Source organism: Scyliorhinus torazame, chromosome 17 (assembly GCF_047496885.1).
Source record: "Scyliorhinus torazame isolate Kashiwa2021f chromosome 17, sScyTor2.1, whole genome shotgun sequence".
Lineage (NCBI taxonomy): Eukaryota > Metazoa > Chordata > Chondrichthyes > Carcharhiniformes > Scyliorhinidae > Scyliorhinus > Scyliorhinus torazame.
The window spans coordinates 21179886-21468243 of record NC_092723.1 but is presented as its reverse complement, the minus strand read 5'-3'; the positions used below and the strand labels follow the sequence as shown (position 1 = coordinate 21468243).

Here is a 288358-nt window from a genome sequence, read left to right as displayed (position 1 = left end):
AGGGGACCAGCACATCACTGGAGCGGCCCATACCACTCCAGCTGCTGATCCCAGCGTCAAATGGGCGCCGCGGGATCCGCACATGCGCAGTGGCACCGGCGCCAACCCGCGCTAACGCAGTGGCACCGGCGCCAACCCGCGCATGCGCAGTGGCTTCCTTCAACGCGCCGACCCCGACGCAACACGGGGCAGGTGCGGAAGAAATTAGGCCCCCCAGCCAGAGAGGCCGGCCCGCCAAACTGTGGGCCCCGATCACGGGCCAGGCCACATAGGGGGCCACCCTCGGGGTCGGACCCCCTCTCCCCCACAGTCCGCCCCCGACCCTTCTACGCCGACGTCCCGCCGGCTGGACTCGGCGTTTTTACGACGGCCGCTCGGCCTGTCCCGCGCCGAGAATCGACGGCCAGGCAGCATCGAGCAGCCCCCGACCGGCAGCGCGCCAACCACGCCGGTGCCAATGGCGCCGATTCTCCGCTCTGCGGGGTGGCGTGGCGCGATTCGCGCCAGTCCCGGGGATTCTCAGGCCCGGCCCCGGGCTGAGAGAATCCCGCCCAGAGTCTCCCATAGAAGAAGAAAACAAAAGGAAAGAGTAGAGATACCAGATGGACGGCAAGAGCTCAGGGTATCACAGGGCCTGACTCGCCACAAAGCACCTGAAACAACCCTTAGTAAAAAAGGAAAAGGTCACTCAACCGACACGAGGCAATTCACCCCCCAGGGACAGCATGGTGGCACAGTGGTTAGCACTGCACCTCACAGCATCAGGGACACGGGTTCAATCCCGTCCTTGGGTGACTGTGAGGAGTTTGTGTGTCCTCCCCGTGTCTGCGTGGGTTTCCTCCGGTTTCCGCCCACAGTCCAAAGATGTGCAGGTTAGTTGGATTGACCATGTTAAAATTGCCCTTTAGTGTCCAAAGATGTGCAGGTTAGGTAGGGTTACAGGGATAGGGCATGGGGAATGGGCCTAGGCGGGGTGCTCTTTCAGATGGTTGGCATGGACTTGATGGGCTAAATGGCCTCCTTCGGCGCTGTAGGAATTCTATGGTTCTGAGGGAAGCAACAAGATAACTTTCAGGGTACAGAACTTGATCAAGGATAACTAATCTGGTCCCAATCGAAGCGGGGGGGACCCCACTCCGGGAAGAAAGAAACCATCAAGGTGCACTCCCAATAGGGCAGTCTGGGAGGGTGGGTCAACCCTCTACCCCCCCGGCACCACGTGACACCCCCTTGCACCAACAGGGCTGACCCAGGAGAAAAGCCAGCGCCATTGCAAAAAAAACACACAGCAAGTGGGCTCAGTCCTAAACAGCCAAAACCCAACTGGCTTCAACCTACGCCAGGCCCAAACCGCACTTCCAAATACCTCACAAGAAGGCAAGGACAAAGTGAGAGACCCAGCGGAGGATTAAACTCCCAGGGTCCCTGAGCATAGAAAAAGAAGAAATGAGGAGCAAGAACCACAGAACTAATCAATCATTAGGATATCAGGGAATCAGCATCCAACCCACACCCCAACTTCTCAGGCAGTCTTGTGGCGTAAGTTGAAGCCAGTTGGCTTTTGGCTGTTTAGGAGTGAGCCCACTTGCTGTGTGGGTTTTTTTTGCACACGAAGAAGGCAAAACCAAAGATGAAGCAGGATCAATGAGCACTCTTCAGGATCTCTCAAGGATTCCAACAATCGCAGCACAAGACATCATCACATCGGCCATGTCGTCTCACCAATGCCCAGGCGGTCTACAGCCTAGGCCCCAGCCAGTGAGGAAGTCTCGACCGGTTCAGCTACCTCCAACTCCTCACAACGAGCATCAGGAGCTACAGGACAATACAGGATCAATGATCGGTGAGCCAAACCGATCCGAGGCCTCGAAGACAGGATACGTTGTGCTCCATCGAATCTGATACCCCCAGTCTCCAAATCTAGATTACCAAAACATGGCAGCCAATTTTCTGAACTCACTCGGGAGCTCTTCCACCACCTCTCGCCATGGGCCGGGCCTGGGGGTAACACCCCACACAGTCTCCTTCTCCTTCTCCCGAACCCTTCAGGATAGACAACAAGCCATGTGGCAGGATGTCGACAACACGGAGGCGGGCCCCCACCAGGGAAAGTTCTCTCTCAAGTACAAGAGCCTCCTCGTGTGCCTTCATCGTCTCCAAAAATGTAACCCGCAGCTCTTGGGAGTGAGCACTGACCACCTTCACCTCAGCGCTGAGATTTGCAGGCAGGACAACATCTTCATTAGCAGCACTGCCAAGGTGCAAGTCCGCCCAATAGCAACTGTGCCACAGCAAGCAGGGCCCCACCCCAGCTCACTTCAGCCGCCACGAGCAAATGAGGATTATAACATTTATCTCAGCTTTCTCACAAGTACACCAACTAAACATTTCCCAGAACATAGCACAAGCCACATAACCCAGAAAAAGACAAATACGAAATGTGCACTAGGGTGAAAAGGCAGATTAAAAGATGAACAGAGTCGAGGTGAGGGCTGGCTGAGCGGCTGACAAAGACAAGGTGGGCAATGTGGAAGAAGGTTTGTGCAAAGGGTGGGGAAGTGAAAGGGGGCACAATGACAGGCAGAGGAGGTGGATGAAGATGAGGAATGATGGGAGAGAGAGGGAAGACAGATGGTTGGGAAGCTGGACCCTGACACGGCTGTACGTAACGCTGGCAAACAAGGGGGTCAAAGGGATAGCACATATTTTACTGGGAGGGAATGCACGCAGACTCCAGAATATGCGGTTGTGACTTGTTAGGGGTGGTTCACACTAGCACTCAGGAGTCGAGGCTCCAGTGGTTTGGGAGGGTCACTGTTGCCTTTTGTCCTCGTTGGAAATGAGAACTATGTCAAGGTTCCCATTTAGGTTCAGGGGTTGGCAGGCAAGAGTCAGAGAGCGCAGATATTCTTGCTGCGAAATGGAAAGGAGTCGCAGGTGATAGGCAGCCCAGGGGCGATGTGGACCTCACAGTCTGATGTCAGAGACGGTGCGGAAGAGCAGCGGGCATGCAACTGGAGTAATCATTGGGAGCATGGTGTACCCCAGATGCAGGGAGGGGGCAAGGGCTGTGTGCTCCATAGGAAATTGCACAGCTTGGTGTGCAGGGCTGCCCTACAGTCGATGTCCCAGAGTGTGATGGACTCTGTACTGGGCTGCATAGGGTACGGTGATGGTCACAGGGCATCTGCAGCCTGTAGATGGGGAACACACCATACGGGGGAATGTGGGGATGGGTGGACTATGTGAAGCTCTCATGGAGGAGGGGGGTAGGTGGGCGGTGCCATCTCTGGACATAACAGTGCATACAGCCTCCAGATGGGATGGGTACAAGTCCACATGGGCTTGAGGGGGAGGGTGGGAATGTCCACCACAATGATAGGATCCAGTGTTGGTGAGGTAGGCTGAAGAATACCAGGTGGAATTGCTACCTGCACATCATGAAGCTTCAGGGAAATTGGAGACACTGTTCCTAACACTGTCCAGGCAACTGCACTGTGCTTACAGGCAACATACTGCACTGTCCTAACACTGTACAGGCAGCTGCACTGTGCTTACAGGCAAGATACTGCACTGTCCTAACACTGTCCAGGCAGCTGCACTGTGCTTACAGGCAACATACTGCACTGTCCTAACACTGCACAGGCAGCTGCACTGTGCTGACAGGCAACATACTGCACTGTCCTAACACTACAGGCAGCTGCACTGTGCTTACAAGCAACATACTGCACTGTCCTAATACTGTACAGGCAGCTGCACTGTGCTTACAGGCAACATTCTGCACTGTCCTAACACTACAGGCAGCTGCACTGTGCTTACAGGCAACATACTGCACTGTCCTAACACTGTGCAGGCAGCTGCACTGTGCTTACAGGCAAGATACTGCACTGTCCTAACACTGTCCAGGCAGCTGCACTGTGCTTACAGGCAACATACTGCACTGTCCTAACACTGTGCAGGCAGCTGCACTGTGCTTATAGGCAAGATACTGCACTGTCCTAACACTGTATAGGCAGATGCACTGTGCCTACAGGCAACATACTCCACTGTCCTAACACTGTACAGGTAGCTGCACTGTGCTTACAAGCAAGATACTGCACTGTCCTAACACTGTGCAGGCAGCTGCACTGTGCTTACAGGCAAGATACTGCACTGTCCTAACACTGTGCAGGCAGCTGCACTGTGCTTACAGGCAAGATACTGCACTGTCCTAACACTGTCCAGGCAGCTGCACTGTGCTTACAGGCAACATACTGCACTGTCCTAACACTGTGCAGGCAGCTGCACTGTGCTTACAGGCAAGATACTGCATTGTCCTAACACTGCACAGGCAGCTGTACTCTGCTTACAGGCAAGATACTGCACTGTCCTAACACTGTACAGGTAGCTGCACTGTGCTTACAGGCAACATACTGCACTGTCCTAACACTACAGGCAGCTGCACTGTTCTTACAAGCAACATACTGCACTGTCCTAATACTGTACAGGCAGCTGCACTGTGCTTACAGGCAACATACTGCACTGTCCTAACACTACAGGCAGCTGCACTGTGCTTACAAGCAACATACTGCACTGTCCTAACACTGTATAGGCAGATGCACTGTGCCTACAGGCAACATACTCCACTGTCCTAACACTGTACAGGTAGCTGCACTGTGCTTACAAGCAAGATACTGCACTAACCTAACACTGTGCAGGCAGCTGCACTGTGCTTACAGGCAAGATACTGCATTGTCCTAACACTGTCCAGGCAGCTGCACTGTGCTTACAGGCAAGATACTGCACTGTCCTAACACTGCACTGGCAGCTGTACTCTGCTTACAGGCAAGATACTGCATTGTTCTAACACTGTACAGGCAGCTGCACTGTGCCTATAGGCAACATACTGCACTGTCCTAACACTGTACAGGCAGCTGCACTGTGCTTACAGGCAAGATACTGCACTGTCCTAACACTGTGCAGGCAGCTGCACTGTGCTTACAGGCAAGATACTGCATCGTCCTATCACTGCACAGGCAGCTGTGCTCTGCTTACAGGCAAGATACTGCACTGTCCTAACACTGCACAGGCAGCTGCACTGTGCTTACAGGCAAGATACTGCACTGTCCTAACACTGCATAGGCAGCTGCACTGTGCTTACAGGCAAGATACTGCACTGTACCTAACACTGTACAGGCAGCTGCATTGTCCCTAAAACTGTACAGGTAGAATTGCCTAGTATCTAAGAATATGAAGTACTAAATGATTGACAAACACATGAGTCAATGTGAGGACTGTCTGTCGGACATTTCCGTTGCTCAGGTTTCCACATTGATTGATGAGAGAGAAAGCCAGCAAGCTGAGATTGATAAGGAAACAATGATGTGATTTTATTGCAGAGCCGACTGTCTGATGGGTTGTTTGGTGACTCTCCGACACGCAGACAGTAAATACCAACGTTTAATTGGCAGCTGTCACCGTTAAGAACTCCATTGGAGCCTCTTCGGTGATGTCCAATCAGAGACTGCAGCACTCCACCAAATGGCTACATATTAACGGGAATGGAAATGTCATAAACTGAACTTAATTGGACAATAGAACGAAGGATGACCTTTACAGATGACAAAAATACTGAGAAAATTACACTGTGATATTATTTAATCTCACCAGCCCTTCTGTAAACAAGACACAAAATGGACAAGTTTTTAACTAATGTATCGAATTCACAGGACAGACAGTAAAAATTCCGCCATTCTTATGAAGAAATAAATCGACAGATCAATCCCCTTTCTGCCCCTCTACTCCACAACGTTCCCCGCCAATTGTGTCTCTCCCCCTCTCTCCCACTTTCTCTCTGCATCCTCCCCCTGCCTTTTTCCCAGCCCCCCGCTCTACCCCCTCTCCCCACCATCTACTCCCCCTCCAACTTCACTGCCTGGCCCCCCAGCCCCCCACAACCACCACCTTGTGTAGGAAAGCAAAGAGCCTCATTAAACCAGATCAGAAAAATTGAAATCAGGCAGAGGAGTCGCAAGATAAAAAAGAGAAACTGAGGTGGCGGAGGGATAGTGAGGGAGCAGAGGGAGCCACTGGGGACAACTGAGGAAAATAAAGCGGTGATATTCCAAGAGAACAGTATGTTGTGCATTCACCTATTGGGAAGTCTAAGACACGGTTGCAGGCTTTTCAATTTCAGTTGCTTTTCACTGAAAGGTTCCTAAAAGGTCTGGGGCGTTAAGAGGTGAAAGTGAAATCATTGTGTTTGAGCTTTGCCATGGTAACAGACCACCAACCTGTGGGTAGCATGTGCAGTGGCAATTCTGAGTCCAGTTAAAAGCATTGCATTAAATCAGCATGTGCGGAACCTAATGTCCCAGTGGCTAAGTTGGTTAATGGACAGACCCCTGTAGGATTGAGAGCGACACAGTCCGGGATTAGTGTTTGGTCTGTGCAATGTTATACCTGCAAAGCAAATTTGAGGAAAAGAGTCATTTCATGTTGAGTTATTCTGAGCTATAGACTGGAATTCACAAGTAGAATCATAGAATAATAGAGCACAGAGGGAGGCCATTCATCCCTTTGTGCCTGTGTTAGCTCTTTGGTTGAACTGAAATGAAATGAAAATGGCTTATTGTCACAAGTTGGCTTCAAATGAAGTTAATGTGAAAAGCCCCTAGTCGCCACATTCCGGCGCCTGTTCGGGGAGGCTGGTATGGGAATTGAACTGTGCTGCTGGCCTGCCTTGGTCTGCTTTCAAAGCCAGCTCTTTAGCCCTGAGTTAAACCAGGCCCTGTAGAGTTAGACAATCAGTCCCACACTTCCGTCCTCTTTACCCATAGCCCTGTGAATGATTTCCCTTCACAAATTTTGAAAGTTACTATTGAATTTGCATCAGCCGCCCTTTCAGTCGGCGCGATTTTAGATCGTTACAACTTGCAGTGTAAGAAAAATGACTTTACAATCCACTAACTTCTCTCAGCAAGCAGAAATTAAGATTGAATCATCCTTGGACTCATTTTATTCATCAGAACATGAAACAAACAGGATTGCCAACCTAAAACAGGCCCTCTACATAAGGAAATGAGAAGCCTAATTCCTGGTTTTGGCAAATCAGTGGAAGAGATGCCAGGCCTTGGGATTCTTCAGCATCTTGCACACCCGCCACCAGTCCCAACCCCCATCGTCACGCCCTGGCCCCACCCCACAACAAGCTTCACTGGGCCCACCAAAAAACGTGATACATTTTAGTTCAATCAATCAGTAAATGTTCCCATGAGGCCTGGATGAGCAGTACTATCCTGGCCCCACAACGCTCACCGTCACCCCCAAACCCCCATCTGTTACTGTCCCAGCCCCACCCTCACACACTCCTACCGGGACACACCTACTTTCAACCTGCTGCCAATGAGGGGGTGGGCGACCTGATATTCCTGCCATTGAATAGGAAAAACTGCCTCCGGAGATGTGATGGGTCCGGGAGCCCATCTGATTTATTTATTTATTTATTGCCAGGCTAATGGCAAAGCTGGCATTTATTGCCCACTACTAATTGCTTCCTGAGAAGGTGGCTACGGATCTTCACCTTCAATCACTGCACTTCTGTGAGGTATAAATTCCAGCATTTTGATCCTGGTTGGTGCCTGTAGTTCCTAACGCTGATTCATGCAAATGTAGGAGACAAGAATATAAAAAGTGGGAGCAGGAGTCGGCCATGGAGCTTGTTCCACCAATCAACGTGGCTGATTGATTGTGTCCTTCTGCAAGGCAGAGTGAGAAGCAAAACGCACTATGATCGAGGTGCCCACGTACTCGGCCCTCTAAGACATGATCAAATGGTTACAATTAAGACCGCACGGGACCATGACAAGTTGGCGGTGTTACAAAGCCACGCCGCGCAACCAAACAGTTAGGTAGTAGCCTCAGACAGTGCCCATTATGTATGTAACCGTCAGCACCTCCTACAGGTATCAGAACCAGCACCAACAGAGGCACGGCATTTCAGTCATCTGTTCTGTGGCACCGGCCCCCCTCACCAGTAGACATGCAAATTACTCCAGAGGCCAGTAATGTCCTGCACCCATCGAACACGACAACAGAACGCTCCAGGTATTCCGTACTTAGGACACCGGCCAGGGAAAAGTGATAGAACCACTCACCAGTATCAGGGTGCCTGGGCAAACCAAACATGAGGTCCCAGAGCTATATTACCACCGAGCCTTGAACTGGAGTTTGAATCTTATCACTCTACAATGAAAAGAGGGGGGGAAAGGAGAGGTAATGGGCAATGCAGCCGCTGCGACAGTCTAATCTGTAGAGGCCAAGTGCTCACGTGACGGCGTAAGACACAGGTACGAAAAAGGTCACGTGTCGGGAGCGTGGGTATCATCCCCTTGGGGGCGCAGGCAGAGCACAAGCGTTGAAGTAGCTGCTAAGCTAGTGACTAAACTACACTTCATTATAAGTCCTTGTTGTCTATGATTTGGGAACCCAACACATTTACAGTGGCCTCAACTCCACTTTCCTGCCTGCCCTCCATCACCCTTGACTCCATTGTCAATCAGAAATCTGTCCAATTTAGCCCAGGCTCCACTTCCAAGTTAGAGAATTCCAAAGACTCACGACCTAGTTTAGATTTCCTCTCGGGGGGGGGGGGGGGGGGGGGGGGGGGGGGAGAAACACTCTCAGCATCTCAGAGAGGCATTTCTCTCTCTTCCCGAGTGTTTTCATCCAAGATTTACCGGTGGAGATTGACTGATTTGTGTGTGGGTGCGGAGGAATGGAGCGATTCAGCTTATAAAGCTTCTAACAAATCTGCCGGTTTGCATCATTACTCAGGGCAGGTTACTGTAATGTCACATTAGGATGCACAGGCTCACCTCAATGCAGCTTCATCTCAGGATGTCTCGCAATGGCAATGTGCAGGCGGAACATTCACCCGCTGGTAGCAACAGTGCTCTGGGTCAGAATGTACTGACTCTTGGCATCACTAAGCCTCAGAGAGAGCAGTCCCTCACTGTGTGTGTCCATCTTAGACCCAGGGCACAAATTTAACACAGGTGTGAATGCCCCAGAAACCTTTTGAAACAGATGCAATATTCCAGGCTGCTGGTTTGCCTGAAAATGAAATATTCGCTGATTTTGCCATTCAGATTCTCCATGCTGGTGGTAACGAGTCCGTTGCCGGGACCTCGTTTGGAACTGAACGTAATCAGGCACAAAACAGTGTTCATTTTAATCTAATTTGCCCAGTGTGAAACTGATGCTGTGAGTGTGGTCGTCACCACTGTTGTATTACATATACTGCATACAAGGATATTACGGTAAGGCCCCTGTACTACAGGTATGGGGGTAGATCCGTGCCTGCTGGCTCCGCCCAGTAGGCGGAGTATAAATGTGTGTGCTCACCGAGCTGCAGCCATTTTGGCAGCAGCTGCGTGAGGCTCCACATCTCTGCGTAATAAAGCCTCGATTACTCTCTACTCTCGTCTCGTCGTAATTGATAGTGCATCAGTGAGTCAGTCGGTAATGGGTTCAAGCCCCATTCTACAGACTGAAGTGCACACCCGAAGTCGACATTCATGGCGCACTACTGTCTGAAATTATATCACATGATATATTAAACTGTGGCGCTGCCTGCTCTCTAAGGTGGGGGTAAAATATCCCACAACCATTAGTTCTTGGAGAAACATTCGGGTTCGCACTGATGTCCTGGCCAATAGTTAACATTCAATCCACAACACTAATAAACAGTATCTGGCCAACATCATATTGTTGTCTGTGGGAGCTTACTGTGCATAGGGCAGCACAGTAGCACTGTGGTTAGCACTGTTGCTTCACAGCTCCAGGGTCCCAGGTTCGATTCCCGGCTTGGTCATGTCTGTGCGGAGTCTGTACGTTCTCCCCGTTTCTGCGTGGGTTTCCTCTGGGTCCTCCCATAAGTCTAAAGATATGCAGGTTAGGTGGATTGGCAGTGCTAAATTGCCTGTAGTGTCCAAAAAGGTTAGCTGGGGTTACAATGATCTGTGGGCTTAAGTGGGGTGCTCTCTCCAAGGGCCAGTGCAGACTCGATGGGCCGAATGACCTCCTCACTGAAAATTCTATGTTTAATTGGTTGGTGAGGTTCCTGCTCGACAACACTGACTACACATCAAAAGTACATCATGGGCTACAAACCACTGGGGCTGTCCTGAAATTGTAAAAGGTGCTTTATAAATGCAAACTCTGGCTTTTTCCCAGAACCTATTGCCAGGATCGTCATGGCAACCTTGGCATTCAGGATGGATTGGAGGGAAATCTGTTCGGGAGCCCAGCACTTCCCTCCCCTTCCCCCACCTTGCTGCTCTGTGTATACGATAGAAGCTGAAGAAGCGATTGTGTTTGGTCTATTAGAGGTTGGGGTGGGGGGGACGGAATTCCTGGTGGGGCCTCACCACTCAGTATCCATCATTCCCCACTGCAATCCAGCATAGCTTCAGGTATGGATCACGCAAGAAAAGCTCAACCAATGTAGCCGGTTGAAGAGCTTGCGCTGGCACAGACCCGATGGGCTGAATGGTCTCGTTCTTTACTGCACTCACTATAATTGTGTTATCACAGAAGCTGTCAAGAGAAAGCTCTTTCATACGCACGTACAAAATTGGCATATGGGTGGTAGAGATCTCCCGGTCCATCAAACCTACCCGACAGAATGTTGGCTGGGGATAATGGCGAAACACTGTCCATCTGCCTCACATCTCCCTCGCGTCACCTCACCCGGGCTGCCACCTCTCACAACAAACAACCCTGGCAATGCCCTGGACAAGGCAAATAAAAACAGGGAGGGTGAAAAAAAAAACCCAGATCAATAAGCGAGAAAGATTCCCAACTTCTCAACAAACCTCCTCACCAGTACCGTGGTAACTCTAGCAGGCTCCCTCCACCGCTTTACCTGGGAATGTTGAATCCTAAAGGGAGAGGGCGCTCTTCCTTGAGGAGCCAGCCAGCAGCTCCTGGGAAAGGCTGAAAGAAACTACCAGAGGTTCAGTCGATCTGGAAACTGGGAGTGGTGAAGACTCATGAAACTGGCGTGCCAGAGGGCTCAGGTTGCCAACACTGCTTCAATGTGTTCCTGGAGGTTTCAACATTCATCCTCACACCTCAGATCACCCTGCCTGGACAAACAATCTGTGCTTTCCCCCCAACCTCTAATATTTGAATACAGACAAATAGTTTACAATTAAAGCGAATGAGGAACATGGATCTTTGCTGTTGGTGTTTATCTTGGCGGCAGTGTCCAGGAAATTAATCGTTACTTCCTGGAGACTCCAGAACAGTCCTGGAGGGTTGGCAACTCAACACAGCCCGTCACTTTCCAGTTTTGTTCATGAATGCGGTGCCCAGTGCTCTGGTGTCACAAATGAGCCGCGAATGTGTTGCAGCAATGTGTCCAATTATACATACAGTTATAAAGCCCGAGGGCACAGACTTAAAATAATTGACAAAAGAACCAGAGGTGAGATCAAGAAACAGTTTCCTTTACACGGTGAGCTATTATCAGCTGGCAGACACCGCCTGAAAGGGCACTGGAAGCAGGTTTAATAGGAACTTTCAAATCAAAATTGAATAAAATATTCAAAGGAAAAATATTACACAGCTATGTGGAAAGGGCAGGGAGAGTGGAATTGATTAAATACTTCTCCCACAGAGCCAGCACAGACAAAATGGGCTGAATGGCCTCTTTCTCCACGCTATCATTCTCTGATTCTATGAAATACAGTGAACATGGAAGGGACTGAATCCGGACTGTGGATTGGCGAGCTCTTCCGGGGTTGTCCTTATTCCAGTCAGCCAATTTCTTCAAAATATTAATGGCAGAAGCAAAGGGGAATCTATAATTTAGTCTGCCTTTGTTTGGCTATTAGACACCCTCCTGCTTTGCAGAAAGCAGAGTTTAGTAGAGTCATAAATCTGCAGTGGAGTCAGTGAAAGAATGACAGGCCCCATTCACCCAGAGCAGCAGCTCTTGGCTACATTCTACAAATCTCTTCACTGCACACGGCAGGACTGGCTCTCAGCGAAAAGCTCAGCAAACGCTATGAACAGTGAATGGGCGAGAGGACACACTGCAGATGCGGACAGATTGTGACGAAAAATGTACCCAGGCCTTTTCCACAGTTCCATAGAAACGCCATCAAATCAATTTCTCTACCAATTTAGTAACCCCATTCGCATCCGCTGGCACGGGCTGGGTTTATGCCCTGTGTCCTAGGTAGAGGCAGCCCTTGACTTTATGACATCCGAGTTGCGATGAACGGCATTAACGACGTTTATAAATTGACACCCTGTTTTGAATTTACAACACCAATGTGGACTTTGCGACGCTACACCAGCGAACAGTTGGTCTTTACCAACTGCTATGTTCCTTTATGCTCTGCCTTTCACGATTGCAGGAAGGGAAGATTGCTTCTCGGGTGCAGTGTAAAAGTGTATTTGAAAGTGCAGGCACTATTATATCACGGGAAATACACTTCCGTAAAGTAATTATACTGAAGCAAGATGTCCAAAATCTTTCCCTAGCCAGTGAAAATGGAGAATCGTGCCTTGGTTCAGGATAATGTTGTTCCTGTGGGAAAATCGGTTCCGACGTACCACGTTTTGACTTATGACAGGGTTTTCAGGAACCAATTGGACCATAGGTCCGAGGACTGCCGGTATATTAAACCCACTGACACCTACAAGGTTGGCATGGTGGCACAGTTTTTAGCACTGTTGCTTCTCAGCGCCAGGGTCCCAGGTTCGATTCCCGGCTTGGGTCACTGTCTGTGCGGAGTCTGCACGTTCTCCCAGAGTCTGCGTGGATTTCCTCCGGGTGCTCCGGTTTCCTCCCACAAGCCCCAAAAGACGTGCAGTTAGGTAATTTGGACATTCTGAATTCTCCCTCCGTGTACCCGAACAGGCGCCGGAGTGTGGCAACGAGGGGCTTTTCACCATAACTTTGTTGCAGTGTTAGTGTAAGCCTACTGTGACAATAAAGATTATTTCATTTCATTACAATAAACATAGTGTGGACGCCTTCTATACTGACTCGCCTGACAATGGAAATGATTTCTCCTTATCTATTCTATCAAAAGCCTTAATGATTTTGAACGCCTCAAATGAATCTCCCTTTACCTTCTCTGCTCCAGGAAGCCTTGGTGTGAGTCTGTCAAATGTTGGGTTTGCTTCTGCTAGGCGGTGGGTGATTTTACCATCCCACGTGGTGTTGTTGGAGAAGATCCTTCCGAGGTAGCAGAATTTGCGATGTGAGGTGAGAAGCGTGTTGTTGGGGTGATTGAGGCTGTGGGGATTTGGGGTGGGATGTCCCGCCTGCCCAAAAATCGACAGACCTTTTGCTGGCCTGCCATACCTTCCGTCCCGCTCGGAGCGATCCCCATGGCAGACGTGACTGGAAAGTCCCGGCCTTGGAGTTTGTGGCTAAGGGAAAGGGCCAAGGGGAAAAAATCTCTGACTTTCTGAGAGTTTCCATAAGGCAGAGCCTTTCTGAGGCGGGGGAAAAGACTTCACAACCAGCTGGATGACTTTTGGATTGTCAGTAACAAACAAGAGATCACTTTGTAGCTGTTCTGTGACCTTTTTGTGAGCCTTGAGCCTTTGCAGATGGAAGAGGCTGCTGTCTGTTCCTGGGCTGAATGTGTTCCATCAAAGTGAGTGACATAATGCAAGTTTACCTGTGCCAACACTTTGAAGAATTAAGGGAAATATTATGAAATATTACCAAACTTGAAAGGTTCAGTTGCCAACGCTGCGCTAATTGTTTCTGTATAAATAGAATTCCATTATGCCACTCAAAAAATCAATTATTAATCATCCTAATTCAATATGTAAATACCCTATTAAGTTCACAAAATCAGCAGGATAATGGAGAGAAACTGCCTCCCTTTGTACAGCTAGATGATTTATTTGGTTTATTTATAAAAATGGATGCGCTTCTCGGTGCAACTTGAGTAAAAGTTTTGAAGCAAAAATTCAAATTTGTGAAACCAGTCAGGCAGAAAGAGACCAGCAGTCGTCTGGAAACTCGAGCGGAAAAAGAGAATCTCTCTCCATCTCTCACCTGCCCACGCTGTCTGCTCACAATCAACGAAAATAGAACATGCCCGCCCGTGAATCTGGCCTGCATACCACATGAAACCCTTCTCCCACGTTGGCGCAAAGAAACCAATCTGACCCCCAGGCCTCTGCCAAAACGTTGTCAACATGGTGCGTGTGAGAGAAAAATAGCTTGCATTTCTGAGCACCTTTCACAAACACGGGGCAGGATTCTGGCTGATGCCGAAATCGCGAAACGTCCATCAGATGCGCATCATTCACCTCTGTGCCCATACCCGGGTAGAGTGCACGGCACCTTCATCCTGGCACACTCCACGATTCCTGACATGTTCGAGATGCCCCCTCCCCGCCAGCCCCCCACCAGCTGGGGGGGGGGGTGGGTTGGCTCCTGGCCGACGGGGGTTACCCGCTGCGATCATAGCTGATGACACCTATCCGGAGGCCACAGACCGACACGGAGACCTGCTACAATGACATCCATACAGCAAACTGGAGCGTGATCGAGCGGTGCTTCGGCCTCCTGAAGTTGTGGTTCAGGTGCCTGTACCACTTTGGATGCTGAGGTGGTCGCCCAGCCCAGACTAGACCAGCCCACCCCTCACACCCATCTGACAGAGCACCGAGTCGGGTTGTGACAGCAGTTTATTGTGAACAAATATTTACAGATTTGTGCCCTAGTCCCTATCACTAAACTGTGCCCTGCACCTGTGCTAACTTAACTGGTGTCTAACGTTTGGCCTTATGGGCCCTAACACTACACCTAGGTGCTTCCCCAGCATTACAACTGGAGTGGAGGGTGCCTTCTGGGATGACCAGGCCTGGATGTAAGAGATATAAGATGTGCAAGCATCTTACACCTCTAACTTAGTCAACTTTAAACTAAACATTACTTGAACCTAACCGGATCTTACCAAAAAGCTGGTGTGTGTACGAATTAAGTAATGGCATGATGGGAAAACTGGTCAACCATTCGGTACAATGTAAGAAAAACTGACCTAGCCATTTCAATGTACCAGACCCCTTTGTAAGACCAATAAGGCTGACTCCGCATAACCTAAAGCATGAATAAGATCAGAGAAGGTCAAGCTATTCCAAAATGCCTGACCTCTGTAATTTCTGATAAGTCTAACTCGTCATAACCAGGGCGGTATGAATAAGACAAGATAAGGAATGGATGAGTCTCCTCCGACCTTTTAATGTTCTATCAAAGGACAAGATAATGGTATGAGGGATGAGACAAAGAGTCCAAGAACATCAACAGATCAGCAGGTTTATGACATTGCTTCCGTTTTTACTTCCGATCGAATTCCTGACTAAGCTGTAGTCACGCAATCTTGATAATGATAATGTATAAATACTGAACTGATTTTCTGTAAAAGCGCAGACTTGAGTAGGAATCACCAGTGGTAGTAACTGCTCTCCGACTTCAACTTTCAGCCAAAACTTCATGCGGTCGTTTCTTAAATAAAGCCCTGTTATTTTACCATAACAATCTATTGTTGAATCTTTACCGCAGTCAAAGAAACAGGAAAATATTGACTTCTACAGGTGGGGTCTGGTCTAGGATCATAACAGTTATCACTTTTAAAATATAGGACACACGGCAATTACCAATGTGGTAGTGACGAAATCATCTTTTTTTTTGAGTAATATGGGTTGATGGCTAGAAATTAACCCGGAAACCATGGTGAACTCCCTTGCCTTTCTGGGGGGGGGGGGGGGGGGCCCGCACTGTCAGAGGTGGCATCTTTGGAATGAGATATTAAACTGAGGCCTGTCTGCCCTCTCCAGTGGAGAAGGTGTCCCATTACGATATGTCAAAGTCAGAGCTGGGGAGTTCTCCCCAGTATACTGGTCAATATTTATCCCTCAACCTCATCTTTAATACACATTGGCCGGAATTCTCTAGCCATCGGGATTCTCTGTTCCCTCCGGCAGCGTGCACCCACCCGTGGGTTTCCCAGCGGAGTGGGGTGGCTTCAATGGATAATCCAGCTCATGGTCTGGTCATTATTGTATCGCTGCCTTTTGGATCTTGCTCTTCACAAATTGGCTGCTAAGCTTTCCATATTATAATAGTGACTACATTTCAAAAATACTTTCTTGGCTGTCGAGTATTGTTCTATGTCCTGTGGATGTGAAAGGTGCTATATGATTGCAGGTCCTTCATTCTTTACTGAAGATTGGAGGAATGCTGATAGACATTTTACCCATTCATCTATCTTTCAGAGGTAGGACATGACTAGAGATTGGAATCGCCTGGTTAGAGGTGGGGCAGAGCTGTACAACACCCCAGGGTGCAGTACGTGCATTGGTCTCTTAGCGAGTGAATCCGCAGTGGGATTTTAGCTGAACAACAGGACACTAGGGCTTCCACTGAGCATCTCGGAGACACCTGCTAACCAACATTGGAAACAGTGGGGCGGGGGGCGGGGGGGGGAGTAACAATCCAGGTAATTACACGAGTCTGTTCTTCCAATCACTTTTTAGCGAACCTTTCACAACTGCTCGCTTGTGAAGCACATTATACAGAGGTTATAATTATCGGGAAAGGTTGAACAGACTGGGGCCCCTTTTCGAGCAACATGAAGGCTGAGGGGTGACCTCTGAAGGTATTTTAAAGGATAGATATAGAAAAATATATTTGTGGGGAGTCCAAAACAACAAGCCATGAATATGAAATAGATACTAATAAACCTGGCGCAACATCGAGGACCGAAGGGCCTGTACTGCGCTGCAATGTTCTAATGGGAAATTCAGGAGGAGCGTCTTTAGCCAGGGAGTGGTGATAATGTGGAACTCACTACCACAGGGAGTAGTTGAAGTGATTAATATCGATACAATTAAGGGGAAGATGGATAAACACATGAGGGAGAAAGGAATAGGAGGATATGGTGATAGGGTGAGATGGAGAGGAGTGGGAGGTGCCTCGAGTGGAGAATAAACAACAGCATCAATCAGATGGGCTGAACGGCAGCATTTTCTACGGCCAAATGTTCCGGCCAGTTGGATCTTCTGGTCCTGCAGGCAGTGGCCGCCGCTTTGGGTTCTCCAGCAGCGGAGGGTACGGACAATGGGAAACCCATTGGCGAGTAGCGTGGAAAGTCCCGCCGATATAAATTTATGCAACATTATAACTTATTCCCTTTGTGAAATTCTTGTAGACACCTGCACTCACTGATTCACATTCACCCCCGACTTGGCAATGCCTCCATTTTAAAATTCTCCCCCTCCCATGGACTTGCCCCCTTCCTACCTCTGCAACCTCCCCCAGCCCCACAACCCTCTCAGACCTCTGGGGCCTTGTACATCCCTAACTTTCTTTGCCTCACCATTTGTGCAGCGCCTTCAGCTACATGGGCCCAAAGCTAATTGCCTCCCTCCACCTCTACACCTGTTTCCCTCTCCTTCCTCCTCAAAGACGTTCTTACCTCTTTGCTCTGTTGTATTTGTCTTTGGGGGACAGAAGCATGCCATGACGTACAAGAGCGGTTGGCAGAGTAAGGGTGAACGTGGGACTGGCGAACGGTACCACCCATGGTATGATGTAGAGAGTCACATGGCAGTAGACCTGTGGCAGAGTCTGGAGCGAGCCAACATGGAGAGAGCAACCATGCAGGGCAGTACCTTGGATATGAACATAGCATTGTGTTAACAATAAGCAGTTCATATTTAATCATACAAACTTCCAGACTTCTCAGTGAGACACCAAGAAAACATTTACAACATGATCAAGCTCTGGGTCATGTTTTAGGTGGCTTGGAGTCAATCTTTTATTGACACACACTCCTGTGAATCTCCGTGAGCTGTTTTTAATGGTTTGAGGTCTTAATGACTACATTAAAGGTGATATACAAATGCAAGTTGTTACAGTTGGTTTCAAATGTGCAGCAATAGTGGTTGAATAATTCCTGAGACAGGAATTGATCAGCAGCTGAAGATGCTGCAATGCTGCTGGGTGTGAACACCGCTGGCTGCAAGAACTCTGGGCGGGATTCTCTGAAAATGGGGCTATGTCCTCACGCCGGTGGGAAAAGCCGGAGGCAACGACTCCGGCGTCAACGGCCCCCTAAGGTGAGGAATTCTCAGCTTTTTAGGGGGCTAGGTGGACGGCGGAGGGGTTGGCGCCGCTCCAGCCGGCACCGAAGGGCCGCATGCGGGTTCGCGCATGCGCGGAATGGCCGGTGTGATCTCGCGCATACTCGGACATGCCAGCGTATTTCCACGCAGGCAAAATGGCGGAGCCCTGCAGGGGCCACGCGGAGGAAAGAAGTCCCCCCAGGGAACAAGCCTGCCCGCAGATCCGTAGGCCCCGATCGCAGGCCAGGCCACTGTGGCCCCCCCCCCCCCCCCCCCCCCCCCCCCCGGGGTTGGATCCTCCCATGCCCTCCCAAGGACCGCCCTTGCACACTCACCTGCCAGGTCCCGCCGTGCGTGAGGTGAGTAATTCACGGCGGCGGGACGGGCCAAAACTGGATGGCCGCTCGGCCCATCGGGGCCTGGAGAATTGGCAGGGGGGGGGGGGGGCGCTGTCAACGGCCCCCGACCGGCGTGGCGGGAATCCCACTGCCATCCGAAAAACGGCGGCAGAGAATAGGGCAGGCGGCGCGGGGCGGCGGGGGCGGGATTCGCGCCTCCTTCTGGGGATTCTCCGACCCGGCGGGGGGGTCAGAGAATCCAGACCCCTGTCTCTGCAGGCATTTACATGGGGTAGGACATGGTTTAATCTGTGCCCTGTGAGTCTCCCACAGAACAATCCACACAAAATATTAAGACACACCCAAATGGAACTCACAGTCCATACTCATGGCCAAATTAGCTTTTGCTGCCATTTTAACTTTTAACAAATTAGTTTACTCCCCTCCCATCCACCACCTCCACCAAGACTGCCGGCGAGGCAGGGTATGTGGAGACGGTGAAATCATCAGCTAACCAGAACAACAGTTATTCCTGGGCTGAAGACGGACAGTGTGAGAGAGAGACAGAGGGAGACAGACAGAGAGAAGGGAGAAAGAGACCAAAACAATGATTTAGAGAGGCAGGGAATGAGTCAGTGAGAGACGACAGATGGAGAGGCAGTTGAAACAGTGATAGACAAATGTGCGATTAAAAAGAGAGGCAAGCGGCGAGGGAGAGACCGAGAGCCTGAGACAGCGATTGAGTGAGAAAGACAGATCGAGGGAGAATGGGGAGATTGAGATGGAGATTCTGGATCTGTGAGAGATATGGGGCGGGATTCTCCCCTACCCGGCGGGGTGGGCAGTCCCGGCGCCGAGGGGGCAGCGTGAACCACTCCGGCGTCGGCCACCCGGAAGGTACGGAATCCTCCATATCTTAAGGGGCTAGGCCGGCGGGGTTGGCACCATGCCAACCAGCACCGACCGGCGTGAGTTGGTACATGCGCGGGTGCGCATGCTGGTGCTGTGTGTGTGTGGTGCGTGTGCTGGTGTCATCCTAGCGCATGCGCAGGGGGGTTTGTCTCCACACCGGCCATGGCGGAGGTCCACAGCAGCCGGGGCAGAGGGAAACAGACACCCATGGCACAGGCCCGCCTGCGGATCGGTGGGACACGATCGCGGGCCAGGCCACCATGGGGGTCTGTTTCCCTCTGCCCCGGCTGCTGTGGAGCAGCAACCGGGGCCAGATCCCTCCATGCCCCCCCGAGAACCCCGGAGGCTGCCCGCAGAGCCAGGTCCCGCTGGTAAGTACCAGGTCAAATTTACGCCGGCGGGACTGGCCTAAAACGGGCGGCCCGCTCGGCCCATCGCGGGCCGGAGAATCGCCGGGGGGGCCACTGCCAGCGGCCGCCGACCAGCACGGCACGATTCCTTCCCCCGCCAAAACCCCAGCGCCGGAGAGTTCGGCAGCCGGCGGGGGCAAGGATTCACGCCGTCCCCCAACATTTCTCGGGCCGAGCGGGGCCGGAGAATCCTGTCCATGGGGCGGAATTCTCCATCCCGCCCCGCCACATTTCTGCCCCGACCCGCCGGCGGGATTCTCCGTTACACCGGCCAGTCAATGGGGTTTCCCATTGTGGGGCAGCCCCATGCCGTCGGGAAACCCCGGGCACCGGCAAAAGCCCCACCGACGGAGAGTCCAGCCCAATGAAAAGGGATTGAAATAGAGAGAAACTGAATTAATGATAGAAGTAGCAAGAGAAAGGCAGCAATAGTAAAAGGCAGAGTGAGAGAGAGAAAGAGGATGGTCTGGATTCTCTGCCACCTGCCAACAGCATCGGAGTTCCCGTCCCATTAACGGACCGAGTTGCGGATTCTCCGAGTCCAATTGATTCTCTGGCCGTCTGGGCTGACATTCACGTGGGTGAGAATTGGTGCAGGTATTTCCCAGCATGGCCCTGGCACGGACCACGCGATGGGCGAAGGGGATAACTCTTTAAGGGAGTTGCATCCAAAGTCCAGCGGACTGCCCCTCCACCCCCACAATGCAAATTCTGCCCCCAACAGATCCTCACCAACAGACCGCAACCTGTCAGGATAGGCAACAGCACCTCCTCCACAATAGTCCTCAACACCGGAGCCCCGCAAGGATGTGTGCTCAGTCCTCTACTGTACTCCCTATACACCCATGACTGTGTGACAACATTTAACTCCAACTCCAACATTTAACTCCAACTCAAAACTGACCCGGTATTCTCAGATGCTGTAAAGGGCCAGCATGTAGGAAAAATAGGATGGGGCAAGGATAGGTACATAAGCAACAGTGCAGGAGCAGGAGAAAAGTCATGAGAGATGATTCTCTGACTATGATTATACAGGTAAGAATGGAACCAGGCAAGGGCAGTCACATCCCAGCTGGACCACAGTAGAGAGGTGTTAGAGAAGAATGTCGTGGTCAATGGTTTACAAACAGCCTTCTTTTTTAATTGCTAATGGAAGCGTCAAACTACAGGGGCAACCCAATGTTGGTATTGTGCAGCACTGGCAGCCGAATAGCACTCGTGCCTATGATCCCCCCCCCCCCCCTCCCACCCCACAACCCAAACCGGCAAGCTCTGTTCTCACATTATTTATTCATTTTTATAAAGGCTCTCTCAGCGCTCTGCGTTTTAAAAAAAAATCACATCTCACATCTTTCCTCATGTTTCCAGCGTGGTTATCAGCTTTTGGTCGTCACGACGCTTGGCGCTGCACAGATGTCACACACAGAGCTCCAAGGGGTGTTTGCCGTTTGAGCTGCCTGTAATTAAGAAATGCTCTTCAAACTGGCACCAACAAATACCTGGAGCCAAGTCCCTGGTCAGGATCGAGTGCACATCACAGCACAATCTTTATTATCTTCTCCACACTCTGAAGCAGTTCGTGAGGAAAAGGCCTGAAGGAATAAAACAGTGAAGCAGCTTCAGCTCCAGAGCCCGGGGCAGTGACCAGGCCGGGTCTCAGGTTGGCATTCACAGACGCACACCCACAGGCACCCATGGGCACCCACAGACGCACACCTACAGCTGGCGCCCAGGGGCACACACAAACAGACACCCACAAGCTGGCACCCACTGGCCCATACACACAGAAACGTGGACACATAGGCCGTGATTTTCCATCCCTGCCTGCGCCGGAACCACTTTGGGAGGGAATGGAAAATGTGGAGAGCCAGCCAAAAATCCATTGACGTTCAGCAGCTCCAAGGAAATCACGACCATGGGCGGGGCCAGAGAATCACAGCCGTGGGCGTGGCCATGGAATCCTGGCACTAGCACACATCAACAGGTAGGCAGACAAACACAGAAACACAAAGGCATAGCGCACAGATATGCACTCACAGAAGACGCCCACAGATATACACATAGACACAATGCACACTTATAGACAAACACACACAATCAGCTGAGAGTAATAGTTCCTCTGAACAAAGAGCTGTCACTACAGGATTATCACAGACACTACAGTTCATGACATAATGATTCACACACACATATACACACATACACAGATACACACATACACACATACATATACACACACACATACATATATACACACATACTCATACACATATACTCATACACAGAGATACACACATGCACACATACACACATACACACATGCACAGATACACAGATACACACATGCACAGATACACACATGCAGATACACACATACAGATAAACACATGCACAGATACACACATACACAGATGTACAGGTATGCACACGTGCACAGATACACAAACATATAAACAGACAGTCAAGCACAAATATACTCAACAGTTGAGTTGAGCAAAACAAGGTACTGAGCATTATTCACAAGTGCACACCCTCACACACATTGAGAGAGGACTAGGGTTTTGTGGGTGACAATTGTAACTACCTTCCAAAAGGGAGATGAATCATGCTGTGGGAACTATCTGGGAATTAGCCTCTTCTCTATAGCTGGGAAAATTCTGACACACATTCTGCTGAATCACAGACTTGCTGAGGAAATCCTCCCAGAGATACGGGATGGCTTTAGACCTTCCAGAGGAGTCTCTGCCATGAAGCGAGTTTCTCCATCCTGCCAGCCCCATTTTCCAGTGCAGTGCCCCCCCCCCCCCCCCCCCCCCCGCCCCCCTCCTCGCCCCGGTGACATCAGGATTCTCAGTTCCCACAGCCAGCCAATGGGGTTTCCCATTTTGGGCGCCACCCCATGCCGTCAGGAAACGTGCCAGCTGACAGGGGGAGGATCCCTGCATCGGAGAATCCTGCAGGTGGTCTTTGTTGCCAGACAAATCCAAGAAAAATTCTGAAACATGACATCAGGAACTCCTCATCGCCCTCGTCGAACTGAGCAAAGAATTTGATTCAATAAATTGCGAGGCTGTATGGATCATTCGCCAAAGATTTGAATCTCCAGAAAACGTCATTACAGTCCTACAATTACATCATTATGACTTGACAGCACATGTCTTGAGTTGGAGATCTGAAACAGATGCTTTCAAAATCCACACCAGGGTCAAACCAGGCTGTCTGATAGCCCCATACTATTTACAATCTAGCTGACAGTGACTATTCACTTCCTCAAAGATCAATTGCCCTTTGGAGTGAGTATTAAATACGGTCTAGATGGAATACTCTTTAACCTCAGTCGCCTCCATGCCAAAACTAATCTGACCACCATAAACAAACATTATCGACAGTTTGTGGGTGGCTGTAGTGTCTTTGTCCCCTTAAATACAATATTTGTGACACATCCTTGATATTTTCAATTCTCTTTACAAGAGACTCGACCTGTCATAGAATCACTACAGTGCTGAAGGAAGCCACTCGGCCCATCGAGTCTACATTGAAGCTCCAAAGGAGCATCCTATCTTGGCCCACTCCCCCACCGTATCGCTGTAACAACCGACAATGGCAACAATGACTGGGCATGTTTTTGTGCAGGATTTTCACTAAGTAAATTGGTGTTACTGTTTAATCCCTTCCAAGGGGTTAGGTAGGGTGACCGAATAGGGGCAGCACCGTAGCATTGTGGATAGCACAACTGCTTCACAGCTCCAGGGTCCCAGGTTCGATTCCGGCTTGGGTCACTGTCTGTGCGGAGTCTGAACATCCTCCCCGTGTGTGTGTGGGTTTCCTCCGGGTGCTCTGGTTTCCTCCCACAGTCCAAAGATGTGCAGGTTAGGTGGATTGGCCATGATAAATTGCCCTTACTGTCCAAAATTGCCCTTAGTGTTGGGTGGGATTACTGGGTTATGGGGATAGTGTGGAGGTGTTGACCTTGGGTAGGGTGCTCTTTCCAAGAGCCGGTGCAGACTCGATGGGCCGAATGGCCTCCTTCTGCACTGTACATTCTATGAATAGTCACTGTACTTTCACCCCCACCTGGAATCGAGGGTGGGAGTTTTATTCTAGCTAATCCCGCACACCAATCAGATTTAGCCAAACCAACAGGATTGGGTGAGGCGGGGGAATTTCTTCAGGGAGAAATTGACCTCGAGCATTTGTGCAAGACGGCAATTATATAGAGCATCAGGGTGGGTGTGGAGCAGACAGTGATTTCCGATCATCTGGCTCACTCCAGCTTCCACTGGCTGTTCAAATCATCAAAATAAATCACATTAGGTGGCAGCCTCCAAGCAGCTAACAGCGAGAAGAAATACACAGCATAAAGCTGCCCGTAATGTTACCTTAATTGGCAATCGCATTCCAGGAGGGCAGAAACATGCTGTGCCGCTAATATAAAGGTCACATTGATTCAGTGAGGATAGCAGAGAGGAAACTTAACTCTTAATATATCAACACATTCCATCCCGAAAAGGTACTGCTGAAAACCAAACAGGTACCTCAAGCCATCAATGAGCATCTGGCTGATGGCAATGAGAATGTCTGAGGAGACGAGACCAAACTCTCTTTAAACACACACACAGGAAATGAAGTTTAGCAAAGTGATGGAAGGTGGAAAGAAGCATTAATTCAGCTGTGTGATTGGCAGCCCTTCTCCTTCACTCTGCTGGGATTTGATTGACGTTCTCGCAATAATTGTCGAGGAAGTGAGATTGAGAATGAAATCCAACCAAACACAAATCAGTTTCTTCCGTGTGTCCCAAGGGCAACATCAGCGGTGAAGCAGTCGAGCAGGTGTAACAGTTCCCCCCGTACAGAGAGCTGTCACTGCCTGATCATCACAGACTGCAGCATGTGGAGTGATGATTCACACTCACACCCACTCACACACATGCACTCACATGTACCCACTCACACACTCACTTGCACACACATACGCACTCACACATTCACATACATCCACTTGCACACACACATACTCATTCACACAAGCACTCACACACACCCACACACACACAAACACTCGCACCCCCCCCCCACTTGCACGCATATACTTGCACACACACTCACACACGCCCACTCACACATGCCCACTCACACACACTCACACAAACGACATCCAGTCACAAACACCCACTTGCACACACACACACTCACACACGCCCACTCACACACACGACATCCAGTCACAAACACCCACTTGCACACACACATAGGCACAAACACACTCACAGACAAACTCATAGCCACACTCAGATTCACGCAGACACGCATACCCACTCATACACAGACACTCACACACTCACAGATACACACACAGACACATACACAGGCTCTCACAGACGCACACACACTCTCACAGATACACACAGACACAACCTCACTCTCTCACATATGCGCACACACATACACACATTCAAAGACACATACACTCGGAGACACCCGCACACACTCACACATACATTCACATATATTCACAGATACACACACACACACTCAGAAGCACACTCACATACAGACTCACACACACATGCTCACAAATCCAAACCTTCACATTCACACTCACAAACTCACACTTATGCACACATACTCACTATTTTAATCGTGGACTAGTTCCCAACAGTTGCTAGGAAACCGAACAGTGACCCCAATATTTTATTTAATTTGTCGCACCAGCAGGACATACCCAGCAGAGGTGGAGGTGGCACAGTGGTATACAGTCGGGAGGGAGTTGCCCTGAGCATCCTCAACATCGAATCTGAACTCCATGAAGTCTCATGGTTTCAGGTTAAACATGGCCAAGGAAACCTCCTGCTGATTACCATGTACCTTCCACCATCAGCTGATGGATCAGTGGCGCAGAATGTACGCTGAGGGGGGGGGGACCACACCAAGAGTGGCTCGGTAGTACCACCACAGACCGAGTTGGCCGGGTCCTAACAGTCATAGCTGCTAGACTGGGACTGCAGCTATGGTGAGGGAACCGTCAAGAGGGAAAAACAAACTTGACCTCATCCTCACCAACCTGCCTGCTGAAGATGCATCTGTCCACAACGGTATTGGCAAAAGTGACCACTGCACAGTCCTTGTGGAGACAAAGCCCCCTCTTCTCATTGAGGACACCCTCCATCGTGTTGTGTGGCGCTACCACCGTGCTAAATGGGATAGACTTCGAACAGATCTACCAACTCAAGACTGGGCATCCATGAGGCGCTGTGGGCCAGCAGCAGCAGCAGAATTGTATTCAAACCACAATCTGCAAATTCATGGCCCGGTATATCCCCCACTATTCCATTATCGCCAAGCCAGAGGGTCAACCCTGGTTCAATGAAGACTGCAGGAGAACATGCCAGGAGCAACATCAGGCATACTGAAAAATGAGGTGTCAATCTGGTGAAGCTACAACACGGGACTACTTGCGTGCCAGACAGCATAAGCAACAAGTAATAGACAGAGCTAAGCAATTCCCCAACCAACGCATCAGATCTAAGCTCTGCAGTCCTGCCACATCCAGCTGTGAATAGTGGTGGACAATTAAACAATTCACTGGAGGAGGAGGCGCCACATGTATCCCATCCTCGATGATGAAGGAACCCACACATATGTGCAAAAGACAAGGCTGAAGCATTTGCAGCAATCTTCAGCCAGAAGTGCCGAGTGGGTGGTCCATCTCGGTCTCCTCCAAAGGTTCCCAGCGTCACTGATGCCAGTCTTCAGCCAATTTGATTCACTCCACGTGATGTTAAGAAACAGCTTGAAGGCACTGGATGCTGCAAAGGCTATGCTCCCTGACAATATTCCGGCATTAGTACTGAAGACTTGAGTTCCAGAACTTGCCACACCCCAAGCCAAGCTGTTTCAGTGCAGCTACAAAATCCGCATTTACACGGCAATGTGAAAAACTGCCCCAGCTGTGTCCAGTATACAAGAAACAGGACAAATCCAACCCAGCCAATTACCGCCCTATCAGTCTATTCTCCATCATCAGCAAAGTGATGGACAAAGTCATCAACAGTGCTATCAAGCGGCACTTACTCAGCAATAACCTGCTCACGAATGCTCAGTTTGGGTTCCACCAGGGTCACTCAGCTCCTGGCCTCATTACAGCCTTGGTTAAAACTTGGACAGAAGAGCTGAATCCCAGAGGTGAGGTGAGAGTTCCTGAAACTAGAAAAAATAAAATTCTCGATCAGGGTTCAGAGGAGAAATTCCAAGACACATGGAAGAAGCCTCTTTGAGGACCTGTTTGTGGTGATGTGCATCAATGTAAATGCATGTAGGCTAGCTGGACACTAGAGGGAGCACAAGAGACATCATACACACACACTCAACCAATAGATCAATTAGACAGGACACGACCAATGCACATTCACGATACACACATAGGTGACACCACCACAGGAGGGCATTACACCAATCCATATATAAAGGACACCACACACATGATCTGCATCTTTTCAGTGGAGACAGTCAGTGAGTAGAGACACAGGGTTGATTCAATATTACACCCACCACGTGGATTGCAGCAACTGGTTAGTCAGACTGGGTAGCTATAGTAGGATTAGCAGTAGTGTCGAACCCGAGAAGGAGAAGTGTAAATAGTTTAATAAATGTGTTGAAGTTACCTCCACGTCTGAACCTTCCTTTGTCAAGTGCACCACAAGGAAGCCGCTTATGTTACACCTACAACATAACAAATCACTGTTCACAACCAGCAATTAACTTGGGGGGTGGGGTGGGGGAGAAGGTAGGAAGAGGAGGAGGCCGATACGATGGGGGGGGGGGGGGGGCAAAGGGGGGCTGCAGGGAGTACTGCCGGATGAAAGGAAGCTCATATACTGCGGATGAGAGATGGGGAGGAATGTTAAGTCCCAATAAAAATATTTTTTAAACTCACAGGTACACACAAAGACTCACAGACACACAGCCAGATTCTCCGATTCTAAGGCTAAATGTGGAGGATCCGTGGCGGTTTACGTGGAAAAAATTGGCGCCACCCCCTCTACGATGCTGTGACCGGTGAGGGGCTAGCAACCACGCCACATAAAGCTCCAGGCCACCACAAAATAAACGGCCGGAGAATTGCTGGGTCCGTAGCCACGCATAGCACGGCTACGACCTGCAGCGGTTGCGTCCTAAAACATGACGACACCGTGCGCGGACCAGACCTGCCAGATAGTGCCCTCCTGACCAACCCGACCAGTTCCCCCAGCCTTTGTGGAAGCCCCTCCAGGCTGGCAGCATGGCTCCCACACGACTGCAGCGGCGCTGGACACAGTCCGTGGCCGCCACACCGGGTTCCTGAATGGCTGGGACCAGAGGTGAACTGCGTGGTCATGAACTCGGCCCATTGCACACAAGTGTTTGACTAGAAAGAAGCAAAACAAGCCTATACGGATAGCCTCTGGAGAGATATCAGCAGAAGAGTCTGGTGAAGCTCTATGTGTCATACAGCAAGTGTGTAGGTGATGAATAGTTTGTGTCTTTTAGAATAGCCGCAGAAGGAGAGTATCAAGTGAATAAGAAGTGTTGGATAGACACTGGTGCGGTATGAAACATCATGACCTTCACAGATCTGTGCAAAGTGGCTCAACATGGTGATCCAAAAATAAAACCCTTGAAAGTAAGGTTGAGGCTACATGGTGGCACAATATTCATACTTAGAGGACACAGCAATGGCAAGACTAAAGGTCTGGAGTTCCAGGTCATGGGTAGTATGCCACAGCCATTCTTCCCAGCTGGTTAGATCCCAGACCAGACCTCAATAGTTGTTCGGATACTGGACTGGGACAACTATATATTATTTCATTTGTAAGACTGTGAGGTAAGGATACTTCGCTCCAGGAATGATTTTACAAACAAATAGGGATATGGTATATTAAAACAAACTTTATTACTGACATAGTATTACTAACTTTAACATCATAAAGACAAATAAGCTGAGTAGACTGTCATAGTCTTTTTGTTGTTCACTCAAGCTTGGTAGACTTTCATAGTCTGCTGCTGGTTGTGCAGATAAGGTGGATAGACCTTCATAGTCTTGTTCATGCATGGCGTTCGCTATGGAGTGTTTGCTTGTTTCCATTTTTGAGTCTGTCACCGAGCTGTCTGTGAAGGCTTGCATCACTCTCTTTGCGGAGGCTTGTGTCGCTCTCTCTGTGGAGTCTTTCATTGCTCTCTCTGTGGAGTCTTTCATCGCTCTCTCTGTGGAGTCTTTCATCGCTCTCTCTGTGGAGTCTTTCATTGCTCTCTCTGTGGAGTCTTTCATCGCTCTCTCTGTGGAGTCTTTCATTGCTCCCTCTGTGGAGTCTGTCATCGCTCTCTCTGTGGAGTCTGTCATCGCTCTCTGTGTGGAGTCTTTCATTGCTCCCTCTGTGGAGTCTGTCATCGCTCTCTCTGTGGAGTCTGTCATCGCTCTCTCTGTGGAGTCCTTCATCGCTCTCTCTGTGGAGTCTTTCATTGCTCCCTCTGTGGAGTCTGTCATCGCTCTCTTTGTGGAGTCTTTCATCACTCTCTCTGCAGAGTCTGTCATTGCTCTCTCTGTGGAGTTGTGCAGTGTTCTTACTGTAGAGTCTATCTGTGCTCTCTGTGTGGCGTCGTCTTCTTCTTGGGTATTGTCATCCAATGTATCGACGATCTGCCATGGCATCATGGCATTGGATTCATCCACCATGAGAAGAGTCGTGTTGAGCGTTTCAACCGTATTGCTGATGCAATCATCATCAATTCCAAATAACTCATCCACGTCTGAGCAGTAGTCTTCAATGAACAAATCATCTCTTTTTGTTTCGGATTTGTCATTGTTCTTTCTATGTCCAATGAAGAAATCATCTTCTGAGTAGTGTTCTTCAATGAACAAATCATTATGATCTCCTCTTTGGGTGGTGCAAACTGCTTGTGCCAGGGTGCTGCGGAGGTTATTTTTAACTGCTGGTGTAAGTTTGGGCATTGTTCTGACTTTTGATGGAAGAAAATTTGGTTTTGCGGCTTTAAATGTCTTTTTGTTCATTTTCGTGCATTTCTCTTTTAAGTGGGCGTGGTCCAGGTCCTCTGACGTCATGACATCATGCGTTGGAATCAATTGCGAATGCGCAATTTGAGTTTCCTTTACTGTGCACCTTTTTCACAACTGCACATGCGCGGCTTCTCAAGTGTATTTTGCCGTTTTCCTTCTTTTTGAGAAGTGCGCATGTGCGTACTGGCCGGAATGCTCTCGCTCGAGATGGCTGCCAATCAAAAAGCGCTGTTGCATCGAGTGAGATCCTGCCTCTGCCTCGTGGTGAGTGTTCGCGCCATTTTTACCGATTTTGTTTTCTAGATCTGATTCTGTGTTTGTAAGGACTCACAGTGTTGATTTTGTTTTTGTTCATAAGCAAGGCATTTTTGTATAGCAGTTTCTAGAGTTAGATACTTATCGTGTGAAAGTTCTTCCTTCAAATTTTTGTCAGATAGTCCATAAATTAACTGATCCATTATCATTGTGTCTCTGAAATCAGCGTAATCACAGCCTTGTGGTATTAACTTGAGATTTGTGATAAAATCAGTGATAGGCCCTCCATTTCTCTGGCATTTATGACAAGAGTTAAATCTTTCCAGCATCCCTCGAGACTGACTCTTACAGTGTTCATCAAATTTTTTGAGTATTACTTCTATTTTGGTGTTGTCTTTACCTTTTAAGTAATTAAAGCAATTATAGATTTTTCTAGCTTCATGCCCTCCTATTGAGAGTAGTAGTGCTATTCTCGTTGCGACAGAGACCGTGCTTAATTCATTAGCTGCGATAAATATTTGGAATATCTGTTCAAATCTTTTCCAGTTATAACTTAAATTACCGGTTGTTTCCAGCTGCCCTCGAGTCCAATGAGTCCCATAGTTAGTCGTCGAGGATCCATTTGCTGCGACGTCTTCCACAGTTAATATCCAGTCTGAATTTTCTTCTCTTTTTGTCTAACCTGATCTAACTAGTTCAGTTAAAGCCAACATGCCTGGTACCATGTTTTGTTACCTGTGTGGTAGGCAACATGTGCTACTCAATCCTTGGCTAATGACGAGGTCTTCTGAATCTCAATGAAGAAGACTGAAACTCATCCAGTAGTAACAAAAGGTTCATTGAGTAACTATAACAATAACATGAATTCTTTACTTTAACTTTGATACTAGTGATAAGGTTAACAAGATCTAACTACAGTAACTATACGTAACTCCACTAGCCATCTGAACTATTCTGCTATTGCCCTGGTCACAGTGCACCCCCGAGAGAGCCCGAGACCCAATGTGGTGACCTTTTCTACCCCTGTTGGTCCGGCCCTCTAGTGATCATGTGATGCTACTGATTACACATTAACTCCTTGTGTACATGCACATATAGAGATCACTACAGATGGGATCTCACCAGCTGTACAGAGTACAAATCAACCATCACTCCAAGAGGTCCACCAGTACCCAATCACGGAAATGGAATAAACACAACAGTTACCACAGCGACAAGTGCCAGGGGAACGACACTCCCCAGAAGAGGAACATCATCCAAATGAACAGCCAAAGACACTGTGCACTCGTACCATTAAAAGTACTGCACCGATTTAACGACCAAGTGTGCAACGCATTTCCAGAGGCGAACAAGAATAGTTTGTTAATGCATGGGAACAATTATGGTGCAGCGGGTAACTTGGGTAATTCACAGTCACAAATGATAGTGCATTGAAATCTGTCTGTTGTCCGTTATGGAAAGGTCTGGGATTTGAAACGCAATAAATACAAAATGTCCTATCTGGTTTTCCAGAATCAGGTGACCTCTACCATAAGGGGATATCTGGGGGTGGCCATGATGCATTCAGTTCAGTAGAGAGACTATATTAGAAAGACTGTAGTCTTTGGGCTTGTAACAAGGGCAGTGTATCTAACCCCATCCTGCACCTGCCTTGGGAATGTTTGATGGGACAGTGTTGACGGGGAGCAGAGAGAGTCGGGGGTGAGGGGGGGGGGGGGGGGGGGGGGCAAAGTGGAGGTGGTGGGGGGAGTGGAGGGGGTGGGGGAGTGGAGGGCTGGGGGTAATCTAATGGACACATTTGTAGAATTGCCATATTATCTAGTGAATCACAGTAAAGGCATTGTACATAAGGTCAATCTTTCACCCCATGCAATGGGAATGTGATCAATGCGGGCACTACCATTTGGAATGCCAGCCTGTCTGGTTTCCCCCTGTGGAACAGTTCCAGATCTGTGACTCAATCCTGATCACACAGTGATACTCCCTAACACTTATCAGGATATTAATGTCTAATCTTCTAAGACATCGGAATGTATAATTAATATCAAGGTTTTTACTGCACTATACCTTCTGAATAATTGATGTCATATTCTCGCTAGATAAGTAACAGGCTGTAGATGAAATGAAACAACTTCTGCAGCTTAATAGGATTAATTTAAAATAATAAGGGAGAGGCAGCAGTGACATGATAGCTCTCAATAGGCATGAGGCAGAGGTGTGCTCAGAGCTCTCAATAGGCATGAGGCAGAGGTGTGCTCAGAATTGGGAAAGAGGTGCCAACAAGTTGGCTTTAATGAGTGGTACTCGCTGATGTACTGATGCGATTGGGTGTATGTTAATGCGGCCTGGCTAATGTGAATCTACTGCACAGTCGGTTCTACATGCCAGAACCATCTGTGTATAACAGCAGGAGGGGTTATAGGAACTGGAGTAGCACCTTGTGCTCACAAATCTCTTTCTTTTTGATGGATCTCAACTCCAACAGCCCTCATCCTTTTTCATTTGTTTACTCCACCATCCTATGGGTGAAAGGATTTTTATGACTCACTAACCCTCATCTGTGTCTCTTAGAATGTGAATAGTTAGTATACTGTATTCACTGCTAACAATGTGGTCTCCACTGCATTGAGGAAACCAAACACAGATTGGGTGACAGCTTTGCGTAAATCCTCGAGTGCAACCCCGAGTGTCCAGTCACCTGTCATTTTAATTCTCCACCTTGTTCTCACGCTGACCTCCCTGTCCCCGGTCTGCTGTACTGATCCAGTGGAGCTCAACAGACGCCTGAGGAACAGCGTCTCATCTTTCCATTCGGCACTTTTGCAGCCTTTCGGTCCCAACATTGTGTTGAACTACTTTAGACTGTAATCCTCGCCTTCATTTGAGTCCTTTTTCTTTGCGGATTACTCTTTTTTCCCCCCTCTTTTTGGCTTTTGGATAGCAACTATTCATGAGTCGTACAGTTTTACAGCACAAAATGAGGCCCTTCAGCCCGTCGTGTCTGCGCGGCCATTAAGCACCTATTAAGGATCCTGCCATTTGCCACTTCTTCCAAACACATCCTTTCTGTCCCTACCTGAAAACGTTGATAGAATCCAGAGCGGAATAGTGTTAACTTGTGCTCGGCTGCAATACTCTTAAGTTCGAAAGCGTTCTTAAGCCACATGAAGTAATAAATGAGCTGAAAACCACATCGACTGCAAACATTTATCTGCTCGGGTCTGTACAAACCACATCAACAACAATTGTTCACCTGACACCTGATTAGGGCAGCACGGTAGCATTGTGGATAGCACAATTGCTTCACAGCTCCAGGGTCCCAGGTTCGATTCCGGCTTGGGTCACTGCCTGCGGGGTCTGCACCTCCTCCCCATGTGTACGTGGGTTTCCTCCGGGTGCTCCGGTTTCCTCCCACATTCCAAAGATGTGGATTGGCCATGATAAATTGCCCTTAGTGTCCAAAGTTGCCCTTATTGTTGGGTGGGATTACTGGGTTATGGAGATAGGGTGGAGGTGTGGACCTTGGGTAGGGTGCTCTTTCCAAGAGCTGGTGCAGACTCGATGGGCCGAATGGCCTCCTTCTGCACTGTAAATTATATGAAATCTATGACATCATTGGTGGCAAAATCCTTGTGGACAGCAATAATTAAAAATGTATTCACAGCAGTAGCTGTATTTTAGTTGTTCCATTATCCTTCCCTTTGACCTTGTACCATTGACACTTTATAATTTAATCCTCCTCCCCCGCCCCCGCTTTGTTCCTATTATAGGCCTTGCCATTTTATTCTTTCTTTTTCCATCTTACCCTCTTTCACTTTTTAAAATAATTTCTAACTTATCCCAATGCGGATGAAAGGCCATGAATCTGAAATGTTAACCCTGCTTCTCTCTCAACGGATGCTGCCCAACCTGCTGAGTAACTTTCTGTTTTAATTTGTGGTCTGTTTTAATCCTGTTTGAGGGGGAAATGTTGGCCAGGGCACCAGGGAGAAATCCCCTCCTCTCGACTTTGAGTTAGTGCAGTGGGTTCTTGTGCGCCCGCCTGAGAGAGTAGACGGAGCCTCGGTTTAATGTCAAATTGGTTAAAAAAAAGAGCAGAGAATTGAGCAATAAATGCGAGTAAGGCACAAGAGCGCAGGCGAACCGGCACTTACCTGGAGGCAGAGGTTATTCTGCTGTGGGTGCAAACCCCAAGTTAACCCATGACTCCAGAGGGGAGGGGGTATAGGAGTGAGTGACTTTTGAAATTCACTACAGGCACTTTACACAGTCTCAGGAAATGCATAGACAGTACACATTTCAGCAACCTGCAGACATAGAATCATGGAATTTTATAGGGACAGCAGGAGACCATTTGGTTTATCTGCCGGTGCCAACTCTTTGAAACAGCCGCTCCCACTCCCAATGCTCTTTCCCCTTAGCCTTGTAAATGTACATTTTCAATTATTTATCCAAGTCTCCTTTGAAAGCTCCTACTAAATCTGCTCTTTTCAGGCAGCCCATTCTAGATCATAACAACTCTCCCGTGTAAAGAAAAAAATCTCTTCACCTTCCCCCTGACTCTTATGCCAGTTAGATCTGTGTTGTCCAGTTGCTGATCCTCCCACCCTGGGATAAACCTTCTCCTTAGCTGCTTCACCAAACCCTTCATGCTGTTTCAAAGTGGGGAGATGATCATCCAAAGGCCCAGGCTTACACTCTGGGGACAAGCGTTCAAATCCCACCGTGGTAGATGGTGGCATTTAAATTCAATCAACAAAATCTGGAATTGAACACTATAGTAAATGGGTCTGGCACATGGGGGGTTAATGTGCGACTGAGTACAGTACTACCCACATAGTGATGTAAGAGAGCACATTATTACGATCTGGGACCAGACTCCAACAGTGTCTAGGATACTGGCAGAATCCCCAATACTTTATTTTAATTTTGTAAGACTGTGCGAAAAGGATACGTCACTCCAGGAGTGACTTCACGAAAAATAGCGATATGGTATATTAAAACAAACCTTATTACGAACACAGTATTAAAATATCTTTAACATCACACAAAGAAATAGCTTACAATTACCCCTTAAACAGTGTTACTCAATACAGTGCCACAGTAACCCTTAACTGCTATCTTTACTTCCCCTCAAACAACAGAATCATCTCAGATCAAAATCCACTTTTAAATACAGTAAGCACTCAGGAATGCTTGCTGTACAGAGATGTCTTGAATACTTCACTTTGAGAAAGAGAGAGATGTTTTGGCTGCTTGAAAGAAAAAGACCTGAAACCCTGTCAGAATAATGCAGAATCTTTGGCTTCAGAAACCTTCTCAGCTCACCTTCCAGCCACAACCTAACACTGAAAACCTCAACATCTGACTGCTTCAATCCCTGGCTCCTCCCGTTACTTCCATCATCTTGCTGAGCTGGGATCAATGGTCGGAATTCTCCGGTCATCAGGATTCACTTTTCCTGCTGGCAGTGCAGCCCACCACTGAGTTTGCAAGTGGCCTGGAGTGGATCTAAAGAGAAATTCCCTGGACAAACAACAGGAGTATAGGATCCCACCACAAGCAAACGGTGGACGGCCGAGAAACATGCGGCTGCGGGACTGGAGAATCTAGCCCAATGTCTCTAATTATCTATTCGCCAGGGAACCCGCTTAATATAAATAAAAGTCCATTTACCCAAACTTTTACAATGCTTTAATGGCACCTCTGTCTCCAAAAAGACTAGCTGTCTTGCAAACCCGGATTTTTTAAAACGTCACTGCAGCGGTCAGGCACACACTAACTCAGGCTTTTAACTCTTACTGCACCAAATACATATAACTCAATGGCCGGGAATCCTCCGATTGCCATTGTACGCCAAAATCGGGGTGGTGCCGTTATTCCGATGCTCGGTCCCCCTCAAAAATGGCGCACTTGAGGAGTACGCCGCACGCCGCTGGGACAGCCCCAGGACGTCACCTGAGGCCCTTACCTGATGCTCCGCCCCCAATGGGCCAACCTCCCATCGTCATCAGTCACATGTCCTCTCGGTTTTCGTAAACCTGACGTGGCGGCTGCGGACTGCGCCCAGCCACATCCTCCGGACACAGCTGCAGAATCGGAGAATCCAGCCCAATATATCTGGAATTCCAACATTCATCACAACTTGACCTGCACCCAGGGTGACTGTGGCACAAAGTTGTGCGCAGACCGAAACGTGAAGGCAGTTCCTAGTTTGTACTCTTTACTATGACTGTCTGTGGGGAGTTTTTACTTTCTCCCCCTGTCAGTGTGGGTTTCCTCCGGGTGCTGCGTTTCCTCCTACAGTCCAAAGAGGCGCAGGTTAGGTGGATTGGCCATGCTAAAGTTATCCCTTAGTTTTTCCAATGATGTGCAGGTTAGATGGAGTTATGAGGTTGCAGGAATAGGGCGGGGAAATGGGCCTAGGGACGGTGCTCTTTCGGAGGGTCGGTGCAGACTCAGTGGGCCGAGTCCCTACACTGTAGGGATTCTACGATTCTATGTCCTTGTAAATAGTTCTAGTAGTTAATAAAGACTTACAGTTAACCTGCTTCAGAATACAAAGAATTCATTGACACCTATTGAGATGTAAGCTTGCAACAAAAACTAGTCACAGTAATGGAGACCATGAAACTATCATCAATTGCTATAAAAATCAGATTTGTTAATTGAAGTGTTGGGTACTCTGCTACACAGACGAACCAACACAGTTGCGAATGGTACAACTCAGTTTTATTGCTAACATTTATTTACAGTGGTAAACTGTTTACTGAGGTTCGATCATGACCCCTGAATCTGTGGACCTATTCCTAATTCTATCTTGTAGTGGCACTCAGCACATGGTGAATGTCTGAGTGGCTTGCTATGAGCTCTGTGCCCTGAGCTGTCTCCTTGCTCGAGTGCTCAGGAAATGTCGTGTTCCCTGTTTTGTACTGTGTATGCTCTTGCCTGTGATTGGCTGTCGTGTTGTGTGTGTGTTGATTGGTCCGTTGATCTGTCCATCAGTATGTATGTGCTATGATGTTTACCTGAATATCATGACATTAATGTCCCTTTAGGGGAGGAAATCCGTCGTCCTTCCCTGGCCCGGCCTATATGTGACTCCAGACCTACAACAATGTGATTGACTCAGGCCGAGCAAAAAATTAAGGATGGGTAACAAATGCCAGCCAGCAATGCCCACATCCCATGAAAGAAAACATTTTTTAAAGGTTCGATGCATTAAGGTGAGGATTTCTGAGAGAGCGACAGGAAGGAGCAGCTGGTGAATCTAAGCTGTGCGCTGTCTGAGTGAGCCCTTGGTTGAAGCTGAGCAAACGTCACTAATCTTGATAAGTTGTGTCACCTTTTAGACTCAACAGAATGCAATCAGTGATTACTCAAACGCAGCTCCCATTGGGAGCACATCCCCACAGCTCTGCGTCCATATGTGCAAAGAAAGAGTGTCAAAATAAATGAAAACAAATGTAAAAGGGATTTCAGTCCTGACAGTATGGGGCCAGCGTCGCGAACAATTCGACACATCTCCGTTGAGCAATTCTGGGCCTGGAACTGTACTGAGTGTGGACAGCTATCATCTCTTCCCTTTCACATACCCCTCCATTCTGCAACTGATGATTTCAACACATCACTTTAACCTTCAAACCATGACGCTGATCTCCTGTGGCCCAATTTCTTCACTTTGTAAGAAAGTTGGTCCTTTGGTGTTCTTTTCACTTTGCAACCAGAATGACATACAGCAACAACAACAACTTAGACTTATTTCATGTCCTTAATGTATCGAAATGTTGCAAGGTGATCCAGGGAACGTTATAAACCTATTTAAGAAGAGATTAGGGCCGGTGGTAAGTCTCAAGAAGCGCCTTAAAGGAGGAAATCAGGTTCGCAGAATCACAGAATTTACATAGAATTTACAGTGCAGAAGGAGGCCATTCGGCCCATCGAGTCTGCCCCGGCTCTTGGAAAGAGCACCCTACACAACACTTGTTACGGCACAGAACGAGGCCATTTGGCCCATTGCGTCTGCACCGGCTCTCCAAGCGAGCTTCATGAGTGTGTCATTCCCCTGCCTTTTCCCTGTACCCTTACACATAATAATCCAATGCGCTCTTGAATGCCTCGATTGAACTTGCCTCCACCTCTCTTCCAGGCCGTGCATTCCAGACAGAAGTCACTCGTTGTGTGAAAAAGATTTTTCTCATATTACATTTGCTCCTTTTGCACACCGCCATAAACCTGTACCCTCGTGTTCGTGATCCTTTTCTAAGCGGGAGCAGTTTCTCCCTATCTACTCTGTCCGGTCCCCTCATGATTTTGAACATCTCTATCAAATCTCCTCTCAGCCTTCTTCTCTCCAAGGAGAACAGTCCCAACCTCTCCAATCTTTACTGACGTTTCTCATCCCTGGAACCATTCTTGTAAGCCTGTTCTGCACCCTCTCCAATGTGTTCACATCCTTCCTTTAGTGTGGCGTCCAGAACTGTACACAATACTCCAGCTGAGGTCTAACTAGTGTCTTGTACAATTTCAGCATATCCTCCTTGCTCTTGTACTCTATGCCGCTATTAATATGCAGAATGAAATATGCTTTACCGCGCTCTCTCCACCTGCACTGCCAGCTTCAATGAGATAGAGAGGCAGAGAGGTTTCAGGAGGGAATTCTGGAGTTTAGCGCCCAGGAAGCTGAAGGCCTGGCAACCAACAGCGAAGCAATTTAAATTGAGGAGACGTAGAGATCAGTATTAGATGAGTGCAGTGATCACAGAGGGCCGTGGATCTCCAAGCAATACGGCAGAGAAGGTGTAAGTAAAAAGGAACAGAAAGTATAATTTCAGCCATGGACAACATTTATGCTTACATTTGTCAACTGGCATTTATATTGGAGTTTGTGTGAATTGTATTCCCTTTGAAAAAATATTTTTATTGAAGACATTTTTCATAATAACACAATGCTACCACACTCTCCCACCAAATCATAACTCTACAACACAAAATAACCCCATTAAACCCAACTCTTCAACACGCTCTGGCTGAAGAAAAACTCTCCCCCCTCCACCACCGGGAAGGGTAACCCAAGGGAAAACGGTCTCATGGACGAACTCTCCTTCAGGGGCTACAATCTATAAAGACTTTGATGAAACGCTTCAAATGCAGCGTTAATCTTCAATGGGATGGAAACCAAACTGCCACCCGAGTCCCTTACCTGCACAATCTCCCGGGAGGTAGCCTGCCGTCTCAGCTGGGGCGCTAAAAGGTGACAGGCCTTCTCCCCGTGTTGCTAGAATGTCCCCCTCGAGCGCCGCAGCTGGTTCACCGCTTACCTGTTGAGAGTAACTCAAATTGCATCTTCTACTTCTTCCTACTCGCCAACAACTCCGGTGTGAGGGCAAGCGAGTGCGGATTGTCCACCTCAAGGACAGAATCCACCAGCCTCTGCTGCTCCACCCTCCCAATCCTTTCCTGGTGTGCCTTGGAGGAGATTATCTCTCCCTAATAATCCTTAAGGCCTCCCACAGTGTGAAAGGTGAGTTAGACTCACTCTTATTAATGTACTCGCCAATGGCAGAGGATATGTGCTCGCAAAATCCATTATCAGCCAACAACACCGTGTCCAATCTCCACCGGGGCGGTGTGTGTGTGTGCGGGGGGGGGGGGGGGGGGGGGGGGTCTGCGAGTTGAGAGAATCTGGCTTTAATACCAAATCCACAAAATGTCTGGCATGGCCTGAGATCATCATTGCTGAGTCCCCTGCCCTCTTCACCCAAGGAATGAAAGATCTGCCCACCACAAAAAAGTCAAGCCGAGAATAAACCTGATGGACATGGGAGAAAACAGGAATGTCCTTATCACGCGGATGCAAAACCGATGCCATGGGTCTGCACCGCACGCTCCCCGCCCCCGCATCTGTTCCATAAAAGCCAATAATGCCTTTGCCACCCCAAATGGGATCAGAGACTTAGGTCTAGATCGGTCCAATTGAGGATCCAAAATGCAATTTAAGTTCCCCCTCCCCCACCCAAATTAACTGGTGTGAGTTCAAGTCAGAAATAGAAGCCAGTAGCTTGTTAATAAAAGCTGTATCATCTCAATTTTGCACATACACATTAACTAGAACCACCGAGGTGCCCACCAAAGACCCACTGATAATCACATGTCTGCCGTTCGAATCCGCCAAGATCTTAGCCATTGAAAGGAACCCTTTTATTCCTCAAAACTGCCACCCCCTGGGCCCTACCATCAAACCCCGAGTGGAATATCTGTCCCATCCACCGCTGGTCCCTGACCCACAAATGAGTCTCCTGCAGAAACTTCACATCAGCATTCAAATTTTTCAGGTGAGGAAAAATCCTCGACCTTTTCACTGGGCTGTTCAACCTCCTTACATTCCAAGTGACGAGCCGAGTTGCGGGCTTTCCACAACCACACCACCCCCACCCTCCCCCAACCCAGGGTCAGCTGTTTCCATCAAACGGGGTAATCCAGCAACTACCACAACAGCACAGGCAACGGGCCGACCCAAGATAACTGCCAAATGCCCCATCAAAACAAAACAAAGAAAAAAATGTAGTCACCTGTCAGAAAACTATCCGCCCCCCTACGGGCAGCACGGTGGCGCAGTGGGTTAGCACGGCGCCGAGGTCCCAGGTTCGATCTCGGCTCTGGGTCACTGTCTTTGTGGAGCATGGAGTTTGCACATTCTCCCCGTGTTTGCGTGGGTTTTGCCCCCACAACCCAAAGATGTACAGGGTAGGTGGGTTGGCCACACTAAATTGCCCCTTAATTGGAAAAAATGAATTGGGTGCTCTAAATTTATTTTTAAAAAAAAGAAAACTATCCTACCTCAACGCCCCACCACCACACCTCCCCACAATACCACATCTAAATAATCAATCAAACCACCAAAAGGCGAACAAAGAACCCAGCCCCTACCTCAACTACCCCGAACCCCAACAAAACAGAAACATTGAAATTACATTAAAATAATGAGACGTTGCAGTGTATATCATCCCAAATCGAAATCCACTCTTATACAACACGGCCTTGCATTGTTAAACGCCGCCCGCTTTTAGCCAGCTCCGCACCCACATCCTGATAGAGTCTGATGGTGTGGCCTCCCACTTGCAGCCCCGATGATCCTTCGCCCACCCCAGGACATATAGCCCTGAGATATAGCCCTTCGCATTTCGTCCTTCATTCCCTCCAGCAACTTCACGATTCTAAGATTGTCTCCTGGAGCTATTCTCCAGATTAACCACCTTTGCCGTCAGTGCTTTATTAATATCAGCTATTATTGCCATCTCAGCTTCCAAGGAGACAATCTGATTGTTCTGCCTCATGAAAGCCGCCTCCTCACCATGTATCGCACACCATACGTCTTTATCACCTCATCAGTCTTCTGCATCGCCGACCAAATAGAAGCTAGAGACCTCTTCTTTTGACTTGTGGCGGTCCTTGGAGACAGCCCGTCACTGCTGCTGAAATCCATTGCCAAGATGCCTGTAAGCATCTGGCCATCAATTAATTAGCTGGAATCGCGGGTAGTGACCTCTGCCATTTTCCAACCAAAGAACCTGGAGAGGTTTCAAAATCTGACAAAGAATTTTTACTGGCAGGCTTCCTTCCTTCTCGGGACTTTCTGGCAATATATATATCTTGTGTGGGGACCTGAAATAGCCAAGCTTTAGCCCCAAAAAAACCCCAAAACAGGCGAAAAGGGCAAAAACAAACTACCTGACGGGAGCCGCCTTGTGTGTGACCACTCCCTACATACCGACCACTAGAAGTGCCCGTGTGAATTGTATTTCAAGATAGACTCAGAATGAGCCTCTATCAATGTTTTTTGAAGTGGAGATGCCGTGTTGGACTGGGGTGAGCACAGTAAAAAGTCTTACAACACCAGGTTAAAGTCCACAGGTTTGTTTCGAATCACTAGCTTTCGGAGCACAGTTCCTTCCTCAGGTGATTTGAGTCACTGAATCAGCACAATCACTCTGAACAGATCTCCATTGACTAGACTTCTCACCAAGAGAAGATCAGTTTGTTTTTTTGATCATTCACAGGATTGGGGCATCCCTAACTGCCCTTGAAGTGACTGGCTTACCATGGCCATTACAGAGGGCATTTAAGAGTCAATTGCTTCAGGTCTGGATACACGTGTAGGCCAGACCTACCTACCCACAGTTTTCCTTCCATGAACCAGATGGGCCTTTTACAACAATGACAATGGTCATCCTCAGACTACTAATTCCAATTTGTAAAAAATTGAATTCAAATTTCACCATCTGCCGTGGTGAGATTCGACCAGTGCCCCCAGGGTGTCACGCTGGGTCTCTGGATTATTAGTCCAGTGACAAGACCACCGTGCCACTGCCTTCTCCATTGCTGGGGAGTCAACTATGGCTCATGCCTCTGTGACAGGAGGTTGTGTGATCAAGTCCACCTCCAAGGACTTGAGCACATGATCTCGGTCGCTGGACCCCGTGCAGTACTGATGGAATGATGCACTGTTGGTGACGCTGCATTTTGGGTGTGATGTCGAACCTAACCCTCAGTCAATGCCTAAACAAAAGCCCAGATTATCTGGAAATGTATCAGCTAACTGTCTGTGGGAGCTTGCTGTGCGTAACTCTGACTACAATGTTTCTGTCTTACATCAGTGGCTGCGCCTGAAAATGAGTCTCATTGGCTGCGAAGCACCTTCCTTCCATCATTCTCCCAACTGAAAAATAAACGCTGCCCATCTACCGCTTCCTTCACACACCCAGATGTAAGAGATGTATTTATTAGACAGCTCTGCCAGAATTTAATTGAATCTAGTTATTCTAATGCATCCTTTTCTAATTTTGTGTTCTGTTTAAAATGTATTTATTTCCCATTAATAACAAAAAAATACAGGCCGTGATCTACACACAATTTGTTACAATTTCATTCATCGAAATTTAAATCCTGAAAGAAATTGTCTCATCGGACTTGCTTAATCAGATAAACCCTCAAATTCGAGGCAGCTGCAGGAAATCTCATCTTCCCCTGGGAAATTTTAGCTGCTTATCATGTGCTGTGATAATCAAACACTAATATTACAGTAATAAATATACTCAAGGATGAGAAAAATATTAATTCCTGGAATATTCACTTGAACTGCAGAAGTAAATGCAATTTTAAATATATAATAAAGCAAGAATTTAAACCCATTGCTTCATCGGATGCTGCCGAGAATGGGCATAAAGGATTCACTTATCTCATTCAAATATGAGTTATTCACAATGTCCTTGTCAGTATTTATCACTTAATCAACCGCACCAGATAATTACAGCCTAGCCAGACCATTCGGCCCTACTAGCCAATGCTGGTGCTTATGCTTCACTCCTCTCAGCTGATCGACATTTCCTTCTATTTCTTTCTCCCTCATGTGTTTCTCCACTATCCCCGGAAGTGCATCTCCGCTATTCACCTTGAATAGTCCGCGCATGAGAGCATTTTTAATTTTTAGCTGTTGAAAGTTTTTAATTACTTGAGTTAACAGCGGCGTCGAACAAGACTCCTGTTCGACCCCAATTTTGCCACTCCAATAAAAGTCACTATCACCCCATTCAGGAGGAGCCTGAAACAGCCGTCAGCCTGCTCAGCTTGTCAATAGTGATCTAGTCTTCAGGTTTCTGCAGACTTAGAGTCAGATGGGGAAATAAATCTCCAGGGAACTGGGAGTTTAATCTCAGTGGTGACAGATTTTCCCCGACTTCAGATTAAACTGTAGCATTAGATGCTGGAAGGGGAGTGATTTATCCGTTCCCTCACACTCCGAAAAGCTTGTACGACGGATTTTGCCTTGTCATCCATCAGAGGTGCAGAATCAGGATATGACACAGCATTGATTGCTGATCTACAAATAATTCTGGTGCAGAATCAGAAAAGAGAATTGTTTTACATCCGTTCCTTGTCAGCATCCTCCTGAGGGAAAGACCTTTCCAAATATGCTTAGTTATATTTAAAATCATGTTTAGAAGTTTGATTTCAATGCAAAAGGATTGTGAAACCATTACCTTTTGTATTCTGTATTTATTGATTTAAGATAGATTCTTCTTTAACTTTAATCTGCACACCATCTTGAATCAATCTCTTTATTTCTCCGTCTGGTGATGGGTAACTACTTCAGGAAGGCAGTGCATGTACAATGGGCTGAATAGCCTCATTCAGTACTTCAGTACATTCCCGTAACAGCCTCCCCGAACAGGCGCCGGTATGTGGCGACTAGGGGCTTTTCACAGTAACTTCATTTGAAGCCTACTTGTGACAATAAGCGATTTTCATTTCATTTCATTTATCCCTTTCCAACTTTGTCAGTAATAAATCTAATAAGGAATTCAGGAGAAACTTCTTAGTAAAAAATAATCTTTATTATTGTCACAAGTAGTCTTACATTAACACTGCAATGCAGTCATTGTGAAAATCCCCTAGTCGCCACGCTACGGCACCTGTTCGGGTACACAGAGGGAGAATTCAGAATGTCCAATTCACCTAACAACCACATCTTTCGGGACTTGTGGGAGGAAACCGGAGCACCCGGAGGAAACCCACGCAGACACGGGGAGAACGTGCAGACTCCGCACAGACAGTGACCCAAGCCGGGAATCGAACTCGGGTTCCTGGCGCTGTGAAGGGACTCGAAACGTTAGCTCTTTTCTCTCCCTACAGATGCTGCCAGGCCTGCTGAGATTTTCCAGCAATTTCTCTTTCGTTTCAGGTTCCAGCATTCGCAGTAATTTGCTTTTATCCAGTGCTAGCCACTGTGCTACCATGCCGAGAGCACGGTATTTATGCAGAGAGCACTGAGAATATGGAACTCACTACCGCATGCAAATAACATAGATTCATTTTAAGTGAAGCTGGACAGGGTCAGAGAATGGTCAAAACGTGCTGCCTCTCTGCAAGAGCAAGTTCGCCATTCCCACTCACCGGTCCTTTCTCTGGAGCTCCGCAATTTCTTTTCAACTTCAGGTGCTTATCAAATTCCCAAGATGCTTCCACGAGGGAGGAAGGAATAGAATAATTGGCATTTAGGATGAGACAAAGCAGGTATGGAGTATAAACTCCAGCATGGGTTAGTTGGACTGAATGGCCTGTTCGTGTGCCATACATGGGGGAGGCAGTGGGATAGCGGTATTGTCACTGGAGGAGTAATCCAGAGACCTCTTTCATAGAATTTACAGTGCAGAAGGAGGCCACCCGGCCCATCGAGTCTGCACCGGCTCTTGGAAAGAGCACCCTACCCAAGGTCAACACCTCCACCCTATCCCCACAACCCAGCAACCCCACCCAACACTAAGGGCAATTTTGGACACTAAGGGAAATTTATCACAGCCAATCCACCTAACCTGCACATCTTTGGACTGTGGGAGGAAACCGGAGCACCCGGAGGAAACCCACGCACACACGGGGAGGACGTGCAGACTCCACACAGACAGTGACCCAAGGCAGAATCGAACCTGGGACCCTGGAGCTGTGAAGCAATTGTGCTATCCACAATGCTACCGTGCTGCCCTCTTGAAATGCTCTGGGGACCCGGGTTCGAATCCCACCATGGCAGATGGTGAAATTTGAGTTCAATAAAAAAAAACGGAATTAATACTTTAATAATGACCATGGAACCACTGTTGATCGTCATATTAAAAAATCCACCTGGTTCATTAATACCCTTAGGGGAGGAAATCTGTCATTCTTACCTGGTCCAGCCTAAATGTAACATGGATGACTCTTAAATAGTCCAGCAAACCACTCAATTCAAGGACAATTAGGGATGGGCAATAAATGTTCGCCTGTCAATGACACACACATCCTGAATGAATAAAAAAACACATTCTCTGCAAATCTATGTAAAAATTATTTCTTGTACATTGATGATTGTACCCAATCAGGGTACAAATACCAATTGTGTTTCCAACGTTATAAGAACAGTTTTGATTGATGGGTTTATTTTCCGATTTGAACACAAGCTCTGTTCGGCCACTTAGCCCATCCCACTCCATCCATCCCGAGAGATCCTCAGCGGAATTCTCCGTCGGCGGGATCCTCCGGTCCACCGACAGTGCACCCAGGCCCGGGGGTTTCCCCACGGCGTGGTACACCCCACTGGCCAACTGTGGGAATGGAAAAGATGAGGCGAACCTGCAAAGCGGCAGGGAGTGCATCTCATCCCAGCCGGGACCATCCAAAGATGCCGGTTCCCTTCCTGGCCGGCTTTTGTCGGTGGGTTTTAACGGGCCCCGCTGTTAGGCCTCCCCCCCCTCAGCCGAGGAACACAAGCTGCACGTGGTGATCAGTCAGGTCATCCCCGTGGGTCTCCTGGGGATTATTACATCCCTCCCCACCGGGAAGTCCACAAGTCCCTCTTACGTAGAGGGTGGAGGAGACCTCCTTCTTCGCTTTGCCCGCAGTTGCGCTTCCAGTTGAATCAGTTGGGGGGGGGGGGAGCGTGCAACGCATTGGGGAGCGTTGCTTCTGCACCAATCATCTGTGGGGGGGGGTTGCTGTTGGCGACCACTCCCTCGTCAAACTGTCGTCCAAAACTATGGAAGCTTTTGTCTCCATGTCTGTCCCTGAGTCTTCCACCTTGCTCATCGCTGTGTCCTGGTCTCTGGGGGGTGTTGCCCCTTGGCCCTTGGGTGCTGGGCAGGAGGGTAGAAGGGCTGGCTCATCCGGCGGGGCCGATCCTGGTACGGAGTCCCTGCTGTTAATGTGGTCCCTGTGCTGTTGCACTGCCACTCCAGCCCGACACTGGTCCAGTCCTTTCCACTGTTCTCCCAGATATCCATCGGGCACCGTCTCCGAAGCTCCGGAATGTACCGTGACCCCTGCCTGAAAACCTCTGTGCCACGTCTGTCTGCTGTGGTATTGTTTCCGGAGATCCTGTCTCCTCTCCACTGTCCCGCCAATATCAGGGAACATCAGACTAAGGTGAGTCTTCAGCCCTCGGCACTTCAGTGCTCCGCCGGTGCCTCTGCGCTCATTGTGAGTGGCATGGTGCAATAGCTGAATAGGAATTGCGCCAACTTTGTCTACATGGATCCCAAGGCCTGTTTCTTCATGCCCCTCTTAAGCGTCTGTACCATTGGAAGAGGGATGGTATGGGGTGGTCTGAATGTGTTTTACCCCGGTCGACTTCATGAAGTGTGAGAATTCCTCGCTAATAAAAAGGGTGCCTTTATCTGTAACCTGCACCTCCGGGATACCATAAATACTGAATGAAAGGCGCAACTTCGCAATGGAAGCCCTCGAGGCGGTGGATAGCATTCGATAAACTCATTTTGAGTGGGAGTCCACTATTAGCAGGAGCACGTGTGCGATTTGCGCGCCCAGGCAATACTCGAGCACTTACTCATATGCCACCAATAGTAGCGCCCAACGCTATATCCAGGCAAATGCTATCGCCAGAATTGCCCTGCCCTCTTTGAACAGATCGTGGAACGGTGTGTCATCTGTTATGATCGTAAAGGACGGTCGATGGAGGAGAAAGGTGCGGGTCACAAACAGGCTCCCACGCCTGAGAATGCAACCAAACTATTACAGAGAATTCATCCCAAACTTGACAGACATCGTAGCAGGACTGGGTGTGGAGGGCAGCGCAAGATGCCACCATGAACGTATTAGATGGAACGTCTTGACCGCGAAGATGATAGCCAGCCATTCCTTCTCGATCTGAGCGTATCGACAGACTTCATCAGCCAAAGTCCTCAATGCATAAGGCTAGTGGCCTCTCCATCCCGTCGTCCATCCGGTGAGACAACACCACCCCAATGTCACGTGAGGAGCCATCACATGAGATCAAGAGTGGCCTAGAATGGTCGTAGTGAATTTGAAAGCCTTGAGGATGACCGTTGTCATTCACCTTGGCAAACGCCTATTCTTTTGGCGCCCTCCATGCCCAGTCCTGGGACTTTTTAAGGAGTGTGTGCAGCGGTGCTAGGATGGCTGCCAAGTTCGGGGTGGATTTGCCGTAATAGTTCGGTCGCATTCTCAGGCCTAAGGCCTGTTTGATGGCCTGTACCCTCTCCCCCATCGGGTGCAAGCCGTCCTTATCGACCCGGTACCCTAGGTATTCGACATTGTTGCGTGGAAAACGCATTTGACGCTTTTTATGCGTATACCTGCATCAGAGAATCGGTGGAGGACTTTGTCGAAGTTGTTGAGATGCTCCTTTTCAGCGGCTCTGCTGACCAGGACATCTTCCAAGTAAATCACCACCCATGGGTGCCCTTGGAGGATGCTCTCCATGAGCCACTGAAAAGTTGTACAACCAGACGATACTCCAAATGGAAGTCTGGTATTTTTGTAAAGACCACTGTGGGTAATGATGGTCACAAACCTTCTGAATGCCGCATCTAACTCCAACTGGAGGTATGATTGACTAGTTTTGAGAAAGAGTGCCCTCCAGCTAACTTTGCGCAGAGATCCTCCCTGCCTGGCATCGGGTACCCATCCAACCGAGAGGCCTTGTTCAACGGTAACTTGTAATCGCCACACAGGTGAATGGTTTTATCTGGCTTCAGCACTGGGACCACAGGTGCTGCCCACTCTGCAAACTGCACAGGGTGAATGATTCCCAGGCTTTCCAGCTGGTTAAGCTCATCGTCCACCTTCATCAACAAGGCACAGTGAACTTGGTGGGTCGTAAAATACCTCAGTTGGATTTTGGCCATGGCACCCTTTAGCTTCCCCAGGCCATCCTGGAAAACGTTGCTGTATTTCCCTAGGATTTTGTACAATCCCCCAGTGCCCATCTGGAAAATCTGCTGCCAGTCACGGCCAACAAATCGGATCCAGGCCCTCGCACCACTATCAATGGCAAACGAACGGACTGCCGCCCGTAGGCAACTAGAGTCATCATCTTGCCCACAGTGGCCAACGGTTCTCCCAAGTACATTGCTAAATGCATCTCAGTGTCCCTCAGGCTCAGGCGTTGGATTCCTGTCTGGATCTTCTGGTATGTCAACCGTCCGATGAGCGAGACCACAGCCCCACTGTCAATTTCCATTTCAGGTGGGTGACCATTAACCTGGATGGTGATTTGATGGGGCTGGCACAGTGATTCTGTTTAGCTGCGTGCACTCTTCCTCGTGGGGCTGCACCAGGTGTCCCCCGACCAGGGCAGCATGCTTGTTGGTGAATCTGGCATTCCTGGTCCCCACGTATCCTCCGACCACAGGTGCAGCACCGCTGTGAGCCCTCCTCATGTGGTTTGGGGAAGACATCTCACTGGGCTGTAGAGACCCCCAGCCAACGGATCTGGCCCCGACATTGCTCGGGTAATGGCTGGGTCCCAAAAGGCAGCACGGTAGCACAGTGGTTAGCACTGTTCTTTCACATCACCAGGGGCCTGGGTTCAATTCCTTGGGTCACTGTCTGTGCAGAGTCTACACGTTCTCCCCGTGCCTGCGTGCGTTTCCTCCGGGCGCTCCAGTTTCCTCCCACAAGTCCCAAAAGACGTGCTTGTTAGGTGAATTGGACATTCTGAATTCTCCCTCAGTGTACCCGAACTGGCGCCGGAGTATGGTGACTAGGGGATTTTCAGAGTAATTGTAGTATTAATGTAAGCCTACTTGTAACACTAATAATAAAGATTATTATCTTATGGTGTGCAGTTTACCTGAATGCGTGGGGGAGGGGGGGGAGGGTGACATCCAACATTATTCCATCTCTAGCAAGCCCTGGGGTTCCTGGACTGCCTCCTCCGCGTTGTCAGGTGAGAGCGATATCTCTATAGCCCTTTTCAGATCCAAAGATGGTTCAGCCAGCAACTTACATTGGGCCATCATGTTGTTGATTCTGCACAGCATCTCCGGATGGGAAAGCCCATAAAATACATTGCTCGGCCAGCTTGCATAGAAGCACCGAAAATCATGTGACTGACTCCCCCAGGGTTCGTCAGGCCGAATTGAACCCGTACCTTTTGGCAATTACCGATGGTTTGGGGTCATAATTGTCCGCCACGAGTGCTCCCAGTTCGTCAAACGTTTTGGAATCTGGGGCTGCAGGGTTGGTCAGGTTTTTGATGATGCTAAATGTGGGGGCACCACAGGCAATCAGGAGTATCACCTTCTGGCGGGCATCCCCTATAAACGTGTTCGCCCTAAAAAAGTAACACCTTCGCTCAGCGTACTGCGCCCAGTCTTCTACGTTTGCGTCAAAAGCATCGAGCCTCCCGAAGAGCTGCATTCTGACCTTGCTCCTCTGTAGCAAGATTCAGCCATGGTCTGGACGTCCAGAATCGCCGCGTGTAGAACCATTTTTTCTCATCGTCAGTATCACAGGAGTCCCGACAAGCCAAAGCAAAGCCGTGAAGCGGTGGGGAGTGCACCTAGTCACAGCCGGGACTATCCGAAGATATTGGTTCGCTTACTGGCCGGATTTTATCGGTGAGATTTATTTTAACGAGCCCCGGCTATTCGGCCACCGTCCCTCAGCGGGGGAGCTCGTATTCCACGAGCCTCACAGGGAGATCAATCGGGTCATCCCCGTGGATCTCCTGGGGGTTATTACAATATCACTCAAAGCAACTCCAACTTGATTTGTCTACTGCTTCTCAATTGCTCTTCACCACTTGGCCAAGTCTGCCCTCTCTGGTCCTCCACCTGAATAAAGAAGAAAGAAAGGCAGAGCATGTGGAAGGACAGAGATGACATCGCGCTTTCTTAATCATTTCTGAACTGAATCGAAATCATTTCAAAGCAGCCTGTGCTTTTCGGTTAGAGTATTCCAATCATGTGTTTGCTAAATTCAACAAAATTAAATTATTCCTAGTTGATGGAAGCATTGTACAGATGCTGGAATATTAATAACATTCGCAGTTGCCTAATTAGATTTATAGTCACATAAATACTCAGGTTTTCATTTGCACACAAGAGAAGTATATTTGTTTTTCAATTCCCACCAGATTCTTCTCGTGCGCCAGCCCAAATTCCCTCGGATTGCATTGTTTATTAATCACTCTGAACATATTTAATTCACATCAGCCTGAAAGTTTAACAAATACAAACTTTTAACGTTATTCTCCATTTATGTATTACTAACCTTTGCCACAAACCTGTACACAAAATCAAATAGGAATATATTCCATTAAACTGTGTAACTGAGTAAGGTCTATGGCGATGGTTATGGGAAACAGAACTCAGGTTCAATTCGAACATGCTTCGTATTTTGGTCCTTGGTTCCTTCTCAAATACCCCTAAAAATTACAGTGCTCTCAGGCATGTAACTTTAATGGAGCAATGGAAAATGAAGTTGAAGTCGAACTCACTGACTTACACTGGATTCAGTAGCGCTGCATATTTAAAATGTTCATCCCTGTTCTCAAACACTGCCCCCCCCCCCATGCCTTCGTACCCCCCCTCACTCTTCAATCTCCCCGAGCCTAGCGACACCCCGAGATCTCTGCCGTCCTACATACGGCGACACGGTGGCACAGTGGCCAGCACCAGGGACCCGGGTTTGATATCGGCCTCGGGTGACTGTCTGTGTGGAGATTGCGCCTTCTCCACGTGCCTGCGTTGGTTTCCTCCCGGGTGCTCCGGTTTCCTCCCACATCCCAAAGATGTGGTGGAGAGGCCATGATAAATTTCCCCTTAGTGCCCATAAAGTTAAGTGGGGTTACTGGGTTATGGAGGTGGGGTGGTGGGGGGGGGGGGCCGAGGTGGAGAGCTCTTTCAGAATGGCCTCCTTCTACAGGGACTGTATGAAATCTGGCTCGAGCTTCCCCAATTTTAATCATGCCATTATCGACGGTGTGGTATGGATGGAATTCCCTTCATAAAACTCACTGCCTCTCTACCCCCCCCCCCCCCCCCCCCCCCCCCTCATTTAAGACATTCCTTGAATTCTACGTCCTTGATCAATCTTTGGCCACCCGTCCGAATGTCTCTTGATGTAGCTCGGTGTCAAAATTTATTCATCAATGCTTCTGTGAAGTGCCTTACGACCTTTTACCACACTAAAGGCACTATATAAATGTAAGTTGTTCTTTTAAAGGAGGATTGCAGATCTTATTTTATTCATTCATCGGATGTTGGCGTCACTGGCTAGGCCGGTATTTGTTGGCCATCCCTTTCTCGTCCTTGAGAATGTAGCGGTGAGCTGCCTTCTTGAACCACTGCAGTCCACACGGTGTAGGTGCACCCACAGTGCTGTTAGGGAGGGAGTTCCAGGGTTTTGACCCGGCGATAATGAAGGAACGGTGATATACCAATACAGAGGGCAGTTAAGAGTCAAGCACATTGCTGTGGCATTGGAGTCACATGTAGGCCAGAACAGGTAAGGACGGCAGATTTCCTCCGCTAAACGACGTAAGTGAATCAGATGGGTTTTTACATCGGTTGAGGATGGTTGCCATGGCCACCATTACAGAGGCCAGCTTTCAGTTCCAGATTTATTATTTAAATTCTAACAGCTGGTGGGGGCTGAACCTGTGTCCCAATAGCATTAGCCTGGGCCTCTGGCCCGCAACATTGACATTAAGCCCCTCTGCCACCAGCTCCCCTTAAGGGTGTGGTTGGTATATGATGATGGGGAACTTTCTGAGTGGCGCGAGTAAAATGGAGGAGGAGGAGTCAGGAAAAAATGCTTTGCACATTCTCATAATAGGGGTAAATTCTATGTCGCTGAAAGGTGAAGGAAAGACTTCCGAAGCACCTTAACGAACCCAGGGAATGCTACATGAAGCTGTGCAAGGCTGAATCTGGGCATCGCTCCTTGAATACTGATCACAGTGAAGGAGGTATCTATCCCTATGCAGCAGTCCTGAATTTCACAACACTTTTAAGTTAATTCTCATCCCCTGTGTGGAGTCAGACAAAAAAGGAAGGCGTTGCTTGGAAGCCGTGATGGGCGAGATAATTTATACTTGTTCCCAGTTAGCAGTCATTTAATAAAAGTTGTTTGACTTCGTTCTCATTAAGGTCACGCTAATAATATTAGATTAAGCACCAAATCCTCCCGTGCAAGGATTCTGAGCCATTCTCACGTCCCTCAGTGAACTCCCTCTTCACTCAATAGTCCAGGTGCAGCTTTCACACACACAGAAAAAGAAATGATTACAGTTCTTTACTGTTACATTTAAATGCGTTCAATCTTCACTTTGACACGGCGGAATATATCAAGTGTTAAGAAGGGACGTTTTCATGTGGAATTTCTCACTGGCACTTTATATATTGCATTTTTTTAAGCTTCAGGAGAGACTTGTGGGCGATGCCTGGGTTGAAGTGTTTCCACCAAGGTTGCATTGAAATTAACCTACCATTTAAAGCTCATACTCTGACAGGCACACATTTCCATTCAACCATCACCACCACCGCCCCCCCCCCCCCCCCCCCCCACCAATCCCCAGCCTCTCACAATGACCCTAGTCCATCAACGCCTTGCTTGCAAAATTCCCAACTGGCTTTCCAATCCCTCCATGGTCACCTCATCCCCTCCCGGCTTCCCTCTGAACCCTCCTTCAATCCCACAACTGAGATCTCCTCCGAAATCTCTGTCCTCTTCCAATTTGGCCCTCATGAGCATTCCCCACTTTAATCACCCCTGTGGTGTTCTTTGTATTGTTCATTTTGAAGATGGTTGGCGTTAAAGACCACAAATAGCTTTTAACTTGAACAAAGCTATAAATGTATTAATACTGTTTAATTGGATTCAACACTTACTCCTTTTTAATACACAGTTGATACTAAACATATAATCTACACTCATCTGCAACTAATCTTTACACAATTACATTAAATATGATCTGCTCTCACTCACACTATGTTTCCTTCAGTCTGTCCTCTAGCTTTCTCCTCAACCTCTTACCCACATGGCTTAGCATCATTGTCTTATATAGTTGTACATCTAACTCCCTCTAATGGTTGATTTAGACATTACATTAACCCTAACAGTTCTTTACATTTATGATAATGTCACAACCCCAACATTGGCGACTATGCCTTCAGTTGCCTGTAATTCCTTCTCTAAACCTCACCACTGACCTCTCCTCCTTTAAAATTCTCCTTAAATTCTACCTCTTCGCCCAAGCTTTTGTTCACCTGCCCTAACATCTCCTATTGTGGCCCAATGTCGAATTTCCTCCTGATAACACTTCTCCGAAGCATCTTGGGGCGATTAACTACACTAGCAGTGCTACATCAAGGCAAGGTTTAGCTTTTTGTTCAAAGGGTAACAGGCTGTCATGGGTCAGCAGCTCGCTTGTCGTTGTGCATTGCTTTGGGGAATGCAGAGATGATGTCTAACTTTGACCTCACACAGGTCTTTTGGGAGGGAAATTTGAATTTATTGGCATGAGAGTTCAATTTTGTAGTGCGGTGAGGTTCATCGTTGTCCCAAATCCTCTCCTGTTCCCTTTCTTCCAAATTACATCCATGCCCTCTGTTTTTCTCCAAGCCAGGTCCACACCCTCTACCTCTCTATTAAATCCCCTCCCACACCCTCAATCTCTTTCCTAAAATCACCTCCCACGTTATCTATCTCTCTCCTATACTTTCTCCCAAATATTCTATTTTCCTCATTAATCTCTCCTCTCTCTCAAAATCTCATCCTCATGCCCTAACTCTCATATATCCTTCAATTATCCTGCTTTTGTTCAGGAGTTGCTCCACCTTTGGCCACGAAACCTCTTTTTAAATTAATTTTTACAATTAAAGGGCAATTCAGGAGTGTGATGGGATACTCTCCACTTGCCTGGATGAGTGCAGCTCCAACGGTACTCAAGAAGCTTGACACCATCCAGCACAAAGCAAACCACCTGACTGGCCCACCTTCGACAAACATTCAATCCCTCCACCCCCGATGCACAGTGGCAGCCGTGTGTACCATCTGCAAGATGCACCGCAGGAACTCACCAAGGCTCCTTGGGCAGTGCCTTCCAAACCCGAACTGCTTCCATTGAGAAGGACAAGGGCAGCAGATACATGGGAAAACCACGCCTCCAAGTCACGCACCATTCTGACTTGGAACTATGGACGCGATTTAACAGCGAGAGCATGCTACCGCCATTGGATCGTGGGAGTAGCCAAAATCGTAAACCGCGCCCAGCACCGATCGGTTTGCGATCTAACCATCCCCTCCCCGTTGGCGAGAACCACATCCCGCCGTGGCGTGACGAGAAATTAATAATCACCGATTAAGGCCAATCTCCATACCATTAATGGGAATGCTCCCCTATCTAACGGCTTACTGTGATCCAACCACCTCGCCAGCAAGCGGTCACGTGGGCACCGATTGGTACACCTTTAAAAACATGAAGCTGGCACAATGGCTGCTCTGGGGATCTGAGGAGGTGAGTAGCCATCTTTGATTGTTCCTGGACAGTGAGCTCGGGGACATTGGGCTTGCTGCCTCAGTGCTTGGGGGTGGGGGGGGGGGGGGGGGGGGGAGCCCCCAGGGGTTCGGTAGGGGGTGGGTGGTTGGAGCAGAGTGCCCCTGGGCCAATGGGTCAGAGGACCAGCAGCAGGATCAGCAATGCCGCTTTGCAGGTCAACACAAACATACCCACGCTCACATGCGCACACATATACACAGACATATACACAAGCACACTCACTTTCCCACACACATTCACTCACTCACACTTACACTCGGACACACACGCTCACACCTCTCACACATACACATACTCACATGTACACATACATTGTCACGTGCATACACTAAGCACTGACGCACATATTAAGGGAAGAACTTGAATAGCCACAGAATAACCAGGCAGAACCAGCACCCTCATGAGACAGAGAGGGAATGAGTGGAGTTAGTTCCGATGTATTGACGATAAGTTTTAAAGCTCTTCTTACTATTTAATTAGCCTTCTGTTGTTAAACAGTCCTGACAGTTTGTGTATGTTTTCCAGGAATGTGTCACTTTTTAACAGAAACTGTGCGAAGTGGCTGGTGAAATTGGTCTAAAGTCAAGAGCAGCGACTCAGAGCAGAAGCCATTCATGATTTAGATTACATGGAATTGTTTCACAGTTTATTTTTGCAAAACACTGTGAAGTTAATGATAAATATCAAGATGTTGCTTCAACAAATCTTCAACAATCTGGAGACAACATCAGTTCTGGGGATTAGGCACTCGGGACTACATTGGAAATGTCAATTTCATAACTGACTTTCATTTGACTGGATCAAACTTAGATTTTAATCTTAGAGATATCAAATTTGCAATCGTCCAAACCTCTGTTGATTGATAAAACAACCACAGCCTACATTTATCTAGCACCTCTAAAGGAATAAAACATTCCAAGGGAATTTGCGGCAGTGGTTAAAATTGTGGCAGTGTAGGGCAGCACGGTGGTGCAGTGGTTAGCACTGCTGCCTCCCGGCGCCACGGTCCCAGGTTCGATCCCGGCTCTGGGTCACTGTCTGTGTGGAGGTTGCACATTCTCCCCGTGTTTGTGGGGTTTCGCCCCCACAACCCAAAGATGTGCAGGCTAGGTGGATTGGCCACGCTAAATTGCCCCTTAATTGGAAAAAATGAATTGGCTACTCTAAATTAAAAAAAACAGTATTTAATTTCATTGTGAAAGTTACTTACTTGACCCTTAATTGGAAAAAATGAATTGGGTACACTAAATTTAAAAAAAAAACAATTGTGGCAGCGAGCCACGTCAGGGATATTGGGTCACATTGCCAGGAGGTTGGACGAAGAGGTATATTTTAAGGAGCATTTTTAAGGAGGATGCAGAAAAGCAGAGAGGTTAAGGGAGGAGATTCCAGAGCTTGGGGGCCTCAGTTAGCTGAAAGCACGGCCACCAAAGTTGGCGCGTGTGGTAGTCTGTGTTAGGAGGATTACGGTACCTAGTAATGCCGGAAATCCATTGGTGGAGAATGTACTTGTTCCCATTGGATAAGCTTGCATGTTAGCTCCGCCTTGCAAGGCGGGGTATAAGAGCCCGTGCTGCCCCAGCAGCTTTCTTCTGTACCTGCGCTGCTGGGGGAAACATCTAGCGTATTAAAGCCTTCAATTGTCTCCAATCTTGTTTCTGAGGTCATTGATTGTGCATCAATTTAATTAGCTAGATTTAAAAGAATGGAGCTCCGAATCAAGCCGGAGTGTCTGCAACTCAGCCCCCACGCAGCAAACACAGTGGCAACAGAGTGGCAACCTTCAAGCACTGGCAGACATGTTTCAACGGATATCTCGAAACGGCCGAAAACACACCCACGGGACAACAGAAACTGCAAGTCCTGCACTCGAGGGTGAGCCCAGAAATTTACACCCTCATCGAGGACGCGGACGACTTTGATGCAGCAATGGAGCTGCTGAAAGGACATTATAGTCGCCCGGTAAACCAGGTCTACGCCCGAAATCTGCTAGTGACGAGACGACAAATCCCTGGGGAATCGCTGGAAGAATTCTACCGTGGTGTTGGGGAGAAACTTCAGCTGCCCGCAAGTTTAGGCGAGTGACCACACGGAACTTTTGATCCGGGACGCTTTCGTTGCGTGGGGGGAAACCGGAGCACCCAGAGGAAACCCACGCAGACATGGGGAGAACGTGCAGACTCCGCACAGTGACCCAGCCGGGAATCGAACCTGGGAACCTGGTGCCGTTAAGCCTAGTGCTAACCACTATGCTACAGTGCCTCAAAGGTTTCCCTCAAGATTATGCATGACTTTGTCAAACGCCTTCTGAAAGTCCAAATATACCACATCGACCCCCTTGTCATCTGTACTAGTTACATCTTCAAAGAATCCAACAGATTTGTCAAGCATGATTTCCCCTTCATAAATCCATGCTGACTCTGACTGATGCTGCCATTGCTTTCTAAATAATCCGCTATAAAGTCCTTGATAATAGATTCAAGCATTTTCCCCACTATCGATGTTAAGCTTACTGGTCTGCTTTCTCTCTATCGAACATTTGAATATTGGAGTGACATTAGCTACCCTCCAATCTGCAGGGACTGTTCCAGAGTCTATAGAATCCTGGAAGATGACCACCAATGCATCCACTATTTCCAGAGCCACTTCCTTAAGCACTCTGGGATGCAAATTCTCAGGCCCTGGAGATTTATCCGCCTTTAATCCCATCAATTTTCCCAGCACTATTTCTCTACTAATATTGATCTCCCTCAGTTCTTCCCTCTCACTAAACCTTTCATTCTCTAACATTTCTGGTATCTGATTTGTGTCCTCTTTTATGAAGACAGAGCCAAAGTATGTATTAAATTGCTCAGCCATTTCATTGTCCCTTATTATACAGTCCCCTCTTTCTGTCTGTAGGGGGCCTACATTTGTCTTTACCAATCTCTTTCTCTTCACATATCTGCAGAAACTCTTGGTGTCAGTCTTTATGTTCCCTGCAAGCTTACTTTCGTACTGCATTTGCCCCTTCTTAATCAATCCCTTGGTCCTTCTTTGCTGAATTCTAAACTGCTCCCAATCTTCAGGCCTATTGGCCAGGATTCTCCGACCCGGCGCCGACTCACAGTAGGATAGTTAGAAAAAGAGTAATAGTATTTGAAGCGGAGCAGTCTTGTCTGAGGACAAGGAAGAAGCTGAAACATGCCAGGTGACCAGCTTTTTGAAAACATTTATTCAGAGTCTGAAGGGGTTCGAACAGAAGCCAAATCTGTTCTATGAAACAAGTATTACTCTACGCCTTGATGATTTTAAGATGGATTGAGAGCTGCATGTTTCTTCTCTTGTTGTTTACTGGGAATTGAGTAGTAGTGTTTAAGGAGTAATTGCGAGTTGTTCTTTTCAAATATGATGTTAAAGTGTTTAATGTTGCATTCCTCATAAAGTTTTGTTCGTGCAATCACTCCTGGAGCGAATCGTTCTTTCTGCACAGTCTTTCAAATAAATTAAAATATGGGGGTTTCAGTCGAGTATCCTAGCCACTGTTGGGGTCTGGCCTGGGATCATAATAATTATAATGATGTTCCCAACATTGAACATCAAGAAACACAGCCCTTTACTGATAGGGAGAGGGGGAAATCAACTTATGCTGCCATGCCAACATAAATCCCGACTTTAAGTTTCTCGTAATATTTTTGCTCCCGTCGTCGAACTCGTCGACACGACTGGGAGCTGAAAACCCCAGCCAGTGTTACTAAAATAATTTATCTAGCTGCTATTGCATCGCTGCTTTGGGAGATTCCTGTGCACAAAGTGGCTGCCGTATTTCCTAAATTACAACAGTGCTACTCTTCAAGAATACTTAAGTGTCTGTAAAACGCTTTGGAATGTCTGATGTTGTGAAAGGCATTATTGAACTTAATGATGTCACTGTTTCATTTCTCATTGAGGGCTTGGGCTGCCTCAAACATTTACTGTTTCTTAGAAGTTGAAACCGCCTAGTGGCGGTGCTTCTTCCAGGCTCTCTCACAACACTCTTTTGTCCACAGCTAAAATGTAGATTCCCTTGAGTAATTGGAGTCCAGAAGCTGAAATGCAAGTCCTTCTATTGGTCAGATGTGGGTTCCTTATGGGGTTTCTTAGAGTCACCTGTTGTGCATTCTGACGTGACTGTAAAGGCTGATTACAGATCTCCATGGGTTCCCACAGTGTGCGCAAGGATGAACTGTCCAATTTCATTGAGACTGCCCAGTATTTCCAGCTTGCCCTTTTGTCCTACGCAAACAATGCCACTAGTTGAGATTGTCCCCCAGAAAGTCCTTTCTTGTATATTTGCCTCCCAGACTGTGGGGGCCATGCCACATTTCTTGAGTATAACCTTGAAGGAGTCCTTGAACCTTAATCTCAGTTTACCTCACAGGCAGTGTCCGGGTTTAACTTGTGAATAGTAATTTCATCGTCAGTCATATGTCCTGTATTTCAACTCCACCTTAGGGCAGCACGGTAGCATAGTGGTTAGCACTGTGCCTTCACAGCGCCAGGGTCCCAGATTCGATTCCCTGCTGGGTCACTGTCTGTGCAGAGTCTGCACGTTCTCCCCGTGTCTGCGTGGGTTTCCTCTGGGCGCTCCGGTTTCCTCCCACAGTGCAGGTTAGGTGGATTGGCCATGCTAAATTGCCTTTAGTGTCCCAAAAGGTTAGGAGGGGTTATGGGGTTAGGGGGATTGGGTGGAAGTGAGGGTTTAAGTGGGTCGGTGCAGACTTGATGGGCCGAATGGCCTCCTTCTGCACTGTATGTTCTATGTAAAACCTCATCTGGGCTCTGTAAGTGAGAGTTTGAATTCCTGATATTTCTGCTTCATTGAAGTACCTCAGTGAACTGTCTCACATGGAACGCGTCCAACTGTTGGCTCTGTCTGGAGCAGGTAGTCCACATCTCACATGTATATTGATAAATGGAGGAATACCACAGCTTTCTACACAATAAGCTATGTCACAAGTTTGATACATCATTCCCTCTGCAGTCTCCTCTCCTCATATCTATCTCCATATCTTTTGCTTTTTGTTTCGTCTCCATTTCAATTTTCATGAACAGCAACTGAATTCCCTCCAGCTCAATTTCCTCGCCAGCAAATGTCCTTGATGTACCTTGTGCACTCTCCTGTGTTTCTAGCATCTCTACTTTCAGATTTCAATGCTGATCACACTCGACAGTTATCTCCACTGTCACATGATGGCACAGTGGATAGCACTACCACCTTACAGCTCCAGGGTCACGGGTTCAATTCCAGCCTCGGGTGTCTGTCTGTGTGGAGTTTGTACCTTCTCCCCGTGTCTGCGTGGGTTTCCTCCGTGTCCTCCGGTTTCCTCCCTCAGTCCAAAGATGCGCACGTTCAGTGAATTGGCCATGCTAAATTGCCCCTCAATGTCCAAAAGGTTTGGTGGGATTACTGGGTTATGGGGATAAGGTGGAGGCATGGGCTTAAGTAGAGTGCAATTTCCAAGGGCTGGTGCAGACCCGATGGGCCAAATGGCCTCCTTCTGCACTGTGAATTGTATATCTGTATGAAAGGGCAAATGCTGAGCTTGCTCTGGCAATTCTACTCATCACTGCGCTACCAATGCTGACATTTCTGGGGATTGTGTTTCCAAGGTAGATGAAGGGCTGTGTCATTGAAGGGACACAATTCCTCAAGGGCACTCTACGGCAAAGGAAGCCTGGAAAAAGAGCATGAGAAAGGAATGTCAGCAATCTAGGGTCCAAGGACCGATCCCACCTCCCGAAAACACCTGCCAAGTGTGCGGACGAAGATGCGACTCCAGGATCAGGCTCATCAGCCACGCAAGAATAGACAGAACCCATGACAAGTAACATGGAATTTACTGAGGTGGACAATCGTTAGCAATTGATCACCGAAGAAGAAGTTGAAGATTGATAGTTATAGTAGGTGTGGTCAGGGCAGCATGGTGGCGCAGTGGGTAGCACTACTGCCTCACGCCGCTGAAGTCCCAGGTTCAATCACAGTTCTGGGTCACTGTCCATGTGGCGTTTGCACATGTTTACGTGGGTTTCGCCCCCATAACCCAAAGATCTGCAGATGTCCCCGTAACAGCCTCCCCGAACAGGCGCCGGAATGTGGCGACTAGGGGCTTTTCACAGTAACTTCATTGAAGCCTACCTGTGACAATAAGCAATTTTAGGGGGCTGTTTAGCACAGGGCTAAACCGCTGGCTTTGAAAGCAGACCAAGGCAGGCCAGCAGCACGGTTCAATTCCCGTACCAGCCTCCCCGAACAGGCGCTGGAATATGGTGACAAGGGGCTTTTCACAGTAACTTCATTTGAAGCCTACTTGTGACAATAAGCAATTAAAAAAAAAAAAATTTTTTTAAATTGGCCACGCTAAATTGCCCCTTAATTGGAAAAAGATTGGGTACTCTAAAATTTAAAAAAAATAGTAGGTGTGGTCAGAAGGTGGCGAAGTTTGGAGGGGTATCTCTGCCTTCCTGAAGTTGATGTTTAGCACATAGTCACCAGCCATTTTTGAAAAGCAGTCGATGGTCCTTTGAAGACCATGGTGACAGTGCGACACAAAGGTAAAGTCATTGGTAAACAGCGTACATTGACTAGCATGTACAAAGTTAGCAGCAAATGTCCTATTCCCAATATATAGTCATAGGTATTCATGTGGCACATCCAATATTGTTCACTTAGCCTTCAAAAGAGATAGGAAATAACATTAGAATCAAACTAATTGGTTCATGCAAAATTATCGAATTGGTTTTATTTACAGATTAATTAACACAGAGAAGCAGGAAGTCAAAGACGTACACTAAAAGTAAAATAATCAATATATTTAACATAGCAAAATAATACAAAATGCTTCAGAGGAGTATTTTCAGGCAAAGAAATGGAGCTGACGCTAAAGTCAGAGATATTAGGATAGATAGAAGACCTGGAATGCACTACTTGAGAGTATTGTGGAGGCAGGTCCTACTAAAGCATGACAGGAAACAGATGTAGCTATAAGTAACAGCAGTTGTATTTGTGGGTATTAGAACCAAGATATAGCTTTAAGTAAGTTTAGTTTTGTGTTCCTGTATTAGAAAGGGTTAAACATTAGTTAGCTTCATGTTAAACAAAGGTGGCTGCATGTCCGTGAGAATTGGTAATGTTAAGCTGTACCTGCATTGTAATTAAAGGGTTTAAGGTATGGAAGTAAACAAGTGTAAAGGAAAACTAGGCTGTTGCTTAGCAACCAGGGGCCACCCTTGGTTAGGAAGGACTTTTTAGTTTAGTTTTAAGCTGAACCCAGGAGAAGCTGGATAGGACAAGGAAGCTGAAGGGAGAAGGCTTCCCAAAAGAAGGAAAGTCCAGAAACCAGGGAGTTTAGAACAAAGTCTCAGGAAGACAGTTGAGTAAAGGAACAAAGGACAAGAAGTTGAGCAAGATCCTGTTGGATGAAGTAAAAGTAAAAAGTAAAGTGCTCTGAGTAAAGAGACATCAGCAAGAGTCCAACTTAAGGTGAGAAGCCAGACATCAGAGGCAAATCAAAAGATTGGTGACATAATAACACAGCCTGTGAAACAGTAATGTCATGTTGGAATGGCTGGGTACCTGAGAGATCGTACGAAAGCTTGAATGCATGTGGCAATGGAAGTACATAGAAAGATACATAGAAAATTGAAGCAGGAGGAAGACATTCGGCCCTTCATGCCTGCTCCGCTCTTCATTATGATCATGAGTGATCATCAAGTTCAATACTCTGATCCCACCTTGCCCACAAATCCCTAGGTCCCTTTAGCCCCAAGAGCTCTATCTAATTCCGTCCTGAAATTACACGCCTCAACTACCTTTTATGGTAGTGAGTTCCACAGATTCACCACTCTCTGGATGAAGAAATTTCTCCTCACCTCAGTCCTAAAACAGTGGTTAGCACTGTTGCTTAACAGCGCTAGGGTCCCAGGTTCGATTCCTGGCTTGGGTCACTGTCTATGTGGAGTCTGCACGTTCTACCTGCATCTGCGTGTGTTTCCTGCAAGTGCTCCGGATCCTCCCACAAGTCCCGAAAGACGTGAATTGGACATTCTGAATTTTCCCTCTGTGTACTCTGTGTACAGGCGTCGGAATGTGGCGACTCGCCGCTTTTCGCAGTAACTTCATTGCAGTGTTAATGTAAGCCTACTTGTGACAATAAAGATTATTATTATTATTAAAAAGGTTTACCCTTTATCCTCAACTATGACCTCTAGTTCTGGACACCCCCACCATCGGGAACATTCTGAATCTTCCCTGTCTAATCCTATGAGAACCCCTCTCACTCTTCTAAACTCCAATGAATATAATCACCTCACTGTGTTATTTAGATGATATTCCACATATAAAACATCAGCAGTAACCCTGCACAACATTCAACGTGGGGGTGAAGGAGAATTGGTGGGCGACAATTTGAACATTAGAAAACAGCGTGCGGAATGAAGGGAGGCTGTTTTTCCTCCCACGTGCTACTTTTAATATTAATATTACAACCTAATGCACTACTGTCTACTGAATTTTAATTTTAGGAATTAGACTTCAGCTTTGAGGAAATATGTCAATGGTAAAATCCTAGTCAGCAGCGCACAGGTTCACTATATGTGAAGTGTCATTATCGGCAATCTTGCTACTGTGAATACTCTGTACAGTTCTGTGACAGTACAATTGAGGAGATTGTTGGTATCTGAAGGATGCAGAAGGGAACAACCAGAATGGGGGACAGCCATTCGCTGGTTCCTTCCCCATGGCAACGCCTTGGCCAATCAGAATTGGCTTGCCTGATTTGAATTTGAATAAAAGCTTGGCAGTTAACTGTTCCATGGTGCTTACTCCATGGTAAGTCCACTGAAAATCATTCAGCACTCTCTTCTAATGCATTATAAATTCTAAGTTGTTGTTTCACTTTACAGTTGGTATTCTTGCGTATCTGTCCTGATGAGTGCAAGACAAAAAGCTTCAACAGCCTGTCTCTTTTTTCAGCAAACCTAGATAATGGTGACCAGGATAGTCAGTTTCAACTTGCCCAGAGGACACAGCCTGTACTTGAATGTGAAAAGTTCAAAATTAATCTGCAGAAACACAATTGCAGTGAGCGAGTAGCTACGGATTAGGCTGCGAGACTAGCAGTGTGGGTTCAATTCCCGTACCGACTGAGGTTATTCATGAAGGCCCACTTTCTCAACCTTGCCCCTCGCTTGAGGTGTGGTGATCCTCAGGTTAAATCACCACCAGTCAGCTCTCCCCCTCAAAGGGGAAAGTAGCCTGTGGTCATCTGGGACTATGGAGACTTTACCGTACCTTTTTATTGTTGTAATGCCAGGAATGCACAGTCAACTGGCACACTGCAATTTCTGACCAACAATGTCATAATGACCAGATTATCTGGTTTTAATGACGTTGGTTAAGAAATAAATCTTACTCAGGAAACGGGGGGTTACACCCCCGATCTTCTTTGAAATATTGTCATTTGGAATCTTTTCCATATACTTTCAAGAGCAGATGGGATCTCCCCTGAAAGATGAAATGAAATGAAATGAATGAAATGAAATTAAAACCGCTTATTGTCACAAGTAGGCTTCAAATGAAGTTACTGTGAAAAGCCCCTAGTCACCACATTCCAGCGCCTGTTCAGGGAGGCTGGTACGGGAATTAAACCCGCGCTGCTGGCCTGCCTTGGTCTGCTTTCAAAGCCAGCTATTTAGCCCTATGCTAAACCAGCCCCTAAGACGGAGATGGCACCTCCGGCAATGCAGCGCACCCTCAGTAATGTTCGAGTGTGATGCTGGTTAGTGTACCCAGGTCTCTGGAGTGGCTCAACCCCACGACCTTCGGAGAAGAGTGTATTACCCACAGTGGTCACAGGTTATCACGGCGGTATCATAGTCAAGCCTGATTCTCTAATCGCCTGGAAATCGCACCGACGGGAACCTTGGCTGACTCCCCCTTACACCACCCCTGCCCTTTGCCCGGTCTCCGAGATCAATGGGAAGTGTCCCTTACTGACCCAACCCAGATGGGGCAGTAACCTGGGAAGAAGCAATGAATTTGAATAGCTCAGTTCGAAGTGAGTCAAACAATAAAACAATTTCAGTGATACAGGAGACCACCTGGAACATTGTGCAAAACTGAACGGCGCTTATTCTACACAAATACCCTGCTTATTGTAAATGTGCCTGTGGCTTCTGCTGCATAATTTAGATATGTTTGCTTTGTTTGTGGTCTAAGTCAGAGTGCATATGGACTCCTAGTGAGGGTGCACTTTGCCAAGGTTAACCTGGTAAGACTTATTAAAATCTGTTCCATTTGATTTACATTCGGGATGCATAATGTGTTGTAAAATTCCTTAAATGCCTCATTAATTCCAATATAGTTCCACTCCCCTGACCCTGTATCATTTTAACAAACTATTATGTTTGACAGTTCCATTCTTCTGCTGTGCCCAGCAACTGCTCCCACCATGTTTTGTTCACGGTCAAAGCTCCCCGTCTCGGTCTTGTCCAGTTTTGACAACTACAAGGAACCAAAGGGCAAGGTCTCAGCAAAAAACATTGAAGCAACATCAAAATGGGACAGGTCAAATGGGCTGACCAGGTGTAGGGACAGAAATGACTCCTTGGCGATAAGGTGGTGAAGAAGGATTTATATTTCTACGGCACCTTTAAGCAACATTCCAAAGCACTTTACATCCCATATTTTTGCAGCGTAGTCACTGTTATAATGTAGAAATTACAACAGCCAATTGGCGAACAGCAAAAAAAAATTAAAAAGCGATATATTTTAGTAATACTGTTTTTGCCAGAATACGGGGGAGAATGGGATCCTTCCCACCCACCTTCGCAGGAAAAGGGTGGGCGGACTTTTACGGCCTTGTTGCAGTGAAGGCGGAGCTTGAAATTACGGCGAGCTGTTCAAACGCCCATTGGCTTTGGCGGGACTTTAAATCTTGCCGGCGGGGGAGGGAAAATGTCACCCGGCATTTCAATTTAAAGTTACAGCCAAAAGCTGACTCCTCCGACAGTGCAGCACGCCCTCAGTACTGCAGTGCGAGTGTGAGTTGAGATTGGTTGCTCAGGTCTCTGGAGGGGAACTTGATCTCACAATCTTATGACTCAGAGCTAAAGCCCCAACCACCAGAAAGTCAGGGTCACCTCGGAAAGTTTGTCGTTTATATAGTCGCTTAGACCTGAGCAAATTGAGACGTGGATTCAACTGACTTAGAGCCATTGAAAGTTTGGACATAACATGAATTGAAATGAAAACACCCATGAGATGTCAATTATAATTTCCTGGAAAAATTAAACTAGGTTGTCACGCAATAATTATATAGGATAATACGCAATAATGCAGTTCAGCAAATTTAAAACCACCAATCAAGAGGAAAGTTGAATTTATAAAATTTGTCATGTGAGAATTCCTTTAAGAAATGGGTTTTTTCTACTGCAGTGATGTCAGAGACTGGGAGGAGCTGGGCTGTCTGTCAGCTTTTTACTTTTGTTTTTGAGCAGGCTGCAGGGTGTGTTTTAGTTTTGTTTTCAGTGTTGGAGCTGAAGCCAGACCAAGCAGGTGTACTGCTGTTCTCTCTGCCATCAAAAGACTATCTCTTGATCATTTGGTGAATTCAGAATTATAAATGTTTTCAGTAGTGACTTTAACCTGAAGTGCTTCTGATAAAGGTTTTGTTTTTAAGTTGTATGGCTGTTAAAAGGAAAGCTTAAAGGATTACTTAGTGCTGTAGTATTTGGGAGTTCTATTTGAATTAATGGTTGTTAAGATGTTCACTGTATGTTTTAAAAAGGTTAACTTGAGTTCATAGAATAAACATTGTTTTGCTTTAAAATATACTTTTCCATTTCTGCTGTACCACACGTGTAGAGTGGGCCGTGTGCTCCCCATACCACAATCTATTAAAAGTTGTGGGTCAGGTGATCTCCATGATACACTTTGGGGATCTCTAAACCCTGGCCCATAACAAATTGGGGGCTCGAGGGGGATAAAATGCTATCTATTGGATTGGCTTTGTGAACTTAAAAACAGTGAAGGGTGAGCATATTGTGGGTGCTTTTCAGGTGTGGTGTTATAGTTTAAGTAGGGAGTGTGTTCTGGACAATGGGTCTTTCAGAGGCTCAGAAGATTTTGGGGGTGGAGACGGTCACACACAGTACCTTACAGACAGAGACTAAAAGCAGACTGTTAGATTCGGCAAAAAACATTGGGGGCGATTCTCCGATATTGAGGCCAAGTGTTCGCGCCGTCGTGAACGCCGTCGCATTTCACGACGGTGCGAACAGGGCCCGGGCACAACCTATTCTGGTCCCCACAGGGGGCCAGCACGGCGCTGGAGCAGTTCACTCCGATCCAGCCTCCGCCGCGCCAGCCCGCGCATGCGCAGTTGGGCCAGCTCAATCCTGCACATGCGCAGTTGGGCCGCGCCATCCTGCGCATGCGCGAGGAACCTCTTACGCGCGCCGATCCCAGCCCAACATGGGGTCGGTGTTCAGGTGCCGGCCCCGGCGGAAAGTAGGCCCGGGGGGGAGAGACCGGCCCGCCGATCGGTGGACCCCCGATCGGGGGCCAGACCACTTCAGAGGACCCCCCCAGTGAAGGAGGCCCCCCCCCAGGCTGCCCCCCAAGCATTCCCGCAGAGTTCACGCCAGCAGCGACCAGGGGTGACATGCGCCGGCGGGACTCTGTCGCATCAGGACGGCCGCTCAGCCCATCCGGGCCGGAGAATCGGCGGCCCGCCGATTCCAGCGGCCCGCAGCCGGCGCCACGCCAAACACGCCGGCACAAATGGCGCCAATTCTCCGCACCTCGGGGCGCAGTTGTGGCGATTCTCCAGCCCGGCGCAGGGGTCAGAGAATCGCCCCCATCGCAGTTAACATTACCTGACAAAATGCGAAAAGATGAGGTAATTATGGCGGTGGCTAAGCATTTAAAGTTGCCTGATATACAGTTTGACTCATTGGAAATGGCAAAAATTCAGTTACAAATTAAACAAATGGAACATGAGAAAGAATTAAAGCAGCTTGAATACAAAAGAGATAGAGAGGAAAGGGAAAGAGAAAGAGAGAGAGTGGAAAAAGAGATAGAAGAAAGGAAAACAGAAAGAATAGCCCTAGCAGAACAAAAAGAAAGAGAAAGGGAGATACAGATCAGGGAAAAAGATAAAGAGAGAGAGTTTGAACTTCAGAAAATGGCCATGAAACATGACAGTCAGTTAAAATTGGCAGACGTAAAGGGAAACGTACAGTTGGTAGATAGTGATGAAGATAGTGAGAAAGAGCGTCATAGCCGAAGGCTTGATGGGAATCTATTTAAATATGTCCAAGCATTGCCAAGGTTTGACGAGAAGGAGGTAGAAGTCTTTTTCATTTCATTTGAGAAGGTAGCTAAACAAATGAAATGGCCACAGGACATGTGCGTATTACTGATTCAAACAAAGCTGGTAGGTAGAGCAAGTGAAGTGTTTGCATCACTACCGGAGGAGGTATCTGGGTCATATGAGGAGGTGAAAAAATTCATCTTTGGTGCACATGAACTAGTACCTGAAGCCTACAGACAAAGGTTTAGAAATTTAAGGAAAGGATTTGCTTAAACATACATGGAGGTTGAAAGGACCAAACAGAGTAATTTTGATAGGTGGGTGAGGGCTTTGAAAATTGACCAAACGTATGAAGCTCTCAGAGAAATTATACCTTTGGAGGAGTTTAAAAATTCAATCCCTGATGTAGTGAGAACTCATGTGGAAGAGCAGAGGGTTAAAACTGTGAGAATAGCAGCAGAAATGGCAAATGATTATGAATTAGTTCGTAAATCAAAGTTTACTTTCCGACATCAGTTTCAGCCTGTGAGGGATAGAAACTGGGGACATGAGAAATACTCAAGTGGTAAAGGTAAAGGTGATCTGATGGGAGATAGTAAGGAGAGTGTACCTCAGATTAAAATGAAATCCAGGAGGGTGGAAAAGAAATGAAAAGTTTCACATGTTTTCACTGTAATAAACTAGGCTATGTAAAGTCACAGTGTTGGTGTTTGAAGAAAAGCACTGGGAAGGCTGATGTGGTAAAACAGGATAAGACAGTGGGGTTTGTTAAAGTGGTAAAGGAAAGCCCAAGTGAAGCGAAGGAGGTGCAAACGATTGTACAGCCTGATCAAGAGGTGATTGATAAAAAGGTGCCAGATCTCTTTAAAGAATTTACTTCTGTCGGTAAAGTTTACTCATGTGTATCAGGAGGAGCAGGTAAAGAAATCACAATTTTAAGAGATACGGGAGCTAGTCAATCTTTAATGGTAAGAGATGAGTAGTTATGTAGTTTGGGAAGAATGTTGCCTGAAAAAGTGGTAATATGTGGAATTCAGGGTGAGAGGAGTAGTGTTCCATGATATAAGGTAAGGTTGGAAAGTCCAGTGAAGAGTGGTGAAGTGGTAGTAGGAGGAATAGAGAAACTATCTTGTCCAGGAATACAGTTTATCTTGGGTAATGATATAGCTGGATCGCAGGTGGGAGTGATGCCTACTGTGGTTGATAAGCCAATGGAAAATCAGACAACTGAAGTGTAGAAGGACGAATATTCAGGGATTTATCCGGATTGTGTCGTAACAAGGTCGCAAAGTCGCAGGTTAAGACAAGAGGAGAAACCAAAGAGTGAAGATGACATTGAAGTGCAATTATCAGAAACGATTTTTGATCCGATGGTTGAAAAAGAACAAGAACAGGTGGAAGATGAGGAGGATATTTTTAGTTCAGGAAAATTGGCGGAGTTACAATAAAAAGATGTAGAAATAAAACGGGTGTATCAGAAAGCATACACGGAAGAGGAATCTGAGTGTATACCAGAGTGTATTACCGTAAAAGTGATGTCTTGATGAGAAAATGGAGACCTGTACATATGCAGGCGGATGAATAGTGGGCAGAAGTTCATCAAGTAGTATTGCCGGTAGGGTATAGAAAGGAGGTGTTGCAAGTTGCACATGAGGTACAATTGGAAGGTCATTTGTGAATGAGGAAAACTCAACCTAAAATCCAGAAACATTTTTATTGGCCTGGACTACATAAAGATGTAGTTAAATTTTGTCAATCATGTCACACATGTCAAGTGATAGGGAAACCTCAAGCAGTGATAAAACCAGTGCCCTTAATACCCATTCCAGCATTTGAGCAATCTTTTACAAGGGATTGCGTAGGACCGCTTCCTAAAATGAAAAGTGGGAAGCAATATCTTTTGACTATAATGGATGTGTCTACTAGGTTTCCAGAGGCCATTCCAGTACGTAATATTACAGCTAAAAAGATTGTGGAGGAGTTACTTAAATTCTTTACTCGATATGGACTGCCGACAGAAATACAATCGGATCAAGGATCGAATTTTACCTCAAGGTTATTCAAAGAAGTTATGGATAGCTTAGGAATAAAACAATTTAAATCAACTGCGTACCATCCAGAATCGCAGGGAGCGTTAGAAAGGTGGCAGCAGACAATAAAGACAATGTTGAGGGCTTATTGTCATGATTATCCAGAGGATTGGGATAAAGGAATTCCATTCGTACTGTTTGCAATTAGGGATGCATCTAATGAATCAACCAAATTTAGTTCTTTTGAGGTAAGAGGACCACTTAAATTGATTAAGGAAAAATTGGTGAGTGAGAAATCAGACCTTACATTATTGGATTACATGTAAAATTTTAGGGAACGATTAAATAGAGCAGGTGAATTGGCTAGACAACATTTGAAAGTTGCACAAAATGTGATGAAATGGGTAGCGGACAAGAAATCCAAAGTTCGTAGTTTTGCCACTGGAGATAAATTTTTAGTGTTGTTACCAGTGGTAGGTGAGCCTTTAAAATCTAGGTTTTACAGAGTTCCGGTATCTTAGATCTACTTTGTAAAACAGGGCACGTTCTACAGAAATTGTGTGTGTTTAATAATTCACACATCTTAAGAGTAAAGTAGTCTGGTTTGTGTGCATTTGTCTTTACTTTAATAAATAATCTTTAATAATGATTACACGATAAGTGGGCTATTTATTCTCTCTGGTGTGTCACTTGTCTCCTCACACCGAAGTAAAAGAAAACTATACACCCCCCACGAACCGGTGCTCCAAGTTGGGATACCCTTGTAGATAACATCAGGGGGCTTCGTGACACTAGTTATCTGTAAATACTCTCCCAAAAAAATCTATTTATTGTAAAGTGCTTTAGGATGCCATAAGGATGTGAAAGGAGTTATATAAATGTACCCATACCTGCCACCACTCATTCACTCCCTCTACCATTGCCACACAGTGGCTGCAGCAATTCACCAAGGCTCTGTCGCTGGAACTTTCCCAACCACGGCCTCTATCACTTAGAAAAACAATGGTAGCCAGTGCATGGGAACATTGCTCACTGTAAATTTCCCTCCAAATCACTCGCCATCCTGACTTGGAAATATATCATTGTTCCCTCACTGTTTCTGGGTCAAAATCCTGGGACTCCCTTCCTAACAGCACTGTGGGTGTACCTACACCTCATGGTCTGCAGCGGTTCAAGAAGGGGGCTCGCCACCAACCTCTCAAGGGCAATTGGGAATGGGCAATAAATAAATGGCAACACACATCTCATGAATAAATAACTAAGAACAAAAAGACCTTTCTTCTTTGAAATGTTGTGGAGAGGAGAATTGGAAGTATATCGAAGACTGAAGAAGGCATGCATTGCAGATGCAAGAACTCATTTCTACAAATTATCCCATCGCTGAAAATTTTACTCTTCTTTAGTTGGTTTTTGAAAGGGTTGTGAAGATGGGCATGATGTTTTATAATCTAAAACTAAAGGAATATTTGCTCCAATTTATAGAAATCTTAAACCAAGATATTATCGTTGAAAGCTAAATGTGTCAAAGAAAGTGAACACATTTATTCCACGCCAGATGTGTGTTGTTGCTGCATTGGTAAAGGCTCCTGCATCGGTATTAGACCAGGCCCAATCCAATAAGGCCATGGGAGTCAGCAGCATACAGCTAGTGAAAGACTTGGTGAAGTGTAGTCATTGTTGTAATATTGAAGGTGTGGCCGCAATTTGTACACAACAAGCTCCCACAAACAGCAATGTCATAAAGACCCAGATAATCTGTTTTAGTGATTCCAATCTTCAATAGTTGGCTTTTGAAAGGGTCATGAGGTAGGCATGGCATTTTCATAGCCTAAACTCCCCCTGGATACCTCTGAAGTAGTACCATGGAATCGTGGATGTCCACCTGAGAAGGCAATTTAACATACCGGGCGGAGTTCACCGCCCTTTCACAGCAGCGGGATTCTCCCTCCGTTCACAGCAGGGGGATGCTCCGTCCGCTCACGGCAGTGGGATTCTCTGTCCTTTCACAGCAGCGGGGTGTTCCGTCCATTCACGGCAGCGGGATGCTCTGTCCGTTCACAGCAGCGGGATGCTCCGTCCGTTCACGGCAGTGGGATGCTCCGTCCGCTCACGGCAGTGGGATGCTCCGTCCGTTCACGGCAGTGGGATTCTCCAGCCGTTTACGGCAGTGGGATTCTCCAGCCCCGCTACCGTGAATGGGAAATTTGGCTGTGCACCAAATTCTCCATCCGCACTAGCAGTGGTAACAGGACGGACGCGCAACGGAGAATCCCAACCGCCATCTCAGAATTGACACCTCCAACAGTTGAGTACACCCTCAGTGCTGCAATGGGGTTGTCAGTCTTCACTGCTGAACTCAGAGGTCTATGGTATGGAACTTGAACCCACAGCCTCTTTGACTTAGAGTTGAGGGTCCAGTCTACTGAACTTCCACTTAATAATTTTTCAAAGTCACACAGTAGTCTGTTTAATTCCTATTTCCCCAGCCTCTCCTGTATTGCGTTGAGAAGGTTACATAAAGACATTGGGAAAAAGCAGAACAATGCTGAGGGTAGACTGGCAATTCGAGGGTTTGATTCTCTCATTCTAGTTGGCCTCATTGTCCCTCAGCTCACACAACCCCTATATATAGGTCAGGGTTCCTGCGCCAGACGATGACCCATTAACCCCTGTGGTAAGTCTCCACATGTGGTCTTTAGCTGAGGGCGGGTAATTGGGCTTGGTGTGATGGCTCAGTGGCTAAATAGCCCATTGCTACTCTGCACCCAGGCTCATGCAAAAAAAGCCACCTGTGAAAGATCGCAGGGGACTGAAGTAATGCCTAAAAACGTCCCGAAAACAGCTGGAGAAAATAAATTCCGCATTTAAAAATGAGTAAATAATCAGAATATCATGGAGCATATGAACAGGAGACCATTCCACCCTTGCGCCTGCTTCCGTCATTCAATTAGATTGGGATTTTCCATCCCTGCCCACTGCCAGGGTCATCCGCTATGCCGAAAATCAGTGGACCTTTGGCAGGGCCTGCCGAATGTCCCGTGTCGATTCCCGCCAGGATTGGTGCCGGGATGTCCCGGGGCGGGATTCTCCGAGCATCCGCACCAAAATCGGGTTCAGCACAGGGGCTGAGAATTGTCGTCAAACCTGGAAATTTGGACTGGCGCGATTGACAGAGCCCCCCCCACCCCCCCCCCCCCCCCCCCCCCCGTGACCACCTATCGGCCGTCGGGAATGGCGGCTGGCTGCGGACTCAGACCACAGCTGCCCTGGTGGGGTGGCGGGGGGCCTCATGGACAGCCAGAGGTGCGATCGGGTGGCACGGACCCGCGGGCGCGCGCAATCTCTGGGCGCCTACATTTTTGGTGCCGCTCTGCGGTGCAAGTCCGCCATGTCCCAAGGGGCGAATGGCTTCCTTCTGCACTGTAGGGATTCTATGAGAACCATTTGTGAGACCCAATGGTGACGGTGTCGGCATTCTGCCTGCCCACGCAATCTTTCAGTATGTGGCCAATTAACAAGCAACTCACGTGTTCGCTGCCCCGTGCGCATGCGCGGATTCCCAACCGGAAGTGCGAGATTCCATATCCGCAGCCAGAGCTGGGAGGAGCACTCCGGGGCCCGGCTAGCCCCCTGCAGGTGGGAGAATCGCTCAGGACTTTCTTAAGGAATGTCCAGAGTAAAAGCCCCCGGTTTGTGTTCATCTGAATCTTGTACAGAATCGTGTCAGCTGCACAGAGGCGGCCTGAAGGGTGGGGGGTTTCTGATATTCTTCTCCATGATGGGATCCTGCTTCTGAGTGTTCTTACCGGAGACACGATTAGACCAACAGTGACAGGTAGCCAATTAGAATCAATTAATTGCCTATTTAGGGGTAATTGGGTGATGCAGGATCTTCCTGACAGGGGGCAGTCCCCTTGCTGAGGGTGCTGCCCGGCAGGTACCCGGAGGCAGTGGCAGATTGAGAAGGATCCTTGATCCCTCCTTCCAATCCCTCTTTTCCCACTGAAGCTGTGAAGTTCAGAGGGTCACAGCTGAGGCCACAAATCTTCCAGAAGAAAGGTACCCCCTCCACCATGCTGGCAGCTGTGGGCACAGTATCCTTTTCTCCGTTTAAAAGTCTTCAGAGGGTTCCTCCATCTACGGGTGGCCCCGCTGCATGCCATCTACATCAGCAGCACCCACCTTTACCAATGGGGCCACTAGCCACACACAGCCTCAGGTGATCCAATAGTCCTTCCCACCTGCAGAGCCTGCCCGACATCCTTACTGGACAGCGAACGTGAGAGCTGCCTGTTAATTAGCCGCGCATGGAAAGATTGCGTGGACAGGTGGAATGCAGACACTGTCAGCGCGGGTCTCAGAAATGGTTCTCATAGAATCCCTACAGTGCAGAAGGAAGCCATTCGCTCCATAGAGTCTGCACCAATCCTCCAAAAGACCTAGGCCCAATCCCCCACCTATCCCCGCAACCCCACCTAGGGGCAATTTATCATGGCCAATCCACCTAACCTGCACATCTTTGGACTGTGGGAGGAAACAGGAGCACCCGGAGGACACCCACACAGACACGGGGAGAATGTGCAGACTCCGCACTGGCAGTCACCCGAGGTCAGAATCGAACGCAAGACGGAATCAAACCAAGACCCCTGGCCCTGTGAGGCAACAGTGCTAACCACTGTGCCACCCCCAAATTTAAAATGATGTCAGTGAGATTCTGCACCTTAACTCCATTTACCCACCCATTAGCCCTTCATACTCTGACCCAACCAAAATCTTACCATCTCAGTTTTGAAAACTCTAATGGACCCCGAAACTCAACAGCGATTTGAGAGAAAGAGAGAGCGTCAGAGATCCACTCATCTCTAAGTGAAGAAATATTTCCTGGCATCATCCTTAAACAGTCTGGCTCTAATTTTCAGGTTGTGCTCCTTTTTGCTTGTCTCTTCCCACCAGAGGAAACAGTTTATTTGTATCGAACCTCTCACCTCCATCTTAAACGCCTCAATTATCTCACCCTTTTAGTATTCTATATTGAGGGGAATAAAGGCCCAGCCTATGAAACCTCATCATTTTACCCTTTCGGTCCAGTCTGTTTTCTTGCTCTCAAAATGCTAACGACACGAGAGCTTGCAGAGCAGGCTGTGCATGTTCGGGTTAAATAACCGACCTGGAGCCAGTGCTGGTTGCAAGCAGAGGTTGTGATTGTGACGGGACTCTGGGAGACTCCAAACAGCGAAGGTGCTGTGTTACAGATCAGGTACACACATAGCCCTTTGTGCTTCCAATTCCAAAGCACTCATGTAAAATAATAATTAGCACTCGCAATTTTTTTCTGAGGTTACATATCAATAAGAGGCCCAATATCCACAGAGGCTGCAAGCAAAGGAGAGATAACAGAATGCCAATCGAAATGGTTACCGGGGAATGTGACAACTTCACAGGTTGGTTGATCACAAACAGGGAAAGTAAGAGGAATTTAATCAAACATTCAAGACCACTCTGCAGTTCTCAGATTTATGACGCTAACTGTAAAATCCTGCCCAGGATTTAACAGCAACTTATATTTCTATGGTATCTTTAACGTTATAAAATATCCCAAGGTTCTTCACAGGAATATTATAGAACCAAGAGAGGAGGCGGTTAGCTCACTTCACTGGACGGCTGGTTCATAGAATCATAGAATTTACAGTGCAGAAGGAGGCCATTTGGCCCATCGAATCTGCACCGGCACCCCACTTAAGCCCACACCTCCACCCTATCTCCATAACCCAGTAACTCCACTTAACCTTCTTTGGACACTAAGGGCAATTTGGCCTGGCCGATCCACCTAACCTGCACATCTTTGGACTGTGGGAGGAAACCGGAGCACCCGGAGGAAACCCACGCACACACGGGGAGAACGTGCAGACTCCGCACAGACAGTGACCCAAGCCGGGAATCGAACCCGGTTCCCTGGAGCTGTGAAGCCACGGTGCGAACCACTGTGCTGCCATGTGATCCTGCGTGAAACCATGCTGGTTCATGATGCCAACAGCGTGGGTTCAATTCCCAAACCGGCTGAGATTATTCGTCAAAGCCCTGCCTTCTCTACCTTGCCCCTCACCTGAGGTGTGGTGAACCTCAGGTTAACTCACCACCAATAAACTCTCTCTCAAAGGGGAAAGCAGCCTATGATCCTCAGGAACAATGGCAACTTAAATTTTTCATTTCATTTCATGGAACGAAGTGAGACACCAAGTCACATAAGGAGATGTTAGGTTAAACAACCAAGACTTGGTCAAAGAGATTGGCTTGAAGGGGTCTCTTAAAGGGCAGAGAGGTGTATGGAGGGAATTCCAAAGCTTCTGAAGGGCAATTAGAGGTGGGCAATAAATGTCATTGTAGCCAGTGACACCCACATCCCATGATAAATAAAATAGAAATTAGAGGCAAAGCAGGCATTGGTGGAGTGATTAAAATCAGATATGTTCAAGAGGCCAGAATTAGGTGAGTGCAGATATCTCAGAGGATTGTGGGGCTGGGGAATTGGGAGTATACAGAGATAGGGAGGGGCAAGGCCATGGAAGAAATCTTTTAAACTCAAAACATTACTTGACTGGGAGCTAATGTAGGTCAGTGAGCACAGGGGTGATAGGGGAACAAAGCATGGTGTAAGTTCTGGATGAGCTCAGGTTTTACGGAGGGCAGAATGTTGGGGGCCATCCAGGAATGCATTGGAATAGTCAAGTCTAGAAGTAACCACGGCATCAACGAAGCTTTCAGCAACACATCAGCTGAGACAGGAGCAAAGTCGTGCAATGTCACAGAGGTGGAAGATAGGTGACACAAATACGAGGTTGGAAGCTCATCCAGTGATCAAATGGAGCAGAAAGGTTGCGATCATGCTGGCTTAATCTCGGACTGTTGCCAGGAGAGGGATGTAGATGGGGCGGGATTCTCTCAGCCCACGCCAGGTCGGAGAATCGCCGGGCCGGGCGCGAATCGTGCAACGCCGCCCCAACGATTCTCCGGTGAGCGGAGAATCGGCGCCATTGGCGCAGGCGCGGTCAGCGCGCCACTGGTCGGGGGCCACTCTATGTGGCCCCCCCTCTCCGCCCGGGATGGGCAGAGTGGCCGCCCCAAAAAGCCCGAGTCCCACCGGCGGCGTTCACATCTGGTCTTACCCAGCATGACCTCGGCATCCATCCTGTCGGTGGCGGCCTGGCGGGGGGGCGGGGGGGTCCGACCCTGGGGGCCTCCACTGTGGCCTGGCCCGCGATCGGGGCCTACCGATCAGCAGGCCGGTCTCTCGTGGTGAGGGCCGCTTTTGCTCCGCGCCGGCCCCTGTAGCCCTACGCCATGTTGCGTTGGGGCCGGCACGAAGAAGGGAGCTATCGCGCATTCGTGCCGGTCGCAGCACGCATGCGTGCCAGTCGCAGCGCACATACGCAGACCCACGGCGTCCATTAGACGTCGGTATCAGCAGTTGGAGTGGCGTGGGTCACTCCAGTGCCGTGCTGGTCTCCTGTAAGGAAGAGGACTGCGGAACATAGCGGTTCGATGACGCCGTCGTTAAACTCTCCAGTTTTTACGACGGCGTCAACACTCTGCCTTCAGATGGGAGAATCCCACCCATGGTATCTAGGGAGTGGAGTTTGGAGTAGGAACCGAAAACAATGCTTTCAGCCTTCCCAATATTTAATTGGAGGAAATATCTGCTCATCTAGCACTGGATGTCGGATAACAACCTGATAATTTAAAGAGGTATTGTCAATGCTGGGACAAACTGCTGTAGTGAAATTGCAAGAGGCAATTCACAAACAGGTCTCGGATTTAGGCAGGAACCCCGCGTCTTAACAAACTCCCTCCCCTCCTCCAATATCAGCCAGAATGACCTCCGGTGAATATTAGTACTGCAGCGAGTTTGTGTGACTGGCAACGTGTATGTACAGTCTAGAATGAGGGATCGACGCCGGACACAAACTGAATGTATTGCTGCCTGTAATGTGAGAGTACCTTTAAGAAATGGGTGTTTATTACTGCAGTGATGTCAGAGAGTGGGTGGAGCTGGGCTGTCTGTCAGCTTTTTACTTTCGCTTTAGGCTTTTTTTGCTGCAGGGTGGGTTTGGTTTCATTTTAGTTTTGGAGAAGCTGCAATCACAGCAGGATGTGTGTGAATCTCTGCAAGCTTATGAATGTCCATTTGCTGATTTCAGCGTGGTAACTGTTCTCAGTAGTGAAGTTAAGCCTGATGTCTTTCTGTAAAAGATGTTTTAAGTCGTATGGATGTTAAAAGGAAAGCTTAAAGGATTGTTGTATTCTTTGGGGGTTGTATTTGAATTAATGGTTGCTAAGATGTTCACTGTATGTTTTAAAAAGGTTAACTTGAGTTCATAGAATAAACATTGTTTTGCTTTAAAAAAGACTTTTCCGTTTCTGCTCTACCACAGCTGTAGAGTGAGCCGAGTGCTCCCCATACCACAATCTATTAAAAGCTGTGGGTCAGGTGAACTCCATGATACACTTTTGGGTTCCCTAAACCCTGGCCCATAACATGCCGGTGTAATGATGTACCATTTGGCGTTGTCAGTTGAGGCACGGTGAGTAATGCTTTCACCTCTGGGCCAGTAGATTCTGGATTAAAGTCCCCACTCCAGGGATTTTTTTAAATTTAGGCTGATGTCCCCAGTACCAGACTGAATGAATGGGTCAGATGTAAAGCCAAGGCTCTGCCTACCCTCTCAGATGGACAGAAACGATCTCATGCCTACTAGTGTGGAGAAAACTAGGAGTGTATTCCCTGGTGTCTTTGGCCAACATTCATTCCTCAACCAATATCGCCGTCAGAGATTATCTGGTGATTTTCACGTTGTTGTTTGTGGGAGCATGCTGTGTCCCAATTGGTTGCTACGTTTCCTACATTACAACAGTAACTACGCTTCAGAATATTATTTGATATACTCTAAACTAGGCTTTGATTCCCTGAAGTGGTGACATTCTATTTTTTCCAGGAGAGAGGAAATGGTAGAAGCAAATTTAATTCCAAATTCAGCAGGATGTAATCCGAGTATTATCGCTGCCTGATCCAGACAGCTATTTGAAAAGAAACTAACAAGTAATGCCTCACCTGGTCCGATCAGTGTTGCTCATTTATATTCCTGCATCTTCCTGCTTCTCAATGTGATCCCTGTACAACTTCTACTTTATCCACAGTTCAATAAAGCTCTTCTCTCTGCAACACAGCAAATCTGTAGAGAGGGAGTTGGTTTATTGATTGCCTGAGCCCTAAACTGCTGGTCTGTGATGTCAAACACTCAGAATTGCGTCCATTCTTGATGAGAACATCACTGACTGCATGTTGCAGGTGCCAAGTGGTGGTTTTGATGTGAATCGCGAGCAGATTTTCAACTGCACTTGCCAATTTGAAAAGATAAGGCTCAGCTGCACATGCGCGGACCCCGCGGCGCCGGGTTCAGGCCGCTCCAGCGCCGTCCTAGCCCCCTGTGGGCCGCAGAATGGGGTTCCGGAACGGGCGCCGACGCCGGAGTAAAACACTCCCGTTTTTACTCCGCCGTCGGCACTTAGCCGCCCGTGGGAGAAACCCGCCCAAGAGTCCTCCCTCCCAAAGTAATGTAACTACAGGACAGGAATCGAGAAACCAGAGACCAACCAACAATAGAATAATCTTCATTCTCTCGATCACAAAGTGCAGGACAAGAGCGAAGGTGAGTTCCCTGTTAGCACAATGTGACCTGTGAATCACCCCAAGTTACAGAATAATTTGTGATGCTCTGCATTAGAACATAGAACATACAGTGCAGAAGGAGGCCATTCAGCCCATCGAGTCTGCACCGACCCTCTTAAGCCCTCGCTTCCACCCTATCCCCGTAACGCAGTAACCCCCTCCTAACCTTTTTGGTCACTAAGGGCAATTTATCATGGCCAATCCACCTAAACTGCACATCTTTGGACTGTGGGAGGAAACCGGAGCACCCGGAGGAAACCCACGTAGACACGGGGAGAATGTGCAGACTCCGCACAGACAGTGACCCAGCAGGGAATCGAACCTGGGACCCAGGCGCTGTGAAAATGACAGCTTGCCCTCAACCCCACTGAGAATTTTGTGAAATTGCAGCATTTCTGATTTAAATGCCAAATAAACTCAGCAGAGAGATTTGGGGCGGGTGTTGAAGGAGCCTCTTAATGATGATTTATGTTGGCACAATGGCACTCAACAGTGAAGTCTCATTCCGGCAGTAAGTATACTCTGCCGAGAGATTTTTTTAATTTTAGATTTTAATTTTCTGTTCTTCTTTTTCCTTTCGGTCGCCTTTTGCTCTCTCTCTTCACCCACTCTTCCTTTTTGCCGGTTTATTTCTCTCTCCATACCTGATCTGAATCTAATTCATCCCATTTGCTTCTCTGTTGCTCCTCTCTTTCTTCCTCAATCTTTAATTGCCTTGGGTTAAGAAGGTCGACTTTGGCCCTGTGGTTCATGGTGGTCGCAGATGGTCCCGTTGCCATCATCAGCTCACTCCCTCAGCGCTGTGAGGGGCAAAAATAACTTGTTCAGGTAAACAGGGAGGAAGCGAAGGCTAATTAATGGGAAACGCTGCAAGGTGCCCCACTCCAGGGAATTCTGGACCATTATCAGACACTTTACATTCAACCCATTTTGGTCCATCAGTAGTTGTGTTGTTAGGGCAGCAACACTGAATGATTCAACCAGTCATTCCCCCAGTTGTGACTCCTGGGTTTGGAATACAGTACTTCCAGCCTCTTGTATTAAGATAAATCACAAATGGATTTTGACCTTGATGTATTGCCTGGATTGACATCACTGAGAAAGGAACCTTAAAATAATGCACAAAAATAACATAAATACCTTAGATTATTGAGCATGTTGAAGGTTTTCTGAGAATGGGCAACAGTTGTCACAACAAAGAAAATATGGGACACTGCTTCCTTCTGAAGTTCTGGAATGACCCTGCCACCAACGCCCCACCCCCCTTTCAACCACCACCCCCAAACCACTCTATGTCCTTAAGAACTCTCCTCGGGCAGCACGGTGGCCCTGTGGTTAGCACTGCTGCCTCACGGCACCGCGGAGCCGGGTTCGATCCCGGCTCTGGGTCTCTGTCCTTGCGGAGTTTATACATTCTCCCCATCTCTGTGTGGGTTCCGCCTCCACAACCCAAAGATGTGCAGGGTGGGTGGATTGGCCACGTTAAATTGCCCCTTAATTGGAAAAAATGAATTGGACACTATTTTTTAAGGAAGAACACTCCTCAGAACTCATCTTTCTGACCACGTTTCAGTAACTCCACCCAAAATCTCTTTCAAGGTCTATTTTTGTTTCATTATGCTCCTACAAAGCACCTGGAGACATTCTAAGGTACACATCACACTCCACATTGAAGCTTAAATGATCCAACATTCTGTCACCTATGAGGAACAAGGTTATTCATGAAGGCTCCGCCCTCTCAACCTTGCCCCTCGTCTGAGGTGTGGTGATCCTCAGGTTAAATCACCACCAGTCAGCTCTCCCCCTCAAAGGGGAAAGCAGCCTATGGTCATTCCGGGACTATGGCAACTTTACTTACTTTACCCTATTCTCCAGCCTATGGGATTGAGCACATATCAAGGGCACTGCACAAATATTTTTCATCTATTGTTTTCAAAATCTTCGGCAGCACGATAATGGTTTTGAACTTGGTGTTTCTGATTCCTACTGTGTAACAACAGGAACATGCATTTATATAGTGCCTTCAGCACGGCGGAATGTCCTAGTGCATGAGCAATGCCACCCAGCTGAATGATGGGGGAGAGGCTTGGGAGGTGGATGGTGTGATCAACCAAGTCAAAGGCTGCCTCCAGGTCACAAGGGATGAAAATGGAGCATTCTCCATGGTCAAAGTCACATAGGATTTCAGTCGTGACTTGGGAAGAGCTCAAGGTTAGAGCAATAGATCTTTGCCCACCAAGTCTTATCAATTTCAACTTAACAAGCCCAGCGAAAAGTCACAGCAATAAATTTAAAAGACACGGCATTCTCTTTATCAGACATGAACATGTATTAACTCTGATTTTGTACAATAATGATACAATCTAACTGGGGGATTACAGAAAGTCACAAGATCTGATTAATTTTCACTACTCAATCTTGCCTACAGAGTCACACAGAGCCAATGAGGAGGCCCATTATAAAAATACAGAAGAGACATTGCTGCAGGACCAGTAATGGAACAATTGGAGGAGAGAGGGAGGGAGGGAGGACAACAGGTCCAGAAGGAGAAGTGATCCCAGGAATCGTGAGACGGCATAAACCAGTCATACCAGTTGGCAAGTGAAACCTTCCGAGGAAGAAGATGGATTGAGTCCAGTCAGGTGCAGCAACAGGCAATTCTAAAGTCACCTTAACACCTGAGCAAGATTGCTGGCCATCTACTCAACTCCCACAAGCAGAGCTTTCGGACATTGGTATTTGCTGTCACATTCGTCCATCCTATGGATTTAGGAAATACTACAGTTCAGCCATGCACCCTGCCATTGCTATCAGTGGCTGCTCTAGAATATTGCCGACTTGAAGCAGTTTAAAACCAATGGACTGAGTTTTGCTGACTGGAATTGGATGAAAAGAGGCAAAACCCAAAGTTTCTGTTGGAGTAATTCAGGTAAGCTTTCTTCTTTACTTTTGAAAGTGGCTTAACGTCGGGTCTTGAAGACCACAAACTGAGAAGTCTTGAAGAAGTCACTGTGCTGGGCGATTGGACAGGGCAGCATTGTCCCTTTATGATAAAGGTAGAGAGGAGGGGCCCAGGTTTCCCTCATCAGTGAGGCTTTGGTGTGCTGAAGGGAAGTTGGACTTTTAGCGCACTCAATGTCCTTCCGCCTGCCATCTGTCACGAAGAGAAGTACATCGCAGCCTTTATCCTCGTCAGCGTCCCAGTGTTCACCCATCACTACAATCCCTCCGATGCATCCTTTTCTCCCGTGTAGTGTCTCAGGTGCCCTTGTTATATCTGATGTTCCTTTGGGAGCCAAGGCGATTCCCATTCGGACAAAAGCAGCTGCTTGGGAACAAACTAGAAGTCAGGTTAACCGGTCCAATCTGTGAGGCCTTCCGTTGAAAGACGGAACACTTTTCATCTTTTAAAAAATTAAACACTGCCTCCCGTATTCCCAAAGGACTATCGAGTGACCTGGAATACAACAAGAGTGAATGGTTACGTCACTGGGATACAGTAGCAAATCAATGTCCGATATGCCGTGGGCTTCAGCCTCAACCCTCTGGCACACAAGGTCTAGTTGAGTGAGTAACGTCACTGTCAAAAGTCGCCTAACTGCTTCAAATCGCGAGACCCCCTTGACCTAAATACCTAACAGCCACTGCCTCATTGTCCAGTTCAACCACGTCTACAGAATATCTTACTAACGAAGATCGCACATCAATATTAAATGGAATTACCCAAAGTCTTTTAAAACATTCATTCTTGGGATGAGGATGTCGCTGGTTAGGCCAGAATTTATTGCCCATCCCTAGTTGCCCCTGAGAAGGCGTTGGTGTGCTGCCTTCTTGAACCGCTGCAGTCCATGTAGTGTAGGTACACACAGAGTGATGTTCGGGAGGGAGTTCAAGGATTTTGACGCACTGACGGTGAAGGAATGGCGATATATTTCTAACTTAGGATGGTGAGTGACTTGGAGGGGAACTTGCTGGTGGTGCTGTTCCCATGTATCTGCTGCCTTTGCCTTTCTAGGTGGTGAAGGTTGCGCATTTGGATGGTGCTGTCAAAGGGGCTTTGGTCAGTTGGTGCAGCGCATTTTGTAGGTGGTACACACTGCAGCTACTGTATGTCAGTGATGGAGGGAGTGAATGTTTGCGAATCAAGCAGACTTCTTTGGCCTAGATGGTGTTGAGCTTCTTGAGTGATGATGGAGCCGCACTCATACAGGCAAATGGAGAGTATTGCGTCACACTCCTGACTTGTGCCTTGTCGATGGGGAACAGGCTTTGGGGAGGCGAGTTACTCACAGCGGGATTCCTAGCCTCTGATTTGTCCTTGTAGCCACAGTATTTCTATGGCTGGTCCACTTCAGTTTCTGGTCAATGGTAACCCCCCCCCAGGATGTTGATGTGGGGGATTCAGTGGTGGCAATGGCATTGAATGTCAAGGGAAGATAGTTGGGGACCATCATTGCCTGGCACTTGTGTGGCGCAAATGTTACTTGCCACTTGTCAGCCCAGGCCTGGTCTTGCTGCATTTGGACATGGGCTACTTCAGTATCTGAGGAATCCCGAATGATGCTGAACATTGTGCAACCATCAGTGAACATTCCCACTTCTGACCTTATGATGGAGGGAGGGTCACTGATGAAGCAGCTGAAGATGGTTGGGCCTTGGACACTACCCTGAGGAACTTCTGCAGTGATGTCCTGGAACTGAGATATTGACCCCCCCCCCCCCCACAACCACATCCACCTTTGTGCTAGCTATGACTCCAACCAGTGGAGAGTTAACCCCAATTCCCATTGACTTCAGTTTTGTTATGTTAGTAAGAAGTACTTTGCCGGGTCAAGAGTTTACCATTGTCGTTTCCGGTGCCTAGGTTGATGCCGAGTGACCCATCTGGTTTCATTCCTTTTTCACCTTTTTAGCATTTTATTTACAACTGAGTGACTTGCTCGTCCACTTCGGAGGGCATTTAACAGCCAACCACACTGGTGTGGGTCTGGGTTCACATGGAGGCCAGACCAGGTATGGTTGGCAGATTTCCTTCTCTAAAGGACATGAGTGAACCCTGAACCCGATGGAATTTTACAACAACCACTGATGGTTACATGGTCAGCATTTGACTTTTAATTCAGTATTTATTTGATTAAATTCAAATTTTACCATCTGCTGTTCCCTGACAAAACAGATATGCTACTGCCTCACCTAACGATTTACAATGCAGAAACAGGACATTCAGCCCAATTGTTCCTGACCTGTGTTAATGCTCCAAATGAGCCACTTCCCACCCTCCTTCATCTCACCCTATCAACCTTCCTTTCTCCCTCGTGTGTTTATCTAAGTTCCCCTTAAATGCACTTTTGTTATTTGCCTCAACCATCCATGTGATAGTGAGTTCCACATTTGCAACACCCCTTGGGTAAAGATTTTTCTCCTGAATTCCTTAATGGATTTAATCAGAGCTATATTACATTTATGACTCCTACTTTTGGATTCTCCTACAAGTGGAAATATCTCCCCTATGTTTAGATGGTGGCACGGTAGCACAATGGTTAGCACTGTTGCTTCACAGTTCCAGGATCCCAGGTTCGATTCCTGGCTTGGGTCACTGTCTGTGCGGAATCTGCACCTTCTCCCATGTCGGCGTGTGTTCCCTCCAAGTGCTCCGGTTTCTTCCCACAAGTCCCGAAAGACGTGCTTGTTAGGTCAATTGGACATTCTGAATTCTCCCTCAGTGTACCCGGACAGGCGCCGGAGTGTATCACATTATCTTTCATATGCATTAACCCCACTCATTATCAAATAACTGCTCATCTCCCTGTTGAACTCACCCCCAGTTTCCCCAAATCATTCTCCCTTAAGAAGGTGGTAGGTTCAAGCCCCCAAGTTCAGGAGCTGAGCACACAATCCAGACTGACCCTTAAGTGCAGTGCCAAGGGAGCACTGCACTGTCGGAAGTCTCAAATAATGTCAAACCATTGCCCACCTGCCAAAACAGTGAAGATAAAAGGTCTCAGGGCACTATTGTGAAGAAGAGGAGGGAGATTATCATGTGTGTCCTGGTCAGAAGTTATCCCTTTACCAACACTACAGTAAACAGCTTCATCGGTCCAGTAGCTCAATGTTGGTTGTGGGACCTGGCTGTGTGCAAATTGGCTACCGCGTTGCAGACCAAAGGTGAACGGCCTTCCAAGAAGTGCTTCATTGGTTGAACTTTGGGACATCCTGAGGTTGTGAAAGATGCTTAATGATTGTGAATGAAGAGTGTCCATGGACACAAACTGATTGAATAGTTAAGCCACACCACTGCTTCTCAACCCAAAAGGTGCACCGCGGATTTCAAATCACCCTTTGGTCGGTAATCACAGGACACCGATTTAAGGTGACTGTCAAAATGACTAGAAGTGAATTGAGGGGAAGACACTTCACACAGCGAATTGTTGCAATCTGGAATTCACTGTTAGAAAGGGCGGTGGAAGCAGATTCAATAGTAATTTTCAAATGAAATAGGAATTATAAACTTGGAAGGGCGGCACGGCGGCACAGTGGTTAGCACTGCTGCCTCACCGCACCAGGGACCCGGGTTAGTTCTGGCCTCGGGTGACTGTCTGTGTGAAGTTTGCATTTTCTCCCCGGGTCTGCGTGGGTTTCCTCCGGGTGCTCCGGTTTCCTCCCACAGTCCAAAGATGTGCAGGGCAGGAGGATTCGGCCATGCTAAATTGCCCCTTAGTGTCACAAAGATGTGCAGGTTAGGTGGGGTGCTGGGATGACAGGTAGGGTAGGGTAGTGGGCCTGGGTAGGGTGCTCTTTCAGAGGGTCAGTGCAGGCTCGATGGGCCAAATGGCCTCCTCCTGCGATGTCGGGTTTCTATGAAATTCTATTCTATGAAGCATTTGTGCGGCTACAGAGAAAGAATGGGGTGGGGGGGATGGGAATTAAGCACACATTCTTTCAAAAAGCTGGCACAGGAATGAGGAGCCAAATGGCCTCCTGAAGTGCAGTCTGATTCTACACCAGTGAAAATGGTGGATGAATGGCCCGCTCCTATAAAAACACACTTTGGATCGGAGATGGAAAGGATCTGTGATCTGATTAATGCCATTAGCAGCCGTTCGGCGCACTATCTGGTTACATCAAACAGCTGAAAATTGCATGCCTTGACCTTCACATTATCTTCCAGCCCATCTTTTGCTTTGGTTGTACCTGAAACCGATGTGTTTCTCCTGGTTTAGAGCTGTGCAATGCACCAAACATCCTTCAGTTCTGCCCAACAAAAAATAAAACAACTTGTATTTAAATAAATGTCCCAAGGCGTGTCATGAAAGTGTAAATTAAACAGAATTTCACACCAAGCCACATAACAAGACATTAGGAAAGGTGACCCAGATCTTGATCAAAGAGGTAAGTTATGAGGAGGATCTTAAAGGAGGAGAGAGAGCGAGACAGGCGAGAGGTTTGGGGAGGGGAACCAAGGTTTCGGGCCAGCCAGCTGTAGGCACGACTGACAATGGTGGAGCAATTAAAATCTGGGATGGACAGGGGGCTACAATTGGAGCGGCGCACAGGTCTAAGCGAGCTGGATAAAGTTACAGAGGTCAGGAGGGGTGAAACGCTGGAGTGATTTGTAAATAAAGATCAGCAGCGGGATTTTCCGAACCCCCACCGGGTCGGAGAATCCCTGGGGGCGGCGCAAATCCCGCCACGCCACCCCGACGCCGGCTGCCGTATTCTCTGGCTCCGTTTTTCGGGCGGGGGCGGGGTTCACGCCACGCCGGTCAGGGGCCTTTGGCAGCGGCCCCCCCGGCAATTCTCCTGGCCCCAATGGGCCGAGCGGCCGTCCCATTCTGGCCAGTCCCGCCGGCAAGTCAGCTGGGGCGGACCTCGGAGGGGCGGGGGGGGATCCACTCCTGGGGGAGGGGCCCACACGGTGCCCTGGCCCGCGATCGGGGCCCACCGATCTGTGGGCGGGCCTGTGCCGTGGGGGCACTCCTTCCTTCCGCGCCGGCCCCTGTAGGCCCCCTCCGCCATGGCCGGCACGGAGAAGAGAGCCCCCGCGCATGCGCCAGAACACGCCGGTGGTTCTGCACTTTCGAGGGCTGTTGATGCTGGAGTGGTTCGCGCCGGTTTTCCTGTCGGCGTGGGGACTTAGTCCCTGGAAAGGAGAATCCCGGCTGAGAAGTTTATAATTGAGGTGCTGCCTGGACTGAAAGCCAGTGCTGATCAGCGGGCGCAGGGGTGGTGGGTGCACGGGGATTTGGCACACAGAGATCTCAGTCAGGTTGGAGGGCGTTTAGAGATAAGGGCGGAATTTGTTCTCACATCAAGGGTCCCACCATCAAGGCCAAAACCAGAGGGTGACTCCACTTTGCCAGACTGCAAGACCCTCCACCAGAAAAGGAGTTGAGGCCGGCACAGATCAGCGATGATCGTACTGAATGGCAGGGCAGGATTGAAGGGCCTGGTGGCCTACTCATGCTCCCAGTTCTTGTGTTCTTGTACAACTCATCAGTGGCAGGCAATCAATTACCTCCTGCTGGGGTGGGCACATATCGCTTCTCGGCCATTTGGCAAAAATGAGATTGAGGTCAGGTGTAATGCCTGGACCTGGTATGTCTCTCTTGTGGGGACCATGAATTGGATTCAATTTGAATTGGTTTTTGGAGCTGGCAAGGAGGTGGATTAGGGGTTTGCCCTGTCCACACACTGAGCTCTGGCTTGGTAACTCTGATAAAGTAATAAAAGAAAAGATAGTTTCTTGCAATCAAGAACTATAGGCCAATCACAGGGCTGGAAGATCAGCGGCATCACTGGAAGCGGTGGTCACTGGAAGAAGAGGGTGCCATGGAAGGCAGAGTGCCCACCCAATGAGGTAGGTTTGGTGAGGGCAGGTGACATTGTTGCCATGGGGGCACCTCCACGTGCCAAAGAGTACACAAATAGGAGCGTTCCTCCATTAGCCCATTGGAGGTCAACAGGATTAACCAGGCAGAGGGTTCACCCGCTGTTGCTACAAGACCAGTGGTGGAAGAGGTGGCACTTAATTGGCCACTTACAGGCTCTATCTGCCATCTTCCCTGCCATGGCATGCTGGCATAACGGAGGGAAGACAACAGACGCTTCAGCCTTGCCTAGTCTCGCCACTCTATGTGTACACTCCCCATCCCCAGCCTCCAAGCTTGGCCACAGAGACCTGGTAAAATACAGCTGGGTGACAGGGCAATGTCAGGAAGGGATTTGAAAACCAGGAGGGGAATTTTAAAATCGAGGCACCGGTGGACTTCTGAGTCAATGTAGATCAGTGAGCACGAATGGCGAATAGGATTTCCTACAAGTTAGAATACATGAGGCGGAGTTTACGCCTGCAACAATCCTCCGAGGTTATAATCTCTGAAACATTACCTGAGCCACGTGCAAATCAACATAAGGTGCATAAAATTGGAGAGCTGAATACATAGGTCAAAGGCTTGTGTGGGAGAAGTGTTATGGGAATATACCTTTAAGAAATGTTTTTGTCTTATCATATGGCTTCAGTGATGTCATTGCGTGGGTGGATGGCTGTGGCTGTGGCTCTGAGTTTTACTTTCGCTTTGAATTTGGACTGGTTTGAACTGCACCGGTTGAAAGAAGTGTCTCTATCTTAATTTTAAAAGCTGTTTCCAGACCATTTGATAACTTGGAAGAGATAATTGCTTTCTGGACGGAATTCAAACCTGCTGTTTGAAAAGAGGAACAAGAGTATCACTAACAAGTCTTAAACCAGTAAGAATGCAGTGTGCTGCACCACACCTTTGCAAGGTGATTTCTGGTTTTACTTGGATTTTGTTATTGAATTGGAACAGTTACGGGGGAATTCATTAAGGGTTATACATAGATTACTGTAGCTGTGTGGGGTTTTTATGTTTGTAGTTGATAAAAATTCTTACTGTGTTCATGCAAATGTGAAATAAATTTGTAGAATAAAGCTTGTTTTTTGATTTAAAGTGCCTAAGAACTCTATTGAATAGTACCTGAAATGCAGGCTCTTGTGATCGTCACAACCAAAACCAATAAACAGTTAGAGGTCAGGTAAACTCCATAATATACTTTGGAGTTTTTAAAACTCTGGCCCATAACAGAAGTGAGTTTTGACTCATGGGGCATTGGTATCAATACCGGGAAAAGTGGGAGCTGTACCATTGGGATGGTCTACATCTAACCGTGCCAGGACCAGTATTCTTGCAAAACGGATAATTAGGGAAGTAGAGAGGGCTTTAAACTAAATAGAGGAGGGGATTGTTCTGAACAGGGGATAGATATGTAAAGTGACAGCATTTCCAGACAGCTATTTAATTAATGATACCCAGAGTGTGACAGGAGGGGACAGAATGTATAAACATTTTTGTTCTATAAATTTAGAGTACCCAATTATTCTTTTCCAATTAAGGGCAATTTGACGTGGCCAATCCACCTACCCGGCACATCTTTTGGGTTGTGGGGGTGAGACCTAAGCAGACACGGGGAGAAAGTGCAAACTCCTCATGGACAGTGACCCGGGGCCGGGATCGAATCTAGCTCTTCGGCGCTGTGAGGTAGCAGTGCTAACCACTGCGCCACCGTGCCGCCCTCAGCGCATACAAACATCATCAAAGAGTCAGGGGTCACCCATTTAAAAGCAAGATGAGGATATATTTCTTCCTTCCGGCGATGGTGAACCTGTGGAATTGTTTTCCGCAGAGTGTTGTAGAGGTCGGGTCGTTAAGTATGTTAAAGGCTGAGATAGACAGATTCTTAACCAGCAAGGGAATCGGGGTTATGGTGGGCGATAAGGTGGGAAAGTGGAGTTGAGGATTATGACATCAGGGCCGGGATTCTCCCCTACCCAGCGGGGCGGGGGTCCCAGCGGGATGGAGTGGCGGGAACCACTCCGGCGTCGGGCCGCCCCAAAGGTGCAGATTTCTCCGCACCTTTAGGGGTCTTGAGGGGCTAGGCCCCCGCTGGAGTGGTTTCCGCTCCCCCGGCTGGCATGGAAGGCCTTTGGCGCCACGCCAGCCGGGGCCGAAAGGACTCTGCCGGCTGGTGTGAGTCCACGCATGCGCAGGAGCGTCAGCGACTGCTGACGTCATCCCTGCGCATGCGCAGGGTGGGTGTCTCATCCGCGTCGGCCCCTGTGGCCGAGGCGGAGGGAAAAGAGTGCCCCCACGGCACAGGCCCGCCCGCTGATCGGTGGGCCCCGATCGCGGGCCAGGCCACCGTGAGGGCACACCCCGGGGCCAGATCGTCCCGCGCCCCCCCCCCCCCCCCCCAGGACCCCGGAGCCCACCCGCACCGCCAGGTCCCGCCGGTAAGACAAGTGGTTAGATCCTCGCCGGCGCGACAGGCATTCCAGCAGCGGGACTTTGGCCCATCGCAGGCCGGAGAATCGCCGGGGGGAGGGGCCCGCTGACCGGCACGGCGCGATTCCTGCCCCCACCGAATATCCGGTGCCGGAGAATTCTGCTACCGGCGGGGGCGGGATTCACGCCAGCCCCCAGCGATTCTCCGACCCGGCGGGGGGGTTGGAAAATCCCGCCCCAGATCAGTCAAGATCTCATTGAATTGCGGAGCAGACTCGATGGGCTGAATGACCTACTTCTGTTCCTACTTCTTATAGTCTTTAACTGCTGCCACACGTCCCTCTCCTCCTCTTTTCCCGTGGCAGACAATTTGCGCTGAAATCTCTCCACTCTAATGAAGGAATGTGTAAGGAACATTCTAGTGTAAAAGTGATGCTAAAATATTGTACAATTCCATTTGTTTGTAAATTAATTTGGAGCCAAACTAGGGCCAGAATTGGAGGAGTGCAGAAATCTCAGGTAGTTGTAAGGATGGAAGGCTAGTGAGGGGGGTAAAGCCATGGAGGAATTTGAGACAAGGACGGGAATGTTGCAATGCAAGCAGAATGTGCAGGTCCGATGACTAATTGTGCATTGGGCAGTTGTCACCGCAGCGTTGATGAGAAGCTCGGACTAACCTTGGTGGTTTTGACTTTGTTTCCGGTGCTACAGCTCCAGCCACTCAGATCGGGAAGAACCTTACACTCCTCGCCCTCCAAACATGGTTCCATGTGGCACCACCACTTCTGAACAACGATGGAGGCTGCAATCGAGAGAAAGCACCCAAGGTGAGACAGGAACTGAAATGAACCTCTCACCCACCACCTTCTCCCAACCCTGGGCTTCCCAATGAGGGCACGCATTCCAAAACATCTTGTGGCACTATTTCAAAGAGGTGCATGGGGAGTTCTCCCCCGTGTCCTCGGCAACATTTATCCCTCAATCAACATCATAAAATGACACGATTGTCACGTTGGCGTTTGTGAGATTTTGCTGTACATAACTTGATTGCATCATTACCCACATCGCAACAGCGACTGTACCCCAAATTGGCCTTTGGAACATCTTAAGGTTATGAAAGGTACTGTATAAAAGCAAGGATACTGTTATGGACTCCAGGCCAAATCTTCACATAAAGGTACTCTAAACGTTGCTACTTAGACCATTCATGCCTATAGCAATTTCTTTAAGGACTCATTAGAGCCAGGAATCGATCTCAAGAATTGTTCAATAATGGATGTAACAATGGGCCAGAATTTTCTGGAATGGGGTGTTTCATGGCCTGTCACTCTCTCGCTCACAACTTTATGAAGGTGTAACTGACACTGGCACATTGAGGGCAATGGGGCATCTACAATGACATCAATAGACTATCACCTTAGTCAATAAGATTAGTATTGAGGAAGAAGGAACAACATGGGCTGAACTTTCATGCGACTCCAGTCCCACAGAAACATTGCTGGCTCTTAAATACCCTTTGAAAAGGCCTAGTAAGCCACACAGTTGTTGTTAGTGCTAGAGGAAGATTGGGCAGAGAAAGTAAACAGGACATAAAATAAATGATTTGAGACACAAAATAAGACAGGGTTCTGAGTGTCTTGGTGGAGAGCTCACTAAAACTAACTGCACACTGATTAGTGGAGTTAAGAAAACTAAGGGGACATTGGGAATGTACAAGTAAAGGGATAGTCAGGAGTTGATATGAGGGCCTGGTACACTCCCAGTCTGCCTCTAATCTTTCTTTAAATGTTTTTATTGAAGATTTTCATTTTATACACTGTACAATAGTCAAGGGCATGTGGATCGGATACAATTTACAAGAGTTCTCCATTGACATCACCTCCAACCCTCCCCCTCCTTGTGTCTTGACCATAATCTGGACTTTGACCCCAAAACTTTGACTTTGACCTCAATTTCATCTCAATACCAGCCATACTAACTCAACACTAATTTAATATCAATACTAGCCACATTAACTGAATATTAATTTATTCTCAATACTAGCCATACTAACTTCAATTTAAACCATAAACCTGATTTTGACCCCAAACCTGCCTTGTTTTATGATGCAGGATGGCTAACACCTTTGCTGTGGACTAACTTTATTAATAACACATCTTCATAGCATGAACACACAACCGCAAGGCATCTGCAACCTTGGTACAAACTTCTCTTTCATGTGCTATCCAACCTTCGATCGTCAGGTCAGGTGATCCTATGTTGTACAAAGTGTACCGTATAGTATTTAATACTGGAGGCTACAGCCAATTATTCCCTTTTTTAAAAACAAGAAACACGTCAGGTTAGTTTCTGTTAGAACAAAATAGGCTGCGAGTACAGCCTATTCAAGTGGCACGCAGTCTCTTCTTTATTCTTTTGCTTGAAGGACAAGAGGCCTTCTCCAACTCTGCGTCACTTTCAACTATTAGATAGTTTTCAGGGCTCTTAGGTTTTGTCTGGTTATCTATTGCTTCGCTGGTGGATTCTGGTTCTTGATCTTCAACTTCACTTTCTGATTCAGACCAGGGTCACGTTTCATTCTTTTTTGCGTAGGAGTTTCCGTATTCTCCTGGACTGTTGTCCGTTTGGAGTCTGCACGATGTAAGATCTTGGTTCTCCTGTGATTCCCGTGGCAGCAGCAGGATTCCAGATCCCTTCCTGCTAATCCGCACCGTCTCTCCCATGTTCAGTTCAGGCAGAGGTCGGGCGCCTCGATCCGTGTCTTGCTTCTGCTGTTGTCTCCGTTTGAGCAAAAATTGATTACAAATGATTTATTACAGTAATGCTCTTTCTATCCTTCCTCAGCAGCACAGACTCAAAACACTTTGCGTAATAATCGACTGCTAGTAGGTTGTCAAATGTGAACAAGCCCACTCCAGTTCTCTGCCAGGTCCTCGCTGCAACACTGTGTGGTTGAAGTGGTTCTTTTTGTTATGATTTGTTGTGCCTTTGGCACATTGCACAAGCATTCACCATTTCCCCAATTTGTGCTCCCATTCCAGGCCAATACATTACATCTCGAGCTCTACTCCTGCATGTTTCAGCTGAGGTGAGGAGGAATTACTTCTCGCAGAGTGTGGTGAATTTGTGGAACTAAACGGTTTCAAGAAGGAAATAGATATATTTCTGATTTTAAAAATGGGTTAAAGGGATATGGGCAACAGGTAGGGAGGTGGATTTCAGACCTGGAAAAGATCAGCCATGGTCTGATTGAATGGCGGAGCAGGTTCGAGGGGCAGAATTGCCCATTCTGCTCCTAATTTCCATGTTGCTATGTCCGTGCGTGCGTAGCAGCATTTCTTTCCTCGGTGTTGCAGGAATGATTATCTTTTCTCCTTTGAAAAGTATTCCCTCTGCTACGCGAGGTTCGTCTCAAAAGTTCCAGTACTCTTGGACGGCAGAAAGGGCTCTGCTCCCACGTGTGGGCCAGCCAATTTGCACAATTTCCTGCCTTTTTCTCAGGGTGGTGTCGTTCTTGATCGCTTCCCTGATCTCACCCAGTTTGCTTGCAGCCACAGGTACGTTCTTTGTCAGCGTGTGGACCTGCGCTTCCATTTCGTTGCCCTCTTCTTCCGTGATGGTTAAGTATGAACGTGACAGAGTGTCTGAAATGCACATTTCTTTGCCCTGGTTTGTATTTAACTCGGATCTAGTACTTTTAGAAATGCAATAAAAGTCTGTGGATTCTTGGTGATGCACAGTTCAGGGGCTTTTTAAATTTAGCTTCCAAAGGCTTGTGATCTGAGTCTACCTCCAAGCTTTGCCATAGATAAATTGGTTGGAAATGCTCTAAGCCAAACACAATTGCTATCATTTTTTTCTCTATTTGGGCATAACGCTTCTGTGTTTCAGTCGCTGACTTTGAAGCGTACGCTATCGGTGCCTCATTGTGCAAGAGGACAACCCTCAGGCCGGTTCTGAAGTGTCCACGGATAACCTAAATGGCTGACTGGCATCGTAACACTTTAACATTGGTGCCTAGGTCATTGTGCTCTTTAGACTGGCCAAAGCTTTTGGGGGATTTGATTCCCAGTGAAATTTCATATCACTTTCCGAGAGGCGCTGCCAGATCTGATATGTACGGAATTAATTTCCTAAGATATGTCCAAAAACCTTTCCAAGTCTTTGTGGTGATATGCATCACTGTAAAGACATAAGGGGTTAATCTAAATACATGTAGACTAGCTAGACACTAGAGGGAGCACCAGAGACATGACACACAGATGCTCAACCAATAGAACAGTTAGATAGGACACGACCAATGGACATTCACGATACACACAGAGGTGACTCGGCCACAGGGGGGCATTACACCAACCCATATATAAAGGCCACAACACACATGATCTTCCTCTTTCCAGTGGAGACAGTCAGTGAGTAGAGACACAGGGTTGATTCAATATTACACCCACCACGTGGATTGCAGCAACTGGTTAGTCAGTCTGGGTAGCTATAGAAGGATTAACAGTAGTGGCGAACCCGAGTAGGAGAAGTGTAAATAGTTTAATAAACGTGTTGAAGTTATCTCCACGTCTGAACCTTCCTTTGTCAAGTGCACCACAAGGAAGCCGCTTATGCTACGCCTAGAGCATAACAAGAGAGTCTTCTTTACATTCCGGGGGATAGCACGTTCCCGACTGGTTCGATTTTGTTCTGATCCGGCTTCAGTCCCTCACTTGTTAGCACATGTCCCAAGTATCTGATTTCACGCAGACGTATTTTTCACTTTTCCTTCTTCAGCTTAGAGTTCATTTCTCCAGCTCCTGCCAGCACCTGCCTCAGTCTGTGGTTGTGTTCTTCTCGCGTGGCTCTCCAGACCAGCACATCATCGATATAGTGTCCACATCGCCCTCTAGCCCTTCAAACAGCTGCTCCATTATTCTGAGGAACACGTCAGGAGCTGAACTGTTTACCTGCGTCTAACTGCTTGACCGTGCGCGGCTTATCACCTTGTGTCATCTGTTTAATCTCGCCTTCTGTTGTCTCTGCCACTCTGCAAATATTTACTGCTTTACTGCTTTTTCCTCTGTGTGATCCACTTCTCTCAAAAGCTGTTCTCTCAGAGAATCATCTGTGATCTCACAAATTATTCTATCTCATTTGAGTGATTCCTCAAGATCTCCAAATTCACACCATTTTTGTTCATTTTCTAATGTTGTCACTGCCTTGCGTGCACATCAAAAATTTGTACCTTTCGTACGTGATGGTTTTCTGAGGGTGGCAGTAAGCTTTGAATTGTTGTATTGTTTCTTTCAAGTCATTTTGTTTTACATCTCTTCAAATGTGAATGTGTTATAAACCAGTCATTTTCAAACCCAGGGTCGCGACCCCTGGGTGGGTGGTGGACGGGTGTCGGGAGAGTTGCCATGTATCAACAGCATTCCCGATCACGGGGCCATGCGTCATGAACACACAACTGCAAGTCATCAGCAGCCTTGTTTCATCCGTCTCTTACATGTACCATCTGACCTTCGACCCCCAGGTAAGGTGACCCAATGTAGCACAGAGTGTACCTTATTGTATCTAATACTGGACTCCACAAACACAATCATTTATTATCATGACAAAACCTGGCACTAATCTGATTCTGACTGTAGCCCGAATCCTAATTCTAACCCTAACATTAAACATAACCAAAATCGCTGACCTCAACCCAAATCCTAGCCTGGACACTAATCATAGAATCATAGAATTCAGAGAATCATAGAATTTACAGTGCAGAAGGAGGCCATTCGGCCCATCGAGTCTGCACCGGCTCTTGGAAAGAGCACCCTACCCAAGGTCAACACCTCCACCCTATCCCCATAACCCAGTAACCCCACCCAACACTAAGGGCAATTTTGGACATTAAGTGCAATTTATCATGGCCAATCCACCTAACGTGCACATCTTTGGACTGTGGGAGGAAACTGGAGCACCCGGAGGAAACCCACGCACACACGGGGAGGATGTGCAAACTCCGCACAGACAGTGACCCAAGCCGGAATCGAACCTGGGACCCTGGCGCTGTGAAGCAATTGTGCTATCCACAATGCTACCGTGCTGCCCTAGATCTTGCTAAGTTAAAGGCTTCAGGTTACCCCAAAATAGTCAGTTCCCTGTGGCAGCTGCACTCGATACACAACAATGTCAACACAGGAGAATTAACAATCGTGAGGCCATCACGACAGCTTCATCAAGAAAAGAATTCATGGATTATTTCTGTGTCAAAGCGGGCTGCTCGATGAATTATAGACGGCGATTCTAAAATCAGATCACATCATACACCATGAGCGGGAAGCTGACCACTCAGATAGAGTTACAGGGATGAGGATTTATATTTACATAATGAAGGTCATTGAGCTGGCATCTAGTCACTAGTAGGATGAAGGGTCACTGGACCTGTGACAACTATTTTCTCTCAGATTAATAACTGTCAGAATTACCTTTCACTGATAAATGGTAATCAATTGGCTGCTTTCCAGAAAAATAAACCCTTTGCACCAATTGCCGGTTAAAGTTTATTTTTGAATCATTAACTTTCAGGTTTTAGGGGTAGTTTTATATCCTGGTGTTTGGGCCAACATTCATCCAATATTAGTTATTGTTAATTACTGGTCATTAACTATTAGTTCCCAACTTATTGGTTATTAATGATTAATTATTTGCTTCTCATATTTTCAATTAAATTTTAGCAGCAACAAAACAAAGAACACTGTTCAAATGCTGGCCACCTGACCACCTCTTTCTTAACATCTGGTCACTCTTTATTCTGCTCCTTGCCCACTGCTGACCCCACTAACCCCGTTATAAGCAACAGACAGGACTATTGATTGTTCCTTAGCGGTGGTGTAGCTCTGTGACTTGATTCATAACAGGGCTCGATTCTGACTTTGGGTGAATGAATGTGTGGAGTTTGCGATTTCTCTCCGTGTCTGCGTGGGTTTACTCCGAGTGCTCTGGTTTCCACCCAGATGTGTAGGTTGGTTGGCCATTCTAAATTGCCCCATTGTGTCCAAACGTTAGGTGTGTTTATGGGGGCGGGGCGTGGGCCTAGGTAGGGTGCTCTTTCCGAGGGTCGGTGCAGACACGATGGGCCAAATGGCCGCCTTCTGCACTTCTATGATTCTATGATCGTTAGACATGAAGGGGCAATTTGGCATGGCCAATCCACCTAACCGGCACATCCTTGAACACTGACAGACAACTTAGCACGGCCAAACCACCTAACCTGCACATCCTTGGACTGTGGGAGGAAACTGGAGCACCCACAGAAAACCCACGCAGACAAGGGGAAAATGGGAAAACTCCATACAGTCACCTAAGGCTGGAATTGAACCTGGGTCCCTGGCGTTGTGAGGCAGCAGTACTAATCACTGTGCCACCGTGCCATCCTAAAGATGTAGAGAAGATGCTTAGCACCCGTTTGGGGGAGTCCAAATCTAATAAATTAAATAGTAAATTCAGGAGAAACGTCTTGAAGAGTGGTGAGAATTTGGAACTCACTCCCACAGGAAGTGGTTGAGATGAATAACATTTATGGGGAAATCTAGATAAGAGCCTGAGGGTGGTGAAATTCAGAGACGGCAGGGATGAGGGACTTCAGTTATGTGGTGAGAATAATGAGGTTCGGGTTGTCTTCCTTAGGGAAGAGAAGGCTAAGGGGGGATTTAATAGAGGCGTTCAAAGACATGATGGGTTTTGATAAAGCAAATAGGGGAAAAAAACAAATCCACAGGCAGAAGTGTCAGTAAGTAGAGGACACAGATATAAGGTCATTGTCAAAGGAAGCAGATGGAAGATGAGGAGGATGCTTTTACACAACCAGTTATTGCGACCTTGAATCTGCTGCGCAAAGTGGCGCTGGAAGTAAATAACTATCAAATTTAAATTAAACAAATACTGTTTTATTTAAATTTAGAGTAGCCAATTAATTTGTTCCAATTAAGGGGCAATTTAGCGTGGTCAATCCACCTAGCCTGCACACCTTTGGGCTGTGGGAGGAAACCGGAGCACCCGGAGGAAACCCACGCAGACATGCAGACTCTGCACAGACAGTGACCCGAACCGGGAATCGAACCACAGCAGAACAGAGCAGGTGGTGCTTCGTTCTGTATCTGCCCATGGCATTAGGAGATTCACTCGCAATTCTTTTAATTTAGGAAAAACGTCCTACCATCAACACAGGATGGGGCCGCTCGCGTTGTCCCAGCTACCTGCCCAGGAAAGCAGGAGCACTTCACTGTCTGGGAGCGTTCCTCGATCTTGTTCTTATTACAGCACCGATGAGCAGCGATCACCTCACATGTTCCAGCTTTAACATGGACGACTGCAAAAGGGAAAACACACACATGGTTGAGGAACAAATCCCTTCACTACTTTCTCCGTATCTGAATTGTGTGCTCTGTACACCTCAGATTGCCACGCGCCCGTATGGATTCCGGGATCCCGTGTAATTTGAACCGATTGTGGCTCGGTTGGTACCACACTTGCTTCTCGGTCAGAAGGCTGTATGTTCAAATCCCACTCTGGAAATTTGAGCATCTAATTTAAAATGACACTCCCACTGCAGTACTGGGAGAGTGCTGCACTGTTGGATGAGGCGCTAGCCGAAGGCCCCATCTGCTCCCTCAATTTGCTGTAAAATATCCCATGGACTCTCTTTGAAGCAAAGTTCTCCCTGGTGTCTGTACAACATTTACCCCTCAACCAACATCACCAATGAGGATTACCTGTTCATTATCACATTGCTGATCATGGGAGCTTGCTGTGCATAAATCTGCTGCTGTGTTTCCTACATTGCAACAGTGACTACACTGATTCATTGCTGGTGAAGTGCTTTGGAACATCTTGGGGTTAAAGGCACTATTGAAATGTAAAGTTTTATTTCCTATCTTTGGAAAGTACATTTGTTTATTAGAGCTGACCACAGTAACTGACATTTTCCAAATTTCCACAGGAGGTGAGGAGTTGGATTCTCCGCCGGCGGGATGCTCCGTTTTGCCGGCAGCCAATGGGGTTTCCTGACGGTGTGGGGCTGCCCCACAATGGGAAACCCCATTGACCAGCCGGCGAAACAGCGCATCCCGCCGGTGTGCTGAACCAGAAATCTGTTGCGGCGGGACGGAGAATCCAGCCCCTGGTTCTGAAACAAGTTCTCCAATCTTCCCAATTAATATTTAGTCCCAATTCCAACCAGTCACTTTCAACCTCCCTGGGCGTGATTCTCCGTAGACCGAAGCCGAAATCGAGAATGGCGATCAGGCGGAGAATGGCTCCCGTGCCGAAATCGGGGTAGGCGCCGGTTTGACGCCGGTTCGCAATGCTCCGCCTCCTCCAAATCGCGGGCCCCGCGCCGCGCGCTGTCGCAACCCTGTCAGACGCCATCAGCCGGCCCAGCCGTGATGCGCCACCTCAGTGGGCTGAGTTCCCGACGGCGTGGGCCACGTGTGGTCACAGCGGTCGGGAGCCAGGCGTGCTGGCTGCGGACAGTGTCCAGCGGCGCTACACTCGGCCGAGATCCATGCTACTGGCCAGGGGGCTTCTGCTAGGGCGGGGGAGAGTGGTGAGGGGTGACCAAGAGGTGGGCTGTAGGGTCGGGATGGGCGGGTACCCGATCTACCAGCATGGCCGGCGCCATGTTTTCCGGCGTGAACGGTGCATGTGTGGGGGTTGCAGGCGTGCCTGGCTGCAGCTTGTCAGCCCTGCGCATGTGCGGTCCGGGACCCAGCGATTCTCCGGCCGCAATCTGCGGGGGTTTCATGCGGCGCCGTTGCGAGCCTCTCACCAATACCGGAATCAGCAAAGGTTTCGCGCCGATTTTCCCCTTGTGAAACACCACGGATCCTACGTTGGCACCGACACTTACCCTCAGGAACGGAGAATCCAGCCCCCTGTCTCTCTCCAACTGTTTGATGTTAAAAGGAAGGACTTGAAATGAAATGAAAATCGTTTATTGTCACAAGTAGGCTTCAAATGAAGTTACTGTTAAAAGCCCCTAGTCGCCACATTCCGGTGCCTGTTCGGGGAGGCTGGTACAGGAATTGAACCGTGCTTGCTGGCCTGCCTTGGTCTGTTTTCAAAGCCAGCGATTTAGCCCTGTGCTAAACCAGCATCTTGTATTCCTATAGCACCTTTCCTATCCTCAGGCCATGCAATTCTCTCCCCCCCCCCCCCCCCCTCAAGGCAATCTAGTACTCTTGAGTGTAGTTATTGCTGAATTTTAGAAAACAGAGCAACCAGCAAGTTCCCATGAACAACAATATGTTAAAAACCAGATCATCTTCTCACAGTGATTATGTCGATTGAGGGATAAATATTGACCAGGAAACTGAGGGGAGCTTCCTTCCTCTCACTCGAAATAGGTGTGGGATATTTTACATCGACCTAAGAGGGCAGACGAGGCTTTGGTTTAATGTCTCATAGGAGAAGTGGCAGCTGTGGCAGTGCAGCACTCTCTTGGGATTTCACTGAGCGAGACCTTCTTGCCCACGGTACAGACTGTGCAAATCAACCACGAGCCATCTGCAGACATTTTTACTGAAACGCTCAAAAGCAATGTTTATCGACAACGCTCCACTCAACATAAAAACGATGTGTTATTGCAAGTTTGGTGACCGATGGGACTATGATAAAACTAAAACGACGCCCCACAGACTACTTCATTGCTCATTTTCTCAATGAAATTGGTGGCAATCTCGATCTTTGCAAGCTCAACATTACAAAAAAAATCATCTCTACAAAAGTGATTAGGAAAATTAAGTTTAAATTGTTTGTTGCTTCAACCCTGATTAACATTTAATGCGTCTCTGTAATGTCCAGTCAATAGATTCCAAATGTGGCACATACTTGCCGACCAGTGCTGTTAGCGCTGCATTGTTTAAACACAATTGTCAGGGGGAAGCAGGGGAGCTGGTAAAGATTTGGCTGATTTGATTTGCTGGTTGTTGATTTTGAGTGGGGCCAAATTCTCTGGTTCCTCCTTGGAAAAAAGAGGGGGAATGAGCTCGTAGCCCCTACCAGCTAATTCATCAGCTAGTGCCATTGCATTAAGAATGAGTTGGCAGACCCAAGTGGGGACTGGACCCAAAACTGTAAACAGATCATTCCACGCGATCATTCTCAGTATCCAAAGACACAACCACCTCAGCACCCGGCCCCGCAGGCAGGGAGAGAACTACATTTAACAGCCGCCGGACATTAGACAACAACTGCCAGCCCTTTACAAATCCTGTCTGATCTTCATCCCGGGTCATAACGTATTGGTTAGACAGACCAGAGAGAACAATCAAATGGGGATTCAACATAGGCGTGGGATTTTCCCACTGAAAAATTCTCTTCTCTCTTCATTGCCCTTGGGATCATCACAATCTACAGTCGTCCTGCTCGCCGGGTTATAGACCCAACTGGAAAACAGCCTTGGATCTCAGTTCTTTTCCCCTGCTTTGTCCCTGCCTTTTCCTCCCACCACCACCCCCCCCCCCACACCCTACATTCGCTACCCTTCCTGCTCCCCGATCCTGTGCACCCGCTGCCTTTCTCTCTCCCCCATCCTCCACCCTCACAATCAACATCTGCCTGCATCATGCCCCGAGTGGTATTGATTCAATGAGGGTAGACGTTGCTATGATGCAACATCAGCCATGATTTGATCAAAAGGACGAACAGGATGGAAAGTTCGAATGGTCTCTTCCCTGTGTAGAGAGGAACCTTTGTAAGAGTAGGGGACTGCTCTTCGAGGAGGCGCAGTGAGCGGCATCCCTGCCTCCAAGCCAGGAGCTCTGGGTTCGAATCCCACCTCAGGTCTTGATGGCCGAGGAAGGTGCGTTAATGCCGTGCAAAACAGGTTGAGTGTCAACCTGCAAAATCCTTCCAAACACACTCCCAACGGCAGGCAGTAAGAGTGGGAGAGACTCCTGATCAGCCACGCTTGTTGCACAGTGGCGCCCCCTAAAGCTATAAGCCTCTGATTCCAGGAAAAACCTGGCTATGGGAGCAGATGAAATTCTGCTTTGTACCCCACTAGGTGCGGGAAGAGAAACAACAACTACACTTTGAATGCTGAACTGTGGCTCTTGGAGCATGCACTGTTTAATCAGTAACCCAATGGCATTACTATATGTAGCAAAACATCCCACGGCATTTCACAAGAGGGTTACCAAACAGAATTTGACACCAAGGTCCAAATTTTCGCTCCTGAGTCGGGGGCTCGGAGGCAGGAAAATTCCCAACTCTGCAAAACTGTTTTGGCAGAAAACGCCCTGAGTCTTTGGATTTTCGTTACATGGGGAAGGGGGCATGCTAACTGGAGTTGGGCCGCCGAGCCCAGAAAGAGATTACGGTCAAGAACAAGGGCTGCTGGGTCCTGAGGGGAGTGGGGGAGGGGGGCTGCTGGTTAAAAGACCTGCCTTCCTGCTCCTGGACTTGTCCCAGTTACGATAGAAATTTCCCTCACACCTCACAATCACTCATACCCCCCACACACTCCCCAAGCCCTATCCACACTAACTCATGCCCCCACCCACCTTGCATGGCCCATGCACACCTTCCATGTTATATCACACTTCTTCTACCTACCCTCATTACCTCTCATACCCTCCATACCAATCTATGTCCCTCTATCCACTCCCATGGCCATTTATAGCCCCATGCCAACTTAGCTCCAACCCATGATCCCCAACCCAACCATTTGCCCTTATATGCTCCATGCAAACTCACCCAATATCCACCACGGGCAGACCTCAGGAACCATGTTGAGATTAAATAAAATAGAGTTTGAAGTGTCTATTGCAGACTTCATTAAAAAGCCACTTTTATAAAAACTCATTTAATATATTTAAATTCCTTCAAGTACTTAATACCTTATGCAAATATACATTTGCATTCATAGCCCTACATCACACTTTATAACTACTGAAGCTGTCAATTGAACTGCGATCTTACAGGCCCCACCCTATGATAATGATAGGTTATAGAATCAGTTGTGCAGCAGTAATCCTATAATGATAGTCCCCAGGCATGTGTCAAAAGGCAATGAAATACTGAAATTGCCAGCTGCCACACCAGGCTGTTTCTTCCCCAAAGAATTTAAAGGGCTTTGCGATTTAAATGACTTGACAGTGTGATAGTTCCACTGAGCGTATCCATTTTCTATACTCACTCACATATACTCTTCACAATACCCAAAGGCACCTGGCTGCCACCAAAGAACGGCTTAGCTCTCCAAAAGGGCAGCTTACTTCTTCCAAAGGATACCTTCCCACTCTAAATAACTCCTGTAGCTTTTCCTCAAATGTCGATGGCCACGAAGATCGCAATAACAAAATTTGGACCTGTTTCAATGCAGCTGCACTTTTATATGTGCATCTGCCTCTGTGAACCATGGATGTGCAAAGCTCAACCTTGCCTCATGCACCCCACCCTCTAAACACCAGCCCCCCACCCCCACCCCCTCCCCACCTACTCCAGCAAAAATGGGGAGTCCTGGGTTAGGGGGACATGGAGGCCCGGCTCTGTGAAAATTCTGGCCCGAGTCACGTAAGAGATGGAAAGATAACAAAAGCTTGGTGATAGAGGGAGGTTTCGAGGTCCAAAAACTAGGAGGGCAAGGCAACGAGGCGGAGATTGTGAGGGAGGGAATTACAGAGCTCGGGAGCAATTGAAGCCAGGAATGCACGGGAGGCTGGGACTCAAGGAGCACAAGGAGGTGGAAATATGCATTTTGGTGATGGAGATGCATATGTGGTCGAAAACTCAATTCTGGGTCCAATTGGGCATTGCGTTTGTGAACAATCTAGATGCTCTAGGTGCCTGTGTATGGATTGTATTCACAACACAAGAGGCTGTGAGTTCAAATCCGACCAGACAATTGTAAAATTGAATTCAATAAATCTGATCATTTGTGGCCTGGAAGGCAGCAGGGGGAAAAAAATGAAAGATGTCAGATTATCATAAAAATCCAATTGGGTCAAAATATCCTTCAGGGACGGGAATCTGCCACCCTTACCTACGCTTTGTGGTTGACCAGTGAGGAGAAACTGAGGAAGTGAAATAAATACTGCATTATTACAGATAAAATAAAAGTAGCATTTCACTAAAACCACCCACTTGTTTCTTAAAGCAAATTTACTTCTGAATGGCTACTTCATTATTTCACGCACTTAGCAATATTGTAGCTGTAATGTTGCACACGCAAAGTTGCGCATCAACATCTTCTGCTGCCTTTTTTCATGGTAAACAATTAAAAAACAATTTATTTCAATAAATGATCTGCAGACCACTACAGACACCTGTAATCGCAAGGTCACACTCGCAAGTCACAAGAGAATTGACCTGAGATTTATTTCAATCAGAAATATTCGTGAACAAGATTAGATGGTTTGTGGTAATGAATTCAATTAAGTTCCTTGCAGTCAGGGTCCTTGCAAGGTGTCTTCCACAGTAAAACAATCTTGCTAATATCTCATAGTCCCACTGAAACACTGACTTAACTGTCAATTTAACTTAACATTACTGGAAAACTGACGAATGTGCTTAGACCTAGACTAGATAGGTACATGTTAAGAAATCTCACTGAGGGATTTCACTTCAAATTGCATTCATTATTAATGTCTAATATCTGCTTTCTGCAGAAGACATTTGATCCATTTGTATAATCCAATTTGGTAATTGCCTCATCTGCGCTCACAGGTGAATGATCCCATGGCACTTTTTAAAAATAAATTTAGAGTACCCAATTATTTTTTCCCTCAATTAAGGGGCAATTTAGCATGGCCAATCCACCTATCCTGCACATCTTTTTTGGGGGGGGGGGGGGGGGAAGAGACCCACGCAGTCACGGAGAGAATGTGCAAACTCCACACGGACAGTGACCTGGGGCCAGGATCGAACCCGGGTCCTCAGTGGTGTGAGGCAGCAGTGCTAACCACTATGCCACCATGCTGCTCCCATAGCACTATTTTGAAGAAGAGCAGAGGATTTAACCCCCATGTCCCAGCCAATATTTATCCCTTAAACCACAGCACTATAAACAAAATGAACATCTGGTTATTATTACGTTTCTGTTGTGGAAGCCGGGGCAACTTAGCTGCTGCATTTCCTCCATTACAACTGTAACCACACTCCAACAGTATTTGATTGGTTGTAAAATACTTTGGAATGCTCTGATGCTACGAAAGGTGCTATATAAATTCAAGTCCTTCTTTTTTAAAGACGATCTGTTCCAGTGGTGTTGATGCAAAGGTAAGGTTTGGTCATAGGAGAACGCCCCCCACTCTTCTTCAAATGAAGAGCTCCCTCAGGATTGTACAGGCCGTGCAGCATAGAACCTGTCTCAAGTCTCTGGAGTGGGATATGAAACCCCATTTGGGGGTGGCCCAAAAACAAAAGTTCAACCTATTCAGACGCAGTGAGAGGAGGCTTAGGTCAGGTTGGAGACAAGGAATGCCAAAGAAAAAAATATATTCTTCATTCAAAGAGACCTATTTGTACAGACTATCAATCACTCTGGGCTACTTCTGTAAACTCCCATTGAGAACATATCACATGCCCTGGTTTCGCTCCTAGAGTACAATGACATTTGCCACTGACCCCCCCAAAAAGCCCGTGAAATTCCAATGCATTAATTTTGTCTCTTAAACTAAATCATGCTACATCTCAGATTCCCTAAGCTGCACAGGTATATTTACGCTCACAGCTCCAACATGAAAATTGATTTACCATAGCAAGTAGAATGTTCCATGGGAACCGTATTATATGAACCAACAACCTTCAAACCTAATCCCGGCCAGATACTTACATAGGATTACATAGAGTATATGGCGTATATAATATATATATATGATAGCAGGCCACTGAGCCCGACTGGGGAGATGGTGGTGTCGTGGTAATAACAGTGGTGGTGGTGTAATGGTAATATCGCTGGATTAGTAATCCAGAGGCCCAACATAATGGGCTGGAGGATTTGGGCTCAAATCCCATCACGGCAGCTGGTGGAATTTAAACTCAATTAATAAAAAATGGAATAAAAAGCTAGTCCCAGCAATGGTGACAGCTATCATCAATTGTTGTAAAAACCCCATCTGGTTCACTAATGCCCTTCAGGGAAGGAAATCCGCCATCTTTACCTGGTCTGGTCTCCATGTGGCTCCAGACCCACAGCAATGACTCTAAGGGCAATTAGAGATGGGCAACAAATTCTGGCCTTGCCAACGATGCCCACATTCCATGAAAGGATAAAGGGGGAAAAAACAGTTCATGTTGTGCCCAGTTTAGCTCAATTTAGCTCAGTTGGCTGGACAGCTGGTTTGTGACCCAGAGCAAGGCGCAGGTTCAATTCCCATACCAGCTGAGGTTATTCATGAAGGCCCGGCCTTCTCACCCTTGCTCCTTGCCTGAGGTGTGGTGATCCTCAGGTTCAATCACCACCAGGCAGCTCGCCCCCTCAAAGGGGAAAGCAGATTACGGTCATCTGGGACTATGGTGACTTTACTTACTGATATCATGACGGATCTTCAACCTCAATGCCATTTTCCTGCACTATTGCCATATCCCGAACCTGTTCAATATCTAGAAATCTATCAATATCTGCTTCAAACATGTTCAATGACTGAGCCTCCATGGCCCTCTGGGGTAGAGAAGTCCAAAGATTCACCACCCTCCGAGCGAAGAAATTCCTCCCCATCTCAGTCCGAAATGGCCTATTCTGAGACTATTTCCGCTGGTTCTAGGCTCGTCCTCCACTCATCCAGCCAGGGCAAATACCCTTCCTGCATCTATCCTGTCGAGCCCTAGAACAATTTTGTATGCTTCAATAACATCAGATCTCACTCTTCGAAACACTCAAGACATCGATTAGGTTGCCTCTCAGCCTTCTTTTCTCGCACACCTCCTCTAAACATTTCCCCTTACACTTTAAACTTATGCCCCCTAGTAATCGACTCTTTCACCCTGGGAAAAAACTTCTGATTGTCCACTCTGTCCATGTCCCTCATAATTTTGTAGACATCTATCAGGTCGCCCCTCAACCTCCATCGTTCCAATGAGAACAAACCGAGTTTATCCAACCTCTCCGCATAGCTAATGCCTTCCATATCAGGCAACATCCCGGTAAACCTCTTCTGTATCCTTTCCTAAGCCTCCACATCCTTCTGGTAGTGTGGCGACCAGAATTGAACACTATACTCCAAGTGTGGCCTAACTAAGGTTCTATACTGCTGCAGCATGACTCCTCATAATGCAATTCTTTAAGCTCATTTTGGTGCATCTCTTTGTATCAGTTCCAGGCCCGGATATCCTTCCTGAGGGACAGTGTCCAGAACTGAATGTTGTGTTCTGGGTGGGGTCTGACCATTGCTCTGTAGAACTGAAGTCTTCCAAAATGCGGTTAATTCATGCCCAGAACAACAGAAGATACATAGCTAAAAATACACGTGAGATATCTGTACATACCTGAGTGGCTTCGATGATGGGTTGAAGCCAGGCTCACTCTTCCCCATATTGTTATCAGGCACACGCTGACCAGTATTATCCACTTGCCCACGTTTTGTAAGTAGTTCCCACTCATCCTACAAGGAATTCATAAAATAGAGATGAAATTATATAAATTAATTCCCCTTCCTCTCCCGGAGGTGCTAACACTTACTGGGGTATGTTTCCAAGGCACCAGGGACGTTCCAGTACCTCATCCAAGTGGAAACCAGGAGTGAATTCTGGGCTACAGTAGGAGGTACAATTTTGTGGAATTATGGGTGTCACCGCCATTACTTGCCCCTTGAGAAGGTGAGCCATTCTCTTGAACTGCTGCAATCAGAGTGATGTTAGGGAGAGAGTTCCAGGATGTTGGATGAGCAACAATGAAGGAATGGCCAATGTATTTCCAAGTCAGCTAATGTGTGACTTGGGGAAGAGCGCCGGGGAAGTGATGGTCACAGGTTTGGGAGGTGCATTGGTGAGTTTCTGCGGTGGAAATGCGGAAGTAATCCAATACCTGCACCCAATGGCCATTTAATTAATGGCCTCCGAGGTTGTGATTGAGAACAGGATCCAAAGATGGCATTTCACTATTTAACTCAGAAGTGCTGAGGTTGATCCCAGCATCAACCTCCTTCCACCAGCATCCTCTGTTAGCACAGCTAAAGCAGGCATAAACCAGGGATTCAAACTTTCTATCTACATGGCTCAAACTTCAGCAGTTAGGAAAACCAGGACTTTATATAAACTTTTATTAACTTAGCATTGATCCCAAACTCTGAAGACTCCTTGTAGAATCGTCACACCATTCCAACTCCTTCAACGTAGAGGTCATTATCCTTGTCTCTTTCCTTTTTCATTGCGTCAACAACCAATGTTCAATAACTCTGAGATTTCTAAATTTCCCCATTGATTTTCAACCAATTCACAGAAGGGAAATTAAGTTATGAAGGTAGATGCACACAAGCGATGTAATGAATCTTGATGTGATAGGGTTTGGAGTGACATTTTAAGCTTGTTTATTAATGATGCATTCCAAGTGTTAGAGCAAGAACTAGATGGACGTGTTAGGGATGGGTTAAGAGACATTCCAATTAGATGTCTCATTGATGTTAAGTATCCAATAATTGACACTGATATGGAAAAGGGGTTGCAGGTGGCACTTGTGTGGTGATAGAGCTTTGAACAGAGTGTGTTCAAGGAAAATAAACATGCCTTGGGAAAGGAGCAGAACTCTTAACTCTTTACTCAACAGCAGTCAGAAGCTAATAGGACAGGAGCAGAAGTATTTTCTACTTTTATGTTCCATGCCTCTCAGTTAGAATAAGGTGAACAGTTCCGATCTCCATATTATACGAAGGATTTAAAGGCGCCAAATTGATGCAATAAGATTTACAAGGCTGATATCAGGACAGAAAGGCTGCAACAAACAGGAAAGACTGAAGCCGCCGGGTCGCCTTCCTCTAGAAATGGGAGCACTGAGGAAAATCCTGATTAGAGGTATTTAAAATTATGAAGGAGATTGCTAGGATAGATGCAGAGAAAATGGCCAGAATTTTCCATCTCCGCCCACCAGTGGGATCTTACAGTCCTGCCAAAGTTTTTTTTTTGTTGCCCTTCCCCCACTTCCGCGTGCGTCAGGGGGTCCGCGCGGAGGCAGCCGGGGAATGCAGTTGTCCGGCCGGCCCCGCCCCTTTAACTCGCCACGCGGGGGAACTACAACTCCCAGGCTGCACCGCGGCTCTCCCTGAAGGCGACCTGTCCTCTGGCGCGTACGTCCGGCCCGTCTGTCCTGCCAAGGTTAATGGACTTTTGGCTGTCTCGCAGCATCCACTGCAGTGGAACCCACCATGGCAGGACCAGAAGATCCCGGCCAATGTATATACTAGGAGGAGAGTCAAAGATTAGGTGCTATAAATATAAGACATACACTGTTTAATCCTGTAAAGAATTCAGGAGAATAGGTTTTACCCAGACTGTGCTGAGAATGTGCTACCTCATGGAATGGTTGAGGTGAGCAACATAGATATAAAGGGAATCAAGGTAAGGAATAGAAGGATATCCAACAATGGTTAGATCCAACAATGCATGTCTCATACAACATGTCAAGCCCAATAACATCCATAGGGCATGTCATGTACCAACAATTAATGTGACATTCAAAAGTATATGCCACATTCAACAATGCATGCCAGAGCTAATAATGAATGCGTGCCACAACACAACAACGCATGTTGCACCAAATGATGCTTGTCAAGCCCAACAATTGATGTCATATCTAAATATGGATGCCACACCCAACCATCCCTATCATGCCAACAGTGTCCCTCATGTCAACAAAGTAAGCCACACTCAACATTTGTCACAAACAACAGTGCACATTATGACCAACAATGCATGTTTTCTTTTTTTTTAATTCGAGTACCCATTTCATTTTTTCCAATTAAGGGCCATTTCAGCGTGGCCAATCCACCTAGCCTGCACATCTTTTGGGTTGTGGGGGCGAGACCCACGCAAACATGGGGAGAATATACAAACTCCACCCGGACACAGTGTGACACAGAGCCAGGATCGAACCTGGGACCTCGGCGCCGTGAGGCAGCAATGCTAACCACTGCGCCACCGTGCTGCCCTTCCAACAGTGCATGTTACGGCCAACAATGTGATGCCAACAATGCTCATCCCGCCCAATAATGCATGCCACATCTAGCACTAATGTGTATCATGCCAAGTGTGCACATCACAACCCAAAATGCCATGACACACGCGACATGGCATTTGATGCCCAACATTGTATGTTGCAGATGAGAAGCCAGACAGGAAAAAACTTGCTGGCCCATCAAGCCGATTCAACTCAACATCATGATACCCAGCTTACCCTTCACATGTAGTCATGTGATGTCCCTGGAGAGACAAAGAATTGTTTTAAAAACCCACGGCCAGTTCCTTTCATAACCATTCAGGTGTGATGTACCATCAATTCACCTAGAGACTGAGAGAGCGAGTGTACATTAGGCTTTATTAATCATGAACTTGTCTAGCCAGAGACGGTTGTACAGATGAGTGCCACCCACAGATGGTCGGTCAATATATGGCCCCGGTCACCGGGGTTACAGTACCTGGAAGTAGTCCGTATCGCCACTTCCAGGTCATAGGTTACAGTATCATACAGACAGCTCATGCATTAAGTGAATACATTCACCACAAGGTGATTAAACCGAGTTCCAGAAAATCACAGTGACCTGGGGAGTACAAAACTCAGAAATCGACCCACCTTTGTACTCAGCAATATTGGTCGCAAGAAGGAGTTAACCCAGCTCCTTTATCATTGGTTAATCCTCACTCGCCACAGGAAACGGTAACCTATTCCAAATCTGAACAAACGTCTGCCTCTAGAAAAGCTTCCTTATAAAGAACCTAGTCCTAGGCTTCTGTACCTTATACAGATGGGGTTTCCCGTTGTTCACACCGTCTGCCACCAGGGGGACCCGCAGAAGACATAAGTTGCTAACCTACTCTGAGAACCAGAGGGGGCATTAACAGCAATCTCTGCTGAACCAACGTCATGTCACATCCAACAACCCACGTCACTGCCACGAACATATTCTACCTGACAATGTATGCTGCAAACATCAATGCATGCCAGAAGCAAAAATGCACGCCACAGTTAAGCATGCATGTGACAGACAACAATGTATAAAAGTAAGTGCACATTGCACCCAACAATGCATATTATAACCAGCAATGCTTGCCACATCCAACTAAAAGAAGTCTTACAACACCAATTTAAAGTCCAACAGGTACTATTTGGAATCACTAGCTTTCGGAGTGAAGCGGTGGGGCTGGATAGGGGGTCAGCGATAGGTGGAATTGTCAATGGTGTTCTGGACAGAAGACAAAAAGAATATAAATGGGGGTGATTAAGGCTAACAAGGGTGCTGATAGTGGCACATAAAGAGATTAGAATGTGTGAACGACAGAACAAAGACGAGCAGTGTGTCAAAGGGCAACTAGGAACAGGGAACAGGTGGCCCAGGTGGGGTGGAGGGAGGGGGGACAATAGTGAGGGAAAAACAGATCAATGGAAGAAATTAAAATAAATTGATCGAAATAAAAATGAGGTGAAGATGCAGGTGAGAGTTCACAGTGTGAAATTGTTGAACTCAATGTTAAGTGCAGAAGGCTATAATGTGCCTAATCGGAAGATGAGGTCCTGTTCCTCCAGTTGCTGCGAGTGTCCAGTATTTTCTGTTTTTGCAATAATGAATAATATTTGTGAGAAGAGGGCAAACAAAGTTGTTGGGAGACACTGCAGTTTATGCTCCGGCTTTTAAATCATTTATATTGACTTCATGCATTATAAAAAAGATGCAGCCACTTCCACACGAGATTAACTAAATGTGCAGTAGACTGGATGGAATTGAGCGAGCACTGTGTCTCTTTAGCGCTGCAGTCTTATGCAATGTGCATTTGCCAGTCTAAACTCAATACTCTCTTGAAGTGGAGCCAAACACATGGATGCATCTGGAAAGAAGCAATTCAATTAGGGAAGATCTACAGGGAACCCATGCACTGTGATACACATTAAACCTACAAAGTCAGCTGCGTAAAAACAATGGGGGAATCTTCTGCGCTGCAGCCCAAATTGAATATAGAGTACGGTAATCTCACAGTTACGGTGCAGGACTCAGAACCAAGGAGTCATGGGTTCAAATCCCACCAGGACAAGCTGTTAAATTGAATTCAATAAAGTGCTTTAAAATATACAATGTTCATCGTAATCTCAAAGCTCTTTACACTCGATGACATGCTTCTTTAGAAGTGTAATCACTGCTATAATAAGAACATGTGTAGGCCATTTGGTCCATCAAACCTTCTCCGTCATTCAATAAGAACATGGCTGATCGTCAACCTAAACTTTAGCATCCTGCACTATCCCCACACCCCTTTATCCCCTTAGAATCCAAAAGTCAATCAATCTCAGTCTTGAATGAGTTCAACAGCTGAGCATCCCAGCTCTCTGGGGTAGAGCATTTCAAAGATTCAGAACCCTCTGAAATAAGAAATCTTTCTGCATCTCAGTGTTAAGTGGCTGACCCCCTTATCCTGAGACTATGATCCCTGGTTCTAGACTCTCCAGTCAAGGAGAGACAACCACTCAGCAACTCCACTGCCAAACATTCCTAGAACGTTATATATTTCGATGGGATCCTGTCTATATTTCTAAACTCTGGAACATATAGGCCCACTCTACTCAATCTCCCTTCATAGGACAACCCTCTTAACGCAGGAATGAATCTAGTGAACCTTTATTGTATCGCCTTTAAGGTGGGGGGCGGAGGCTACCCAGCTGGGGCTCAACAGAACTGAACATAAAAGTCAGCCCAAGCAGGGGTCGCCCTGTGATTGGTTACTGCCGTGGGTGGATTATTGTCAATAGTAAAATAAATCTTTTGCTTCCTACCGCTGGCTTCCTTGGTCACTAAACTAACACCGCATTTGCTTTCCTGGTTTCTTGTCTAGACATCTGGCAGATTCTTTGTGTCTTTTTCAAAATTCACTTTTCTACCTCACTTTGTATCATCAATAAACCTGGATTTGTTGCACTCTAAGTCTTTCATATATATAAATATAGATTGGAAGTAGCTGATGCTCCAGCACTGGTCCTTGTAGCACCTCACTAGTAACAGCATGCCAACTAGAAAATGACCGATTTATTCCTACTCTCTGTTTCAGGTCCACTAACCAATGCTCAGTCCAAGCGATTATGCATATTACCCCAATATTCCATGAGAGTGTAGTGAATGCAACAGTCAATTTGTGGGCAGCAAGCTCCTACAAACAGCAATGAGATATTAGCCAGAAAAATAAGTTTCAGTGTTGATGAACTGATATGTGCTGGAGCAGGGTGCTGGGGAGATCTCACTGCTCTTGTTTGAAATAGAGCCAAGTAATCTTTTACACCCACCATGAAAAACAATTAATATTCCCTGCCTCCCCCCTCCCAGTTAATATATCACAAGGTAGACTGATAGGTGAGGAAGGTCATTCCTTCTATATTAACTCATCCACCCAGAATCAATGCACAGTCCCAACAACAACTTGCACTTATGTATCATCTGAAAGATAGTCAAACATCCCAAGTCACTCCATAGGAGCATTATCAATCAGAATTGGGCACTGAGATCCATAAGCAGATATTAGCACCGGTGACCAAAAGCTTGTTCATAGTGTTAGGATTTAAGAAGCATCTTCAATTGGAGAGGGGCAGGGAGGTTTTGGGAGGGAATTCCAGAGTTTAGGGTCCATGCAGCTGAAAGCATGGGAGCGACTAAAATCAGGGATCAACAGTGTCTGAAATTGCAGGATTGCGGAGATTTCAGAGGATTGTGTGACTGGAGGAGATTACAGAGAAAGGGAGCGGTGAGAGGGATTTGATAACAAGGGACGAGAATTTCAAAACCAAAGCATTGCTGGATCTAGATCCATCCAAATAATATCAGGCCACAGTGGTTGTGTTGAGATAGTGAAGGATGACATAATAGATTGTGCTTTGCCCAAACAAGTAGCAGAATTGTAGAATGGTTACAATACACGAGGAGGCCTTACGGCCCGTCATGTCCATGCTGGCCCATCTATTCACACTCCCCTGCCATTCCCTCCAGCCCTTCAATTTTCCTCCCTGCAGATAATTACCCAACTCTCTTTTGAAAGCTACAATCAAAATCTGCCCCCATCACATTCTCTGGCAGTGCATCTCAGGCCCTAACCACTCACTGCGTTACAAAGCTTTTCCTCAGGTTGCTTTTTGGTTGTCTTGCCAATCACTTTAAATCTATGTCCTCTGATTCTGGACCCTTCCACCAATTGAAACAGCTTTGTAGATGAAAGAGTTAACATCTGAAGCACATGTGATGCATGATGTAATAACGAGGTCAGATCACGTGACTGAGAAGTAGGGGGCGGCATAGTGGCGCAGTGGCTAGCACTGCTGCCTCACGGCGCCGAGGACCCGGGGTGGATCCCGGCCCCGGTCACTGCCCGTGCGGAGTTTGCGCATTCTCCCCTGTGTCTGCATGGGTCTCACCCCCACAACCCAAAGATGACTGAGATGTAGAAGCAATCTGGAAGGATGAGAAGCTCCAACCTCATGTGGCGGCCCAAATATATAAACATTTGCTGTAAATAACAAGGAAAGTAAGTAAAGTTGCCATAGTCCCAGATGACTATAGGCTGCTTTCCCTTTGAGGGGGGAGCTGACTGGTGGTGATTTAACCTGAGGATCACCACACCTCAGGCGAGAGGCAAGGTTGAGGAGGCGGGCTGCCTGAATAACTTCAACCGGTATGGTAATTGAACAGCAAAACAAGGGGCGAAATTCTCCCGAAATGGCGCGATGCCTGCCGACTGGCGCCCAAAACGGCGCCAATCAGACGGGCATCGCGCCGCCCCAAAGGTGCGGAATGCTCCGCATCTTTGGGGGCCGAGCCCCAACATTGAGGGGCTAGGCCGACGCCGGAGGAATTTCCGCCCCGCCAGCTGGCGGTAACGGCCTTTGTTGCCCCGCCAGCTGGCGCAGAAATGACATCCCCGGGCGGCGCATGCGCGGGAGCGTCAGCGGCCGCTGACAGTTTCCCACGCATGCGCAGTGGAGGGAGTCTCTTCCGCCTCCGCCATGGTGGAGACCGTAGCGGAGGCGGAAGAAAAAGAGTGCCCCCACGGCACAGGCCCGCCCGCGGATAGGTGGGCCCCGATTGCGGGCCAGGCCACCGTGGGGGCACCCCCCGGGGTCAGATCGCCCCGCGCCCCCCCCCCCCCCCCCCCAGAACCACGGAGCCCGCCCACGCCGCCTTGTCCCGCCGTTCAAAAGGTGGTTTAATCCATGCCGGAGGGACAGGCAATTTATCGGCGGGACTTCGGCCCATCTGGGCCGGAGAATCGAGCGGGGGGGCCCGCCAACCGGCGCGGCCCGATTCCCGCCCCCGCCGAATATCCGGTGCCGGAGACATCGGCAACCGGCGGGGGCGGGATTCACGGCAGCCCCCGGCGATTCTCCAACCCGGTCGGGGGTCGGAGAATGACGCCCAAGTTTCCCGTTCTGATGAATGGTCAGTGACCGGAAACATTCCGTCTCTTTCCTCTCTCCACAGATAATGCCAAAACAGCTGACTATTTCCAGCACTTTACGCTTTTATTACAACAGTGTATTTGGAGTCATCCATATTTATTGATAATATCATCATGCGTGAAGGCATTAAGTTGGAGAATATGAAAGTCTCAGTAACAGAGCATAGATCTTGTCAGGACAGGATGAAATATTTGCATCGCCTGTCTCAACCTCAGGACATCCAAATCCAACTTACAACCAATTGAATGCTTTAAGTATAGTCGCAGCTGTGGAGTGGGAAATACAACAGCTATTTTGCGCACAGCAAGCTCCCACAAACACCTTAAGGTTCCACAGTTGGATAAGGCTTGGTGAGACCAGACTGGAGTACTGTGTGCAGTTTTGGCCACCATAAACTCTTTCACAATATACCATGGGCAGCACAGCAGCACAGTGGTTAGCACAGTTGCGTCACTGCTCCAGGGTCCCAGGTTCGATTTGCGGCTTGGGTTGGGTCACTGTCTGTGCGGCATCTGCACATTCTCCCCGTGTCTGCAAGGGTTTCTTCCGGGTGCTCCGGTTTCCTCCCACATTCCAAAGATGTGCAGGTTAGGTGGATTGGCCATGCTAAATTGCCCTTAGTATCCAAAAAGGTTGGGTGAGGTTACTGGATTACGGAGATAGGGTGGAGGTGCGGACTTGGGTAGGGTGCTCTTTCCAAGGACTGGTGCAGACTTGATGGGCCAAATGGCCTCCTTCTGCACTGTAAATTCTTTGATAAAGCAAGGACATACTTACATTGGAGGCAGCACAGCAAAGATTCACTCGATTGGTTTCTGGAATGAGAATGTTGTCTTGTGATGGGCGGTTGAGTAAATTGGACCCATACTCTCTGAAGTTTAGAAGGATAAGAGGTGATCATATTGAAACATACAGAAGAATGAAAGGGTTTGAGAGGATAAACACTGAGAAATTGCTTCCCCTGGATGGGGAATCGAGAACAAGCTAGCACAATCCTAGGATGAGGCATTGATTCTTTAGGACTGAGATAAGGAGATGTAAGGAGACATTTCCAAGCAAAAGAGTTCAGAATCCATAAAAATAGCCATCCTGCGGACTGTGGATACTCCATCTTTGAAGTGATTTTGGACTGGGCGAGATGGATTATTGATCAATTAGGGAATGAAGCGAGAAGGAGAGCAGGCATGAATATAGAGTTGGGGCAGACGCTTAACCATGGAGGGGAGATGGTGGCACAGTGGTAAGATCATTGGGCTGGTAACCCAGAGGCCGCAAGCTAACAGTCTGGGGGCGTGGATACGAATCCCACCATGGGAGCTGGTAGAATTTAAAATCTGGAATTACAAACTAGAGTCAGTATTGGTGACCCATAAAACCATCTGGTTCACTAATGTTCTGGAGGGAAGGAAGTCAGCTATCCTTATTTGGTCTGGCCTACGCCTGACTCCAGACCCACAGCAATGTTTTTGACTCTTAACTGACCTCTGGAATGTCCCAGCAAACCACTCAGTTCTAGGACGATAAGGGATGGGCAAAAAAGGCTGGCGTTGCCAACACCCCCTGAAATAATTTTTTTTTTTTTTAAATGACGACCCTGAATGGAAGAGCAGGCTTATTGGATCTCATCCTTTACTCTTGCTCCTAGTTCATCAAGTTCTCATGAGTTAAATATTCTGTTTTTTATGACGTTAATTGACAAATAAACATTGGCCAGGGCACCAAGGGAAACTCCCGCCTTTTTTTATAAATTGGTGCCATGGGCTCCTTCACATCCACCTGAGATAATAGCTGGAGCCTTGGGTTAACCTCTCATCTGGAAGACAGCACCTCTGACAGTGCAGCACTCCCTCCAACATCAGTTCAGCCTGTGAGGGATAGAAACTGAGGACATGAGAAATACTCAAGTGGTAAAGGTAAAGGTGATCTGATGGGAGATAATAAGGAGTGTGTACCTTAGATTAAAAAGGAAATCCAGGAGGGTGGAAAAGAAATTTAAAATTTCAAATGTTTTCACTGTAATAAACTAGGCCATGGAAAGTCACAGTGTTGGTGGTTGAAGAAAAGCACTGGGAAGGCTGATGTGGTAAAACAGGATAAGACAGTTTGTTAAAGTGGTAAAGGAAAGCCCAAGTGAAGCGAAGGAGGTGCAAAAGATTGTACAGCCTGATCAAGAGGTGATTGATAAAAAGGTGCCAGATCTCTTTAAATAATTTACTTATGTGGGTAAAGTTTACTCGTGTGTATCAGGAGGAGCAGGTAAAGAAGTCACAATTTTAAGAGATACGGGTGCTAGTCAATCTTTAATGGTAAGAGTTGAGGAGTTATGTAGTTTGGGAAGAATGTTGCCAGAAATGGTGGTAATGTGTGGAATTTAGGGTGAGAGGAGTAGTGTTCAATTATATAAGGGAAGGTTGGAAAGTTCAGTGAAGACTGGTGAAGTGGTAGTAGGAGTAATAGAGAAACTATCTTGTCCAGGAATACAGTTTATCTTGGGTAATGATATAGCTGGATCGCAGGTGGGAGTGATGCCTACTGTGGTTGATAAGCCAGTGGAAAATCAGACACTTGAAGTGTTGAAGGACGAATATCCTGTGATTTTTCCAGATTGTGTAGTAACAAGGTCGCAAAGTCACAGGTTAAGACAAGAGGAGAAATCAAAGAGTGAAGATGACATTGAAGTGCAATTATCAGAAATGATTTTTGATCAGATGGTTGAAAAAGAACAAGAACAGGCGGAGGATGAGGCGGATATTTTTAGTTCAGGAAAATTAGCGGAGTTACATCAGAAAGATGTAGAAATAAACCGGTTGTATCAGAAAGCATACACAGAAGAGGAATCTGAGTGTATACCAGAGTGTTATTACCATAAAAGTGATGTCTTGATGAGAAAATGGAGACCTGTACATATGCAGGCGGATGAATAGTGGGCAGAAGTTCATCAAGTAGTATTGCCGGTAGGGTATAGAAAGGAGGTGTTGCGAGTTGCACATGAGGTACCAGTGGGAGGTCATTTGGGAATAAGGAAAACTCAAGCTAAAATCCAGAAACATTTTTATTAGCCTGGACTACATAAAGATGTAGTTAAATTTTGTCAATCATGTCACACATGCCAAGTGATAGGGAAACCTCAAGCAGTGATAAAACCAGCGCCCTTACTACCCATTCCAGCATTTGAGGAACCTTTTACAAGGGTCCTAATTGATTGTGTAGGACCGCTTCCTAAAACAAAAAGTGGGAATCAATATCTTTTGACTGCAATGGATGTGTCTACTAGGTTTCCAGAGGCCATTCCAGTATGTAATATTACAGCTAAAAAGATTGTGGAGGAGTTACTTAAATTCTTTACTAGATATGGGCTACCCACAGAAATACAATCGGATCAAGGACCAAATTTTACCTCAAGGTTATTCAAAGAAGTTATGGATAGCTTAGGAATAAAACAATTTAAATCAACTGCATACCATCCAGAATCGCAGGGAGCGTTAAAAAGGTGGCATCAGACATTAAAGACAATGTTGAGGGCTTATTGTCAAGATTATCCAGAGGATTGGGATAAAGGAATTCCATTCGTACTGTTTGCAATTAGGGATGCACCTAATGAATCAACCAAATTCAGTCCTTTTGAACTAATTTTTGGTCATGAGGTAAGAGGACCCCTTAAATTGATTAAGGAAAAATTGGTGAGTGAGAAATCAGAACTTAAATTATTGGATTACATGTCAAATTTTAGGGAACGATTAAATAGAGCAGGTGAATTGGCTAGACAACATTTGAAAGTTGCACAAAATGAGATGAAACGGGTAGTGGGCAAGAAATCCAAAGGTCTTAGTTTTGCCAGTGGAGATAAAGTTTTAGTATTGTTACCAGTGGTAGGTGAACCTTTAAAAGCTAGATTCTGTGGACCTTATCAGATTGAAAGGAAATTAAGTGAGGTGAATTATGTGGTACAAACACCATAGAAGGAAGACTCACCGACTGTGACATGTGAATATGCTTAAAAGGTACTTTGAAAGGGAAGGAGAGAAAAAGGAGGAAGTTTTAATAATTCTAACTCAAAGTGCCGAACCAAATCCAGATGACTGTGAATTTGACATACCTCAAATTAAATTGGAAAACGAGAATGTTCTTAAAAATTGGGATAAATTGTTGAGTTACCTTCCAGAGGAAAAACAAACTGACCTGAAAGAGTTATTGATATCTCATGGACAAGTTTGTGGAGATAAATTGGGAAGTACTAAAATGGCTATACATGATGTAGATGAGGGAAATGCTGTTCCAATCAAACAACATCCATCTAGACTTCACCCTTTAAAATTGGTACAGGTTAACAAAGAAATTGAGAGTTTGCTTAAAAATGGCATAATTGAAGTGGGTTTGAGCCAATGGAGCTCACCCATAATGATGGTACCTAAACCAGACGGTACCCAACGGTTGTGTGTGGACTATAGAAAGGTGAATGCAGTTACAAGCACGGACTCTATCCTATCCCACGTTTGGAGGATTGCATTGAGAAAGTGGGACAATCAGCTTTTATTTCCAAACTGGATTTACTTAAAGGTTACTGGCAGGTACCTTTATCTGAAAGGGCGAAGGAGATTTCAGCTTTTGTGTCTCTAGATGGTATATACCAATTCAAAGTTATGCCATTTGGCATGAAAAACGCCCCAGCCACATTTCAACGGTTAACTAACAAAGTGGTTTCAGGATTACCCAATTGTGCGGTATACATCGACGATCAGGTAATTTTCAGCCAGACATGGAAAGAACATGATGGTTTGGTTTTTTTTCTTGGGGGAGGTGTCATGTGAGAGTACCTTTAAGAAATGGGTGTTGATTACTGCACTGATGTCAGAGAGTGGGTGGAGCTGGGCTGTCTGTCAGCTTTTTGCTTTCGCTTTAGGCTGTTTGCTGCAGGGTGTGTTTTAGTTTCGTTTTCAGAGATGGATAGCTGCAGTCACAGCTAGGAGGTGTATGAATCTCTCTCTGTAATCTAAAGACTATAAATCAATCCTGGTGATTTAAAACTAATAACAGTAGTGACTTTAACCTGATGTGCTTCTGGTAAAAGGTGTTTTAAGTCTTATGGATGTTAAAAGGAAAGCTTAAAAGATTACTTAATGTTATATTCTTTGGGGGTTGTATTTGAATTAATGGTTGCTAAGATGATCACTGTATGTTTTAAAAAGCTTAACTTGAATTCATAGAATAAACATTGTTTTGCTTTAAAAAATACTTTTCCATTTCTGTTGTGCCACACCTGTAGAGTGGGCCGTGTGCTCTCCATACCACAATCTATTAAAAGTTGTGGGTCAGGTGAACTCCATAATACACTCTGGGGTTATCTAAACCCTGGCCCATAACACTGGTCTATTTTAAATGCTCTTATCCACCTATCAAAATTATTTTGTTTGATTCTTTCAAATTCTTTATAAGTCTGATTGTTGTTTCCTTATATTTCTAAACTTCTGTCGATAAGCTTCTGGCACTAGTTCTTCTGCACTTCAAATGTTTCTCACTTCATCATAACCCCTAGATACCTTCTTTGACAATGATGCAACCACGTCACTAGCTCTACCTACGGGTTTCGATTGAACCAACAATGGCCACATGGTTTTTGGTCAATTTAATCGTTCAGCTACTTTCTGAAAAAAAAGGATAAAAAACGCTTCCGCATCTTTCTTGTCCAACCTTGGCAACGCTTGGACATATTTAAACATATCTCCACTCGGATTTGGACTTTGGAAGGGTTACTTCTCCCTCTTGCATTTCCTCAACTTCCTTTTTAAAAATAAATTTAGAGTACCCAATTTGTTTTTTTCCAATTAAGGGGCAATTTAGCGTGGCCAATCCACCTACCCTGCACATCTTTGGTTTGTAGGGGTGTAACCCACCCAAACACGGGGAGAATGTGCAAACTCTACACGGACAGTGACCCAGAGCCGGGATTGAACCTGGGACCTCGGCGCCGTGAGGAAGCAATGCTAACCATTGCGCCACCGTGCTGCCCTCGCCTTTCTTCAACTCCTGCCTTTAACTCCAACCTTTTAAGATGATAAAATTTCTCTGTCTCTCTCTCTCTCCTCTTCCCTTTCTTCCTTTGCTATTCTTTCCATTTCCATACCAAGTTTATTAATAATAATCTTTATTAGTGTCATAAGTAGGCTTACATTAACACTGCAATGAGATTTACTCATTTCAAATTACTTCGGGGGGGCACGGTAACACAGTGGTTAGCACTGTTGCTTCACAGCTCCAGGGACCCGGGTTCGATTCGCGGCGTGGGTCACTACCTGTGCGGAGTCTGTACGTTCTCCCCATGTCTGCGTGGGTTTCCTCCGGGTGCTCCGGTTTCCTCCCACAGTCCAAAGATGTGCAGGTTAGGCCATGATCAATTGCCCTTAGGTTAGGTGGGGTTACTGGTTTATGGGGATAGGCTGGAGGTATGGGCTTAAGTGGGGTGCTCTTTCCAAGAGCCGGTGCAGACTCGATGGGCCGAATGGCCTCCTTCTGCACTGCAAACTCTATGATTAATTCTATGATTATAAAAGCTCAATCACTTTCTAATTGTTTCATTTGTAATTGAATTTTAGCTAATTCCACTGATTTTTGCCGTGACCCCGGCATCTCTTCCAAACATAAATGCTGAACGATCGCTCTAATTATCTCTACCTTCCTCGCCCCTGCAGATGAATTCAACCGCAACTTGCCTGCCAATTCCAAAAGTTTTGGTTTAACCATCTTTTGCAAACCCCGCCCCCCTGCTAGTTATTTCCTCCACACCCAGGAAACCCTAAGCCTCTGAAGGAGCCATTTTACGAGTCACTCCTTGTTAAACTGACACAGTATCAACACCTAAAAGCAACAGTTCCCCACACTCACTGTCTTTAGATTCAATAACCTCAAACCAAGCAAGGGAAATTAATTGGGTACTCTAAATTTAAAAAGAAAAAAAATTTAGACACAGAATTGAACACAATAACAATAGAATAGCTTATTTACCAGTTACAACATTGTACTTGTTTTCTAACCTTTCCTCTACATAGATATATATTCCAATTCAGCAAACCCATGTATATTAAAATACCACTCGTGCATAGTGTTCTATTTTTTATTTTAGAGTACCAATTAATTTTTTTCCAATTGAGGGGCAATTTAGCGTGGCCAATCCACCTACCCTGTACATCTTTGGGTTGTGGAGAGGAAATCCACGCAAACACAGGGAGAATGTGCAAACTCCACACGGAGTTTCAGGAAGTGTAGTAGATTGTAGTTTAGTCGGGCAGCATGGTCAGCACGGGCTTGGAGGGCCGAAGGGCCTGTTCCTGTGCTGTACATTTCTTTGTTCTTTGACAGTGACCCAGAGCCGGGATTGAACCTGGGACCTCCGTGCCGTGATGCAGCAATGCTAACCACTGCTCCACCGTGCTGCCCTAACTCGTGAATAATGTTAACAATCAGGTTCTATTTGCATATCTTGAGACAGCCCTTGAGAGGTATTTCTTTAGAACCAAATTGAACCTTGCCCGTCCAGCTTGGTGTTCCAGAACCAAGATACTTGACCGATCCCGTTACCTATGGCAACACAAACTTTAAAATGTGAACATTTCTCACATTCATCACAACTGAAAAAGACGAACACAAGGAAGGAACAGTCAAGTCCTTTAGAAATTCAGACCAAAACCTCCGCAAGCAAAAACATTTACCTCCTAAAAATAAAAATAGACTATGAAATCATGAACAGAAAGAAACTATTAAGGAGCTGTTTCTGAAAAGCTAATACATTTCCAGCTAATGCATCAGAAACTGGATTAGCAGCTATGTTGTTGCAAATGTACCGTTGTCACGGGCAACGCTGCACTTAGGCTTTACATTCATTGACTGAAACTGAGGCAAGATCTGCACAGTTGACAAGGAACCCGTTAGCATTGCTTTTACCTGTAATTGGCTCAATTGGCTTACGTAAAGCTATGAGTCATTGTTTAAATAAACTATTAATTACTTCAGTTCAAAACAGAAGATACTGAGAATACGGAGCAGATTTTGCAACATCTGTGGAGAGGGGAAGCGAGTTAATGTTTCAGAACGATAAGCCTTCGTCAGAAGAGGAAAAAATTAGAGAGTTTAACTACAGAGGATGAATAAGGGGACGATCTGTGAGAGGATGGATAATGGAACCTTCCATACTGCACTGGAATGTCACTTATGTTTTTGTTCTCATATCCTGGAGTGGGACTTGAACCTCCCAAATCAGATTGAGTGCACTATCCACTGATGCATGGCTAAGGGGAACAGCTGTTCTGCTACTAGCTGAAGGATCAATGTTGCCCAGGATGCCTACCTTTGAACGAGATCTGAGATCTTTTTATTACGTCCACTGATGGAACTGCCTGGAGCAACTAAGTTTACAGTCTCATTTAAAGTAGGTTATTTTGGCATTGTAGCACTCCCTCAGTCCTACACTGAAGAGTCAGCTTGGATGTTCAAGATGTGGAGGAAGATCTGAAACAAGAGTGCTACCAACTGAGTTCAACTGAAAGACTGGCGAAACTAAAATTATTCTGTTTAGAGTAGAGAAGGTTAACAGGAGATTTAACAGCAGTGTTCATAATTATGCCAGCTTTGAGGGCAGCACAGTGGTGCACTGCCGCCTCACGGCGCCGAGGTCCCAGGTTCAATCCCGGCCCCGGGTCACTGTTTGCATGGAGTTTGCACGTTCTCCCCGTGTCTGCGTGAGTCTCACCCCCACAACCCAAAGATGTGCAGGCTAGGTGGATTAGCGACGCTAAATTGCCCTTAATTGGAAAAAAAGAATTGCATACTCTAAATTTATATAAATAAATAAATATGCTAGTTTTTGATAGAAGGGACCAAGATAAATTGTACTTAACTGGCAGGAGGGTCACCAGAAGACACAAACTTTGGGCACGATTCAACCCAAAAATTTCTATGTCCAGATTTGGACGCATTTAGCGGGTGTTTCTTGGCGCTTAAGACCCCGCTACTCAATGACACTTTGCTACTTTTTGGGTCGTGGCGAGGAACTCCCCATCAAGGCCGCACTTTAGTCATTTCCTGCACTAGCGAGCTCAGCTCACCAGTGCAGGAAGACTACTCGTGGATTTGGGGGCATTTTTTAAAGGCAGCACTGATCTTTCGAACCCCCTCAGTGACGCCAGCGTGGCCTCCAGATCCCCCCACTTCACCCAACTTACCTCTTCCGGGGTCCTCGAGCCCCACCTCACCCCACCTATTGTGGGCAAGGAGCCACCGGGCCTGACTCTTGGCACAGGCAACCTGGGACCCGGACACCTAGGCACTGCCAGCTTGACACCCTGGCAGTGCCTCCTGGGCACCCTGGATAATAATAATAATCTTCATTATTGTCACAAGTAGGCTTACATTAACACTGCAATGAAGTTACTATGGAAATCCCCTAGTCGCCACATTCCGGCGCCTGTTCGGGTACACTGAGGGAGAATTCAGAATGTCCAATTCACCTAACAAGCACGTCTTTCAGGACTTGTGGGAGGAAACCGGAGCACCAGGAGGAAACCCACGCAGACACGGGAAGAACGTGCAGACTCCACATAGAACCAAGCAGAAATCAAATCTGCGACCCTGGCGCTGTCAAGCAACAGTGCTAACCACTGTACTACAGTGCCGCCAGGGTGTATTTTTTATTTTTCTGCCTGGATTTTTAAAAACTGAAACCCTCTAGAGACGATGACGAAACTGTCCAAACTACTGAAACACACATAATCCCACATTCCACCAATTGGGATAGAAAAAAACAAGACACTCAACCCGCTGACCAGCATGAAAGACCCAATCCCCTATCACTCACAACATCTGGAGACTTTTCAAATGTTTCTGAAATGAGGAATCAATATGCAGTCTGACCTGAAACAATAACTGCAGCAGACGTTAACTAATAGAATCTCTATGGAACATACAGCCAGCAATGTGCTTTAAGGGTGGCTTACCAACAGGAAAGAGAGAACAAAAGACAATTCCGTAGTGCACGCAGGCTGTTGTAGTTGCTTTCCCTCTCTATCCCTCTTATTTTTTTCTTGGATGGGCAGTTCGGTTTGCCAAGTAACCATCCTGGGAAGTGAACCAAATCTTTTTGGAGATAAAGCATAGAAATCTGTTCCATACAACCACACCCAGGAAGACAACTGAAACAAACAGCCACAAGGTGGAATTTATTTTTCATGAACTGTAAAAATTGTATGGACCTATCTTCTTACTCTTCCACCTGTACCGGTATGTGTATTGATATTTGTATGGGCCCAGGCGAATGTGTGTGGCGTATGAACAGTTGGTGCAATTCATCAAAATTTGTTTTAGTTCGGAAGGTAATTTCAATAAACTTATTTTGTTCTTTGTTTAACCTAAGAAAACCTGCCTGACTAATTCTTTACAACCTAAAAGTGTAAGCAATGGGACTCTCACCGAATTGGCCAAGCACACCCTCTCAAAATTCACTAAAACTCCCTCTTAGCCTAACCTGGAGTGGGAGAATAGGAGAGTCATTTCACGCTTCCTCATGTGGCCATAACAGGACCCCTTCCCCCCACACACCGTGATACACCCAAGAAACCGCCTGAATGACCTCCACCACTCCCCCCACCCCTTGCCACCTCCCCCTGCCTTTTCAACTAAGTAGTTCAAAAAAAGGACCTTCTGACTCCCGCCCACCTGCACACGGCAACTGTAACCATGGCGTGGGCAGCCTAATATTTGGGTAAATTGACCCGTTAACAGGTTCAATTGCCCGTCACTTATCCACTTTTTAAAGACAGGCCGGGCTGATGATTTTGTCACCCGCCCGACCAACGTATTATAGAGAAGGATGAACCTGACATACTTTACATGCCCCAACCCCTGACCATGGGTGTGTGTTGGGTGAGGAGGGGGGGGGGGGGGGGTAAAATCCAGCCCCATGAGTTTGAAGCTGCAAGGGTGGTGGGATTTTCAGCCCTCCTTCTCTCTAATTTTCCTGTTCCCTACATATACACAACATTTTCATATTAAACAGAATCTAACAGTACAGCCAGTCATGGCTAAGCTGGGGATAAAGTGGCATTTTAGCATTTCAAAGAGAATGGGAAGATTAATATTGGAACTTTCCACTAATTAACTTGTCGGCTGAGTCGAATGTTAAAAGAAGCCAAAAAAACCCTAATTGCATAATGTGCCTAATTTTCAGTTCAGTCACAGTAATGATCATTAAAATCATTAATTAATAATCAGAGTTGAGGAGCTGCAAACGTTACTCAGTCTTTAACCTCGTAATAACCGGTTAGCAGAGTTTTCTCCTGTCCTGCTCTCTGTAGATTTTAATCCTTCAATTTTTCTTGCCTCAACAGACTCAGTCTTTTTTTAAATATAAATTTAGAGTACCCAATTCATTTTTTCCAACTAAGGGGCAATTTAGCGTGGCCAATTCACCTACTCTGCACATCTTTGTGTTGTGGGGGCAAAACCCACGCAGACACGGGGAGAATGTGCAAACTCCACACGGACAGTGACCCAGAGCCGGGATCGCAGCTGGGACCTCGGCGCCGTGAGGCAGTAGGGCTAACCCACTGCGCCACCGTGCTGCCCTAGCAGAGTCAGTCTTAAGTTACTGATCAATCATATGATGATCTCTGAGCTTCAATATGCAACACAATGATCTGATTAGAGTCGAATCCAAACAAGGTTACAGATCCAAGAGGTTACTGGTCCAATTAGCTCATCACTGCATAGTTACATCTCAACATCTAACTGCGCACCCCCCCCCCCTCTCCATCTCCCCACCGCATGGCTTCCTCAAATCCACAACCTCCACCACCTAGAAGGACTAAGGCAGCTGGTACATGGGGATGTCAAAGTTGGGTTGTCTTTCAAAGCAGACTATATTGTGGGATACGTCACCTTCCCGTATTCCCGTCGCTGGGTCAAAATCCTGAAACTCACCCCCAACAGACAGTTTTGTCACCACTACAGTGCTTCAAGAAGAAGATCCACCACCACCACGGTTAGCACAGTGGTTAGCACTGTTGCTTCACCACGCCAGGGTCCCAGGTTCGATTCCCGGCTTGGATCACTATCTGTGCAGAGTCTGCACGTTCTCCCCGTGTCTGCGTGGGTTTCCTCCGGGTGCTCCGGTTTCCCCCCACATGTCCCAAAAGACGTGCTGTTAGGTGAATTGGACATTCTGAATTCTCCCTCTGTGTACCCGAACAGGAGCCGGAGTGTGGTGACTAGGGGCTTTTCACAGTAACTTCATTGCAGTGTTAATGTAAACCTACTTGTGACACTAATAAAGATTATTATTATCTTCTCAAGAGCAACAAGGTGGTGAATAAATGGTGGCCTCGTCAGTGACACCCACATCCCGAGAATGAATAATGAAATTGAGTTTTCTGCCTCCACTTTCGTTGCCCCACTCTCAAATTACCTGTTAGGAAAGTTACTGCCAGTAGCACAGCCAACAGCACAGCATCCACTAACGGGTAACTGGGAACAATGTTAACACAGAAACCAATTGTGTATAGAACATAGAACATTACAGCGCAGTACAGGCCCTTCGGCCCTCGATGTTGCGCCGACCTGTGAAACCACTCTAAAGCCCATCTACACTATTCCCTTATTGTCCATATGTCAATCCAATGACTATTTGAATGCCCTTAGTGTTGGCGAGTCCACTACTGCTGCAGGCAGGGCATTCCACAACCTTACTACTCTCTGAGTAAAGAACCTACCTCTGACATCTGTCCTATATCTATCTCCCCTCAATTTAAAGCTATGTCCCATCGTGCTAGACACCACCATCCGAGGAAAAAGGCTCTCACTGTCCACCTTCTCCAATCCTCTGATCATCTTGTATGCCTCATTTACGTCACCTCTTAACCTTCTTCTCTCTAACGAAAACAGCCTCAAGTCCCTCAGCCTTTCCTCATAAGATCTTCCCTCCATACCAGGCAACATTCTGGTAAACCTCCTCTGCACCCTTTCCAATGCTTCCACATCCTTCCTATAATGCGGCGACCAGAATTGCACGCAATATTCCAAATGCGGCCGCACCAGAGTTTCGTACAGCTGCAACATGACCTCATGGCTCCGAAACTCAATCCCTCTACCAATAAAAGCTAACACACAGTACGCCTTCTTAACAACCCTCTCAACCTGGGTGGCAACTTTCAGGGATCTATGTACATGGACACCGAGATCTCTCTGCTCATCCACACTGCCAAGAATCTTACCATTAGCGTTCCGGGTGCGGCGATGACCAGCTGAGTCGCACGTTTCGGCAGCTCCCGGTGGAACGGACTTTTGGGCTCTTGATAGGAGCCCCAACGGCAATTTTAACGGCTAAAAACACCGTGCGGTAAACCAGAAGGGTGTTCCCCCTGGACACGGATGGAAAAAGGAGAGGAAAGTGGCCGGATTGCAGCGGATCCTTTGGAACAACGGCAAGGAAGGCAAGCAGAAACCAAGATGGCGTCGGAAGGTGGCAGTTTCATATGGGGCCCTGAACAACAAGAGTTCTTGAAATGCTGCGTGGAGGAGATTAAAAAGGAAATGAAGAAAGAGTTGTTGGCCCCGATATTACAGGCGATCGAAGGGCTGAAAGAGGAACAAAAGACCCAGGAGCAGGAGCTTCGGGTCGTGAAGGCGAAAGCAGCTGAGAATGAGAACGATATACAGGGTCTGGTGGTGAAGTCGGAGATACAGGAGGCACACCAGAAACGATGTGTGGAGAGGTTGGAGGCACTGGAAAACAACGCAAGGAGGAACAACTTGAGGATTCTTGGCCTTCCTGAAGGTGTGGAGGGGGCGGACGTCGGGGCATATGTGAGCACGATGCTGCACTCGTTAATGGGAGCGGAGGCCCCGACGGGTCCGTTGGAGGTGGAGGGAGCATACCGAGTTATGGTGCGAGGATCGAGAGCAGGAGAAACTCCCAGAGCCATAGTGGTGAGATTCCTCTGTTTTAAGGATAGAGAAATGGTCCTTAGATGGGCGAAGAAAACTCGGTGCAGTAAATGGGAGAACGCGGTGATCCGCGTTTATCAAGATTGGAGTGCGGAGGTGGCGAGAAGGAGGGCGAGCTTTAATCGGGCCAAGGCGGTACTTCACAAAAGGAAGATAAAATTTGGAATGCTGCAACCGGCAAGACTGTGGGTCACATATCAAGGGAGGCACCACTACTTTGAGACGGCGGATGAAGCGTGGACTTTTATTGTAGAAGAAAAATTGGAATGAGTGGATTATGAAAAAGAACGTTTGGACAAAGTGGTGGGGTGAATGGGGGGAGGCGAAGAGGGGTTTTATGTTCTAATCCTGTGGTATGGTAACTTTTCTTTCTCCCACAGGCGGTGATGGGGGGAGGTGGGGAGGGAGAGGAGATGGGGCGTTGGCCATGGGAGGCGGGGCCGAGGGAGAGGCGCGGGCTTGGTTCCCGCGCTAGGATAATTATGGCGGGAATAGAGAAGCAGGAAGGAGGGGGCGTCGCACGGTGCGAGCCGTGGTCACGGGGGGAAGCCGAGGTCAGCCAGAGTTTGCTGACTTCTGGGAGTAACATGGGGGGAGTAATTACGCTAGCGGGGGGTCTAGCGGGGGGGGTGGGAGGGGGGAATTACTGGGTTGCTGCTGCTGGGGAAAGGGGGGAGTGGGTACGGGAGAGGATGGGCGGGGGGGCACCGCCTGGGGGAGATACAGCTGCGTGGGAACTGGGTGAGAAGCTGGAAAAAGATGATGGCTAACCGGCAAGGGGGGGGGTGGGAAGCCCCCCAACTCGGCTGATCACGTGGAACGTGAGAGGGCTTAACGGGCCGATAAAGAGGGCACGAGTACTCGCACACCTTAAGAAACTTAAAGCAGATGTGGTTATGTTACAGGAAACGCACCTGAAACTGATAGACCAGGTTAGGCTGCGCAAAGGATGGGTGGGGCAGGTGTTCCATTCGGGGCTGGATGCGAAAAATAGGGGGGTGGCTATATTAGTGGGGAAGCGGGTAATGTTCGAGGCAAAGACTATAGTGGCGGATAACGGGGGCAGATACGTGATGGTGAGTGGCAAATTACAGGGAGAGATGGTGGTTTTGGTAAACGTGTATGCCCCGAACTGGGACGATGCCAACTTTATGAGGCGAATGCTAGGACGCATCCCGGACCTAGAGACGGGAAAGCTGATAATGGGGGGAGACTTTAACACGGTGTTGGAACCAAGGCTGGATAGGTCGAAGTCCAGGACTGGTAGGAGGCCGGCAGCAGCCAAGGTGCTTAAGGATTTTATGGAGCAGATGGGAGGGGTGGACCCGTGGAGATTCAGTAGACCTAGGAGTAAGGAGTTCTCGTTTTTCTCCTATGTCCATAAAGTCTATTCACGCATAGACTTTTTTGTGTTGGGTAGGGCATTGATCCCGAGGGTGAGGGGAACGGAATATACGGCTATAGCCATTTTGGATCATGCCCCACACTGGGTAGACTTGGAGATAGGGGAGGAAACAGGAGGGCGCCCACCCTGGAGAATGGACATGGGACTAATGGCGAATGAGGGGGTGTGCCTAAGGGTGAGGGGATGTATTGAAAAGTACTTGGAACTCAATGACAATGGGGAGGTTCAGGTGGGAGTGGTCTGGGAGGCGTTGAAGGCGGTGGTTAGGGGGGAGCTGATATCAATAAGGACACATAAAGGGAAGCAGGAGAGTAAGGAACGGGAGCGGTTGCTGCAAGAACTTTTGAGGGTGGACAGACAATATGCGGAAGCACCGGAGGAGGGACTGTACAGGGAAAGGCAAAGGCTGCATGTGGAATTTGACTTGCTGACTACAGGCACTGCAGAGGCACAATGGAGGAAGGCGCAGGGTGTACAGTATGAATATGGAGAGAAGGCGAGTAGATTGCTGGCACACCAATTGAGGAAAAGGGGAGCAGCGAGGGAAATAGGGGGAGTGAGGGACGAGGAAGGAGAGACGGAGCGGGGAGCGGAGAGAGTGAATGAAGTGTTCAAGACATTTTATAAAAAATTGTATGAAGCTCAACCCCCGGATGGGAGGGAGAAAATGATGGATTTTTTGGATCGGCTGGAAATTCCCAAGGTGGAAGAGCAGGAAAGGGTGGGACTGGGAGCACAGATCACGGTAGAAGAAGTGGTGAAAGGAATTAGGAACATGCAGACGGGAAAGGCCCCGGGACCGGACGGATTCCCAGTTGAATTTTACAGAAAATATTTGGACTTGCTCGCCCCGCTACTGACGAGGACCTTTAACGAGGCAAAGGAAAGGGTACAACTGCCCCCGACTATGTCTGAAGCAACGATATCGCTTCTCTTAAAGAAGGAAAAGGATCCGCTACAATGCGGGTCCTACAGACCAATTTCCCTCCTAAATGTGGATGCCAAGGTCCTGGCCAAGGTAATGGCAATGAGAATAGAGGAATGTGTCCCGGGGGTGGTTCATGAGGACCAAACTGGGTTTGTGAAGGGGAGACAGCTGAACACGAATATACGGAGGCTGTTAGGGGTAATGATGATGGCCCCACCAGAGGGTGAAACGGAGATAGTAGTGGCGATGGATGCCGAGAAAGCATTTGATAGAGTGGAATGGGATTATCTGTGGGAGGTGTTGAGGAGATTTGGTTTTGGAGAGGGGTATGTTAGATGGGTGCAGCTGTTGTATAGGGCCCCAGTGGCGAGTGTGGTCACGAATGGACGGGGATCGGCATATTTTCGGCTCCACAGAGGGACAAGGCAGGGATGTCCTCTGTCCCCATTACTGTTTGCACTGGCGATTGAGCCCCTGGCGATAGCGCTGAGAGGTTCCAAGAGATGGAGGGGAATACTTAGGGGAGGAGAAGAACACCGGGTATCTTTATATGCGGATGATCTGCTACTATATGTGGCGGATCCGGCGGAGGGGATGCCAGAAATAATGCGGATACTTGGGGAGTTTGGGGATTTTTCAGGGTATAAATTGAACATGGGGAAGAGTGAGCTGTTTGTGGTGCATCCAGGGGAGCAGAGTAGAGAAATAGAAGACCTACCGTTGAGGAAGGTAACAAGAGACTTTCGTTACCTGGGGATCCAGATAGCTAAGAATTGGGGCACATTGCACAGGCTAAATTTAACGCGGTTGGTGGAACAGATGGAGGAAGATTTCAAGAGATGGGATATGGTAGCACTGTCAATGGCAGGGAGGGTGCAGGCGGTTAAGATGGTGGTCCTCCCGAGATTCCTCTTTGTGTTTCAGTGCCTCCCGGTGGTGATCACGAAGGCTTTTTTTAAAAGGATAGAAAAGAGCATCATGGGTTTTGTTTGGGCCGGGAAGACTCCGAGAGTGAGGAAGGGATTCTTACAGCGTAGTAGGGATAGGGGGGGGCTGGCACTACCGAGCCTAAGTGAGTATTATTGGGCCGCTAATATTTCAATGGTGAGTAAGTGGATGGGAGAGGAGGAAGGAGCGGCGTGGAAGAGATTAGAGAGGGCGTCCTGTAGGGGGACCAGCCTGCAGGCTATGGTGACAGCCCCATTGCCGTTCTCACCGAGGAACTATACCACGAGTCCGGTGGTGGTAGCTACACTGAAGATTTGGGGACAGTGGAGACGACATAGGGGAAAGACCGGAGCATTGGGGGGGTCCCCGATAAGAAACAACCATAGGTTTGCCCCGGGGGGAATGGATGGGGGATATGGAATGTGGCAAAGAGCAGGAATAACGCAACTGAAAGATCTATTTGTGGACGGGAAGTTCGCGAGTCTGGGAGCGCTGACCGAGAAATATGGGTTGCCCCAAGGGACTGCATTCAGGTACATGCAATTGAGGGCTTTTGCGAGGCAACAGGTGAGGGAATTCCCGCAGCTCCCGACACAAGAGGTGCAGGACAGAGTCATCTCAAAGAAATGGGTGGGGGATGGTAAGGTGTCGGATATATATAGGGAAATGAGGGACGAAGGGGAGACTATGGTGGACGAACTAAAAGGGAAATGGGAAGAAGAGCTAGGGGAGGAGATCGAGGAGGGGCTGTGGGCAGATGCCCTAAACAGGGTAAACTCGTCGTCCTCGTGCGCCAGGCTAAGCCTGATTCAGTTTAAGGTATTACACAGGGCACATATGACTGGAACACGGCTCAGTAAATTTTTTGGGGTGGAGGATAGGTGTGCGAGGTGCTCGAGAAGCCCAGCGAATCATACCCATATGTTTTGGTCATGCCCGGCACTACAGGGGTTTTGGATGGGGGTGACAAAGGTGCTTTCGAAAGTAGTAGGAGTCCGGGTCGAACCAAGCTGGGGGTTGGCTATATTTGGGGTTGCACAAGAGCCGGGAGTGCAGGAGGCGAGAGAGGCCGATGTTTTGGCCTTTGCGTCCCTAGTAGCCCGGCGCAGGATATTGCTAATGTGGAAAGAAGCCAAGCCCCCGGGGGTGGAGACCTGGATAAATGACATGGCGGGGTTCATAAAGTTAGAGCGGATTAAGTTCGTCCTAAGGGGGTCGGCTCAAGGGTTCACCAGGCGGTGGCAACCGTTCGTCGAATATCTTGCGGAAAGATAGATGGGGGAAAAAAGAAGGCAGCAGTAGCAGCCCAGGACTTGCGGGGGGGGGGGAGGGATGGGGGGGTGGGTGGGGGGGGTGTGGCCTGAGACAAGGCAGTTGCCAATTCGGGCTAGTTTTTATTTTTGTTATTTAATATTTATTTATTTGTTGTTGTTTTTTTTTTTTGTTTAAATAAAAAAGGTCATTATTATCTGTATTGTTATAGTGTTGTGTAAAGGATGCACAATGTACTGTGTTGGTTGACCAAAAATTTTCAATAAAATATTTATTAAAAAAAAAAGAATCTTACCATTAGCCCAGTACTCTGTCTTCCTGTTGTTCCTTCCAAAATGAATCACCTCACACTTTTCTGCATTAAACTCCATTTGCCACCTCTCAGCCCAGCGCTGCAGCTTATCTATGTCCCTCTGTAACTTGTAACATCCTTCCTCAATCAATCAGATTGAAGAATAATTAATAAAGAGTGCACAGAGTTTAAACCAGGAAGTGGTTTAGAATATTGTATTCAATTTAAAATCAGTCCAAGGGTCATTATAGCATAAGAGGAAGTCATTTGGCCCATCGAGTCCATGCTTGATTTACTTTAACCCTCTGTACAGCAATCCAGTCAGTCCCATTCACTCATCTATCCCTGTAGCCCTGCAAATTTAATTCCGTCAGGTAACCATCTAATTTCCTTTTGAAATCTTTCATTGTCTTGTTATGATCCTTAGCCAGGCCCCAAGACATGGTGGGGGTGATTGTTAAAAGTAGATGAAGGTTGAGATTCAAGGCTCCTGCCTTTGGAATAAAGCCACAAGGTTCTATGGGTTTTGAACAAACAAAAGATATTTCGGAAAGATAAAACAATTTACAATTTTCATCTCATACCCTAACATTCGTGGGCAGCACGGTAGCACTGTGGTTAGCACAACTGCTTCACAGCTCCAGGGTCCCAGGTTCGATTCCCAGATTGGGTCACTGTGCGGAGTCTGCACGTTCTCCCCATGTGTGCGTGGGTTTCCTCCGGGTGCTCCGGTTTCCTCACACAGTCCAAAGATGTGCAGGTTAGGTGAATTGGCCATGCTAAATTGCCCTTAGTGTCCAAAATTGCCCTTAGTGTTGGGTGGGATTACTGGGTTATGGGGATAGGGTGGAGGTGTGGACCTTGGGTAGGGTGCTCTTTCCAAGAGCCGGTGCAGACTCGATGGGCCGAATGGCCTCCTTCTGCACTGTAAATTCTATGATCTATGATCTATGATATTCTGGGTAAGTATGAGGTGCATGTGAATTGGCGGACAAACTGCGGTCGGACACACCACACTACAGAGTAAATGACAGATGCAACCAAGATGGGGTCCATGGATTCTCAAGAACCCACCCAGATGTCAGTAAGCACCAAGTCAAACAATCTCATTGAAACTTTGTCTCACAAGGTATTCCCAACTTCACCTTTGAAGATCTCTCCGAGGAATTGTCTCCAAAGGTCGCTCCCACTCAGGCGATTTTGATAATGGCCCACCGCACATTGTTTCAATCTCGCCTTCCGTGATTGCTTCTGCTTAGAATCTCAAGTCCGAACTTCAGCCTCTACGTTCTGGTGTAACTTCAGTCCTTTGCTAGACATCTAGTTTCCTTGAGCTGGCACGGCCCCTGAGTTCCTCTGAACTCCTGTCTCCCAGCTGCATCCAGCTATACATAACTCTTGGGGCTTCCCCTGAGCCCTCTTTGATTACCAGGGCTTTCTCAAGCCTTTTGCAATTAATGGGGATTCCCCTGAGCCCCCTTCCCAGTTCCTCAGAGCTAACAGCTGCATGGAACTTCTTCTCCCTCCACATCACTCGCCCAAAACTGACCACCTCAAAAAGAGTTGTTAACTGACCCTTAGACTGTTCTGATGGCCTGTCTTAACAATCCCAGAGGGTCCCACCCTTGTTCCTAGGCAGAAACCAATTCTGATGAATGTAGAAATTGATACATAGTATATTTTCTATTTGTGGCAGTAATTTTATTTTTAAAACCCTGCTTTAAAATACATACAGGCAGTCTGTCTACTAATGTGATTACAAAGTTGTAAAAGTGAAGTAGCCATTGCTTCTAACCATTTACTTGTTTACAGAGAGATGGCTAATGGAACATTGTTTTGATTGCAAGCAATTCCCTGGAGTGTGGATAATTTGAGGGATTGTGTATAGTCCTCGCTAAGCAGATCATGGGATAACTTAGTGTGATACAGATAATGTAATTAAAGGGAGGAGCCAGGTCTGTCTGTAGTTTTGGCGTCTGCTAGATTTTAAGTTGAACAGCAGTTTGCCATTGGTTTTGAGTCTGACAAGACAGAAAGATTTTCAGGGAGTTCCTTAAAGGGACCTCTCTCCAAAGGTCTGCACAGAAAATAGCAAGTAACCCCTGGTGGCTAACTTTATTCATGAGTGGAGTTTCAACTGTCTTGAGTTGCTTTGTTGGAATATGTTTAGTGGCAGGTGTAGATAGTGAGATAGAGCTTTTATTGAAGAGCTGCTTGACTGTTCATTGTAAAACTATTTATTTGATGTTAATGTGGTTAATTCTGTGTTAAAATTAAAATTTGTTTTAACATTAAAGATACCTATTGGTCAGGGCCATCACTCCTGGGGTGAAGTACCCTTTACTCACAGTTTTACAAATTGGAAACTGTTTGCGGTTTCTCATCCAGTTTCCTAACAAAAGTTGGGGTCTTGTCCAGCATCCTAACACAACGTAACAAGCATTGGAACATCCTGTCCCTTAAATGTTACAATCTGCACAGATGACTAATCTAGCACCCAGGAACACAGCAATGGGTTTCATGACAGTTTCCACATTGGCCACCTTCATAGCGGGTTCCTGGTCATTACCACATTTTTATTCAAAGCAGAAGGAATGAGATCCCACACTTCAAAAAGTTAATTTTTTTTGTTTCCAGAGAAGCTTTTTGACAGTAATTAAGACATATGATGCCATTGAAAAGGTATTCAGACTGAAACGGTTCAACATTTCATGGTGAGTTTAGCCTCTGTCTAAGACATCTCTTCAGAGCTTTCATGCTAGTCACTATAGTTCCATTGTCCGCCAAACTGCAATAGCCCAGACAGAGACATAGGCACATAGGAACAGGAGTAGGCCAATTGCCCCACTGAGCCTGCTCCACCATTCAATTTGATCATCCCCTCAGTGCCACATTCCCATGTCCCCATGCCTTGATTAGTCTCCAGAAATCTGCCAATTTCTATCTGGAACATGCTCAATAATTGAGCTCCCACAGCCCTTTGAGATAGAGAATTCCAAAGATTCACCACCCTCTGAGGGAAGAAATTCCTCCTCATCTCAGTCTTAAATGGTCTACTCCTTAGTCTGAGGCTGTGGCTCCTGGTTCTAGACTCACCAGCCAGGAGAAGCATCTTGTCTACATCCACCCTGTCACACCCTGGAAGAATTTTGTAAGTTTCAGTGAGGTCATCCTCCCGTTCTTTGAAACTGTAGGGAATACAGACCCAGTCTCCTCAGTTTCTCCTCATAAGACAATCCCAGGGATTAACTTGGTGGAGCTCCGTTGCACTCCTTCTATAGCAAGTATATCCTTTCTTCGGGAAGGGGAACAAAACTGTACACTATAATGAGTTGAGGTCTCACCAATGGATCCATAGAACAACAGTAAGACATCGTTACTCTTGTACTCAAATTCCCTCCCGCTGAAGACCAACATTCTATATGCCTTTCTAATTGTTGTACCTACATGCTAACTTTTAGCAACTTGTGATGAAGGACACCCTTTTGACACCTGCACTTTCCAAACTCTCACCATTTAAAAAATATTTACCGGTAGGACGGTAGCACAGTGGTTAGCATAGTTGCTTCACAGCTCCAGGGTCCCAGGTTCGATTCCCAGCTTGGGTCACTGTCTGCGCGGAGTCTGCAAGTTCTCCCCGTGTCTGCGTGGGTTTCCTTCCGGGTGCTCCGGTTTCCTCCCACAGTCCAAAGATGTGCAGGTTAGGTGGATTGGTCATGCTAAATTACCCTTAGTGTCCTAAAAAGGTTGGGTGGGGTTACAGGGATAGGGTGTAGGTGTGGGCTTGGGTAGGGGGCCCTTTCCAAGGGCCGGTGCAGACCCGATGGGCTGAATGGCCTCTTTCTTCACTGTAAATTCTATTCTATGATTTCTACCAAAATGAATAACTTCACACTTATTCACATTATATTCCATCTGTCATGTTCTAGCCCATTTACTTATCCTGTCCAAATCCTCTTGACGCTTCCTTGCCTCCTCCTTGCAACTTACATTCCCATCGAGTTCTGTCTCATCAGCAAATTCTGAAAAATCATAGTAGGTCTCCACATCCAAATCATTTATATAGATTGTGAACAGCTGTGGCCTTAGCACTGGTCCTTTCGCCCCTCATAACAGCCTGCAATCCTGAGAATTATACATTTATTCCTACTTTCTGTCTGTTCACCCAGTGTTCTTCAAAGTCGGGGGGGCGCGACCCAGTGTTCTTCAAAGTCGTGGGTCGCGGGCGGGTGTCGGGAGGGTCGCAGAGCCGTTGTCCACAGCGCTCCCGATCGCACAAATCCCCGCGCAGTAGACTGCTTTTCAGAACGCCGGCTGCAAGCTGCCGCGAACATGTTAAAAAAAATATAGCGGCCGCACTGAGCATCCAACAGGTTCCATTGGAGGAGCGTGTACGAGGGCCAAAGGGACCCGAAACCATTTCCTCCATTTTTGTCAGCAGCAAACAAGGTAAGAGGAAATGGTGGGTGGCGCAGGACGGCCGGCGTGGGTCGCGAAGGTCGGCCGGGTTGGGTCCCGAAGGTAGGCCGGTTGGTAAAAATGGGTCTCCGGAAAAAAAGGTTTGAAGAACACTGTGTTAATCAATTCTCGATCTATACTAGTATATTTCCCCCAGTTCCTTGTGCTCTCAATTCATTTATTAACCACCTGCTGTGTGGGACCTTGTCAAAAACCTTCTGAAAATCTAAATACACCACATCCATTGGTTCTCCTTTATCACTGCTATAAGTAATATCCTCAAACAAATCCACAGATTTGTCAAACATGATTCCTCTTTCATAAACCCATATTGACTCTGCCCAATTTTACCATGACTTTCTAAGCGTCCAGTTATCATCCTTTAGAATAAATTATAACATTTCCCTACTACTGACATCAGACTAACAGGTCTGTAGTTCTACATTCTCTCTCCCTCCCTTCTTAAATAGTGGGGTTACATTTGCTACTTTCCAGTCTGCAGGAACCTTTCCAGCATCTCTGGGGAGGGATTCTCCGACCCCTCGCTGGGTCAGAGAATCGCCGGGGGTCGGCGTGAATCCCGCCCCCGCTAGCCGGCAAATTCTCTGGCCCCCCCAAAAAATCCCCCCCGGCGTGAATCACTCCGCCCGCATCGGAGAATGGCGAGGACCGGCGCGACGCAATGGGCCCTGGGCCCGCCCGAATTCTTCAGCCCGCGATGGGCCGAGCGGCCGCCCGTTTTAGGATATTTTGATGATGTGAAAGGGATTATATAAAGATCTTTCTTTCCATTTTAAAATTTTTAAAATTTGATTCCGTGCCTCTTGAACCTGCCCATATAGTTGTCAAACGTCAAAGGCAGCACGGTGGTGCAGTGGGTTAGCCCTGCTGCCTCACGGCGCAGAGGTCCCAGGTTCGATCCCAGCTCTGGGTCACTGGCCGTGTGGAATTTGCACATTCTCCCTGTGTTTGCATGGGTTTCGCTCCCACAACCCAAAGATGTGCAGGGTAGGTGGTTTGGCCACACTAAATTGCCCCTTAATTGGAAAAAATAAATTGGGCATTCTAAATTTTTTTTTAAACATCTTGAACACCACCATTCACCTCCAGCTTCTATGCAAAAATAAATTCTACATTTAAAAATTCATGTCAAAGGCTTTTATTATTCCAGTTAAAAGGCGCTCTTTCGGTGATATGCTCAGCGGGTTCTTCATATATAAATGTATTTAAGGAATTTTTTGTGTAAAAAAGCTGGGTTATGATTTACGACATGCCATCTAAGTCTTGCTGTGTCACTTGCAACCAGTTATAAACTGAGTCTCAGTGAGGCAGAGTGTGCAAGAACTGGACATGTTTTACACAACCATTGTCTCTAGAAATGATCTGAGTTTCATTGGGACTGAATTTTCTGTTCAGGGGAGATAGAGCTTTAATATACACGTACAACTTTAGACATTGAGCTGATGAAGAAGGAATAATTGTAGCGAGGGTATTAGCGGCAATGATTCCAATCTCAAAAGCAACTCAATTTCTGTGGACCTTTCAACGTGAGAACTGCATCAGGCAGACTGCGGTTTACACCAGGACGGGATGCAAAGCTTGAAATAATCTTGGGAATCCCATCAGGATGGAAGGAAGGCTTAAAAAGCACAAATACTGCAACCTCCAATCAGCCCATTCTTCCCTCCGGGTTCCTGATCAGAGGTGGTGAAGGATGAAACAGTGACTGTTTTTCTACCTATTCCGAGTTCCTCGTTAGTATAGTGGTTAGTATCCCTGCCGGTCACATGGGAGGCCAGGGTTCAATTCCCCGCTAGGGAGCTTTGTAGTTGTACAAAAGCTCCACTGACCATTTTTTGGATGACACGGTAGCACAGTGGTTAGCACTGTTGCATCACAGCGCCAGGGGCCCGGGTTCGATTCCCGCTTCGGTCACCATCTGTGTGGAGTCTGCACGTTCTCCCCCTGTCTGCATGGATTTCCTCCGGGTGCTCCGGTTTCCTCCCACAAGTCCCGAATGATATGTTTGTTGGGTGATTTGGACATTCTGAATTCTCCCTCTGTGTACACGAACAGGCGCCGAAATGTGGCAACTAGGGGATTTTCACAGTAACTGCATTGCTAATATAAGCTTACTTGTGACTCTAATAAAGGTTATTATTATTACTATAGCAAACCAGGAAACACAATTTAAGCAATGGAATTTGAATGCAAGTTGTCCAATAAAGTAATTGCCATGAGCATCTTGGGGTGAAACAGCACAGACACAGGCAATTCAACCCATCACATTTATGCCAGCCTTTCCCTCGATCCACATGTGCTACCTAATGTAGTGCAAAGGGGATCCAAAACAGGAACTAGGTGATCACATTGCAGAACAACGCCACTCAATCCACAAGCACGACCCCTCTGTCACTTGCTACTTCAATTCACCATCTTGCTCTCATGGCCAGATTTCCGCCCTCGGCCTGCTACATTGTTCCAGCGAAACCCAACGCAAAGTGGAAGAACAGCACCTCAACCTTTGGTTAAGCAGCTTACAGACATCTCAACTCAACATTGAGTTCAACAACTTCCTAACATTAACCCTATCCTACATTTTAATTCTAGTGCCAGTTTGTGTGTTTGTGATGATCAACAGTAATAGGAGATGTAAGGTAGGACCTGCATTACAGGTTCGCCGGTAGCTCCTGCCGGCTGGCTCCGCCCACGGAGAACTGTATAAATATGTATGACCTCCAGTGCCCTGCCATTTCGCCAGCTGCAGCAGGAGGCCACGCATCTGACTGTAATAAAGCCACAGTTGTACCCAACTTTCGTCTTTGTGCAATTGATCGTGCATCAATTTATTACAGTCAGACTTTCCACAGAATGGATATCCGAATTAAGCCCGATCGCCTGCAGCTGGATCCGCATTCGCCCAACACCAGGAAAGACTTTGCTCACTGGCTAGCATGTTTTGAGGCCTACATCAATGCGGCGGACCCCGCGCCAACGGCGGCTCAGAAGATAAACGTCCTGTACTCCAGACTGAGCTCCAGCAAGTTCCCGTTGATCCAAGACGCTACGAATTGCACAAAAGCAAAGGAACTTTTTAAGGAACACTACGTGCAGAAGGCGAACACGCTCTTCGCCAGGCATGTACTCGTCACCCGCTCGCAACTACCTGGTGAGTCCATCAAAGATTCTGGCGGGCCCTAATTCCACTCATCCAGGACTGTGACTGTCAGGCCGTTACGGCCGCCGAACACGCAAATCTCCTCATGCGCGATGCCTTCATGATGGGGATTGCGTCGGACCGCATCAGAGAACGATTACTGGAAGGGGCCACGCTCGAACTGGCGGAGACAAAAACCTTGACACTCTCCATGACGGTCGCATCCCATAACGTACAATTGTACCCCTCCCGCCGTGCTGCCCACCCTTCTACTCCTTACTACCCCTCCTGGACCCCGCCGATGACCTCCTCAGCTGGGGCCCTGCCTTCCCAGTACGCCTGCGCCGATCCGCGCACCCCGGGGGTCCCCGCTGCTACTTCTGCGGTCAGCAGAAGCTCCCCCGCCAACACTGCCCGGCCCGCACTGCAGTTTGTAAAGCCTGCAGTAAAAAGGGCCACTTCGCGCCAGGCCCGCGCAGTCGCTGCGATCACGCCCGCTATCGCCCCCTCCCCCATGCCAGACTCACAATGGGAGCTGCCATCTTGTCCCTCTTCGGCCACATGCGCCCCATGGGCACCGCCACCTTGTCCCAACCCCGCAATGTGCACACCATGGGTGCCGCCATCTTGTCCGCCACAGGGTCTCCAGACATCCTGACATCAGAACCGCACATGCTCACCACCCGAAGCTTCCGATGGCTACCCGCAGCTCGCTTCGATGATGCTGGACCAATCTCGCCCGCACAACCTGGCCACCGCATCGATGACGGTTAAAATCAACGGCCACGCGACCTCGTGCCTGCTGGACTCTGGGAGCACCGAAAGCTTCGTTCACCCAGATACGGTAAGGCGCTGCTCCCTCACGGTCCACCCTGCCAATCAAAGGATCTCCCTAGCATCCGGATCGCACTCCGTCCCAATCCGAGGCTTTTGTACAGCACCCTCACGGTCCAGGGCGTAGAATTTCGTAACTTCCGCCTCTATGTCCTTCCTAATCTCTGCGCTGCACTCCTGTTGGGCCTGGACTTCCAGTGCAACCTCCAGAGCCTCACCCTCAAATTCGGTGGGCCCTTACCCCCCCCTTACCGTTTGCGGCCTCGCGACCCTCAAGGTCGATCCCCCCTCCTTTTTTGCCAATCTAACTGCGGATTGCAAGCCCGTTGCCACTAGGAGCAGATGGTACAGCACCCAGGACAAGACCTTCATCAGGTCCGAAGTCCAGCGGCTGCTTAAGGAGGGTATTATCGTGGCGAGGAACAGCCCCTGGAGAGCCCAAGTGGTAGTGGTTAAAACTGGGGAAAAACACAGGATGGTCGTGGACTACAGCCAGACCATCAATCGGTACATGCAGCTCGACACGTACCACCTCCCACGCATATCTGATATGGTCAATCAGATTGCGCAGATTGACCTGAAATCTGCCTACCACCAGCTCCCCATCCGGAAGTCGGACCGGCCATACACTGCTTTCGAGGCGGACGGTCGCCTCTACCAATTCCTTAGGGTCCCTTTCAGTGTCACAAATGGGGTCTCGGTCTTCCAAAGAGAGATGGGCCGAATAGTCAACCAGTACGGTTTGTGGGCCACCTTTCCATACTTAGATAATGTCACCATCTGCGGCCATGACCAGCAGGACCTCGATGCCAACCTCGATAAAGTCCTACGCACTGCCACTCTTCTCAACAAGTTTGCTGACGATACGACCATAGTGGGCCAGATCTCGAATAACGACGAGTAAGAATACAGGCAGGAGATAGAGAACCTAGTGGAGTGGTGTAGCGACAACAATCTCTCCCTCAATGCCAGCAAAACTAAAGAACTGGTCATTGACTTCAGGAAGCAAAGTATTGTACACACCCCTGTCAACATCAACGGGGCCGAGGTGGAGATGGTTCGCAGTTTCAAATTCCTAGGGGTGCACATCTCCAAAAATCTGTCCTGGTCCATCCACGTCGACGCTACCACCAAGAAAGCACAACAGCGCCTATACTTCCTCAGGAAACTAAGGAAATTCAGCATGTCCACATTAACCCTTACCAACTTTTACAGATGCACCATAGAAAGCATCCTATCGGGCTGCATCACAGCCTAGTATGGCAACTGCTCGGCCCAGGACCGCAAGAAACTTCAGAGAGTCGTGAACACTGCCCAGTCCATCACACGAACCTGCCTCCCATCCATTGACTCCATCTACACCTCCCGCTGCCTGAGGAAAGCGGGCAGCATAATCAAAGATCCCTCCCACCCGGCTTACTCACTCTTCCAACTTCTTCCATCGGGCAGGAGATACAGAAGTCTGAGAACACGCACGAACAGACTCAAAAACAGCTTCTTCCCCACTGCCACCAGACTCCTAAATGACCCTCTTATGGACTGACCTCATTAACACTACACCTGTATGCTTCATCCGATGCCAGTGCTTATGTAGTTACATTGTATATGTTGTGTTGCCCTATTATGTATTTTCTTTTATTTCCTTTTCATGTATTTAATAATCTGTTGAGCTGCTCGCAGAAAAATACTTTTCACTGTACCTCGGTACACGTGACAATAAACAAATCCAATCCCATCCAACCTGACCTATAACAAAGAGAAGTGTGTGTTCAGCACGACCCGGTTAGCCATTCTCGGCTATATAGTCCAAAATGGACTTCTCGGGCCCGACCCCGACCGCATGCGCCCCCTCATGGAACTTCCCCTCCCCCACTGCCCCAAGGCCCTCAAACGCTGCCTGGGGTTCTTTTCCTACTACGCTCAGTGGGTCCCAAACTATGGGGACAAGGCTCACCCACTCATTCAGTCCACCCAATTCTCCCTCGCGGCCGAGGTACAACACGCTTTCGCCCGCATCAGAGCAGACATCGCCAAGGCCAGGATGCGCGCAGTGGACGAGTCACTGCCTTTTCAAGTAGAAAGCGACGCTTCAGACGTCGCCCTTGCCGCCACTCTAAACCAGGCAGGCAGACCCGTGGCATTCTTTTCCCGCACCCTTCATGCCTCGGAAATTCGACACTCATCGTCGAGAAGGAGGCCCAAGCTATCGTTGAAGCTGTGCGGCATTGGAGGCATTACCTGGCCGGTAAGAGATTCACTCTCCTTACGGACCAACGGTTGGTAGCCTTCATGTTCAATAACACACAGCGGGGCAAGATCAAAAATGATAAAATCTTGCGGTGGAGAATCGAGCTCTCCACCTATAATTACGAGATCTTGTATCGCCCCGGTAAACTCAACGAGCCCCCAGACTCCCTCTCCCAAGGTACATGTGCCAGCGCACAAGTGGACGAACTCTGGGCCCTACACGACAGCCTTTGTCACCCGGGGGTCACTCGATTGTACCATCTGGTCAAAACTCGCAATCTGCCCTACTCCGTCGAGGAAGTAAGGACAGTCACCTGGGACGGCCAGGTCTGTGCGGAATGCAAGCTGCACTTCTACCGGCTTGACCGTGCGCGCCTGGTGAAGGCTTCCCACCCCTTTGAACGCCTCAGCGTTTGGATTTCAAAGGGCCCCTCCCCTCCACCGACCGTAACACATACGTTCTCAGTGTGGTCGATGAGTTCTCCAGATTCCCCTTCGCCATCCCATGCCCCGATATGACGTCTGCCACCATCATCAAGGCCCTCAGCACCATCTTCGCTCTGTTCGGTTTCCCCGCCTACATCCACAGTGACAGGGATACATCGTACATTCATGAGCGATGAGCTGCGTCAGTTCCTGCTCAGCAGGGGTATCGCCTCCAGCAGGACGACCAGCTACAACCCCCGGGGAAACGGACAAGTAGAACGGGAAAATGGACGGTTTGGAGGGCCGTCCAGCTGACCCAACGGTCCAGGAATCTCCCAGCCTCTCGCTGGCAGGAGGTCCTCCCTGACGTTCTACACTCCATCCGGTCACTATTGTGCACCGCCACTAATAGCACACCCCATGAACGTGTTTTACCTTCCCCAGGAAGTCCACATCCGGGGTGTCGCTCCCGACTTGGCTCGCCGCTCCAGGACCGGTCCTTCTCCGTACGCACGTCCGACTCCACAAGGCGGATCCCTTGGTGGACAGGGTTCACCTGCTCCACGCCAACCCTCAATATGCCTACATTGAGTTCCCCGACGGCCGCCAAGATACTGTCTCACTCAGGGACCTGGCACCGTCAGGTTCCACCCCCCGCCCCCCCCCACCACCACTGCGCCCCCCCCCCACCTCCCACCGTGCTGCCAATATCGACCCCACCAGACCACCCTCCCCCCTCCTCCCCTTTTCCGCACAAGAGGACGAAGAGGACTTTGGCATGCTCCTAGAGTTCCCCGATGACTGGCCAACATCTTCACCGCCACCACTGCCATTGGTGCCACCTCCGCCACCGTCAGCACCGACTTCGCCGCCACCGTTACGCCGCTCCCAACGAAGCACCAAAGCACCGGACCGGCTGAACCTTTGACGGACTCCGGACCGTCAACATGGACTTTTCTTTCCCTACCAATGTACATAATTGCACTAATTGTATCTAGTTTCACATCACCCCCGCCGGACTCATTTTTAACAGGGGGTGAATGTGGTGAACCACTGTAATAGGAGATGTAAGGTAGGACCGGCACTACAGGTTCGCCGGTAGCTCCTGCCGGCTGGCTCCGTCCACGGAGAATTATATAAATAGGCATGACCTCCAGTGCCCTGCCATTTCGCCAGCTGCAGCAGGAGGCCACGCATCTGACTGTAATAAAGCCACAATTGTACCCAACTTTAGTCTTTGTGCAATTGATCGTGCATCTGTGTTGTTTTCATGTTTCTTGACAACAGACAGAGCTGCATTTTATTCTGCCATTAATATTTACTCCGGATCAATGTTTACACCCATTACTTTTAGTTCCATGACATCTTTCTCATTTAATATCTTCCACCCTCTAACCTCTGTGCTACCTGACGCATTACAACAGCATTAAAACCATCACATTTATGCCTCACTTTAGTTCTGAAGAAGCCGTATTGGACTCAAAAATTTAACTCGGTTTCTCCCTCCGTCGATGCGACCAGAACTGCTGAGCTTTTCATAGATCACAGAATTTACAGTGCTGAAGGAGGCCATTCGGCCCATTGAGTCTGCACCGGCTCTTGGAAAGAGCACCCTACCCAAGGTCAACACCTCCACCCTATCCCCATAACCCAGTAACCCCGCCCAACACTAAGAGCAATTTTGGACACTAAGGGCAATTTATCATGGCCAATCCACCTAACCTGCACATCTTTGGACTGTGGGAGAAAACCGGAGCACCCGGAGGAAACCCACGCACACACGGGGAGAACGTGCAGACTCCGCACAGACAGTGACCCAAGCCGGAATCGAACCTGGGACCCTGGAGCTGTGAAGCAATTGTGCTATCCACAATGCACTCTCAGTTAGTATTATATATTGCATAATATATATTATGCTTTGCTCACACCTCGGGTGGGATTCTCCGGTCTCCGATGCCGAAATTGCATTCGGTAATCGGCCGGAGAATCTCCGTTGGCGCCGAAATCGGGAGCGGTGCTCCGCCTCCTCCAAAATGGTGTACTCACCATCGGGAAGTCCTCGGGACGTTACCTGAGGCCCTTCTCCGACGCTCCGCCCCCCGGTCGGCTGGGTTCCTGATGGTGTGGGGCGCGTGTGCTATTTGTTTTCAGGGACCCGGCGTGGCGGCTGCGGACTGAGACCAGCGCCGTCACAGATGGGGGGAAACTGATCCGCGGGCAGGGGGCCTTTGGTGGGAGATGGGGACACCGGTGGGGGGTGGTCCGGGGTTGGCGAGCCTGACCAAAGGGGGGCAGTTTTTGGCAGGCCGGGTCGGTATGCGGTCGGCGCCATGTTGCACGGTGCGGCCGCTGCGGGCTGCCGACGTGCGCCTGTGTGGCCACGGACCCGGGAATTCCCTGGCCATATCCGCAGCTAGAGTCGGGTGTTTTACGCTGCGTGCCTGCTAACCTCCCACCAGACAGAGGATCGGTAGAGGTTTCACGCCGTTTCTTCGGGCATAAAACACCACCGTTCCCACCCCGGCGTCAGCCCATAGTCTCCCAAACGGAGAATCCAGCCCGTGGTATTTTGACATATCCTAACTGATCTAATCTCATTCTTGCCTCTGAATCAGAATGTCAGAGGTCAAGTCCCACTCCAGAGATTTTAAGCTAGGCTGTGCCTCCCAGCACAGTACTGAGGGAATGCTGCACTGTCAGAGGGCAGGATTCTCCGTCTCGCCAGCCCCGTACTCTGGCGTGGCGCCCCCCCCGGCAGTGGGATTCTCCATTCCCGCAGCCGGCCAATGGGGTTTCCATTGTGGCCACCTCATGCCGTCGGGAAACCTGGGGGCGTGGGTGCACAGCCGGCGACGTAAAGGATCCTGCCGATGGAGAATCCCGCATCTAGTCTTTCAGGTGGGAAATTTAGGTTAGACCTCATGTGCCCCCCAGGGTGACTTAAAAGATCCCCTCAGACAGTATTTGAAGAACAAGGGAGCTCTCCCTCAAAAAATAGCACAGAATATAAGAAACTATCTCCCCTGATGGAAGGACCTAGAACTAGTGGACATCAATTTAAGATGACTGGCTAAAGAACCAATGGCGACATGAGGAAAATCTGGTTCGTGGTTAGGATCAGGGACGCACTGAGGGTGTGGTGAAGCCAGATTCAATCATAGCTTTCAAAAGAGAATTGGATCATTACCTGAAGAGAAAAGAACTGCAGGATTGTGGGGAAAGGGAGGGTGAGTAACACGGGGCAGCACGGTCACATTGTGGATAGCACAATTGCTTCACAGCTCCAGGGTCCCAGGTTCGATTCCTGGCTTGGGTCACTGTCTATGTGGAGTCTGCACGTTCTCCCCGTGTGTGCGTGGGTTTCCTCCGGGTGCTCCGGTTTCCTCCCACAGTCCAAAGATGTGCAGGTTAGGTGGATTGGCCATGCTCAATTGCCCATCGTGTCCAAAATTACCCTTAGTGTTGTGTGGGGTTACTGGGTTATGGGGATAGGGTGGAGGTGTGGGCTTGGGTAGGGTGCTCTTTCTAAGAGCCAGTGCAGACTCGATGGGCCGAATGGCCTCCTTCTGCACTGTAAATTCTATGATTTGAGTTGCTCGTGCAGAGAGTGCGCGATACACACCAAATGGACCCCTTCTGCGCTGCAATGATTCCATGATAATCACATTGCTCTTTGCCAGGTTACGTACCTGACCATACTTGAAAGCTATTTTTTTTTGTCTTTCCTGGGATGTGTGTGTCACTACCGAGACCAGCATTTGTTGCCCATCCCTAATTGCCCTTGAACTCAATGGCTTGCCGGGCCAGGGTAGAGGAAAGTTAAGAGTCAGCTACATTGTTGTGGGTCAGGAGTCACGTGTCGACCAGACCAGATTCCCTCCCCTCAAGGACACTAGTGAACCCGATAGGTTTTCAGTACAATCAACGATAGCTGCCGTGGTGACGTCGCTGAAACGAGCTTCCAATTCCAGGTTTATTCATTGAATTTAAATTCCAAGCTGCTGTGGTGGTATTTGAACCCCTGCCCCCAGAGCATTAGCCTTGGCCCCTAGTTTCTAGTCCAGTTATATTACCACTGGGACACCCATTAATATGTATTTGTGATGTCCTGAGGTCTTGAAAGCTGCTATATCAATGCAAGTTCCATCTTTCTTTAAGTTACACGAGTCAGTCAGACCATTGTACTGCTCCTGCTCCTTGCTCGTTTCTAACCTCTCTGAAAAATCAATAGGAGTTCAGTTCGCTCCAATTGAACAGCTCAACCCAGTAAATCACATTGAACATAACCTAAAGCCTCTCAGACTTTTGTGATCCCACAATGCCAATTGCTTTCAATAACCTCTGCAGTGATGTTGAGTAGGACGGCCAACACTCCAGGTTTGCCCTGGAGCATCTCGGAATTAAAGATTAATCTTAGCCGTTCCTGCAGAAAGGAGGAGCGCCCAAAGTGCATTGAAGGGTAATGGCCTGGATCTTCTGAGGAGTGGCGACCACCGCCTGATTGGCACACCGCTCCGAGATCTGCCCACTCCGACCCTGCTCCGCATTTCTGGGCGGGTTTTCCAGGACCCGCTTCTTCGGAAATACGGAGCGCAACACCCGACCAAGAACTCCGACAGAGTGCCGTAGTATTGTAAGGGGGGGGGGGGGAGGAGACAGAACACACCCTCTTTTAATGGCACTAGCCACAGTAAGGTAAGTTTAAATGTTATGTTCGTGAATGGATGAGTGGACGAATGAGTGGCAGGTTAGGTTGAGTAGCTGGGTGAGGTAAATGGATAATGGGGTAGGTTGGCAGGTGGGTAGAGTGGGAAGTGGTAAGTTGGCAACACGGCAGCACAAGTGGATAGCACTGTGGCTTCACAGCGCCAGGGTCCCAGGTTCGATTCCCTACTGGGTCACTGGCTGTGCGGCGTCTGCACGTTCTCCCCGTTTCCGCATGGGTTTCATCCGGGTGCTCCGGTTTCCTCCCACAGTCCAAAGACGTGCAGGTTAGGTGGATTGGCCATGATAAATTGCCCTCAGTGACCAAAAAGTTTAGGAGGGGTTATTGGGTTATGGGGATAGGGTGGAAGTGAGGGCTTAAGTGGGTCGATGCAGACTCAATGGGCCGAATGGCCTCCTTCTATGTTCTATGACAGGCGGGTAGAATGGGAGTCGGGCGAGTGAGTGGGTTAGGGGACAGTCAGGTCAGATCAAGGGTTTTTCGGGTTGGGGGGGGCTAGTCAGGTCTGGTCATGGGGCGGCCGGGTGTGAGTTACCGTGCTCGCGAGGAGTAGTCGGGCCGGTGGGTAGGTAGTAGCCATGGGTTCAGGGAGGTCGTCACAGAGGGAGAGGGGGGGAGAGTGTCAGATGGAGTCGTGAAGGGGGAGGGCGGTTGAAGGTCCAGTCAGGGAGTTGAGGGAGGAGTCTGGAGGGCCAGTGTGAGTGGGCGGTGGTCAGTTGTGCAGTTTCCCAGGAGTTAGACTAAGACATTTCTGTCTACCGTTTCCTTGGTAACTATCCAGGTAAGTATAAGAGCATCTCCAACTTTAACTCAGTATTGAAAACTTTTGCAGAGGGCCCTGGGAAATGGGGGCTTGCCCATCGGACGGTTCACCTCCTTCGGGAATTGTGCATTCAGTCTCCGACAATCCGGAGACTGGAATGTTTTCTCACTTAATTTCTCACAACACTTTTCTTTATTAGTTAGAACAATATTGGAGATGGGAAAAGACTGACTGGGCAGAGGGGATGTTTGAAGCAGAATGTCTCTTGGAATACATTGCTTGGTCGCCCTGGGCAATAGCTCTCTGGACCACTGCCCTCTCGAACCATGAGCTGCTCGGTGATCATTGTGTGGAATACTGGTGCCACAATCTGCTGCAAATTACCAGAGCCCGATTGCAGAATGACTACAGCATGGAAAGAAACCATTCAGCCCAGTGTTGGTGCAAATCGAGTGTTCACGTGATGACGCAGCTGCAAAAAGGATCACATGTCGGGATAGTGGGAGTTATCCCTGGCTGTGCGGGTGAAGCACAAACAAGAAATAGCTGCTAAACTAGTGACTAAGCTAGACTTTGCTTTAAATCCTTGTTGTCAGTGTTTCGGGGACCCAAGTGAAAGAGGGTATTGTTACAATAGGTGCAGTTCCACTTGCAGCACAGTGACAGTGGTTGTCACTGCTGCCTCACAGCGCCAGGGACCAGGTTCAATTCCGGGTGACTGTCTGTGTTGAGTCTGTACGTTCTCCCCATGTCTGCGTGGGTTTCCTCCGGGTGCTCCGGTTTCTTCCCACAGTCCAAAGAAGTGCAGGTTAGGTGGATTGGCCATGCTAACTTGCCCCTTAGTGTCCGAAAGATTAGGTGGGGTTACTGGGTTACGGGGCGTGGGCATGGGGCGTGGATTAACCATGCTAACTTGCTCCTCAGTGTCCAAAAGATTAGGTGGGGTTACTGGCTACTCTTTCCAAGGGTCGGTGCAGACTCGATGGGCCGAATGGACTCCCTCTGCACTGCAGAAATTCTGGGCAGAATTCTCTGATAATGGGGCTATGTCCCCACGGCCGCGGGACAATGGGTGCGAATCACTCTGGACTTACCTGGAGAAAGTCCAGGGTGATTCTCGGATGTGCAGGGGGCTAGGAGGGCCCCGGAGTGCTCCTGGCAGCTCCGGCTGCCGATACGGGGCCCTGCACATCCGGCCAGAGATACGCCCATGCGCGCGGTGGCGGCCCCACGCAACATGGCGGGTCCACACAGCGGACCGGCCCCGTGAATATAGGCCCCCCCCCCGAGATCGCGCGCGCCAGCCGATCGGTGGCCCCCGATCAGAGCCTGGCCGTCCTGGAGGCCCCCCCCCCAGTGACGGATCCCCCGCCCCCCCACCAGAGCGGCCACGGCCCAAGACTGCAGCCGTCAGTCCGAGTGCCTGCCGGGTGGAATCATGAGAGAACCATGCCGGCGGGAACTCGGCCAGTTAGGTGGAGAATCGCCACGGGGGCCTCTTTCAGTGGCCCCCGATCGGCGCTGCATCGACCGCACGCGCGGGTTTGGCGGCGATTCTCCGGTCCCGGAGAATCGCGGGAACGGCGTCGGATCTGATCGCGGGTCTGGCGCCGATTCTCCGCCCCCGCACCGAGCGCGATTGCAGTGCAGAGGCTCGTAGAATCCCGGCCTCTGATTCTGAATTGCATCTTAACGTCCAAAGATATGCAAGTCAGGCGGAGTTACGGGGACAGGGTGGAGGAGTGGGCCTAGGTACGGTGCTCTTTCAGTAGGTTCGAGCAGACTCAATGGGCTGAATGGCCTTCTTCTCCTCTGCAGGGTTACTATGGTTTCTTAAGTCAAAAAAGGCTTACACCTTATGAAACATAGCAGGCTGCTGAAAGTCATTTGTTTTCCAGCTGGGGGGGAAAGATAGGACCCTGAAATAATCCTAAAAAAGTTTGCGAATATCTGCCTTACTAGTAAAAAATATTTTCCTCGAAAGACATGCATTTAATTCAGTAAACCAAAGAGTAGATGAGTCAATACAATCTTACACAACCACCCTGAAAGTATTGGCAAAGTAATGTGTGATTGAAACTCCCACTGATGAACTAATCAGGGGTGGAATAGTTTGTGGAATTCACAGCGATTTATTGAGCAAGTGGCTGCTCAGGATAAAGATCTAACGTTACAAACAGCCATTAAGTATCTGTAAGTTAAACAAACAATCAGAAAATAGAAGCAGGGATTTTAGGCGGGAAACAGGAGTATAAAAGATGCAACAAATGTGGGAAATGGAATCACTTCACTAAATGCTGCAGATCGAAAGCACAGCAGCTTTCCCCCGCTGTCAGCAACATGGCAGCTGGTCCGTCCTCCACGGGTAAGTGGTCAGTAAGGTGAATGAATTGGAGCACTGACAGAGCAGTGAAGCTACAGAGCCTCCAACAACACTCTATTGTGAGAGTGTCGACACCGTCACAGGAAAGGGCGAGATCTTCACCACCCTGACCATAATTTCCAGTAACGCAAGCCTAAAGGCTAAGATTGACTCTGGAGCAAATTGTAACGTATTGTTCAGCCGAATGTTACAGGAACTAGACCCGTATGCAGCAACAGACCCCAGCACCCAGGCACATCTCGTGGCTGAGGGCGGACAAACCATCTGCACCAAAGTTGTAGCTACCCTCCACTGCACACAGGGCAGTTTTAAGTTTCATGTAGTTGACCGGAATGTAAAGCCACTATTAGGTCTTCACGGCAGAATTACAGTGGGACTCATTCTTGGGCGGCACGGTAGCACAGTGGTTAGCACTGTGGCTTCACTTTGCCAGGATCCCGGGTTCGATTCCCGGCTGGGTCACTCTCTGTCCGGAGTCTGCACGTTCTCCCCGTGTCTGTGTGGGTTTCCGAGGGTGCTCCGGTTTCCTCCCACTAGTCCGGAAAGACGTGCTGTTAGGTAATTTGGACATTCTGAATTCTCCCTCTGTGTACCCGAACAGGCGCCGGAATGTGGTGACTAGGGGCTTTTCAGTTATTTCATTGCAATGTAAGCCTATTTGTGGCAATAAAGATTATTCTATTATACTTGGTCCTGAACTGCATATTCTACAACACCAGACCCCAGAGATGACAGCATACAAAGACCTCTTCAACTACAACTGTCACTTGATGTTACAATACTTTGACATTTGAGCACCTTACTCATATCAGCACTCTTCAGCACAGGGTTGACTCGGTCTGTATCCAGAATGGCAGATCAGTAGCCTTTGCTGCAAGGGCCCTCACTGACACTGACACTCGTTATGCTCCCAGACTGAAATGAAACTTCTTGCTCGAGTCCTCGCCAGAAATTTCATGACTTCATATACGGTCGTCGTACAACTGTTGAAACAGATCATCAGCCACTCATAACTATCTTTAAAAATCCTCTTCACACTGCGTCTGCGCGGCTGTGACACACGATGCTAAAGCTGCAATGTTACAATCCCAGCGTCATCTACAAACGCGGTAAGGAGCTGTACCTGGCTGATGACCTCTCCAAAGTCTTCCTACCCACAACAGACCAGGCGGATTGTGAGGAAGACATAGACTTCATGACAATAGGTGCTGTGCTCATGTCGAATTCAGGATCTCAAAAATGACTTACATCACATCACATTGTACAATATCATCATGATGAGCTGGCCTGAGTCGTAAAGGAAGCTTCCCCACGGGCTCCGCACATTCTTTGCCATCAGATGTGAACTAAACCTTCAGGATGGAATGATATTGCGTGGCCACTGAGTCGACACCCCGACTGGTCTTCAGATATACTACACCCAACAACTTTGCCCAAGGCACCCTGGTTTGGATGCAACGAGATACAGGGGAAAGAAATCACTGTACTGGCCCTCCACGTACATGGAGAGGGAAGTCTCCAGATGTGCACCGTGCTATGCACTCAAACCACATCTAGCAAAGGAACCACAGCATTTACATGAGGTCCCTGACCTCCCATACACACACCTTTCGCACACAAACACTCTCACACAAACATTTTCACAGGCACTCTCTCACAGACACATTCTTTCACGGACGCACACACTTTCACACACACACACTTTCATGCACACACACTTTCACACACGCACACACTTTCACACAAGCTCACACTTTCACGTACCCGCACTTTCATGCACACACACAAACACATACATCCACACATACTCTATCACAAACTCCTTCACACAAACACACACACCTTTTCCAAACACTTTTTCTTACACTCACATTAACACACATGCACACAAATGCACACAATCCCACACACACTCACATACATATTCACATGCACATACACACTTTTTCTCACACACACCCTTTCACACACACTTACACGCATACATTTTCACAAATGCACTCATACACAAGCGCACACACTCTCTGACACAAACATACACACTCACACAAATGCACACACTCTCTCACACAAATGTACACACTCACACAAACACACATTCACACACAAATGCAAATTCACACACACTTTCACACACACGCACACCCTCACACACACTCTTCACAAACACACACATACTCTTTCACACATACACTCTTTCACACACATTCTCACACTCACACTCACACACACTTTCATACACACGCACACAAACAGATTTTCTTTCTCGCACACACCCTTTCACACATACATGCACACACTGTTTCATATACACACACACTTTTTCATGGACATAAACCCTTTCACTGGCACACATACTGTCTCACACGTACCTTCTCGCCCATGCCATTCTCTCACGCACAACCTCTCTCACATACCCACTCTCTGTTGTGAACCCATTCTCTCTCGCACCCAATGTCTCTCACGCACCCACTTTCTCACGCGCACCCTCTCTCTCTCACGCTCCCCCTCTCTCGTGCGCAGCCACTCTCTCAATTGCTCCCACTCCATCTCACACACCCTCACCTCTCCCACTCATGCACTCTCTCTCACCCACACACTCACTCACACACCCACTCTCTCTCGCACACCCACTCTCTCTCACATGCCCATTCCCTCTCATGAACCCACTCTCTCGCACACCAATTTTCTCTCGTGTACCCATTCTTGCGCGCCCGCTCTCATGCACCCATTCTCTCTCGCGCAACCTCTCTCCCTTGCGCACACCCTCTCTCTCTTGCACACACCCTCTCTCTCGCGCACAACCTCTCTCTCACGCACCCATTCTCTCTCGCGCAACCTCTCTCTTTCGCGCACACCCTCTCTCTCTTGCACACACCCTCTCACTCGTGCACAACCTCTCTCTCACGCACCCATTCTCTCTCGCGCAACCTCTCTCTTTCGCGCACACCCTCTCTCTCAAGCACACCCTTTCTCTCTCGCACACACACTCTCACACCCGCACCCTCTCTCTCGCGCACAACCTCTCACTCCCGCACCCTCTCTCTCTCGCGAACCTCTCTCGCGCACATCCTTTCTCTCGTGCACACCCTCTCTCTCGTGCACACCCTCTCTCTCGTGCACATCCTTTCTCTCGTGCACACCCTCTCTCTCGTGCACACCCTCTCTCTCGTGCACACCCTCTCTCTCGTGCACACCCTCTACCTCATGCACACCCTCTCTCTCGTGCACACCCTCTCTCTCGTGCACACCCTCTCTCTTGTACACACCCTCTACCTCATGCACACCCTCTCTCTTGTACACACCCTCTACCTCATGCACACCCTCTCTCTTGTACACACCCTCTACCTCATGCACACCCTCTCTCTTGTGCACACCCTCTACCTCATGCACACCCTCTCTTTTGTGCACACCCTCTACCTCATGCACACCCTCTCTCTCGTGCACACCCTCTACCTCATGCACACCCTCTCTCTCGTGCACACCCTCTACCTCATGCACACCCTCTCTCTTGTACACACCCTCTACCTCATGCACACCCTCTCTCTCGTGCACACCCTCTACCTCATGCACACCCTCTCTCTCGTGCACACCCTCTACCTCATGCACACCCTCTCTCTCGTGCACACCCTCTACCTCATGCACACCCTCTCTCTTGTACACATCCTCTACCTCATGCACACCCTCTCTCTCGTGCACACCCTCTACCTCATGCACACCCTCTCTCTCGTGCACACCCTCTACCTCATGCACACCCTCTCTCTTGTGCACACCCTCTACCTCATGCACACCCTCTCTCCCGTGCACACCCTCTACCTCATGCACACCCTCTCTCTCGTGCACACCCTCTACCTCATGCACACCCTCTCTTTTGTGCACACCCTCTACCTCATGCACACCCTCTCTTTTGTGCACACCCTCTACCTCATGCACACCCTCTCTCTTGTGCACACCCTCTACCTCATGCACACCCTCTCTCTTGTGCACACCCTCTACCTCATGCACACCCTCTCTCTCATGCACACCCTCTACCTCATGCACACCCTTTCTCTTGTACACACCCTCTACCTCATGCACACCCTCTCTCTCGTGCACACCCTCTACCTCATGCACACCCTTTCTCTTGTACACACCCTCTACCTCATGCACACCCTCTCTCTTGTGCACACCCTCTACCTCATGCACACCCTCTCTCTCATGCACACCCTCTCTCTTGTGCACACCCTCTCTCTCAAGCACACCCTCTCTCTCGTGCACACCCTCTCTCTAAAGCGCACCCACTCTCTTTCGCACATCCTGTCTCTCTCACGCACCCTGTCTCTTGCGCACATCCTCTTTCTCTATCGCACCCTCTCTTTCCCTCGCACACCCACTCTCTCATTGCATCCGCTCTATCTCATGCACCCTCTCCCTCTCATTCACCCTCTTTCTCTCACGCACCCACTCTCTCACTCGCACCCATTCCATCTCTCCCTCTCGTACACCCTCTTTCTCTCGTGCACTCTCTTTCTCTCACGCACCCTGTCTCTGGCGCACACCCTCTTACTCTTGCGCACAGTCTATCTCTCTCATGCACCTCTTTCTCTCACACACCCTCTTTCTCTTGCCCTCGTTTTCTTGCGCATCTATTTCTCTCACACACACTCTCTTACGCACCTTCCCTCTCTCGCCACTCTTTTCTCTCGCGTACCTTCTTTTTCCCATGCATTCTCTGCCTCTCATCCACCCTCTCTCTCATGCACCCTCCCTCTCATGCACCCTTTCTATCTTGCCCACACGCTCTCATGCATGCACTCTTTCTTGTGCACGCATCCACACTGTCTCATGCCCCCTCTCTCTTATGTGCACTCTCCCTCTCTCGTGTACCATTTCTCTCACCCGCACTCCCTCTCACTCACACTCTCTCTCTCATGCACCTACTCTCTCACACACACCCTCTCTCGTGCACAGTCACTCTCTCGCATGCACCCACTCTCTCTCATGCAACCATTCCCTCATGTACACTCTACCTTGTGCACAGACTCTCAAACGTACCCTCGCTCTTCCGCACACTCTTTCTCATACACATTCTCTCATGCACCCACTCTCTCACGAGCTCCGTCTCTCTCACACACACCCTTGCTCTCTCACTCTCTCTCTCTCGTGCACGTTCTCTCAATCACACTCACTCTCGCGCACACTCACTCATGCACCCACTCTCTCTCGTGCACCCTCTCTCTTGTGCAGTCTCTTGCGCACTCTCTCTCACCTGTGCTCTTTCACGTGCTCTCTCTCTCTCACGCGTACTCTCTCGCACAGGCACTCTCTTTCTCACGTGCACTCTCTCACGTACACTCTCTTTCTCACACGCACTCTCACGCATATTCTCTCCCGTGCACCCTCTTTCTCTCACGCACCCTCTCTCTCGCGCCCACACTCTCACACATAGGCTCTCTCTATATAGCCTTACCTTCCAGCCCCCTCAATCTTCCTATTTGCAAACTGGCATAGGCTTCTTGAAGAAGGCTTCAGCATTAAAGCAGCCGGTCATTGATCTATCTTGTGCCCTGGCTTTTGAAAAATGATCAATCTGGAGAATGGATACAAGATACATGGAAAGGAAAAGGATAATGGCAGCTCGGTGGCGCAGTGGGTTAGCACTGCTGCCTCACGGTGCCGAAGTCCCAAGTTCGATCCCTGCTCTGGGTCACTGTCCGTGTGGAGTTTGCACATTCTCCCCGTGTTTGTGTGGGTTTCGCCCCCACAACCCAAAGATGTGCAAGGTAGGTGGATTGGCCACGTTAAATTTCCCCTTAATTAGAAAAAATTAATTGAGTACTCTAAATTTATAAGAAAAAGAGGAAAGGATTGGAAGTGGCAGAGAAATGGAGGAGACCTCAGCCCGTCTGTGGACAACAGGCGAAGGAAAGCTGTGCCTGAGTGGAAAATCATCTGAAAATCCCCTCACTCACTTACCCTAACTCACCCTCAGTCACTCACACCCTCGGTCACTCACACCCTCAGTCACTCACTCTCACTCGCTTACTTACCCACCCACCCTCACTGACACTCATTTACTCACCCTCAATCACTCATCCACTCTCACTCACCCACTCTCATTCACTCACCCTCACTTACTCACTCACCCACTCACCCTCATTTACTCACTCACCTTCACTCACCCACCTTCATTTACTCACTCACCCTCATTCACTCACCCACCGTCACTTGCTCACCCTCACTCGTTCATTCGCACTCCCCCACATTAATTCACTCACTCACCCACCCACCCACATTAACTCACCCACCCACCCTCACTCACTCACCTATCCTCACTCAAGCACCCTCACTCGCACACCCTCGCCCACCCTCATTTGCTCATCCTCACTCGCTCATTCACCCACCCTGACTCGTCCATCCTCATTCGCTCACCCTCATTCATTCACCAACCCTCACTTGCCCAGCCTCACTTGCCCAGCCTCACTTGCCCACCCTCACACACACTCACTCATCCTCAGTCACCCTCGCTCACTCACCCTCATTCACTCACACTTACTCACCCCCCAGCATCACTCACTCACCAATCGTCACTCACTCACTCGCTCATGAACACTTAGCCACCCTTACCCACCCACCCTCAATCAGTCACTCACCCACCCTCACTCATTAAAAAAAGGTGCAGAGGAAAGGAAATGTCAGATAGAGGGAGTCACGTAATGCATGAGGCCATGGCTGCATTAGTCAATGTCAAGGATTGGTGGTATGTAGGCGAATGTGATAGCTATTAAATTATACAGAATCGGATGAGGCAGCTTGTCATTGATGTGAAGGCAGATGTTAATGGCATGTGCACCAGCATGGATAAACCAGTTGGGTCGAATGGCCCTTTTCTCTGCTGTAACTTCTTTACATTTCTAGATACTTTAAACTTCAATTCTCAAAGTATGACATTTGAACTCACACCTCGACCATCTGTCAAGGAACAAAAAAAAGTGGCAGCTTCCTCTCCAGCTTCGGGAGTTGGAATTGCTGAAGGGGTATTGTGAGTTCAGAAGGCATCAGATTCTGTTTTTTTTTATTGTGACAGGACTGCCAGAACACTTGGATGTTTGACACCTGATTTGGAGCATTTATTACCATTTTGCAACCGATGAGAATGAACCGCAGAGTTATTTTTTTTCATTATTAAATAAAACCCATCAATGTCCCAGACCCACTTCCAAACTTTGGCACTTTTGCAGGCTACCATGAGTGGAATTGTCAAATAAATCCAGTTAATGGATTCAAACCTGGGAACATTTGATTTATCTGAAACGAACAGTTACAACGAGCGTCAAAGAAAATGAACCCTTACATTCGGTAACCACTAGGCATGCTCCAGAAAGTTTCACCTCAGTAAAATAGGAAGCTTCCAGAAATGTTGATAACGTAAATAGAAATAAACGCATTTACATCCTCTAAACGTCCCCAAATGAGGGCTGCTGCATGAGATACCCTCAATTACAACCCGAGAGAGATGATTGGTAATACAAAGGCTTTAATTAGCAGAGAACCAGTCAGCTACCAAGAAGTGTGCTCACTGCACACTGCCCACTGGACATTACCTTATATATGGCTCCCGTGGGGGGTGGAGCCGGAGGCGGAGTCCCCCAGGGTTCCAAACCCAGTCTTAAAGGGATCATTACATTAAAGGTGCAGTAACCACTCATCACACTGCAGCAATCCAAATGCAGCAAAGCCTGGACAATATTCAGGCTTGGACTGATAAGTGGCAAGTTACATTCACGCATTGTGCCAGGCAATGACCATCTCCAACATGAGGGAATCTAACCATCTCCCCTTGACATTCAATGGCATCACCATCACTGAAACCCCACTATCAACATCCTGAAAGTTACAATGACCAGAAACTGAACTGGACTAGCCATATAAATACCGTGGCTGCCAGAGCAGGTCAGATGCTGGGAATACTATGGTGAGTAAATATATTGATGTTCCTTCATTGTCACTGGCTCAGAATCCTGGAACTCCCTCCCAGATGGCACTGTGCATATACCTACACCAGAGAGAATAGAACAATTCAAGGAGGCAACACATTACTTTTCAAGAGCAGTTAGGAATGGGCAACAAATGTTGACCTTACCAACAATACCCCCATCACATGAAAGAATAAATAAAAGTACTTTTGAAATGTAGTCACTGAAAACTCTGCTGCCAACATCTGAACTCACCTAATGTCCTGCTTCCCCCATCACCTCTGTGCTCGCCGACCTGCACTGTCTCCCCATTTAGCAGCATGTCAATTTTAAAATGAAAGTCCTTGTTTTCAAATCCCTCCATGGCTCTCACCCCCCTCGCGCCCCCATCCCCATCTCTGTCATGTCATCCAGCCCTGACAGCCTTCCAAGATATTCTGAGCTCATCTGATTCCGGTCACTTGAGCACCCCTGACTTTTGTCTGCCATGCCTTCAGCTACCTGGGCCCGAAGTTGTGTAATTCCCTGGCTAAATATCTCTGTCTCTCTACTTCTCTCTCCCTCTTTAAGACGCTCCTTTAAACCTTCCACTTTGACCAAGATTTTTGTCATCTGCTGTTCCGTACCCATAATACTCCTGTGAAGTTACAGAATTGTTACAGTTCAGAAGGAGGTAATTTGGCCCATTGTTTCTGCACCGACTCTCCAAACGAGCGTCATGACCCAATGCCACTCCCCTGCGTTCTCCTTGTAACCTGCACATTATTTCTATTGAAATAATCAGCTAATTCCCTCTTGAATGCCTCGATTGAACCTGCCTCCAGACAGTACATTCCATACCCGAACCTCTCATGTCAAAAAGATTTTTCTCACATCTGTTATGGGCCAGGGTTTAGAGAACCCCAAAGTGTGTCATGGAGTTCACCTGACCCACAACTTTTAATAGATTGTGGTATGGGGAGCACACGCCCCACTCTATAGGTGTGGTACAGCAGAAATGGAAAAGTATTTTTTAAAGCAAAACAATGTTTATTCTATGAACTCAAGTTAACCTTTTTAAAACATACAGTGAATATCTTAGCAACCATTAATTCAAATACAATCCCCAAAGACTACAACACGAAGTAAACCTTTAAGCTTTCCTTTTTAACATCCATACGACTTAAAAACAAAACCTTTATCAGAAGCACATCAGGTTAAAGTCACTACTGAAAACATTTATAATTCTGAATTCACCAAATGATCAAGAGATAGTCTTTTGATGACAGAGAGAACAGCAGTACACCTGCTTGGTCTGGCTTCAGCTCCAACACTGAAAACAAAACTAAAACACACCCTGTAGCCTGCTCAAAAATGAAAGTAAAAAGCTGACAGACAGCCCAGCTCCACCCACTCTCTGACATCACTGCAGTAATAAACACCCATTTCTTAAAGGTACTCTCACTACAGATATTTATAAACACACCATTTATAAGCACCCATTTCTTAAAGGTACTTGCTTCTTTTGCAACTCCCTTTAAATCCTCTTTTTTTTTCCAATTAAGGGGAAATTTTAACATGGCCAATCCACCTAACCTGCACATCTTTGTGATGTGCGGGGTGAGACCCACGCAGACACGGGGGAATGTGCAAACTCCACACAGACAGTGACCCGGGGCTGGGATCGAACCTTGGTCCTTGGAGCCATTAGGCAGCAGGTGCCCTCTCGTTATTAATCCCTTTATGAGTGGAAACAGTTTTTACTTATCTACTCTGTCCAACCCTCTCATATTTTTGAACAGCTCGATCAAATTTCCTCTTAGCCTCCTTGTCTCGTAGAACAGTCCCAAACTCTCCAATTTATCCTCATAACTGAAGTTTCTCATCACTGAAGCCATTCTTATTTACTTCTTCTGCACTCAGCAGGGTGGCGCAGTGGTTAGCACTGTTGCCTCACAGCGCCAGGGTCCCAGGTTCGATTCCCGGCTTTGGTCACTCTCTGTGCGGAGTCTGCACGTTCTCCCCGTGTCTGCGTGGGTTTACTCCGGGTGCGTCGGTTTCCTCCCACAATTCCCAAAAGATGTGCTGTTAGGTAATTTGGACATTCTGAATGCTCCCTCAGTGTACCTGAACAGGCGCTGGAGTGTGGCGACAAGGGGATTTTAATAATAACTTCATTGTCGTGTTAATGTAAGCCTACTTGTGACAATAATAATGATTATTAAGATTATTATTATCTCTCCAACGTGTTCACATCCTTCATCATAATGTGGCACCCAGAACTGTGCACAATATTCCAGTCGAGGTCTAACTAGTGTCTTCTACAAATTCAGCATAACCTCCTTGTTCTTGTAATCTTTTAATAAAGTCCAGAATACTATATGCTTTATTAATTGCTCTCTCCACCTCTCCTGCCATCTTCAATGATCTATGCACATATACATCCCCCTCTGCTCCTGGACCCCATTAAGAATTTTACCCTTTATTTTATATTGTCTTCCATGTTCTTCCTACAAAACTTCTCCTCATTGAACTTCATCTGCCACCTATCTGCCCACTCTACCAACTTGTCCCCCATAACACTTGACTCCCTTGTCGATCAAAATTCTGTTGAACTCTCAAAGCACTGGACAAACTAATCATGGCATTAGTATGGGGGGGGAGGGGGGGAAGAATGCTAGGATCCCATAGAAGGTCCTACCAAATACAAAATCCAGGGGGGGGCTAGCCCTCCCAAACCTACAATTCTACCACTGGGCGGCGACAGCCGAGCGAATAAAGGGATGGATCAAGGAGCCAGAAACCGAGTGGGTGCGCACGGAAGAGGCCTCCTGCAAGGGGACCTCCCTCCGGGCCCTCGCCACGGTGGCACTCCCATTCCCACCCAAAAAACACTCCGGCAGCCCGGTGGTGATAGCCACCCTCCAGTCCTGGAACCAACTACGGCAGCAATTTGGCCTGACCAAAATGTCGGACAAAGCTCCCATCTGCAATAACTATAGGTTCGCACCAGCGCTGACTGACGCCACTGGGGTCGCAACAATTGTCGAACTGACAGAGACATTCCAGCTAGCCAGGGGGAATGAGCTAAGGTACCTGCAACTCAAAAACTTCCTGCGAAAGGAGACAAGGACGTATCCACAACCGCCACGACAGACATTACTGGAAGAGTTACTGGACGCAAGCATCCTAGATCAAGGGAACTGTAGCGACATGTATGACCGACTGGTAGAAAGGGCTGACACCGTACTGGACGCAACAAGAAAGAAATGGGAGGAGGACCTGGGAATTGAAATAGGGTGGGGACTCTGGAGCGAAGCACTGCACAGGGTCAACACCACCTCCACGTGCGCTAGGCTCAGCCTGACGCAACTAAAAGTGCTACATGGAGCCCACTTAACAAGAACTCATATGAGTAGGTTCTTCCCGGAGGTGAAGGACAGATGTGAACGGTGCCAAGGAGGCCCCGCCAACCATGCCCACATGTTCTGGTCTTGCCCCAGACTTGTGGGGTACTGGACAGCCTTCTTCAAGGCAATGTCCAAAGTGGTGGAGCCATGCCCGAAAGTGCTGGTCTTTGGGGTTTCAGACCAGCCAGATCTATTCCTGGGGAGGAGTCCGGACGCCCTTGCCTTTGCCTCCCTGATCGTTGGCTGTAGAATCCTGTTCGGCTGGCGGTCAGCAGCACCACCCAAAGCTGCAGACTGGCTGTCCGACCTCTCGGAATCTCTCCAAATGGAGAAAATCAAATTCACCATCCGAGGGTCAGACGGCGGCTTCCACAGAACGTGGGAGCCATTCACCCAATTGTTCCGGGACCTGTTTGTGGCCAACGAACAAGCAGAAGAATAGCCAGGTAGCCAAGAATCAGGGGAAAGTAGCGGGGGAGGGATAGACAGGGGAGGGGGGGGGGGTGTAGAGGGGGTGGTGGATAGCAGCTAAACCTAAGAGAAAAGAAAGGCAAACCACAGGAGAAGGGGAGGGGGTGGAAGAGGGAGGAGACAGGGAATAATAGACGGGAACCAGTGAGGTGGGGGGGGGAGGCAAGGGAATGACAGCCGGAAGGAGGGCACGGGAAACAGTAACAAACTTGGCATCTACAGGACAGAGAACAAGGAAAATCCGGGTGATAGACGGGACGAACGGCTGAAGCGGAGGTGATCGCGAGACGACAACGGCAGCGAAAACCTTCCGGGAGAAGCAATCGACAACACCAACACCAGATCCATTCGCGTATTGCCCTCTGTAATTGTTCTGTATTTGTTTCCCCGGCGCCCAATGTATATATACACCCCCAGCTTCCCCTCACCCCCCACACAAACAGATGCCTACATCTGTGCTAAAAACAATATTGCCAATTGTACAGAGCTGCTGTTGTTGAGCTAGCACATCATACCCTACCAGTTATTTTATTCTAACTTTTTTTTTGTTGTTGTTTGTTTTGTTTTTTGTGCATGTTCCCTTCTCTTCTATGTATATATATGTATTCTATTTTGTGTACATAACGGTAAATATACTTTATTCAAAAACCCAATAAAAAACATTTATAAAAAAAAAAAAAAATTCTGCTGAACTCAGCCTTGAATATATCCACTAATCCGGCCTCCCCTACTCTCTGACGACGAGAATTCCAAAGATTAATGACCTTCTCAGAAAATAAATTCCTCCTCTCTTGTGCACTACTCCAGTGTAAATGCCGCACCTACCTATAGCGCTACCGCAAGAAGAATGTGAGTGTGATGCATGAAGAAGTTGTAAGTACAGCAGTTCAGTGTTTCATTTTGTCCAGCATACTTGGTCGATCAGTGTCAGTGCTATTGATTCTCCAACTTCCTGAGAGCTGGGACTTTTGAATGCAAGGAATTAATCTTAAAAAGAAACAAGATGTTTCTCCCTCCCTATCAACAACTCCACTGCAATCAATAAAGCCATTCAACCCTGGCGAAGATGAATTCCTTTTCTAGAACCACTTTTGCACTGTGGCATAATGAGGTCTGAGAGCTTTGAGGCTTAGGTAATAAATGTGAATTGAAGACCACAAGTTGAGGTTGCTGGAAGGAAGATGTTCCATGTGGCTTGTGCTGTGTGGCACAGGGCGAAAGAGCCAGCGAGGGCTCAGAATTAAATGTTGAAATGGTGCTGAGTTCATTGAACCTCACATCCAGACCTGGGTCCAGACTGTTCCGTTCAATCTTCACAGAGGCAAAGAGCTAAATTACAGCAAACCACTTTATCAAGTTTGGCAAAACAAAAAACAACTATAAAGTACTTCCAGGATGGTGAAGCAAAACATTAAACAGCAAGAGGAATACACTACGGACTCCGACACCAATGCGGATTGCGATGCGTCTGGAGGTGTCAGTCTGGGGTAGGTGGAGAGGGATGTCAGGGTGGGGGGATGTGGAAGAGGGGTTGTAAGATTGGGGGGGAATAGACGGGGTGGCAAGGTTGGGGGGGGGGGGGAGGTGTCAGACGGGGGGTCCACACCAAGTGAGAGACGAAACAAGGTTTATTTACAAGAGTAATATGTACACGACCCGGTGTGTACCTACCAGGTTCTCCAGTGGTTGGTGGCTGACCGGACAACTGATTAATGAGATACCCCGCAGCATATCACAGGGTCTCAGAGAGGGGGGTTAGGCTTGGGGGAGATTGTTGGAGGGGGTGTCATGGTGGGGTGTCTGTCAGAGGCACTGAAAGGGTGGGGTGTGTGTCAGAGGCAGTGTCAGAGTAGAAGGTGTGTCAGAAGGAGTATCAGGGTGCGGGGGTTTCAGAAGGGGTGGCAGGGTGGGGTGTATGAGTATGGGTTGGGGTTTCAAACGGGGTGGCAGAGTGGGGGGGTGAGGATGGGTCGGGGTTTCAGAGGGAGTGGCAGGGTGTGGGTGGGGGGGTGAGGATGGGTTGGAGGTTTCAGAGGGAGTGGCAGGGTGTGGGTGGGGGGGTGAGGACGGGTCAGGGGTTTCAGAGGGAGTGGCAGGGTGTGGGTGGGGGGGTGAGGATGGGTTGGAGGTTTCAGAGGGAGTGGCAGGGTGTGGGTGGGGGGGGTGAGGACGGGTCAGGGGTTTCAGAGGGAGTGGCAGGGTGTGGGTGGGGGTTGAGGATGGGTTGGGGATTTCAGAGGGAGTGGCAGGGTGTGGGTGGGGGTGGTGAGGATGCGTCGGGGGTTTGAGACAGGGTGGGGGGTGGGGAGGTGAGGATGGGTCAGGGGTTTCAGAGCGGGTGGCAGGGCAGGGGTGAGGGGGTGAGGATGGGTCAGGGTTTCAGAGGGGGTGGCAGGGTGTGGGTGGGGGTTGAGGATGGGTTGGAGGTTTCAGAGGGAGTGGCAGGGTGTGGGTGGGGGGGTGAGGACGGGTCAGGGGTTTCAGAGGGGGTGGCAGGGTGTGGGTGGGGGTTGAGGATGGGTTGGGGGTTTCAGAGGGAGTGGCAGGGTGTGGGTGGGGGGGTGAGGATGCGTCGGGGGTTTGATACAGGGTGGGGGTGGGGAGGTGAGGATGGGTCAGGGGTTTCAGAGCGGGTGGCAGGGCAGGGGTGAGGGGGTGAGGATGGGTCGGGGTTTCAGAGGGAGTGGCAGGGTGTGGGTGGGGGGTGAGGATGGGTTGGGGGTTTCAGAGGGGGTGGCAGGGTGTGGGTGGGGGGGTGAGGATGGGTCGGGGGCTTCAGAGGGTGTGGCAGGGGGTGGGTGGGGGGGGTGAGGATGGGTCGGGGTTTCAGAGGGAGTGGCAGGGTGTGGGTGGGGTTGAGGATGGGTCAGGGTTTCAGGGGGAGTGGCAGGGTGTGGGTGGGGGGTGAGGATGGGTTGGTGGTTTCAGAGGGAGTGGCAGGGTGTGGGTGGGGGGGTGAGGCTGCGTCGGGAGTTTCATAGGGGGTGGCAGGGGCGGGTGAGGGGGTGAGGATGGGTTGGGGTTTCAGACGGGGTGGCAGGGTGGGGGTGAGGGGGTGAGGATGGGTTGGGGTTTCAGAGGGAGTGGCAGGGTGGAGGTGAGGGGGTGAGGATGGGTCGGGGGTTTCAGAGGGGGTGGCAGGGTGGAGGTAGGGGGTGAGGATCGGTTGGGGGTTTCAGAGGGAGTGGCAGGGTGTGGGTGGTGGGTGAGTATGGGTTGGGGGTTTCAGAGGGAGTGGCAGGGTGTGGGTGGGGGGGTGGGAATGGGTCGGGGGTTTCACAGGGAGCCGGTTCGTTCATCTTGTCCTGTGGCTGATGTTGCCAGCCGAGGGAATAGGGCTTTACAAATCAATCTGACTAAAGCAACAATACCCTGAGAAGTGAGATAAAACATGCAGCAGGGACATGGGAACCTGGATTGTAGTTTTAGGGTACGGGAGAATGAGAGTGTAGAGGTCAGGAGCACAGATTTGACGTCGCAGGAGGGGGCCAGTGTGCAGGTAGGTGGTTTGAAGTGTGTCTACTTCAATGCCAGGAGTATACGAAATAAGGTAGGGGAACTGGCAGCATGGGTTGGTACCTGGGACTTCGATGTTGTGGCCATTTCGGAGACATGGATGGAGCAGGGACAGGAATGGATGTTGCAGGTTCCGGGGTTTAGGTGTTTTAGTAAGCTCAGAGAAGGAGGCAAAAGAGGGGGAGGTGTGGCGCTGCTAGTCAAGAGCAGTATTACGGTGGCGGAGAGGATGCTAGATGGGAACTCATCTTCCGAGGTAGTATGGGCTGAGGTTAGATACAGGAAAGGAGAGGTCACCCTGTTGGGAGTTTTCTATAGGCCTCCAAATAGTTCTAGGGATGTAGAGGAAAGGATGGCGAGGATGATCCTGGCTAAGAGCGAAAGTAACAGGGTAGTTATTATGGGAGACTTTAACTTTCCAAATATTGACTGGAAAAGATATAGTTCGAGTACATTAGATGGGTCGTTTTTTGTACAGTGTGTGCAGGAGGGTTTCCTGACACAATACGTTGACAGGCCAACAAGAGGCGAGGCCACGTTGGATTTGGTTTTGGGTAATGAACCTGGCCAGGTGTTGGATTTGGAGGTAGGAGAGCACTTTGGGGACAGTGACCACAATTCAGTGACGTTTACGCTAGTGATGGAAAGGGATAAGTATACACCGCAGGGCAAGAGGTATAGCTGGGGGAAGGGCAATTATGATGCCATTAGACGTAACTTGGGGGGGATAGGTTGGAGAAGTAGACTGCAAGTGTTGGGCACACTGGATAAGTGGAGCTTGTTCAAGGATCAGCTACTGCGTGTTCTTGATAAGTACGTACCGGTCAGGCAGGGAGGAAGGCTTAGAGCGAGGGAACCGTGGTTTACCAAAGAAGTGGAATCTCATGTTAAGAGGAAGAAGGAGGCCTATGTGAAGATGAGGTGTGAAGTTTCAGTTGGGGCGATGGATAGTTACAAGATAGCGAGGAAGGATCTAAAGAGAGAGCTAAGACGAGCAAGGAGGGGACATGAGAAGTATTTGGCAGGTAGGATCAAGGAAAACCCAAAAGCTTTCTATAGGTATGTCAGGAATAAGCGAATGACTAGGGTAAGAGTAGGACCAGTCAAGGACAGGGATGGGAAGTTGTGTGTGGAGTCTGAAGAGATAGGCGAGACACTAAATGAATATTTTTCATCAGTATTCACTCAGGAAAAAGATAATGTTGTGGAGGAGAATGCTGAGACCCAGGCTATCAGAATAGATGGCATTGAGGTACGTAGGGAAGAGGTGTTGGCAATTCTGGACAGGCTGAAAATAGATAAGTCCCCGGGGCCTGATGGGATTTATCCTAGGATTCTCTGGGAGGCCAGGGAAGAGATTGCTGGACCTTTGGCTTTGATTTTTATGTCATCATTGGCTACAGGAATAGTGCCAGAGGACTGGAGGATAGCAAATGTGGTCCCGTTGTTCAAAAAGGGGAGCAGAGACAACCCCGGCAACTATAGACCGGTGAGTCTCACGTCTGTAGTGGGTAAAGTCTTGGAGGGGATTATAAGAGACAAGATTTATAATCATCTAGATAGGAATAATATGATCAGGGATAGTCAGCATGGCTTTGTAAAGGGTAGGTCATGCCTCACAAACCTTATCGAGTTCTTTGAGAAGGTGACTGAACAGGTAGACGAGGGTAGAGCAGTTGATGTGGTGTATATGGATTTCAGTAAAGCGTTTGATAAGGTTCCCCACGGTAGGCTATTGCAGAAAATACGGAGGCTGGGGATTGAGGGTGATTTAGAGATATGGATCCGAAATTGGCTAGCTGAAAGAAGACAGAGGGTGGTGGTTGATGGGAAATGTTCAGAATGGAGTTCAGTTACAAGTGGCGTACCACAAGGATCTGTTCTGGGGCCGTTGCTGTTTGTCATTTTTATCAATGACCTAGAAGAAGGCGCAGAAGGGTGGGTGAGTAAATTTGCAGACGACACTAAAGTCGGTGGTGTTTTCGACAGTGAGGAAGGATGTAGCAGGTTACAGAGGGACATAGATAAGCTGCAGAGCTGGGCTGAGAGGTGGCAAATGGAGTTTAATGTAGAGAAGTGTGAGGTGATTCACTTTGGAAGGAATAACAGGAATGCAAAATATTTGGCTAATGGTAAAGTTCTTGGAAGTGTGGATGAGCAGAGGGATTTAGGTGTCCATGTACATAGATCCCTGAAAGTTGCCACCCAGGTTGATAGGGTTGTGAAGAAGGCCTATGGAGTGTTGGCCTTTATTGGTAGAAGGATTGAGTTCCGGAGTCAGGAGGTCATGTTGCAGCTGTACAAAACTCTGGTACGGCCGCATTTGGAGTATTGCGTACAGTTCTGGTCACCGCATTATAGGAAGGACGTGGAGGCTTTGGAGCGGGTGCAGAGGAGATTTACCAGGATGTTGCCTGGTATGGAGGGAAAATCTTATGAGGAAAGGCTGATGGACTTGAGGTTGTTTTCGTTGGAGAGAAGGTTAAGAGGAGACTTAATAGAGGCATACAAAATGATCAGGGGGTTAGATAGGGTGGACAGTGAGAGCCTTCTCCCGCGGATGGAAATGGCTGGCATGAGGGGACATAGCTTTAAACTGAGGGGTAATAGATATAGGACAGAGGTCAGAGGTAGGTTCTTTACACAAAGAGTGGTGAGGCCGTGGAATGCCCTACCGGCAATAGTAGTGAACTCGCCAACATTGAGGGCATTTAAAAGTTTATTGGATAAGCATATGGATGATAATGGCATAGTGTAGGTTAGATGGCTTTTGTTTCGGTGCAACATCGTGGGCCGAAGGGCCTGTACTGCGCTGTATCGTTCTATGTTCTATGTTCTAAAGAAATGGAAAAGTAATGTGAAAAAATTAATTAAATCATTAAATTGATGTTTATTATTAATATTGATCTTATTAACAAAAGAACCAAAATGTGCAGTTTTCCCGCAGGAAATTCCTCACACTTACAGTCTGCAACAGAATGTCCGTGTATTAAACCATCAGACCCTTGCATGGTTATATACAGCGAGAGTAAAGCTTCGTCTACACTGTGCCCATCAAACACTCCCAGGACAGGCACAGCACGGCGTCAGATACAGAGTAAAGCTCCCTCTACAATGTCCTCATCAAATATTCCCAGGGCAGGTACAGCACGGGGTTAGATACAGAGTAAATCTCTCTCTACACCATCCCCATCAAACACACCCAGGACTGGTACAGCACGGGGTTAGATACAGAGTAAAGCTCCCTCTACACTGTCCCCATCAAACACACCCAGGACAGGTACGGCACGGGGTTAGATACAGAGTAAAGCTCCCTCTACACTGTTCCCATCAAACACTCCCAGGACAGGTACAGCACGGGGTAAGATACAGAGTAAAGCTCTCTCTACACTGTCCCCATCAAACACTCCCAGGACAGGTATGGCACGGGGTTAGATACAGAGTAAAGCTCTCTCTACACTGTCCCCATCAAACACTCCCAAGGACAGGTACAGCACAGGGTTAGATACAGAGTAAAGCTCTCTCTACACTGTCCCCATCAAACACTCCCAGGACAGGTACAGCACGGGGTTAGATACAGAGTAAAGCTCCCTCTACACTGTCCCCATCAAACACTCCCAGGACAGGCACAGCACGGGGTTAGATACAGAGTAAAGCTCCCTCTACACTGTCCCATCAAACACTCCCAGGACAGGCACAGCACGGGGTTAGATACAGAGTGAAGCTCCCTCTACACTGTCCCATCAAACATTCCCAGGAGAGGCACAGCACGGGGTTAGATACAGAGTGAAGCTCTCTCTACACTGTCCCCATCAAACACTCCCAGGTTTGCCTGTTGTCTCTGCACTGATTTTATGAATAATTTCATTTGAACATTGATTGCTGGTGACATCACTCCAGATGAATTTCCTGAGGTTGTGATGAACAGAATGTGTGGGGGCGATGAACTAACAGGTACAGCTTCAATCTTCAAACTCCCCGATTACTATCTTTACATCTCCCTTGATAATTCTTCCTCGCATTCAGTGATGAGCAACTCTTTCATGCTTCCTGTCGGTGTTTTAAGCTGACACCGTACCTATATCAGCATTTCCACACTAAAGACAAACGTTCTACACTCAGATCATTAGGAGGAAGGCTAGAGGTTTTTGCAACCTTGTATCAGCTGCTAATTCTGCAATATTGGTTGCACACAAATTTGAGACAGGAGCATTGTAAGCTGAGTTGAGGTTATCTGGGCTTCACAGAATTTTAGAATGATAGGGCATAGAATGGGGCCATTCAGGCGATACTGCCTGTGCTAGCTCTTTAAACTATTCAATATGTCTGACTTGATTGTTCCATTCCATTCGCCGTCCAATTTTTTTCTATTCAAACATTAATCCAATTTCCTTCTGAAAGTTATATGGTCACATTTTTTTCACATTTAACCTTGTCTATACTAATAAATCTCATTGGCTGCTCAGGCTGTTTAGATGGCTGGGGCATTTGGGGAGCATTTGGGGGACTGGACCCTGTGGCACACAGGCAGCTGTCAACGATTAGCGAGTGCGGGGGGGGGGGGGGGGGCGGGGGGGTGCGAGGTGCCTGATGAAGAAGGTAAATGGTGGAGGGTAAGGGGAGAGTGATAACAAAGTTCTCCTGGCTGAGGGGTGGGATGGGATCGATGGGAGGGATAGGAAGGGCAAGAGCGGGATGGGGATGGCATGGGAAGGTCGAATGAAGTATTGGAATTGGTTAAGTCTGGCAACACGTGACGGGGGCAATCACTCGAAGCGACCTGTTACTGAAAAGCTATTTTTTTGTGCTAAATCTGAAGATTCACTTGACTGAAAAGGTTTTAGAAAAGATGTTGTGTGAACAAGAATAATACATGAGCGTCCATTCCACAGTCAAAGATGGAAACGGCCAATACCTTCCAGAGGGGGAATTCTCTGCCCCCACTTTGGGCGTGAACGCCTGAGGGGGTGCAGAATCCAACGGGAGTCCCAAAACGGCTTTTACGAAAACTGGATTTTTCGTTGAAATTGTCCACCCTCCCACCCCCACCCCCACCCCACCGCCAAATACGTAATGGGGTTCTCGTCATGAAAGGCGTGGAAATCCATTAACATACATTTACGTCGCATTAGCGGGATTCTCCACTAGATCACTCCCCCTCGCAGGGATTTCCAGGGCACTGACGGGGGTGGGGAGGGGGGGAGGGGTGCTTATCTTCGGAAGGTTCGCGGTAGGGATGTTTCCCAGCTGGGTGGGATCTCACGTCCATGGGGGAATTTGCCCTGGCAGGGCGAGGGGGTTCCGGCGAGGGGTCCCATGCCCATGGGGGGGGGGGGGGGGGGGGGGGGGGGGAGAGAGAGACTCTGTGTTCATGCGGGGGTGTTCCATTTTTCCAAATTAATTTTTCAGACCTGGGTGCCATTTAGGAGCCGGGGTTGCTAACACGGCGGGCTCATTCAGAACCTGCCCCGCCAGCAGGACGTCGCGGGACCTGCCCCTTCCATTTTCTGCCTCTAAAATAATGGCGGGAAAACCTGAAGCAGAAAATGCTGAAAACGCTAACTGCTTCAGATGCTCGGCCAGCATGTATTGCAATTCCTCATTGCCCTTGAGAAGGTGGTGGTGGGCTGCCTTCTTGAACCACTGCACGTGTAGGTACACCCACAGTGCTGTTAGGGAGGGAGTTGCAGGATTTTGATCCAGCAACAGTGAAGGAACAGCGATATATTCCCAAGTCAGCATGAATGAAATGAATATCACTTATTGTCACAAGTAGGCTTCAAATGAAGTTACTGTGAAAATCCCCTAGTCGCCACATTCTGGCACCTGTTCAGGGAGGCTGGTACGGGAATTGAACTGTGCTGCTGGCCTGCCTTGGTCTGCTTTAAAAGCCAGCGATTTAGCCCAGTGTGCTAAACCAGCCCCAGAATGAAAATCATTTATTGTCACAAGTAGGCTTCAAATGAAGTTACTGTGAAAAGCCCCTAGTCGCCACATTTCAGCACCTGTTCGGGGAGGCTGGTACGGGAATTGAACTGTGCTGCTGGCCTGCCTTGGTCTGCTTTCAAAGCCAGCGATTTAGCCCTGTGCTAAACAAGCACAGTGCACAGTGGTGAGTGATTGGAAGGGAACTTGCAGGTGGTTGTGTTTACCTGTGACTGCTGCCCTTGTCCTTTTAGGTGGTAGAGGTCACGGGTTTGGAAGGCGCTGTCGAAGGTGCCTTGGTGAGTTGTGCGGTGCATCTTGTAGATGGTGCACACGGCTGCCACTGTGCGTCGGTGGTGGAGGGAGTGAATGTTTAAGGTAATGCATGGGGTGCCAATCAAGCAGTCTGTTTTGCCCTGGATGGTGTCGAGCGTCTTGAGTATTGTTGGAGCTGCACTCATCCAGGCAAGTGGGGAGTATTCCATCATACCCCTGACTTGTGCCTTGTAGAAGGTGGACAGGCTTTGGGGAGTCAGGAGGAGAGATCTATCACTTTGGCCAAGCCTTTGTTCAGCTTGCCCAACATCCCTTTATGTGGCTTGATGTCAAAAAGTGTTTGATAATCACTCCTGTGAAATACATTGGATGATTCACTCCAGGAAAGGTGCTATATAAATACAAGCTGTTGTTGTCATTCTTCCGTGTGAAAGTTTATTTTCTTCCAAACCAACTACAGCCACTTTATTAAGATAATTTGAATATGCCCTTGAGAATCGTTTAAATATCATTATTCTTGTAATTACACTTTTGGAAGTGCAGTTGGAAAACCTCAATGTAATTCCTGCTTAATGATTTACAGACAAGAGTCCAAATACTCATTCTGAGCAGAAAGAAAACTAAACAATGTTTGCGAAGGAATATCAGATCAAACTTGATATACTGTCCATTTCTGTTGGCTGGCTGAAGAGATTCAAAGGGACAGAGCAGCAGTTGCCCCAAATATATCATTAATTTCACCTTAGATATCACAGGCATGAGATCGCAGCAATATTAAAAATCCTGCCTATGAAATTTGGTTCTGAAATATGCTCCATTTTTTTCTGTTTTGTGAGCATTCACGGCACTGATCCCTGCTCCTGGTGTCTGGTTCGTGGATCCTCTCCCACAAGAACATGCTTGTTCGCCGGTTAGTGAATCTTTCTCTGAATGACAATCACTCTCTGGTAGTTCACTGACGGACAATTTCTGATGGCCAATTGTCCCCTGACAAGCAATCTCTGATTGTTAGACAGCACTTTTCTGGTAGTGAATTGATTTTTTCACCTCCTGCCTCCGGCAGCCTAAGGTCCTCCTCAATCTGGTTTGGGTTTCTGTGTTTTGCTGATGGCATTGAGCACACAAGAGGTTTAACTAGTCAAAATTGGCCTTTTGTACTATTTCAAGCCTTCCAAATCCCTCTCCACTCGCTCCCACCATCACTACAAATATTCTGACAGGTACAATGAAGAAACCACGGTACAGAGGCACGGTATCACAGTGGGGAGCACTGTTGCTTTACAGCTCCGGGGTCCCAGGTTCGATTCCTGACTTGGGTCACTGTCTGTGTGGAGTCTGAACGTTCTCCATGTCTGCGTGGGTGAGGTACCCTCAATAATGATGCTTAGAGATTAAACTGTAAAGAAGGCTTTATTAGGCTAATAACTATGCTACAGATTTGGACGAGAGCTGACTGCTATACAGACCATGAGGCAGGCCTTTATGTATGGCTCCCAGATGGGCGGAGCCAGAGGCGGAGTCCCCAGGGTTCCAAGCCTGGTCTTAAAGGGGACATCACCTTACATGATGATAAGGCAGTAACCGTTCATCACATTCACCCCCTGTTTAAAAAGGAGTCCGGCGGGGGTGAAGTGCCATCATAGGTCCATCCGTCTCAGCGGCCGGATCGTCCTCCTCGATCTCCTCAGTTCGGGCGGTGGTGCGGCGGGCACGGATGTCCCGGTTGAGGGCACAGCGGTCGGAGCTTCGGTCCGGGTCGGGGCAGAGGAACTAGGCAGGGCCGGGGGTAGCGGAGCCGGCGCCGGCGGGGTGTGTAAAGGGGGGGCGCAAGGGGGGGCGCACGGTAGGAGCTCACCAACGGGTGGTAGGGCCGGAAGGGGGTGTGTTGTAGGGGGCGACGGGTCCTGCAGGGGAGCGGCGCGGGAAGGGGCGTCTGTGGTGGAGGATCCAGCGGGCGCCAGATCCCGGAGGGAAACCGTATCTTGCCTGCCGTCGGAGTACTCCACGTAGGCGTAACTGGGGTTGGCGTGGAGCAGTCGGACCTTTTCAACTAGGGGGTCCGTTTTATGGCTCCTCGCGTGCCTCCGGAGAAGAACAGGTCCCGGAGCCATCAGCCAAGGTGGAAGCGAGACCCCGGAGGTAGACTTCCTGGGGAAGAGAAACAATCGCTCATGAGGGGTCTCATTTGTGGCCATGCAGAGGAGTGACCTAATGGAGTGTAGGGCATCGGGTAGGACCTCCTGCCAGCGGGTGGTTGGGAGATTTCTCGACCGCAGGGCCAGAAGGACAGCCTTCCGCACGGTCGCGTTCTCCCTCTCCACCTGCCCGTTTCCCCATGGGTTATAGCTGGTCGTTCTGCTCGAGGCGATGCTTTTGCTGAGCAGATACTGACGCAGTTCATCGCTCATGAACGATGTACCCCGGTCGCTGTGGATATAAGCAGGGAAACCGAACAGGGTGAAGATGCTGTGCAGTGCCTTAATCACCGTGGCTGAGGTCATGTCGGTGCAGGGAATGGCAAATGGGAAACGGGAGAACTCATCGATCACGGTGAGGAAATAGGCATAACGGTTGGTGGACGGGAGGGGCCCCTTGAAGTCCACGCTCAGTCGCTCAAAGGGGCCCGAGGCCTTCACGAGCCGAACCTTGTCTGGCCGATAGAAGTGCGGTTTGCACTCCGCACAGACCTGGCAGGCCCTGACCATGGCCTTGACCTCCTTGGTTGAGTAAGGTAGGTTGCGGGACTTGATGAAATGGACGAGCCGGGTAACCCCCGGGTGGCAGAGGTCATTGTGGATGGATTGCAGGCGGTCCTCCTGCGCGTTGGCGCATGTGCCGCGGGACAGGGCATCTGGGGGCTCGTTGAGCTCCCCTGGACGATACTTGATATCGTACGAGTAGGTGGAGAGTTCGATCCTCCACCTCAAAATTTTATCGTTTTTTATTTTGCCCCGTTGCGTGTTATCGAACATATAGGCGACCGACCGTTGGTCGGTGACGAGGGTAAACCTCCTACCGGCGAGGTAGTGTCTCCAGCGCCGCACAGCCTCCACAATGGCTTGTGCCTCCTTTTCGACTGCAGAGTGTCGAATCTCGGAGGCGGTGAGGGTTCGGGAGAAGAATGCTACTGGTCTGCCTCCTTGAATGAGGGTAGCAGCCAGGGCGATGTCTGATGCATCGCTCTCTACCTGGAAAGGGATGGTTTCGTCCACCGCGTGCATGGCGGCCTTGATGATGTCGGCCTTGATGCGGTTGAAGGCCAATTGAGCCTCAGCCGAGAGGGGAAAAGTGGTGGTCTTTAGGAGTGGGCGGGCTTTGTCCGCATACTTGGGGACCCACTGGGCGTAATAGGAGAAAAGCCCCAAGCACCGTTTGAGGGCCTTGAGGCTGCGGGGGAGAGGGAGTTCCTTAAGGGGGCGCATGCGGTCGGGGTCGGGACCTAGGACCCCGTCTTCCACGACATAGCCAAGGATGGCCAGCCAGGTGGTGTGGAAAACGCATTTGCCCTCGTTATAGGTCAGGTTAAGGGCTCGGGCGGTCTGGAGGAACTTTTTGAGGTTAGCGTCATGGTCCTGCTGATCATGGCCACAGATGGTGACATTGTCCAAGTACGGGTATGTAGCCCGCAAACCGTACTGGTCCACCATTTGGTCCATCGCCCTTTGAAAGACGGAGACCCCATTTGTGACACCAAAGGGGACCCTGAGGAAGTGGAAGAGCCGGCCGGCTGCTTCGAAGGCAGTATAGGGGCGGTCTTTTGGTCGGATGGGGAGCTGGTGGTAGGCGGATTTGAGGTCGACCGTGGAAAAGACTCGGTATTGGGCGATCCGATTTACCATTTCCGCGATGCGAGGAAGGGGGTATGCATCAAGCTGCGTGAATCGGTTTATGGTCTGGCTATAATCCACGACCATCCGTTTCTTCTCCCCGGACCGGACTACCACCACTTGCGCTCTCCAAGGGCTGTTGCTAGCCTCGATGACCCCCTCTCCCAGTAAACGCTGGACCTCTGACTTGATAAAAGCCATATATTGGGCACTGTAGCGCCGGCTCCTGGTGGCGACGGGCTTACAGTCGGGAGTGAGGTTAGCGAATAGCGAGGGGGTGCGACTTTCAGTGTCGCAAGGCAGCACACCGTGAGGGGGGGCAAGGGTACGCCGAACTTCAGTGTCAGGCTTCGGTGGCTGCACTGGAAATCCAGTCCGAGCAGCAGGGGGGCACAGAGGTGAGGGAGGATATAAAATTTGAAACGGGTGTATTTGGCACCCTGGATCGAGAGATCCGCAATACAGTACCCCGTGATTTGTACCGAGTGGGACCCAGATGCGAGGGCTATGGTTTGGGATGTGGGATGGGTGCGTAGGGAGCAGCGCCTTACCGTTTCAGGGTGGATAAAGCTCTCCGTGCTCCCGGAGTCGAAGAGGCATGCAGTGTCGTGCCCGTTGACCTGGACCTGCATCATGGAGTTCTGCAGGTGTTTTGGCCGAGTTTGATCGAGGGTGATCGCACCCAGTCACGGGTAGTCGGAGTCGTAAAATGGCCGCTGCCGTTGGTCGCTCGTGTCGGGTCGAGAAGATGGCCGCCGACCAGATGGTCGCTCCCATGATTCGCACGAGGCTGATGACGCATCAGAAGAGGACGTGTCGGGTCGGTGCGCAGCAGCATTGCGAGGCCTGCGGGCCTGAGAGCCTGATTTTCGGGCCGGCTGTTCTTTGTTTTTCTGGCCCCTGGGTCTGGCCAGGCAGACCCTCGCAAAGTGCCCTTTCTTCCCGCAGTCGCTGCAGATCGCGGAGCGGGCTGGGCAGCGTGGGCGTGGGTGCTGGCCCTGCCCGCAGAAGTAGCAAGGTGTGCCCCCATGGTGAGCGGGCCACCGCGTGGCGCAGGCCTGTACTACGGGCGAGTCTGAGGAAGTCCGGGGGGGGCTGGCAGAGTCCGCGGGGTACGTACCCAAGTTATGTCGGGCCACCTCCAGCGAGGAGGCGAGCGTTAGCGTTTCCTGGAGGTCTTTTGCCCCGTTTTCGAGCAGTCGCTGCCGGATGTAGGTCGAGCAGATGCCGGACACGAAAGAATCTCTGATGTGCAGGTTCATATGGACTTCCCCTGTCACATCCTGATGGTCACAGTCCCTGGCCAGCGCGGTGAGTTTCTCAACAAACTCGTCGAGCGATTCCCCCGAGCGCTGCCGGCAGGTAGAGAGCAGATGCCGGGCGTGCACCTCATTGACGGGTTTGACAAACCGCTTGCGGAGCAACTCAATCGCTTCCTCATAAATCGTCGCCTTTTCTAGCGTGGCAGAGATTCTGTGACTCACCCGGGCGTGGAGTAGACGCAGCTTGCGTGGCCCCAGGATGGGAGTCTCTGCGGAGTCCAGGTAGGCCTCGAAGCACCGCAGCCAGTATTTAAACATTTCCTTTGCCTCCGGCGTTCGTGCTTCCAGATTGAGCTTCTCTGGTTTTAGGCCTGCGTCCATCCTGAATCTAGTTTAGCCTAATAAATTGAGGTACCCTCAATAATGATGCTCAGAGATTAAACTGTAAAGAAGGCTTTATTAGGCTAATAACTATGCTACAGATTTGGACGAGAGCTGACTGCTATACAGACCATGAGGCAGGCCTTTATGTATGGCTCCCAGATGGGCGGAGCCAGAGGCGGAGTCCCCAGGGTTCAAAACCTGGTCTTAAAGGGGACATCACCTTACATGATGATAAGGCAGTAACCGTTCATCACAGTGGGTTTGCTCCGGTTTCCTCTCACAAGTCCTAAAAGATGTGCTGTTAAGTGATTTGGACATTCTGAATTCTCCAATGTGGTGACTAGGGGCTTTTCACAGTAACTTCATTGCAGTGTTAAAGCAAGCCTACTTGTGACAATAAAGATTATTATGATTACCAGTTAAATCCCACATACATCATTCTATAGAAACACTAGTCTCACTGCATTGGAATTAAACATCAACGCGCCCGCTCTATATTAACAGTTGCTTGAGTTCAAACGATATGGATCTTATCACCGCCCTTAATCTTCTCTGCCTCCCAAGGTGCCGCCTAGTGATGTATCATTCTGGTTACCACAACGCAGGAAGGGCATTGAAAGGATGGAGAAGAGGGATTGGACTGTGAGGAGCAATTATGTAAATTAGACATGTTCTCACTGGCACCCTTGGGAGACAGCAGATGCCGTATCGATTCATTCAAATGCAAATTAGATTGATTTCTTACCGAAAGTAATATTTTGGGAGACGGTACACAAGGAACTTGAGACACGACACCAGCAATTTTAGAAATAAACGTGTAAAATGGCTTGTCAAATCACTGTCACTGTTTGAGACGCTCTCATAAAGCCAGAATTACCCCCCTGTGTGATAACTGAAAGGGTTATAATCGGCTCCCTCTGTCAGTAAAAGGAATTCTAAAGCACAGAATGCGATTCGAAGATAAACAAAAGTGCAATAAGAACAAGACCCAATGAACCTGGTAACTATATAAAGAAAGAGTAATGACAAAAGAGCCAGATGAGAAGATTTTGTTTTTACTCAGTGAGTTGGTATGATCTAGAATGTCTGTAAGAGCGGAGAAAGAAATTGGATCAATGCTTGAAGGGTTAGAATTTGTAGGGATATGGGGAAAGAGAAGGGGAATGGGATTCATCGGATAGATTTTTCAAAGAACTAGCACAAGAACACAATGGGCCAAATGGCCTCCTGTACCAATCGCTGATTTATAATAAACATCGTTCAGATTTAAATATGACCTCAAACAATGTACACAGTGTACTGGGAACAAATAGACTCTACTCCTATTAATACAGAAGCCTGTACATGGTGATAGATGTCAAGAAGATTTATTTTATGCTTTGAAATCTAACCTAAATCCAGCTAGCCTGGATTTCACCAGCATGCTTCATTGAGGTAAACAAGAGCACGAGGTGAAGAGAAGAAATGAAGTAGGAGCTAATAGTTCAATGAGGCGCAAGCACGGGCGTTCAAAGTCCATAGATTGTGGAAGAATGGGAAGACTGACTGAGATGAGAGGCCCCAAGATATTTGGGAAATAATGAGTTGGAATAGGAGGCTGCAGTCAACATTTCACGGTGATATTAATAAACAATATTCTTTCACAGGATTTGAGCATCACGATCTAGGCCCAGCATTGTTGCTCATCCCTAATTGTCCTTAAGAAGGTGGTGCTGCTCCACTTTGGTGAATCGCTGCAGTCAATGCGGTGTAGGTACACCCACAGCGCTGTTAGGGTGGGAGTTCCAGGATCCAAAATTCAGTGCGGCCGGTTTTTTCCAAGTCAGGATGGTGTGGGATTTGGCTGAGGAACCTGCAGGAGGCGGTGTCACACATCTACTGCCCTTGTCCTCCTATCTGGAACTACAAAGCTGAAAACAGAAATTGTTTTATTACGAGCTTCCATCTCACAAGGAGGTTTCAGGCTGATCCACGTGCAATAACCTGCTCTCAAAACTCTGCCCCACATTTTGCCAGCTGTGACAAATTCTCTCCACCACTGCAGCTGACACAATCCGCAACATTCAAAATCAAACAAACCGATAATATTCTAAAACAACCCACACCATTGGTTTAACATCTGGCACGTTAATACAACCGACCTCCATTCCCTACTTCAACACTTTTGAAACCAGCTATTTCAAAATAAATTACAATCCTACTAACATAGCAGACATGATGGGCGGAATGGACTCCTATATCATATGGCCTATAACAGAGAAGAAAAAAATAGACCAACTTCTTCTCATCATCTATGTAACATTTCTAGGTACATGCAATGCATCATAGACACTGCAGCACAGAAAGAGGACATTCAGCCCATCAGGTGTGTGCTGATGCTATTTCTTCAAGCACAGCTTTTCCCATTTTCCTGTCCTTTCTTTTCATGTTTTTATTTTCCTCTTTTTCACTTTTCCAATTCTCTCTGGAAGAATGTATAATTTCCTCTCCAGTCTCCTCTGTGTTGAAACATCCTCTGTACCAGCAACTCTTCAACATATGTATGATGGAATGAGGGGATTTTCCCAGGAGGACAGTTGAGTAGACCAGGCCTATATTCCTTTAAACGATTAAGAGATGATCTGACTGAAGCATGTACAGCGGGATTCTCCGCCGGTGGGATTCCCCGTTACGCTGGCAGCGCACCCACGTCCACGGGTTTCCCAGCAACGTGGTGTGGCCACAATGGGACATTCCCTTCACAGGGACAGGAATGGGGAACCCTGCTGCCGGCGAGGGTGCGCCGTCCAGGAAAACGCGGCTCGCGGACCGGAGAATCCCACTCGTAATGTTTTTGAAGGGTAGAAGAAGAGGAAATGTCTACCCGGTTGGGGGATCCAGAACACAAGATCCCTGCCTCGGGATAAGGGGTTGACCATTTAGGACTGAGATGGGGTATCTGTTCACTCAGAAGGCAGCGCATATTTGGAATTCTCTAACCCAAAGAACCTTGGGTGCTCAGTCACTGAATATATTCAATGCAGAGTTCGATAGATTTTTGCTTATTTTGGAAATGAAGGATTATGGGGATAATGTGGCGAGTTGGAGTTGAAGTAGATTTGGGCACCTTGCAGTTAGTTGAACTCTTTCTTTCACCCTTCGATCTGGGAGTCTGAGCTCAACAAGGAACCTGGGACCTCCGTGAACAATCCGTTGAACCAAGATCCTATTGAGTAGAGGAGCAGGATTGACTCCAGCTCTCATTTCTTAAGCTCCTAAAAAAACAGGAAGGGTAGATGCAGAAGCTGCCATGATTGAATGGCTGGATAGGCTACATGGCCTCCCCTTATTCCTATATCCCCTCTGTGCACAAAGCATTCTTATAATTATCCTCTTGGACTGGTTCAGCACTATCACTCATGCATGTCAATCAGAATGGTTGGGTTTAAACCCAAGACATCAGTTTAAAACCTCAGCGTAATGAATCCTCTCTGTGACTCTCATAACCTTCCTATGATTGGAAATCTATCGTTCTAACTGGGAGCGAACAAACTGTGATAAAAACAGAGCACTTTTTTCTACCGTGGGTATTTTCATTGGATTGTCTCTTGCTCACAAAGGATCATGATTAATTTCTGCCAGCTACAGAAATTAGATCATAGAATTTACAGTGCAGAAGGAGGCCACTCACCCCATCGAGTCTGCCCATAGAAAGATCACTCTACCTAAGCCCACACCTCCACCCTATCCCCGTAACCCAGTAACCCCATCTAACCTTTTTTGGACACTAAAGGACAATTTAGCATGGCCAATCCACCTAACCTGCAAGTCTTTGGACTGTGGGAGGAAACCGGAGCACCCGGAGGAAACCCACGCACATATGGGGAGAACGTGCAGACTCCACTCAGACAGTGACCCAAGCCGGGAATCGAACCTGGGACCCTGGAGCTGAGAAGTAAGTGTGCTAACCGCTGTGCTACCGCGCTGCCCACCCAGCCCACGCATAAATACATTGTGCTTTGACAAACCGAAGCATTAACGAGCTACTGAGGCTCTTTTCATTCTTTCTTACTCTTTGATGGGGTGCGGACATCATTGACGTTCCCAAATGCCCTTCAATTGAGTGGTTTACTAGACCACTTCAAAGGGCAGTGAAGACTCAACCAGGTATCTGTGGGTCTGGAGTTACATGTAGGCCAGACTGGGTAAGGATGTAGATTTCCTTCCCTAATGGGCAGTAGTGGACCAGATCGCCTGGTTTATTAATTATATTTCAATTTCACCAGCAATTGTGATTGGATTTGAACCCATATTCCCAGAGGATTAGCCTGCCTCTCTGGATTACCAGTCTACCTCACCTGTGGTGCATTAATACCACACCAGGACGTCTAACTTTCAGGAAAAACTGAACAAGCTGGGGATCCTATCACAGGAGATAAAGGTTGCAAGGAGACCTAATACTTATTCATTTGGTCTCTTTTTTTCCCCCTCTCCATCCAATCTTCCTTTCCCCACTCTTTATTTCTTTCTTTTTCTCCCTTTTTTCCCCTTTCTTTTTCTGTGCCTGATTTGCCTCTAATTCATCCTGCCCACTTGTCTTCCATTGCTTTATCAGTCTGGGTTAGGGAGATTGACTCTTTGCCCCATTGTTCACGGAGGTCCCAATTTCCTTGTTGGTCCCATTGTGCCATCTGCAGCTCACACTCCCAGCAACCTGCAGGGTTGAAGGGTGAAAGAAAGAGTTCAACTAACTGCGAGATAGCACAGTGGTTAGCACTGTTGCTTCACAGCATCAGGGACCCACGTTCGATTCCTGGCTTGGGTCACTATCTGTGCGGAGTCTCCCCGTGTCTGCGTGGGTTTCCTCCGGGCGCTCCGGTTTCCTCCCACAAGTCCCGAAAGACGTGCTTGTTAGGTGAATTGGACATTCTGAATTCTCCCTCTGTGTACCCGAACAGGCAGCGGAATGTGGCAACTAGGGGCTTTTCACAGTAACTTCATTGCCGTGTTAATGTAAGCCTATTGTGACACTAATAAAGATTATTATTATCAGGTAATAATCTTACTACCAATCTTACTACCAACCTTACTACGGGCAGCACGGTAGCATTGTGGATAGCACAATTGCTTCACAGCTCCAGGGTCCCAGGTTCGATTCCGGCTTGGGTCACTGACTGTGCGGAGTCTGCACATCCTCCCCGTGTGTGCGTGGGTTTCCTCCGGGTGCTCCGGTTTCCTCCCACGGTCCAAAGATGTGCAGGTTAGGTGGATTGTCCATGATAAATTGCCCTTAGTGTTGGATGGGTTACTGGTTTATGGGGATAGGGTGGAGGTGTTGACCTTGGGTAGGGTGCTCTTTCCAAGAGCCGGTGCAGACCCGATGGGCTGAATGGCCTCCTTCTGCACTGTAAATTCTATGATAATCTATGATCTACAAATTTGTTGAAAACAGTGGGAATCACCACCAGTCAGAGAAGTGGAAATGTTGCTTCAGTATCACTGCAGGGTTAACATCGCTGCAACAGGAGTGTTAGAGCGGTCAGTCTGCAGACTCGAGTAGGAAGAGTAGGAATAGTCTCCAAATCCCATCCACACAGGCTGGTGAGTCAGTTCCTGTGAGAGAGAGACAGTAAAATCTATTTGCCACAATCTCAGTGCAGGTAGGGAGACTGCTAAATTTCAGATGCAAATTGTTTTCTTCCTTTACAAAACATAAATCACTGACAAATTCTATTGTCAAGCAATTGTCACAGGTTGACTTGCTGAGTAGTGATTCCCCAAGAGAGGCACTGAGTGGGTTACGAAGGGCCAGTAGCACATTCAAGGCAAACGATGCATGCCCCAGTTAACAGGTTTACAGATGACTTACTGGATGCAGTGCATTGAGAGCATTCCTTTCAATTTCATGAAATACGTGACTTCTTGCCCATGATTATGACCAATAGCCATTGTTTCTGCACCGAACAAGGTCAGCAATGAGAGGCTCTACATCTGACCTGGAAGTACTAATTATCAACACCAAGGTTGGTACAGCACAGGGTTAGATACAGAGTAAAGCTCCCCATCAAACACTCCCAGAGCACGTACAGCACTGGGTTAGATACAGAATAAAGCTCCCTCTACACTGTCCCCATCAAACACTCCCAGGGCAGGTACAGCACGGGGTTACATACAGAGTAAAGCTCCCTCTACACTGTCCCCATCAAACACTCCCAGGGCAGGTACAGTATGGGGTTAGATACAGAGTAAAGCTCCCTCTACACTGTCCCCATCAAACACTCCCAGGGCAGGTACAGCACTGGGTTAGATACAGAGTAAAGCTCCCTCTACACTGTCCCCATCACTCCCAGGACAGGTACAGCACGGGGTTAGATGCAGAGTAAAGCTCCCTCTACACTGTCCCCACCAAACACTCCCAGGACAGGTACAGCACTGGGTTAGATACAGAGTAAAGCTCCCTCTACACTGTCCCCATCAAACACACCCAGGACAGGTACAGCACTGGGTTAGATACAGAGTAAAGCTCCCTCGACACTGTCCCCATCAAACACTCCCAGAACAGGTACAGCACTGGGTTAGATACAGAATAAGGCTCCCTCGACACTGTCCCCATCAAACACTTCCAGGGCAGGTACAGCACGGGGTTAGATACAGAGTAAAGCTCCCTCTACACTGTCCCCATCAAACACTCCCAGGACAGGTACAGCACGGGGTTAGATACAGAGTAATGCTCTCTCTACACTGACCCCATCAAACACTTCCAGGGCAGGTACAGCACAGGGTTAGATACAGAGTAAAGCTCTTTCTACACTGTCCCCATCAAACACTCCCAGGACAGGTACAGCACTGGGTTAGATATGGAGTGAAACTCCCTCTACACTGTCCCCATTCATTTTTCCCAGGACTGGTAAAACATGGATTTAGATACAGAATAAATGTCCCTTCACACAATGTCAATCAAACATTCCCAGAATAGTACAGTATGGGGTTCAATACAGAGCAAATCCTCTCTACACTGTCCCATCACACACTCCCATAACAGGTACAGCCTGGGGTTAGACACAGGGAAAAGCTCCCTCTACAATGCTCTCATCAAACATTCCCACGACAAGTGCAACAAGATGTTTGATACAAGCTAATGCTCCCTCTACACTATCCCCATCAAATACTCCCAGGTCAGACACAGCACAGGGTTAGATACAGAGAAAAGCTCCCTCTACACTGTCCCCATCAAATATTCCAAGGACAGGTACAGCACGGGGTTAGCTACAGAGTAATGCTCCCTCTACACTGTCTCCATCAACTACTCCCAGGATAGTATAGCACAAGGTTAGATATCGAGTAAAGCTCCCTCTACACTGTCCCCATCAAACACACCCAGGACAGGTACAGCACAGGGTTAGATACAGGGTAAAGCTCCATCTACACTGTCCCCCTCAAACACTCCCAGGATAGTATAGCACAGGGTTAGATATCGAGTAAAGCTCCCTCTACACTATGCACATAAAATTATTCCAGGGCAGGTACAGCAAGTGTTTAGATATAGAATAAACATCCTTCCACACTGTCTCTGTCAACCACTCCCAGGATAGTACTGTGCGGGGATAGATACAGAGCTAAGCTTCTCTCCATTGTCCCATCAAACACTCACAGGACAGGTGCCATACAGGATCCGATACAGAATAAGTCTCCCTCTGCACTGTCCCCATTAAACACGCCCAAGTCAGGTACAGCACGGGGTTAGATACAGGGAAAAGCTCCTTCTCCTTTGTCCCCATTAAACATGCCCAGGACAGGTACACCACAGGGTTGGGATACAGAGTAAAGTTCCCTCTACACTGTCCCCATCAAACACTCCCAGTACAGGTACACCACAGGGTTGGATACAGAGTGAAGCTCCCACTACACTGACTCCATCAAACACTCCCAAGCAGGTGTGGACTATTTGAGTGTAACAAGTACAGTGAATTTGTGATCATTAAACAATTCAATGGGACAATGTTAAACAGGAGCTATCACACTCAGTAACTAATGAGTATTTGAATTTCTGATTTAGAGACGTGTCAGTCATTAGCTGTCACCATGTCACAACATGTTCATCTAATGTCACAGCTCAATATGCATATGCAAGAGACCATGATCAGAAGGGACAGGTAACAGGGGTCTCTTTTTAGTCTCTACAATGCTCTGCATGAATGAAGGTCCATGTTAAGATTTGTAAGAGTTGTAACCGTTACAGAACAGGCAAATAGTTGCCAGGCCTATTACAGAACTAATAACGTTCTGCTGTTTAAATCTGAAAATATAGATCCTGTCTCTTTTTCCTGGAAAAATGGCGTCTTTCGCAATGAAGTGAGGCAGGTGTCCATGAGGTGCAGGTATTTGAACTTCAATCGGACACACAGGTAGAAAGTGGTAATGGGTCATTTTAGGGCACATATTGAGTTAGATCGACGACATCTCCCACACCCATGAACAGCACCAGGAACAAGGATAGCGGATGCATGGAAACATGACCACATCATCCACCTCAGGTACATGCAGCATTCCAACTTGGAACTATATCACCATTCCATCATTGTCACTGGGTCAAAATCCACATCATTGTGCGTGTAGCTACACCACATGGACTGCTGCGGTTCAGGAATTCGGCTCACCACCACCTTACATTATCGATCGCTACCAATATAGACTAGAAATGTTAATGGGCTGGATTCTCCGTTGGTTGACGCTGAAACCGGGAAACATGAATGGGCGGAGAATAGGTTCAGATGCCAAAATCACGGCGGGCACCAGTTTGACGCCACATTGCAATTCTCCATTACCCCAACAGTGGCATCAATGCTGTCCGGAACACACTGTTTGCATGTCATTAGCAGGCCCAATCTGGTATTCTCCGGATCTCAGCGATTCTCCGCTTCCAATGGGCTGAGTCCCCCACGGCGCAGTTCACCTGTGCTATTAAAAATCGTGAAACCGGCGTCGTGGCTGATGAGGCTGAGAGAGGAGGTACAGAAAGTGTCCAACATCGCCATAGGGGTGGCTAGGAGGTGGGCTGTGGGTTCCGGGTGGACGGAAACATTGCTGACAGCCCGCTGTGCACTTAGGGCCATGGGTCATATAGGGGTCCCCCCAGACCACTCCCTCTGGGCCCAGCCATCCCATCAGCTGCATAGGCATACTCCAGCACAAGCAGTGCCATCTTGTTGGCTGGGAAGCGTGTGTGTGTGCGGGGAGTGGAATGTGTACATGTGGCTGCAGCTTGTCAGCCTCCCGAGTGTCAATCACAGACCCGGCGAACCCCACACCATTTCTCATTGGAATTGATTGTGGTCCACGTGGTGCCAGTGCTAACCCCTCCGCAGTCACTGAATCGGTCCAGGTTAACCGCCAGTTTTGCTGCCGTGAAAGTCCACGAATGCTGCACCGGCGTTAACACTTAGTCTCAGGAACAGAGAATCCCGCCCAATATTTTTTATTTTGGAAAGGTCGGCTACAGATGGGCGATAAATGTTGGCCTTGCCAGTGACGCCCATATCTTGAGAATGTGTTTAGGAATTCTTCAAAATTGTTCCTCACACCACAAGTGAGAATAAATTAATGGAAGCTAAATAATTTGTAAAACAATCGATCGCTTTATTATGAGCTTCCAGTATCTCTCTGGATGGATGAATTAAGGTGGGACATGATTATATAAATATTTTGGCTACAGGTCAGAGGCTGGAAATTGTATGGTGAGTAACTCAACTCCTGACTCCCCAAAGCCTGTCCACCATCTACAAGGCACAAGTCAGCAGTGTGATGGAATACTCTCCACTTGCCTGGGTGAGTGCAGCTCCAACACTCAAGAGGCTCGATACCATTCAACAAAGCAGCTCAATTGATTGGCAGCCCATCCACCACCTTCCACATCCACTCCCTCCACCACCGATGGACAGTGGTAGCTGAGTGTGCCATCTACAAGATGCACTGCAGCAACTCACCAAGGTTTCCTTCGACAGCTCCTTCCAAACCTGCAACTTCTAACATCAAGAAGGCCAAGAGCAGCAGATGCATGGGAACACCACCACCTGAAAGTACCCCCTCCCCCAAATCACTCACCCTGACTTTGAACTATATATCAGGAGTTCCTTCACTGTCGTTGGGTCAAAATCCTGGGGCTCTCTTCCTAACAGCACAATGAGTGTACCTACACCACATGGATTGAAGCAGCTCGCCACCACCTTCTCAAGAGCAATTAGGGATGGGCAATAAATGCCGGCCAAGTTCACATCTGATGAAATAATTCAAATGACCTTGTAACTGCGGTGCCCTATGTCTTTATAATAAATTATTTGGGCTCATGTCAAGGTTTATGATCAGAATTTCCTTGGAGTGGATTCCACACTGCCGCAATAATCTGCTGGGAGTGCTGTGGAAAATGCGGCTTCCTGGAGCCTCCCACCTTTCTCAGGTGCCTTCCGGTAAGTGGAGACAGGAGTGGGCCGTATATCCCCACAGAGCTCATTACAGATGGTATCATACCCTCACACTCACATTCAGTCACATCTGCTCTCACATTCACATATGCACGTGGACAGAGTTTCCGAAATATGTTCAGAGGAGTTTTCTCGATTAGCTTGTTTTTGGTCCAGTGAGGTTGGGGACATTGCTGGAACTGGTTCTGGGAAAGCGAAGAGGGTCAAGTGTCAATGTGGGAAATTTAGGGAGCAGTGATGATAACTAACCTTCCGATGCAACGGAAGTAGACCATGAGCAATCCAGTGATTGGAGGAAATAAAAGCATAGATAGAGCATGAGAAGAGATTGGCAGCCAACACGGAAGGAGTTCAGAAGGCTTCATTAGCACATTCGCCCCGTGTTTGCGTGGATTTCGCCCCCACAACCCAAAGATGTGCAGGGTAGGTGGATTGGCCACGCTAAATTGCCCTTTAATTGGAAAAAATGAATTGGGTACTCTAAATTTATATTTAAAAAAAGAAGTCTTCATTAGGCATCTAAAGGGTAAACGGGTAGTGCGAGGAGGGGTGAGGAAGGTTAGGGACCAGTAAGGGGCTCTCTGCACGGATGCAGAGGGCATGGCTGAGGCACTAAATGAATACTTGATATCTGTGTTGCTGCTGAAGTGACGGTGAAGGAGGAGGCTGTTGAGACATTGGATAGGCCGAACAGCTAGACTAGTAATCCAGAGACCCAGCGTACTGCTCTGGGGTCCCAGATTCGAATCCCACCACTGCTGATGGTGAAATTTGAATTCAATAAAAAAATCTCGAATTAAAAGTCTAAGACGATGATGACCATGAAACCATTGTCGATTGTCATAAAAACGTCTCTAATGTCTTTAGGGAAGGAAATCTGCCATCTTTACCTGGTCTGGCCTACATGTGACTCCAGACCCACAGCAATGTGGTTGACTCTTGACTGCCCTTTCAAGGGCAATTAGGGATGGGCAACAAAATGCACAGCCTGCGATGCCCACATCCCATAAACAAATAAAACGAAATTCACAAATCTTACTAAACATTCAGGAAGAAGAGATAGTAGAAAGGCTGGCTATACTTAAAGATGATTAGTTGCCAGGAGCAGGGCAGATGCCTTGGAGGATGTTCAGGGAATAAGGGTGGAAATTCTGTCGTTATTGTCCATGATCTTCAAATTCTGCTTAGGTACTGGAGTGGTGCCAGAGGAACGGAGAATGGCAAATGTGTACAAGCTTGTTCAAAAATGTAGCTACAAGTTAGTTAGTTCAATCTCAGTGGCGAGAAAGCTTACAGAAACGGTAATCCTGGGAAAAATTAACAGTTATATGGACAAATGTGAATTAATTAAGGAAAACCAGCAAGAACTTGTTAACAAATTGCACTTAACAAAATTGATTGAGTTTTTTCGATTTGTTAGCAGAGGTTTAATGTGGGCGATGTGGTGTAAATAGATTTTCAAAAGGCATTTTGAAAGGTCCAACATAATAGGTTTGCCAGTAAAATGAAGCCTGGGGCAACAGCATGGATACTGATTCACGGGGAGTTGCAGCGAGCAGCTGTTTTTGAAATCAGACGGCAGGATACACACAGCGATATATTAGTGAGCTGCAATTCGATGTGCAGGTCTTAATCTCAAAATTTGCAAATGGCACAAAACCTGCAATCCTTGTGAATGATTGCCAATGATTGAAGGAAATAATCTTTCAGGGGATCGAGCAGGGGAGTGGGACTGACTGGGTTGGTCTGCGGGGAGCTGGCATGCACTCGATGGGCTGAACGACCTCTTTCTGTGCTGTAACACCCTGACACACACATACTTACGCATATTCTCACACTCATATGTACACACACTTACACAAATACACAAATGTGTGCACACACATTCATATATATATATATACACACACACTTACACATATTCTCAAATTTACACACACAATTTACACATTCTCACACTCAAATATACACACACATGTGTTCTCGCACTTGCATAAACATTCAACATTGACGCACACACACATACATTTACAGATAGTCTCACACTCAGGTATAGACACTCACGCTGAAATACATTCTGAACATATATTTCATCTCTCCTTTCACACAAAAATGACAAAGACCTTGTGTTCTATCCAATCTCTCCCACAAATGCTTCATAACAAAGACACTCACCAGCCACCCCACCCAGAGTCACTGGCAGATAAAATCCCAGGATAAGTGTGGGGATCAGTGGGAGGGGGGTTTAGAGAGAAACCGAAAGCTTCATCTCTGAGTCCCTGGACTGAACTTAGTCCCGGAGTTCAATTTGACACTGATTTTAGTGACTGGATATTTATCCTTCCTTTACCACAGGCATTGGATGATTTAATCATTCACTTATTACAGTAAATGTCGCTCTGCGCATTTTCAAAATTACTCAGCTGATATTAAAGTGTAAAAAGGATTTGAATCATATTGAATTCCATTTGAACATTATTCCAGTCTTGTTAGACAGCAGGAAATACAGGGCACCTTTTTAAGTTACTCCATAAACATGAGCTTAGCTTTACGCTGAATGAATGAGTTGGGAGTCAGTCAGCAGCAATGAATCTGCTAAGTTATCAGTGTCAGGGGGATAGATAGAAAAGCGAGGAATGCCCAGGTGTAGAAGTTTCCAGGAGTCTCTAACTTTATCCTAATTCAAAAAGCCCAGAGACATTGTACCACTCCCACCAGAGAGAGGAGAGTGGGAGAGAGGAGGGGAGAGAGAGAGGCAGAAGGAGGGAGAGAGATAGAGACGGAGAGAAAGAGAGAATGAGAGAGGGAGATGGGGAGGGAAAGAGAGAGGAGACAGGGAAAGAGGAAGGAGGAAGACAAGGAGGGAGAGATAGAGAGAAGGAGGGAGAGAGGAGGAGAGGGGGAAAGAGAATCAAGGAGAGATAGAGGGGGAGGGAGCAAGAATAAACATTCCACTCACTCAACCTTCCACCAGTTTCCCTTCTCTCTTCCTTACCTGTTGTCCTGCTGTGAACACAGAAGTATTAGTGACAGTCCATTCCTTTAAATCCTCCCAACATCAGTACCACCATCCTGGGTTGTTCCACAGTGCTGAAGATTGTCAACAATGCCGTCCTCTTTCTCTCTCTCACCGCTTCCTGAGACTCCACTCGGCTCATCAACCTGAGGATAGTTTGCCCAAACCCCCTCCCCCCCCCCCTTCCTCAAACGGTGGATTTTGGGAGGAGGGGGTGGTTGTTTTCTGGAATAAAACCTCTTCAAACTTTCGGTCTGGTCGCCTCGTCAGAGTGGCCACTTTATCTCCTGGTGAAGGCGGCAATTATCCTAGTCAAGGCAAGGACGAGGAGAGGCAATTGCAGCTGCGACCTGGGGCTTATTTGTGCTTTGGTATTTGTTTGCAGCTGTTGTTCTTCAGTGCTGCTGGTAAAGACAATGTCTATTGGCACCATCCGTGTGTAGTGTGCTGTTTGACAGGAGAGATAAGCGGCTGGCGGGTCTGAGATAGTGTGTGATGTGTGCGATCGGTAGTTAGAGGGAGCTGGGCTGGGCTGGGCTATTCTGCTGCTCCTGCTGCTGCAGATGCCGTTGTTGCTCCACAGGGATCTCACACTCGGTGTGCTGGGGCACAGTGCCACCCTGAGATCACTTTGACAAAGTGCAGGCAGCGACAGGGACCCTAACGGGAAACAAGATGTAACGGCAGGGCAGCACGGTAGCACAAGTGGGTAGCACTGTGGCTTCACAGCACCAGGGCTTAAATAGGGTGCTCTTTCCAAGGGCCGGTGCAGACTCGATGGGTCGAATGGCCTCCTTGTACACTGTAAATTCTATGATTCTATGACTCAGGTGATAAGATGACCACTCTAGACACCCCGATACAGAAAAAATCAGAAACACCCCCTAACTACCTCTGTAACCTTCTCCAGACAATACACCCCTGTATGTGTGTGTGCAGCCAATTGTGTGCATCTATCTGCAAAGGAAGTCAATGGAACTGATAATCTGGAGAGAGTTGCAAAACGGGATTTCAGTACCGGTCACAAGGTAAAAGGGGGGAAAACATAAGATTGCAAAGTGATCTGTGTTTAAAAACTGCTGGAAGAGACACTTGCTTTGTTCTTGATACTCTGCTGCCACAATGTGGTGGCCGTATGAATTGCACACACAACAATACACAACTCACCTCTGCCACTGAAAGTGGTTGGAGGTAATATTTTCACCTGTTGTTAGTCTGTAAACAATGCATGTCAAAAACTGGTGGATGGATTTCAAGACACTTGGTAGCCAGAGAGGGAATAACCCAGGGAAAAACCATTTAGTTTAGGTGACAATCCTTCAACAAAAGGGCAAATTGGCTTTTTATTCGAATGTTTTGGGTTGTTTTATTTTGAATGCTGCTGATAGTTGTAGAATGTGGTGGAGCCCTGTGTGGCCCAGTGGCGCAGTGGCTGGCACCGCTGCCTCACGGCACTAAGGACCAGGTTCGATTCCAGCCCAGGTCACTGTCCGTATGGAGTTTGCATATTCTCCCTGTGTCTGCGTCGGTCTCACCCCCACAACCCAAAGATGTACAGGGCAGGCGGATTGGCCTTGCTAAAATGCCCCTTAATTAAAAAACAATGAATTGGATACTCTAAGTTCTTTTAAAAAATTAAAGTAAAAGAATGTGGTGGAGTGCCTCAGCTGCTCTGGTAGAATTTGTCAACGCTGTCAAAATGTGAGCAGAGTTTTCAGAGCTGGTTGTCGAATGTGGATCGGTCTGAAATCTCCCCAGTGAGATGGGAACCTTTAATTGAAAATATTTTTTTTTTCAGCTTTGTAGTTACAGAGCACCAACACAGCAGGGAAAAACCCCAAGGAAGAGCTGCTGCGTAATTGTAATAGGGTTAACCAAAGGAGGCAGAGGGGAGCACTTCTTAAATTTACCCATTCACAGGGTGTGGGTTGGGTAGGTGGGCATTTATTGCCCATCAAAAGTTGGCGTGATGAGCTGCCCTCTCAAACCGCTGCGGTCCATGTGGTGGAGGTGCGCCCATTGTGCTGTTAGATAGGGATTTCCAGGATTTTGACCACAGTGAAGGAACAATGATACAGTTCCAAGTCAGAATGTTGAGTAGCTTGGAGGGGAGCTTGCCTGTGCTGGTGCTCCCATGTATCTGCTGGCCTTGTGCTTCTCGGTGGTAGGGGTCTCGGGTTTGGAAGGTGCTGTCGAAGAAGGCTTGGTGCGTTGCTGCAGCGCACGACGCAGATGGTACACTGTGCAGCCACTGTATGGTGGCGGATGCGATGCTAATTAAGCAGGCTGCTTTGTCCTGGAGTTGTTGCTTTTCTTGCAAACTCCCACAGCTTTAACACATTCTCCCTCCCTTCAGCTTTGACACATTCTCCCTCCCTTCAGTTTTGACAAAGAGCCAAAGCACTCGAAACGTTAGCTCTGCTTTCCCTCCTTACAGATGCTGCCAGACCTGCTGAGGTTTGGCAGCTTCCTCTGTTCTGCATTCAGATTCCCCGCATACGTGGGCCTTTTCCTCATTTCATTTCCTTTGTTTAACTACAAAATTTCAGTGATACCACTACAAGGCAAGCCCACTCTTGCTGCAGGAAAGGTATATCACAGAACGTCTTACAATCGCTTCCATTCTGCTGTGCAAATTCAAGGAACTTCAAAAACAAAACACGTCTTTCTGAAAAACAGACTTTTCTGGCTTGCCTGGAATGGCTACTTCAAACTTTGCCTCTTCACTTTTGCTCTCTCCCCCACACAGAGCTGTACCCAGGAGGTCTCACATCGCCACCACCAAAAACAGCTCAACACCTTAAATATCCTTTTTCCCTTCCATGTTCAACACTATTGACCCCAGCACCTCTTTGAAACTTAACTTTTCCAAAACATAAAATTCTTTCAAGCAATCCACATTGCCCCCACTTTCAGATCAAATAAAATGCAATAACGTTTCCCTGTTTATTTATTCCAAGTTGTAACACATTTTACTCCCCTTTGAAATTTAACAGCTGAAAATACAAAAATGAACGTATCTCCTTATGCAAATTTCTATCCACTGCTTCTTTATTTATAGAAAATTCAATTGGCCATGCAAACAGCAAATGCATGCCTTTAACACCTACACTCATTTCATGTCTCAAACCCTCTCAATCAATCCCCAGTTTAATTAAATTAGTTTCACACAGGCTCACAAGTCAACTTTACAGAATAATGCAATAGACCCCAAAAATGTTTTATAAAATATCTCTCATCACAGTATTCCATCACACTCCTGACTTGTGCTGTTTAGATATTTTTAAAAAAATATATTTTCATTAAAGTTTTCGAACTCAAATTTTCCCCCTTACAAATCAACAAAAATGGTAACATGATAACTGATAGATAACATTGTTAAAATAAAATAGTGAACTAACAAAATAACACGAAATAATGCTCCCCCCCCCCCCACCCCCTCACCCTATCTAGAACACAAACAATTTACCCCCCCCTTCCCTCCCTCGGGCTGCTGTTGGCCATCTATTTTCCCCCTAACGTTCCGCTAGATAGTCGAGGAACGGTTGCCACCACCTGGTGAACCCTTGAGCCGATCCTCTCAGCGCAAACTTCATCCGCTCCAGTTTTATGAACCCTGCCATATCGTTTATCCAGGCCTCCACGCCGGGGGGTTTCGCTTCCTTCCACATGAGTAAAATCCTACGCCGGGCTACTAGGGACGCAAAGGCCACAATATCGGCTTCTTTTGCCTCCTGCACTCCCGGCTCATCCGCTACCCCAAATATAGCTAACCCCCAACCTGGCTTGACCCGGACCTTCACCACCTTCGAGATCACTCCCGCCACTCCCCTCCAATGCCGGGCACGACCAAAACATGTGTGTGGTTGGCCGGGCTTCCCCCGCACTTCCCGCATTTGTCCTCCACTCCGAAGAACCTGCTCAACCTTGCTCCCGTTACATGTGCTGTTGTCCTGTTGTCTGCCGCTGTCCTCGAGGATTCTCCGAGATCTGGCCGCCGATATTTTTCTTTTCCGCTGGGGGGGGGACTCCCTGTTGCCTCACCCCACACCGGGTTTCGTCACGAAAGAATTTCCCGTTGGGGCTCTTAAAAGAGCCCGAAGGTCCGTTTGAGCTGGAGCCGCCGAAACGTGCGGCTTAGCTGGTCATCGCCGCAACCGGAAGTCTTGCGCTGTTTAGATGATATGCGTGCTCTGGGGAGCCAGGAGGTGAGCTACTCTCTGCAGAGTCCACAACTTCCGACCTCCTCATGCTGCCACAATATTTATATGGCAAGTCCAGTTCAGTTTCTGGTCAATCAGAACCCTCAGGATGTTGATAATGCAGGATTCGGTGATGGTAAGCCATTGAAAGTCAAAAGGAGATGGTTAGATTCCCTCTATTTATTGATAATCATTGCATGGTACTTGTGTAGCATAAATGCTACTTGCCATCGATCAGCCCAAGCCTGGATATTGGCCAGCTTGGACATGCGTTTGGACATGGACAGCTTCAGTACTTGAGGAGTCTCGAATGGTGCTGAAAGTTATTCAAATATCAGTGAACATCCCCACTTCTGACGTTATGATGGAGGGAAGGTCTTTGATGAAGCAGCTGAAGATGGTTGGGCCTCGGACACTATGCTATGGAACTTCTGCAGCAATGTCCCAGGACTGAGATGGCTGACCTCCAACCATCTTCCTTTGTGCTAGGTATGACTCCACCCAGCAGAGTACCCCCCCCCCCCACCCAGATTCCCATAAACTCATTTTGCTAAGGCTCCTTGATGCCATACTTGACCATGAAGGCCCCGCCTTCTCAATCTTGCTCCTCGGCCTGAGGTGTGGTGATCCTCAGGTTAAATCACCACCAGTCAGCTCTCCCCCTCAAAGGGGAAAGTAGCCTATGGTCATCTGGGGCTACAGCAACTTTCCCTTTGCTCGATCAAATGCTGTCTTAAGTCACGTGGAGTCACTCTCACCTCACCGCTGGAGTTCAACTCAACTCTTTTGTCCACGTTTGAACTAAGGCTGTATTGATGTCAGGATCCGAGTGGCCCTGGTAGAACCTATCCCGTGCGCCGGTGTTCCTCCCGAGTAGCCTCTTCACTTGTTTTCAATATTTCTCTTTGCAAAAAAATTGTGCGTTCTTGACGATTATTTGGGATTTTTCAAAGTTAATAAGGTGAGTGTAAACGGTGAAGATTCAGCAGAAATCCGAGAACAGAGTGATTTTGTACTCCGTGCATTTATAAATTCAAGCCATTGAGCACAAAATAAGTAAGTTATGACGCACCTTCATAAAACACTGGTTCAAGGGCAGCACGGTGACATAGTGGTTAGCATTGCTGCCTACGGCGCCGAGGGCCCAGGTTCGATCCCGGCTCTGGGTCACTGTCCGTGTGGAGTTTGCACATTCTCCCCGTGTTTGAGTGAGTTTCTACCCCACAACCCAAAGATTGGCCACGCTAAATTGTCCCTTAATTGAAAAAAAATGAATTGGGTACTCTAAATTATTATTATTTTTTTTTTTTAAAGTAAAACACTGGTTCAGTCTCAACTGGAGTAGTGTGTTCAATTCTGGGCACCACATTTTAGGGAGGATGTGAAGGCTTTTGAGAGAGAGAGTTCTGAAAAGATGCAGAAGGAGGCACAGAATAGTTGGAGGGGAAAACTGTTCTCATTGCTGGAAGGATCAAGTATCAGACAATACCAATTTACAATGATTGGCAAATGAACCATTGGCAACAACAGACAAAACGTCTTTCCAAATGCATGGTTAGGATCTGGACTGCACGGTCTGAGAGTCTGGTGGAGGCAGATTCAGTTGTGGCCTGGCTGATGTGGTTTTCACCTTGGACAGGTAAAAGTACATGGAAAAGACAAACCAATGGACTCTCCCAAGGCTCAGGGCTGGCTCCAACCCTGTTGAAATAAATTGAACCCGCGCTGCTTGGCCTGCTTTGAAAGCCAGCTATTTAGCCGTGCTAAACCAGCCCCTGTTCAGCGCACGCGCGCACGTACACACGCACACACACACCCTCCGCAGTTGGGGCAGTGTCAGCCCCCTATGTGCCTGTGGGAGAGCAAACTGTGCTCCACATCATAGAAGAATGTCCGCTCCACACACAGCGGAGGCCTATCCGCACTCAACACAGCAGGACGGGGTGGTGTCGCGTGGCTCGGGGACTTTGCATTGGCTCAATAAAATGCGAAAGGAAATTAGGTAATCATCTGAAGACAAAGGTTTGCAGGGCCATAGAGCAAAGCGGGGACTAGCTGAATGGGACTGGCGGAGTTTCCCTTGCAGAGAGTCACTCGACACCAGGGGCCAAATGGTCTCGTGCTGTAACCATTCTACGATTGTTGCAAAGCTGAAAGGAGTCGGTGGTGAGGACTATCTATACTCTCTCTCGGCAAGTGTGTCTGCATATTTCTTTACCAGGAATAGGGTTGAAGGGCTGAATGGTCTTCTCCTGATCTTTTGTCCCTACACCACATAGCTCATGCAGGCACCAAGAGAACTTTGAAATGAAAAAATGAAAATCGCTTGTCACAAGTAGGCTTCAAATGAAGTTCTGTGAAAAGCCCCTAGTCGCCACATTCCGGCGCCTGTTCGGGGAGGCTGGTACGGGAATTGAACCGAGCTGCTGGCCTGCCTTGGTCTGCTTTCAAAGCCAGCGAATTAGCCCCGTGCTAAGCGCCGCCAGAGTCCACAGTACCTCCATCTTTAGAAACATACATGTCGTGTTGGGTGTTCTGGTCTACAAACAGGTCAACACGGCTGGAGTTGGTGTAACTCTATTTTGTTAACAACTCAACTGTAATAACATACTGTAAGCTTGGGCAGCTTATCTGTGGACCCTGTCCTATCACTATCTAGGTGAGGCACTCAGCACATGGTGAATGTCTGTGTTGCAGGCTGTGAGCTCTGTGCTCTGAGCTGGCTGCTACTAGAATGAGCGGGAACTCTGGTGTCCCCTGTCTATATAGTGCGTGTGCTCTCACTGGTGATTGGCTGCGATGTTGTGTATGCTGGTTGGTCCTACTGTATGTCCATCAGTGTGTCAGTGTGTGTGTGATTGCACCATGATATGCTGATGTATATCATGAAATACAGGCAGTAAAACAGGGTGTGACTCTTTATTCATGTTAATAACTTTATAACAACAGATATTATTCACAATTCTTCAACAGCGTCTCCACGCAGACTGATAACTAATGTAATGGACCAAAATAGCAAACTCAATATTTGAAAGAGTTCCTCAGACACAGAGGAGGGTACTTTAGTTTACCTGGTTGGTGCACAGGGTTCCACACAAATGCCACACAACCTACCTCCATTTTCCAAGGGCTTCAAAAAGTTCATAATTTCTCAAGAAGAACAAATGTTAGTCATGCATGAGGCCAGTATTCAAAGAGGTTTCCCCCAGAGAGTTGTTCATTCCTGGGTCTCATTGAGGATTGACACTTTCTCACATCAGGAAGGAACACCATTGGGAGGTGTGGTGAGGAAAAGACACTTGAATAATCATTGAACCATCTTAGAATCCCTAGTGCAGGAGGCCATTCGGCCAAATCTAACCCCACCTAACCTGCGCATCTTTGGACTGTGGGAGGAACCCGCAGCACCCGGAGGAAGCCCACGCAGACACGGGGAAGCGTGCAGACTCCGCACAGACAGCCATACAAGTTCGGAATCGAACCCGGGTCCCTGGTGCGGTGAGACAGTAGTGCTAACCACTGTGCCGATGTGCCACCCCAATCATTTAACATTTCGATGTTGCCCTGGGGGAGATGATGGAGGGTTCAACTTGAGAATTGACTTCACCAATATTTAGCTTGTGAGATATTTAAGATGGTTAAAGCTTTTTCTTTTAAATGGGGGCGAGGATTCCTCATGCTGGGCAGAAGTATAAAAGCAAAATACTGCAGATCCTGAAAATCTGAGCGAACGTTTCAAAGAAGAGTCATATCAGACTTTTCATAGGGCAGCACATTGGCGCAGTGGTTAGCACTGCTGCCTCACGGCGCCGAGGTCCCAGGTTCGATCCCGGCTCTGGGTCACTGTCCGTGTGGAGCCTGCACATTCTCCCCGTGTCTGCGTGGGTTTCGCCCCCACAACCCAAAAGATGTGCCGAGTAGGTGGATTGGCCACGCTAAATTGCCCCTTAATTGGAAACAAAATAATTGGGTACTCAAAATTTTTTTTAAAACATTTTAAATGTCTTTTTTAAAATATCAGACTTTTCATTTCTGGCCGAGGTGTTTATGGAGATAATATCACATCACTGTCTTTTCCTTCTATTCAATATTTTGATAATTTACAAGTGTTGAAAGAAACAGTAATTGGTATTGTCTACTCCGGTTTTTCGACCAGTTTATGTTTGCAGTCCTGCCCAAGAGTTTAATCCTTAATTCCTGCTCGCCCCAGGGCAATCCTGGAAAATTATCAACACCAAATGTGCCTTCTGTCCGTCTCCAATAGTTTCTATTTTTGTTTCAAGTTTGCAGAACATCTTCACTTTTTTTAAATTTCATAAATACCTCTCTCTCTCTCTCTCTGTCAAAGACTGGAAACCAGAAATTAAAAATAGCAAGGTGGGTACAGTTTGAACTCTCAGCCCGTGCTCAGGTCAGAATGATCATCCAACTGGACATTGCCCTCGGATCAGTAGCCTTGCCCGGATAGATTCTGGACATGGGTCGCGCACCGTTCCATACAGGACTTAGACATTGGAACCTCCAATATGTCAGCTGTGGTTTAGTGTGTAACACACTTCGAGCCCCTCTCCACGGACAAAGTTCAAACTAACATGCCCAATGCAGTACTGAGGGAGTGCAGCACTGTTGCAGGAGCTGCCTTTTGGACAAAATATTAAGCTGCGGCCCTGTCTGTCCCATCAGGTGGGTGTATGCCCACAACAATGTTTGAAAGAACAGGGGTTAAAATTCATCCCTCAACCAACATCACTTGAAAAAAAATGATCACCAGATTATTTGTGGCATTGCTGCTTGTGGCATCTTGCTGTGCACAAAGTGGTTACCGTCATTCCTACATTAGCAAGACGACTACATTTCAAAGGTACTTCATGGGCTGTAAAGCACTTTGAGATGTCCCATGCTGAAGCTGGGAAAGGTGCTATCTGAATGCAGGCTTTTCTTCTTCTGCCGCTGCTTCTGCTGGGAAAGATAAGGGACGGGACTTGTCGAGCAACCCGCCACATGTTTTTCGGCAGCGGCTAGCAGCCCACCGGAGACAGGATCTCCTGGTCCCGCCATTGTCAAAGGGTTTTCCTATGGAATGCCAGGGCGGGGGTGCACTGTCAGGGCGGGGCAGGAAGATCGCACTGCCATGTACGGCTGGAAAACCTTGCTCTATGTTTCAAGCGGATGGAAGAAGCAGATTAAAAAGGAGAGGAGGAAAAAAGGTCCGCCAAGGGTATTTAGACCCAAACAGCTCCATTACCAGTCATTACAGAGTTCCAGGAAAGACACAGTCCAAAAACAGGTCATGTATGACCGTAAAGAGGAATAACAAAGACAGAGATGTCATCGCCCGAGCCCAGTCTGTCGTTGGATAGCCGCCAGCCATGTTCCTTCAAGATTCCGCGGGACCTCATCACCAAGTCCTCAGCAGCCATCGTGAATCTGCAGAGAGAATTACGTACAATCGTATCATGTGGAATGTACAGCACAGAAACAGGCCATTCGGCCCAACATAGTACGCGCTGGTGCTTACACACTACACGAGTTTCCTCCCATTGCATCAATCTCATCTCGGCCTTTCAGAATATCTTCTTATTCCCTTTTCCATCATCTGCTTTTTGAAAACACCCAAGCTACTTTCCCCACATCAGCCTCAATTTCGGAATTAAGTGAATGCATTTAATTCACTTTGGAGCGTGTGAAAAGCCCAGGGTGATTGGCTAGCTTACTCAATAGAGCGTGAGGCTCTTGATCAGGGTGGGGGGGTTTGAGCCTCACGTTCGGCACCAATGATTGGGAGTGTCACGGTGGTTAGCACTACTGCCTCACAGCACCAGGGACACAGGTTTCATTCCAGCCTTGGGTCACTGTCTGTGCGGGATTTGCACATTCTCCCAGTGTCTGCGTGGGTTTCCTCCGGGTGCTCCAGTCCAAAGATGTGCAGGTTCGGTGGGGTTATGGGATAGGTAGGGGTGTGGGCCTAGGTGCGGTGCTCTTTTGGAGGGTCGGTGCAGACTGGATGGGCCGGATGGCCTCCTTCTGTACTGTAGGGATTCTATGGAATGGAATGCGAAAGAAAACAACAAGCTCTTCCTCTCTCCGCGTTGCTCAGGTGAATAGAGGCGGCTTCAGGCACCTGGGCACTGGCGACTGGAATGGCGTCAGAGGTGAGGGCTTTCAGTTATGGAGAGGTACTAGGGAAGCTGGGATCGGTTCCCTTCGAGCAGAGAAGGTTACAGGGAGAGCTATTCAAAATTGAGGAGCTTTGACAGAGTAAAGAAGGAGAAACTATTTCATTGGCAAAAGGCTCAGATACCAGGAAACAAGATTGAAGATAATTCTTAGCAGGGTGAATGGGAGAATTGTTATTATTTTGTTGTTTTTTTTAAATGCAGCAAGGTGTTCTGATTTAGAACGCGCTGCCTGAAATATGGGGTGGGGGAAATCAGATTATCAGATTCAATCCTAACCTCTAAAAGCGACTTAAATGGGAAAATCCGCACGGGTGTGGGGAAAGATTGGAGGGGTGGGAGGTGGGGAATTGCAAACATTGGGTAGTATTTCAATGAGCTGCCACAGGTATGGAGGCTTCCTGCTGTGCAGTATGAAGCTATGAAAGTCTGTAATTCGAATTGGTTTCAGGGGGCCTTCGGCAGTACATGAGCAATATTGCTCTCTGAAGCAGGGGAGAGGATAAAGTACGAACCCTGCGGGGGTGCGGGTTATTTTTGCTCAGCAAGGGTATTTAGGGTTACGGTGAAAAGGTGAGTAAATGAATCAACTGTAGAACAAATGAACAAAGGGACAGGCTCGAGGGGCTGAATGGCCTCCTCCTATGTTCCTCAAAGAGTGTGGGGTTAAAACAAAACCTTAAAACGACCAAACTCTGATGTGAGAACACAAGGTTGAAGCAGAATATTTCCACCAGTTACAAGATGGGAAATTCTCAATAGAATAGTGGGCTAATTAATGGAAAGCTAAATCCACTGTCAGAAAATAGTCAATGAGGACTTTAATGATATCTTCCTTTGGTTTGACACATTAACCCGAGGCCCTGTCTGCTCCCTGAGATGCTTGTAGAAGATCCAATGACATCACCCAACCAACATCAACCCACCCAAGCAGCGCTCCAAAGACAATCTGGCTGCTACGTCATTGCAGCATGTGGGATCTTGCTGTGTTTAAATGGACTGTTGTGTTTCCCAAGATGGTGACCGCTCCTCGATAGCTTGATGGACTAGGAGTGCATCCTGATGCTGTGCAAGCCGCTATATAAACGCAGGTTCGTTGAAACCTTTTGCACCACTCCCCTTTATATCTCCGTGTGCCCCCTGGATCTCCAGGTTTGGTTCTGAGGGGGAGATCACTTAGACTTTAGGAAAATCCGATCAGCTCCACCAACCTGTTCGGATTGTCGGGCTCGCAGTTGGAGAGAATGCGGATGACCGCGTCTGCCACCTCTCGGTCTGAGACTACATCCCACAGACCGTCAGTGCCGAGTACTATCACATCGTCCACTCCATGCTCATACTTTGCGACATCGTACACTTTCACCTGCCAAGGTAACAACAGAGGCTTAGATTTTTATCAAACTACCGCCTTTGTGACATCAGTTACATAGTATTTATGATGCAAGAAAAACAGACCATTCGGCCCAACAGATCTCTGGCAGCGTTTATGTTCCACACGTGTGTTCTCAGCTCCATCCCATTCAAACAATATAGCCTTGAACTACCTTCTGCCTCATGTGTGTACTAACTTATAGAATCATAGAATCTACAGTGCAGAAGGAGGCCATTCGGCCCATCGAGTCTGCATCGGTACTTGTAAAGAGCACCCTAACTTAAGCCCACACCTCCACACTATCCCCGTAACGCAGTAACCGTACCTAATCTTTTGGACACCAAGGGCAATTTATCATGGCCAATCCACCTAACCTGCACATATTTGGTCTGTGGGAGAAAACCGGAGCACCCGGAGGAAACCCACGCAGACATGGGGAGCCCGGGCAGACTCCGCACAGGCAGTGACCCAAGCCAGGAATCAAACCTGGGACCCCCGAGCTGTGAAGCAACAGTGCTAACCACTATGCTACTGTGTCACCCCTCAAATGAAGAATTCTTTATTGGATTTATTAGTGACAAATTTATATTTATGGCAACTGGCTTTATTCTGTACCGAATCCTTATGTAGTTCAGATAAGATCCAGCTGAGGGTTTTGCAGAAGGTGTTACTTATACAAGTGGCAGATGGGGAACAGTTCTATAAGAGTTGTGGCTAGCTCACCCACCAAAACTATGGAGCCCCAATGTCGTGCAGTGGGGTAGGGAACTCAGTTCGGTTCTGTGCATCAGTAAAGCACAAAGGGCGGATTAAACAGAGCCTGGAGGAGGTGGACTGACTCTCAGGGATACGGAGCGAGACAGCAAAGCTGACTGAAGCTCAGACATACACCAGGCAGGGGGGCTGACAGGGGACAGGATTGGTGACGTGAGGAAGCAGGGCTCCACTTTCTGACCCAGAGACAATCCATGTGTATCTGAACTTTCTAAACAGGGGTGCTAAAATGTTGGTTTAGAAAATAACTGAGCCAGAAGACTCTATTGAACCCTGATCAGCAAAGCTAATGGTAGTCAAGCCCATTGCCCAAGGTTTATTCGACTCCTCGCCAGTCGAATGTTGGATGAAAAGTAGAAAACCCTCAACAGAATCAAAGTTTCTCCGTATCTACTGGATCACTCCTTCTTCCAGGAAAGTTGGCATTTTTGATAAGTGCTATTGCTGGTTCTCACCTCTGGTATGCAAGACAGGAAAGGTTTGATGTGGATATTGGAACAGTAGACCTTCAGGTTGTGATCTCCCAGCCCACGAGTGACTCCGATGGTTGCCATGACACGAGCCTGGGGGAGGGGGGATAATGTCAATAAATTAATACCTCCGTAATCCTCATTTACCAGGGTAAACCCCCAAGAGCCGGCTAAATATGTTGCTTGTACTTTGACGTGTGTAGAGGAAGTGTTACCTCTTGGGATGTTCCCCTAACACTTTGTGGTGAGACAATAGTTTGCATAAACTGGGTCTCATAATCAACTGAAACTCGTGCCATTATTCTAAGCAGCCCACAACAGCGCATTCCCAGGTTCAACAGTGAAGTCCCTAGACTTGGCAAACCGCCCAACTTGCAGGTCCCCAGAGGTGCTGATCACACCCTCCTCTCTCTTCCCAGAAGGGAAAATTTCAAACAAAATTTGCCCAAAATTGTTACTTGTTTCAAGAGAGAGTAAGACTCTGTAAAATCCAGGCACTCTCCGTCTTTAACAATACACATCGGAATTTCATCTTCATCGGACAGAAAAGATAGTTCAATTGTACCAAAAACAGAATATGACCAGCTGCAGCTTTCAGTGGTTCTGTGTTTCTGTTCAATATAAAACATAATTTTACTGATGTGTTCATGGCATTACTCAAGTGTTGTTCGCACATACTTCTGATTTAAGTGGTAGTGTGCTAGCTAAACTATTGGGTGAGGCTAAACTATTTGGCAGAAAGACAGCATATTGTAACTAAGTTTGCTGACGATACAAAGATGGGTGGGAGTACAATCTGTGGGGGACACACGAAGAGTCTGCAAAGAGATATAGACAGGTTAAGTGAGCGGGGGACAAGGTAGCAGATGGAGTGTAACTTGGGGATGTGTGAGGTTATTCACTTTAGTCATAAGGATAGAAAGCAGAATTTTTTTTTAAAAGGACACAAGACTTGTAAATATTGACGTTGAGAAACACTTGGGTGTAGTACGAGTAACATTGAAAGAGAACATGTAGGTACATGCAAATGGCATATTTGCCTTTATTTGAAAGAGGATTAAAGTACAGCAAATCTTGCTACTATTTTATGGGGTTTTAGTGAGACTTGCACCTGGAATACTGTGTTCAACTTTGGTCTTCATATTTAAGGAAGGATATACTTGCATTGGGCACAGTACAGTGAAGGTTCACTGGATTGGTTGCTGGATTGAGAGAGTTGTCCTCTGACGTGACGATGAGTAAATTGGGCTTATATTCTCTGCAGTTTCAAAGAGTGAGAGGTGATCATCTCATTGAATCATAAAAGATTCTGAAGGTTAGGGTTAGGGCAGGGCAGACACAGGTCGTTCCCACTTTCTGGGAAATCTAGAACACAGGGGAACAGTCTCAGGATAAGGCGCCGATCATTTAGGACTGAGATGAGGAGAAATTCCTTCACTCGAAAGGTTGTCAATCTTTAGAATTCTCTGTCCCTGAGAGTTGAGGATGTAACATCGTTGAATATTCTTAAGACTGGGATAGACAGATTATTGCTCTCTCAGGGAATAAAGGGAGTCGGGGAACATCAAAGAGCAAAGAAAAGTACAGCACAGGAACAGGCCCTTCCGCCCTACAAGCCTGCGCCGACCATGCTGCCCGTCTTAACTAAAATCTTCTACACTTCCGGGATCCTGTGAGGAGCCAGAGGAAATGGGCGAGGTACCAAATTAATACTTTGCATCAGTATTCACCAAAGAGAAGGAATTGGTGGATGTCGAGTCTGGAGAAGGGTGTGTAGATAGCCTGGGTCACATTGAGATCCAAAAAGACGAGGTGTTCGGTGTCTTGAAAAATATTAAGGTGGATAAGTCCCCAGGGCCTGATGGAATCTACCCCAGAATACTGAAGGAGGCAAGAGAGGAAATTGCTGAGGCCTTGACAGAAATCTTTGGATCCTCACTGTCTTCAGGTGATGTCCCAGAGGACTGGAGAATAGCCAATGTTGGTCCTCTGTTTAAGAAGGGTAGCAAGGATAATCCAGGGAACTACAGGCCGGTGAGCCTTACGTCAGTGGTAGGGAAATTACTGGAGAGAATTCTTCGAGACAGGATCTACTCCCATTTGGAAGCAAGTGGTCGTATTAGCGAGAAGCAGCACAGTTTTGTGAAGGGGAGATCGTGTCTCACTAACTTGATAGAATTTTTTGAGGAGGTCACAACGATGATTGATCCAGGTAGGGCAGTGGATGTTGTCTATATGGACTTCAGTAAGGCCTTTGACAAGGTCCCTCATGGCAGACTGGTACAGAAGGTGAAGTCACACAGGATCAGAGGTGAGCTGGCAAGGTGGATACAGAACTGACTAGGTCATAGAAGGCAGAGGGTAGCAATGGAAGGGTGATTTTCTGATTGGAGGGCTGTGACTAGTGGTGTTCCGCAGAGATCAGTGCTGGGATCTTTGCTGTCCATAGTATATATAAATGATTTGGAGGAAAATCTAACTGATCTGATTAGTAATTTTGCGGACGACACAAAGGTTGGTGGAATTGCGGATAGCGATGAGGACTGTCAGAGGATACAGCAGGATTTAGATTGTTTGGAGACTTGGACGGCAAGATGGCAGATGGAGTTTAATCATATCCCTCTATTCCCATCCTATTCATGTATTTGTCAAGATGCCCTTTAAACATCACTATCGTCCCTGCTTCCGCCACCTCCTCCGGCAGCGAGTTCCAGGCACCCACTACCCTCGGTGTAAAAAAAACTTGCCTCGTTCATCTCCTCTTAACCTTGCCCCTTGCACCTTAAACCTATGCCCCTTAGTAATTGACCCCTCTACCATGGGAAAAAGTCTCTGACTATCCACTCTGTCTATGCCCCTCATAATTTTGTAGACCTCTATCAGATCGCCCCTTAACCTCCTTCGTTCCAGTGAGAACAAACCAAGTTTATTCAACCTCTCCTCAAAGCCAATGCCCTCCATACCAGGCAAAATCCTGGTAAATCTCTTCTGCACACTCTCTAAAGCCTGCACATCCTTCTGGTAGTGTGGTGACCAGAATTGAACACTAATACTCCCAAGTGTGACCTAACTAAGGTTCTATACAACTGCAATATGACTTGCCAATTTTTATACTCAATGCCCCGGCCAATGAAGGCAAGCATGCCGTATGCCTTCTTGACTACCTTCTCCACCTATGTTGTCCCTTTCAGTGACCTGTGGACCTGTACAACAAGATCTCTCTGACTGTCTTGAGGGTTCTACCATTCACGGTATATTCCCTACCTGTATTAGACCTTCCAAAATGCATTACCTCACATTTGTGCGGATTATCCCGGTCCTTCAGTGGGCCAACCCTTTCCCTGGCTACCATCTTGCTTTTTATGTACGTGTAAAAAGCCTTGGGATTTTCCTTAACCCTATTTGCCAATGACTTTTCGTGATGTCCTTTAGCCCTCCTGACTCCTTGCTCAAGTTCCTTCCTACTTTTCTTATATTCCACACAGGCTTCGTCTGTTCCCAGCCTTCTAGCCCTGACAAATGCCTCCTTTTTCTTTTTGAGGAGGCCTACAATATCCCTCGTTATCCAAGGATCGCGAAATTTGTCATATTTATCTTTCTTCCTCACAGGAACATGCCGGTCCTGAATTCTTTTCAACTGACATTTGAAAGCCTCCCACATGTCAGATGTTGATTTACCCTAAAACATCCGCCTCCAATCTATATTCTTCAGTTCCTGACTAATATTGTTATAATTAGCCTTCCCCCAATTTAGCACATTCACCCTCGGACCACTCTTATCCTTGTCCACCAGCACTTTAAAGCTTACTGAATTGTGGTCACTGTTCCCGAAATGCTCCCCTACTGAAACATCTACCACCTGGCCTGGCTCAACAGGGTGGGGAAATGGAGTTGTAGCCCCCCCAAGGTCAGCCATGATCGTATTGAATCGCAGAGCAAGCTCGCTGGGACATAATGCTATTCCTGATCCCATTCCTGATGTTTTCTAGAGGACACAAATTTAAGATAATTGACAAATGTACCAAAGCGAGGGAAGAGGAGGAGAAGAAACTAACAGGTGGATGAAGCCGATTCAATAGCAACTTTCAAAAGGAATTAGACAAATACATCAAAAGGAAACACAACAGGCAGAGAGCGGTCTAATTAGACAGCTCTTTCAAAAAACGTTGCGAATTGTGTTCACATCCTCAAGGGCTCAAACGATCAGTGGCGTGACAATGTTTTAGAGTGGAGTGAAGGAACCAATGTATTAACAGTTTAGGAACCTGGAAAGAGAGGTGTTAAGGGATGGATGGAAGCTACAGTCCATGCATAGATTTTGCACAGACTTTATGAATAGATTTTTCTGAAGTTAATGCTAGTTGCCCACGTTACTGCTCATCAACTCACATCAGATAAAATGTTGCAACCATCAGGTTAACTTCATTGGATGAGACATTAAACCAAGGCTGGAGTTGCAATCAGTAAATATATTGCTATTTAAAAACAAGCAGAGAAGCTCCCACCAGCATGCTGACCAAGATTTAGCCCTTAACTCCCACAGATTGTCTGGTAATTTCATAGAATGTTACAGCATAGAAGAGGCCATTTTGCCCACTGAACTTAAACTGATTCTTTGCGAAAAAAACCTCTCCAATTAATCCTATTCCCCCTGCTCTTTCCCCCATAGCCCCATCAACAAACTTTAACAACTTTCTCAACTTGCACTGCAACTTTCAGTGATTTGTGTGTACACAGCCCAGACCTTTCCATTCCTGCACCTCTTGAACATCGCGTCATTTAGTTTATAGGACTACGGTCGACAAATGCTGAACTCAAATGGTACAAGAGGCATCAAGGTGTCCGATGAGCCATGGTCATATTAAGTTGGCACAGCAGGCTCGATGGGCTGAATGGCCTACTCCTGTTCCCAAGTTCCAATGCTCCTAATCCACTGTTATGCAAGAAAACCAATACGTCATTGGCTATGAAATGCCTTTGCGGTGTCCACAGAGTGTGAAGGGCCATTAAGAACACAGGTTTTCTGTTTCTTTCATAAATGGCCCAAACATATAGGAACAGGAGGAGGCCATTCAGCCCCTCGAACCTGTCCCACCATTCAATGAGATCATGGCTGATCTGTGACCTAACTCCATTTACCTATTTACCCTTAATATCTTTGCTTCACAAAAATCTATCTATCTCAGATATAAAATGAACAACAGTTCTAGCTTCGACCTCTGTTTGTGGGAGAGAGCTCCAAACCTCTACCACCCTGTGAGCAAGGCTCTCCAGCACTTGCGTGATTTAGTGTTTGCCAGATGGTTTCTGTGAAATCCTTTACCTTTTTTCCTTCGCCGTATACCAATGGGAACTTCAGATCATCCTTCTCTATGGTCTTGTACGCCCTACGGGAAGAAGGAGGGAGGTTGGAATAACCCGCGATTAAGATTAGAGTCGCTGCTTCAGACAAGGGTCGGAATTCTTTCAAGGGTGGAAGACTGAGAGAATCTTAAAGCACAGAACAAAGAACATTCAGTCCATCATGTCTGCGCCAGCCCTTTGAAAGATCAATTATAGTCCCATCCCCAACCCACTCACCACCCCCACAGCCCTGCAACATTTTCCTTTGCCAGTATTTATTTGCCAATTTCATTTTGAAAGTGATTATCGAATCCGCTTTCACAGCCGTTTCAGACAGCAGATTCTAGAATAGAACAGCTCACTGTGTGGGGAAAATATTTCCTCATCCTGCCCCTGCTTCTTCTGCCAATGATCTTAAATGTGCCTTTTGCTGACTGACCCCCCCACCCCCATGCCAGTGGAAACAGTTGCTTCGTATTTACTCTTGTCAAACCTCTCATGATTTTGAACACGTCTCGTCTTTCTCTGCTGTACCAAGGATCACAGCTTCTCCAGTCCCTCCACATCACCACCCCTGGTACCATTCCAGCAAATCGCCTCTGCACCCTCTCCGAGATCTTTGACATCCTTTGCTAAAGTGTGGCGCCCAGAATTGGGTCGAAATAGTGTTTCTTTTTAAACCACAGAATCCCTCCACTGCAGAAGGGAGCCTTTCGGCCCACCGGGTCTGCACTGACGCTCCGACCGTGCACCCTAACCATGTCCATGTCCACTCCCCCCACTCCCCGTCATCTAAACTGCACATCCCAGGACACAAAGCCAATACACGTATCTTGCACATGTTTGGACTGTGGGAGGAAACCCACACTGACACGGGGAGAACGTACAAACTCCACACAGTTACCCAAGGCCGGAATTGAACCCGGGCCCCTGGAGCCGTGAAGCAGCAGTGCTAACCACTGTGCCGTTCAATGAAACTATGAAACTTCCTCGCTGCGATGATATTCAGCAGCCCAACATTAGGGCACTTTGAATGAAATAGAATGAGCGACAGATTTTATTGGCACTCAATCCTTCGGAGTCTCGCCAGCTACCCAAATTATTTATTGAAGGATAAGGTATGAATCTAGAAAGAGTTCACCCTGTCCATTGCCCAGACCAGGCCCGCTTTGGCCTCACCCTCAATACCGCTCCTACTGTCCATCTCTCCATCGGGACCCTGTGTCTCAGGGTTTCAGCATGTTTAGCGAATGCTCAGCAGCATGATTGCACAGTGGCTAGCACTGCTGCCTTTCAGTGCCAGGGACCTGGGTTCAATTCCGGCTTTGGATGACTGACTGTATGCAATTTGCACTTCCTCCCCGTGTCTGCGTCCATCCATCCCTCCCCCCCAAACCTGCACAAAGACATTTGCCAGTGCCTATTCATCATCTTGCTGTTTCTCGCACTGCTCCCCCCCAACCCTCCCCTGCCCCAACCTTCCCCGCCCCCAATTATGAGCCGCTGATGGTAGGTGGTCCCTTCCTCACCAGCCAGTCATGCTGTAATCCCGAAACAACATTTTACGTCCAATTTCCCGATGCTGGATTCTCCTGGGAAATTCCAAATGTGTAAATTCGTTTCCAAGGAGATGCGGCTGTAAATATCCCTGAACAACAAAAACAGAAACATGCATTTACTTAGCGCCTTTCCCAACGCACTGCACAGGAGCAACGATTAAACACACTTTGACACTGATATTCGGAAGGGGGTTCAAAAGGAAGAGTTACGTTTTAAGGAGCACCTTAAAGGAGGAGATAAAGAGGGAAAGAGGCAGAGATGTTTAGGGAGAGAATTCCAGAGCTTAGGATCTCCGTAGCATAAGAACTAGGAGCAGGAGTAGGCCACCTGGCCCCTCGAGCCTGCTCCGCCATTCAATGAGATCATGTCTGATCTTTTGTGGACTCAGCTCCACTTTCCGGCCCGAACACCATAACCCTTAATCTCTTTATTCTTCAAAAAACTATCTTTATCTTAAAAACATTGATTGAAGGAGCCTCAACTGCTTCACTGGGCAAGGAATTCCATAGATTCACAACCCTTTGGGTGAAGAAGTTCCTCCTAAACTCTGTCCTAAATCTACTTCCCCTTATTTTGAGGCTATGCCCCCTAGTTCTGCTTTCACCCGCCAGTGGAAACAACCTGCCCGCATCTATCCTATCTATTCCCTTCATAATTTTATATGTTTCTATAAGATCCCCCCTCATCCTTCTAAATTCCAACGAGTACAGTCCCAGTCTACTCAACCTCTCCTCGTAATCCAACCCCTTCAGCTCTGAGATTAACCCAGTGAATCTCCTCTGCACACCCTCCAGTGCCAGTACGTCCTTTCTCAGGTAAATGAAGACAAGCTTACCAATGGTAGAGTGATAAAAATTAGTTACCTTGAAGAGACCAGAATAGGAGCTGCACTAAGATCTCGGAGGGTTACAGAACTGTACGAGGTTTGAGAGAGGGGGAATAGCGAGGCCACGGACAGATTTGAAAACAAGGATGAGAATTTTAAAATGGAGGTGATACTGGACAGGGACTAATGCAGCTCAACAGTGGGCGGCAATAGGTCAACGGGATTCGATGAGGAAAATATGCACGCGCAGATTTCCAAACCATTGGCTCACACACAGTTTGCTTCCACAGGCCTGGAAAAGCTCGATAGGTACACACAGTGTTGGTACTGAGGGCAATTCCTAGGCTGCAGTGAATTAGTTGATTGCAGTGAGCATGGTATAAACTGGTCTTTGGGGATAGTAAACAGACAACCTGTTTCTTGTGATGTTGGTTGAGGAACTAGCCAGGCTAAGAGCAATGATTCCACTAAATCCATACAATGCAGAAGGAGGCCATTCAGCCCATCGAGTCTGCATCGACCATCTGAAAGAGTACTCCACCTAGGCCCACTCCCCTGCCCTACCCCCGTAACCCCGTGCATTAATCTTGGCCAATCCTCCTAACCTGCATATCTTTGGACTGTCGGAGCAGACACGGGGAGAATATGCAAACTCCACACAGTCACCCAAGGCCGGAATCAAACCCGGGTCTCTCAGCAGTAGTGCTAACCACTGTGCCACCATGCTGACAACTCCCTGCTCCCCCTCAAAATAGATGGTTAGATCGTCCCATGTCCTCATCACCTGTCCACCAAAAAAAAAGTTTCTAAAAGAATAATTCTATTCAGAAGGTAAAATGGAAAGGCAGAAAATACTTCCTTACTAAATACTGCAGTCGCTGCCGCTCCGATTCAGGAGTGAACTCATTGGACAGTGGGATAGTTTCACCACTACGGATTAAAATGGCTCTGAAATTAAAATGAAAAGCAACAGGTCACATAACAAATGTTAAAGTTGTACAAGGCTCGAGTTAGATTATCAAGAGCTTGTTCTTTTCCTACAGAATTCTGAATCTCTGGAGCAGGCACTGGACTTGTGCGGTGGACACCAACTTACTGAATTCCTTTGAAAAAGAGATGGGTCTGCATCGCCCGTGACAGCCGTGGAGAAGTGATAGGAACAATGGGAATTATCAGGCCCGAAGGATCTACTGGAATAAATTTAATCGATCAGGATTGGGGGACATCAGAAAGGAATTTCCCAGATTATCTGATTTTTATCTGGTATTTTCTTCGCTCCCAGATCACATGAACTCCGGGTGGGTGAATATGAACATACAAAATAGGAGCAGGGGCAGGTCACTCGGCCCCTCGAGCCTGCTCCACCATTCAATATGATGGCTGATCGGTTTGTGTTTCCCATCTACCCCGGATAACCTCTTATACTCTTGCCAAGAATCTATCTACCTCTGCTTTACAATATTCAATGACCCTGGCCTCCACCGCCTTCTGAGTCAGAGGGTTCTAAAGTCACAAAACCCTCAGAAAAAATTCTCATCTCTGTCCCAGAAAGGGCAACCCCTAATTTTAAAAATCCTGCCCCCTAGTTCTGAACTCGCCCACAAGAGGAAACATCATTTCCATACCCACTTTGTCGAGACTGTTCAATGTCTTATGTACTTCAATCAAGTCACCCCTCATTCTTCTAAACTCCAGTGGGAACAAGCCCAGCCTGTTCAATCTTTCCTCATAAGACAACTCGCACATTGCGGGTATCAATCGTGTAAACCTCCTCTGAGCTAGTTCAAATGCATTTACACCCTTCCTTAAATAAGGAGACCAAAACTGCACACAGCTTTCAAGTCTCACCAAAGTCTCAGCAGTCTCATCAATGCCCTGTATAACTTAAGGATTACATCCTTACTTTTATGTTCAATTTCTCTCGTAATGAAGGATAGCATTCCATTAGCTGTCTTAATTACTTGCTATACCTGGATACCAGCTTTTTGTGACTCATGAACTAGAATGCCTATATCTTGGAATTGCACCTTGAAATTCTGTGGCCGTTCTCCATTTAAGTAATACTCTGCTTTTTTATTCTTCCTGCCAAAGTGAACAACTTCACATTTTCCCACATTACACTCCATCTGCCAAAATTGTGCCAATTAACTCAATCTATCTATATCCATCTCAAACTCCTTATGTCTTCTTTACAACATACTTTCTTGCCGGTCTTTGGGCCATCTGCAAATTTAGCTACGATGTCTTTGCTACCCTCATCTAAGTCATTACTCATCACATCCTGCCAATCAAAACCATTTATTTATGCAAAGGTTTCTGCCAGCCAGCCAGTCTTCGATCCATGGTAATATGTTTCACTTACATCGTGAACTTTTATTGTCGGCAATAACCTTTGATGTGGCACTTTATCAAAAGCCTTCTGGAAATCCAAGTACGGTACGTCTACAGGCTCCCCTTTATGCACAGCACATGTTACTCCTTCAAAGAACTCCAATAAATTAATTAGGCATGATTCCCCTTTCATAAAACCATGCAGACTCTTCCCAGTTACCTTGAGTTTCTCGCCCAGCTATAGACTCTTTAATGATCGATTCTAACATCTTCCCCACGACAGGCGTCAAACTAACTGTCCAAAGATATGCAGGTTAGGTGGATTGGCCATGCTAAAATTGTCCATTAGTGTCCAGAAATGTGCAGGTTAGGTGGGATTACAAGGGTAGGGCGGGGGAGTGGGCCTAGGTAGGGTGCTCTTTCAGAGGGTCGGTGCAAACCCGATGGGCCGAATGGTCTCCTTCTGCACTGTAAGGATTCTATGGCTCTCTTTCTCGTCCTGGATTCTTTCTTTTAATATAAATTTAGAGTACCCAATTATTTTTTTTCTAATTAAAGGGCAATTTAGCGTGACCAATCCACATACCATACACATTCCAATTAAGGGGCAATTTAGCGTGACCAATCCACATACCATACACATTCCAATTAAGGGGCAATTTAGCGTGACCAATCCACGTACCCTACACATCTTTGAATTGTGAGAGTGAGACCCACGCAGACATCTCTTCCAGGATTCTATAGACTCTGGAACAGTTCCTGAAGATTGGAGGGTAGCTAATGTATTTAAAAAAGGAGCTACAGAGAAAACAGGGAATCATAAACCAGTAAGCCTGATGTCAGTAGTGGGGAAAATTCCAGAATCCATTATCAAAGATTTTACTTAGCACTTAGAAAATAGTGGCAGGATCGGACAGTCAGCTTGGATTCATGGAAGGGGAAACCATGCTTGGCAAATCTACGGGACCTCTTTGAGGATGTAACTCGTAGTTGACGAGGGGGAGCTAGTGGATGTGGTTCATTTGAACTTTCATAAGGCTTTGAACAAAGTCCCGCATAAGAGATTAGTGTGTTGGGATTAGGGGTAGAGATGGATAGAAAACTGGTTGGCAGACAGGAAACAAAGAGTAGGAATTAACAGTCTTTTTCAAATTGGCAGGCAGCGACTAGTGGGGTACCGCAGGGATCGGTGCTAGGGCCCCAGCTAGTCACAACATATATTAATGATTTAGATGAGGGAACAAAATGTAATATCTCCAAATTTGCAGCTGACAAAAAGCTGGGTGAGAGAGTGAGCTGTGAGGAGGATGCAAAGATCCTTCAGTGTGATTTGGACAAGTTGAGTAAGTGGACAAATGAATAGCAGATGCAGTATAAGTTGGAGAAATGAGAGGTTATCCACTTTGGTAGCAAAAACGGGAAACCACACAATTATCTGGATGGTCATAAATTAGGAGAGGAGAATGTGCAACGAGACCTGGGTGTCCTCGGACACCAGTCACTGAAGGTAAACATGCAGGTGCAGCAGGCGGCAAATGGTATGTTGGCCTTCATAGCGAGAGGATTCAAGTACAGGAGCAGGGATGTCTTGCTGCAATTATACAGGACCTTGGTGAGGCCACACCTGGAACATTGTGCGCAGTTTTGGTCTCCTTATCTGAGGAAAGAAGTTCTTGCTCTAAAGGGAGCGCAGGGAAGGCTTACCAGACTGATTCCTGGGATGGCAGATCTTACGCATGAGGCAAGATTGAATCGCTTAGGATTCTTTTCACTGAAGTTCAGAAGAATGAGGGGGACTCTCATATAAACCTATAAAATTCTAACAGGACTAGACAGGTTAGATGCATGAAGGATGTTCCCGATGGTGGGCGTGTCCAGAACCAGGGGTCACAGTCTGAGGATACGAGGTAGACCATTTTAGGACAGAGGTGAAGAGAACTTTCTTCACCCAGAGAGTGGTCTGCCTATGGAATTCATTACCACAGGAAGTAGTTGAGACCAAAGCATTGCATGTTTTCAAGAAGCAGTTAGATGTAGCACTTGGGGCGAATGGGATCAAAGAGTATGGGGGAAAGCGGGATGAGGCTATTGAGTTGGATGATCAGCGTGATCATAATGATTGGAGGAGCAGGCTCGAAAGGGCGGAATGGCCTCTTCCTGCTCCGATTTTCTATGTTTCTTGAACAGAGAGGATTTGTTTGTTCCTTTCTGGTCTAATAGAACCTTTCCAGAATCTAAGGAATTTTGGAAAATTCTAACAATAATCTTTATAAGTGTCACAAGTAGGCTTACATTAACACTGCAATGAAGTTACTGCGAAAACACCAATACATCTACTACCTCAATAGCCACCTCTTTTAAGACCCTGGAGGCTGGTCAGCTGCAACTCCATCGGTTTGCTCAGTATAGCTTCCCTGGTGATTGTAATTTCACCAAGTTTCTCTCTCCCTTCCAGTTCCTCATTTACAGATATGACTGGAATGGTTTTTGCAAAGAAAGCAGCGAAATATTTGTTCATCTGCCATTTCCTTGTAATCTTCTATTAACTCTCCATTCTCACTCTCGAGAGGACCAATGCTCACTTTACTCGCTCTTTATCTTTTTAGATGCCGATAGATATTCTTGCTGTCAGTTTTTCCCATTCCTAGCTAGCCTCCTCTCATACTCAAATTTCTTTTCCCTTATTAGCCTTTCAGTCATTCTCTGCCATTCTTTATTTTCCGACCAATCATCTGACCTGCCACTCAACTTTGTGCTGTTATATGCTTTTTCCTCAAGTTTGATTCTTCCGTGGGCAGCACAGTGGCCTAGTGGTTAGCACAGCTGCCTCACGGTGCTGAGGTCCCAGGTTCAATCCCGGGCTCTGGGTCACTGTCCGTGTGGAGTTTGCACATTCTCCCCATGTCTGCGTGGGTTTCGCCCCCACAACACAAAATGTGCAGAGTAGGTGGATTGGCCACACTAAATTGCCCCTTAATTGGAAAAAATCATTGGGTAATCTAAAAAAAAATAAAAACAAAAAAAGTTTGATTCTTCCCCCAGTTTTTTCAGTTCTGATATGGAGACGCCGGCTTTGGACTGGGGTGGGCACAGTAAGAACTGGTTAAGGTCCAACAGGTTTATTTGGAATCACAAGTTTTAGGGTGGAGGTGAGCCACCCGAGGAAGGAGCTACACTCCGAAAACTAGTGATTCCAAATAAACCTGTTGAACTTTAACCTGGTGCTGTTAGACTTCTTCCTGTACTTTTTGGTTAACGGATGGTGGGTCCTCCCCTCAGAATTATCCGGAGTATTCCGAAATATCCCTGAAATGTCTGCCATTGATCTGATGTGGGGTGGTGGGGCAGGGGAATGATTTATTGTGACACACAGAACATCACAATTATGTGGGGCAGGCTGGGGGTGGAAGCAGAGAATCGTTTACTGACCATCCGCGATTGTAAGTCAAGTATTTCACTCTGGCCACCAAAATATTCAGCAATGTCTCCAGCAATTCGGTATGTTTTTACCGTGATGTACATCTTAAACCCTCTGTTAAACAGCTTAAACACATCAGATTACACAAAGTTTGCATTGATTTCTCATGCAGGCAAATACAGCAACACCTAGTGCAGTCAGATCCCACAGAACAGGAGCAAGATTAGCGACCAGTTAACCAGTTGCAACAGCCGAGAAATTCAAGTTTCCAGTTTAGAAATAATTTATAAAGCCCCTTTCATGAATTGAGGATGTCCAAATGCCTTACAGCCAACTAAATACATTTAAAGTGTCTTCACTCGGGTATCATGGCGAATGTGGCAGCCAATTTTCTCACAGCAAGCTCCCTCAAACAGCAATGTGATGACAACCAGATACTCTGTTTTTAGTGATGTTAATTGAGGGATAAATGTTACCAAGATATTGGGTACAACTCCCCTACTCTTCTTCAAATAGCATCACATCATCTCTTATATCCACCTCAAGAGGACAGATGGGGTCTCGGTTTAACATCTTATCTGAAGGATGGCACATCGGACAGGACGGCGCTGCCTCAGTACGAGACTGGCGACATCAGTCTGGATTTTGTGCCTAAGTCTCTGGAATGGGACTTGCACACTGGATAGCACAGTTGCTTCACAGCTCCTGGGTCCCAGGTTAGATTCCGGCTTGGGTCACTGTCTGTGCGGAGTCTGCACATCCTCCCAGTGTGTGCGTGGGTTTCCCCCGGGTGCTCCGGTTTCCTCCCACAGTCCAAAGATGTGCAGGTTAGGTGGATTGGCCATGATAAATTGCCCTTAAGTGTCCAAAATTGCCCTTAGTGCTGGGTGGGGTTACTGGGTTATGGGGATAGGTTGGAGGTGTTGACCTTGGGTAGGGTGCTCTTTACAAGAGCCGGTGCAGATTCGATGGGCCGAATGGCCTCCTTCTGCCCTGTAAATTCTATGATAAACTCTCAGACAGTGGTATTCATTCAGCACCAGCTGACACTTAAGCAAGGTAGGAGTGGCAGGCAGCACAGGGCATTGGCCCACGATCAAATCTGCTATAAGGGGTGGGTTTCGTACCTGCTGTCACCCGCATTTGCGACGTAGATTTTCCCCAGCAAGTACACAACTGCCAGTGCACAGCAGCCCCCCAGATATCCGTGCGAGCTTTGTTCTCTTTCAATCTGCTGGTCCTAAAAAGAAATCCGTTCATCAGATCACACACAGAAACCCATGACCGGAGTCCCTCTGAACAAATCTACACCACCCCACCAGCCCCCACACCCATCCCGCCTGACTCCCCCACACTCAGCCCCCCCAAACCCAGCCCCCCCGCACACCCAGCTAGTTCCCCCCCCACCATCGGGCCCCTCACACAACCAACTCCCCCCCCCCCCCTCCGAAAAGCGCACCCCCACAAGAGGCCCCCCCCACACCCAGCTCCACACACACCCAGGCCAACCCTCCCGTGCCTGCCCCACCCAGAAAACCCCTACGCCCGAAGCCCTGCCACCCATACCTAGCCCCCCCCCCCCGCAACACCCACGGCCCTGCCCCACACAACCAGCCCACCCCACACATCCCCACATCCAGCCCCTCGCCCCCCCCCCCAACACCCAGCCCGCCTGATTCCCCCACACCCGGCCCTCCTACCCCCCCCCTCCCCAGTATTGACTAAAGAGAGAGCAGGATCCCTCAGGGAAGCTTACCATCTGACGAAAGGCGTTCTCTATGGCACCGATAACAAGATACTCGTGGGAGATTTCCTTCTCCAGTAAGAACCGTGACTCACTGTCAGTTGGGGGTTCCCAGTCCCCCTGATGCGGGGCGCTCTTCGCACCGCCTTCTGTTACCACCCCAGCGTTGCTGGTCAGACTGATGGGAGGCGGGACATCACCGTCTCGCAGGACATCAACAATGTCTCGCAGCTGCTCGCAGATGTGAAGGTGAAGGAGCCTGGCAGCCATCACAGCTGCATCTGCCCCTGCATGGCCATCAAACAGAGCCCAGTAGTGGAACTGAAGTCCGTCCCTCTCCTTGAAATACAAAACATGAAAAAGAATCAACTTATTATTCACTGAATTACAAATTATATGGGACCTGCCTCGGTTTTTGATCTCCGAGCAACGTTACCAAACCTAACCATTTATCACATTGCTGTTTGTGAGAGCTTGCTGTCTGCAAATTGGTTGCTGTGCTTCCTACATTATAACAGTAACCACACTTCAAAAGTATTTCATTGGACGCAAAGTGCAATGAGAGATTCCTTACAAATTCAACCCTATCGATATCGTATTAACGACAATCGGAAGAAGCTTTTCAATCATGCCCACGACAACTTCAGGACGTCCCAAACTGTTTTACAACCACAAAGTGCTTTTCCACTGTTGCATTGTAGGAAACACAGCAAGATCCCACAAACAGCATTGTGACATGGGCCAGGTTTCTTTTTACATTATATATGGTAATTGTTGGTTGGCCCAGGACATCACTCAGAATCGCCAATTCCCCTGCTCATCTTCGAAATAGTGCCTCGGGATCATTTTCAGCCACCAGGAGGTCAGTTTGTGCCATAGTTTAACATCGTAGACCAAATGGTCACGTGAGAAAGTGATGACATGGCTATATAGGTCAGGTGGCGGGAGCGATCACCGGGATATCGCGCAGAGCACAAGTATTGTATGTAGCTGTTTAGCTTAATAATAAACCACCGTTGCTAGAAGTCCTTCGTGTCAGTGATTTGAGGAACCCACAACATTCTAAAAACATCTCATCTTAAAAGTGACACCTCAAACAGTGCAGTACTCCCTTAGTGCTGCACTGGAATGTCAGAATGGATTACGGTCTCAAGTCCCTGTTGGATGGGGTTCAAACTCCTAACCTTCGGACTCGAGGAGAGAGTGTTACGCCCGAGACATGGTTGACATGTTTGAAGGTCTGGCTGGGATATTCAGATCGATGCATTCTGAATAAGGATGTGTAATCAGTGCAGAGATCAGTTCCCTGGTTATTCTCTGTGGTAAATCTCTGGTTTGCCTGTTTTTCTTCTAACACCCAGTAACTGTGAGCATCTCAGTGCAATTGTATGCAGTGCAGAGAATGGAGACACAAATCTTAAAGGGAAGAGATCGGGAGGCTGACCCTGAGGTGGCAGGGTTGCACAGTGGTCAGCACTGCTGCCTCAAATCACCAGGGAGCCGGTTCAATCCCGGACCTGGGACATTGTCTGTGTGGAGTTTGTACATTCTCCCCGTGTCTGCGAAGTTTTCCTCCCACAGTCCAAAGACATGCAGATTAGGCGGATCGGCTAAAATAAATTGCCCCTTAGTATCCAGGGATATGCAGGGGGTGGGAGGGGGGGCACACGGTGGCCCAGTGGTTAGCACTGAAGCCGCACGGCGCCGAGGTCCCAGGTTCGATCCCGGCTCTGGGTCACTGTCCTTGTGGATTTTGCACATTCTCCCCGTGTCTGCGTGGGTTTCGCCCCCACAACCCAAAGATGTGCAGAGTAGATGGATTGGCCACACTAAATTGCCCCTTAATTCGAAAAAATAAATTGGGCACTCTAAATTTTTTTTTAAATGCTTACGGGCATCGGGGCGAGTGGACATAGGTAGAGTGCTCATTCTGAAGGGTCGGTGCAGACTCGATGGGCCAAATGGCCTCCTTATGCACTGTAGTGATTCTATGATTCTACTGCCAGCAGCACATTCAGATGTTAACAATCTTCTCAGATAGCCAAGGTGGGGGCCCTGAACTGAAATACTAGCTTCAGGGGCTGTTTAGCAGAGGGCTAAATTGCTGGCTTTGAAAGCAGACCAAGGCAGGCCAGCAGCACAGTTCGATTCCCGTAACAGCCTCCCCGAACAGGCGCCGGAATGTGGCGACTAGGGGCTTTTCACAGTAACTTCATTTGAAGCCTACTTGTGACAATAAGCGATTTTCATTCATTTCATTCATTTTAACGCAAAACACCATCTTGGTGAAGGAGTTGATTCTTGCACCAGGAACAGCACCTCGTTAAAGCGCTGACTGACATTTAAAACACCTGCTGGCAATCTTCAAAAAAGATTGAATGGCATTTTGCCGGCTATTGCTGCTCCTAACACCCTCTCCTAACAATGACCAGCAACTAGGGAGTAAACATGGTATAATGGAATACACTTCAATTTCAGATGTCACTTAAAGGGATATTCACCGTATTTATGTTCATCGGTGCTGAAACTGTGAAGGCCCCCCCCCCGGAAACACACCAGCAGACTTTCTAATGAAATGTGCAAGACATCAACAACATTTGAGCAACATTTATTCCAGAAATGCTCTTTTTAGGTGACATCCTCAGGTTCCTTGCACTTTTCCAGCTGGTTGGAAACTTTACAGGACTCACCAGGGGAAAGGGAGGGCTTGACATTGGCATCATGTTGAAACAGAGCCACAATAATCAACAGCAACCTGCCACTGATGGCAGGGTGCCAAACCTGGAAATCCTAACCAGCCATGAGCAGTGAGTGGGGAAGGTAGTCAGGCCACAGAGAGGCTGGCATCTCGGAGGATGATAAGAGTCCATCAGGCTGAAATGTGTGACATTCAGGGGATGACGGAGGCTCTGCTCCATCAGACCAACTACGCCCCATAGCGAAGGCTGGCATGCACCGAGATGCCAATGTGATTAATGAATGTAACCCGTTGTTTCCATCCCTCAGATGAACTGTCCGTCAGGGCCAGAGGCAGATGACCCCCCCCCCCCCACGCCGGTGTCCGGTGCCATGTTGGGACAGTTGTTAGGGCCGAGCGGTGAGGGCTCACATGAACAGATGGCGGAGGTTGCGAGTGTCCACTGCTCCAGGAGGACTGCCGAGTGCGAGGGAGATGATGAGCCTCTGGCATCGTCCATAAGGAGGCAAATGCCAGGTGTCCAGTGGGATGTGCAGAGAGATCTGGCAGAGACCCCGGATGGTCATGGTCTCTGTCATGGAGGAGTCCTTGTGGAGAACGAGTGCTGCGGTGACCCTCAAATCCAAGCGCACAGCCTCATCCATTGAGAGACTGGCGACTCTCATGGAGACACAGCTCCAGGAATGAAATGACATGTTACAGGAGTTGCACTCTGATCTGCAAGCCCCAACACAGGCACTAACCTCAGGGCAATCAGCAATGAGGACCAAAATCCGGACTTTCAACAGGCGGGTCTTATCTTTTTTTTTTTTTTAATTTTTTTTATTCTCCTCCATTTTCACATTTTCTCCCACATTTATACCCATCAACAATAAACAATAATCAGCAAGATATGTCAGTCCCCATAATAATAACGATCCCATCTACCCACCAACCCCCAAACCTCAACCCACATGTTTACATAAACAAATGACAAAAAGGAATCAGGGATTACCCGTAGTCACCCTTAATCTTACACAGCTCTTCAACTCCTCCGGGCAGCCCCACAATCCTCAAGTTCTGTCGCCTGGATCTATTTTCCAGGTCTTCCATTTTTCCTCGCAGATCCTTGTTAGTATCCATCACCTTTCCCTATCGAGGCAAGTTGATCACCGTGCTGCAATAACGTCTCCTCCACTTCCTTCAGCGCCTCCCCTTGCTCTCGCACCTCCGCCACTGCGCTCGCCACCTCCGTCCTCACCGGGGAAACCGCCTCCTCCACCAGCGCACTCAAAACCTCCCTCATCTCCTTCCTCACCGTCTCCATGCATTTCGCAACCTGCGCCAACTGCTTTTCAAATTCTGCAGCCATCACCTTGGTTATTTCTTCAGTCGTAAGCAGTGCGGCCTTCCCTGGTGCTCCAGCCTCCATTTTTCCTGGTGACCCCGCGGTGACCTTTCCACTCCCCGACGGACCTCCAGCTGGTTTTTTTCAGCCGTTTTTTTGCTCATCACGACATTTTTCTTTGGGTTTTTTTCCCTCCTGTGTCTTCACAGTGCCTCCTCCGTGCCTTCTCCCTGCTTCTGCCGCCTCCGTGGACCCTGGGACCGGGCTTAAAGCCCCGAAAATGCCGTTCCCGAGCGGGAGCTCTCCATTATGCGGCCGCCTCCCGCCCGCCGTCACTGGAAGTCCAGGCGGGTCTTATCAATACTGAATTCATTTAGCAACTGTTTTTACCCTTTGGCCAAAATACCCCCATGATGAAGGTAGAAAGTAAAAGATCAAACTGACCACAACTGGGCGGTGACAACTGGCCAAAGGGCAAAGGCACAAACCAGCAACAGGCAAGTTCAAAGGGTCATTAATAGCCAAACAGATATCTATATCAGGTAAGGTAGGGGAGTGAGACTAGGTAGAATGCTCTTGCAGAGTGCCAGTGCAAATTTGATGGTCCAAATGGCCGCTCTCTGCACTGGGGCTCGACAGGGTAGACAGTGAGAGGTTATTTCCCCTTGTGGGAGAGTCTAGGAGTAGAGGGCATAATCTCAGAGTAAGGAGTCACCCATTTAAGACCGAGGTGACGAGGAATTTCTTCACTCAGAGGGTAGTGAATCTATGGAATTCTTTAGTGTTGCAGAGGTCGGGTTGTTAGGAATGTTCAAGGCTGAAATAGGCAGATTTTTAAATCGGTAAAGGAATCCAGGGTTATGGGGATAAGGCGGGAAAGTGGAGTTGAGGATTATCACATCAGATCAGTCATGAGCTCATTGAATGGCGGAGCAGTCTCGATGGGCCGAGTGGCCTACTTCTGAAGAGTCTTATGTAAAGATGCTGTGATTCTGAGAGGCAATGAAAAGGAGAATACACTGGAATCACTTGAAAACAGATCAAATGATGTGTTTGGTTTGGGGGGGGGGGGGGGGGAAAGAGAGTGGAGGCGTGCATTGCTGAATGTCTTTCACTCCCCCCCTTTGTGGACACCAATCACTCACCTTGCCCACACTCACATCATCTTTGGCCGTCTTGCCCGCAGTGCTGTTCTTGCAAACCCTCTTCTCCACGCTCACTATTTCTCGGGCAGCTTGATCTTCATTGAGGACGCTTTTTCCTGCGTTAATGACCCTTTGGAAGAAAGGAAAAATTGAAACCAAATGGCGGCTATGAATGTGGTTGTGGCAGTCAGTCCCTCAGAACAGGGGTAACGGCAAGTTCTAGTCAAGGAGAGTGCTTATGGAGCGAAGCACGTGTCCCGGGGTACTGATCAGCCATGATCTAATCGAATGATGGAACAGGCCCAAGGGACTGAATGGCCACTTCCTGTTCCCATGTCTGCGCTGGCATCGTTTTGTCAGTTGCGTCATTCACTCTCCATCTTTTCATGGAACCATAGAAAAGTTACAGCACAGAAGGAGGCCATTCAGCCCACCTTGTCCATGCTAACCCTAGGACACCCAGGTGCTCTTCTAATTGCACCTTCCTGCACCCCAGTTTCTCATGATGACATAGGAGGGGCTACGGCAGCAACTTAACTGCGAGGATTCTTACTTACAATAGTGACGTATTAAACTCGAAAAACGCATTGGCTGAGAAAAGCTTCGGGATATCCTAGGGTCATGAACCAACACTGCGTTAATACAACTCTCTTTTCTCTCAATGCGGGGGCAGTTTACCGTTCTTCCTAAATCCCACTTGTACTTCCATGAGCGGCGGGCCTTGCTAATCGCTAATCTGATCCAGAATGCCACATGAAGGAACACGTCATGTTGCTATTTCTCAGATGGGTATCTGAAGGAAGTGCTTGCTCACGTGGTCTCCAGGTTAAAATTAGCAATGGCCTTGTGGAACCTAATGGCCACTTCCTGTTGCTGCAGTTCTCAACTCCAAACAGTGGAAACGTTTCAATCTTGCAGCCTCCAGAGCGACTATTTAATGGTCACCACCACCGCCGTTGGTTTTTATAACTTTAGAATCATAGGCTTCTGTGCCAGTAGGCCATTTGGCACACTATGCTTGTAAAACCCTTTAATAGAGCTCGCCAATTAGCCACGTTCCCTCTATTCTTTCATCTCTTTGAAGTATTTCCCCAATTCCCTTTAGAAAGTTACGACTGAATCTGCTTCCATCGTCCTCGGAGAGAGTACAATCCAGATCATTACAACTCACAGTGGAAAACAAATGGCTCCTCACCTCCACCTCCAATTCTTTTGGCAATGACCTTAAATCCGACCCGTCTGGCTATTCACTCTCCCGACAGTAGCAAAGGTTTATCCCGACCCACTGTATCAGAACCCCCCACGAATGGTGCCAATCCTGACTGCAGCACTCCTTGGCTCTGCACTGGGACTGAGATTCTTGTGCTCAAGTCGCCGGAATGAGAGTGGAAACCACAACCTTCTAACTCAGAAGGCAAGAGTGAGATGGTCAGCACGGTAGCATTGTGGATAGCACAATTGCTTCACAGCTCCAGGGTCCCAGGTTCGATTCCGGCTTGGGTCACAGTCTGTGTGGAGTCTGCACATCCTCCCCGTGTGTGCGTGGGTTTCCTCCGGGTGCTCCGGTTTCCTCCCACAGTCCAAAGATGTGCAGGGTAGGTGGATTGGCCATGCTAAACTGCCCCTTAGTGTCCAAAATAGTGTTGGGTGGGGTTATGGGGATAGGGTGGAGGTGTTGACCTTGGGTAGGGTGCTCTTTTCAAGAGCCGGTGCAGACTTGATGGGCCAAATGGCCTCCTTCGGCACTGTAAATTCTATGATTCTATGAATAGAGGGAAAGAAGCAAAATAAAACCCAAAAAGAGCGAGTGAAAGACATAGGGCGGGATTCTCCGGCCACGCCCGCTCGCCGACCGGAGAATTTCGCCCAAGATCATGGACGTTTCCATTTTCTGAGGTGATCTTGCAGCGTATGGGGCGGGAAGAATCCAGCCCAGACAGAGAGAGAGAGAGACAGAGACAGACAGGCATAGAGAGAGAGAATCACAGAATCCTTAAGTGCTGAAGGAGGCCATTCAACCCATCATGTCTGCACCAACCTGTCGAATGAGCACTCTACCCATGTCCACTCCCACATCCACCCCGCCTTTTCCCGTAACCCCATAATCTAACTTGTATATCCCTGGACACTAAGGGACAATCTATCTTTTTTTTTAAATTTAGAGTATGCAATTGTTTTTTTTTCCCAATTAAGGGGCAATTTAGCGTGGCCAATCCACCTAACCTGCACATCTTTGGGGTGTGGGGGTGAAACCCACGCAGACACGGGGAGAATGTGTAAACTGCACACGGACAGTGACCCAGAGCCGGGATTCGAACCCGGGTCCTCAGCGCCGTAGTCCCAGTGCTAATCACTGCGCCACATGCCGCCACAGGGACAATCTATCATGACCAATCCATCTAACCCGCACATCTTTGGACTGGAGCACCCGGAGGAACCCCACGCAGGCGTGGGGAGAATGTGCAAACTCCACACAGTCACCCAAGGCCGGAATGGAACCCGGATCCCTGGGAGAGAGTCTGTGCCTGTGAGAGAGTCTGTGCCTGTGAGAGAGTCTGTGCATTTCCACAGCCCTCACTTCCGCAGGTTTCACACTTCGCAATAATTTACTGGCTTTTGTTAAAACTAAGTTTGCACCAGCCGATCAGTGCTTCCTGGTTTGACCAGCTTTCCTTTTTAACCCTGACAATTCCCTGCATTGGAGCCAGTCGCCCAGGTTGCCCAGTATTCCAATGACAGCCAACACTTAGAATGGGCCATCTTAGTCCCACACCCAGCTTTCAGTTCCAGTGTTCACGCCTCGATAAGCAACGCAAGTCAGAGCGGACCCCTGGACTGTAACCTTGCTCCCCCAACCCACTCATCCGTCAAACGTGGTGATCTTATTTAGAGCACAGAATTTAATAAAATCAACAGGATATGACTTATTATTTAGCTCAGGGATCCCATTATTCGAAGGCTGACCCCCCCGGTGCAGTACTGAGGGAGTTTTTTTTTAATTCACTTACGGATGTGGGAGTCGCTGGTTAGGTCAGCATTTATTGCCCATCCCTATTTACCCTGCAGGAGATGGTGGTGAGGTGCCTTCTTGAACCGCTGCAGTCCTGGAGGTGTAGGTATACCCACTGTGCTGTTAGAACATAGAACATACAATGCAGAAGGAGCCCATTCGGCCCATCGAGTCTGCACCGACCCACTTAAGCCCTCACTTCCACCCTATCCCCATAACTCAATAACCCCTCCTAACCTTTTTGGTCACTAAGGGCAATTTATCATGGTCAATCCACCTAAACTGCGCGTCTTTAGACTGTGGGAGGAAACCAGTGCACCCGGAGGAAACCCACGGGGAGAACGTGCAGACTCCGCACAGTGACCCAGCGGGGAATCGAACCTGGGACCCTGGCGCTGTGAAGCCACAGTGCTATCCACTTGTGTTACCGTTCTGGACCTTCCTCCCTAAGGTCCAGCACGGTGATATGGTCGCACAGTGGGTAGCACTGTTGCTTCACAGCTCCAGGGTCCTAGGTTCGATTCCCGGCTTGGGTTACGGTCTGTGTGGAGTCTGCACGTTCTCCCCGTGTCTGGGTGGGATTCCGCCGGGTGCTCCGGTTTCCTCCCACTGGTCCCGAAAGATGTGCTTGCTGGGTAATTTGAACATTCTGAATTCTCCCTGTGTACCCGAACAGGCATCGGGATGTGGCGACTAGGGCTTTTCACAGTAACTTCATTGTAGTGTTAATGTAAGCCTACTTGTGACAATATAGATTATTATATATATATATATATATCTCCAAGTCAGAGTGGTGAGGAACTTGGAGGGGAAGCTGCGCTCTTGGAGATGCCGTCATGTGATGAGACAGTAAAACGAGGTTGTATCTGCCCTCTTGGCTGAAAGTAAAAAGATCCCATGGCACTATTTTGAAGATGTGCAGGGGAATGTCCAGCTAATATTTACCCTTCCATAATCAACCATAAAAAACAGGTTATCTGGTCATTATCGCATTGGCTGTTTGTGGGAGCTTACTGCGGCTTTTCCCTTAGCACAATAGTGACTAGGCTCTGAAAGCTGGCTGCAAAGATGTGGCGAGATTGTGAAAAGCACTATCGAAATGCAGGTCTTCCCTTTCACGAAGGTCACTGGCCAAATCGCTCAATAAACATGGAGGGGGTAACCTGGAGACTTCACGAGTCAACGAACAACAATCATTCATCGATGCAAATGAAACGTGTGAGCACTTTTAACCGACAGTCATGCAAAGAAATGGAGCACGAAGCACATTCTGAAGTTGGAAACTGAAACAGAAAAGAGCAAAAAATAGGAAATTAGGGAAGTCCTTAGTCACTTGGTTTCTGTGTTTTAGTCTCTTCTGGATTCTGCACAGTTAGGACCAGGGGCTGGATACCAATCACATTAAAACATACCTCAGCAACCCCAGGGGAGGAAAGTAGCTGAGAAGAGAAAAATAAACCCACAAATACTTTTCATCCCAGGGAACTTCACACAGCAATAGTCCCTCCCCCGGCATTGAACGGGACCACTGAAAGCACAGGCTCAACGCTGGAAGCTCGCTTAACGGAATGCGTGACCTTTCTCCCAAACCAGTTGTGCTTTATTTTACACAGAACAAACCAATTTTGAAACTCGTCATCGCTCCAGGGGAACAGAAAAGCGAGGGATAGGAAACAAATGGGGGTGGGGGAATGAAAAACCCATTTACCCCAGGTGTGGGGTGCAGCCTGCAGAGGGAGAGATCAAGAGAGAGTACGAGAGCAGGAAGTTACAAAAGAGCTGGCATTTATCCAGCACGCCACAAGATTTCAGATCATCCGATAGCCAACTGAGTACTTTTTAAAAAGTGTGGTCACTGTTGTGAAGTAGGAACGGTGACAACCAATCTGCACAGAGCAAGCTCCCAAGAGCAGCAATCGGATAACCGTCTTTCAATGCTTTTGTTATCTTTAGACTTCGCTATTCCAATACCTTTCTGGTTTCCCTCCCATTTTCCACCCTCCACCCTCCCAAAACTCTATTGCCCATATCTTGATTTGCACCAAATCCCACCACCCCAATTCATGAACTGAATTGGTTCCCAGTCCAGCAATGTCTCAGATTTTAATTTCTCATCCTTGTATTCCTGCCCTCTCCCAGCCTCTGTAACCACATTTAGCCTTGCACTCGTCCGAGATCCCTGCGCTCATCCCATTCTGGCCTCTTGGGAGTATTCCCCACTCCCTTCGCACCATCACGGACGGCTGCGTCTTAAGTTACCAAGGAGCTAAGCTCTGGAATTCCCTGTGCAAACTCCTTTAAGTTGCTCCTGAAAGTCTCTCTATTTAACCAGACTTTTAGTCATCCCTCTAAACATCTCCTGCTTCGGCATGGCATCAGGTTTTATTTCAGACAAAAAACATTCCAAGCAACATTCTCAGTTAGAGATTCTATATAAATGCAAGTTGTTGCTCTTGGATTGTGGGTCCTTTCTTTCGATGGAAAGATCAATGTAGGTCGAATAACCGTCCTTATTTGAATCTATCTCGTGATACTTCGACTTGGGGAAAGAACGAGAAAAAAATAGATGCTTGTTTTTGTTCACACTACCCTTTGGTCATGATGTTTCTCAGATCTGACCTGTGATAGACCCACGTCTCCTCTCAAACCTATTTAAAGAATTGCTTTATTATCACCAGTGACGCAGCTGGAGGGTGCGAGCTGATTTTCCATTGATAACTAACTCAATACCGCCTACTTGCCCACAGAAAGCATTATAAGCTCATGAGAAGATCTGTCTCCAACCTTCACATCAAGTCTGACCAACAGCGAAGGAGTGCGGAAGAGAAGGAAGCAAAGAGAAAGAGGAAGAAAAGAAAGACAGACTTCCAGCATGGTTCATAATCTTTCTCGGGGTGTGTCAAAGTTCTTTATCGCCAACTGAATTATTTGCTAAATGTGGGGCGCAATCGGACGGCTGTGATGCGCCCAAAAGCAGCTCACCGCGGCACAGTGTGGCCAATAGAAGCCGGGATACCCCGCTCCAGAGATCTACCCGGCACGAAATGCCTCATGAGATCGGACAAGTGATGTTTAGCACTGGTCTCCACAAATGGGGACCAGACGGAACAATACTCGGGGTGGTCTCCCAGGGGTTCATTGGACCCTCAGGTGCATTCCTTTTGGGCAGGGTGGTACCCTGGCACTGCTGATGCCACCTGGGAACTCTGGCAGTGTCAGCCTGGCACACTGGCAGTGCCACCTGGGTGAAAGCCTGGCACTGCCAGCTGACATGGGCACTGCCACAGGTTGGCACTGCCACGATGCCAGGCTGGCATTCTTTGCACGGTAGCGATCGGGACGCAGATGCCCTGTGCTGGTGTTGGGGGGGGGGGGGGGGCCAGGGATCGCTTTGGGGGCTCCAGAAAATGGCGTCCCGACCTCTTGCTAGACTGAAGAGTTCCGGTAAGCGGAGCTCCTCAGTGTACAAAGTGGTGGTGCTATGTATATTACCCGCTGAGGTCCCCGATCTAACTCGAGTGCGGTTTTATAGAATTGTGTTTCTTGGCGCTGCGAGCGCCGGGAATCATGCAGCTAAACACGCTTGGTGACTCATTTAGTCAAATCCCACCCATAATTATTGTTGTAATATTGGAAGCACATTTGGACATTCGAGGTTTCAATGCATGGTCCCCTCCACTCCAAGCAGAACCCAATTTTCCTGCTGTTGGTCACCTCACGTGCAAAACACTTCCTCACCTGGCCGGAAGATTCTATTCTGTCAGTCAAAGGTGATTTTCCCCCAACATTTTTTTTTGTAAAATAGGGAAATGCAAAGATACCCAGGTTCGAATCCCGGCCCTGGGTCACTGTCCGTGTGGAGTTTGCACATTCTCCCCATGTCTGCGTGGGTTTCACCCCCACAACCCAAAGATGTGCAGGGTTAGGTGGATTGGTCCCGCTAAATTGCCCCTTAATTGGAGAAAAAATGAATTGGGTACTCTAAATTTATATTAAAAAAAAGAAAAAAAACAAGAAATGCAAAGATAGTTTTTTCAAAAATGCTCCAATAACATTTCTTCCAGGAAATGTTTGGCAGCAATGTCTTAAGATTCATTTTAAATTCCTGGAGATGGACAACTCCAGAAGAGTTAGCATCTCCTACCGAAGTCCAAGACAGCACATTTTCATCGCACCCCACACCCCCGTGTTGTGGTTCCATGGGCAAGGTGAGGGAACACACATCCTGACCATGAACTGGAGTTCAGATGAATGAGGGGGGGGAAATCTCATAAAAACCTATAAAATTCTAACAGGACTAGACAGGGTAGATTCAAGAAGGATGTCCCCGATGGTGGGGGTGTCCAGAACTGGATACAGGCTAGCCATTTAGGAAAGAGATGAATAGAAATTTCTTCACCCAGAGAGTGTGGAGAGCCTGTGGAATCCACTACCACAGAAAGTAGCTGAAGTCAGAACACTGCATATTTTCAAGAAGCAGTCCAATATAGCACTTGGGACGAAGGGGATCAGGCTATTGAGTTGCATGATCAGCCATGACCATAATGAATGGTGGAGCAAGCTTAAAGGGCCGAATGGCCTCCTCCTGCTACTATTTTCTATGTTTCTGTGAGATGAACCTCCACCCAGGTCTGAAAATACAACCATGGTCAAGAGATATCGGGGTGGAGCGAGTGGTTGATGAGAGGAAATGTCTGCTCAACTCTCCCACCAACTAAAGTAAAACGTTTGCACATAGGCCAACACAAGTAGAGCAAGTACCTGGGTGAGATAGTGGGAGGAGATTGCAAGGGGGTCAGCTAACAGTGTCAGAGATGTACAAATGTGTCTTGGGCAGTATCCCATTGCCGCATTCACCCCCTCCCATTATACACCCCGTTTAATGTTTCGTCATTAACTTCAATATTGGGCAGGGTTTCTATTAGGCCCTTGCTGTGATACTGCCACTTTCACTCAAATAAATTAACTTCCTACCCCAACAAATTCTCAACAGGGGATGGGCAATATGTAATGGACTTGGCAGCAATATCCACATCCCATGATCAAATGTTTTAAAATACTTTTTTATTCTTTGATGGGATGTAGGCATTGACCATCCCCAATTGCCCTTGGACTGTGGCTTACTCAGCCATTTCAGAGGGCTGTTGAGAGTCAATTACATTTCTGTGGGTCTGGAGTCACATGTAGGCCAGACTAGGTAAGGACGGCAGATTTCCTTCTCCAAAGAACATTGATTTGATTTTTTTAAATTTGATTTCTTTTTGTCACATGTATTAGTATACAGTGAGAAGTATTGTTTCTTGCATGCTGTACAAACAATGCATACCGTACATAGGGAAGGAGAGAGTATGCTGGGAACAGCTTGCAAGAAGTCGGCTCCCTCTGGCGCCATCTTGGTTTCGAGTTTGATGAACCAGATGGGTTTTGAATGACAAACAACAATAATTTCATGGTCACTATTCCAGATATTCCAGGTTTACATTCCAGATTTTCTTAATTAAATTTAAATTCCACTAGCTGCTGTGGTGGGATTAGAACCCATGTCCCCAGAGTATTAGCCTGGGCCGCTGGATTACTGGCCCAAAGACCTTGCCACCGTAGTGAATGTAGGGAATGAGAAGGGGAAAGGTTCCAGAAAGTTCTTGCCGGCTGACGAATACGCAATGTAGTTCGTTTGTTGAGGCCTGTAAATTGTGGATGGTTTTAGTGCTTTAAATGCCATTTATCAGCATGCAGGGGAACTGCGATAGACATCCCAGTCAGCCCTGACCCATCAAAATAATCAGAGATGTGGGATGGTTCCTAATAAAATTGGGGCTGGTTTAGCACAGTGGGTAAGACAGCTGGCTTGTAATGCAGAATAAGGCCAGCAGCACAGTCCAATTCCCGTACCCGCCTTCCCGAACAGGCGCCGGAATGTGGTGACTAGGGGCTTTTCACACTAATTTCATTGAAGCCTACTTGTGACAATAAGTGTTTTTTATTATTATTATTATTATGGGCAGCACAAGTGGCTAGCACTGTGGCTTCACAGCACCAGAGTCCTAGGTTCGATTCCCCGCTGGGTCGCTGTCTGTGCGGAGTCTGCGCGTTCTCCCCGTGTCTGCGTGGGTTTCCTCTGGGTGCTCCGGTTTCCTCCCACAGTCCAAAGACGTGCAGGTTAGGTGGATTGGCCATGATAAATTGCCCTTAGTGACCCCCCCAAAAAAAATGGTTAGGAGGGGTTATTGGGTTATGGCATAGGGTGGAAGTGAGGACTTAAGTGGGTCGGTGCAGACTCGATGGGCCAAATGGCCTCCTTCGGCACTATATGTACTAAAGAAAAAAGCAGAGAATGTGACATACCCGGACGGTGGAAGTGTTTCAAGTTTTTTTAATTTATCTTCACTTAAGGAGCATTCAAGATCTGGCAAGCAGCATAGCCACAAGAGGAATGAATGCTGAGGGTGTTTCAGAGAGGTGACCACAGCAGCCATTACCAGACACCACTGCAGATACGGTGCAGTCCATCTAACACGCCTCTTGTCACATGAATGCCGTTCCTCACAGCTTTCTGCAATGTCCATCACAAACAACCTGCTCAGCACCAAGCCCATTGTTTTGCTGTATTGAATTCTCAGCCGAATCAAACCCAAGGTCACCCCCTCGGGCAAACTCCAACCAAGGAGACTTGCCTTTGTAGATCACTTCACCGTGCTTCTGAAATTGCTTCACACACAGCGCATCCACATTCGCACGGAATCACACTCAACGCTAACCACCCACCATCTGGTTAAACATCTCCGTTGTCACACTATCGGAATTCTCTCCAGCCAAACACTGCAAGGAAACCAAAGCCTTCATCTTTAGCCCACAACCCCACCCACTGCACTGTAAACTCTCAGCTCCATCTCCCTTGATTGCCCGAGGCTGAACTAAACACTTCCGCAATCTCAGTGTCATCTTCATCCCCAGATGAGCTTCAGATGCCAGACTTGCCCCATCACAAAGATTGCTTACTTCTCACCCAAGCCTCCATCCGCTGCAGAAACCCTCATCCATGCCCGTGTCACCTCCAGACTTGCTGATTCAGCCAGCATCCCATACTCTATAAGCTCCAAATCATTCAAAACTGCATGTACCCTGAATTCTTTAGGGAAGGAAATCTGCCGTCTTCACCTGGCCTGGCCTACGTGTGATCCAGACCCACAGCAATGTGGTTGACTCTTAAAATGGCCGAGTAAGGCACGCAGTTGTATTAAACCGCTACAAAGGGAGTCGATAGGGGAAACCGACTGACCATCCAGCACCGACCTTGGCACCGAAGACGACAACAGCAAACTCAGCCCTGTCGCTCACGTAAAGTCCTCCTAACATCTGGGAGCTGGTGCCAAAACTGGGAGAGCTGTCTCACAGACTAGTCAAGTAGCAGCCTGACATAGTCATATAGCAGCCTGACATAGCCATTCTCACAAAATTATACCTTACAGACAATGTCCCAGACACCACCATCACCATCCCTGGGTATGCCCTGTCTCACCAGCAGGACAGACCCAGCAGAGGTGGTGGCACAGTGGTATACAGTTGGGAAGAGTTGATGAAGGCTCATGGCACCAAGTCAAACATGGGCAAGGAAACCTCCTGCTGATTATCACACACCATGACTTCAATGTCCACCACCAAGTGTGGCTCAGTAACGCCACACTGGACATAGCCCAAAAGGACACAGCTGCTAGAATGGGTCTGCAGGAGATGGTGATGGAACCAATAAGAGGGAGAGGCATACTTGACCTGACCCTCACTCAGCTCCTGACCTGATCACAGCTTTGGGGCTCAAACATTGACAAAAGAACTGAACTCCACAGGTCAGGTGAGAGTAACCGCCCTTGACATCAAGGCAGCATTTTATTAAGTATGGCAAACAACTCTTCAATCAGTGGCAGTGGATAATTATCTATGCACAAAATTAGGTTGATAGTAGTTTTTAAATCTCTCCAAATGCTCACTGAACCATCCCGTTTTAATACAGGAATAATTGGTGTCGCCCAAACACTTGTAGTAACAAGGCTCCTGCCCTTACAACTCTTTCTAGTTCTCTTCAACTTTAGTCTTGATGGTGTATGGTATGGTTTTAGCTTCGAGACATTTAGGTCTGCTATCCAACTTGATTTTTAGGTGTATTGGAACTCCAATCATAGAGCCTGCTGAATCTTCAAACACCTTCTTGTATTCTAAGTTGCTCTTTGAACCCATTAATTAATAGACTGTTTCCCAGTTAAGCCCAATTCTTAGCCAACCATGCTCTGCCCAAGAGAGCAGGAAAGTTTTCGCGGACAACATGAAGAGTCAACAAAGGTGATGTGGTTGCACCTTTGCAGCTGGTTCCTGGAGGTATCCATTTTGTGGATCTTCGCTCCAGCCACTATCTGCAAAGCCTCTTTTGTTGCATGCTCCATCGATGTGGCAACTTCCACAGCAGCTTTCAGAGTTAAATCGCTTACATAAGCAACTTCCTCTGAATTGCGTCACTGTGAAAGCCACAAACCAGCCTGTCTGTCTTGAAGGGGATCACAAGTTGTGCCAAATTCCCAATATCTAGCTAATCTTCTTAGACGCTGTAAACTGTAAAATAGTTTCACCTTCTTCCTGGCGGTGGAATCGGAACCTTTCTGCAATCGGTAACAATTTAGGAGTGAAATGACCCTCTAAAATTTTCATTAATTCACAGAAGGACTTGCTCCCGGTTTTTCTGGGTCAACAAGATTCTGTAGCAGCGTAAATGTTTTACGGCCAACTGAGCTGAGCAATGTTGTGACCTTTAGGTCATCTGGAGTCTGATTAGGTTTTTAAGACAATTGGAATCTTTCTTCGTATGAATTATGCCATTTTTGGATCCCAGCTCCTAGGGTCTACACTTACTCCCTTCCAACTGCGTTGGAAAGAATGGGACAAACAATCCCTTGAACAAGAAATTTGGAAATCTTCCTCTTTTCTGCCTGATAGTTTCAACTTCTACCAAGTAGTGACCCGTGCAGCATCAGCAGACTTTAAAATCCCCGTTCTCTGCAGCCTGTCCAGCTTCACCGCGTGAGTGGTCACTGCAGCCCAGACCCCATTCACTTCAACGTAAGCAAGTCTTCCCCGACTGTTGGTCTTCTTAATCACAGCTGCTGTCGAAAACTTTTGTTAACCACTGTGCCACTATGCTGCCCATGCCAATACTTTTCCAATACATGCCATTTGCCTTCCTAATCGTTTGCTTTACCAACATGTTAACTTCCCATGTTTTGTGTGTAAAGTAACCCCATCATCTCTCAACACCAATACTTCATAGTTTCTCAGCATTCAAAAAATATTTTCTATTCTTCCTACCAAAGTGAATAACCTCACATTCCCCCACATTGTACTCCACCTGTTACCTTTTTCCCCAATCTGACTCTTACCAACTTTTATAGATGCACATAGAAAGCATCCTATCTGGCTGCATCACAGCATGATATGGCAACTGCTCAGCCAAGATGGTAAAATACTAGAGAGGATTGTGAACACAGCCCAGTCCATCAGGCGAAACCGCCACCCATCCATTGACTCTGTCTACACCTCGCACTGCCTGGGGAAAGCGGGCAGCATAATCAAAGGCCCATCCCACCCGGGTTATTCTCTCTTCCAACTTCTTCCATCGGGCTGGAGATACAGAAGTCGGAGAACACACACCAACAGGTTCAAAATAGCTTCTTCCCCCACCCATTCACTCACCATGACCCCATTAATAAGATTAAATAAAAACAGAAATTGCTGGGAGGCACGGTGGTTAACACCTCAGCCTAATGCCGCCGAGGACCAGCGTTTGATCCCGGCCCACTGTCCGTGTGGAGTTTGCTCATTCTCCCCGTGACTGTGTGGGTCTCACCTCCACAAACCAAAAAGATGCGCAGGGAAGGACAGCACAGTGGTTAGCACTGCTGCTTCACGGCGCCGAGGACCCGGGTTCAATCCCTGCCCCGGGTCACTGTCCGTGCGGAGTTTGCACATTCTCCCCATGTTTGCGTGGGTCTCACCCCCACAACCCAAAGATGTGCAGGGGTAGGTGGATTGACCACGTTAAATTGCCCCTTAATTGGAAAAAAATAATTGGGTCCTCTAAATTTAAACAAAGATGTGCAAGCTAGGTGGATTAGCTACGTTAAATTGCCCCTTAATTGGAAAGAAATTAATTGAATACTCTAAATTAAAGAAAAACAGAAAATGCTGGATAAACTCAGTGGGTCTGGCAGGATCAGTGGCGAGGGGAACAGTTAGCGTCTCGAGGACAGTTAGCGTCTCGAGGACAGTTAGCGTCTCGAGGACAGTTAGCGTCTCGAGGACAGTTAGCGTCTCGAGGACAGTTAGCGTCTCGAGGACAGTTAGCGTCTCGAGGACAGTTAGCGTCTCGAGGACAGTTAGCGTCTCGAAGACAGTTAGCGTCTCGAGTCCATATGACTCTTCTACAGAACCCAAAATGTCAACTCTGTTTTCATGACGATTTTTTTTTTTTTTTTTTTAAACAAATTTAAAGCACCCAAATCATTTTTTTTCCAATTAAGTGGCCAATCCACCTACCCTGCACACATCTTTGGGTTGTGGGGGTGAGACCCATGCAGACACGGGAGCCGGGATCGAACCTGGGGCCTCGGCGCCAAAAGCAGCATGACATCCTCATCATGACGAGTGGCACAAGATGCTTAATTATTTATATATTAACAGAACTCTCGTCAATTTCAAAAGATAAAAACAAAATAAGTATGGACGCAGAGGGAGTGCACAGCTCTCACAATCAATGTTGAGAACAATCAGCACGGACCTCACTTCACTCACCTGGGCTGTCCGTGCGAATCACTTCAGTCATACCGGTAGGAAAAAAACTACATAGACGGAAATCAGCGGAATGCAACAACCCTGTGCATGGGCAACAGAAGTCTCACGGGCCGCTCTTCATCCAGATTAGCCACCGGGCCACAGGCTGTCCACAACTACCTCAGGGGGTCTTCCCAAAGAGTGGGCAGGATGGGTTCATCCCTCATGCCCACCCTACATCTAACCCGGCCTTTCGAGGACCCAGAGGGCAAAAAGTTAAAATCTCCCCACCTTGTGCCACCTCACAACTCACTTTCCCTCCTAGCTTAGTATCAACAAATTTGAGTACATTGCACTCAGTCTTTTCATCCAAGTCATAAATTCAGCTTAAACAGCTGAGACCCCAGCGCCGACCCTTGCAACACCTGATTTGTAACAGCCTGCCAAGTGGAAAATGACACATTTCCCCCCCCCACTATCTGTTTTCTGTCCTTCAACCAATCCTCTATGCACAATTATCCCCAATCCCTTGAGCCGTTATGCTTAGTAACAAAAGTCTCTGTGTCATCTTGTCAAATACCTTTTGTAGTTTCAAATATACTCTATCCACCAGTTCCCTATTGTTCACCTTGCTGATTACCTTCTCAAACCCTCAAATGGATTTGTCAACTATTTCCACTCCATTAAAATTAATGCTGCTGTCTAATCATCATTATGCTTTTCTTAATGTTCTGTTACCACTTCCTTAATGGATTCCAGTATTTCATGTCTTGCAACAAAAATTGCACCATGTCCTTTTGAAAATCTGCTCGATATACTTTGCTCCAGAATCTTATCCTTCCTCATTTGCTCAGCAGAATTAGAGAAATGTCATAAATTCTGTTCAATGCTAGAAGGACAAGATTCCGACATGCCAATTGATCAGATTTCCTTCCGCCTTGCAACTTGTAAAAGGGCTTGACACAAACACTTTGCTCATTAAAATGTCTCAATTATCCCGGTAGACCAAGAAACAAAAATGGGTTCTCGTGCCCGTCTTTCCAAGAACCGGTTTGTCAACCACTCCCATTAACATTCTTTCCTCCTACGCTCCACAGCCTATTAAAAATTCAAGATTGGCATCAACATCTTTTATCTCATCTTCTGTCTTGCCCTACTGCACCTCAGTCTGCTCAGAATTATGGATTACATCTGGCTAGACCTGGGCCATCACCAGCTCAATTTAAACACCTCATGAAAATAACAGGAAGACAATGGAACAATCCACTTAGTGGCTCAGAGTGCTATTATTTCTCCATTGACTATTGATTTTCAATAATAGTTTTTCTATTTGCCTTATTCATTGCCGATCTGCTAGATGTGTATGGGGGTAAAAATAAAAGAGGGCATATCATGCATTTCTCTTGCACTCCCCTCACAAACCATCCAGCCACTCCCACAGCCACCCCCTCTACCCACCCAACCCCATCATCTATCCACACCCCATCACGCCCACCACCTCCCTCCACACCTACCCCCACTGGGCAGTTCCCAGTGTGCACAGGTGGCAGGTTACATGACGCCGCTGGGGTCTGGAGTCGGAAAACTCCATTTAAAAAAAAATAATAGATGGTCCGATTGGTAGGGGGACCAGCATAGGGGGCAGAAACAAGGGTGCCAGCTTGCATAAACTAGGCTTGTGTTGCCTTAAAATATATATAAAAGATTAGAGGAGGGGTGCATTTGAGGTATTTGAAACGATTAACAGATTAGACAGGGCGGATGGTGGTCATGGGCGCGTTACAGTCCACGTGGAGTCTGAGTTGCCATGGCAACTCGTACATGTTGTAGCCTGAAGCTATGGATAGATATGGTGGCGGCTCCGTCACATGACTGACCAAGGACTCGCTCTGCTCTTACTGCCTGCCATTGACCGGTTCACTCATCCTGTTTGGCCGCATCATGAACACACCTTCCTTGGTCATCGAGTCCTGGGCTGGGACTCAAACCCAAAACCTCAGAGGGAGGGACACTGCTCACTGCGTCACGCGATCTCCCTCACAGGGTACATAGAGGGGAATAATTTCTTTCAGGAGTGGTGTCAGGAAGCACTTCACACAAAGGGTAGCAGAAATCTGGACCTCTCAAAAAGCTGCTGGGACTGGACGGGGGCGGTGGTCAGTTGAAAATTTCAAAACTGAGATTGATATTTTTAATGGATAAACGGTATTAAGGATTAGGTAAGTAGGTGGGAGTTAAAATGTAGTTGACTGGTGCAACAGGCTCAAGGGACTGAATGGCCTCTTCCTGTTCCCATGATGTCCTTGCATCAGGAAGATGCACAGAAAACTCCCCAGAGTGCACACTGGTTCTCATCTGGGCAACCAGTTGTTGACTCCCCCTGGCAGAATGAATTCGAAGGACATTAACTGCTCTCCTGTTCCTCACCCATGCTAATACTCTTCATGTACAAGCTTAGACTCCGAATGGCAGTAGATCTCTGCCAGTCTCAGCCCGTTTCACGCACCCACTTCCATTCCGTGGCCTCACCTCCTGCCCCTCCCGGCTATCCCTCCTCATCTCCTGGCTATCCCTATGACCCCCACCAATCCCTACAACCTTCTGATCTCTTTGCACGCCTCCAATTCTGCCCCACTTGAGCATTCTTGATTTCCTTTGCTCAACCATTGATGACCGTGCCTTCAACTACCTGGGCCCCAAGTCCTGAAATCTCCTCCCCAAATCTCTCCACCCGTCTAACTCTCAGTCCTCTATTTACTCCTTCACCAAACATTTGGTCATAAGTGACTCAGGATCAATTTCAAAAAGGTACCATTCAATTGCAAGTTGTTAGAATCATAGAACCCCTATAGTGCAGCAGGATTCGGCCCATCGAGTCTGCACTGAAAGAACACTCTAACTATGCCCACTCCCCCACCCCAGTCCCATGCCCTCACGCATTGATCATAACCAATTCTCCTGACCTGCACATGTTTGGACACTGAGGGGCAATTTAGCTTGGTCAATTCACCTAACCTGCAGATCTTTGGACTGTGGGAGGAAACCGGAGCACCCGGAGGAAATCCACGCAGACACAGGGAGAACGTGCAGACTCCGCACAGAGAGTCACCCAAGGCCGGAATTGAACCCGGGTCCCTGACACTGTGAGGCAGAAGTGCTAACCACTGTGTTAATGGAACCGGAACCCTGGCTGAATTGATTTTTTTTTAAAATATTCATTTATGGGATGGGGCCTTCGCCGGCTAGGCCAGCATTTATTTCCCATCCCCAGTTTCCCTCAAGAAGTTGGTGGTGAGCTGCCTTCTTGAACCTCTGTGGTCCATGTGGTGTAAGCACACCCACAGTGCTGTTAGGGAGGAAATGCCAAGATTTTGACCCAGTGACAGTGAAGAAACGGTGATATATAAATCAAAGTCAGGGTGGTAAGTGGCTTGGAGGGGAATTTCCGGGTGGTGGGGTTCCCAGGTATCTGCTGCTCTTGGCTTCTGGATGGTAGTGGTCGTGGTTTTGCGAAGTGCTGTCTAAGGAACCTTGGAGAGTTTCTGCGGTGCATCATGTTGATGGTTCACACGCTGCCGCTTTTCATCAGTAGTGAAAGGATTGAAAGCCGTGCTGGTTGATGTCAATCTTCTTGAATTCACTTGAAGCTGCAGGCAAGAGGAGGAAATTGTCCTTTCCCAAGCTGGGACAGGGAATTCTAACAGCTTTCACTGGCGGAGATCAAACAATTCCGAACCTTTCCCATGTCTATGACTCAGCACCACACCACATGGCCATTTAACTCATTTTAATATTAGAGAGACAGTCACATGGTGGTCATGTCACTGGACGAATAATGCAGAGGCCCAGGCTCATACTTTAGGACGGTGTTTTTCAAACTTTTCTTCCCCCCGGGGCCCACTTTTACCAACCGGCCGACCTTTGCAACCCATGTGGCCAACCTTCGTGACCCACCACTTTCACTTACTTGTAATGCGACAGGTGAGACTGTTTGGTCTTCTCAATCTCACTCCAATTAGATTCACAGAAGGAGAGGGCAATGCGCATATCAGGTGCAGAACTCAGCCAGTGCTGTCCTCATCTTTATGAAGATTGAAAACCCAACCTCGCACATCTAGGTCATTGTGAAGGGCAATAGCAACAAAAATGCTCGCTTTACTCTGCACTGGATACTCCTGGGAGACGCTACTCCAGAATGCTGACAGCTCGTGGACTTGTGCCGTATTTCTAATGTGCTGTCACAGGTGAGGTGCAGAAGATTGGTCTCTTTATTTGGAGTCAGCTGTAAGTTATTAATTGACTCTGGGTTCTCAAACTCAAAAAGGGTTTTTCACCAACCTCTTCTCTTACAAAATCTGAAACTTCTCCTCCGGAAATTGGCTACAAAAACTGTTGATTGGCGCAGCCAGATGCGACTGAATAAGGCTTGCCACCTCGCTTACTAACTCTGTTTTCTTCGATGTGTTGTGGGGAACATTTAGTAGTTATGGATTTGTACTTACACTTGCCAAACTTTCAATTACTTTTGGCAAACATTTATTTCTTCACAGTGCTGAAAGCAATCATCACCCTTCCGTTCTAATTGGAGGTTCAGTTCGTTTAGAATTGAGAAGATTAACAAAATCGAAACATTAACATAGCCACACCTCAAGAAATCTTCTTTATACTGCTTTGTTCCCAATTTCAGTTTTCTCTTTGCTGACTGTTCACTAGAGACCCTGGAGCTCTGTACAGAGTTAATATTAGCAGTGCTTTGGGCTGCTATGGACTCTCCTGAGCAGCTCTCACTAGCAGGTTCAGTTGTGAGATCCTGGCCTGTTTGTGACTCTGGCCCTTTCTTCCTTATTACAAAATGATCCAGCGTCAGTTCTTCACAGTCCTGTCACCTTGCTTGCTGACAGCTAGAAAATGGAGAAATCTCTCCTCCAAGACTTTGCACCAAAAGCACAGACATACAGGGTGCGTGATGTCAGTATGCGTGTCAGGCCCGTGACCTGCTCTCTGCCGTCACCTCTGGCTGGAAGACTGCACTGTTCCGTTTAAAAGCCAGTCACGGCTGACATTCCCAATTTAAAAGCCGGCCGTGATAGTTGGACGCTTCTCCCGCGATGGGGAATGCCGCAACCAGTCGTTCCATGACCCTCCCGACACTCGCCCGTGACCGACCCGCGGGCCGACCTGCATTTTCAAAAACCCTGCTCGAGGAACACGAGTTCAAATCCTGTCACAGCTGCTGAACAAATTTAAATTCAATTCAATCAAAAAGAAAATCTGAGGTTGAAAGCTAGATGGAAAGATGAAACTATCATCAATTGGCGTTAAAACCCATGTGGTTCGTATTACAGAAGGAAATTTGCTATCCTTAACAGGTAACGATGTGTTTGACTCTTAACCGCCCTCTGCATTAGCCTAAGAGGTCACTCGGTTCACCTCGCCAGCAATGCCCACACCCCGTAAATGAATACAGGTATAACAGTCCCTTTCACTTTCTTAAGCACTGTAGGGTGCCACCCTGATAATGAGAATGACTTCTTGATCTTCTGATTCAGAGACAAAACAGGTGTTCAAATCCTACTCCAGCACAACAATGGCAAACACTCCCAGTTGCTATTGTGAAGCTTTTCCACGCTATCAGACATGTTGGCACAGAGATGTGACCAAGGCCCTCTCACATTTCCAGTCCAATATAAAAACCACAGTAAAACTATCCTTCGCCCCTTAGTGTTTCAGATTTCCACCGCCTGCTTTGTGAAGAATTGATTCCTGGCTTCAGCTCAGAAAATGCACAAAATTCCAGGCTGACATTCGACCGTACAACACTGAGGGAGTGCTGCACATTCGGCGGTGCTGTCTTTTGGATGAGACATCAAAGCGAAGTGCTGTCAGCGCCCCCCCAGGTGGACGTGACAAATGACACTGGCCGGGGATTTTCAGCCAGCGTTCGCCGCGGGTAAGAAATGACAACGCCTGCGGAAAATCCCGCGAGACGGCGGGAAAGAGAATCTCGGTGGCATGATGTAGTTCAGGGATTTACCCTGTCCCTCGCCGGTAGCGCAACAAGGTTCCTGCCCAGAAAGATGTCGAGGGGAACGCATTGGGGAACCGGGGGGGGGGGGGGGGGGGTAAATCTAGCCCGAGACGAGAGGGACATGCCCCCACAGTGCCAACCTGGCTGTGCCATCAGGGGCAGGCATTCTGGGAAGCCCCATTTGGGGATGTGTGTGGGGGGGGAGGGGGAGAAAATTTGCCCTGATGCTAGTGTGGGGAGGATCCCATTTCCGTGGGAGAGTTTCTTTCTAATGCATCGCTGGCTTTGAAAGCAGACCAAGGCAGGCCAGCAGCACGGTTCGATTCCCGTAACAGCCTCCCCGAACAGGCGCCGGAATGTGGCGACTCGGTACTTTTCACAGTAACTTCATTTGAAGCCTACTTGTGACAATAAGCGATTTTCATTTCATTTCATTTTGAGGCGCCCTTTAAAGGTGTCGCCCCCATCAGGCCCCGCCTCCCCACGGCAAACCACGTTAGAGAGCTACATAGCAGCTTTTTCACCAAAACTGACACTGACAAATTATCAAAAGGTTCCAGGGTATGGGAGGTCTCCACACTTAGCCCTGGCTAAAATTCACCATTCAATCAATATCACTATTTTTAAAAAATAAATTCTCGGGTAAATATCACATTGCCGATGGTGGGAGCTTTCCGCACAAGGTGGCTGCCATGTTTCCTTCATTACAACAGTAGCAATACTTAAAAAGTACTCAATTGTTTGGAAACGGCTTTGGGATGTCCTGAGGTCATGAAAGATGGTACAGTAGTGGAAGTTGGCTTTTTTTTCTTGGACAGCCATGTTGTAACGATTATGCCTCCTTGCTCTCAATAACGCGCATCAGAGAAAATAACTCCTACTATCTACTCATTCTAAACACCTCAATCAGAACACCCCTACCATCTTCTATACTCAGGGGATTGCAAGACACGTTTAGAAAACCTGTCCTCGCAATCCCTTAAACCTCAGCAGGTCCTGGTGATTCTATACACACACACACACAAACAGGCAGTTTCACTTTTCTGAAGGAACTGAGCTCCACAGAAAACCCAGACTACAGAGAGGCCGGAATTCTCCAGGCCTTGGGATTCTCTTTCCCCACTGGCAGCGCCCCCCCCCGCCCATGGCTTTCCCAGCGACGTGGGGTGGCTTCAACGGGAAATCCCATTGACAAGCGCCGGGAAGAGAGGATCCCACCGTCAGCGAACGGCTCGCCACCGAACAACACGCGGCTGAGGGACCGGAGAATCCTGCCACAAATATCAGATTGCTAGTTTTCCTTATGGAATGACACAACACTGAAGGAGGCCATTCAGCCCTCCGTGTCTCTGTCAGCCCTCTGAAAGGTATGCAGTTAAACCCACTCCCCCGCCCAATCTCCTTTCGCTGGAATCCTGCCAATGTCCCCCCCTCCCCTCCAGTATTTATCCAATTTCCTTTTGGAAATTATTTCAATTATCCAGCAACCTGTCAGGCAGAATAGTCAAGATCATTAGTGGACAAACAAACACAAAGTCCCTCTCTACTTCTCTTGTCAATTGTCTTCACAAGTCCAGGTTCTCTGGTTACTGATCATGCCTGCCAGCAATTGCTCAATATTGATGCCATCAAGGGCAGCACAGTGGCACAGCGGGTTAGCACTGCTGCCTCACGGCTCCGAGGTCCCAGGTTCCATCCCGGCCCAACATTGTATTTGAAATTGTTACAGGGGCGGCACGTGGCGCAGTGGTTAGCACTTGGACTGCGCCGCTGAGGACCCGGGTTCGAATCCCGGCCCTGGGTCACTGTCCGTGTGGAGTTTGCACATTCTCCCCGTGTTTGCGTGGGTTTCGCCCCCACAACCCAAAAAGATGTGGCTGGGTAGGTGGATTGGCCACGCTAAATTGCCCCTTAATTGGAAAAAATGAATTCGGTACTCTTAAATTTATTTTTAAAAACTCACTCATAGTTATGAAGACCCTGTTTACCTTTCTCTGTAGTGACGGCATGGCTTAATTCTGTGAGGAACTTTGATGCTGTTTTCTCTCTCTCTCTCTCGCCAGGGTTTTCTTTGAAACTTGACAATTCAGTCAAGTCCCTCCGTCCCGTGCCCCCCCCAACTTTCCTTGAGTTTTGCTTTGTACTCACTCCGCGTACCCTGTGTCCCAGGGCAGGAGCTGCCTCCTCCTGTCCTGCCCCGTGACCAGGATGGGTCTGGTGCTGTGGTCCGCCGCTCGCTCGCTCTCCTCCGCGCTCAGATGCAGGAAAGCCGGGCGGGAGTACTGGAAAGCCAGGCTGCACTCCGGGCAGTTCCAGGGACTGGAGCTGGAACCCGTGCCCCCGACCAGCTGAGCGACCGCCGCCTTCACCCGGTTGATCATCCTCCGCCCGCCAGTCCCTCCGCCCAGCGCTGCAGCGTAATCCCCGCGCAACTCCCACTCCGCCCCATATTGGTGAACGGGGTGGGGACCGCTGCTTACCCCACCCTCTCCTCACCTCCAGCCCACCCCCGGGGGAGGGGCATTATTAAGGGTGGGTGTAACATGGGGATGGGGGGGGGGGGGGTGTAAATTTGAGGAAGGAGAGAATATGTGCGGGAATTTTGGAGAATAGGAGAAATATGGGAAGTTAACGTAATGCACAAGTGGATAGCACTGTGGCTTCACAGCGCCGGGGACCCAGGTTCGATTCCCGGCTTGGGTCACTGCCTGTGCGGAGTCTGCACATCCTCCCCGTGTGTGTGTGGGTTTCCTCCGGGTGCTCCGGTTTCCCCCCACAGTCCAAAGACATGCAGGTTAGGTGGACTGGCTATGATAAATTGCCCTGAGTGACCAAATAGGTTAGGAGGGGTATTGGATTATGGGGATAGGGTGGAAGTGAGGGCTTAAGTGGGTCGGTGCAGACTCGATGGGCCGAATGGCCTCCTTCAGCACTATGTTCTATAGGGAGGGGGTGAGGCAGATAGGGAGGGGATATGTAGGGAGTGCGGGGTACGAGAAGGGGGTTAAGGTATGGAGGTTGGGCTGAGGTGTGACTGTTTGGGGGAGGGTGTCAGGGAATGAGGAAATAGGAAAAGGAAGTGTTATGTTGCTGGGGAATGGGGTGGGAGTGAGGGAGTGGGGTGGGTTTAGGAAAGGGCTCTGGGCAGATATGTCGGTGTGGGGAGGCTTTTTAATTTATCTGTTCACGGGATGTGGGCATGGCTGGTAACACCTGCATGTGTTGCCCACCTCTGCCCTTTTGAAGGTGGTGGTGAGCTGCCTTCTTGAACCGCTGCAGTCCCTGAGGTGTAGATACACCCAAAGTGCTGTTAGGGAGGGAGTGCCAAGATTTTGACCCAACGACAGTGATGGAACGGTCAATATAGTCAGGGATGGTGAGTGGTTTGGAGGGGATCTTGCAGGTGGTGGTTTTCCCACATATCTGCTGCCCTTCTAGTTGGTAGTGGTAGGGGGTTTGGAAGGTGCTGTCGAAGGAACCTTAATAATCTAATAATCTTCATTAGTGTCCCAAATAGGTTTACATTAACACTGCAATGGGGTCACTGTCCGTGTGGAGTTTGCACATTCTCCCCGTGTCTGCATGGGTTTCACCCCCACAACCCAAAGATGTGCAGGGTAGGTGGATTGGCCACGCTAAATTGCCCCTTAATTGGGAAAAAAAAATAATTGGGTACTCTAACTTTCTTTAAAAAAACACAACAATGAAATTATTGTGAAAATCCCCTAGTCGCCACCCTCTGCCGCCTGTTCGGGTACACAGAGGGAGAATTCAGAATGTCCAATTTACCTCACAGCACGTCTTTCGGGTCTAGTGGGAGGAAACCGGAGCACCCGGAGGAAACCCACGCAGACACGTGGAGAACGTGAAGACTCCGCACAGATAGTGATCCAAGCTGGGAATCGAACCCAGTCCCTGGTGCTGTGAAGCAACAATGCTAACCACTGTGTTACCATGCTGAGTTGCTGCAGTGCATCTTGTAGATGGTACACACGACGGCCACTGTGCGTCAGTAGTGGAGGGAGTGAATGGTTATGTTAGTGGAAGGGGTGCCAATCAAACGGGCTGATTTGTCCTGGATGGTGACGAGCTTCCTGAGTGCTGTTGGAGCTGCACTCATCCAGGCAAGTGGAGAGTATTCCATCACACTCCTGGCTTGTGCCTTGTAGATGGTGGACAGGCTTTGGAGTGTCTGGAGGTGTGTTACTCACTGCAAAATTCCCAGTCTCTGATCTGTTCTTGGAGCCACAGTGTATCTGGTCCAATTCAGTTTCTGGTCAGTGGTAACCCCCAGGATATTGATAGTGGGGGTTTCAGCGATGGCAATGCCATTGAGTGCCAAGGGGAGATGGGATGTATTGGAAGAAGGGGCGAGGTGTTTGGGGTTGAGGGTGAATTTGTGCGAAGGGGAAATAGATGTGAAGGGAGGGGTGGGTGGGTGGGTGGGTGGGCAGGTGATGAGGGTTCCAGAGATGGTAGGAAGCAGGTGGCGGAATGGAGACGGCAGTTGTGTTGGGAAAAGGGATGGTGGAAGAGGCAGTGGGGAAGAGAGTGGGAAATGAGGTGAGGTGGGGAGATGGGGTAGAGGGGAGGAAGATGAGAGTGGAGATTGGAAGGGGAGGGGCAAGAATTCGGGTTAGGTCAGAAGAAAGGGTTTTTGTGATGTGGGAAGTGTTGTGTTTGGAGGAAACAGTGGGGGAAATGGAAAGGATGAGGAGGGAAGGAGAAGAGGGATTATGATCAGGGGAGTGGGGGAGGGAGCTAGGAAGGCAAGTTAATAATAATATATGGGGTAGATAAGGAGAGGAGGTGGACAGGCAATTGATGATGGATGAGGAAGGAGAGATGGAGGGGCATCGCATCTATCGTTTACCTCTCCCTAACCCAGGGTTAATGAAATTAGTAATAGCACCTCCACTGCCACCATTCCTAGACCAGTGCATCTGGACCATGCTGGGAAGCCATGACATTGTATTTGAAATTGTTACAGGGGCGGCACATGGCGCAGTGGTTAGCAGTTGGACTGCGGCGCTGAGGACCCGGGTTCGAATCCCGGCCCTGGGTCACTGTCCGTGTGGAGTTTGCACATTCTCCCCATGTCTGCGTGGGTTTCACCCCCACAACCCAAAGATGTGCAGGTTAGGTGAATTGGACACGTTAAATTGCCCCTTAATTGGATAAAAAAATAATTGGGTACACTAAATTTAAAACCAAAAATTGTTAAGGCTCAATTTAACAGGGAAAAAACAGAGTCCCGTTTTGGGCGAATTTAGCGGGGTGTTTCTTGGCACCTGCATCACCGAGAACGACCCTACTATTAAATGGACCTCTGTGTTTTTTTCAGTACAGAGTGACGAACGCCTCTTCGAGGTCACCACTTAGCGTCATTTCTTGTCCTGACGAGAGCTCTTCAGTACAGGAAGAGATCGAGGTGCTATTTTTAAATGCCACTCCAATCTCTGGGGACCCCCACCGCGGCCTCTGGACCCCCCCCCATGCCCAACTTACCAATTAGGGGGTCCTTGAGCCCCACCCCACCTCATAAGGGCAGGGCATGCCCAGGCCCAATCCCTGGCATGGGCAACCTGGCACCCAGGCACCACTAGCCTGGCATCCTGGCAGTGCCACATGGGCACCCTGGCAGTGCCAAGGTGGCATTGGGGTGCCAGGGGACCACCCTGCCCATAACCACCTGAGGACATCCGATCACCTGGGAGACCCCCCCCCCCCCCACAAGTGCTGTTATGCCTGGTCCATGTTTGTGGAAAGGAGTGCCAAATGGCGCCACGGTGAGATATCCCAGGCGCGGGCGTTCGATTCCAGGCCTTGGGAGACTCCGGCGTAGACATATTTAAATGAAGCTAACTGCTCACTTAAATATGCAAATCTGGATCCCACCCAGTGAGAGTGAGATCCAGATTGTGACGTTTCACAAAATCTCCTGAGGCCTCCCGAGCACCGCGAAGAGGCCTCTCGCGAGATTTAACGACCGCGTCGCTGAGTCGGGCGTGACGAGGCCGAACGATTGCGACCAGAATGTTCCTTTTTGATTCGCAGGCTGTTAAATTTTGCACAATTGCTTCTGGGTCCCAGGTTCGATTCCCGGCTTGGGTCACTGTCTGTGTGGAGTCTGCACGTCCTCCCCGTGTGTGCGTGGGTTTCCTCCGGGTGCTCCGGTTTCCTCCCACAGTCCAAAGATGTGCAGGTTAGGTGGATTGGCCATGCTAAATTGCCCTTAGTGTCCAAAATTGCCCTTAGTGTTGGGTGGGGTTACTGGGTTATGGAGATAGGGTGGAGGTGTGGGCTTAGGTAGGGTGCTCTTTCAAAGAGCCGGTGCAGACTCGATGGGCCGAATGGCCTCCTTCTGCACTGTAAATTCTATGAAATAGGGCATCATTGCTGCACATAATCAGAGATTGCAATCCACAGCGAGTCCCAACCAAGTGTAAATGATCAATTCAAAACTGTTCTGTGATTCCTGTGAGTGGCACAGGTGCTGAAGTTTGGGATCAATGAAATCGCGTCATAAACAGTCCTGCGTTGCTTTGATAAAGAGCCATCCAGACTCGAAGCATTAGCTCAGTTCTCTCTCCACGGAGGCTGTCAGGCCTGTTGAGATTTTCCAGCATTTACTGTTTTGGTTTCAGGTTCCAGCATCCGCAGGAATTCACTTTCATCTGAGTTGTTTTTGTTGACTCACTAGTTTTACAGGAATTATTAAAGAGGAACCGGTGAAGAAAGAAGTCAGTGTACACATCCCGTTGCCGCGTGCAGGAATTTCAAGCAGTTCTCATTTCTCTTTTTTTATTTTTGTTTTCCTGTTTTCAACTCTCCCCATATCGCCTAAATAATCTTTTCTAAAGTATAACTCTTGACACAGCCACATGACCCCCCACTGCCCATTTGCCAGATGTGAGCTAGAAACCAACAACTTGCTTTTATCCAGCTACTTAAATGTATTAAATCACCAAAACTGAGAATCAGCCACATGAGGACATATTAGGACATGTGATCAAAGAAGTCGCTCCTTAAAGGAGACAGAGAGAGGGAGCAAATTCCAGAGCTTGGCAATTAGGCAGCTGAAGGCAAGATCTCCAAAGTGTGTTTTGCTGGGAAAAGAGTGTTTGAGCATTGTGCTATGCTCCCAAACCTCAATCCGCTATTGTGCCATCAACAACTCTCATCCTCTCTGGAAGGCCCTGTCTCTCACTGTATACTTTACATGGAGACCAAACTGCCCACCAGCACATTGCTAAAATGCCCATTCTTTATGCACAGAGTTTCGCATATCCAACTGTGGGTAGTATCACAGCTGAATCTAAATCTGTCCTTACAAGACAGTCACACATGTACTGAGGCAGGAGATACTGTACAGTTCTCAACAGAACATGCACCCTGAGTCAGATTAGCATCTGTAATCTGAAGACCCATAATTGGAGTGACTTTATTGCTTTAACTGAAGCCAAATAACTCAACCAGGCTTGGATCGGAAACTTATTTATTAGGCTCAGTACAAAAGCAGGAAGTGCATCGAATTAAGAACATGAAGGAGGCCTTTGATTATTTCGGACCAGTTCCAAAAGCAGTCACTGAATGTTCACGTCATGCTGTCTGTCCTTGTGAAATAGTCAAGTGATGTCTGTCACTATCGTTAATTTAATCTTCACATGTTTTGCCTCTGCAGAAGCTATAATCTTTGCGCCTCATCCACAAAAGACTCAACAAAACAATGTATTTCTCATATCTGTTTCACTCTCTGTAACCCTCTCCAGTCCAACAAGCAACAACTTTTTCAAATTTGGCCTTTTGCACATCCTGTATTTTCATTGCCCTATCATTGGTGCCCATTTCACTGGGGCATTAAGTTTTGTAATTCCCTCCCGAAAGTTCTCCAACCCTTCTCTTTCCCTCTCTTCCCTTCAGGCACACCTTGAATGTTCTCTCTCAACAAGCTCTAGTCATTTATTGTAATATCTCATTGTGTGGCTCAGTGTCAAACATTGTCCGATAGCACTTCAGTGAAGTACCTTGGGATGTTCTGCTACATCAAAGGCATTGTACTAGTCGTTCTCAAAGTATGGTCTGCGAGGGTTCTCCTGGTGGTCCCCGGGCAAGTCCAAAATGCACGTCACTGACAGGCAACCGATATGGTCATGGCCGTACGACAGAACAGGCCAGAACCCTCATCCCCAACACCTGCACACCACAAGTGATCATAAGCAATAACAATGTAGTTTTATTAGCACAATTTATGTAACTGCTGACTTTGTTTGATTAATATCAATGTATGATAAGAATTGAGGTCTTGCGGTGCAGAGGATAATGTCCCTGTCTCTGAGCCAGAAGCTCAGGGTTTGAGTCCCACCCCAAGACCTGATGGCCAAGGAGGGGGTGTTTGTAATGGGGCAAAACAGGAGGACTGTCAACATGCAAAATCCTTCCAACGTGTGCTAATGGCAGGTGGTCAGCCATGTGCTGGGAAGGACATTGGAACCTCCACCATCACTGTCCATAGATCCACACTACAACATGCAGGTTGCAGTAACTCCCAGGAGGCCCATGGGGATACACTGATCGATCTCCCCGTGGAACTCGTCGAATATGATCTTCCACACTAGTGGGCGGAGGCCCGTCCAGGCAGGTCTCATAGAAGTTAGTATAAAGGCCGGCCCGACAGGGACCGGCATGTTGGTTGTCCCAAGGGACTGTACTCTGTTAATATATTCGCTGCCGTCGGCAGGCGTTTTGTGGCCATAAATAAATTGACGTTCACCTTACCGCTCAGTTTGCTGAGTAATAATGCAGGTAAAAATCTCTGTTACCACAGCAACCCGGACTGCCTGAGTGAACTGCAACACATCACCACCAATATAGGCACCAGTTCCTCACAAGAAGATTATTATGGTGATTTTATAACACATTGGAACATTTCAAATAAATGGGTTCTCTTGTGGTATTAATGTTTATAAACATGAAAATCTTTATGCATGTTTTCTCCATGAATTAATAATATACTGATGTACCATCAATGACGACAGACGAGAGTCGGAAGAGTAAACTGTGGCTTTAATCAGCTAAAAGATACTTGCTGGCAGCCGGTCCCAGAATGAGGGCAGAGCTGGAGGTTAGCCACCTTTAGACTTGAGTCCAAGGGGTGGAGCCAGCAGGGACAAACCCAGACATGTAACAAACAGTAAGAACAGTAAGTACAATAAGTAAGAACAGTAAGTACAAGATAGTACAGTGGTTTACCACATATACATATATTTTTTTTTTAAAAAGCGAACACAAGTTTATGACATTTTGTAGTGAAAAAAATCAGCAAATTATTTATAGATTCCATAAGATCCCTTTAGTTCTGAAGAGACTTTTTGGGGTGGTAAGCGAGAGAGGGTAGGATGAGATCGGTCGGTGATCCAAGGTATCTCAGTGGTCCATGGGCTGATTTAAATTAAGTCTGTCTGGTTATCCCAAGTGCCACTAATGAAAGTCTGAGGTGCTGGAATTCATACTCACAGACAATGTACACAATGGCGTAAAAGCTATGAGAGACTTCTCCTTACATATTGGTGTTGGGTGATCTGCTCTCAGCTTCATCACATGGTAGTAAGTAGCCTTGCTTTATTTCCTTAGCTCCAGGCCACCCCACCACTCCTCTTCCATGGCATTTTCCCTCAACTAACATAAAGGTTACCTTTCCACAGGGTGCTGTCTTGTGTCAAGAAGCATCTCTTTGAACAAAGGGTGGTGGAAACCTGGGAACCATCAAATGAAATTTTGAAGAGGTTTTTATTTGGAAATGATAAGTGGAGTTGATTGATGAGGCCTCGCTGCTGATCCTGTATTCCATTGTGCTGGAGAACCTAGATCCAATGAATCCTGCCAGTGTTTTTTTATTGTCGAGACTTTCACCTCATGACTCATGTGACAGGAAACGGGTGATGTGGCGTGGAATACTGCAAACTTCTGTGTAAGTGTATAATATCCTGTATTCATGGTGACCTCTTCTTGAACCATTCATCCATTTGGACAAATCAAGTTCAGTGTTTTAGAACAATGCAGGAACATCTGCAGATTTCATAATATTTACACCTATTAGTGATGCTGACCGAGGCAAGTCTTCTGTGTTTCTTAAGCAGCCAAGATTCAAATGAATGGTTTGCAAACTCCTTTGTGTAGTATGCTGGAGTAAGGGGTGGGGGGGCTGAAATCACTGACAAATATTAACATAGTCCCAGACACCACCTACAAATATTGAGAAACATAGGAAATAGGAGCAGGAGTAAGCTATTTGACTGTTGAAGCCTGCTCCAATACCTCAATGCCGTTTGCTGCCACTGTCCCTATATCCATTGCGATGCCTTTAATATCTAAAGATCTATCAATCTCAGTGTTGACCATGCTCAGTGACTGATCTTCCCCAGGCCTCTGGGGTAGAGAATTCCAAAGACTAGCCACTCTCTGATTGAAGAGATTCCTCCTCAGTCCTAAATGGCCGACCCCTTATTCTGAGACGGTAGCACCCCGTTCTGGACCGCGGGTACCCTTTCGAACCCTGTAAGAATTTTGTATTATGCACATTCTCCTCGTGCCTGCGTGGGTCTGACCCCCACAACCCAAAACGATGTGCAGGCTAGGTGGATTGGCCACGCTAAATTGCCCCTTAATTGTAAAAAAAAGAATTGTGTACTCTAAATTTATATTTTAAAAGAATAATTTGGTATTATTAGAATGAGATCATCTCAGTGTTCTAAACTCTAGAGAACAGAGGCCTAGTCTCCTCAAAATCTCCACACTGGACAATCACAAATCACAGAAAGCAGGGGTTGGCATGGTGGTACCATGCGTGGTTGTCCCCCAGCGCCTCTCCCCCCCCTCACTTTGCACAGCGGCCCACCCATGTGGCGGGGTACCACCCCCAGCACACCCTGGCACTTTACTTGTGAGCAAAGATGGCTACTCTCCTCCTTGGCTCCCCGCAGAAGCCGTTCGCCAGGTTCAGGTTTTTCAAAAGGAGTACTAATCGCACCATTGTGACCACTTGCTGGGGAGGCCGATGAATCACAGGGGGCCGTTGGATATGGGGTCGCTCCCATTAATTGTATGGAAATAGGGCGTAAGTGGTGAGAATTGGTTTCCCACCACACTACGGCAAAATCCCGATATTGCCTACGGGAGACAGCCTGTTGCATTGCAAACTGTTTGACGTCTGATGCAGTTTTCGTTTTTGGCCTCTCCTGCTATTCACCAGGCTCATTCCGCTCGAGCGAGAGCACAACGAGGCCGGAGAATTGTGCCATCTGTATTTCTGTTTTTCCCATCAAAGTGGATAACTTCACATTTTTCCACATTATATTCCATTTGCCACGTTCTTGCCCACTCACTTATTCCGTCTAAATCCCCTTAAAGTCTCTTTACATCCTCCTCATAATTCACATTGTCATCAGCAAACTTGGAAATGTTACAATTGATCCCCGCATCCAAATCATTGATATAGATTGTGAATAGCTCGGGCCCCAGCCATGATGCATGGGGTACCTCACTAGTTACAACCTGCCAACCTGAGAATTATCAATTTATTCCTACTTTTTGTTTTCTGCCCATTAACCAATTCTCAATCCATTCCAGAATATTACCCCTTATTCCATGTGCTCTAATTTTGTTCACTAATGTTGTCAGACACCCCGACCAATTTATAATTCAATCATTTTACCCATGTGCCCTTATTTGTGAGAAGGAGAAAGGACAAACAGAGGTTCACAGTTCACTGTGGCTTCTACCCCTTGATGGTCCTGGTCATTGTCACGCTGATAAATAATCTGGTTGCGGTCCCCAGTTGGTACCATGTACCAGCCATCCTTTTTTTAAAATAAATTTAGAGTACCCAATTATTTTATTTTTTCCAATGAAGGGGCAATTTAGCGTGGCCAATCCACCTAATCTGCACATCTTTTTGGGTTGTGGGGGTGAAACCCACGCAGACATGGGGAGAATGTTACAGTTAGTATTATGTTATTTTCCCGTGTATTAATCAATTGAGTCCCCAAACGTCAGTAAAACTATGCTTTTTAAGTGAAAACTCTTAGCACCGAAAAGCGTTTTATTTCCAACTGTGTGATATGTTGAAGCTATGGGGCTGGATTTTCCGCACCCCGACGCTGAAATCGCGTCTAGTGCCAGGGTGGAGGATCCAGTTTCGCGCATGGAATCGGGTCCGGCGGCGGTTCCTCAAATCCCTGGGCCCCGAAATCCGGCGCACGCAGGAAGTACAACGTGCTGCGTATCCCCTACCTGCGGCCATTGCCAGAAGCCCGCTCCGCTATTCTCCGTCCCCAACCGGCCGAAGTCCCGGCGGCTTTTTTCTAATGTGCTCCTGCCGTTTGGGATACTCTCGTGGCAGCTGCGGACTCAGTCCGTGACCGCCATGGTCGGGGGTGGGCCAATCGGAAGGCAGGGGGGGGGGCATCATACTGGACCGGGATACTTACAAGCGGGCGGTCCGGGTCGGGCGCACGGCAGCTCAGGGGCACTATTTAGGAGGTCCAGCTCCGCTGTCTGAGTCCGCCATGGAGCACAGGGTGTTCGCTGGAGGCCGCGCCATGCGCATGTGCGGCCTCTGACCCGGAAGTGCAGGCACACGTATTTGCAGCCAAAGCTGCGAGATTCACGACGGGTCCCTGCTCGCCCCCTGCAGGGCTGTGAATATGCAGCCTTTTGCCGCCAGTTTTTCTGTCATGAAAAGCCACAGTTTTTACGACGGCGTGGGGACATAGTCCCTGAAACGGAGAATCCAGCCCATAGTCTTTAGAATAGCTAGAATTTAATAATGCAACGATTTAATTATTTAATTCAAGCCTATTAACAACATGAATTACCGAAACTTTACTTCCAGGATATGGAACACAATTGGGTAAATAGAATTAAGATACAGATCAGCCGGGTGGCATGTGGCTCAGTGGATAGCACTGGGACTGCGGCGCTGAGGACCCGGGTTTGAATCCTGGCCCTGGGTCACTGTCCGTGTGGAGTTTGCACATTCTCCCCGTGTCTGCGTGGGTTTCACCCCCACAACCCAAAGATGTGCAGGTTAGGTGGATTGGCCATGCTAAATTGCCCCTTAATTGGAAAAACAATAATTGGGTACTCTAAATTTTAAAAAAAGATACAGATCAGCCATAATTTCAGAACCAACCCAAGGGGCTGAATGGCCTTCACTTGTTCCTATGTAGATATCAATGAATGAGGCTTGGCACATGTGCTCAAGCACTCATGCATCAAGCTCTTTTTCCGGTAAATTCGAACCAGTCCAGATCTCAAAGAACTTTTAGTCAACTAAATGGGTGGCTCGCATAGAACCTCTCTGATTTTCTACAGCATTTTAGACTAAATCAGGCTCAGCAACCTGGAGTCGTACTTAGCACAAAGGAAGATCATTATGCTTGTCGGAGGCCAATCATCCAAGTTCCAGGACATCTCTGCAGGAGTTCCTCAGGTTATTGCCCTAGACCCAACTATCTTCAGCTGCTTCATCAGTGACCTTCCTTCCATCAAAAGTCAGAAGTGGGGATGTTGGCTGATGATTGGGCAATGTTTAGCGCCCAATCTCCTCAGATACCTAGACACATACATCGAAAAAAGGATTGGGAGGAGGCTATTTGGCCCTTCAAGCCTGCTCCGTCATTCATTATGATCATGGCTGATGATCGAATTCAATACCCTGATCCCGCCTTCCCCCCCATATCCCTTGATCCCTTTAGCCCCAAGAGCTATATCTAATTCCTTCTTGAACTAAAGCAGTCCATGTCCAAATGCAACAAGACCTGGACAATATCCAGTCTTAGGCCGACAAGTGGCACCACTCAAGTGCCAGGTAATGACCATCTTCAACAAGAGAGGATCTAACCATCACCTCTTGACATTCAATGGCATTACCATAGCTGAATCCCCCACTATCAACATCTGGGGGCTGCAAATCACGTTCATATGTTTTGATCCTGTCTAAAGCTGGAGGATTACTGGAAAGAGGTTTTTGGGTAATCTATAAAGTGGTGCATGTGAAACTGGACCCGGGCCCCTGGGGGGCCATATTCGGGGTGTCGGACTAGCCGGGGTTGGAAACGGGTGCGGAGGCAGATGTTGTAGCCTTTGCCTTGTTGATCGCCCGAAGGCGGATCCTGATGGGATGGAGAGCAACCTCTCCACCCTGTGCCCTGGTGTGGCGGAGGGACTTTTGGAATTCTTGACTCTTGAGAAGGTTAAGTTTGAACTGAGGGGGGCAGCATGGTGGCGCAGTGGGTTAGCACTGCGGCCTCAAGGCGCTGAGGTCCCAGGTTCGATCCCGGCTCTGGGTCACTGTCCGTGTGAAGTTTGCACATTCTCCCCGTGTTTGCGTGGGTTTCGCCCCCACAACCCAAAAATGTGCAATCTAGGTGGATTGGCCACACTAAACTGCCCCTTAATTGGAAAAAATGAATTGGGTACTCTAAATTTATTTTTTTTAAAGTTTGAACTGAGGGGAAGGATGGAGGGGTTCTGCAATTCATGGGCATTACTCATTATGCACTTTCAGGAACTTTATAACATCGAACATTAGGTGGGGGGGGTTGTGGGGGAGGGGGACTGTGTGTGTTAATGGTGACTATGGGTGATTCCTGATTCCTTTTTGTCATTTGTGTATGTTAACATGCGGGCTAATGTTTGGGGTTTGGTGGGAGGATGGGATCGTTGTTATTGATATGGGGATTGACATTATATTCATTACTGATTATTTTTTTAATTGTTGGTGGGTGCAAATTTGGGAGAAAATGTGAAAAAGGAGAATAAAAATATTTTTTTTAAAAGAAACTAATTGCCACCCCTTGTGGAGATAATGGAAGCTGATTATCATCTCAGTGGAAATGATATCCTGTAAGTAATATCCCAGACCAATTTGTGGATCTTTGCCTTCAGGGAATATACAAAGACTGGGATTAGAGCCATGTGCAAAGCTTGGTCAGTGTGGACTTGTACTGTGTATGTCAGAGTGTGTGACACAAGAGGAAAGACAGCAGCAGACGCCCCTGCCAGTTACAATCTGTCCAATTGCTGGGGCAAGTCAAGTCATCAAGGCTACAGCTGGAAAGGAAGAGGGACAACTCCTCAGCTGAACTGCAGAACCCTGGAATCCCCAAACCAACTATTCAACAGCTGAAGTCAGCGTTAAAGAAATTATGAATCTCAATGGCCACAACGTTCCACTGTCTAGTCTTCATTGACATGTCAAAATCTGATTCATATATATTTATAAAAACATACTTTTGGACTGTATAATCATTTATAATCTGTGAGAATGCACATGCATGTGCTTTAGCATTTTTCTCATGTTTAATAGCTAATGAACTCACTCTTTTCGAGAAAGCCTGGTTAAATTGGTTCCTTTTCAAACTTAAATACATTGGGGCTGGGAAACGTTATCCACAAGGGATGGGATCCTTTTAGAAGAAATCTTGTAGCGATCAACTGAGGAGCTTGACTAAGAAAGGGAGCCAGATCATCCTTACTCGCCCGGGGGCCTCGCAATTTGGTGGCAACCCACCCAGAATTTAACAAAATTAAAGATCTCATCCGGGATAACAAATTTGGGGAACCTTGCCTGGGGACTGTCAGAACAGAATCCTGCAGCAGGTAACTCATCTCCTGACTCCCCAAAGCCCATCCACCATCCACTAGACACAAGTCTGCAGTGTGAAGGAAACTCTCCATTGCCAACAACACTCAAGAAGTGTGTGCGTGAGGGCGGCACTTGGCTCAGTGGTTAGCACTGGGACTACGGCGCTGAGGATCCGGGTTCGAATCCCAGCCCCGGGTCACTGTCTGTGTGGAGTTTGCACATTCTCCCCGTGTCTGCGTGGGTTTCACCCCCACAACCCAAAGGTGTGCAAGGAAAGTGGATTGGCCGCGCTAAATTGCCCCTTAATTGGAAAAAGAAATAATTGGGAACTCTAAATTTTTTTTTTTTGAAAGAAGTGTGTGTGACTGGTGGGATTGTGTGTCTGGTGTGTATGTGTGTTTGGTGTGTGTGAGTCTGGTATGTGTGTGTGACTGGTGGGTGTCTGGTTTGGGTGTGTGTCTGGTGCATGTCTGGTGTGTATGGTGCATGTCTGGTTGTGTGTCTGGTGTGTGCGAGTGTGGGTGTGTGTGTGTCTGCTGTATGTGAGTGTGGGTGTGTCTGGTGTGTGTGCATGCGCGCTATTGGTCTTTGTCTGGTGGTGGCCATTTATCGGAATGAACTGTGATTTTTGCAGTGTCATTTGACCGACCTGCGACTGTAAACTGTGGCTAGGCAACATTTGCAGTTACTTCCTATTTATGACCTTAGGTGATTTCAGAGTCCGTTACTTCTGGTGGTAGTTAAGGATTTGAGCGTAATGGGGCAAGGAGAGTGTGTGACTGTACAGGCAGTGGATCTGTGTGACTACACTGCAGTTAATGGGGTTGTAAGTTTATGAGCTGGTGGAGAAGCAACTCTAGATTCCAATGTGCCCATCTCAGATATTTGTGAAGTGAGATGGTTTCTGACAGTTGGAGGAACTCAGGTTGGAGAACTGTGAAACTTCTCTTTGAGTTCCTGACACACTGGTGGGAAGCAATAAAGGGGAACATCAAGAGGTTTTCATTCTCAAAGGTGTTCAGAAGGCAAGGGAGAGACTGGAGGGGGTTGGGGTTGGGGGTGGGGGTTGATGTTCAGACTCCAGTTCAGACTCCGGCCACGATGGATGGGGGTCGATGTGAAGGAAGATCTCCAGGGGGTGAAGGGTGATCAAGCCTCGCTCTTCACCTCAAAGGCCTCCAAGGTCATCTTCCAGCCCACGGCGCGCTCTGTGGAGCAGGATGAGATGTGTTCGCTCCTTCTTCCAAAAGATACCGAGAGAGAGCTCGGTTATCAGCTGCCTGAAGTCTCGGTAAAGTCATCGCAGTCTGACAGCTTGAAAATCAGAAAATCCTTTAGTGCTGGACTGTATGTCACACAGCCCATAGACAGCACAGCCGTCTAGTCCTTCCTGCCCTCTGCCATGGAGGTCATAGAGGACAGAGAGTGGGAGAACTGGACAGCAGGAAGATCTCCGATAACCTTACACTACTCGGATACAATTGCCTTTGTGCGGGACAGGGCTGTGGATGCCTGCCTCATCAGCCTGGACCAGGAAATGGCCTTTGACAAAATGTTGCACCCTTACATGATGGGTATGCTCTCCAGAATGGGGTTTGGGGAGTGAATCCACAATTGGATCCAACTGCCCTGCACCAGACATCAGCAGCGCAGTTCAACCAACAGGTGGGAATCGGAAAGATTTCCAATGAAGTCTGGGGCGGGATTCTCCGAGCCCCACGCCGGGCTGGAGAATCGCCGCAACCACGCCACGCCGCCCCGACGCCGGCACGCGATTCTCCGAGGAGGGGAGAATCTACGCCATTTGCACCTGCGCGTTTGCCGCGGCGCCAGTCGCAGGCCGCTGTCCGCGGCCGGGGCCGTCGATTCTCCGGCCTTCATGGGCCGAGCTGCCGCGCGGAAAAGGCAGAGTCCCACCGGCGCCGTCTGCACCTGCTCGCAGCCGGTGGGAACTCTGCGCGCTGGGTCGGGGGACGGCCTGTTGGGGGGGGGGGCTCCTACACCGGACGGACCTCCGATGGGGTCTGGCCCGCGATCGGGGCCCACCAATCGGCGGGCTGGCCTCTCCAGCCCTGGCACTATTTTGTTACGCGGCCCGGCCCCTGAACCCCCGCGCCATATTGCGTCGGGGCCAGCGCGTTGAGGAAGCCCCCTGCGCATGCGCGGGTTGGCGCGGCGCCCAGTTGGCACGAGTAAGGGAGGCTGGAGCGGCGTGAACCGCTCCAGTGGCATGCTGGCCCATCGGTAGTGCCCGCGCCCGTTTTGACAACGGCGCGGACACTTTTCCTCCATATGGAAGAATCCCACCCCTGGAGTCAGACAGGGATGGTTTCTCTTCTGCCCTGTTTGTCAGTTGCATAGAACCTTTTGCTGAGTCGATCCGGAGGGATTCGGGCATAAGAGGAGTGACGATCCCAGGCAGTGAAGGCACTCAGGTCAAAGCCTCCCTGTACATGGACGACATCACCGTCTTCAGCTTGGACCTGCTGGGGATATGGTTCAGAGGATGGGGGCATGCGTTAGAAACTGGAAGGAGCGAGTAACTATAGTGGAACAAAAACTGGGCATGTGGGAGCGATGCTCCCTCTCCATTGCGGGTTAGAACCTGGCCATCCGGTGTGCTCGATTACCTGAACTGTCTTCCGCTCCATCTGGAGGTCAAAAATGGATCACGTTCGCAGGGTAGCGATGTAAAAACCTCTAGGGCAATTGTTAATTTACAAGCCAATTTTTGGGCCAGGGAGTGGGATGGGGAAGGAAAAAAAAAAGAAAAGAAAAACCTCTGGATAAAGGGGTAAAACCGAGCTCAACATCGCCCTGATTCTGATGGCCACCTTTGTGTGTGGCTACATCAAGCTGTGAGTAGATCCTTGGTATGCAAACATCAAGTGTCACTACGTGCTGAGGTGCTACCTGTCCCCGGTTCTACGAAGGATGCGTCTGGCCACGTTACCGCGGAGTGCTCCAAGTAGTTGAACCGTGCCATACCTCCTCTCTATCGTGGAAAGGTTTACACAGAGAAACGTTTTTGACCTCAAGTCCATTAGGCGGTTTTCTGGACTTTTCTGATACTAGAGGCCCTACAGGAAAAAGGTGGTGTTTTGTTATGCTCTTGACGTAGCATAAGCGGCTTCCTTGATGTGCACTCTGACAAAGGAAGGTTCAGACTTGGAGATAGCTTTAACACATTTATTACTGTTAACAATTCTCCTACTTGGATTCGACTCTGCTGTTAATCCTTCATCGCTACACAGACTGACTAACCAGTCTGCTACAATCCACGTGGTGGGTGTGATGTTCAGTCAACCCTGTGTCTGTACTCACTGACTGTCTCCACTGGAAAGAGGAAGATCATGTGTGCTGGGTCCTTCTATATGGGTTGGTGTAATGCCCCCCTGTGGTAGTGTCACCTCTGTGTGTATCGTGAATGCCCATTGGTCGTGTCCTATCTTACTGACCTATTGGTTGAATGTCTGTGTGTCATGTCTCTGGTGCTCCCTCTAGTGTCTAGCTAGGTGTAGTGTATTTACATTAACCCCTTGTGTATTTACAGTGATGCATATCACCACAGGTGGTTCCCTGAGCAGACAATGCAAATGATTCTGCAGAATGCCTCATCACTAGAACCTTCGAACAAGGACCAAGACCTAGTTTGGCCGACGGTGAGAAAGCTCCCACCCCAACCCCCTGGCAGATCCTTCCTACACTGGAGTCTCACTCCATTTGCATGTTTCCCTCGAGGTGACTGTGATGAGGAAGAGACCGCTGTCCACCTCCCTATGGAATGTGGCTTTGGATAAAAGGTCTGGAGAGAGTTGAAGTGGTTTTTGTTGAGGTTCTTCTCGTGCAGCTCCGTGACGCAGGACTCTGTGCTCTACGAGCTGTTCCCAGGGGGACACACCAAGACAAGCATCAGCTGTTGCTTGAGCATCATCAACTCGGTGAAAGACGCTCTTTGGTCTGCCCAAAACCTGTTGGTCTTCCAGCGCAAAGAGTTGTCCTCAATTGAGTGTTGGCGATTGGCACATTCCAAACACCAGGACGACATGCTGAGGGATGCACTAAAGCTTGGGACAGCCGTCGCGGAGACGCAATGGGGGAAGGTCGCGGCCTGAGACCTTTCAGCTACAGTGAACTGAGGGGAGGGGAATTGTGCAGAACGCCCTTGGAGCTTGTATGATTCACATTAAATGTAAAGAGTGAATATTACAGACTGGATTCTCCGCCGTTGGGATGCTCCATTTTGCTGGCATTCCGGGGGGTTCCCGACGGCGTGAGGCCGACCCACAAAGGAAACCCCATTGACCAGCCGGTGAAGCGGAAAATCCCGCCGGCGTGCTGAACCAGAAATCTGCCGCAGCAGGACTGACAAACCCGCCCTCTGTGTATCACAATTGTGTCAAAGCTTCAGAGTGCAGCTTGATCTGTGTAGACAACTTAAATATCTTTGCAGACTCGGGAGTCCAGGGGTCGAGAGAGGCCGATGTCCTGGCCTTTGCCTCCCTGGTAGCCCGGAGACGGATCTTATTGGAATGGAGGGACCCAGGGCCTCTGAAACCAGTGGTTCGGGTGAACGACCTGGCAGAGTTCCTCAGGCTGGAGAAGACAAAGTTCGCCTTGAGAGGGTCTATGGAGGGGTATGCCCGAAGATGGCAGCCGTTCATCAACTACATCGCAAATAGTTAAGATGTCAGCAGTGGGGGGGTAGAGTTAGATGTTTATTTGTTTTGAATAGTTGCATTCCTGTTTGTTTGCTTTTTTATGGCTGTATTTGATGTATATATATAAATGCCTCAATAAAATATTTTTCCAAAAGAAAACTTAAATACCTTTGCACCATTTGTACCATTTTGAAATGTCTGTAATTTTTTTTTGACTGTCGTGAAGCACCTCAGAGAGCAACATGACGCAAGTGGAGAATATTAATATTATTTGCACTTTGTGTGCTGGCCAATTTGAAATGTTCTTTCAGATATTTTATGAACAAAGTATATTTTTGCAAAAAAAGGTTTCAGACTGTTATTACGACCAGGTGAGAAGGGGGAAAAACTATCCTGACTCACCTGGACGCCCCAGATTCCCGGCCATACAATCTCTGGTGGCTCTGGTGGGAGAACATTTCAACCTGAAACCACCGCTCATCGCCGTTTCCAGTTCCACACGGCTGCTCAGGCCCTGGGCGAGTCAGTGAGTGACTAGCTGTCCCGCCTTCGAAAGCATATTCAGAGAGTCATTGAATGAGCCTCTCAGGGACCATTTGGAGTGTGGAATCGCGATGCAGCCAGGCCACGCAATGGAAATGACTAGCTGAGGCCCACCTGGACCTCAATAACTATCTCCAGAGAATGCGGTGAGCAAGGAGTCCAGGGACTGACAGTGCTCAGCTTGGGACACGATAACAAGCACCCACCACACTCCTCTCGACCAGAGGAGGCTGGCCCCCGACATTGTGACACCTACCGGAGGAACACGGACGGGCATAATAGAGGTCAGGATTGCCGACGGAGGTTCTCCCCGACCAGGAGGAACAGAAATATGACCACCAGCGTGGGCCGCAACAGGTTGCAGAAACCAGACAGACAGGAAGCCCCGTGAGGATCTATTCGCCCGTCGACCCAATAGGCACGACCACCCCCCATGTGACAGGGCTCACTACGTGGAAGATGATGACAGCACCTACCAGCAGTTACACTGTGTGGCTGCACCAAGAGTATCGCCTCTCTGTGGATTAATGGTCACCCGTTCATTTTTGTCTTTAAAATTTTTAGAGTATCCAATTTATTGTTTCCAATTAAGGGGCAATTTAGCATGGCCAATCCACCTAGCCTGCACATCTTTGAGTTGTGGGGGCAAAACCCACGCAGACACGGGGAGAATGTGCAAACTCCACACAGACAGTGACCCAGAGCCGGGATCGAACCTGGGACCGCAGCGCCATGAGGCAGCAATGCTAACCACTGTGCCACCGTGCTGCCCTCAATGGACATTGGGGCAGCAGTGTCAGTAGTCAGTCGCCATACATTCGACCGCATCCGGTCTGGCCTTCTATCGCTGACCCTGTTGGACACCAATGCGAGACTGGCCACTTATACGGGGAACCAGTGGCAATCGCGGGCACCCCCGGTCAAGTATGGTCAACAGACTGCAAACCTTCCTCTGGTGGTGGTCCACGGGAGCGGTCCAAGCTTGTTCGGGCGTGACGGGTTACACCACTTGAGGTGACATTGGCAGCGAGCGTGCCGCATGCACCCACATGGCCCTGTGAAGGGTTCTGTCCAGGTTTCCATCGGTATTCCAGGATGGCTTGGGCCCCATAAAAGGAGCCGTGATCTGAATAAGCTCAATGGCTCGATCGCCCTACTTCCTGGACGCTGAGTTGGACTGGATGGAGAATTTGGGCATCATTCGCCCGGTACAGTTCTCTGACTGAGCTGCGGCGGTAATCCGGTCATGAAACTGGATGGCACAGTACGCTTCTGTGGCGCCTATAAAATGCCGGTCAACCGTGTGTCTCGACTGGATCATTACGCAGTTCCTCAGATCGAGGGCCTTTATGTGAAGCTCAGCGGAGGGCGCACTTTTACGAAACTCGACATGAGTCCCGCTTACCTCCAGTTGGCCCTGGCCCCTCAGTCCAGACATGTCGTAACCGTGAACACGCACAGGGGGCTAAATGGATACAGCCTCCTGCCCTTTAGGGCTACCTCCGCATGATATTCCAGTGAGTAATGGAGAATGTCTTGCGAGGCCTGCCCCGTCGTGGCAGTTTATCTCAACGATGTTCTGATCAGGGCTTGGCCGACCAGGAGCACCTACAAACCCAGGCCGAGATGTTGGGGCATTTTGAGGATGCCGGCGTCCGCCTCCGAAATGTGTATTCAACGCAGCCGAAGTAAAGTACTTTGGCTATCGCGTAGACCACCATGACTTGTACCTGGTGGAAGAGACGTTACAAGGAATTCGGCAGGTTCCTGTACCAGGTGGCCCGATGGAACTTTGTTTGTTCCAAGGCATGGCAAACTATGATGGCAAGTTCCTCCCAAACCTGGTCACCACTTTAGCCCACCTCCACCATCTGTTAAGGAAGGAGCAACGCTGGGAGTGTGTCCGAGAAAAGCAAGCGGATTCTGTCGAGGTGGAACAACAGCTCTACAGATCATGACTGCTCACCCACTTCGACCCATCCGACCCATCCCGACCGATCCTGTTGACCTGCGGTGCTCCTCCGTACGGTGTTGGCGCTGTGCTGGCACACACCATGGACGACGATCTGAATGTCCCATCACCTTTGCCTCAAGAACGTTGGCTGACGCAGAGAAGCGATATGCTCAGATCGAGAAGGAGGGTTTGGCTGTTTTGTTTGGGGTGAATAAATTCCATCAATATGTCAACAGGCATCGTTTCACTGTTCTCACGACCACAAGCCCCTCCTAGGGCTCTCCAAGGAAGATCGAGCGATTTATTTATTTTCCCCCCCATTGCTTCCGCTCGCATCCAGCAATGGGCATTGCTGCTCACAGCGGATGACTATGTGTTGCAGCACCACTCCAAGGCCAAGATTCTCCACGCCGGTGGGACCAGGTCATCTACACCAGCAGCGGCCAGCAAGGTCATCGCTGCCCTCCATTTTATGGACTCACTACTGGTCACGGCATCCTACATCCGAGACTGACCCTCAGCTATCCCGTGTCTGCCACATGATGCGGCATGGGGCTTGTCATGATATCCATATTCACATATCATGGTGCAATCACACACACACACTAATGGACAGGTCGACGGACCAATCAACACACACACAACACCACAGCCAATCACCAGTGAGAGCACACGCACTATAAAACAGGGAACACCACAGTTCCCGCTCATTCTACCAGGAGATAGCTCAGAGCACAGAGCTCACAGCGTGCCACTCAGACATACACCATGTGCTGAGTGCCTCACTAAGATAGTGCTAGGGCTGGGTCCACAGGTTAGCTGGTGAAGTACGAACCACAGCCAGAAGTTAACAGTTGTTATTATTCAGAACAATAAAACAGAGTTGGTTCGGAACACCCAACACGACAGGGCTCAGCACAGGGCTGTACCGCAGGACCTAAAGGCCAACGTCACCAAGATGCAGGAGCTTAGCATGGAGGATGGTGTGCTCCTTTGAGGGCCCCTGAATGTGGACACGGCCCACTCCTGATGGACCTCCACAATGGTCACCCTGGCGTGTCCAAGATGAAAATGTTAGCTCGAAGCTAAGTTTGGTGACCCGGCATGTATGCTGACATTGTGCAGGTGGCCCAGCGCTGCGTCCAGTGTCAGACACACCAGAAGTTGCCTCCTGCAGCCCCGCTCCAGCCGTGGGAATGGCCGCGGTCTTGCCTCCATATAGATTTGCGGGCCCCTTTCAGGGTGCAATGTTCCTCATCCTTCACTATGCCCACTCCAAGTGGATGATGGTCTTCAAGATACAGGTGACGATGACCCGGACCATCATAGAGACACAGGGTACGAGTTGCTCATATCGGACAATGATGCGGCATTTACGAGTGTGGAATTTGCGGCATTCATGTCTGCCAATGGGATCCATCACGTGAGGACCGCCCTATTATCACCCAACTTCGAATGGTTTGGCCGAGCGGGCAGTGAACATTTTTAAGCTGGTCATGGAGAAACAAACATCGGGATCCTGGGAGACCGGCTTAGCAAGATTCTTATTCTGCTACCAGACAACCCCGCTTGCCACAACGGGCATCGCGCTGGCCAAGATGTTGATGGGTCGCTGCCTCCGCACCCATTTGAGTCTCGTCCTTCCGGATATTGGCAGAAAGGTCCGCCGCGCTTTGGACCGAATGGAGACAGGCTCAGGTCGCCGCAGGCCACTGTGCAGTTCAAGCCGGGAGACACGGTACAGCTCCGGAACTTGGCTACTTGGATCCCAGGCATCGTGTTGACGAAAACAGGTCCAGTTTCTTACCAAATACGGACACAGGGCCACGGGTCTAATCGCCACGTGGACCATCTCTGAAGCCGCGTGTCGGGTACTCCTGCCGTACCGACCCTTGATTCAGGCGTCCCGGCTCCACCATCTTCACCGTTGCCCCAGCCAGCCCTGTTAGCGCCAACGGCCCCAACTCCGCCAGTTGTCGAGGATTCAGCGGTAATTTTTGAGGACATCGAGATGCCGCACGAAGAACCGCCTAGCTCCGACTCGGAAACCGAGATGTACATTCCGCCACCACCTGGAGTGCCCGTGCCGGCTCTCGTGGCCACGCCAGCATTGTCGACATTGCCCAGATGCTCATCATGTAAACGCCACTCCCCAGTCCGATATACGCCTCCTGACGCCACAAGGTCTGCGCCTGAACGGCATCTGCAGGCGAAGCGGTCAAAAGGCCTGGCGCACTTATCCATGCATGTGGGTGTTGCTCTGGACTTAGCAGGGGTGGGGTGTTATAACCCCAGGTCCTGGGATCAGGGCTCAACGATTTCCCATGAGCTCCCCGGAATATGAACTTCCCCTTTTAAGGCAGACAGGACTTCCTCTTTAACGGGGCAGGATTTCCTCTTTGCAAGGAGAGCCCCAGCTATATAAAAACCCTGGCCTAGCTGCAGGTCGGGGAAGGAGACCCTTAGGGGAGTGGAGGAGTATTGTAACTGTTGGAATAAACTTTGTTCTTTCATTTCTACCATAGTCTGTACGTTCTGCTTATCGCGGATCCAACAACTAGTCCTGAGACTGAATAGGTCTCAGAGCTGGACACAGTGCTTCAGTTGTGGTCAAACCAATGTCTTATAAAAGTTAGCACAGTACGAAGTCTTACAACACCAGGTTAAAGTCCAACAGGTTTGTTTCGATGTCACTAGCTTTCGGAGCGCTGCTCCTTCCTCAGGTGAATGAAGAGGTCTGTTCCAGAAACACATATATAGACAAATTCAAAGATGCCAAACAATGCTAGGAATGCGAGCATTAGCAGGTGATTAAATCTTTACAGATCCAGGGATGGGGTAACCCCAGGTTAAAGAGGTGTGAATTGTCTCAAGCCAGGACAGTTGGTAGGATTTTGCAGGCCAGATGGTGGGGGATGAATGTAATGTGACATGAATCCCAGGTCCCGGTTGAGGCCGCACTCATGTGTGCGGAACTTGGCTATAAGTTTCTGCTCGGCGATTCTGCGTTGTCGCGGGTCCTGAAGGCCGCCTTGGAGAACGCTTACCCGGAGATCAGAGGCTGAATGCCCTTGACTGCTGAAGTGTTCCCCGACTGGAAGAGAACATTCCTGCCTGGTGATTGTTGCGCGATGTCCGTTCATTCGTTGTCGCAGCGTCTGCATGGTCTCGCCAATGTACCACGCTTCGGGACATCCTTTCCTGCAGCGTATGAGGTAGACAACGTTGGCCGAGTCGCACGAGTATGTACCGCGTACCTGGTGGGTGGTGTTCTCACGTGTAATAGTGGTATCCATGTCGATGATCTGGCACGTCTTGCAGAGATTAAAATGACAGGGTTGTGTGGTGTCATGGTCACTGTTCTGAAGACTGGGTAGTTTGCTGCAAACAATGGTTCATTTGAGGTTGCGCGGTTGTTTGAAGGCAAGTAGTGGGGGTGTGGGGATGACCTTGGCAAGATGTTCATCGTCATCAATGACGTGTTGAAGGCTGTGAAGAAGATGACGTAGTTTCTCCGCTCCGGGGAGTACTGGACGACGAAGGGTATTCTGTCGGTTGTGTCCCATGTTTGTCTTCTGAGGAGGTCGGTCCGGTTTTTCGCTGTGGCGCGTTGGAACTGTCGATCGATGAGTCGAGTGCCATATCCCATTCGTACGAGGGCATCTTTCAACGTCTGTAGATGTCTGTTACGCTCCTCCTCGTCTGAGCAGATCCTGTGTATACGGAGCGCTTGTCCATAGGGGATGGCTTCTTTAATGTGTTTAGGGTGGAAGCTGGAGAAGTGGAGCATCATGAGGTTATCCGTGGGTTTGCGGTAAAGCGAAGTGCTGAGGTGACCGTCCTTGATGGAGACGAGTGTGTCCAAGAATGCAACTGATTTTGGAGAGTAGTCCATGGTGAGTCTGATGGTTGGATGGAACTTATTAATGTCATTGTGTAGTCGTTTCATGGGACACAACCGACAGAATACCCTTCATCGTCCAGTACTACCCCGGAGCGGAGAAACTTCGTCATCTTCTTCACAGCCTTCAACACGTCATTGATGACGATGAACATCTTGCCAAGGTCATCCCCACACCCCCACTACTTGCCTTCAAACAACCGCGCAACCTCAAACGAACCATTGTTTGCAGCAAACTACCCAGTCTTCAGAATAGTGACCACGACACCACACAACCCTGTCATGGTAATCTCTGCAAGACGTGCCAGATCATCGACATGGATACCACTATTACACGTGAGAACACCACCCACCAGGTACGCGGTACATACTCGTGCGACTCGGCCAATGTTGTCTACCTCATACGCTGCAGGAAAGGATGTCCCGAAGCATGGTACATTGGCGAGACCATGCAGACGCTGCGACAACGAATGAACGGACATCGCGCAACAATCACCAGGCAGGAATGTTCCCTTCCAGTCGGGGAACACTTCAGCAGTCAAGGGCATTCAGCCTCTGATCTCCGGGTAAGCGTTCTCCAAGGCGGCCTTCAGGACCCGCGACAATGCATAATCGCCGAGCAGAAACTTATAGCCAAGTTCCGCACACACGAGTGCGGCCTCAACCGGGACCTGGGATTCATGTCACATTACATCCCCACCATCTGGCCTGCGAAATCCTACCAACTGTCCTGGCTTGAGACAATTCACACCTCTTTAACCTGGGGTTACCCCATCTCTGGATCTGTAAAGATTTAATCACCTGCTAATGCTCGCATTCCTAGCATTGTTTGGCATCTTTGAATTTGTCTATATATGTGTTTCTGGAACAGACCTCTTCATTCACCTGAGGAAGGAGCAGCGCTCCGAAAGCTAGTGACATCGAAACAAACCTGTTGGACTTTAACCTGGTGTTGTAAGACTTCGTACTGTGCTCACCCCAGTCCAACGCCGGCATCTCCACATTATAAAAGTTAACCAACAGCTTCCTTGTACTGGTGCTCCCATGTGTCTAAAGGCACTGAGTACAAAATCAGTTTGTTCACCAATCTCTGCCCGATTTCCACCATTTATACTTGCACCAACTTTAATCAGCTTTTAGAAAATCCCAAATAATTCTCTTTGAAAAGCAATACCTACATTTTTAAAAAAGAAATGCGTCAAAAGGAAGGGGCGGGATTCTCCGAGACTCCGCCCCGAAATCGCGCTCTGCGCGGTGTGGGGGGGGGGGGAAATGGGGCGTCTGACCCGCGATCGGGTCCGACGCCTTCCCGCGATTCTCCATGGACCACGCAGTCGACGCCTTCCCGCGATTCTCCGCACGTGCCGGTCGGCGGCCATTGAAAGAGGCCCCCGCAGCGATTCTCAGCTGGTGGCTGGCCGAGTTCCCGCCGGCGTGGTTCACTCATGGTTCCATCTGGTGGGGGCGGCGGGGGGGTGGGGGGGGGTGGGGGGGGCGGGGGGGAGTCCGTCACCGGGGGGGGAGGGGGAGGGGGGGGGGAGCCTCCAGGACAGCCAGGCTCGCGATCGGGGGCCACCAATCGGCGGGCCGATATTGTTGGGGCCGACTTGCTGTGTCGGTACGCCATGTTGCGCGGGGCCACCGCCGGAAGTGCAGGGCCCCATATCGGCAGCCGTAGCTGTGTGAACTACTCCGGGGCCCTGCGAGCCCCCTTCAAAACAGAGAATCACTCTGGACATTTTCCAGGAAAGTCCACAGTGATTTGCGCCTGTTTTCTCGTGGGCATGGGGACATAGCCACATTTTCAGAGTTGTGCACTGTCACAGGCAATTCACAGGATCACCACATGGTGGCATTAGCCTATCAAGCACCTAACAACGAGCGACGGGAGGGCAGAGTTTAAACATGGATCTCTTCCCATTATTAGATTTTCCCCTTTTCTTCCTGTTATGTATCTGGGAATACATTCATGATGATTCTGTGTCACGTGATGTGCAGTGATGTCAGCAGAGTGTCTGCATGGGCTTTGAGCAGATCCCTATCTTGGTTGTATTGAGCAACACCCTTAATAAACCTCTCTGTGGGCTTCACTAGATTCCAGAATGTGGGCTCCTCTGTACCTTTTCTCTTTGCGGCAACAAAGACAACACTTCCTGGGTTCAATCTTGCCTCTGCGACAAAGTAAGACTAGTTGAAGCTAAGCTAGCAGCCTGTTTTAGATCTCATCCCCCCCCCACTTGAGTTCCATTTAATTCACATGTAGATCAATGCATGGCTGCAGACAAACACGCAGATGCACACCCGCATCTGCTGACAAACACATACCGTGTACACACACACACTTTGCAGACAGATCACTGGATAGTGGTCAGGGGCAGTGACCATGGGCTGCTTTCCCCTCTTCTGCTGAGGGTCACTGAGGCCCCAGTCTGTGCTGCTGCTGTTGTTGCTGCTTTCAGGCTCAGTCACCATTGCACTCTGAATTTCAAACACCAAGGATGGGATTCTCCGCCCCGCCAGCCCCGTATTGCGGCGCGGCGCGCCCTCACCGGCAGCGGGATTCTCCCGCCAATGGGGTTTCCCATTGCGGCCACCCCAACCCATCGGGAAACCCACGGACGTGGGTGCGCTGCCGGCGAAGCGGAGGATCCCGCCGACGGAGAATTCCCGAATGCCACAGGAAATCTTTTGGTTGGCGGAGTTCAACAAACTCTGGGCGCGATTTGACAGAAAAAGTCCCGTTTTGGACGCGGATAGCAGAGTGTTTCTTGGAACCTACAGCGTCGAGAACGAGCCCTCTATCAAATGGGACTTTGGATTTTTTTGGGGGGACCACTGCGGGGAAAGATCCACCAACGCCGCCCCGATCTTCCGACACCCCCCTCCCCTTCCCCACCGCGGCCTTCGGACTCCCCCAACACCTCAACTTACCAATCAGGGATCCTCGAGCCCCCCCCCCCCCCTTCACCCCTTCCCTCGTAAGGACCCGGGCCTTATCCCCGGCACGGGCAACCTGGCCCCTGGACACCTTGGAACTGCCAGCCTGGCACCCTGGCAGTGCCCCTACCAACCTGGCAGTGCCACCTGGGCACCCTGGCAGTGCCACCTGGGCACCCTGGCAGTTCTAGAGCAGCACTGACAGGGGGTCTGGGTGGCAGTGCCAAGTTGGCAGGCTGGCAGTGCCAAGGTTCCCAGGTGGCAGCAGGGGTGCCAGGTATCACCCTGCCCAGAGCCAGACTGCCCGGAGGCCTCCGATCGCCTGGGAGACCGCCATTACACCTGGTCCATGTTGGTGGAAACCGGCGCTAAACGGGGCCATGGCGAGGTATTGCAGGCGCAGCCGTTCGATCCCGCGCCTTGTGATTCTCCGGCGTAGACATATTTAAGTGAAGCTAACTGTTCACTTAAATATGCAAATCTGGATCCCGCCCAGTGAGGGCCAGATCCAGATCGCAACGCCACACAAAATCTCGTTAGATCTCGCGAGGCATCCGGGCATCGTAAATCTCATGAGAGGCCTCTTATGAGATTTAATGACCTCATCACGTCACCGAGTCGGTCACGGCAAGGCCATTCGATCACACCCAGATTCTTGATTGGAGCTGGGCACTCAGATAGAGACACACGTGGTGCAATCCACACTGACATTGGGAAAAATACACATTCTCCACCTCGTCCTTGGCCTTTCAGTGTGTTGTGGGAGAGAACGTGGGACCTGTGTCTGTCATATTCAAGCGGCAAGGGCAAGAGTTGATATTTTTCTAAGTCACATGAAAAAAATTACAGCCTCTGCTCAAAGTGCTGTTGCCCTGGGATTAACACCTCAACGGACAGCTCCCCTAGGGTGCAACGTGAAAGACACCCCAAAATATCAGAGGCTATAGAGGTGGAGTCTGAAAACTGACCGCTCAGGATATATCTGGGTAGGGATCCCTGGTCCTGGTCCCAATCCTAGAACCCCATCACTCTCGGGAGAGAACAAAAGCGAAACACTGCCGACGCTGCGAGTTGGAAATAAAAACAGATAATGTTGGAAATTTTCAGCAGGTCTTGTAGCATCTTCTTTTTTTAAGAATTAGAATTTCTTAATTCTTTCAGGGGTTGTAAGCAACGCAGCAGGACCAGCATTTGATGCCCATACGTAATTGCCCTTGAACTGAGTGGCTTGCTGGGCCATTTCAGAGGGTAGTTATGAATTAACCACATTGCTGTGGATCTGGAGTTACATGTAGGCCAGACCGGGTCAAGTTGGCAGATTTCCTTCCCTCAGGGGCATTAGTGAACCGGATCTTTTTTTGTTACCACAATCACCGATAGTTTCATGGTCACCATGAGACGAGCTTCATACTCCAGTTTGATGAACTGAATTTAATTTCCACCAGCTGCTTGTGTGGGATTTGAACCCGTGTCCCCGGAGCATTAGCCCGGGTTTTGTGAGGGCCACGAAGAATCCAGTACGAGTTGTAGAACAGAAAGAAATAACATGTATTTACAACAAGATATATATACAACAGCAGCAGTAACTCCCTTGCTGCTCACTCCTCTCTAGCTGGTTCCATACTGGCCACTCCTCTCTAGCTGGTTCCATACTGGCCAGCTTTATTTATGCAGGGAATCTGCTAATGATTTCTCCCCCCCCCCCCCCCCTACCTCATTGGGGAAGCTCATACTCCCTAAGGATTGTGGGATTGCCATTAGTCCCCAGTCAGTGGTAAGCAGGCAGGTTATAACACCGGGCCTCTGGATTGCTAGCCCAGAGACGCCCAGTCACATCTCCCCTAATTTGTGATGAGGGGAGCAGAGTTAACGTTTCAGGGCGATGATCTTTCAACAGAACTTCACTCTCTCTCTCTCCAGAGGGAGTTGACACATTTCCCGCTCTAAATGTGTAAAACCCCTTGAGCTGTGTGCTGCAGAGAATGTTTGACATTAATTCCACATTGTAAATATAAACTGCCACGGCATGTGTAATGAGCTATCTCATGTTCAGCTGTGTTTCACTTTATGTTACGTGACATTTGAACGCTTGTGCAATGGTACCGTCACAAACCTTACCAAGGTTTGTGTTCCCAGGGACGCACTCTGAGCCAAACATCTACTGCTGCTGGAGGGCCATCAACTTGGTGAAAGATGCTATTTGGTCCGCCATAAAGCTTACAGGTCGTCCGGAGAGCTGTCGGTGACTGTGTGTTGTAGAAAGGCACAATCCAAGGTGCGGGTCTGCGTGCTGCGGGACACATTAAAGCTTGGAGCACCCGTCACAAACGGGGAAGGCCTACCGCTCTCCAAGGACCACCCACTTCAGTCCAGTCCGGCTGGAACGTGACCAAATCGCCTCAGGATGTATGTGCCTGAGAATGTTTGCCGTGAAATGTAAATGAATATAGTATTGAAGCAATTCAGATTTTCATTATATTGAAAACATAGAAACGTAGAACATACAGTGCAGATGGAGACCATTTCGGCCCATCAAGTCTGCACTGACCCACTTAATAATAATAATAATCGCTTATTGTCACAAGTAGGCTCCAATGAAGTTACTGTGAAATGCCCCCTCACTTCCACCCTATCCCCGCAACCCAATAACCCCTCCTAATCTTTTTGGTCACTAAGGGCAATTTAGCATGGCCAATCCACCTAAACCGCACGTCTTTGGACTTGTGGGAGGAAACCGGAGCACCCAGAGGAAACCCACACAGACACAGGGAGAACGTGCAGACTCCACACAGACAGTGACCCAGCGGGGAATCGAACCTGGGACCTTGGCGCTGTGACGCAAACAGTGCTATCCACTTGTGCTACCGTGCTGCCCTTAGAAAAAGAAGTATCGTGACTTCCTGTGGCGGCCATGAAGGAGTAGGTCGTACATTTGGAGTCGCCCAAGGAAGCGATGGACTTCGCCAGAAGGAAAGGGCTGGCAGTGGACTGATGTGTTTGAACTTTGCAGCGTTCATGTTAAAAAAGTTTTTGTTTTTGGACTATATCTGTAATGCCTTCGGTATTGATCCTGGTGCTGCCGCATATTTGTGTGAGTTAAAGTTTGCATTTGTACTGATGGGGGATGGAGGTGTGAATTTGCGATGTGGGTTTTTTGCTTTTCTTTGTGTTTCTTTGCAGATGTGTGGCCGAGCGGGGCTGGGGGGAGGGGATAATAGATGGGAAAATATCTGCCACCATGGGCGAGGCTACCAAGCTAGCTGAGTGGGCTGGCTCACAGAAGCGCAGTGGGGGGTGAGCAGATGTCATGCTTGTTGAAGGGGGCGGTTTGCATAGTGCTGCTATTGGGGGGAGAGGGGGGGAACTGTTCTGCTGATGGGGGAGGGACTTTTGCTGGGGAACAAAAGGGAGGTCGGGGACGGAGGCTGCCTGGGAGCGGGCCTGCAGATGCGCGGGGCGCGAGCTGGAGACTGGCTCAATAAAGGTGATGGCTGATTGGCGGGATCACATGGAACGTTAGAGGGCTAAATGGGCCGGTTAAGAGGGCACGCGTGTTCGCGCATTTGCGGGGATTGAAGGCGGACGTGGCAATGTTGCAGGAGACGCACTTTAGGGTAACCGATCATATTAAATTAAGGAAGGGATAGGTCGGACATGTATTTCACTCGGGGCTGGACTCTAAGACTAGAGGGGTCGCGATCCTGATTAATAAGCGAGTGTCATTCGAGGTGGGAAGAATTGTTGCAAATGTGGGAGGCCTTTACATCATAGTTAGTGAGAAGCTGGAAGGGCTGTCGGTGGTACTCGTGAATGTATATGCGCCAAATTGGGAAGATGTGGAGTTCATAAGGAGGATGTTGGGGATGATCCTGGACCTGGATTCGCATAAGTTGGTCAAGGGGGAGGGGGAAACTTCAACACTGTCATTGACCCAGGGCTAGACCGGTCGAGCTCAAGGACAGGCAGGGGGCCAGCAATGGCAAAGGAGCTAAAGGGGTATGTGGAACGTTCTATGTTCCAGTCCTACTTGGGTCCTCTTCCTCAGCTCTTTATCGAGGACAATGATAACTGTGCCAGTGCCCTTTCCCGCTCCAACCCTGAACTGCAAAATGTAATCAACTTTGCTTCCAATTTTCACCCTTCTCTCTCCTTTGCATGGTCCATCCCTTTCCTTCCCTGCACTTTCAGTTTCCAATGGTGGATTAATAATGATAATAATAATCTTTATTAGTGTCACAAGTAGGCTTACATTAACACTGCAATGAAGTTGTGCAGACCTCAACAGTCCCCTCGGTGACTTGACAGGGCAAGGGTTGAGAACATTTAACACCGCCTCATAAGTGATTTCCAGCCTTGGATCACGAACCAAGCTTCCACTTATAACTTTGTTCCTCTGGGGAAATTCCAACATTTCGTCTTACAACACGGTTTTCAGATACAAGTTGTGTTGCAAGTTCGAGGACTGCCTGTAATTCATTATCAGCCCACAGACTCTCACACCTACATTTCCTCACACCCCTCTTCCAGGAAGGATTCCATTCCATTCTCCCAGTGTCTCTGTTCCTGTCGCATCAGTTCTGATGATGCAACCTTCTATACCAGCACTTCTGATATTGTTTTACTCAACTGAAGGTTTCCCTCCACTATGGTTGACGGGGTCCTCAACCTTATCGAGCCCATTTCTTGCTCTTTTGCTCTCACTCCTTCTCCTCGCTCCCATAAACACAATAAGGTTCTACCTGTGCCCTCCCTCTCCGGCCCACCAGCATTTGTTTTCAGTAGATCATCCTCTGCCATTTCCAACATCTCCAATGTGATGCCACCAGCAAACTGATCTTCTCCGCCCTTCCCGTTGAACCTACCATAGGATCTATTCTCCTTCTGCGATAGACTGCCTGATCCATTCCTCAGTCACACCCCAACATTCCCTCCCCTTCGCATGGTGCCTTTCTATGCAAGGGGAGGAGATGTAACACCTGCTCTTTCACCTCCTCCTTTCTCATTGTCCAAAATCTCAAACACTCCTTCACGGTGAAACAGTGATTATGTGCATTTCATTCAATTTAGTTCACTGTATTTTCTGCTTACAATGTGGTCTGCCCTACATGAGGGAAACCAAACCACACAGAATTGGTGACTGCTTTGAGGAATATCTCCGTTTAGTCCGCAAATTTAATCCTGAGCTTCCAGGTGCTTGTCATTTTAATGCTCCACCTGGCTTGCATTGACCGCTCCGTCATCGGCCTCCTGCAGTGTTCCATTGAAGCTTAACCCCAGCTTGAGGAATAGCACACCTCAAATCTTTGGACTCAATATTCAGTTCAGCAATTTTAGGTCATAACCTCGGCCCCATTTTGTTTCCTCTTTTCTTTGCAGGTTTGGGGTTTTTTTTCCCCTCTGGTTTCTCAAAGAACAAAGAAAAGTACAGCACAGGAACAGGCCTTTCGGCCCTCCACACTTGCGCCGAACATGCTGCCCGTCTAAACTAAAATCTTCAACACTTCCGGGGTCCATATCCCTCTATTCCCATCCTATTCATGTTTTTGTCAAGATGCCCCTTAAACGTCACTATCGTCCCTGCTTCCACCACCTCCTCAGGCAGCGAGTTCCAGGCACCCACTACCCTCTGTGTAAAAAAACTTGCCTCGTACATCTCCTCTAAACCTTGCCCCTCGCACCTTAAACCGATGCCCCCTAGTAATTGACCCCTCTACCCTGGGAAAAAGTCTCTGACTATCCACTCTGTCAATGCCCCTCATAATCTTGTAGACTGCTATCTGGTCGCCCCTCAATCTCCTTCTTTCCAGTGAGAACAAACCAAGTTTATTCAACCTCTCTTCATAGTTAATGCCCTCCATACCAGGCAACATCCATTCTCTCTTTGATCCTTTGCTTTTGGATGGCAGTTATTCAGGATCGTGCCATTCACACCTCCTATAACCCTATTTTTTGTTTCTTCATTGGTTGGTTAGCTCAGGGGGCGCAATGGCTAAAGTGCGATGTAGAATTACGTAAACAACAGGTGGCATGATGGCGCAGTGGTTAGCATTGCTGCCTACGGCACTGAGGACCCTGGTTCGATTCCAGCTCTGAGTCCATGTCTTGTGTGGAGTTTGCACATTCTCCCCATGTCTGCATGGGTTTCACCCACACAACCCAAAGATGTGCAGGCTAGGTGGATTGGCCACGCTAAATTGCCCCTTAATTGGAAAAAAATAATTGGGTCCTCTAAATTAAAAAAAAAAGAATTACATAAACATGGGTTCAATCCCTGTAAATAATCATCTTTATTGTCACAAGTAGGCTTACATTAACACTGCAATGAAGTTACTGTGAAAATCACGCCCGACTCGGTGATGCAATAAGGCCGGTAATCTCACGAGGAGCCTCACGAGATTTGCGATCCTTGAAACGCCTCACGGGATCTAACGGGATCTCGTGAGATGTCGTGATCTGGGTCTCTCCCTCGCTGGGCGAGATCCTGATTTACATATTTAAGTGGGCCATTAGGCTGCCGATTTCCCAGAGGCCTGGGAACTAAAGCCCTTGCCTGGGAGATCTCGCCACGGTGCCATTTAGCACTGGTCCACACAAACATGGATCAGGCGTAACGGCACCTGGGGACGTGTTGCAGGCCATCTGACAGACAACGCTTAGTAATTCATCTCCGCAGAATTTAGAAACTTTGCACACAAATGGGACTTTGAACACATCAATAACAGCCCCCTATATCCACAGTCCAATAGCTTGGTTGAATGGGCGGTACACTCAGACAAGCATTTCCCAGAGAAATGTCTCCGGGATCACACAGAATACTATCCTGCACTCCCCCAGCCTGTGAAATATACCACGACAGGGTCTGCCCTTGTCAACACAGTGACTATTCTCCAGGACCATGATTCCTACTGTCAAGGCTCTGTTGCAGCTCAAATTCAAAACCAATGCAAGCAGTAGTCTCATGGAAGCCAGAGGAAATGGGCGAGGTACTAAATGAATACTTTGCATCAGTATTCACCAAAGAGAAGGAATTGGTAGATGTTGAGTCTGGAGAAGGGGGTGTAGATAGCCTGGGTCACATTGTGATCCAAAAAGACGAGGTGTTGGGTGTCTTAAAAAATATTAAGGTAGATAAGTCCCCAGGGCCGGATGGGATCTACCCCAGAATACTGAAGGAGGCTGGAGAGGAAATTGCTGAGGCCTTGACAGAAATCTTTGGATCCTCGCTGTCTTCAGGGGATGTCCCGGAGGACTGGAGAATAGCCAATGTTGTTCCTCTGTTTAAGAAGGGTGGCAGGGATAATCCCGGGAACTACAGGCCGGTGAGCCTTACTTCAGTGGTAGGGAAATTACTGGAGAGAATTCTTCGAGACAGGATCTACTCCCATTTGGAAGCAAAAGGACGTATTAGTGAGAGGCAGCACGGTTTTGTGAAGGGGAGGTCGTGTCTCACTAACTTGATAGAGTTTTTCGAGGAGGTCACTAGGATGATTGATGCAGGTAGGGCAGTAGATGTTGTCTATATGGACTTCAGTAAGGCCTTTGACAAGGTCCCTCATGGTAGACTAGTACAAAAGGTGAAGTCACACGGGATCAGGGGTGAACTGGCAAGGTGGATACAGAACTGGCTAGGCCATAGAAGGCAGAGGGTAGCAATGGAGGGATGCTTTTCTAATTGGAGGGCTGTGACCAGTGGTGTTCCACAGGGATCAGTGCTGAGACCTTTGCTCTTTGTAGTATATATAAATGATTTGGAGGAAAATGTAACTGGTCTGATTAGTAAGTTTGCAGACGACACAAAGGTTGGTGGAATTGCGGATAGCGATGAGGACTGTCTGAGGATACAGCAGGATTTAGATTGTCTGGAGACTTGGGCGGAGAGATGGCAGATGGAGTTTAACCTGGACAAATGTGAGGTAATGCATTTTGGAAGGGCTAATGCAGGTAGGGAATATACAGTGAATGGTAGAACCCTCAAGAGTATTGAAAGTCAAAGAGATCTAGGAGTACAGGTCCACAGGTCATTGAAAGGGGCTACACAGGTGGAGAAGGTAGTCAAGAAGGCATACGGCATGCTTGCCTTCATTGGCCGGGGCATTGAGTATAAGAATTGGCAAGTCATGTTGCAGCTGTATAGAACCTTAGTTAGGCCACACTTGGAGTATAGTGTTCAATTCTGGTCGCCACACTACCAGAAGGATGTGGAGGCTTTAGAGAGGGTGCAGAAGAGATTTACCAGAATGTTGCCTGGTATGGAGGGCATAAGCTATGAGGAGCGATTGAATAAACTCGGTTTGTTCTCACTGGAACGAAGGAGGTTGAGGGGCGACCTGATAGAGGTATACAAAATTATGAGGGGCATAGACAGAGTGGATAGTCAGAGGCTTTTCCCCAGGGTAGAGGGGTCAATTACTAGGGGGCATAGGTTTAAGGTGAGAGGGGCAAAGTTTAGAGTAGATGTACGAGGCAAGTTTTTTACGCAGAGGGTAGTGGGTGCCTGGAACTCACTACCGGAGGAGGTAGTGGAGGCAGGGACGATAGGGACATTTAAGGGGCATCTTGACAAATATATGAATAGGATGGGAATAGAAGGATACGGACCCAGGAAGTGTAGAAGATTGTAGTTTAGTCGGGCAGTATGGTCGGCACGGGCTTGGAGGGCCGAAGGGCCTGTTCCTGTGCTGTACATTTCTTTGTTCTTTGTTCTTTGTTCTTTGAATGTCGATTGAGAAGCAAAACGCACTGTGGTCACCATGCCCACACAGTCAGCCCTCCAACACCTGGTCAAAGAGTCAGGATCCAGGCTGCGTGAGGCCTTGGCAAGTTGCTGGTGGTTCACAGCCATGCCCCGCAACCAAACTATGTGGTAGCCTCAGATGGTGCCCACTATGAACGCAATCACCGACCTACTACTGATACCGGAACCAGCATCAACAGATGACAGAGAACAACAGTCAACTAGCCTACAACACAGGCCCCTTACACCAGTGGACATGGAGGTTCCTCCAGACGCTTACACAGTGAGCCCTGAGCCCATTGGATACACTGATAGCTTGAACCAGGTCATCCACACTGAGGACACCAGCCTGAGAAAAAAATACAGCACAGACCAAACCAAATACAAGGTTCCAGGGCTACGTAACCAATTAGTCTGCAATTGTTATAAAAAATGTTATAAAAATGGGTCGTACAAAGGGTTTGCGCGCACTGTTACATCGCAGTAACACCAGTTGTCCCAACTTAAATGGGGAAGATGTTGACCAGAGTGCTAGCTGCAGAGAGTGGAACCTCAGAGTTGAGCAAAGTGTAGGAGTTGAAGAGAATAAATCTTAATCTCTTGCCTTCATAAAATTTAGCACTAATTGCTTGTAATTGAAGGGTAGACATTTATGTATCTTTCAGGCCTAAGGAGAGTAAAAACAAACAATCCCTCCTGGTGGGAGAAGCCAGGGGAGTTAATTGGGAAACCCTCTGGTTTCTCAAAGAACAAAGAAAAGTACAGCACAGGAACAGGCCTTTCGGCCCTCCAAGCCTGCGCCGACCATGCTGCCCGTCTAAACTAAAATCTTCTACACATCCGGGGTCAGTATCCCTCTATTCCCATCCTATTCATGTATTTCTCAAGTAACCCCTTAAACGTCACTATCGTCCCTGCTTCCACCACCTCCTCCGGTAGCGAGTTCCAGGCACCCACTACCCTCTGTGTA

The 288358-nt window shown here is 48.2% G+C and overlaps 2 protein-coding genes across 5 annotated transcripts; both read right to left on the bottom strand.

Annotated features, from left to right (window-relative positions):
* Positions 1 to 82860: 82860 nt before the first annotated feature.
* LOC140393771 (chemokine-like protein TAFA-2) lies at positions 82861 to 196291 on the bottom strand. Of its 3 annotated transcripts, none has more exons than XM_072480170.1 (5): positions 195753 to 196291; positions 109322 to 109437; positions 100050 to 100202; positions 92533 to 92657; positions 82861 to 84012 (listed from the first exon to the last, which is right to left on the bottom strand). In XM_072480170.1, exons 2-5 carry the CDS (start codon positions 109434 to 109436, stop codon positions 84001 to 84003), a joined length of 405 nt encoding a protein of 134 aa, XP_072336271.1. In that variant the 5' UTR covers position 109437; positions 195753 to 196291; the 3' UTR covers positions 82861 to 84000. The 3 variants fall into 3 exon arrangements, with proteins under 3 accessions (XP_072336271.1, XP_072336270.1, XP_072336272.1); XM_072480169.1 differs by having other exon boundaries at positions 82861 to 83880; positions 195753 to 196290; XM_072480171.1 differs by lacking the exon at positions 82861 to 84012 and adding an exon at positions 87786 to 87806.
* Positions 196292 to 202880: 6589 nt separating this feature from the next.
* On the bottom strand, positions 202881 to 251428 carry LOC140393770 (protein phosphatase 1H-like). Of its 2 annotated transcripts, none has more exons than XM_072480167.1 (10): positions 251158 to 251428; positions 229160 to 229289; positions 224002 to 224328; positions 223373 to 223485; positions 217360 to 217444; positions 215640 to 215758; positions 214091 to 214154; positions 208753 to 208860; positions 207363 to 207514; positions 202881 to 205402 (listed from the first exon to the last, which is right to left on the bottom strand). In XM_072480167.1, exons 1-10 carry the CDS (start codon positions 251388 to 251390, stop codon positions 205264 to 205266), a joined length of 1470 nt encoding a protein of 489 aa, XP_072336268.1. In that variant the 5' UTR covers positions 251391 to 251428; the 3' UTR covers positions 202881 to 205263. The 2 variants fall into 2 exon arrangements, with proteins under 2 accessions (XP_072336268.1, XP_072336269.1); XM_072480168.1 differs by having other exon boundaries at positions 229175 to 229289.
* Positions 251429 to 288358: the final 36930 nt, after the last annotated feature.

Bases quoted from the DNA above. Each gene is read 5' to 3' on its own strand.
- LOC140393771 (XM_072480169.1), bottom strand. From the start codon at position 109,436: ATGAGTGGGAACTACTTACAAAACGTGGGCAAGTGGATAATACTGGTC. The intron at 100,203-109,321 runs GTATGTACAGAT...TCCCTTTTGCAG, and splicing joins CCATCATCGAAGCCACTCAG to TCGTCCATGTTAAAGCTGGA. The intron at 92,658-100,049 runs GTAGGACGTTTT...TCTCGATTGCAG, and splicing joins GGCCCCATCCTGTGTTGATG to CCTCCATCGTTGTTCAGAAG.
- LOC140393770 (XM_072480167.1), bottom strand. From the start codon at position 251,390: ATGATCAACCGGGTGAAGGCGGCGGTCGCTCAGCTGGTCGGGGGCACG. The intron at 214,155-215,639 runs GTGAGGAAGGGA...TTCTTCCCGTAG, and splicing joins GATTACAGCATGACTGGCTG to GGCGTACAAGACCATAGAGA. The intron at 207,515-208,752 runs GTGAGAACCAGC...TTACCTTGGCAG, and splicing joins TCCTGTCTTGCATACCAGAG to GTGAAAGTGTACGATGTCGC.